Source organism: Anas acuta, chromosome 15 (assembly GCF_963932015.1).
Source record: "Anas acuta chromosome 15, bAnaAcu1.1, whole genome shotgun sequence".
NCBI lineage: Eukaryota > Metazoa > Chordata > Aves > Anseriformes > Anatidae > Anas > Anas acuta.
The window spans coordinates 4,177,028-4,381,801 of NC_088993.1; the positions used below are offsets into that span (position 1 = coordinate 4,177,028).

Below are 204,774 nucleotides of genomic sequence, written 5' to 3' on the forward strand. Positions count from 1 at the left end.
TTCAACTGGGACAAAAGAGGGACCTTCTTCTGACTGTGCACTGAACAGAGAAGGCTGCTTGTCTGGGTCTCTGGCACGTGCAGCTGAGCAAATGCCAGGGTGGCAGTTTCAAGCATAGTTGAAAAATTGCAGTTTGTCTGTGCATATGTTTGGACTCTTTCCATGTTGTCCTGTTTACAAGTTAACCTAAGTTGGGGTGTTTGTCACGGGTCTTCTTGTTTTTGTATTTAAATAAATAAAGCAGAAAACTGTCTTGCAACAGTTTTGCTGCAGATAGTTATATCCTCATGTGTAATGTGCATGCCTACCGGCAAGCACTTTAGTAAATTATCAACTCACCGCTGTGAACCTGCCAACTTGCTATAACAACTCTGCTTTAAAAAAAGTGTTTGTGATCAGGCTTTCTCTTTGTCATCGTATGTGCATGCAATATGATCAGTTGAACAATAACCATCAATAAAGTTTCACAAGATTTGAAAACAAAGTTTCTGTAGCATTTATATCTAAGAATGAAAAAATAAATTATCTTTAAAATTAAAACAGAGAGAAAGAGACTATATTAATAAATGAAAAATGGGGTAGTAACATATATTTATACTACTGAGGGATTGAACTGAAATTTATTAAGAGTTCAATCCCCACATTTCTTATCTAAGATATTTGAGACAAACCTCCAATTAAAAAAAAAAAAAAAAAAAAAAAAAAAGTATATTTAATTTAAACAGCAAGATAAAGCACCTTTAAAATGTTTACGAGGTGTTAGGTTTCCAATTCAAGTGTTGATGATGCATTGTTTCTGGAATTGCACACACAAAATGTCTAATGTGGAGAATAACAGAAATTATTTGCAATTTTAATTTTCATGAAATGGCTTTACAACTCCCACTCTTCACATGATTGTATGGCATTTTAGACTATTAAAATAATCCTGAAAGTTTGAGGGTGCAGCCCATATTAGCAACTATTTTGTTTATAAAGGTCCTACAGTACTCCTAGTAGTCATTTTAAAATGTATGTCTAAAATAGTTATGTTAGAAAAACATTTGAAAATTTTTTTGCAATATATAATGGGAATGTTTTCACTTATATAAATAACTACTGAAAATATGACTTATGAAAAAAAGATATTACTACCATATGTGGAATATAGTGACTTCTAAACAGATAAAAAAGAATACAGAAACCTACAAACCCAGAAAATGTGTATATCTGTCTTAGAAATTAGTGTTTATATCACAGCCGTGATTTGTGAATAAAAAAATAATAATAATAATAATAAAAAAAATGGTTTGTAATATCAAAATAAAAGCTTAGTCTGAAAAGGTAAAAATATGTTGGTGTTCAAAGTCATTTTGCTTTTCCCTTTTACTGTTTTGATTGAAGAGCTACCCGCAGTGGCACCATCGATACTGTTCACAGTGTACTTGTAACCAGATGCACTATTGACAAGGTTCACAGCCTTTTTTTACTGCCTGAAAGTGTTGGTGGGAGCTTGGCAGAGCAAGCAGAGGAGCCCGATGAGGTTTGTGCATGCCCTGTGTGCCTGGCCTCCTGCTCAGGGACCAACAGCTGGGCACGGCCAGACTGGGGCAGGGAGCAAAAGCGGCTGAGAGTGCCTGGGTGCACACACAGCTATATGGGTATGTATGTGGGTGTGTGTGTGTTGGGGCTGGGGGGCAATAACCTTATCAGCTGGCTTGAGCTCTGCTGCTGCTTCTTTTCAGTCAGAGACAGAGTGATGCAATTCAGCACAGGGACTGGGTTGCATGTTTGCTCCCCAAAAAGGGAAATTTTATCCAGTATTAATTTTTTTATTTTTATTTTTATTTTTTTTTCAGGCAACAGTGCATGATATGTGAAGAAGGATTGTTTTTTTGTTGTTTGCTTGTAGGGAAATAAAAGTGTCTTATAAACTGACTTCATTTAAACAGGCCATTTCATCTAAGAGGATCATAAAAATACCACTGACCTGCATCTGACCTCTAAGATGAAACGTGGCTGTAGCTGCTCAGGCAAGTGCTGATCAGGGAGCACCAACACTAGGGAGGGCTGGTGACTGGTAAGTGTGTGATTGCTGCTCTTCCCAGGGCTCTGCACCACTTCTCTCTGGTGATGGATGGTAGCTAGCCTTCTCTTTAGCTGTCTTTTTCATAGCTTCTATTTCTGTTCACTTCTGTGAATAGGAGAGGAAGGAAGGGTAATTCTGCTGATCTTAAACCGACAGTGGTATTTCTGCGGTTCTGGAAGGCTCCTTGTCGCTCCCAGGTTTATAGTTCAAGCCATAGGAATGACAGCTACATACTTGTAGGTCTAGGCTTACCTGTCGGCTCAACCGGTCATGATGAAACTGATGTATTTAATGTGCCATTAATCATGTCACATGCATGCCAATAGAAGTGTATCTCTTCTACTTGGGTTCCTGTTGCATTATAAATAAACAGGGGTAGAGAAGACATAAAGATAAGGCATTAAATATTGAATGCTTTGCAATTTACTAGCAAGTTCTTCTCTGGAAAGTGTTTTGATCCTTCTGGGAAAGTAAAGAAACCCTGCTGTGTGCCAGGTGGGGAGATGCTATCTTCTGCTTACTTTATAGCTTTATACGAAGTACGAGCACTATATGTTTGAGTATACTCTCCTACACACCATACACAAATGCTATATTGACACACCATACACAAATGCTATATTGACAGTGTTTCCTTTGGTGGTTGGACAAAATGACAAAGGCAGTAATACTGAGTAAGATTTGTACTGAAGAAGGGTGAGAAGCATGTGGATAGATAAGCATCAGTGGGACACACATACAAAGAGTACCTGAAACACCGTACAATGCATGTGATTGGATTCATCTACCTGTTGTCCAGTATCATTATTCATGATTTGATGCATGATTTTTCCTTTCTTGACCAAAGAGCCAACATGTGGTAAACTAATAAAAAATTATATTTATTGAGCAGCTGGCTAAAGGATAAGCAAAGCATCATGTATAACCAAAACAAAAACAATAAAAAAAAAAAAAAAAAAAAGGAAAAGGAAAATGCAGTCAATGCTTTAGGATATTTTTCTCAATTAGTTAAAATTCTAACACAACTTTTGCTGTAGCAGATCATACAGCAAAAATCAAATTTAATATTTTAGGAAACCTCAGAATCACCCCTCTCTACCATGTCCTGCACTGCTCTGTCCTTGATTGTCTTTAAGTGCATGCACATTGTTTATTAGCTTTATATTTGTCTTTGGTTTGTGAACTAAAATAGAGTTTTCTTTAACTCTTTGGAAATATTATTTGTCTACAGTTTGAACTGCTGTTGTGTTATGTTACGGTTTCTTACCTCAAATGATTTGTTGCCACTTTGGCATGTTCCTATTTCCACATTTTTATTTATTTATTTACAGTTTTACAGTACAGATGCAAGAGGAATAAAAGGCTGTGAAAAGCATTTATTCAAGCAGAACTGAAGTAGCATTTTGATAGGCAGAAAGGTGTGAGAAAAAAAAAAAAATTCAGTTTGAAGTTTGAAGGCAAGATTTGAATGGGAGGTGAAATCAGAAAGAAGACAATGATTTAGGGATGTCTTTGAAGAATTTATGAAAGTGTCACAGAATCACAGAATTGTCTAGGTTGGAAGAGACATCCAAGATCATCTAGTCCAACCTCTGACCTAACATTAACAAGCCCTTCACTAAACCACTAAAACATATCTAAGCTCTACATCTAAATGTTTTTTAAAAACCTCCAGGGATCACAGAATCACCAAATTTCTAGGTTGGAAGAGACCTCAAGATCATCGAGTCCAACCTCTGACCTAACACTAACAGTCCCCACTAAACCATATCCCTAAGCTCTACATCTAAACGTCTTTTAAAGACTTCCAGGGATGGTGACTCCACCACCTCCCTGGGCAGCCTGTTCCAGTGTCTAACAACCCTTTCAGTAAAGAAGTTCTTCCTAACATCCAACCTAAAACTCCCCTGGCACAACTGTAGCCCATTCCCCCTTGTCCTGTCACCAGGCACGTGGGAGAACAGGCCAACCCCCACCTTGCTACAGCCTCCTTTGAGGTAGCCTGTAGAGAGCGATAAGGTCACCCCTGAGCCTCCTTTTCTCCAGGCTGAACAAGCCCAGCTCCTTCAGCCGCTCCTTGTAGGACTTGTTCTCCAGGCCCCTCACCAGCTTCATCGGCCTTCTCTGGACTCGCTAAAGCACCTCCATGTCCTTCTTGTAGCGAGGGGCCCAAAACTGAACACAGTACTCGAGGTGCGGCCTCACCAGAGCCGAGTACAGGGGGACGATCACCTCCCTAGCCCTGCTGGCCACACTGCTTCTTATACAAGCCAGGATGCCGTTGGCCTTCTTGGCCACCTGAGCACACTGCAGGCTCATATTCAGCCGACTATCAACCATCACTCCCAGGTCCTTCTCTGTCTGGCAGCTTTCCAACCACTCATCTCCCAGCCTGTAGCTCTGCTTGGGGTTATTGCACCCCAGGTGCAGGACCCGGCACTTGGCCTTGTTGAACTTCATGCAGTTGGCCTCAGCCCATCGGTGCAGCCTATCCAGATCCTCCTGCAGAGCTTTCCTACCCTCGAGCAGATCGACACACGCACTCAACCACTTCCCTGGGCAGCCCATTCCAATGCCTAACAACCCTTTCAGTAAAGAAGTTCTTCCTAATGTTCAACCTAAACGTCCCCTGATGTAACTTTAACCCATTCCCCCTCATCCTGTCACCAGGCACATGGGAGAACAGACCAACCCCCACCTTGCTACAGCCTCCTTTAAGGTACCTGTAGAGAGCAATAAGGTCGCCCCTGAGCCTCCTCTTCTCCAGGCTGAACAAGCCCAGCTCCCTCAGCCTCCCTGTCATCAAAACCAGTCTTGTTACCAGTATTCTAAAAGCTTATTGCAACTCTTCAGTTGTTGTTAAAGGCCATAAGCTTAATCTCTCACTATAACATGAGTTTTAGCCTGAGTCTTTCCAGACTGGAATTTGAGTTCTTACAATATCTAAATCTATTCATACAGCAGTGGAGTTGTTTGGGTTTGGTATGAAGGGGAATTTGTTTTCTGGTAGCTTTTATGATTCTCCAGCATTAACCTAGTGCTCTGCATACCAAGAATTGTCTTGTAGCACTTCATAAAAAGCACAAGGAACAGACTAGGATCAGGAAAAGCCTAGGTAGTATTTGTTGGTTTATCATTAGCTTGAAATCAAGCCTGTTCTCTTAATGAGTGAGACTAAGTTTAACATGGGGAAGAAAAATGCTAAAATTCCTGCTGAATCCAAGAGCTCTTATATTTATATTTGGAAAAGCAAGTTTTTAGTTTCATGCTGGTTTGTCTTTAAGCATGTGGGTATGTTGCCTATATCCACACAAAGGATGTCAGTGTAATTGAAGCAGTGATGTGATTATCTGAACAATTCACCACTAGCTTTAGTTGTCTAGGATATAACACCCGTTATACAACAACAGTACTGTTGTTACAGTGAACAGCAATCAAAAGTGGGTTACCCATTTTCAAAGAGAAGATGTTTCACTATTCCAGGCAACATTCAGGGCCAGGAGCTCCTCTTCAGCTGTTGTTTCTCTCTCAGTAGTAGATATTGTCAAGCTTTTCGAATTCCTGCTTTATGTCCTATCAGGTTACTCAAGGTTAGTGATCTCATCTTACGTGGTTTGCAGTATTAAAAAAGAGAGTTTGGGTGGAAAGGGAGGTGAAGCTGTGTTTAAAGCACTCACAAATATATGTGGGAGGCGGTTCTAAACTCTTGTCTTGGCTCATCTTAATACAGTAATTTGAAATTTTTTATTTTTTTATTTATTTTTTTTCTATATGTAGCTGCCATATGCATATTGGATAAAGTTGTTCTCAGCTCTGTTGAAGATCTTCCATTTTGCATAAAGAGCTAGTCACTGAGAAACACTTTTTCAGTAATCTGTTGGTCTGGGCTCTGCCCTGGATTCCATTCCCCTTCCACATCAGAGTGAAAACATGCTTATACGACCCCATTGCTTTCTTAAGAGGGGTCATATGACAAGAAAGTATTCTTTCTGTTTCACATGAGACAGGTTGACTTGTGGTAGGGTTCTGATTCCAAAAGAGATTTAGAGCTGAAAACCTGAGCTCAAACTGATCTCACTGTATGTATGGTACTGTAGAACACTCCAGTCTGCTTCTCAGGACTGCTTATGGATTGGTTTAGTTTGCTCTCTGCTAGCTTTGATTTGCCCATGTATTGCACTGAGAACCTGCATGCCTAACCAATTTAATGATTCCATTGTTTAGTGAAAGACCTGCGAGTCAGGAATTCAATAAATTGGAAAACTGTTAAATAAAACATAAGTGAATGCAAAAATAATCATTTAGTGGACATTATGAAAAGACACTAAACCAAACAGTTCAGACCAAGGGATGATGTATAACATCTAAACAAATATGACAACTAATTAAGGATGAGATTCCACATTCAGGATGACAGGCATTATAAAAATGAACAGCTAGGTTATGTTCAGGAAAAAAAAAACTGCGCTTTGCAAATGTCAGGCAGACAGCTCAGTAAGCAAAAAAGCTCAGTTATCCAATTAAAGTAAATGTGCGGTGTTCTCAGTATAAAGAGCTAAAGCATCCTTATGCTGAGGAGTTAAGATCCTGAAATGTAAGTGGAGCAAAAAGTGCTCTCTATAAAGCTCGGTGTAATCTATCAAGATTAACATTTTGCATGCTGGCAAAGTCATATAGTAAAGTGTTTCATTTTTTGAAATTAGAAACATTAGACTAAGATCAGTACCAATTTAAACCCCAGGTAATCCCAAATATTAAATTGAATTCATTATTTGCAACCACAATGTGCTAATAAACTTTCCCTGATGGTTTCTATGGGAAATAGATATGTTAGGTCCCCTTCTCTTTCGTAAGATCCTTTCTGATACTTCATGTAAAATGTATTAACAAGTTGCACAACTGTAATTTAGGGAAAAAGTCTTCATCTAACAGTAATTCCTGATTTATTCAGGAGTAATTCCAGTCCTAGGAAAGACTGAGGATATTTTTAAACATTGGCATGTGCATGGATGGTTTGAGAGAGGCTGCAAAGTTTCAAAACCAACAGTGAGAGACGCAGTTTAATCTAATCTGTTGTTGTCACATTCTAACAAAAGGAGATTATTGCATATCAATGAGAAGTCAGTGGTAGAAAGAGATTGCAGTAACACATCAGCATATTGTCTCACAGATTAAAAAGACACATCAAGGATCATTCTCATTAAACCCCATTCCTGTAGTCCAGTATGTGATACTTCACTTTTTCTCAGATCTCATTGCCATTGGTAGATTTCTGCCATAAATCACAATAGAGAAGAGATAGCAGGTACCAAATATTAATATTTGAATCTAAATTTCAGAATTGCCGCTGATACAATATGACTCCCTACTGTCACAGTCTTTCTTGCAGCTATCTTTCTCTCACTTATGCTGGTCTCTACTGAGCTCATGCAAGTATACCCAGATCATGGAAGAGTGCTATAGGCCATAAGTAACAAAAACTGATCTGTAGAGCTCCTAATGCACAGAAGGAGAGAAGTATGTGAACACGGGTTCCTCTCTGAACACAGATCTAAGGGATATGATCTGGGCTTCAGTTAATAGTTTGCTTGGCAAACAATCCCTAAGACATATCCACAGATTATTTATTCATTTATGTATTTATTTATTGTAACACTACCATGAACTTACTACTAGTTTATATTAAAATGGACCCTAGTGAAAAATAACAGCTATATGATACATCCATTTTATTTTCCTTTCTTGTGCTAATTAATGGTGTCAACATTGAAATTTATGTAATTCTTTTAGGTCATCTGATCTGACCCAATGTCCTTCCATTGTAGAACTGGTATCTGTATGTGAGATATCCCTATATGAGCGAGACTGTAGATCTTACACATTTTATGTATAGTGCAAAGAGTGCAAAGTACTGTGATCTCTGTAACATGTGCACTGTGAGGCTGTTCCTCACAGTAAAAATCACTGATAGCAAATTTTCCCTAGAATCGAAGCCACTTTTTTTCTTTTTTTTAATCATCCTATTAGTCTAAGAGATCTTAAGCACGTCTCTTTCTCATTTGAGCTGCAATAGCTCTATAAGTGTCCAAAAGTCTTGGCCATTTAGTGACCTTCAATATCACTTTTTATTGTTCTTTTTGGATTTATTCCAACTTTAATATTTAAGTAGACATAATGCAGGAAGTTTCTAGCAATAGGGTATTGAACACGATTTCTTTTGCTTAGCAACATCAGACCCACTTACTCCCTCAGAGTTTCAGGTAGGAGCCTTGGAATACACTGAAGGCTATTGCAGAATTATAGCAAGGCATGGTTAGATTTAACTTACACATGCTTTGTTTGGTTTCATTTTTATCTTCTTTTTCTAATGTCTCACCAGGTCATATTTTTTTGGCATGAATCCACAGTTCAGCTTTCGGTATGATCAGTTGACAAAAAAGACAGATGATACTCAAAAGAAATTATTATTTAATGCATAGCTGTAAAGAGCTGTGCTTGTGTTGCAGCAATTCACGTAACAAGGCCATAATAGAGGATCAAATGCAAAATCTTCTGTGTCTCTGTGGGCTCAGTTTTGCATTTGGCTCAGCGTCCCCAGATTCTAAAATCTTATATAAACACACTTTTTTCTTCCACTACCACATGAAATATCATATTGAAGATAATGTTCTGAGTGTGCAGATTTTTACGTTTCGTGTATTTATACTTGCTGTAACTTAAGGCAGTCCCAAGAATTGAGCATAACAGTGATTTTTTGTTTGTTTGCAGTTACTTGAGGAGAGAAACTCAAACCCTTCTGAAGTATACAGCAGTATAGTTCTGAATATTTTTATACTAAAAGTTTTTTACATTAACTGAAAAAATTACCTAGAATCATTACTTGCAACTTCTGTAGAAGATGGTAGTGTAGTAGCTTGCAGCTTCTACTCTCTTTAGTCTGGCTATGGCATGTTAGTTGCTGATCACCACTTTTAAATGAACAAATTTGACATTTTAAAAAAGGCAGCTTTTAGGTAGATCATGTAGAGGAATAGTTGCTTGTTTCTCAGACTAGTAATTTATATTATATATATATAATATAAATATAATAATAAATTTATAATAATATAAAAATAAATATAATATATATATATATATTATTTATATATTAATAGTCTGCTGTTTGTATCTTCATAACTGGCAGCAGAGCAGATCTTCATTTTAAGCCAAAATTTAAACCTGTCCCTTGGAGTTAAGTCTCCAAAACAAGAACTTCTGAGTTCTAAGATATTCAATTCAAGCCATTTGCAGAAGAATTAACATGCAGCAAAAGACTTTTCTGGGGTTTCCCCCTTCATAAGATGGTTTACAAAGCAGAAAGCAGAAAATTATTACTCGGACAGAGGCTTTAGGCTTTACCAGGGGAATCAGAATGGAATTCAAGTTTGTGAAGCACCTGATTTATATATTAAAAAAAATAATAAATCTGTCGAATGTTCAAATGAGAGGTGAGAATGTCAGCTCTGCAGTCTTTAAGAAAAAATTGAATGGCTGCAATACCCTCACCTATGTGTGACCTTGTCACCTGCAGAATTGCCATGTTTTTTTGTGAAGTAAGCAGTTACACTTGCAACTCTGAATGTTTCTGCCATCCTTGCCTTTTTCTTATAGAACCTCTGTTTCACATCTCCTTGTACACAACTGTTCATGTTCACACAGATGGGCAACAATCCAACTTCATATTTTCTGAAAAAAAAAAAAAAGTGATGGCCTGGAGATAACAATATTAAGTCATTCTTAATTTACAAATACAGCTGATAAAATAACTGAGGTTTCATCACAGAGAGATCTGGAGCCCCATTGCTCCACAGTTAGAAAGTAAAGTTATCTCAAGTAAAAAAAGCAAGCAAATGAGGAAAAAATAGTTTTATCTGGGAAGCTGAGAAGCAGCTTTTATTGGCTGAAAGAATATCGAGAGAAATATGCATTTTGCCAAAGCCAGTAAATTCTGCTGTACAGATGAGTTCTTATGGGATGTCTCTGGATTTTGATGGATGCCTTTTTTTCCCCCCTTTTTTTTTTTTAATGTCACCTGCCATTAGGCCCTGGTATAGAAATTGTTCACTTAACCCAGCCTTCAGCTGACTTTGTCCTCTAATGGGGAGAGGATGTAATTCGTATACTGAGATTAAGAGGAGGGCATGCATCACCACAAAATGTTGTGCCAGTCATCCTTTCTCAGTCCAGTCTGAAGTCTCTTATCTCTGGAAAATGTGAAGTGGCAACATGAATAGGATAAGCAAAGAAACATGGCCTACTTTTTCTATAATCTTCTTTTATAGCTTTACTCTCAGTGACTTTGACAGGAAGTCAACAGAGAAGTATTTTTGCCCAATGCCAGATTAATGGAAATATGTGTAAATTTGTGCTCTCATTGAGTTGTTCACCTCTGTCTCATTCAGTCAGCCTGCCTCCTGGCACCATTAAGTAGAATTTTACAGCTGTGTGGAGCCTACCATAGGGTTGGAGACAGGAAAATTGTGTGTCATAAATGCAACACCCTGAGAAACAGGTCCCCCATGAAATGAATTATCTTAAGACAACTGGAGATTTGTGGAAGCAGAAATCAGGTATCTTACTGTTACGTAAGGGCAGAAGGAATTAGGTACCGGCATTTACAGCTGCAGCAGAACTAGCCGAGTCAACTGAAATGTTTATCATTGATCTGCCTAAATCCTGAGGGAGCCCTTCAGAACTTTTTCATCACACAGCAAGCTACAGTCAAGACTAGTGGAAATTTGGAAATTCCCCAAGTACTGGTTGCAGTATTTTATTCTGATTTTTCTGGTCTTTTCAGGGTGTTTTGTATATAACTGAAGTCACCTAAACAGGTGCAGTCCAACTTCAGCAGACATGTTTGCCTATGCTTGCCTTGTCTTCTTACAAAAGATGCTTTTAAGATCTGCTTTTGTATACCTTGTGATTTCTGCACTTTTTCCCAAATTTGAAAGTTCTTATTCCCTCCAATTTAATTCCTAAACTAAAATTTCATTTTGTTCATGATTCATGAGTGAATGAGGAGCATGTAATTTTTTCAAATTTAGTTCAAAGAGATATTAAGACCTTAACTTGCCAATTACCACATTGTTTTCTAAAAATTGTATTATATGAAGATTAGTTAGAATGGTAGAATATTTACAAATGTTGTTGTCACCTATTTGTGATAACTTAAAAATTCATATAACATTTTCCAGTGCAACATCTGGTGTCTGAGTTAATGAAATCAGATGTCATAAAAAACAAACAAACAACAACAACAACAACAACAAAAAAAACTTGAAAATTTCCAGGCTTCTTTTGTTTCAAGTTACTTCTGTTTATTGTTTTTGGAGAAGCAACCATTGTATATAATAGTGACTATATATTTTAATATAAGACAAAAATTGCCAGTTCTTTTTAGACTTTGTGGTTCCTTAACCTTGTTAGAATCGTAAAGGACACAGCTGTTTATTTTCTTAAATTTAGCTGTTTATTGCTTCTTTTCTCTTCCATGCGCTAATTGCTAAGCCTTACTGTAGCTTTGAATGTCTCCTGCCTGTGTATGAATGTTGTGAAAGGATGGTCAGATACCACCTTTGATATTTTTTTCTCCTAAACTAACTTTCTTTTGTTTTTCCTCTTCAATGGACAAGAAGCTGTACTGCAAAAGCAGATGATATGCTATGCTTTTGGCCAGATAATCTGTGTATTCTGTTCCCCAAGAAATCTGGATAACTTTCTTCCTACTCATTGCTAGCATTACAGTTAAGATTTAGGAAGGAGAGAGGAGAGAAGGGGGAAGGAAAAAGAGAAAATGTATTGGTAGCTATGTCAGTATGCTGAGGGAACTTAGCAACAAGGCAACAGAAGTCATTGCTGAGTGAGCAGAATGAAGGAATCTTAAATAACTTTAAGGCTGCTGAAAGGAACACTCATATAGTCTATGGTGCTTGCGATCATTCTGCAGAAAACTAGACAGCATTAAAAGAGAAAAGTTTAAATTATTTTTCATGTAAGTACGTGTGCAACAATATTAATAGTGTGTTTTAATCAGAGAAGAGACAAGTGTGTAAATTTGATATTTAGTTATATAGTTAGTCATAATTTACAGGGCACTGACCGGAGCAGTTGATCATCTAAGGTGACCTGTTTTCTGTAAATTCAAGAATGGATGTCTAAAAGCAAACATTTATTATACAAAATTATGGAGGTAAATGTTTTTGACTAGAGAGAAGGAATTCAGGATTCTAGCATGAGCCAAGTAACAAGCTGGTTTTGGTTAGGTTATGTATATTTTTCATGTGTCATAGGCTATCTGTACTTTGACATAAGGAGTGATAGAACTAATAATGTGTAGTGTTGTTGTTACAACAAACAAACAAACAAATAAAGGGTTTTGCCATCACTGAAGGTATTTAGGTTTTGGTTGAAAATTCAACCAAAGCAGGAGAATCCACAGCTGTCCTCCTCCATCCTCCCCCAGGCACACAACAGGAAGAAAGCACAAGCTTTTATGGCAAATCGGCTTTGAGAGCTACAGTAACAATTAGTAACAATGAAGCCTCCCCCAGAATTGCATCAACTGTCCCTGGGGTTAGACTGGCAACCTGTACTAAGAACCGAGCTGAGCTTTCTGTCTGATGGATCATTACTTAAGGAAAACAGCTGTGTATTGGATATTTAACATGATCAAAGAATAACTACATAATGCAAATGCAGCCATCTCAGGATTATTAAGATATCACCATGGGTTGCCTGAAAAAGGAACTCCAAGTTGTCAGTTATGTCTAGTAGCACTGATTAATGATAGTCACTTGAGTAGCAAGGCAATGTGTAGGCACAGGCTGCATACCTGTAGAGGTTTAGCTACATTCTGATAACTGTGCTGTCTACACATAAAGCCACAATGACAATTTGTCTGCTGAATCATGGAAGAGAGCCATAGCAATTCAATGCAGTCTGTCCTGGTAAATTAATATTCCATAGTTCATTCCAATAGGATTAAAGCTATTTCTCTGCAGTCACTGGTGCCAATCTTTCACCAGGTCTTCTGTGGAGTTGGGAGATGAGAGCGACTCAATCTGTACTTCCTAATTTTTGCATACGGAAATTCTCTTTCAGCCTTTAAAGATATATTTGACCTCAAAGTAAACAGAATACAGGCCTTTCTCCAACTAAGTTTCATTCCTCCGTATACAAAGCACAAATTATTATTTATTTATTTATTTTGTGTTTATACTTTCACAAACATTTTGTATAATAATCCATCCTGGATATATTATTTAAGGGTAGTTGAAAACCAAGCTTTTCTAGAATCACAACTGCAAAGTCAAAGCAACTCTCCTGTGAGTTTGTTGATAATGTGGAGAAAAAAACGACATAAACTTTTGCCAGATGAAACTGGTAGTCTTGGGGAGAGGTTTAGGGGCTTTGCCCTTCAAGCCACTTCTGATTATCTACACATAAATAGAAAAATCACCAGTAGTTTGTACAATGCCCATAGGACACTCCTTCCTTTCATAAAAATTAAAGAAGTCTGACCTAAAAAGTAATAGAAACAATAACAGAAGACTTTTTTTTTTTTTTTTTTTTGCTGTTAAGTGTTTGGTACCATGCCCTCATTTACAATTGGCCATCTGTCTTTCAGAAAGCTTAATTTAAAACTGAAAATGCCTCAAGATGGACCTTGCAAAAGTTTGCAAAATTTCCTTATGAGGGGCACTTACAAAACCTTCCCCTTATACATTGAGCTACTTGTAGCTAAGATGTATTTAATGGAAATATTACTAAAGTTTAAAAGATTACTACTAAAATTTAGCAGCTGTGATTACACTCTTTTCAGTAGCAATTGCATTCCTACCGCACAGCTTACAAAAGTTTTCTGATATCTTATTTTATATTTGATCCAGAAGAAGCAGTTTACTTAGACAGTTTACAACTCAGTGGAGGCTCTATTTTATTAATTATTTTTTTCTTTTCTTTTAAAGACTCTTTTTCCAATTCCTAACTTTAAAATAAGGGAGTTTAAGTGAAGATCAAACAGCAAGTAAAGATTTAAGCATAGCAGAATTGAGGGGTAGGAGGGAAGCAAACAGATAGAAGACTTATGCAAACCCCCAAAGATTCTTGGTGTTGTTTGTTTGTTTGTTTTCGGTAATAATGTTGACTAACTACAACAGCTATCTTTCAAGAAAGAGCTGGGGAAAGGAGATGTCTGTGCAGAAAAGCAGCCCACCAACACACTTGTAGAGCCATTCTTTCCAGACAGTGCCTTTGGCCTACGCTGAAAAGCATAATACAAAGCCATTCTATTTCAAACGAAAGTTCATTTGTGCTGTAGAAAGCACAAAGGCAGCTGCATTTCACTTTTTTTTAGCCAAGACATGTCGCAAACCTAGTCAGCCTGGTTTTAAGACCTTTGTTATTGGCCCCTGACTGATATATAGCACTGTGACAGGCATAAGTTTTCTCCTTATTCAGCATGAAATTAACTTGGCATGTTCAAAGAAGCAAAGCTATCAAGCTAGGATCATAATCAGTGTTAGCTTCTTCGGGGGAATCTTCACAGCCAAACACTAAAACATAATCTGTACATACAACTACTCCCAGGAGAACATTGTAGCAATAGTTCCACGCATGCCCGAGAGTAGACATGCTCTGGCTGCCCTTGCAAAGGGGTGAAAAAATAAAAGAATATTCTTCATGCCTTCCCTCTGCCTTTCCACAGTAGCCCTGAAGTTGTCACAATGCAGCCCAAATGCATTGTTTTAAATATGTTTGTAATGAATAAATGTATTCATAGTCATTCGGAGCTGGTATTTTAAATGTTTAAATGCCTTTTGGGAAGTTTTAGCCTGAAACACTGTTGTTAAGACACTGAAATATTAGTAAATCTTACAAACAACACAAGTTCTAATGTTCCTCGTTTCTGTGGTGCTACATGCTGTGCTAATGACCTGGTAACTGGATTTTCTGCTTTTGAAAGCAGAGCTATGTGCTGTAAAACTTTTATCTAAGTTGAGCTGCCTTTCTCTAATGAATTTTATATTTGTTTACTTGTTGTTTCACTAGAAGTAAAAGTAGCAATTAAAAACAAAAAAGAGAAAACAAACAAACAAACAAAAAACCTCACCCTGAACAAGGAACTTGCCTTCATTCAAAGTCTAATATAATGACGGAAAATACATCATTGTGTGTCCAGTAAAGTGGAAAAGAAGTCAAGAAAAATGCATAAATATGCTTAGTACTTTACATGACAAGAAATGTATAATTCATGTGATGATGGTATATATGCACATAAGCTACCACAGGCACATTTGCCACGCAGCTGTGCTTGTGCATGCTGCTGCATAAGCATAGTGCACTCTCAGTTTGTCTGAAATTCCTAATGCCTATTGAACACAAGATCAGGCCCAGCTTACTCTCAGCTTCCATTGTGGTTTGTTTAATAAAGCATCAGCTAAATTGAATTGAAATACTGAACAAGATATTGGGCCTATGACCATGCAGGCATAAAACATACTTGTGAGTTAATTTTATACTTAGTCATAGTGCTGTTTAGTGTTTTTGTTGTTGTTGTTTTTGTTTTTTTTTTTTGTTGTTGTTGTTGTTGTTGTTTTTTGTTTGTTTTTTTTTTTGTTTGTTTTTTGTTTTTAAAGAAAGAAAATGAAAAAGGAATGAGGAAAAGAAAAATAAATGAGGATAAGAAGGAGGATGCAGGTAATTGCAGTCTGGTCAACCCCACCTCAGTTCCTGGAAGGCTAATGGAATAACTGTGGAAGCTCACCTGAAGTACTGTGTTCATTTTTTGTTATTTTGTTTTGTTTGTTTGTTTGTTTTTATAAAAACTCCCCAAATAAAGTAAGCAGTACACTGCAATTCTGGTTTTACAACATGTCTCAATGGTTGTAGGGATGTGTGAGAGTGCACTACCTTGGCCTGTTCCAGGTGAGGGAGGCCTAAATGGCACATTCTGCATTTCCACTGTTGATTTGAATCAGACCCTACAGCAAACTGTCCTACCCACCATGAGTTTCTTTTTGTCAGAGAGATGGAAAGAGCCCTTGAAGGAAATGGAGAGAGAACCAAACGGATTGTGCAGATACTGCCTGGAAACATGGGGGCTACTAGGGGACCATGGGGAAGCCAAGGTCTATCCCACACAGCAACCATCAGCATGGAATGTCCTTCTCCACCTTCATTCAGGATAAAGGCTGTATGACCCTGCAGGACCAAAAGCATGGATAAACCATTTCCTTATGGTTTCTGATGCCAGGGTTGATGCTGTGATCTTTGCTCATTCCTGCAGAGCTTCTGTGTGGAAGTGGAGGCCATAATGGTGTGGGGCCTACTCCTGGAACTATCATCTGCTGGGCCAGGGCTACCCAGAATCTTGCTGCATGTATCCTTGGCCCGAGGCACCCCTGCCTGTTTGTCACAGTGTTTGCTTTACCCTGGCCTTGCCAGGAGGACAGTGGGAATGAAAAGGGCGTGGAGATGCCAACAGCTCCAGTCCAGGAGGGAGAGGAGGAAGAGGAGGAGGAAGCAGCAACACACAGCAAGGTATTGGGGGGCCAAGCATATACCATGCTGTGGAGGTCGTATTTCTAGAATTCTTTTTCTGGGGCCTTTAGACAACTCCAAGGATGACAGTTTTACATGAAATGTTTTCCCATCATATGTTTTTAATGAATGGTCTTATTCAAGGTAGTAAGGGTTTTTGTCCTTTCTTAGTGTTCCATTAATAGGTGTTCTATCAGATGCATGGGGTAGAAAGCCTTCTTACAGCTTTCTTCACCTGTGCCCCAATTCCATTGTTGAGAATAAGTCCATGGTGGTACTTTGATGAGATTTTTGGCATCTGTAACCCTTTCTGTTACATTTTCTGTAATATTTGCATGTATAATGCAAGAATGTGTAGTAATTACAGACTATGAACTGGCATCTGCGACCTTTGCAGTGAGTTCAACATAGTACAACATGGCAAAGGTTCATGAGGTTCAGCATGGCTAAGAGCTGGGTCCTGCACTTTGGCCACAACAACCCCATAACCCCATGCAGATCTACAAGCTTGGGGCACAGAGGCTTGAAAGCTGTGCAGAGGAAAAGGATCTGGGGGTGCTGATTGATGCTCACCTGATGTCAGCAGTGTGCCCAGATGGCCAAGAAGGCCAACAGCATCCTGTCTTGTATCAGGAATAGTGTAGCCAGTAGGGTCAGGGAGGTGACCATCCCCCTGTACTCTGCTCTGGTGAGGCCGCACCTTGAGTACTGTGTTCTGTTTTGGGCCCCTCAGAACAAGAAGGACATCGAGGCCCTGGAACATGTCCAGAGAAGGGTTATGAAGCTGGTGAAGGTCCTGGAGCACAAGTCCTGTGAGGAGCAGCTGAGGGAACTGGGGGTGTTTAGTCTGGAGAAGAGGAGGCTCAGGGGAGGCCTCATTGCTATCTACAGGTACCTAAAAGTACCTGGGAGCTGGGATTCAGCCTTTTCTTGCAGATAACTAATGATAGGACAAGAGGGAATGGCCTCAAGTTGTGCCAGGGGAGGTTTAGGTTGGAAAGTAGGAGACATTTCTTCTTAGAAAGAGCAGTCAGATGTTGGAACAGGTTGCCCGGGGAAGTGGAGGAGTCACTGTCCCTGGGGGGTTTTAAGGAAAGGTTGGAAGTAGTGATTAGGGACTTGGTTTACCTGGTGATATCAGTGCTAGGGGGATGGTTGGACCAGATGATCTTGAAAGTCTTTCCAACCGAAATGATTCTGTAAGTTTGGTAACTAGTCATGCTGTTAGAATATACCTGTCTGATAGCTAGGGAGATAACCTGTTTAGTCATTCTACATATGTGCTGTGGAGAGATCTCCAGAGCTCAGCACTGCTGAGTGGGGTATCAGTAGGCCCAAACTTTAATCTCTAGTTGAAAGGGTTTAGGTTGCTGAATGTGACACAGCCCACAGGAGCACAGCAAGGAGCCTCAGCTGGATAGGATACACATGACAAATGTCTGCTTGTGTGTGAAGCAAGAAGAGAGAGAGGAGATTATCACTAAAAATTGGGCAACAAGCCCACAGACAAATGCCAGAGCACTCATTCCACAGAAGGGGTGGTGTTTTCTTATCTCCATCCTTTTGGTGCCAGAGGTTTACAGTTCAGCCTCACAATGATGCTACTGGTGTTAGTGGAGAGTGGGAAGCTTCAGTACAAGGACAGAAATGAGCAATGGGAGAAGAGGGTTGGGGACAGGGCAGAAGGTTTGGCAGAGGTGTGAATGGAGGCAACATAGACCAGTACCCCAGCTTTTTCCAGTGTCATTCACTTTGACTTTAAAGTGAAAGGACAGAAAACCTCTCCCCTTCCTCAGTTCCAAAATTTCAAAGTAGAGCTCTAAGAGAGAATAGTGTGTTTCGAGAGCTGCAGGTTTTTATTATGCTAAAATCATAACATCTAAAATCCAATTCAGTCCTTGTTATAATAAGCGTAATGAAGAATTTATTGATATTTCCACTAAAATTAGTTAGGAGGCAAACTTTAAAAAATGTCACGAATAATTAACTAGGAATATTTCTCAGAAGAGACTGGTTATATTAAAAGGCACTGAAATTACTAATGTTAATCAACTATATTGTATTAAAAAAATTGTATGGATTAATTAAATACTTTAAATATGAAGAAATAAATAAAAAAGGGGGGTATAGGGGAATCACAGGCTTGAAACTTTGTCTTCTGTCATGTTGCTTTCCCTGCACTTTCTAAATACCTAATTTAGTAAGAATTCAGATTAAACAATTCTTTTTGGTCAGCCTAAGCCATTTTTAATATTCAAACTTGTAAGTAAAAAAGTTGCTGGGTATTTTTCATTCACTTGCCTTGAATGCAGATGCTGGCCTCTTCCTCCCACTCCAAGCTGCACCTAGTCAGTAAGGGCCAAAGGAAATCTGCTAAAAAGAGCTTGTAATATTTTTCTGGGATTCTTTGACTACTCATGCCTATAGTACCTTGTATTCTTATGTGCTCTCCTGCCTGAACAAATCTGGTGTTGTTTAGCCATTAACTTCAGATTAGAAGTGCATTCAGCCCAATACACCTGAAATTATTATTTGCTGATGAGGGCAATTTAACTTCTACACTACTGAGCCCCCCCCCCCCCCCCTTTTTTTTTCATAATTATATACTACAAATTTTGCAGGCTACAGTTTCTCTTTTTTTCTTGTGGAAGCAAATGGAGAAGTTCCTCTCTTGTCTGGGCTGAGGCAGTGTTTTGTGATGTTAGAAAGCAAGGTCCCCCAGGGCTCCCCCAGGGCTCGGTACTGGGGCCAGTCCTCTTTAATATCTTTATTGATGATCTGGATGAGGGCATCAAGTGTACCCTCAGTAAGTTTGCAGATGACACCAAGCTAGGTGCACGTGTTGATCTTCTCGAGGGTAGGAAGGCTCTGTAGGAATATCTGGATAAGCTGGACCGATGGGCTGAGGCCAACTGCATGAAGTTCAACAAAACCAAGTGCCGGGCCCTCCACCTCGGGCACAACAACCCCAAGCAGAGCTACAGACTGGGAGATGAGTGGTTGGAAAGCTGCCAGACGGAGAAGGACCTGGGAGTGATGGTGAATAGTCAGCTGAATATGAGCCTGCAGTGTGCTCAGGTGGCCAAGAAGGCCAACACCCTCCTGGCTTGTATAAGAAGCAGTGTGGCCAGCAGGGCTATGGAGGTGATTGTCCCCCTGTACGGGGCTCTGGTGAGGCCGCACCTCGAGTACTGTGTTCAGTTTTGGGCCCCTCGCTACAAGAAGGACATGGAGGTGCTTGAGCGGGTCCAGAGAAGGGCGACGAAGCTGGTGAGGGGCCTGGAGAACAAGTCCTACGAGGAGCGGCTGAGGGAGCTGGGCTTGTTCAGCCTGGAGAAAAGGAGGCTCAGGGGTGACCTTATCGCTCTCTACAGATACCTTAAAGGAGGCTGTAGCGAGGTGGGGGTTGGTCTGTTCTCCCATGTGCCTGGTGACAGGACGAGGGGGAATGGGCTTAAGTTGCGCCAGGGGAGGTTTAGGTTAGATGTTAGGAAGAACTTCTTTACCGAAAGGTTTGTTAGACACTGGAACAGGCTGCCCAGGGAAGTAGTGGAGTCACCATCCCTGGAAGTCTTTAAAAGACATTTAGATGTAGAGCTTAGTGACATGGTTTAGTGGAGGACTTGTTAGTGTTAGGTCAGAGGTTGGACTCGGTGATCTTGAGGTGTCTTCCAACCTAGAAATTCTGTAATTCTGTAATTATTCTGTTGATGGTAAAGCAGCGGACTTAGGTCTGTGGTATCCTCCTCAGCATAGTCATCAACTCCAGTACATATTCCTCTTCTATACCACCTTATCTCATTGGTGCATACATTTATAAAATCTTATTCAATCCTAACTCTTGTTAAAAAAAAAAAATAATAAAAATAATAAAAAAAAAAAAAGCGAGTGTTCTGTTAGCACAGGAAAAGCAAGCTTTTATTTGCCTCCTGGAATATTGCTACATTTCTCCTACCACACTCTTGCCATATCCATTTGCACCAGGAAAACTACAAGAAATATAAAAAATATCAGGGGTGCTCCATCTGTCTACTCCACTTACACCATAAAGAAGGAACTGTAAGAGTGATCAGCAAAGTTGTCTTCTACCTACCTCTAAGACAAAATGTAAAAATCTCTTTTCTTATAGAAAATGAGATTAACAAACGAAGAAAATTTAAACTAGTCTTCCCATCCTGCAATGGCATAAATCATGTCCCAGCTTCCTAAAATACAGTGAAGTCTTGCTAACAGAAATTGTAATTTGGCTTTTGCGAAAGGGCCACATGCATGTTGCTTTCAAGACCCCGTGTTAGTATTGTAAAACAAATTTGCTCTAGAGATCCTCTGGTTCAATAATTACTATTGAAGAGGCAGTCAGAAGTAGACTGTTTCATTGTTTTAAACTAAATACTCAATCTTGAAAGCTGGAAGACACAGATTTTATTATTATTATTAATTTTATTTATAATAATAATAATAAATAATTAATTAATTAATAAAATTAATAATATTATTATTAATAATAATAACAACAACAACAAAAATCTCATGGTTTTTCTATCTCAGTGATAGGTATTGTCATAAAGTCTTGTTCTGCCATCTTTTTATTTCAATTGTGTGGTGTTTTAAATGATGCTGGGTAATACAGAAAGCTATGTGTTAGAAACAAGTCACCTGCTGATTTCCAACAGGTGCTTTATAGGAAAGAATATTCCTTGAAATTCAAAATCTCTTCAGACAAGTCTCTAGTATTCAAGGAGTTGTTCTATATATGAGGTTTGTTATAGTACATCCCACATAATATGGGTGCTTTTTAGTTATGTGATGGAAATACTAACATATATTTATGTAAAATGCAAATGCACTTAAACCTTAACCTAAAATGTTTGTAGTGACAGCCTATCAGTCAGACAGAATGAACTGCCCTCATTTATTTATTTATTTATTTTTATTTTTTTTATTTTATGGAGGCAGTAAATCAGAGAATTCCTTCACCTGTCAAGTTCAGATCAAAGAATTCACTGCAAGTAATTGATTGAAACATATGGACACTCTTATACTGGAATTAGGCTTATACTACATGCAAAAGTTAACCTCTGCAACTATTTAAAAATACAAAATAGACATTTTTCAAGAAGACTTCTATTTTTTACTTTTTTTTCATGGTGTTTGTTTTGACTTTTTCTTCTGAAAGGTGTGGTCATTTTGCTATCACCCAGGTAGTAAGCTAAAAACCTGGAAACACGTACACCTGTGTTTCAAGTCTTAGGCATTTTTCAGCCTATGTCTCCAAACACAGCTAAGCTGTTTGTGATGAACTGGGCATTAACAAGAAGCTTTACTGGTGCAGTGGTGTTTCTGCTCCCTTCAACAGTGCTGCTGACTGCAAAGTCATTTTTCAGACATGAGGAAGCTGAAAGTCAGACCACATTTTTCATGAGGGGGAAGGGGTACGTTTGGTGGGGAGAGGGGAGGAGGGTAGTTTTTTGGCTGTGTTGGGATTTGTGTCTCAAGACAAAGGGCACAGGTGAGTGTTACCCAATGCAAACAAACACATGGCTCTCCTACTTTAACTGCTTTTCTTGTATAGGCAGATGAAAAATATCTTACTGTGACTGGGTGGAGTCATTCCTGAATACAAAAGCTGAACTGGATATGTGATGCTGCCCAAACCCACTGCTAAGGCGTTATTTCCACACACTTTCAGCCTCACCCTGTTGGGGAGGGAGAGTGAGGGTGCTACTGAGTTGGCATCTGGCACACAGCTAAAGTTGACCCACCACAAAGGGAGCACCGCAGTGGCTGTGTGGGAGTGCTTTGAGAAGAGTGGGTGTCATGAAAGAGTACAGCACATGTGTTTGAAGAAAGTGGAAAAAAGGCTGTGAGACAGGAAGAAGGAAGTCAAGGGACTGTTGAACATTAATATAGGCAAGAGAAAGACAAGATGCTTGGCTGAGGAAGATACAATAATTGAATGTTGTTGTACTTTAAGGACTCTAATAGTAATGGCATGAAAGACATTTATATATTAATAGATAAATGCAAACATTGTATATGAATTTCCAAGACAACTTGGAAAAAAGGTGCATGAGGCTACTAATACAATTTTTGTCCTAAAAAATAGGTGGTCTGTTTACACGTTGTTAATAGACAATAAAGGATAATGCTGCAGTGTAGCCATGAAAAGCAGAGGTGAGAAGCAAAGGGCACAAAACAAACTTTTACCCAGGATTTAAGTTGGACTTAAGGGATGTGTGAAAGCTGTTCTTTGTGCATCTTCATTGCGTAGAGTGCCTCGTCATGAGCCCTTATCAAAAGATCTCTGTTTGGTCAAATTCTGTAACAGGTATTGTTGTTCATTCAGGTCACTTCCTAGCAATACACCAGAGCTACCATGACAGCCAGTCAATGTAGCACTTATTTTCTCTTTTGCAATACGTGTCTTATTAAAATAGTGCTATCCCCAAGTAGTTTTAATGAGTTAATAACTTGTACTCTGCCTATTTGTGATGCAGACTCATTAAGCAGATGTGAACAAGTATCATTGCAAAAAGAAGTCCTCTGGCTGTGGGGACTGTCAGTTGGAAGATACATCGCTTCTATGGTACTTGATTAGAAATGTAAGTTGATAGTTTGGCACAAGTACTCACATAAACTGTAGTACAAATACTTAATTGGCTGGTTTTTGCTAGGAGGTGCCAATTAAGCAGACTTGACTAAAGTTGTTTAAGAGGGTAGCAAGTGCAAAACCAAAAAGCTGTGAACTCAGAAGGAGAAGTGGGCATTACAGAAGATGAGCTGAGTCCCTGCGTTCAGGAAAAAAAAAAAAAAAAGCTTCCAAATTTGTAACCAGCAACAGAAGTACAAGCTTGCAATGAAAACATCCCTAAAGCGGTTACTGATGTCACTTATAAGAGAAAGGGAATATGCAGGTGCAGACACACACACATGCCCTGATGGATGAAAAGGTTTGTGAATTCCTTCTAAACTGCCTATCTGGTGGCTCTGTTTGTATTTGAGTGGCTTTTAATCTCTCTTATAATTCAGTTGTAATTGTTGGGGTTTTTCCTGTAACGTTGATGCATATTACATGATATCTAGTCAACAATTTTAATGAAATTAATGTTAACTGCAGAAATAGAAGAAATATTATAATAAAGAAGCCATTTCCTCTAGAAACATTTGACTACAGGATGAATGATCTGGCCCAAAATGTGCTCCAAGAACTCTCATAATGTCCCTCACTGGTGCTCGCTAATCCAAGCCTCTCTCTCTTGCTGGAAGATGATCACTGTTTAGAGGCAACAGTCACAGGAAATGTTGTTGAGAAATTGTACAACTGCACAAATACTTATTTTCATTGTAAACCATCACAGTATAAGTGATCATCATATTCAGACAGAATTATGGGCATATGAAAATAGGCCCACAGATAGATACTGTGCTTTAAGGAACAGTCTAGGATCATCAGGTTGTAGGTCTTCAGAGTTCTTCATACTTTGTTCAGTAATAAAAACAGTAGGTAGTCTCTGAGTTGCCATGATTTTTAACTGGCTGAAGTGATGCAGCTGGTACCTGTGTGGGTTTAGTTTTCATTTGTTTCTTTTTTCATAGCCCTTATAATGAACAAAAGTTGGATATAATATGTACCTCCCAGCTCCTGCTTTCTGTCCTGTCAGACAGTAGAGAAAGGTTTTTGAATATCATTGTTGTGCATACTTTGAGAAAAAAAATGCTGTGTGGTATTAAAAAATGTTTTGCATCCCTTAATTAGGGAGAAAAGATGAAGTATGAGATCATACCTTAATAAACAAAAAATACTATATATATATGCATATATATAGAAGAAATCTTAGCTTGTAGACTTAACAGAAAACATGAACCATCTGTGAATGTTACTTGTAGATCATTTGCTTCATTGGCAAATGTTAAACCATGTTGTAATGATCCAGTGAAATAATGGAAATGGGTTTTAACATTAAAATCAAAGTGCAATTAGAACATTGTTCGGCAGACTAATCTAGTAAGAACAAGATACCCAGCTTTCTGATTTATTGGTCACATGTTGTTTTCTTAGAACTACAGAAACTGGGGTACAGTTTTATATTTATGTATTTTTAAATTATCTATACAATTATGAAAAGACAGTGCAAACATATCTAGGTATTTATTTTGTAAGACTGTTTTTTACATTTTCAACCATTTTATTTAATCCTGCAGAAGTTGAAGCTTGAACAATTTCAGGAGGTAAAGTCAGCTGTACCTTCATGTTTTACCTTTATGTATGTTCTTGTGTGGAAGGTGTAGCATGTTAGTTTTTGATTATTATTCAACCATGATTAAAAATGTTTAATCATCAGTGTGGCCCAGGGCGTTTTGCAAGTAAGCCCCATATTGCAGTAGATATAATTAAACAAAACCCACTTCAGACCATCTTCAGAATACAAAAGGTCAAAAAAAGATTTAGTCTTGAAATCCCTAAAAATATGTTTTTATATGTAAAATAGAGGTACAGAGTTATGACCAAAATTTATTTGCCAAAAGTGTGCTACAAATGGTCTCTGTTTTGCTGTCTTTTATGGAGCAATGAGAAATTATGATAGGTAAGGGCTGACCATTGATGCACGTACTCCTTGTGCTCTTATTTATGTACAGGTTGCTCACAGTAAGAATATATTTACTGTCTTGTGCATCTGAACACTAGGAACTTAGCTCTTAAAATGAAATACCAAGTAGCTGAGAATACTGCATGGTTGTCTTAGATGTAATAGCTTTTTAGAGCAAAGACTGTCTTTTTCATTTGGTTTATACAATTGGGTCCTATTCGTGACTAGGTTCCCAGATGCTACCATAATGCAAATAATTACTATTTTTAAAAAAACACACTGTGAGCTCCAGTCTAGCTTCAGGAGTAAATATTTAAATACCTTTAATATTGAACATTTGCTGAATGCCTTGGTATTCCTGTTATAATTTAGTTTATTTGTAGAATAATGTTTCAGGAAAAAAGATTATGTGACTGTGATTGGGGGAGTTTGAGTCTTCAGCATTTTTCTGGATAAGGTGAACAAGAAGTGGAGCAGATGATTTCAGCTTTAAAATGAAATTACTTAATCATGTTCCCTCTGAGACCAGAGGTGTATTTCCAAACAGCATTAAAATGAATTATTTCTCAGGGTGTTGCTGCTCTGTGGAAGAAATATGTTTGTTTGTTTGTTTGTTTCTCTCTCTATTTGAGCTGGACAGTATCTGGCATTGAAGATTACTGAAGATACTATAGAAAAACTCCTGTACTTCTTAGCTATACAGATGGGGCAGGCATGAAGTATATGCCCATAGCACACAAGGAAAATGCTAAGAACTAGACAGTTCAAAAGTCAGATGATTCCTGATGAGGAAACAACAGCAGCAGTCAGGGTGCTCCAGCTGCACAGCACAAGTGGGGCCTCCAGCTCTTGTTTTACCTTACCGAGCAAAGCTGGGCAAAAATATTTAAGTTGTTGTAAATGCTTTAAAAACAACAGACCTTGAGCTCAAAAAGCATCTTTGATTTACTTCTGCTTGTTCCTTGCATCCTGCATGTAGTGAAATTCAGTCTAGTTTGGTGTGAAGCAGCTCTCATCTCACAGTAGTACTGGCTATGTTAGGGCTGTCACCAGCACATAGTTCTCTGTTGCTGAATAATTCACAAACAGATAGAAGCTGGAGATTGGGTGGCTGTGATGGCAGCCCTAAAAAGATTTTTTTATTTTCCATATAATGTAAATGTGTCTTATTACTTTATTTGAATAAGAAAATCGGATTAATTTAGCCATTTATTCTTATACCACTGTTGAGTTTGCCTCCCTGTGACATGCTGGTGACCAGCATGCCATACTAGATTTGTTGGTCTTGTATGTTACATAATGTACTTTAAGTGTACCAAGGAAATTATAATCTTTGCACTAACTAGCTTTCAAGTTTTCTCAGTTGCCAGAAATGCTGCTTTATGTCTGCGTTTTTGTTAACCATAATACCTTTGACAGCAGTGTTTTGGGCAGAGAAGACGTGTTGTAAGGATTAAATGTTTTTACCTAGACTTTCAGCTACAATCTGTGAGCAAGTATAAAAGTTCATCTTTCACCTGCCCCCAGTATCCACTGTAGTTCTTGTGTGTATTTGGCTCTGGCAATAATGGTTCTACTTAAAAACTCTTAAGTTCTTAAACATCTCCACAGATGCCTTTTGGGAACATGTTTTACAAGAGACAAACCAGGTAGTGGTGATGAGGCAGAGGATTGAAAGCATATAATATGTTCAGGATCTGAAGGGAACTAGATGGTACCTGAAGGCCAGGAGTAAACTAGGAGCTCAAGTTTCAGCATAAAACTAAAGCTGGAGGCTATTGTTCCAATGCTAGGTTTTAATCCTTGACTAAATCCTGATTCTGGGCAGGACACCAGTTTGCCTGGTGTCTTGGATGAGTTCTCTGACCTGAGCATGTTCTGGCTTTGGATGACACTCTGTGCATCTAACAATGTAGCTGTGCTGACAAAGAGTTCTGCAGGAGCCCTACCTCTCTAGTTTAGAATTATAGAATCATAGAATCATAGAATATCCTGAGTTGGAAGGGACCCTTAAGGATCATCAAGTCCAACTCTTGACACCGCACAGGTCTACCCAAAAGTTCAGACCATGTGACTAAGTGCACAGTCCAATCTCTTCTTAAATTCAGACAGGCTCGGTGCAGTGACCACTTCCCTGGGGAGCCTGTTCCAGTGTGCAACCACCCTCTCTGTGAAGAACCCCCTCCTGATGTCAAGCCTAAACTTCCCCTGCCTCAGCTTAACCCCGTTCCCGCGGGTCCTGTCGCTGGTGTTAATGGAGAAAAGGTCTCCTGCCTCTCGACACCCCCTTATGAGGAAGTTGTAGACTGCGATGAGGTCTCCCCTCAGCCTCCTCTTCTCCAGGCTGAACAGGCCCAGTGCCCTCAGCCGTTCCTCGTACGTCTTCCCCTCCAGGCCTTTCACCATCTTCGTAGCCCTCCTCTGGACACTCTCCAACAGTTTCATGTCCTTTTTATACTGTGGTGCCCAGAACTGCACACAGTACTCGAGGTGGGGCCGCACCAGTGCAGAGTAGAGCGGGACAATCACCTCCCTCGACCTACTAGCGATGCCGTGCTTGATGCACCCCAGGACACGGTTGGCCCTCCTGGCTGCCAGGGCACACTGCTGGCTCATATTCAACTTGCTGTCTACCACGACCCCCAGATCCCTCTCTTCTAGGCTGCTCTCCAGCGTCTCATCGCCCAGTCTGTACATGCAGCCAGGGTTTCCCCGTCCCAGGTGCAGGACCCGGCACTTGCTCTTATTGAACTTCATGCGGTTGGTGATCGCCCAGCTCTCCAACCTATCCAGATCCCTCTGCAAGGCCTTTCCACCCTCAACAGAGTCCACAACTCCTCCAAGTTTGGTGTCATCAGCAAACTCGCTCAAAATACCTTCTATTCCTACATCCAGATCGTTTATAAAAATATTGAAAAGTACCGGCCCTAAAATGGAGCCTTGAGGGATCCCACTGGTGACCGCCCACCAGCCTGACGCAGCCCCATTTACCATAACCCTTTGGGCCCTGCCCGTTAGCCAATTGCTCACCCATCGTATGATGTTTTTATTTAGCTGTATGGTGGACATTTTGTCCAGTAGGATCCTATGGGAAACCGTGTCAAAAGCCTTGCTGAAGTCCAGAAAAATCACATCAGCTGGTTTCCCTTGGTCCACCATACGGGTGATCTTCTCATAAAAGGAAATCAGGTTAGTTAGGCAGGACCTACCCTTCACAAACCCATGCTGGCTTTGACCAATGACTGCTTTGTCCCCCAGGTGCGCCTCAATAAGTTCGAGAACCATCTTCTCCATGATTTTACCAGGCACTGACGTGAGACTGACAGGCCTGTAATTTCTAGGGTCTTCTTTCTGACCCTTCTTGAAAATCGGCACAACATTTGCCAGCTTCCAGTCTACCGGGACCTCTCCAGATTCCCAGGATCGTTGAAAAATAATTGAGAGAGGTTCCGCGATGATGTCCGCCAGCTCCTTCAGCACCCGGGGATGAATCCCATCCGGACCCATGGACTTGTAGGGATCCAGGTGGAGTAGCAAATCCCGCACACGTTCAGGGTCGGTTGGGAGTTTGTCATCCCCACCGTCCCAGTCCTCCAGCTCAGGGCCTCTGACAAACTAAAATGAGGAGAGACTAGGGAAAAAGGCTTGTTTTACATATTCTGGGCCATTTCACTGAATGAATCTGCTATAGGGTTTAATATGCAGGAGCTGGCAGTCTGTTTTTCTTGCCACCACTAAATATGGATCAAACAAAATATTTCTCTAAAGACACAGCTAAAAAAATCTCAGTGAGCATCATGCAAATGAATCTGCCTTCTCAATTCAATTTCCCTGCAAACACCAATGCAGTGTAGGTCTCTGTAATGTGATAAATCAGCTGAAGCAGCAGGAAAAATAAATAACAACTTTTTATCTATTTAATTATTTTGAGCACTTCTAAAGGTTAATTGATGATATGATTTCAAGCTGATAAACACAATAGTAGCATTTAGATGTTTTTCTAAGACATCTGTGCCACTGTGTAGTGTGTGCCACAAGGACTCTAAGTATGAATATAGAAAATGATCATTCCCCTTCTTCCTACTACTAATAAATATAAAAATAAATAAATAAATAAAAAGAGACCTGCTCCATTCAGTCCAAAGTATCTCCCAACCTCTGCAATGTCCCACATCAGATGACACCAAACTGAGGGAAGTGTCAATCTGCCGGAGGGTAGGAAGGCCCTGCAAAGGGACCTGGACAGGATGGGTCAATGGGCTGGGACTAATGGGATGAGATTCAACATGGCTAAGTCCTGCACTTTGGCCACAACAACCTGATGCAGATATATAGGCTTGGGGGAGGTAGGCTTGAAAGCTGTGAAGAGGAAAAGGATCTGGGGGTGCTGATTGATGCTCACCTGATGTCAGCAGTGTGCCCAGATGGCCAAGAAGGCCAACAGCATCCTGTCTTGTATCAGGAATAGTGTAGCCAGTAGGGTCAGGGAGGTGACCATCCCCCTGTACTCTGCTCTGGTGAGGCCGCACCTTGAGTACTGTGTTCTGTTTTGGGCCCCTCAGAACAAGAAGGACATCGAGGCCCTGGAACATGTCCAGAGAAGGGTTATGAAGCTGGTGAAGGTCCTGGAGCACAAGTCCTGTGAGGAGCAGCTGAGGGAACTGGGGGTGTTTAGTCTGGAGAAGAGGAGGCTCAGGGGAGGCCTCATTGCTATCTACAGGTACCTAAAAGTACCTGGGAGCTGGGGTTCAGCCTTTTCTTGCAGATAACTAATGATAGGACAAGAGGGAATGGCCTCAAGTTGTGCCAGGGGAGGTTTAGGTTGGAAAGTAGGAGACATTTCTTCTTAGAAAGAGCAGTCAGATGTTGGAACAGGTTGCCCGGGGAGGTGGAGGAGTCACTGTCCCTGGGGGTTTTTAAGGAAAGGTTGGGTGTTTTGCTTATGGACGTGGTTTAGTGAGTGACATTGGTAGTAGGGTCGTGGTTGGACCAGATGATCTTGGAATTTTCTTCCAACCTTAATTGTGATCATTTCAAGTCTCTTCAGGGACATAGTACATGGATACATGTACGTGCTAATCCACAAAGTAGATGGAGCAGGAAGATGACCTCTGAGCTGTGAATCCCCACAGATGGGAAACAAACAAAAAAAGAATGGACTAGGGCAACTTTGCAATATGAAGCTGGCATATAGTGATGATAAACAGTCACCACTGGCACAACACTGTTGTTCAGCTTTCAGCAGAGTTAGTCTTGCTGCTACCACTGGGAAAACTAATAACACAACAAATGAAACTATTGTTCAGTTTCATTAAAAAGAAATCTGATAAGATGGGGAAAATTGAATTAGCCAATCTCAGTAGGGTTACTGCTTGTTGGAGCAAAAGCAATATCAGCTCTAATAGAATATGTCCCAAATAGTTTTGGCTGGTCCAAGCAGCCATGGAGTTTGAATTTTGTGTGCAGCTGCTGGCACAGCCATGCAGCACGCTAATGTTAGCATTAGTGGGTCAGCACTCTCTATCTCCAGCAGCAGCTCCATAGCCAGTGCTGGCAGGGATACTTGCTAGATCAACGTGATGAATAGGTTTCTCTTGGCAAGGCAACACAGGGCTTCCTTCCAGTGAGGCTCACATGCCACTACTGAGCGTCTGTCAGGTAAAGGGTCCCCTGAGATCTTGCACTTTGAATCCCGTACTCTAACCAACGTTGTAGTTAGTTTGCCAATGATCGTCACTATTATGCCCATTTCTTTTAAAATATATAGAGTCATAAAGCTGAAAAAGACTTTCATGTCCAGGCTTCTTGATGGTATAGGCCAGTGTTGGTTTTATTTTGTATATTTGGGTCTCATGCCTAAGTCTATGCATTTATTATGCATTTTCTGTGGTGGTCCTAACTTGACTTTGAAAGGTTTAAACACTTATATCTCTTAATGGTGACTCAGAATTATAACACCGAAACTAATCAATATTTACTTATTTTATTGTGGAAAACTAAGTAGTTATGACCTACAGTTAATATGGTAGCTATGTTAATGGCACCTGGCAGGATTCCTGAGCTGCCTATGATACAGCCCAATTGTCTATTCTGTAATTTGTCATTGCAAGATGTCTGTAAGCACAAACACCAGAATGGGATACCATGTTCTGTGTTCTTATAACAAGATACACGGGACTGCAGAAATTTCATTTGTACCTTCAGTTAATGTGTGAGTATATCTGTCTAAACTGTATGGTATGGAGCAAAATTCCATTTGCTAGAATATATAAAGTCAGTGATTGGTAACAAAAGCTGGGGTGAAAAGGGACAAAATGTAGCGCTTTTTTTTTTTTTTTCTTTTTGTATAGTTCAGTAGGACTCTGCAATGCTAGATTACAAAAAAGGCAATAAGCACCTGTGGAAAACTGTTCATGTGAAGAAATGTGAAAAGTGCAGGTATGATAGGAGCTTCTAGGCTTTGAAATAGTATTGGATAGGATCTAGGGGTGAGGTAGGAGAAACCTAGTTGTAATCAAATGATAGTATACTTCAAAAAGGCTCAAAAATGTGTGTGTGTATATATATATATATAATATAAACACCTACATATGATGTTTGGCAACAAAAAGGGTATTTAAGGAGGTTAATCTGAATTAAGAGTTGCAGGGGATTACCTACCTAGCATTAAACCTCTTTGAAGTCTCATAATTGGAATATCCTTAATTCAGTTTACATTCCTTATTTATTGTATAAAATAAGGTTATTTAATTCTGAATTAAAGACTTACCAATGATTATTTTTACACCATATTCTACTAGAAGTAATTTTCCAGTGCTTTGTTGTTGTTGCTGTTGTTTTTTAATTGCAGGCATTTAGCTAGCTTCTACTAATCAAAACAGTGTTGCTACAGAGAGGACTTTTTTCCTAAGCATGGCTGTCTGGGGACTTCAAAGCACTGCAGTAACCATTTTGTAATGTTATATAACTTGTTGCATCTTCTAAAATATCTCTTATTTTGTATTGTTCTTGTAAAAGTGGTGCATTCTAACATTCAGGTTTAAATAATATGTTATCAGATATGTTAAAAGCCTACTGTCCCTAGACTATCAGATTGAATTACTTCATTTTCAGTATGTGAGGAAATGAAACATTCTGTAATAGAAATGTAAATCTCCTGCCTTGGAATGAAATGACCTTGCATGGTACAAGATTTACATTTAAGCCAATGGGCACTAAAACTGCTATATGCAATCTTGTATTTTCAACTAGCTGTAACTCCATTTTGTAAAATCAAAATGGAAATTGTATTCTGAACGCTTTTATTTTAGTGGCTTTAAATATAGTCATATAGATAAAACTGTTAGATGACAATGACAGAAAAAGAGAAGATCTGAAGAATAATGTTTCAGAATGAGGACATGTGGCATTTGTCACAGGGAAAAGGTTCTTGAGCCACTGTTAGGATGTTCTTGAAATGTGAAACAGTACCAGAGATGGGTGGAAGTTTGATGTGAGTCTGAAAACCTGAATTAGAAAAGAGCTGGAAACAGGTTCCAAGAGGGCTGCCCTCAATGTCATCTTCAGAGCTCCCAGCAGCTGTAGGAGTCTTCCATAGCATCATGCATGCAGACTGCAAAATAAAAAATGTCTTACTCTAAAACAGACTTTGGCAATGTCGTTAGCAGTTCTTTCATATGCTAAAGGAGAGACTGAGTCCATTTTAAATGTTTTCTGAGTTGTTCATTTGGACTGGTAGGAATGACATATAAATGTTATTTGAAACTTGATAGCTACCTACCATCGTCTAACTGATGATGATGACAAAAAGCCTCAGAATATTTTCAATAATTTACATTAATTTTATTTATATTTTCACAGGAAAATGTCATATAGACTTAACTCATGTACTCTGCTAAGTGTCTGTTTGAAATACAAAGAAAATTCAATAAAATACTGCTATATCAAAGCAAAACACTGCATGGTTTTGCTAGTGGAGAAATAAAACCTAGTTTCTCTTGGGACTTTGTCCTACAATCCATGTCTCAGCTGCTGTGCCCTGACAGCTCCCCTTGTTCTCCCTCCATCTTATCACCTGTCTGTCTGTCTCCCATGTTTGGCTGGGAGAGATGCAGAGCGTGTGGGTGCCTGGGTTTTGATGCGCTGACCTTGTGGTTGTATTTCAAGGCAGGGCTTCAATCACCATTATTGTTTTCAGAGTGGAGAAGGAGAAAGGATAACAGGGAATAGGACATTAATTTGGGTCTTTCTTCTCTGCTAGCCATGAACGTTGCTGAAATGGCACATAGTAAGAAGAGAAATGAGTGTAAAAACATGTCCCAGAAAATCTCTAAGCAATCTCATTAGTTATGAGTTTTCATTACTGTGTCTTTATGACTACTGAAATCCAACCTAGATGATTCTGTGAAATGATGATGAAGTGTTCTTCCAAATAACTTCTAAGAGTTATTGTAAGCATTTTGGAATATTAAGATCATTTTTTTAATCAAACATATTCTTATTCCATAACAACAAATTAGCTTCTCAATAGTTCCATGGAACTACAATATACAGTATTTTTCTATTATTCTTCAATAAAAAGATAAACGTAAGGATGAAATTTAATGTGGATCCAATAAAACTCTTAACACACGTTAGGGTCTACTGCCTGAATGTCTATGTCTGTATTACTGCAGAATTTACTTCTCTAATTAAAATAATGCTGTAGTTCCAGTATTTAAAGAGATACATAACATGAGTGGCCCAGTACTAGGGATGAGTGAAGGATGTGTGACTATCCAATATTAAATATTAACCAAGAAAGAGTGAAACCTATCTATAGGGGGAAAAGGGGAGAAAAATGATATTAAAAAGTGGTCTTGGTTCAAAGGTAAAACATAAGCCATTTGAAAGTGATCGCTGCAGTTGGGGGGTCTATTTTAAAGCACTGTTCAGATAACCATTTCTTAGGCCCATATAAGGTGAAAACTAAAGCAAATAAGATGGTGATTTTTATGTAAGCTTTTGTGAATATCACAATGTTTTTTCACACACTTATGATATTGAAATGTTTTAACCGAAACAATGTAATCTTTGTAGGTATTCTTTTCTCTTTAAAAAATAAATAAATCTTTTTTAAGACTGCTTTATTAATTATCTGGGCCTATGGTGTCTTTGGGGAATACTCCCTAAAGTTAGTCAGAATCCTTTTCTTTAACTTTGAATTGAGGTGGATTTTTCAGAAGCAAGAGTGAGTTATTGTTAATATGTTAGAACGCTTAAGATAAATTTTGTTCCAGCTGGGAGCAGGACAGTTTTTCTACTGTATTTGTTGCATCCTTTTTTTTTCTACAACCAGTTTTCTTTTTCAGTTATATGACCTTAGAAGCTTTTAGAAATAATGACCACATTCACATCAAATTGTGAATTCAAAGGTTGATGGAAACTGCTCTCTCAGCTTACTTCTGGATTCAGGAAAACCCAACTGCTGTTAGATAATGCTTTGTACACTGCAATATGTATCATCTTTCTGATGGGGAACAAACAATAGTTCCCAACAGTGCATGACTGCTAAAACATTACTGAGCTAGCAAAATTCATACTCTGATATCCTGGACTCGACTTCGGCATTTTCATTTGTTGAAACCTGTAGCTCTGGTAATCATTTAAACTCCTGCATGATTCATGCTGCAGCTGTATGATTGCTTTGGATTTCTTGTCTAAAACAATACATTTTTAAGAAACTGAAAAACTTTCCTATGGTTGGAAGTTACTAAAACAAAAATGTGTATTTGAGCTTACTTTATCGGTCTAGTGTTTCGTTAATTGTGTTCTATACCTGTACAAATTACCAATAAGAGAATAATGACTCCTGACACTTTTTTTTTTTGGCTGGGAAGGATAACCCCATTAGCCAAAACTTAAGCTGGGTTTGAGCAGAACCCATTTTCCTCAAAAGAGAATGATGTTCTTTCTACTGTGACGCTTTTGTGAACGTCTCTGGCCAGGTGTTGTGCTTTCTGTCCCAGAGGCAGCAGTCCACTGAGAAGGCATTTTGGGACTGTATGTGCTTGGCCGGTAACTTGGTTACCAGGTTGCCTTCTGTAGCCTCCCCCAGCTCCTTGTTCCAAGCAGAAAAATAAGCATGGAATTCCCTGTCTCCAGCTGCAACTGCAAGACCTGCTATTTCTGATTGGATCCCGTGGAGGCTCCAGCAAAAGGAAGCATTTGACAAGCTTTTCCTTAAGCTGCAGGTGACTGGCAACTTAAAAGAAGCTTGCTTTTAAACTCAGAGGTATGTAAACATAGATGTAAGAATTGGCTTATAGAGTAAAGGTTAAGTCATAGAGTCCTACCCAGACAATTACTTATATTTAAAATTAAAAAAAAAAAAAAAAAAAAAAAAAAAAAAAAAAAAAAAAAAAAAGTTCCCAACCAGCTTCCTTTCCTGGTTAGGGAAGGACTTCTGTCCTGAACTCTTCAGTTCAGGCATTAGCTGACAAGTGTTCCTTCCTCTTGTTATGTGGGCAAGTATATTAAAGGAATTAGTGGCCTTTGGCCTTACTGTTTGTGAGAGTGGTTCTCCCTTTAAATTTTTTTTCTTTTTCTTTTTTTTTTTTTTTCTGAGAGATGTGTATGCTTCTTGACTATTGGGATCTATCCATGTGTTTCTCAAATTAATGGTTCTGATAAGAATTCTTCATGGACTTTCACTATTTCAGTGACACATGCCTCCTCATATTTAACTTTGTATTTCTCATCAATTTTGAAATTTTGAGCAATTAGCGCATTTAGAGCAGTTGCCTTCTGTAAAGTGAAACTAATAACTAGACCTAATTCTTGGCCCATAAGTCTTCTTCCAGTCATCATCACAGGTAGAAGGTAAGGCCTGGACTGGGACTGATCTTCATTTTAGTCAAATGGGACCACCAAGTATGTCCAAATAACATTATTTCAATGGTATGGAGAAAGCTAATATTTACTTATTTTAAATCCAAAAAGATTACTTCTGTAAAACATTCGATACAGTTTCCCATAGGATTCACATGACACCAGGCCTGCTGGCACCAGATGCGATGCACCTCTCTCGGGGGGGGGGGAGGGGAAAGGATTTTTGCCCAGGAGGTAGTGGGGCTTATAGATAGGGCTTTAAACTAGAGTCAAAGGGGGAAAGGGATAAAACCAGGCCTGTCAATGATAAGATACCAGCTACCGGTGATGGTGTGCCGGAATGAGGACAGTGTGCTAGTCAAGTCCCTTGGTCTGCTCCATGAGGTGCTGTGTACAATGAGGCTCATCTGAAGTGCTTCTACACAGACACGCAGTATGAGCAATAAAATGGATGAAATAGAAGTCTTGGCCCAGTCCCAGAGCTACAATATCATCGGCATAAACGAAACCTGGTGGCATTATTCCTGTGACTGGTGTGTTGTAGTAGATGGTTACAGGCTCCTCAGGAGGGACAGGCCGGGCCGGTGGGGTGGGGGGTGGTGCTGTATGTGAAGGAGGTGCTGGACTGTGTGGAACTTGCAGTTGGCGATGGCAAAGTTGAGAGCCTCTGGGTAAGGCTTAAGAGACGAAGAAACAAGGGGGATGTCGTGATGGCAGTCTATTACACAGCATCCAGCCACGATGATGACACCGATGTATTATTATTTGAGGAACTAAGAAATGCCTCAAGATCAACTGCCCTTGTCCTCATGGGGGATTTCAATTTGCCAGATGTTAACTGGGATTACCACATGGCTGACACAAAAAGCACCTCAGTGATAACTTCTTGGTGCATTCTTCACGGAGAGGGTGGTCATGCACTGAAACAGGCTCCCCAGTGATGTAGTTACGGCACCAAGCCTGTCAGAGTTTAAGAAGAATTTGGACTGTGCTCTTAGCCATATGGTCTGAATTTTTGGGAAGTCCTGTGTGGTGCCAGGAACTGGACTCAATAATCCTTGTGGGTCCCTTCCAACTCGGGATATTCTATGATTATTATAATCCCAAGTAAAGCATAATGATGATAAATAGAGAATAGAAACGTAGCTCAATTTGCTTGTCCTTGATAATATAGCTTAAAAGAAAATAAACATGCAAAGTGTATCAGCTCCTATTGAATAAACTACTAAGGCCCAAACATGTGGTCTGCATCTGCAGTGATAAAATGGCAGCACTCTTGGTTGCCCTACCACTTGTGATTTGTCTGTAGTGATGACAAACTTTTTTTTAGCTGAGTGCACTGCTTATGGTGCAGGTTCCTGTCAGTGTGAATTTGATTCATTTTACCTTATTGCACCAAAGATTAAATCATGTCATTTCTATCTGTGGCTACATAAGGTTGATTTGTGGTATATGTCTAACTGGTGAATACATAACATAAGATTGATTGTGATAGCATTTCTGAGAGTGTAATGATAACTTCTTATGGCTTTCAGCTCTATCATTGTGGTGGTGTCATGCTGTTCTGAAATGAAAGGCAGTTTTAGAACTCATGTTATACATGTCATACTATCTTGCAGGAAAAGAAGGTGGGGAGAATAGCAATAATCAAAAGAACAGCGGGAGGGGGGGAGGGAGCAGGGAGAGATCACTTTTATTCATTATATTTTTCTGTAACATAAAAACTGTCAAAGTATGCAGATGTTTCACAACACCCTATAGAAAATAACATTCAAGCTAGTACAGTGAATGGATCTCTATAATAGCTGAAAATGAGTGAACTGAAATCTTTGAGTGTTACTATAACATTAAATATAAGTATCTGAGTTTTGAAAGGTCAATTTTCATGTTGAGGTTGATGAGAGTGAAGTGTATTGGATTGCTTCTGACTATCTTAACAGAACCACTGTGTATCTTTTTAAAAGCAGTTAGTGATTTGGGTGCCCATTTAAAGGCATCAGAACTAATAGGATTCTTTAAAACCTATTAGCTATATGGCCTGTGTTTTTCATTTTGACAAAATCGACCACTGATACTCTGAAAGCTGCTGAGAAATACATGGAAAGGGGAAGCCTTCGTCAGTCAGCATTCAGAATCTAAGCAGATAAAAGAAAAGCAGAATAGATGAAGTGAAAATTTAAAGATACAACAGAAATTCAGGAGCAGGTCAGAGAATGTCTCTCCTGATTCACCTTCAGCAACAATGAAATACCTGGCACCTTGACTTCTCCTTGGCTACATTTGTTTATTTATTTAATATATATTTCTTCTGAATAATCTGACCAAAACAGATAAGAAGTGCTACGTCAAATGAGGAATTTGCTTGTGGTCTGAGTCATGGAAAAAATTAGAGTGCTCACTCCTGAGGAAGTGAGCAGTGTAGTTTGATACCATTCACCTCTGAACTCAACAGAATAAAAAGATGTATGCTTTATATCAGAAGAAATCCCCAAAGCTTCTCTCTCCTCCTAGAACTGATCAGTCACAGAAAGGTCCATAAAGTAGACATCTCTATTTGCTTTTATGATAATAAGTTGAGGAGTATCACATGCAGCAAAAATAAATAAATAAATAAATAAAAATCAAGGACCAGTTTTGCAGACAACTATGGGATCTTTCATGCATCTTTGGTTTTATGTGTAGCATTTGCATGCTTGCATTTCCTACAGTTCCCTTCACTGGAATGCTATAATTGCTCCCTTGAGGGCTAGTATTTGTAGCTCTCTCCAGAATCACTTCAGTTGCTTTCTTCTAATTACTGAGACTCCGAGAAGCAGGAGGCGTTGCGGGTAAAACCTCTGAACTTCAGCTGAAGAGCTTGTCTGCTTCAAACTGAGCACCACTATATAACAAATCTGATTCGTTGTTGTTTTTTTGTTTTGTTTGTTTGTTTTATTTTGGTTTGTTGTAAGAGAGATAGGAGGGAATTTATGGTATAACTTTCCCTTAGTAAATGCAACACTTTTTTATCCTATTTTTTACTGTGAAAGTTGCTAGGAAATTGAGGTCAGAGTACTGAAGACACAGTTCAGAAGTTTTGAACCCTTACATACCTGCTTTACTGAAGAAGAATAATGAAACTGAATAGCCACAACTGCTGAAATAGTTTCACTCTATTGAATTGCATCAGCTTTAGACAACTAGATTTGAACTGTGACACGTGAAACAGAATGTTGTAAATAGTACAGCTCTGTGCACAGCACAGTCCCTTTCTTCGTCGTGTCTTCCCATGTAAATCCTTCTGGCTTAGAATTCAACACAAGCTTATCTCTCACTAATAATAAGGAATTTTAATAATTTTGAAATATCTGGACTTCTGAACTTCAACTCTAAGCTATTTATCTGACACATCTTTTTTTTTTTGAATTTCTATTATGTCCATATAATGTAAGCTATCCAGTTCTATTCAGTTCACATTGCAGTTTGTTTCCACTTATTAAAAAAAATAAATAAATAAAAATAAATAAAATTTTTAATTTAATTTTAATGCTTTTAGTAGGTATAGGAGAACTAGTTCAAGTAAAATAAGATTTGATTCAAGTGTGAGTAGTGTTTATGGGATAGCGTGGTTGTTATTTTTTATTCTCACATTGCTCTGTAATTCCTAATTTTGGACAGAACAGATGGACTGAAATTCTCTCTGTTCTTGGAGAAGGGACACATTCACAGGGACAGATTCACTGGTATAATTGAGGTGGGGAACTGGCCTGTTGCCTTTCAGACTTAACTGTATTCTGGAAATAGTACAAGAAAGTCAGCTCTTACATGACTTCCTATAAGAATGAAGTCTTTAATAAAAAGGAAACCATAAAGATATGTTGATTATTGTTAAGTAGATAAAGGAGAAGTTCCCTTTGAGGTGGCTTGGAAATACTGTGGTTAGTTAGGGTCTGGCAGCCGGAAGATGTCGCGCTGTATGGAAAGGTGGAGCCCCTCCCTTGATGGACAGTAGCATGTGGTCTGTGATGTAGGCAAGCGGAAGTGACGCTGTGGGCCTCGGGTATATAAGCCCATGTGACTCGACAATAAACGCCATTTGCCATCCAGCACATTGGTGTCTGTGAGCTGATGGACCGAGCGGCCTGGGGTTGGTCGCCGTGCCGTTCCTGAACCAGGTCGCCACTGCCCCCTGAAGGCAACAAAATACAATGCTGTCAACACATCTATGTCTCAGACCAGATGGAAATGATGAAGAAGGCCTGGGTTTGTCTGACCTCTAGCTATACGAGTCAAGGGCTGTCCTTGCTGATCCAGGGACCTTGCTGCACCTGTGCAATAAAGCAAATCCCAGTTTCAACAAGCAAATTCACTACTGTTTACAGGGACAGACAGATTTCATTGTCCAAGTGAAGTAATAACTGTACTATTTATGCTCAGCTCTGCTTAAATATGAAGCAAAACAAAATCCTTTCATGAAGATGAACAGAATCCTGCTAGCTAAATTATGGAGTTGATAATCTGGGGAGAAGTTTCAGTATAGCACAAGTTAGGAGTGCAAAATATAAGTAAACCTAAAAATGTTTTGTTTTTACTAACCTAATTTTTTTTTTTTTTTTTTTTTTTTACCAAAGATACCCAGTTTCCCCAGTTTCTGTGAGAGTCTTCTTTGTGACAACAGGCTTAAGTTTAGGTGTTTGGCTTTTCTACTGCACTTTTCATGTTCAAGCATATAGAAGTGAGATCTGCTGGGGGGCTTCTAGACAATCCAAGGAACTCTGCCTTGGGCTGAAAATAGTTAGTGATTGAGAAAGAACTCTGAGAAAGTATTAGACATGTTGCCACTGCTCCTGTTCTTGCCCAGCTGTCTGCTTGAAGCCACTGCTGGGGATGGCAGAGTGAATGATCTCCTAGAGCCCCTGTCTGAACGCATTTGACTGTTCTTTGCTCATGTGGCACATAATACTGTACAGAGGTGAAGGAGACCTGCAACCCTGAAAGGCTGACTTCTTCCAACTACTGGATCTAAATTCTAGCAAGTATCCATTTATGGCAAAGAATAGAATGATAATAATTATTGTATATTGACTCTATAGGAAGAAAATTATTAAATAATCCTTTTCCTAAACAGCTGACTTGGCAAGTGCAGGGAAAAAAGACCACAGTTTTCCTTTAAAAACTTGTTTTCAATCAAGTAAGCTAAATTTTTGCAAGATCAATATGAGAAGAGCAAAATATATTTGGTTACCTCAAGAGCTGTCAATCTCTGATTTTCCTAAACCAACATAAATAACATCTGGGGCAGCAAATATACATACGTCTGTTTTTTATTTTTATTTTTTAAACATTTTTCCTGGGCTGAAACTTAGTTTGAAATTGAAATAATAAGAGGAGCTAAAATTCTGCAAAAGCACCACTTCAATTTGCAGTATAAAACCAACCAAAGCTGCCAACTGTAATGAAGTTTACCAGCATACAGAAAGCAGAGAGCATGTGTTGCATAATGCAAAGCACAGTGAAACTTGCTTGTAAATCACACAACCTTTTAAAATTCAAGTCCTTATCTCTGGCAAAGCAGTGTGCTTCTGAAGTATTACTTGTATGCCTGAAACTACTGTACCTAAAAAAAATATTCTTGCGTATATCACTCTCTACAGATACCTTAAAGGAGGCTGTAGCGAGGTGGAGGTTGGCCTGTTCTCCCACGTGCCTGGTGACAGGACGAGGGGGAATGGGCTTAAGTTGCGCCAGGGGAGTTTTAGGTTAGATGTTAGGAAGAACTTCTTTACCGAAAGGGTTGTTAGACATTGGAATGGGCTGCCCAGGGAGGTGGTGGAGTCACCATCCCTGGAAGTCTTTAAAAGACGTTTAGATGTAGAGCTTAGGGATATGGTTTAGTGGGGACTGTTAGCGTTAGGTCAGAGGTTGGACTCGATGATCTTGAGGTCTCTTCCAACCTAGAAATTCTGTGATTCTGTGATTCTGTAATCCAAGGACTTTCCAGCTTCTCACACTGTCCTGCCAGCAGGCAGGCTGGGGGTGCAGCAGGAGCTGCAAGGTGACAGACCCATGACAGCTGACCCAAAGTGGCCAAAGGGGTATTCCATCCCATCTGGGGTCATGCTAAACAATACAGAGGGGCGGCTGGCTGGGTTTGGGGGGCCGGCTGCTCGGGGATAGGCTGGGCATCGGTCTGCGGGTGGTGAGCAATTGCATTGTGCATCACTTGTTTTGTACACATTATTAGTAGTACTATGATAATAATTGCTATTCTTATCCTTTCTTTTTTGTCCTAATAAACTATCTCTATCTCAACCCACAGGCTTCATTTTCCAGATTCTCTCCCCCATCCCAGAGAGGGAGGGACTGGGTGAGTGAATGGCTGTGTGGTGCTTAGCTGCTGGGTGGGTTAAACTGCAACAGTCACCCTGGTGAGAAGGTACAATTGGTGAATGTACACAGCATAGAGGCCACCTTCCATAGGTACTGTAGGTGACGTGGTGCCTCTGAAGTCATATTCTATCTTCCTCCTCTCTTTTCATATGACAAAGTTTTGCTGCAAGCAACTTACAGCTTGTAGTTCAAGGTACATTGCCAGTGTACAGCAATGACTGTCACAAGGAGGTACTTCAGCTTCTTCTTGTCTAGCATTATTTCAGGCATACTTTCTGATCAAATAAAGCTATGGTGAATAATGATGAGTAATGATGGCGACTATCTTGCCTCATATGAGCAACACGACCTCTTCCTTCGAATGTGGCTGGAAGAAAACCTCTTTAAAAAGAGAATAAAGAGAGGCCGAGGACACTTGGTTTATCTAATCTGGAGGAAAGGAGGCTGAGAGGAAACCTCATGGCTCTTCACGACTTCCTGAGTTCGGGGTTTGAGGGTTTGAATTAGCTATGAATACTACCTATGAATAGCTTCAATGTCTCTTTATTAATTTTTGCAGAATGTCTTTCAAAGGTGGATTCTGCAGCTGGTACAATAGCATTTGTGTAAAAGTAGATAATAATAATAATGAAAGTTTCTATTCTACCAGCCACCTCTAAATACAGAAAATTAGGATTTATTCTAAAAATTCCTGTAAATATAATTTCTAAAAATATGTTGACACATGTTAACAGATATAGCGCAGGTATGTCATAAATGTAGCTGAATTTTAAATACCCTTTTGTTTTTATTCCTGCAGTCATCCCAAAGTTCCTCCCCAAACAAACAAACAAGCAAACAAACAAATAAAAAATACAACAAACATCTAGAGGTCAAACTAACTGAAATGGTGATACAATAATCAGTTGGCTTGGCATATAAATGTTTTGTTTGCTGAAGTAATGGTTTGAAGTTGTAAAATAAGAGATCATTTTGAAAACTTTTGCTGGAATAGTAAAATAAACCCATGGAGAAAAGTGTGTGGATTTCTTTGATCCATGACAGTTTTGTGTTTAATATTATAATTAAATTTTCATAGAATCATAGAATCATAGAATATCCTGAGTTGGAAGGGACTCTTAAGGATCATCAAGTCCAACTCTTGACACCACACAGGTCTACCCAAAAGTTCAGACCATGTGACTAAGTGCACAGTCCAATCTCTTCTTAAATTCAGTCAGGCTCGGTGCAGTGACCACTTCCCTGGGGAGCCTGTTCCAGTGTGCAACCACCCTCTCTGTGAAGAACCCCCTCCTGATGTCAAGCCTAAATTTCCCCTGCCTCAACTTAACCCCGTTCCCGCGGGTCCTGTCGCTGGTGTTAATGGAGAAAAGGTCTCCTGCCTCTCGACACCCCCTTACGAGGAAGTTGTAGACTGCGATGAGGTCTCCCCTCAGCCTCCTCTTCTCCAGGCTGAACAGGCCCAGTGCCCTCAGCCGTTCCTCGTACGTCTTCCCCTCCAGGCCTTTCACCATCTTCGTAGCCCTCCTCTGGACACTCTCCAACAGTTTCATGTCCTTTTTATACTGTGGTGCCCAGAACTGCACACAGTACTCGAGGTGGGGCCGCACCAGCGCAGAGTAGAGCGGGACAATCACCTCCCTTGACCTACTAGCGATGCCGTGCTTGATGCACCCCAGGACACGGTTGGCCCTCCTGGCTGCCAGGGCACACTGCTGGCTTATATTCAATTTGCTGTCTACCACGACCCCCAGATCCCTCTCTGCGGGGCTGCTCTCCAGCGTCTCATCGCCCAGTCTGTACATGCAGCCAGGGTTTCCCCGTCCCAGGTGCAGGACCCGGCACTTGCTCTTATTGAACTTCATGCGGTTGGTGATCGCCCAGCTCTCCAACCTATCCAGATCCCTCTGCAAGGCCTTTCCACCCTCAACAGAGTCCACAACTCCTCCAAGTTTGGTGTCATCAGCAAACTTGCTCAAAATACCTTCTATTCCTACATCCAGATCGTTTATAAAAATATTGAAAAGTACCAGCCCTAAAATGGAGCCTTGAGGGACCCCTCTGGTGACCGCCCGCCAGCCTGACGCAGCCCCATTTACCATAACCCTTTGGGCCCTGCCCGTTAGCCAATTGCTCACCCATCGTATGATGTTTTTGTTTAGCTGTATGGTGGACATTTTGTCCAGTAGGATCCTATGGGAAACCGTGTCAAAAGCCTTGCTGAAGTCCAGAAAAATCACATCAGCTGGTTTCCCTTGGTCCACCATACGGGTGATCTTCTCATAAAAGGAAATCAGGTTAGTTAGGCAGGACCTACCCTTCACAAACCCATGCTGGCTTTGACCAATGACTGCTTTGTCCCCCAGGTGCGCCTCAATAAGTTCGAGAACCATCTTCTCCATGATTTTACCAGGCACTGACGTGAGACTGACAGGCCTGTAATTGCTAGGGTCTTCTTTCTGACCCTTCTTGAAAATCGGCACAACATTTGCCAGCTTCCAGTCTACCAGGACCTCTCCAGATTCCCAGGATCGTTGAAAAATAATTGAGAGAGGTTCCGCGATGATGTCCGCCAGCTCTTTCAGCACCTGGGGATGAATCCCATCCGGACCCGTGGACTTGTAGGGATCCAGGTGGAGTAGCAAATCCTGGACACGTTCAGGGTCGGTTGGGAGTTTGTCATCCCCACCGTCCTGGTCCTCCAGCTCAGGGCACCCTGGGTCCCGAAGCCCATCATCGGCATTGAAGACAGATGCAAAGAAGCCGTTAAGCGTCTCTGCTTTGCCTATGTCATTGATTTCTTTGATCCATGACAGTTCTGTGTTTTATATTATAATTAAATTTTACAGTTAACCTGGAAAATTCTCTCTCTATACATATAGAAAAACTGAGATTAAGACCATCTAAAATAGTTAACTGAGGAGGGTGAAGGTTACACCACAGGACATGGCATTCATTGGTACTAGAGTCTGGGTAAATAGAAAGCCGGATTGGAAACAGAAGCACTTTAGGTTTTATACAATGCAATGCCAGGTGCAGCTTGATTTCATAAAACAATAACCTCTGGCTGATGGAGTGTAATATGGCACATCTTCAAGAATAAATGAGACAAAATATTCCAATTACAGACTAATCTCACTTCTTTCTATCCTGAGCCAAGTATTTGCCTCAATTGTTCAGCAACAAATTACCCCAGAAGCAGAGAACTACCACAGAGGATAACAAAGCGGTGTCTGCTCAGAGAGATTAAATGTTGATCGGATTCTCATAGTGAGAGTACTTGAAGGAAGAAAAAAAAAAAAAAACTAATTCACAGCAGATGAGACACTGATGTCTTGTTCTTTGTCTTCAGAGGAGCCTTCTGTACTGTGTTCACCAGGATTTTTTTGGAAGCTGCTTTTTGAAGATTTGTGTGTGCCTTCTGCACAACACATGGTGCAATAGAAAAAAAATCAAACCTACAGGAACAGTTTTATGAGGGGTGGGAAATTTTAGAAGTGTTGAGCAGTGACAATTAATGCATGTGTTCAGCACCTCCGAAAGATTTAATTAATGATTTGGCATTAACTCTTTAATGTATGCATGTAATAAGAATTTATTCCTTTTTCTCTTCTTTTGGATTGTTTTTAAGGTTGAGGTTGATTTTCCCCTGTGTGCGGCAGAGGTGAATTTATGAAGAGGCAAAACAGAGCTGTGAAGAGACAACACATGGAGATAATAGTTTCAACCACACTGCAAATAACAATGTTTTATTGTGTTGAAGTTTTAGTCAATGATATTAACATACATACTGTAGTTGGACTTATTACTTTGAATTGCCCTCACCACCCTTCCACACCCCTGCTATAAATGTTTTAATGTAGCTACTCTAATGATAGTCTTTCTCTGTTTTGGGCAGAGCTGTGTGTCTCTTGCAGCCACCTCTAGCATCCTTTACAATGGGGTTTGGATGGATATGCCACCCTTTATTTTCTTACAGCTGATTTGTTGAATGATGTGAACCCACACAGACCCATTATGGAGTATGAAATGCTTTACAAAGTATTGACAGCAGTGATCAATGGGTTTTTAAATATTTTCTACAACTTAAAAATGTGTCATTACCATGTTGGGAAAGGTCACTTGATGTGATATATAATTTTCAGACTATAAAGATCAGACATCCTTTTAAATTAAGAAAACAGCTATTGGCATATCTATGTGAAGATGGCAAAACAAATACAGCCAGAATTTTCTGTGAGGGGTTACCAGCCATTATTTAGAGAAATGCAGGGTTTAACCTAGGTCGATATCTTAGTATAACACTTCACCTGTGTCTTCTCTATTATTAAACGCTCAAATCTAGGTTAACCATGCTGCTTAGTGAGCACAAGCTGCTAGAGTTCATGACATCAGCTATTTCCTTTCCCTTTCAGAAATATTCTCTTGAGGTAGAATAAGCAGTATTTAAAACAAAACCCAACAACCTTACATGACCCTGAGTTATTCCTGGGACAGTGTTAACAGTGATTGCTGAATCACTGTCTAATGATGTCTGCTGATGATTCTGTGTCTGCCTGTTCCTCAGTTTAAAAATGCAGGTTCTGTTGACCTTGTTTTGATTGTATTGGGCAGCATGAACTACATCCCTTCTGGGTAACAGTCACTAAAAGGCTGAGGTAGCTAGAAAGCCACAGCAACTTTATGGAACAAAGATTATGAAAAATACTTGAAGTGATTTTAAGAGTATAAAGAAAAAAAATAAGAGTTATGGGACTTTGATGAAAAATGGCAATTCACTGTGTTTAGTTGCTAAATAACATGAACATAACAAGCCAGAGAGTTTAATGAGGGTAACTTCTGTTTGATTAAGAGAAAGTTGCTGGGTTTCAGCTGCTCAGATCATGGATAACTCTTGTGGGTAGAGAGGAGAAAGCACAAAAAAGATTGAAATACAAAGGTGCTGACTAAAATCAAAACTTCTGGAGAACCATCATAACTAAAATTTGGTAAAGTGTTGGATGTCCTCAGAAGGATAGTGCAGGTGAATGAGTTGCCATCAGCTGGAAAAATTGATGAAAATACTTAATTACTTCACAACAGCTAACTAAAGAGTGACTTTGCTGTTATTTTCCCATGTATTGTGAATAATTGAGTGCAATCATGTTGCCATTTTGGCTCCAGAAGAGATATGCTGCAATGTGTAGTAGGTCCATTTCCTCATATGCAGATTGTCTGTAATACTATAAACTAGATTATCAAAGTGTTTGCCAGTGCTGTGGATTCTCAAAATGCCCATCTATCCTTCAGACATCTGCAGTCAGCCTACTGCCATAGACTGGGCTAGCCAATGCTGTTTGGCAAATAGGAAGGGGTGTCATTATAGATGTGTTGATTTAACATACCTGCTCAGAGAAATGGATGGCTGTTCTTTTGGCTAGTGAGATATTAAGGGTAATATTTCAACAGGTTGTGATATGAGTTTGGAATTACAGCATGGTAATTTCTGGTTTGGGTGTTTTTTGTTGTTGTTCTCCCCCTCCCCTCCCCTCCCCTACACTTTTTCTTTTTTTATTTTTTCCTGCAGCAATTGAAAGTGAAATTGAGTGTTTTTGTAAGTTTACTTCCAAAACTCCATGTACTTCTTTTACAAACAATTTCAACAATCCACATTCATGTGAATAAATATATTTTATATTAACAATTAATAAAAAGCTTCTGCTTGCTTTCTCCTTTAACTTAAATAAAAACTTTTTTTTTTTTTTGAAAAAACAAAACAAAACAACAACAAAACACTTTTTTTTTTTATGTTTTCTGACAGGAAATTATTTCAAATGAGAACTTTTCCCCAGTGTCCCAGTGTACATGTGCTTCTTTGCAGAGCACTAATAGTTGGTAGTTCTAATTGGGAAGGTCTTGTTATTATAGGTTCAAGTATGCCTTTCTATTGTATTGGAAAACAGTTCTGAATCCTGCAATACTGTTAAGAAGTGGCCATATCTGTATATGGGCAGATCCAACATTCAGGAATGTGGTTATTATATTATTCTGTGTCAATGTGAAGCACTCTTACCTCATGGTCTTCTCTGTACCTCAACTGCATTCATATAATGGAAATTTAGCACAGTTCTTCAAGTCTTTGGCAAGGTGCCACAAATCTGAAATCCAGGCTCTAAACCCAAGTGACTGCCCTGATCAGAGAACTGGAAGTACTCTGTGATGCTGCTCTTTTTCTTAATGGTAAGGCTTCAAAACCCATTTCTCCAGCCTGCTGCAATACCACAGGAAAATGGAACAGATCAGACATGCAAGTTATTACTTCTGCACCCTAATGGACTACACAGATTTTATGTAGAATGCATTTATTTATTTATTTACTTTTTTAAGACATATATTTCCTCATTCATAAAGGTGTATTAATACAACAGAGGTATGTTGAATTCAAGTACTTTGAATGTGGCCGTCCTCAAATACCTATGTGAGGGCTTAAAATTGCATTGCTCATATATTTATGGAAAACAAACAAACAAACAACAAGAACAAGAACAACAACAACAAAAAACACACCTTTCTGCCAATGCCCTGAAATGGGTTCCAGGTCTTCAGGGTATGCTACATAACGTGGCCCTGAAAAGATGTCCTAGTTTCCAAGATGAAGAAGACAATGAATTGCAGAATTAGATGCTGAGGAAATAATGAAGGAGACATAAGAACTAATTGCAGAGAGCAGTGTCACAAAAGTATTTCTGAACTTGCACACTAAGGCAATAGAAGTGGTGTCAAGCTAATTTGCACATGCACATTAAATGTATTAACTGTATTCTTTCTTTATGTAACATATCTAAATAATTAACGTGCTCTTTATGTAGCTAAAAGGACATAATGTCATAATCAAAGATCAAAAGGTAAGAAAATGTTTAGGTAAAAGGTTTTCTTCCTGTTTAGCTGCAGAGACAACAACCCAGGTATTGCGCCATAGTTGTTTGGGCCAAATTTTAGTGAGGCATACATTGGAAAAGTCCTAATGAAATTCACTGCTTTATTCTCATCATTAGTTTTGGGACAAACTGTGTATTAGGTATATTAGGTACATTTGTTTAACCCACCATGTACAGCAGAAATTTTCCTTTCAAAGACAGAAATCAAATGTGTGTTCTGATGTTTCTGAATGTTTAAAAATCTGTCTTATCTTTTGTAATGAATCAGGAGAGGAGATCAATTCTGCCTAGATTACATCTAAAAATGAGTGAGGTAGCCTCACTGCAGCAGACAAGCTTAATTGAGATGCAGGTGTGTGCAATCACATTGTTCAGGCAATTGAGTGCAGTCAATAAGTTACCAGGTTTCATCTCTCTGTGGGCTATTATAAACAAAATGTGCAGCATCCACAGTAAGTTTGTGGGTTTTGTTTGTTTGTTTGTTTGCTTGTTTTTTAAACTTTTTTTTTTTGGTGTGTGTGTGTGTGTGTGTTTACATATATTTATGTAGTGATTTAGAAATGTTGGAAAACATTATGAGATGTTTGGGTTCTGTCCTTAAGTCCTGGCTTCCTGTGCTAGAAACTAAAGGGTTGGAGGTAGTAAACCTACCTGTATCTCTAGTGGGCAAGCAGAGGCACTGCACAGCTCATATGCAAGGTGCCCTTCTGATGACTAGCAAAGTGTAACTGTTGGAAAGATAATGCGATTTCTTAATACTTGCTGCAATTAAGAATAATTTGGATAACCAATCAAAAGCTAAGTTTTTTCATTAGTTGCCTTAAAAGTGAAACAATGTGCTTAAGGCATTTTCCAGTTGCAGAACCCTCTTCTCTTTGCAGCTATGCAATGTAATATTTCAAAGTGCTTTTCTCCCTTCAGTGCCAAATGCATCTTAATTTTATTTGGCACACAGTAAATATTTATTTTGTTCTCCTAGAGATAAAGGATTTACATGCAAGGTTTTTGAGTTGCTTTGAAACAATATTTGTCTTGGTAATTGGATGCATTTATCCTGTATTGTTGCTGCTTTTCTTTTTAAATGGGTTGCTGTTGTTCTTCAGTGGGCTTTGTCCTTTAAAGACATGATTATAGAAACTAGATTTTTAGTCTAAAATGCACTATATTTATGTATGTGTAACCTGAGCTGCACAGAAGATACAAAATCATTTTATCTGCTCCATTAAGTTCTTGCCAAAATGGGGTGCGTGTTGGGGGTTATTTGTTCCTTTTTTTTAAAGCTATTTCAACACCTGGTATTTATTTAGGAAACCATCAAGGACCCATGTTGCTCTCAAATTGCTCTTCTTCTCAAATCACATTTCTGTTCCTCTTTGGATGAATGTGACAGACTGCTTCAAATGCCTTGAAAGCTTTATTTCTTGCTAGGTAGAATCACATGTTGACATCTCTCAGGGAGTCCCATATGCCAAGGAACTTGATCCAGTCCTGAATGTCTACCAGTTATGTGATAAGTCTGAAACAACCTTTTTCAAACTTTGGTTTTTTTTGCTAGTCACTTTGCTATTTTTAATAGTTATCTTAATTTGAAGTTATCTTAAATTTTAAGAGCTATCTTAGAGAAAAATGAAGTCTAGGAGTACAGATTATTATGTATTCGTTTCAGGTAATAAATAAATAATGCCATTCAGGCTGCACTGCCAGCAGATGTTCATTGTTCTAGCATTATGGTTCTGGAGATACTGTTAGTTCTGAAGGAGTTTTGTGGTATTCCAGTTACTGGAAAACAAAGGAAAAGACAAGGAAGACTGTTGCAGGTTTAAATTCCCAGAATGTAACTTCAAATACTTAAGTTTTGCGTGTTAGGGAGAGACGTGTGAAAGGGGAGTTAAAATTCTCAAAAGAATCACAGAACTGTAGGGGTTGGAAGGGACCTCAAAAGACCATTGGGTCTAACCCCCCTGCCAAAGCAGGTTCCTCAGAGCAGGATGCCCAGGTAGGTGTCCAGATGGGCCTTGAATATCTCCAGAGAAGGAGACTCCACAACCTCCCTAGGCAGCCTGTTCCAATGCTCCATCACCCTCACTGTGAAGTTCTTTCACATGTCAGTGCGGAACTTCCTGTGCTCTAACTTGCAGCCATTGCCCCTTGTCCTATCCCCACAAACCACTGAAAAGAGGTTGGCTACATCCTTCTGTCCCCCACCCCTCAGATATTTATATACACTGAGGAGATCCCCTCTCAGTCTTCTCTTCTCCAGGCTGAACAGACCCAGGTCTCTCAGCCTTTCTTTGTAGGGAAGATGCTCCAGGCCCCGTATCATCTTTGTGGCCCTCTGCTGGACTCTGTCCAGGAGATCCTTGTCTTTCTTGTACTGGGGAACCCAGAACTGGACACAGTACTCCAGGTGAGGCCTGACCAGGGCAGAGTAGAGGGGGAAACCCTTTTTACTATCCTTTATCTCTTTTTGCAAGCCTTATCTCTAGGTGGGCTTTAGCCTTCCTCATCGCGTCCCTGTAGGCCCTGACAACACATCTATACTCCTCCCAAGAGGACAGGCCCTTTTTCCACATGTCATAGACCATCCTCTTCCTTTTGATCTTATTGATGAGCTCCTTGCTTGTCCATGTGGGTTTCCTGCCCCCCTACACTACACTACACTATTCATAGTGTAGCTTTCATAAAACGTATGGGCTTCAGCCTCAATTGTCATTCTAGAAGACAAATTCTAGTCATTAATAAGCAGGATGTCTCTCTATTGTGGCAAAGTTAATTTGTTTAGATCCTCCCTGACGAGCTGAAGATTGTTGTTGACTTACTTTTCTTCAGTGTCAGTATACTGATTGAAATATTGTAACTTGTATTTTCCATTAACAAAGGAGGAAAGGGGCTGACTGATATGATGAACAGGATTCTAGGCATTAGATTCTGTTTTATGAAGATGTTATGTTAATTGGAAAGGGAACTTGGTAGGCTCTGAGTCAAACTCTTCTCTGAAAAAGGTAATGAACAATTATTGCACTGATTTAGTAGAGAACAGACATTTAATTTCTTACTCCACAGGTCAAAGTTCTAGTTCTTTCTTTTATTTCACTGGATTTCAAAAACGGAAAATGAGTAGGTTATTTTCTCTCTTAGTATGAAATGTTCTTAATTCTGGTTGACTTGTTTTCTAGGTTGTGAAACAGTGGCATAACCACATGTGATATATACTCTGCGTGTGTGTCTATGTATGCGCAAAAACACTTGCAGAGTTATTATGAAATATTTTGTCAGCTGATCTCAGTCTGTAGTTGTATGCTTAAAATAAAAGGATAACAAATACTTTAAGGCATTCTAATGCACCCTTATATCTACCACATCAAAGAGTGATGGTTGCAAATGGAATTATGCAGCGATATAACAAATGTTTTTTGGTTTCTACCCTCCAGCTGTTATCAAATAAGGAGAAAGTAGGAAAAACATTCTCTCATGCATACATTTTTTTCTCCTTATTCTTTTTCTATGGTTGCTGTTTCACTTATTTCTAATGCATTTTTTTCTTAAGCAAAGGATGAAAAATGTGTATACATTCTTGTATGATGGAATTCAGCATTCTCTTATGTTAGTGTTTTCTGCAGTTGTACATTGGGGAAGTAAACTAGATCTATGAGGTGACTCTTGTTTTGACAACATTTAAACTTATCCATGTGTTTAATGTTGAACTCTTTGTTGTGATATCTGAGGGAAGTATTAAAAATGTAAATTCCAATGACCAAATTTATGCTGTCTGAACTCTCTCTGGGAATCTTCTACATTTGGTACATTATTAGCTTTATCTTTAGTGTTACTGCAGAAGTTAGATGCATTAATTTTGGGTAGAAAAACACACAATATTTTTTTCTTCATTTATTATTTTTGCAGTCATGTTTCCTTACTTCCACAAATAGATGTCATATTCTGGAGAGGTCTTCCAACTGGGTATCAAGGAATGAAGGTTTCCTGTCAGCAGGTTCTGTGTTAGACTTTAGGTCTGTGCTCCACCAGTACCCGAGAACTGTTTGTAACTGAAGGAAAAAGACTGTAGTTGCCTACTCCTTTGGTGTTGAACTGGATTTCACATCATACTGATGTCAGCCTCAGGAAAATCCTAAAGCAGGTCACTGTCATCCAGAGAAGATGAGCTTACATCTCTGCCATGGCAGTTGCGGTTCAGGCTGGAGCCACAGAAGCAAAGCACTGTTTGATGTTTGCATTGTTTTGTTTGCTGCCTTTGAATGGAGAGTCTTATTTCCTAGGCTGTCAATTCAAACATTTTACGGCAATACTAAATTTTAAATGAAAGTCTCCTTTCAGCTATGTGTGGCAAAAATGCACAGCTGTACAGCTGGTGTTACTACTAACCCATCTGCAGTGTGTGCTGCAGACCAGTTGTTCGTTTAGAGGGAAACATGAAGAGTAGCCTTTAAGAGTTCATAGCTTGGCATCTGGGGAAGGAAGGAGGAGAAAACCTCCTTGCTGCCTTTTCTGAACTGTTTGTTAGTGAAGGTTGTGAGCAGTCTTAAGTGAACCTCTCTTCTTGAGGGGTGAGGAGAGAAGGAAGGGCTGGTATCTCAAGTGCTGAAAGAAAACTTCAGTTTTTGTTGAATGTTTTAAGTTTCACTATTACCTTCCATTTTTCTGCCTTTTTAAGTGAAGATGGTACAAGAATTGAATACCTGTTCCCTTCCAGTGCTTCTGATTTATCAGTTGCTGTACCAAAGCATGAAAATTCCTGTAACAATGTTACCATTTTGCTAATGGTTCATGCCCTAGTGGATACCCTCCATTGCCCTAAAATATGCAATCATTTAATTGTCATTGCAATCCTATTATATTGCCATTATAGAATGTCTGGTGGGGAAAGCTATGAACATGTTATTAGTGCTGAAAGGGACAATTTACTGAATCTCACTAAATGCCATCACTTCTCAAAAATGAATCAAAATTACTTTATTATGCATGTCTTACTTGAATATTCTGCTCAGATAATGATTGGGTGCCATTGCTCATTTTCTGAGTTGAGGTTCTTTGCACAAATTTTAGTTTATTGCAGCAGCAAGAACGTTCAAAACATCTTGACAGGGCTGCTTCTTGCATCCCCCTTTTGTCATGTTGTCCTACCGCCACCTTCCCTTCCCCCACCCCCACCTTTTTTTTTTTTTTTTTTTTAAGCTGTTGAACTGAAATTGTGAGTTTGGGTTTATGGATTTTGAGACCTGTTGCTTTAAGTGCCCTGAGTTGCTTGTTTTCTTGATCATCATTTCTATATGAGTGAATCCTGTCTCAGCTTCCTCCTGGCCCTCGCTGTAACCTGTTTCCTTTATTTCCTGTTAGCTGTTTTGCAAGCTCTTCAGAGTATTGAATACGTCTCAGTATCTGAAATAACATTTTACTATGCTCTGTATAACCTCACTTGAGGTCTCCAATTACTACCAGAGTACAAATAATTAACCTGCCATTTGTGACTCCTGTGCTCAATGAGGGCTGGCTGCATCTGAAGCATGTGCAGGAGAATGTGCTTATCAAGTGAGCTTAAAATTATAGGCTATTCCTAGAGATGGTTTTGGGGATCACTGGAGTTGAATTTCTTATTGATTCTAGAAATTGTATTTCCCTCCGTGGATAGCAAGTTGCAAGTAAGACTGAATGAATTATTCCCTCATCTTTGAAATAACCATGCAAAGAGCTATGAGAAATCCAAAAGAAAATGTCTTTGTGGAACACTATGGGGAGCAACACTGCCCTTTCCAATGTGTTATAAATGTATCTTGAAGTCCTTTCGTATCTTTATAGTTCCATGTCTTTGTAAGTGCACGTAAGGCAAATGAAAGGTTACTTATGCAAACTGTGGTTAATAATTTGAGCTTGAGGGGCATTAAAATCTTATGGTGTAATAATTGAGAAAGGTACTAGGATTAAGAATGTGGATATATGTTTATGTAGCAATGTGGTGGTTTTACCGTGCTGGGCAGCTAAACCCCACAACCGCCCTCTCACTCCCCCTCTTTTAGATGAGGAGGGGGAGAAGTAAAGCAAAGAACAACTCACGGGTTGAGATAAGGATAATTTAATTAAAGGGAAATAATAATAATAATAATTAAATAAAGATTATTATGAACTAAACAATTTAACTAAAGGGAAATAAAAAGGGGAAGGGGAAAAAGGGAGAGGGAAAGGGAAAAATAAAAAGAAGGGAGGAAAACAAACAAAATAAATGAAGGCTATATGGAAGTCCAGAGGAAAGAATTTACTCTCTACTTCCCACAAATGAGCAATGCTTGACCACATCCTTGAAGCAGGGCCTCGACACACATAGCAGGTGTTCGAGAGGAGGACTGACATTTTCCCAACGAGAGCCCACCCCTCCCCTCTTCTTCCTGTTTCCACCTTTTATTGCTGAGTGTGACATCACATGGTATGGAATATCCCTTTGGTTGGTTTAGGTCAGCTGCCCTACTGATGTTTCTCTTCTCACTTTTTGCCCACCCCCTAGGAGGGTTAGAGAGAGGCTCAATGCTGTGCCATTGCTGCTCAGCAGTAGACACAACACTGGTGTGATAACACTGCTGTTCCAGCTACAAGTGCAGAGCACAGCACTGTATGGGCTGCTGCAGGGAAAGTTAACATTCCAGCCAGACCCAGTACAAGCAAATGAGTCTCAAAGCAAAGAAAGAATAATCTGTTGTGTATTATTGCTCTTTTTAACGCATGTGGTGTGTTTATCTACTTCATAGGGATTCTGCAAATACTTTTTTTTTTTTAAAAAAAAAAAAAAGAAAACTAGTTTTGTTCATGGTAATTTTGCATTTGTAGTTGTGGGCCAGCTGACACAACACAAATAGAATTGTTGCTATACAGCTTACTTAGGAAAAGGGGTTGTGAAAAGCAGTTTTGAATTGGCTTGTGGCAATTCTCTTGTACATAAACTCATTTTAACTGCATAAAAACTACTATATTGCACCTAGAAACTGCAGTGAATGTGCATTTAGATGTTATGAATAACTGCAGTTAAGTAGAAATGAAACTGAAATAAATCTGAATTTTATTTGCACTTTCTGTTCATTTTAATGCCACTCAAGCTGCTGCTATTTTTTATTTTCTTTATTTTTTTTGTCAGAGTAGAATAGCTGTTAAAAGTGTGTATGTATTTATCTGTGAAATGCTGAAGTACTGTTTGACTACATGTAACATACTTTATATCTGCAGATGATACGCAGTGAAATCTTGACTGCTGGACATTATTTTAAAGCTGTTTGCTCCTGTCATAGAGATGCAGTATGACTAATATAAGCTATGGCATAGGAACCTGAATAACCACTTTGAAATTTAAGATTTCTGTGAATGGTAAGTGATGCTTTTGCGTTGGCAATCAAGATGCTGTTAAAAGTTAATGGTGATAGGGATAAGGATAGGGCTTTCATTACAGATACTAACTCATTCCTTATATTGTGCTTCCAGCATGCCAAAATGCTTAGCCTCATGCTGCGGCAATAAATGGTCCTACCAGTGAAACCCTGTGAATGACCATATTCCCTCTGGTCTGCATCAATATCTGAACTGGAGGACCTGAAGTGACTGTGGGTAAAAGTTTCAGAAGCACTTGAGATTTAGACAGCTTTTATCATTTCTGAATGTGATTCACTTGCTTAGAAATCTCAGTCCACAGAAACTTAATATATTTTGTCTGCCAAGTCAGTCAACAGCTTCTGAAAATTTTACCACCAAAACTGCATGTTACTGAAGGATTTCTTGATTTATCCAGCTAATAGCTTTTATTTTTTCACTGCTGTTCTTGTTTTATGTTGCCAACTCATTCATACCTAAACTCTTTGAACCATTTCACTTCTGTCAACTCTCAACTTTTGTCATGTACCAGCATGTAGAATTATCATCAAAGTATAATAGAAAATCTTTAAGAAGGAGCATCAATCTGTAAACTGCCTGCCTGGCTTCTGCTATCAACTAATGAATAACCTCTCTGTCCTGAAGAGAGCAATGTGTTGGAAAAAGGTCCAAATGCTGAACACACACACACGCACAAAAATCAGCAAAACATGCTGTGCAGCTGACCAGTTCAATTGATAGCTAGTAAAAGCCAGTTGGTTAATATGAACTAAAGAAGAACAATGCAGTCCAGGCTATTCCTCCCTTGTACAACACTGGTCATGATGACTGTGCCTCACTAATCCCCATATGTTGCCTGGATTAGTCTGCAGAGGCTGCATACTAGTCTCCCAGGTTGAAGGGGATCAGCCCAGGTGTTATGCCAACTTGTGCAAAAATGGACTCTGCTTTAATAAAAACAGGCTTTAAAAATAAAATAAAATCAGGAATTTTTAAAAATAAAATTGCTGAATGGCATGGAAGGACACAATGTTGCAGCCATGAAATAGATTTTGTCTTGCTGGCTTGACTTGAGGGGTCAGAGAGCAATTCCCAAAGGCAAGGCACCAGACCTATCCACCAGTAGTCTACACACCAGTTCCTGGGCACTGCTTCTTTGAGATCTAGAGCATCTGGGCACTTAGCCTGGAATCTAAGAAATCCTGGGAGCCCTGCAAGGAACTTGAGGGTGTCTGTTGCCAGGTGAGTCTAAGAAGATAAGTAAGGGTAGCTGTAGCAGCTTTTAAACACCTGTCATCTGTCCTTGATCAAAGGGTGCCTGCAGCCTTCATCCTGGCTGCTTACCCTGGTGAGGGATAGTCAAGCACCACTGGTAGCCATTGCTCAGAGCGGTTGGGCATCAGTCTACTTGTGGATCTTATTGAAAAAAAGTATTATTGAATAATTCCTTCATATTATTCCCCCCACCCCTCCCTTCTTTCATTTATTAAATTCTTTATCTCAACTGGTGAGTTGTTTTCCTGCTTTTGCTCTTCCTATTCTCTCCCTTTCCCCACTGGTGGAGGGGTAATCAAGTACCTGTGAGGTGCTGAGATGCTGCCCAGTGTCAACCCAACAAGCTCCCCGATACAAGAAAAAAAAAAGAATTTACAGTAGCAAGTCCAGTGCAAGGATACCAAGATGGCTAAGAGACAGGCCAGTCTTTCATATGAAGAGAGGCTGAGAGAACTGGAACTGTTTAGCCTGGGGAAGGCTCAGGTGGATCTCATCAATATATATAAATACCTTGGGGGAAGGGAATCAAGATGAGAGACCCTGGCTCTTTTCAGTGGTGCCAGTGACAGAAGAAAGGCTGTAGACGCAAACTGGCACATGGGTGATTCTGTCCTGAACAGCAGGAAATACCTCCTCCTAGTGAGGTTGACTGAGCACTGGCACAGGATGCCCACAGAGGTATGAACATAATGTGTCCTAATTAATGAGCATAATGTACACTGGTGGTTGTTAACACCTGTTTGTATTGGAGCTGTAGACGGTAAAACAGGAAGACCATCTTTTCTAATTTAATAGGATCACAATTTTTTGTTTCATTTTTCTGATTGAAATCACATCTTAACTGGAGTTGTGCATGGTGAGCAGAAATCCATTCATCCTAAATTGAAGATTTAACATTATTAATAAGGCTTTTGTGCTCAGTATGTCAACTAAAGCTTTAGATTGCAAAACAAGTTTAACATCAGTAAACATTTTATGAATTCACCTGACACTCTTAAGAGGTAAATGCATTAACATTACTTTTGCTTTATAAATAAGCTTGAAACATATAAATAAGCCTGTTCTTACCTTAATGTGAATGCTTTCAATAAAGAGAAATTGCTGTAGCTTTCAGAGCAATAATCCATTTCCTCTGTGGATAAACTGAGGCTGAAGGCAAAGTAGTTTGTCTCTATCTAATATTGTAATGACATTACCTTCTGCCTTATAAAACTGTGAACCTTCCTGTTAGACCACAAGCAATGCTGAGAGTGTTGTTGTTTTTTTTCCTGCAGTTTTTTGTTTCTTTTTCATATTCCTCTCCTTTTAGTTATTATCTTATAAAATAATTAATTTTTTTTTCCTCACCTTTATGTAGCATGAAGCTTCTTCTTCTTACTAAAAGATGATGTTGGAGTTTTATTGTATAAAATCTAGATGTGCTTACTTTGGCAAAATTCTCCATCATCTCATTGCTCTTTAAGAACCATTAAGAGAACTTGTCTTGTTCAATATTGTCTGCTCAAGCAGTTTCATGTAGGCTTGACAACAAGAATATGTTGCTGGGGAGTTAAGTACAGCTGGTTTTGGAACCCACCCATCTCTTGAGACAGGTAGAGGCGTGAGAGAAAGGTGACATTTAATTTCTTAAAGAAAAAGATAAGAGAAACATTCCCATAAAGGACATCAACCAATAGGAAGGGGGTGGGGAGAACCAAACCCCCCAGCGTATGGCTTCATTTGATTGTCATGTTCTGTGGATCAAGTTCATGTTTTCCTCTGTCAATAAGGGTGAAAAGACTGATAATGATGTTTTCCCACTCTCCATCCCGTTTTCCTCTTTCCTACGTGAATTCTAAGATTTATTTTTATACTGGAAAAGCTGCAGTTTAGTGGTGCAGCAGGTTAGCTTTTATAGTTTTAAAATTTAGGGGAGAGTGATATCCTTTCCATACAACTTCCAGAGTGCTTTCTAAAACCTTTATTGCTGTAATCTTTCAAATTCAGTAAGAATCCTTGACCTTTGCCTGCTCCATTATTTTAGAGATGTTGCATCGTTTTGATTCCCTTGTACTACTGCACCATCACAGCAAAATATCTTTCCTTACGGAAATGGTATAGCTACATGAGATAAACAAGTCTACCATCTTTTCAGTGTATAGCTACATGAGATAAACAAGTCTACCATCTTTTCAGTTGCCACAGTAAATGCTATTGAGGAAGACGGGAAATAAGACTGTACTCATACAGTAGAAGTAATTACTACTGCATTGCAGAACAGGCACAGTTTGAATGGATAGAAGAAACCTGGAATAAAAATTAAATATATTCCTAATGTATAGAGATTACCTATAAAAAAAAAACAAAAAAAAAAAAACTGCTTAGCCTATGTGGGTGGGGGGGGGGGGGGAAGGGGTCAGAAGCATTTATTTTAAAATGTAGAAATGGAACTTCTCTGATGCTTCATATTTTAGAGTTATTTCCACTCTTCTCAATTTGGAGTACCAATTAAGAATCCAGAAACTCTTGGTTTGACTGGCATAAAAAATGAATTGTTGCTAATCCTTTTATGTCAGATGTTGTCCCCCCAAAATATTTAAGCATCTTTTGGTAGATATACCTCTTTACATACTGTTTACTTTAAAACATAATTTATTTAATCAAAAAGAAAACTGGGACCAAATCAGCCTGTGGTCATTAGTCATACCAGGTTTTATACATATTGCTACTTGGTTGGGTTTTATTAGTTATTTTGTGCGTTGGTGAGGTTTTGTGTGCAAGTCTTTTCACATCTAAATACAACTACTTAGTATTTGCAGTGAATCAGATTTTGCGGTATCTTAAAAATGTTCAAGAACTGACCTATTTTTCTTTATGCTGTATTATCAAAGTAATCTTTTTTCTAACATTTTGAGGTCTGATAAAAACATGACTGTTGTGATTCATACAGGAAAATTTGGCAGAGTCTCCCTATTGGCTTGAACTGGAAGATATATATCAAATTTGTCTGTCCCAATGAATAAGTTGTTATCTGAAAGATAACATAGTACATAACGTGTTAGTGGATGAGACTTAGATAAGGTATTGGTATTCTAAATGTGCATGCAAGGCATGATTTACTGTTTAAGCTGTTTCTTCACATTTAATTTGCCTTTTTATTTTCATTTTAGTTATGTGTTTTGTGGTTGATCATTTCTGTAATGTGTTTTAACACAAAAGCTTACATGATGCCAGAAAATATTTTCCATCTGACTCAATTTTTTTTTTTTTGGCGTGTGTGTGTTTTTTTTTTCCTCTTTATAGCACAAAATGTTTCCATTCATTATATCTTGTCTTTCTTTGAATTCAACTGCTATTTGGGAAGATTTTAGAGCATTCCAATAAGCCTTCGAACTTTGCATTATCTGGATTTCTGTGTGCTTTAGATAGGAGGCAAATCTCCCAAGTCAGCCTAAACACCTTTCTTTCTTGTCCTGAACTCTGCTTCAGACGTATCTGAAGCTTATATCCTGTGAAATCAGGCCAAAATGCAGTCAGTGGGGCCCAGTGTTTCTCAACCAATTTTAAAAGTATAATTTGCCTAACTGACTATTAGGTTTGTTGTCTTCATATTAATACTCGTTCTTTTTGACCTGTAACAAGTCAAGGTGTAGTTAATATAGAAACTTATTCCAAAGGAGAAATCATAAATGCTCATATTCTCTATTCATTAAAAGAGATGTCATTAAATAATTTTAAGGAATAATTTCAGTGTTTAAGCTTTAAGCATTATTATTGTTAAACTCTTGGTCTTTTGGGCTAAACAGAATTAAGAGGTTTAGGTATAATTTTGCAGGGTGAGGGAGGGAAGGAGGGAGAGATCTAGAAACCTCTCTGGCTTTCTGATGGCTTGTAAGTTTGCAGAAGCCAATATAAGTCTTCCTGTTAAGGCAGCTTCTGGGTTGGTGCTAAGGTAAAGGAAGAGGAACAAGCTATGCTGATTCTCCCACCCCCTCAACATGCTTTTGTGTGATATCCTCTAAAATGGCTTGCGGCCATTTACATGCTGATCTTACAGAATGAAAAATTTCAGGGGGGAAAAAAAAAAGATGGAGGGGATGGAGCAAGAAATAAGAACAGAAATCATTTGGTTGTGTAGTTAGCTGAAGTATTAGATATAAAACTTTGAGATATTAATAGCCTTCAAAAAACAAAAGTTTAAAGTTAAGAGGAAGGGACTAGAAGCATCTGTACATGTCATGCAGCAGTTCTGCAGCTGTTGAAATTGTTCTGAATATACTTGATTAAATTTTTGGTTAGTCTTCATTGCAGACACCTACCGTAATGCTCCTTATTCTTTCCTGCTGTACTATCAATAAAAAGGGAAGGGAGCCTCTGAGCATTGCTGTAGTGTGCACCTTTGTATACTTTTTCAGTTCCTGATGAAAAGACAAGTTTTAACAGATGTAGTGTGAATGAGAAGCTGAGCTGTTTCCTCAAAGCACAGTCTCTGTTTAATGGCATTTTCACTACAGAACTGTTATTGAAATTTGTGTGGGTGATGTCAGTTTGATGGGCTCAGCACTTTTAGGGGACATTGACAGAAACTAAATTGGAAAAATGCAACAAATGTTAGGTTTTAGCAGAGTATCGACTTAATATAGATTGAACAGAGGAGAAAAATATTGTGTGGTGTGCAACTTGAACTTCACATTGTCTCATTAAAGACTCTGCAATGGATAACACTGTCTGTTTTGCCCTCAGCTGTAGACCTAGTAGATCATTCATGTAAGGAGTAATAATAAACCACTCCGTGGCCCTTTGTTAGAATTGCCACAAGGTATTTTGAAAATCTGTTTTCATTACTTACAAAAATCTACACTCCATTTATTTCTGTATAACTGTTTTTGTTGTTGTTGTTTGCTCCTTCCCCACTTTCTTATCCCTGGCCCCACATTTCTTCCTTACTTGTTTGTTTAACCAAAATTTATTTCTTATATACTGCAGTCAATCTTATGTCCCTTGAAAACCTGAAGTCCCCAAACCTCTGTATGTATTTAGATGTATTTGCCGATTTTCCCCTCTTAATGGTGTACCTAAGAAAAATGTGTCAGAAGTACTAGTTTATACCAATGGGAATTTTTTTCCTGCTGTTTAGATTAAATTGATTAATTGAATAATTGAAAACTTGGTCAATCAACTTAAATTTTCATAAGAAAAAGCAATTAGCCTCTCAATATAAGCACAGTATTAACTTTAGCTTTTTAATCTGTATGTGGTTTTAAGTTATTAACTGTGAGGATCCATATTAAAAATATATATGCTCTGGATTCAGTGAACATTCTCTTTATGCTTCTGTCACCGGTGTGAATCCAATTTAATCTGATAGTAGCCAAAACTCTTATTAACCAACCAAGAACAGCTGTTGGTTTGCCAGATTGGGGTGTGGCAGATTAAAATGGCCACGGTGTCTTACCAGGAACACAAATCCCTGTTACTGGTGGTAGACCTAGCTGTAAAACACTATTCTGTCAGGAAATTATGGTATCCTAATGATGATTTCCAGGAGATTAAGGTGCTTGTACTGATGACCATTTTGGAGGTTGCATCTATCAACCCCTTTCACACAGATGCATGTGGTTATGTTGTTGTTTGCTCCACATACCCTATAGCTTCCTTTCTGTCTGCTGTTAGACTGGGGGAAAGCAGGAACTGCCATCTTCTCTGGAGAACCAGAGGTGAGTTTACATCTTTCTTCAATATGCAATAGAAAAGAGGTCTTTTTACGGTTTTGAGTCATTTTCTGCAACATCAGGTAAGTTTTGCTATAATACATGACTCTATCACAGTATGTTTCTTTATGTTCATAATCATGTTTTGGATGTATGTGCAATTTCAGTGAGCTCCTCCTGACTTCCACCACAGCAATGTGTACCCCTTTTACTGCTTCTCAAGTTATAATCATCCAGTATAAGGCTGGCTTCCTACTTTACCTTACTACAGCAATTTAATTTACCTTATTTATAAGTCAGTATCCTGGGAACTGAAATTTGTTCCTTCTGGAACAGTGACTGAAATGTGGTTGTTATCAGGATGCAGTCATTTTTCTCAGGTAGGTCTCTGGGCATGCAAATATACTACCTATAGTTACTAATACACTAACTACAGTTCAGTCAGGAAGCACAGGCGTGCCCTTAGGCTCATATAAGACTTGTACTGCACAGCCATATTTAAATCAAATGCAGATCAATAAAAATGTTTTGTTTTAGCTTATTAAATCTTGCTTCAGTCTCTTGAGAGCTGTTGGTATGGAAGTAGTAGTTCTTTGCTGATCTCACAACTCAAGTACAATGCATGGCTTTACATATCACACACTGTTTTGCAACATCTAAAATATTCTGTGTTGGTAAGGTTACAATGCAGGAAAGTTTTCTTAAGTTTTGCTTAAGTGAGAACTTCCAGGACATGATCAATGTTTCTGGACAGTAATAATCCACAGTATACATCACATTGACAAACACATCGAAACTAGTGGAAAGTCTGAAATGTCAACTGTGAAAACAGTAATTGTCACGTGTTTGTGGACCACATGCCCACAGAGACCGTAGTTGTGACTATAATACAGATTTTTAGCGTTTTGCTTTTTCTTTTAAAAAAAAAAAATAAAATACAAAATTCATTGTTTGCATTTAGCTTGTGCTAAAAGCTTTGTTTTTTTTTTAAATCACCAAATGAGTTTATGCACTAGCCTCTGGGTTTTGCACACTCTGGGAAAAGCTGTTTACTTTCAAAAAGAGTGTAGGTTTGACCTTTTATGACCAAAATATAATATGAATATTACATCTCCCAAAATCTCAAGTGAAGAGTTCCTCCAGTTTGCATTCTTTTCATGACTGCAGCACAAGGCTGGATGTGATTTTTCTGTCTTGAAACAAACATAGTAATAAGTCTATTTGGTCTGCCAAGGAAAGATGCAAAATCCAGACAGTTCTTTGTACTGTCAAATGAAATGAGGCTATTTTGAATAGTGCTTAGGATATACAGCATATGGCATACTGCTGATTTCTGCTTTTGAAGGATCATATTGGATTCACGTATCTGATGATATAATTCCAAATACATCCCACAAAATACTGAAATCGCAACTTGGCATGTTGTTTAAAGAGTTTCAGAACCATAAAAAGTTATTGTTTTTCTTGGTTCTGTTCCAGCACTTCCCCTCTTTTATTAAAGTTAATCTCTTAGCTTTTGACTAATTGCAGTTGTTTCTAAGGATAACAAAATTATAAATTAGGCAGATTGTTTCCTCCCTTTTACTAATCCAAGTACTTTGTGAGGTCATTCTACATTTTGCTTTTCATCCCCTTGCAAAACACATTGACTATGGTTTCAGTCTTCTGACATTAGCCTTCAATCTAAAACCCTATCGATAACAGCAATATTCATAATCTGCTGGCACAAGTCCCTGAATTTTGGGGAAATAGCTAGTTTGTTACTTTCTATAGCGTAAGCTTTATTGTCAGTACTGAAGCCTCTGATTCCCAATCACATTGTCATTTGAGGGGTTCAAGAGAGCATCATTGCCTTGGTGCTTCATGTCTGGTGCACATAAATCATATGTGGTTCATATGATCTAATTGTTAATCTTTCAGTACACATATGAAGCCAGTGCTCATGGATTTGGGCAGTAAAGATGGGTCATTGCTGTCTTATGTCTTCCATATCTTGATGTCTTATTAAGATTCAGACTTTTCTAGACTTGGCAAGGCAAACAAAAATGACACATTCATTCTCTGTTTCGTAATTTTCAAGATAATTTCATGTTGATCAAGCTGTCTTTTGGGGGATGTGAACATGATTTAAGATGTTCAAAGCTCTGCTATGAAGCATGGTTTAATGATTACTTCAGATTCTGCTGTATCCTTTCTTCCCACCTGTACCCATGGAGTTCCGTATCTCCCTTGTGGTGGCATCACGAATCATCCAGTGTCTTTGTTCGGCAGTCTGGTATACCTAGGAACAAATTGCTTCATAGGATTCATTTCCAGAAGGGTTGAGGAGTTGAGGTGAATGCATGCTTGTCTTTAATCTCAAAAAACAAACAAAGCAAAAACAATAAATAAAAAAGTATCAGCTCAGCTGTTGTGTATATTTTGTTGTTAGAGAGGCAGTGGGCACCAGCTTAATAAACACAGTTAGGCACTTGGTTTGATCCAAGTCCTGTAGCTCTGAAATATATTTCACTGCTGTCTTAAATCACCCAGTATGTTCAAACCTCGGCTTGAATAATGCACTTACAGAACAGATTAATCGCTTCATTTAGGTAGCCTTTATTTCTCTGTGTGCTATTTTGGGACACCAGGTATTACACATGTGAACATTCCACCTGTGTTTTGATGTTATTGATTACAAAGTGTTTTTTTTTTTGCTGTTAGCTCTGTGATCCAATATATATTGTGAATCTGCCCATCTCTTTGTTTTCTTACACAAATTTAATATTGCATCTACAGTATTTTCCTGCAGTCTAATTTTCCAGTAACTCTTGTTTTTTATAGGCTAAAAAATACCTCAGGGAAAGAGTTTGATTGGCATTTTTTTTTTATAAAGGACTATTTTTGTCTTACAGTTCCTTCTTTTTTTTTTTGTGGTTGCTTTTTCAAAATGAATAGCAAACCTACTGTATCTGAGAGTTGATATACCTATTTTTCCTTTTTTTTTTTTTTCTGCTATTTCCTTCGGAATTTCCTGGTGATACATATGTTGCATATGAAGATGATGCCCTTTTCATATTTCATTTTATTCCTTTCTTCCCGAAAGCTTTATGTTCCTGAAATTTTAATGTAAAAACATTTTTTGTTGTTGTTTTAAATGTCTTATTATCAGATGATCCATAATTCTGTTTTATTCAATCATTAAATTATAAGGTGCCACTTTTTTGATTTGTCATTTCCTCACTGATCCACAATTGTATGACCTAAAAGCAAACTTCAATTTAACGTCCTCTAAAAATATTATTTCCTGGGTTCTGTTGCTATAGCTTCTGTTTGACATGAACTGCTGTTGTTATTCATTTTTTCTATTTCAAAGTAATTGCAGTAGCAGAACCCATTTTGGCCATACACTGTCTGCAGGATGCACGATGCAGCTAGAGCAGTTACCAAGTGTGCAAATATAGGACAAATTCCAACTTGCAGGTACATGAGGATTGATTTTTGACTGGATACTTAGAGGGGAAATAAATGACACTTTTGTAACCCTATTGCTATCTTTTTGGCTAATATTAAGTTTACTAAATCTTTTGGGATTTGGGCAGGTTAAAGACATTCAAAGGGAAAATAGAAATTTTTACCCAATAGCAGACATTTCTAAAGCAGGTTCTCAAAAATATATACATCATTAATGATTTTTGCAAGAAGCTTTCTTGAAAACAGTAACAAGCAATGAGAATATCAAACTTCAAAACATCATGCTGAAATTTTCTGGGGAAAGCTATGAGATTGCAATGGGATATGTGAATTTAGACAACTGATACTGCAACATAAGCCTCTGTAACTTCAGCTGGCTCACTTGAATGATTTAATTCAGGCTAACCTGGCAATGAATATGAGGCAATCTGAGCTGTTAATTTGTCTTGGCACTTCAGCCCATGGGAAGATTAAGGTGAGATAGAGATGGCATCCCAAGTTAAAACACCGGTTGTGCTGTTCTTGATGCTATTTTAACTTAGGCTGATTGACATAGTTTTAGGGAAATACTTGTATTTTTTTCTTGGTAGAGAGATTTTGTAGGGTAGTCTCCAAACACTGTCAGCTACTTCTAAACTATTGCAAAAATATTTTATAAATAGTTTAAATGAGTGAAATATATAGAAATGAATTTGAACTGAGTAAAATTCAATGAAAGAGGCAATATTACTGACAACTTTATCTCTGTTAAAGATGAGGGTTAGTGACAAGGCAGACTGACTGTAATGCATCGTTTTCGAATAATCTGTACATCTTTAATCTGTGTCTTTTTTTTGAAACTATACAGCTATTGTCTCAAAATAGTTAAAGAAACCAAAGGCTGTTTAGTGGTGACAACCATGACAACTAACAATGCAGGCAGACTGTAAAGGCAAGGTGTACTGGGACTGGCTGGGATGGAGTTGACTTTCCCAGCAGCAGCCCGTACAGTGCTGTGCTCTGCACTTATACCAGTGCTGCTCTAGGTTCCACACCCATGTTGTGTCTGCTGCTGAGCAATGCTGGCACCGCATAAGGACTCCCTCCAAGCCCCCAGAGCCAGCAGGCTGGGGATGGGCAGGAGATGGGGAGGGCACATCACCAGGGCAGCTGACCTAGACCAACCAAAGGGATGTTCCATGTCATGTGGGGTCACACTCAGCAATAAAAAGTGGAATATATAAAAATTATAAATAAAAATGGAAGGAGAGGGGAGGGGTGGGCTCTCATTTTGAAAAAATCTGTCCTCCCAAACAATGGCTGTGGATGTTGAGGCCCTGCTTCAAGGACATTGTCAAGCATCACTCATTTGTGGGAAGTAGACAGTAACTTCTTTCCTCTGCACTTCCATGTGGCCTTTGCATGATTTTTGTTGTTTCTGTTTTCCTTTTCCCCTTTTCCCTTGAGTTAAATTACTTAATATTTTTCCCTTTATAATTGTTTCCTTTAATTAAATTATCCTAATTTCAACCCTTGAATTGTTTCTGTTCTTTTCTTTTATTCACCCCCACCCCTTTCTGAGGAGGAGGAGTGAGAGAGTGGTTGTGGTGGAATTCAGCTGCCTAGCAAGGTAAAACCGCCACATGAGGTCGTTTCAAAAAGTGATGTCTTTGCATTTATGATGGAGATTGATTATGAAGTCCTTTGTGCATACCTCCTAGAAATTTGAAAATAATAGATAAAAATAGTGGTTCTCTATGACAGTGTATTTTGATGATCTTTCTGTATTTAGTGACATTTAGGCAGTGCAAAAAATATTAGAAGGCTTCCTGTTTCTACTGAAACAGGAATGTTTGCAGAATTGTTTAATGAAACTTCTCACATTTATAGTCACAGATACCTGAAAACTTTTTCTTTCTGATTTTTGTTATTGATGACTCTTCTTAGTTTTGCTGTTATCTACAGCATCATACACGTGACCCCCTGAAAGTCAAGATTCCTCATTTACTGCCAGTTAACAAAATATCACAGACTCATCTAGGGTTGGAAGAGACCTTCAAGATCATCGAGTCCAACCTCTGACCTAACACTAACAAGTCCTCCACTAAACCATATCACTAAGCTCTACATCTAAACGTCTTTTAAAGACTTCCAGGGATGGTGACTCCACCACTTCCCTGGGCAGCCCATTCCAATGCCTAACAACCCTCTCAGTAAAGAAGTTCTTCCTAACATCCAACCTAAAACTCCCCTGGTGCAACTTAAGCACATTCCCACTCGTCCTGTCACCAGGAACATGGGAGAACAGGCCAACCTCCACCTTGCTACAGCCTCCTTTGAGGTACCTGTAGAGAGCAATAATGTCACCCCTGAGCCTCCTTTTCTCCAGGCTGAACAAACCCAGCTCCCTCAGCTACTCCTTGTAAGGCTTGTTCTCCAGACCCCTCAGCAGCTTGGTGCCACACAGTACTTGAGGTGCGGCCTCACCAGAGCCCAGTACAAGGGGATGATCACTTCCCTAGACCTGCTGGCCACACTGCTTCTTATACAAGCCAGGATGGTGTTGGCCTTCTTGGCCACCTGAGCACACTGCAGGCTCATATTCAGCTGACTATCCACCAATACTCCCAGGTCCTTCTCCGTCTGGCAGCTTTCCAACCACTCATCTCCCAGCCTGTAGCTCTGCTTGGGGTTGTTGTGCCCGAGGTGCAGGACCCGGCACTTGGCCTTGTTGAACTTCATACAGTTGGCCTCAACCCATCAGTCCAGCTTATCCAGATCCTCCTGCAGAGCCTTCCTACTGTCAAGCAGATCGACACACGCACCTAACTTGGTGTCATCTGCAAACTTACTGAGGGTACACTCGATGCCCTCATCCAATCATCAATAAAGGTATTAAAGAGTAGTGGCCCCAGTACTGAGCCCTGGGAATGCCACTAGTGTCCAGCCTCCAACTGGATTTAACTCCATTCACCACGACTCTTTGGGATGGATATATATATATATATATTATCTATATGCATATATATAATACATGATTAATACATTCATTACATTAATACATTATGTCTGTATTATATAATTTAGAACATCTACATCTATATACTTGTAAAGAATTATCACCTCAATTTAGCAAGCTAAGCGAAATGTGTATAAACAGTATTTGTACTGAAAATATTGGCCTAAATTATTTTTTTCTTAGAGTTCAGATAGTTTTATTATAATACTGTTTCCTCATAGCAGCTGTGAAGAACTTAGTGTGTAATATTTATTTATTTAAAGGGTTGTTACCTGTGTCATTGTTATAGTATGCATACTGCTTATAGATAGCAAGAGAATTATAGCTGTTAAAAAGCTAGATATGAGACAAACAAACAAAAAAAAAATGGCCCAATACCATCCAAACAAAAATAACCCACAAGAGGAGATGCAGATCATGTCTATCATCTTTCTAGTACTGTCAAGGTGTTGAGAAATTTCTACTAAGAGAAAACACCTCCACAATTTATGTCAGTCTACAACATGAATCAAGCTATGCTGAAATATTTAGAAAGTAATTATATTTAGATTTTTGTTTCCTACTTAGCCTTTTCTATTCTTATTTTGAAATTAGGAAGTTACTATATATGGTTCTAACATCTCTAAGTGTTTTTCTGTAAGCCTAAAAATTTCTGTTGTACAATTTAAGATTTTTTTTGGAAACACCGAGTCTCATCTATATGTAAATCTATTCAATTCCAGTTATCTGATGAAACAATCTAACTTTGACACTTGATAGTGTATGGTATTGTAAATTAATGAAGAATTTACTCTTTATCTGCCCAATAATAACGTTAGGAAAAATGATGTAACAGGAGGGTCTAGTTGAGAGAACTGGTTTATATTGTGACATTAGAGCATAGAAATGGTGGTAGAGTATAAAGTAACTCAGGTGTTGATGGCTTTTACTAAATAAACTTAGGTTTTCTGTGAACTCTGCATACAGTCAGCCTTATTGTTTGACAGAACTTTAAACATACAACTGTGGCATGATGACATTCAGCTCAGATGGGACTGTGTAAAAAATATTGACTCTACTTTTACTAATGCTGTACTGAAATGTACTTTGCATGAGAACTGTTTGAAATTAGTTCAGTTTGCTCCCCTACTGTAACATATGACATTTTTCTAATTAGGGCAATGTTTAATTTACTGTCTCATGGCTTTTTGAATAAATATAAATTGTCATACTAAAGTGACAGGTGTAAAACCCTGGGTAGCTGTGTTAGAGAGGTTAATTTGCTCTTAATCAAATCAGTTCTGCTTCACTTTCTCATGGGGAGTGAGAGATAATAGGTCTGTTTAACTGGAGATTAGGCAGCTTTTTCCCTGGAATTCCCAAAGGGTTCACCTGAGACTTATTGTGTCATATCCTCTATAAAGATATTTGAATACATCAACATTTAAAGATACACTGCATCTACTCGCAAGGGTATTGCATCACTTGCTTTTGGCAGCTAGTACTAGAATATGCTAGAGGAATGCGATCTTGTGGAGAAACATGACATACCACCCAAGCAGGGACCCATCCCTGCCCAGTGAGAGAACATGCTCAGGTTCTGAAAAGTAAGAGGAACAAGTGTTGTTTTTTTTTAATTATTATTGTTGTTTATTTATTATTATTAAGCTGTGAAGGGGAGAAAGGTCATCACCCTATTGTTATATTTTGCAGTGAGGAAGATGTTCATATGCACTGTTCTGAGAGTTGATAAAAGAAGTAAGAAAAATAAACGAATGAGACTGCCAATTTGTAGGAAGCGCAATGTAGGGATTCATCAAGGGAATGTGTAAGCATAAATAAGAAGTTTGGTTTGTAGGATCAATGGATTGAGGTTTTGTGCCAGAAGGCCTATTGCTGCAATGCGTGGAAGAATTTGATGAGAAGGGGAAATCCCTGTTGAGACAATATGAGCAGCCTGCCATGAGGGATGCATAAGGAGAGAGTTGTATAATGTGAAAACTGCTGAACTAATTCAGGGAGAGAACAGAAATTTTTTGCGCTAAGAGTAATCTAGTGTGCGGAGGAATGTCCGAGGCTACAAATGAGAGTGATGGCAGTTCAATTTGCCCATTACATCTGGAATAAGAGTTTGGCATGGAATTTGGGGTCAAATTGTCATCTTATTTTCATGACCTTCAATGTAAATAATTATTTATAAATAACAAGTGATATAAAGTGGTGTTTGGACTGAAGTTGTGACACTCTTTATATTTCTTGTTTTTAAAGAGTTCCATCTCATCTTTTGCTAGCAGCATGGAAAATGAAATAACCATGCCTGTATGGGAATACATAAGTGTAGAAGCCAGAATTATGAACTCCGAAAAGTTCTTGTGCCTGGTATGACTGAGGCGAGGTAGCTACTGGTTGGTCATTTACAGCACAAAGGGATGTAATGTGAGCAAAGGTCTTTGCCTGTCTTTGCTCTGCTTCAACATCAGAACAAAAACCTCTAAATAGCACTGATTTCACTGGGATGTAAAGGTAAATGTGTACCAGATTTGGTCTTCAAATTGCTACACTGGGAGAGAAATGTATACCTTGACTGAATCTGTATATCATGGAAAAAGCAGGAAGAGGTGATAAACTGCATGCAGAATACTCAGTAAATTCCTCCCTAATCAATTCTACATGAAGAAAACCCATCTTCTCTTTAATAATTTAGGATATAGAAAATTATTATTACTTTTTAAGTTCTTGGCTATTGGTGAATGCTACAGTAAATAAAGTATTGTTATTATTTGTGTGTGTCTTTTATTCCTGGGCTATAACATCCACAAGCAGACTCCCACCTGTGACTTTTCTATTTATTTGAATGAGTTTTGTGTAAGCCAAATACTCAGAGAAATTTACCTTTTTATTTTTTTACATAACCTATAATGTATGTAAAGCAAGTGAATCCTGTGACATGTTTAGAGTACTATATTCTGGATATGCTGGGCAAAATAAGAAGGATAGATACTATCGCTCTTCTGTTATTTATGGACTATAAAGTCTTTACTGTGGCATTGACAAAGAGTTTATAGTCAGTACACAAGCTGGTTATACCATAAATTGTAATGTTATATGATAAACTGGAAGTTTATAGCAGTAGTAGATATCAAAGAAAAAAAAATGAATTTTGTTCTGAAATAATCCATCATGGGATGGAGTTGCTACATGTTTAAATATTCAACCATTTTTGTCTTCATTTATTTTGAAGTTACTGATAATTCATGTGCTACAGAAAAAGGATTTATAGGTTTATTTAGAGACTGCTGTGGGGGGAGGTAGGAATAGGCCCTTTAAAGTCAAGAACAACACATTCTGGTATGGTAGCTGAGAAACACTGATGCAATTAAATTGATTCAAGTCTTTGGTTTCCAGCTCTAGAGATGGCAAACAGAGCTGTTGCTAAATATTTGGTCTGTTGCTACAGGGCTCCCAACAATGCAATAAAATAGTTGGATTACTTTTTCTAGGAATGTAAATGGAAGCTACTTACAGAAAAAATGTCTTAAACATAATTGCTTTGAGTTTACATAAAAACTAACAGCAGTAGAATGTCAACAAATGTTAATTCCCCTTCCTTTAGAAATCTCACTCCTTCCTTTAGTTAATGATTCTGTAAACAAAAATATTGAGTGTTTACTTACAACACTTTTAATTTCATCTTAATATTGCTCTTTGCATTTTTTCACCAATGTATGAAACTACTACGTATTAAATTGTAATTCTTTATTTGAATTCATATTTTCTTGTGGTTCTTTTCTCCCTTCAAAGCATTTCTGGTGTATAAGTACATTAGAGATTGAATGACACTACAAACTTATATTAATTTACAGGTAAAATTAATGTATTTTAAAAGCCTTTGGAACTGATTTGAAATACAAAGTATAACATAGGAGTTGTCAAGCTTTGAAAACTGTTCTGCTGTTTTAATTTGTGATATGTTCAAGATGTAAAGGGTTTTTGGAGGCTTATGATTTGATAAAAGATATATAAAAGCTTGTTTTTACTCTGAGTATCTTCAAATTGTTATTGGTGATGTAGCTGTAATGTGTTGGTAAGACCTAGAAAAAAAAAAAAATGAAAAGGAGGTCTCTCAAGTTAGGCAGTATGGGGATTCTGTACAGGTGGATCAGATAAAAGCATGCAATCCAAACAGACAAAACAGCATGACCAGGGGAAGGGAAGAGAGCAAATGGTTAGCCTGGTGTTACGGAGCACCCTAGAAGCAGGGCTTGTTAAGGCCCTTGATGGCCTTAATGACTTTCTGCTTTGAGCCAGAGAAAGGGAACCGGCAGTGCTGGCCCCTGCTCTTCTCCTTTTGTGAAGGCTGTCCACCATGCACCAGGCTTCAGTGCTTCCACAACAGCCTCTGATCCTCTGCAGTCAATGTCTGGTTGTTTTAATGGTGCCCAGCACTGATTTCGGTTCAAAATGGTTAAGGCAATTAGAAGTGGCTGTCTACCCTTATCAAAGTTTCCACTGTGCTCTCTCTCTCATTTACTACAAATCAGCAAGTCCTTAAGTCCTTTCTTTTTTTATTTTTTTCTTTTTCCTCTCCACCTTGAGCTTTGTCTGAAGGCCCACGTTCCTATTTGTAGCTGGCATATATTCTTCAGAGATGACAGCGTATATGTTATGAAGGGAGAGAGGCTTTAAAACCTCTTCAACAGTCAGCAGAATGGCATGAGAAATTATGTTAGGGGAGAAAAATGAGCAATATTTTGATCTCTCCCTGTAGCCAGGGGCTCAGGGTCTGAGTGTATGTGCAGCACGTATTTGGCTTGTTTCCAAGCCCCACTCCAGTGCAACTAGATAATGAATATGTATGACAGGGGAAATAGGGATGTGGAGATTTTTGTTGTTTCATTTTTGCAAAAGAAATATTTTTGTTTCTGGAAAAAAAAAAAAAAAAGAATGTAACTGCTTTCCCTTGAAATATGTATCTTGCAGTGTGTACGTTGTTAAAGTACAGTGCTAAGCATGAAAAGAAGCATCTCCCCGAGCCATTTTCCCCTTATTTCTTGAGTTCTTTTTCATGCAATATAACAGTTTTGAACTGTACCATGTAACAGTCAAGCGACCTTGTTTGTTTTAGTTATTCCAGAGGAATTACTTGAAGAAACTTTAAATAAATAAATAAATAAATGATGGCAATTTGTGATTAGATTCTCCACCTTCTGTAACTTTTGACACCCCTGCTAAGGGAGTGAAAATTAGGGATTGGTAGCATTTCCCCAGTTGCAATCGTGTAAACAAATGCATATTATAAGACTTTTGACATCTCTGTCACTAATGTTTTGAATATGAAATAGTTCCTCAGGAATTTCAAATAGAGTTTTATGGGTGCTTTTGCCACTGTTCCATCCCATAAACCCTAATAAAGTTGACATTAGAGTGTACAAGATAGGTTTTTCAAGATGGGCATGTATTTTAGTCTTTATGGTCGCCACTGCAAATCAGCACTGAATATTCACACAGGGACAAATTCATCATTTAGCCAGAATACTTGTAGTGAATTATAGACAATTGTGTGTGTGTTGTGGGGGGATAATGATGGGAGAACAGCTCTGTTGCAGCACTGCCCTGCTCTGCCTCTACCTTCCTTAGGGCCGGAACAGCTCTAATGAACCCTAATTGTCCTCAGCAGCCTCAGGAAATGGAACAAGTGACAGTAGCTTTTGTTTGTGCCTGGTCAGTAACGTGACTGAATGGTCAAATTACTGTTGTGTTACTATATGAGGTCATTGCTGATTCCTGTGAAGTACTTGTAAGTAGTTCCTATCTCATAAACTCTACAGAGAATAGTCATAGATCTACACATTTCTAAAGATTTACGGGCTATTCAAGTTCTATTTAATCATGAATCTAAAACATTTTAATATGAAACAATTACTTGGGTGGTAATGGTAATTGTTCCTTTTTAAATTCCTGAGTGTGTTTTTGTGTGAACCATGCTAATACTAAAGTCTCAGTATTTACAGTCAATAACTAAAAATGTGGTTTTTGGTTGCTGGGATAAACACTAACTTGTCAATGAATCTGTGCTGTGAAACTTCAGTTTGAATTCTGTGGCTTTGAGCTCTCCCTTGTTGGTGGAAGAAGCTTATGTACATTAGTGCAAGGCACAATATTGTTATTGTAGGTCTTTTTTTGTGGGGGGGCTTTTTTTTTAAAAAAAAAAAAAAAGATGCCTAGCTTGTGTCTCTTGTGCAGCCTTGGTCGTCTTTCTGCTCTCAAGGCAGAGTTCATGCAAGGTGGTATGAGATGTTTCTGGATGCCTATGTAGAGTAGGCTATCTTTTGAGCCTAAAGATAATGAAGGATATTGTTATTTCGGCTGTGGAAAACTGCAGTTATTATGTAAAATAACCAAAATCTTTGACACCTTCCCAGTGTATGCTTGCTGTGCAATGCTTTGGTGTCTGGTAGTTTGTTCAAGAAATCACACTCATATTTTCTAGAAAGTTAGACATATCTTTGAGTCTGAACTATTAAAATCTAGCCGATGTCCTGTTGTAGTCAGAATGTTTTTCCTAATAAGTGCACAGTTATATTTATATATATATATATAATATTTATGGTACTGTAAACCTGTACTAAATTTCAATTGAGGTGGAGAGAATTTTTTGCATTCTCATCATATATTTGAAGCTTGTCTACACTACTGCATCTTTAGAAAAAAGATTGACAGTCTGCTTGTTCAAGCCTTGAGAGCACATGTGATTCACTGCTCCAGGGTGCATCATCTCCCAGTATGTTGCAGTGATGTCTTTCAGTTCTGCGTAGCATGATGGAAGAACCACTGTGGCTGCACAGAGGCATAAAGGGGACTGCTGAGATGTTCTCTGCAGGGGACCTGCAGGACCCCTTCTTTACATTAAGTGTACAAAGCTGGTTTTAAGACATTTATTTGAACACTTTCTCTTTGAAAGGTTTTTATTTTTTTTTCTTCCCTTTTTCTGTGTAAACTGTCCTTCCTTCCTGAGATTTTAAATGATAGAGCCATGAAACAACCCAATGAATTTGTTCCAAAATTGAAGGAATGCTTCTTTTTCAAAACTGCACTATACACGGAGAAATTTATTTTTTGGGACGAAATTTGTTTGACGAACCAGATTTCTCAACACACGGTTCCTAGACTCTGTATGAGTAAATAAATGATTCACATACATGAATCAGTCTTGCTCATAGTATGGCTAAAGTGGTTATGGATGCAGGTGGTCTCTGAACTTCTTACTATGTCGTGTGGTATTAAAGAGACCTAGCCGCATCCTGGCTTGTATCAGAAACAGTGTGGCCAGCAGGGCTAGGGAGGTGATTGTCCCCCTGTACTCGGCTCTAGTGAGGCCACACCTCAAGTACTGTGTTCAGTTTTGGGCCCCTCGCTACAAGAAGGACATGGAGGTGCTTGAGTGGGTCCAGAGAAGGGCAACGAAGCTGGTGAGGGGCCTGGAGAACAAGTCCTATGAGGAGCAGCTGAGGGAGCTGGGCTTGTTCAGCCTGGAGAAGAGGAGGCTCAGGGGCGACCTTATTGCTCTCTACAGATACCTTAAAGGAGGCTGTAGTGAGGTGGGGGTTGGCCTGTTCTCCCACGTGCGTGGTGACAGGACGAGGGGGAATGGGCTTAAGTTGCGCAAGGGGAGTTTTAGGTTAGATGTTAGGAAGAACTTCTTTACTGAAAGGGTTGTTAGGCACTGGAACAGGCTGCCCAGGGAGGTGGTGGAGTCACCATCCCTGGAAGTCTTCAAAAGACGTTTAGATGTAGAGCTTAGGGATATGGTTTAGTGGGGACTGTTAGTGTTAGGTCAGAGGTTGCACTCAATGATCTTGAGGTCTCTTCCAACCTAGAAATTCTGTGAATCCTCAAGAATGAATGGCAGCATAGGGTGGAGTTCAGCATCACTTCAGAGTAGCAGGGAAGGAAATTTCATACTCCACAGAGGCTGAGTGGTCTGTGGTCAGTTCATTGACTCATGTTAAATTCTGTACAGTTCTTTATTATGTAGCTCATGCTGTTAATTTGGCATCTTGGTTTTGTGGTATATTCCTTAATGTCATGAATTATTCCTCTAAAAAAAAAAATGGACTAAATCTCTTAAAAAAAAAAAAATAAATAAATGCTTGTAGTGCAGATGTGTGAGGGTTGGCCTACTGTAGTGATCACAAAATCACAGAAAGGCTGAGGTTGGAAGGAGGTCATCTTGTCCAACCCACCCCCTCCCCCTGCTCAACATGGCCTCATAGAACAGGTGTCCCAGGACACATAGATTGCTTTTGAGTATCTCCAGAGGGAGATTCCACAGCTTCTCTAGGTTCAACCACAAGTTCCAGTAGTCAGTCATCCATACAGTAAAAAAGCATTTCCTGATGTTCAAATGGATCATCCTGTGTTTCAGCTTTTGCTCGTTGCCACTTGTCATGTCACTGGGCACCACCTAAAGGAGCCTGTCTACATCATCTTTGCGCCCTTCCCTCAGGTACTTATATACATGATCTAGAATTATCAACAGTGACCTTGCAATGATGTTGGCCAACTCCCTCAGTACTTGTGGGTGCATTCTGTCAGGGTCCCTGTACATGTATGTATGTCATGTTTGCTTAAGTATTCCCTAACCTGATCCTCTTCCACAAGGCGTATCTCTTTCTTGCTCCAAACAGGACTCACCCTGTGAGTCCTATTTGATATTTGACCTACAACTATCTTTTTAACATGTTCAATAAGAAATATTTGAAAGCATGAGATTTGAGATGTGTGCTGCTTACATTATCATTATAAAGATATATTGGCTTGCTTAAAGAAATTTTCATAATAATGCTGTAGTTTTCGGCTGACAGAACATAAGTGCCTAGTGTTAGTACTTATGATATCTGATTTCTATGTAACCCTATTTCACATTAAGGGGTGTAGCTGATTAACCGTTATGGGCACGGTCAGATTCAGGGTACTGAACTATCACAATCACAGAATTCACCAATAACGCATTAACTGTTAGGGATCTGGTTGGATTTAGAACACCGAACTATCATGGTCATGGATTCACCAATAACATATAACCACCCTTTCTCTAGTCACGTTTAATGAGAGCTATCATGACCAGGAACAGTGCAATCAAGTGTGATTTATTACAGCAACAGGTACACAGGTTCTTTGGATTGCCAGTGATGGTGACTGTCTGCTAAAGCAAGCTAGCATACATGAAATACACAGGTGTTACAGGTGCGCAGCCTAGAAATTAACACATTAAAAGGATCGAACTCTAGAAAGATTTATCAAATCTCACCCAAAGGCATCCCAATGGGGGGGAAAGAGAGGTTCAGCCCGCTGACTGGTCCTAGGAGTCAGGAGGTCCTAAGGATGTTGTATTCCCTTGGGATGGTATCTCCTTTGAAGGTGGTATTTTCCCTAACATCCCCTCTCTCTGTCTTCTAGGTGGAGCTTGAGTGGCTCTAGTCAAGCATATCTTAGCTATAATTGGTGAAAAGTTCTCCCATCTCCGTTTAAAGTAATAGGCTCCGAGAAATACAGAGCGCATGCTCAGTGAGGGGTGGTTGCACCTTGGAGGTGGGTAGCTTTTGGGATGGAGGTGTGTTTTGGTATTATAATGAGCAAAAAGTACACTAGGGTACAACATTTGTCAGAACATGACAGGTCCTTGGCTCAGGGTAGCAAAAAGTGCAGTTTATCAGTCTTGGTGTGCACAAGAACAATCAAGTCCCCACCTGGTACAGAGCCAAGCCATGGTGTCTCCACTCCACTCTATGCACTGTACTGTTCCTTAGAGCTAGCACACCAGCTTCCCCCAGCACTATAGCATCTAAGGTTGGGAAACCTAGGGAACGCTCAGGTAATGCAGCTACGCCCTACCCTGAAAGCCTCTTCAATATTGTACATTTTCTTTAAAATGTGAATGTTTTATTTTCCTAGTTACTTCAGGCAATTACACTATACCCTAACAAACAATCCTATAATCTTCACGTTTTAAGATTTTTAAAAACTTAGAGAAAAATGTTCCTCATCATCTAAGCTATCTTGCTGTCTGAGGCAGAACGTAGATTTTGATTCTATCCATATTTTAATCATTAGTAGAGGAGGCATGTTCCAAGTCCCTCTTAAGTTAATAACTTAACGCCTGTTTGGCCTCAAACATTGATGAAGGCATGCTTGTTCCTGTGAAGCAAGAGGTAGTTAATCACAAGGAAGGTAACAACCAGTGTCCTGTTTGACCCTTGAATAAGGGTTGGAGCAGCATTGAGGTCTATGTGATACCATGTTTGACACTGACTGTCCCACAGCTGAAGGTGAGCATGTGGCTAGCCAAGGATAGGGTTCCCCCCGCTATATCACAACTCACTTTTAGCCTATTCCCTGGGAGGTGTAGGAGTGAAGGCTTGTAGAATTGTTACCATTTATCTGCCTGTTTGTCTTTCACTCTTAGTCTTTTAACCCTGTCAAAAATATCTTCTTTCAGGAGTTTGAGCTAGACCCCTCTCAGTTATTTACCAAAGGTCTTGGGAGCCTGAGCAAGTCCCTGCTGACTGGAAGCTAGGCAGTGTTATGCTTATCTACAAAAAGGGCATGAGAGAATACCAGGAAACTACAGACCTGTTACTTTAACCTCAGTGCCTAGAAAAGTTATGGAGGTATACTGTGAGACATTTAAAGGCAGTTAGGAACATAGCAATTATCAGGTGTAGTCTACATAGCTTCATGCAAGGGAAGTCCTGTCTTAATTATTTGATCTTCTTCTATGATAAGGTCACCCAGTTGGTAGATGAAGGGAAGGTGGTGGACATGATCTTTCTGGATTTTTGTAAAGGCTTTGATACCATCCATCACAGAATCTTTCTGGACAAATTGTCCAACTGTGAGATAAACAGGTTCATGCTACACTGGGCGATGAACTGTCTCAATGGTAGAGCTCAAAGAGTTGTAGTGAATGGGGCTGCATCTGGCTGGCAGCCAGTCATAAGTGGTCCGCAGGGCTCGCTTCTAGGGCCTGGTCCATTCAACATTTTTATCAATAATCTGGATGCAGGAGTTGAATGTATCCTTAGTAAGTTTGATGATGATTATACTAATCTGGAAGGTTCTGTTAACTCTCCAGAGGGATGAGAGGCCTTGCAGAAGAATCTAGGTAGACTGGAGCAGTGGGCAGTCATCAATGGCATGAAATTCAATGAAGGTTGCCTTCTGTTCCCAGGACAGGGTACTACTAGACAGAGGTACAGATTAGGAGACGAGTGATTAGAGAGTAGCTCAGCAGTAAGGGACCTGGATGCTTGGCAGCAGCCTCAACATGGGGCAGCAGTGTGAGCTGGCAGCCAAGAGGGTAAACCATGTTTTGGGAGGCATTAAACACAGCATAACCAGACAGTCAAAAGAGGTGACTCACTCACTATAGCACTGATGCAACCTAATGTGAAATATCATGTACAGTCCCCAGCTCCACAAGATAAAATGGATGTTAAGATACTTGTGTAAGGAATGTTCCAGCAATTCATGTCAATAGAGGGTTTGAAAGGTAAAAGTCTCTGATATCTTGAGTCTCCGATATCAGGGGATAAGAGAACAAAGGGGTTTCAGAATAACTGCTAACTATTGCATGGGACACTGTGCAAGTCTCTGATATCCAGCCAAGATGGACAAAGGACAAGGACAAAGCCTGGGAGGAAGGCTACAAGCCTTCAGCATGAGCAGCCCCCAGAGGGACCACTGGAGACTGATACGCATGCGCCAGTGGGAGGGTTCGGATTCCAGGAACTAATTATAATAACTCTGCCTTTTCTAGAAGTAGTGATAAATATGTATTAGCCTAGGAGCATAAAAAACAGCCGCCTGATGTAAAGTGTGTGCGTGTTGGAGGAGCCCAGACTCCCTGTGCACCCAGCACTGTTTACTTGCCTTTTATTAACCCCATAAATAAACCTTATAAAGCTAAATTGATTCAGAATTTATAACACTTGGAAGCCTCCAGAGGAGGGCAACAAAGTTAGAATAAAAGCCGGAGGGCATGTCCTACAAGGAGAGGTTGAGGACACTTGGTTTGTCTAGTCTGGAGAAAAGGAGGCTGAGGTGGCCTCATGGCCACAGCTCCCTGAGGAGGGCACACACAGAAGGAAGTGCTGGTCTCTGCTCCCTGGGAACCAGTGATGGAACCCAGGCGAACAATACAGAGCTGTACCTGGGAAGGGTCAGACTGGGCATCTGGAAAAATTTCTTTACCGTGGTGGTGGTCTGACACTGGAACAGGCTTCCTAGGGAGGTGGTTGATGCCCCAAGTTCGTCAGTGCTCAAGAGACATTTGGATAATGCCCTTAATAATATGCTTTTATTCTGCTTAACCCTGAAGGGCTCAGGCAGTTCGGCTTGATGATCTTTGTAGGTCCTTTCCAATTGAACTTTTCTATTGTTTCAAAGACAAATGCAGTCCTGTAATTTGGTGATAAGCATCTAGTAGAGGAGACTGAGGAAAATTAGTCCTGGGTGTTACCAGTTAATTTACATGTGAGAGAATTGCTAGAAATGGCTAAATAGCAGAATGATGTTCAATCAAAAGGGACAACGAGCTTGCAACACATGTAGCTTTTTTGTCTCAATAACTTCAATACTTCAGTGTATGTATTAGAAATCTAGACCATAACCTTTGCAATTTGTGGTTTTGGTCTCATACAATCGATATTTTTTTTTTTTTTTAACGCTTTGGGATTTTGCAGTCTGTCCTCACCACTTAGCTGTAGTAAGCTTTGCATTGTTTGGATATTCTCCAGCCATCTCTCTTTCTACCTTTTCCATCAGTTAAGAAAATGATAACATCATTTTATACTACTGCTTTGCGTTAGGCTTTACAGCCTATGTGAATGAAGAACTTGCTATGTGAAAGCTAAAATAAAGGAAAAGAGAAAAAAAACTTCTGCAATAACTAAGCAAGTTTAGCTAATTATCTACTTTGTGGTATTGACTACTCAGTATGTCTGCATATTTTTTTGTAGCCCAGGTCACCCAGAGATTAAAGTAAAGCTTACACATAAATAGATAATATTTCCCCTGTTCTGTTTTGCAACTCCCAGCAAGTCAGAGGAATACGTATGTGCATATTTTATAATACCACTGAGCCCATATTTTTCATTCTTTTTAAGTCTCAGTAGGTTTATGTGGCTGTGACTGTTGGGCCTTTGATCAGCCTCGCTGTTTGAAATCTCAGAGTGGCTAATAGCTTCCTGTTAGTGAGGGGGAGGAGATGAGCACTGAAGCTTACAATCACAGTCAGTCACTTGGTGCACTCCTGAACCGAAGTGTTTTTTGGTGATTTTTAAAGCAGAAGTTTGAATTCAGAGTTTGAATTTTACAGTAGTGAAATCTCAGCACAGAAATGACAAAATTTCTTAATGAATTAACAGTTAATGAAAGGAACTGGAGAAGTGAACAGAACATAAATGTGCATAGCTGTTCAACTCCACTGGAAAGTATTCTGCACAGACATGTTGATCTGTGTAAGGAAGGTCTGTATTTATCTTTATTTGGAATCGGGTGCTATTGAAGAATAGGTGAACTTCCTGTAACTCTCCCTCCCTAGTCTGCACTCAGTCTTAAAAAAAAAAGAATAAGTATTGTCCTCAATGCTGTTCTGCACCGTGCCATAACTGAGAGGTACAAATATGAATGCTGGAAAGGAGAAATCCAGGTAATGGTTTTAAATATCTTGAGATAACTAGGATGAAAAGTCAAGTATGAATGTAGACTTCTGGATGCACCAGCACTGTTTTATACATGCTGCTGGTTTTGAGAGCTGGTGTTGGTCTTTTTCTGGTAGAAAACAAACAAACGAACCAAAATATATAGTGGGTGGCCTGTAAATCAACAAAGAGAAGTCAAAAGTGTAACAAAAGGGAAATAGCCCACAACTAAATGTTTGTTTCACATAAAAACACAGCAATAGAAAGATTTAGTGATATACCGTGGGACTTACAGAAATGAATTTAATGCATAACTTGTGTCCTGGTATTAGAAGCCCAGTTAATAAAGGTGTAAAGAGAGTTACTGAAGTAGAAGAAATGATTCACATAATTGAAATGTTAGAAATCAATAGTTATTACTTATTTAGGAGGGATCAAGTAGGCATAGAGGTAAATAACTCCTGCAAAAATTGTCTTGTTAAGTAAGAGATACTGAAACAAAATGGTCTTGAATGGTTATAGATAAACTTCTAATCAAATGAAGTAGTAGTGGTATTTTGTTTAATGGCCACTGGATTCCAGAAGAGAACTGGATAATCAATTTCCTACACTTTCTTTGATATTTAAGGTGAAAAAGATACAGCTAGATGGGAGAACTTCAGTTTGAGAGAGAAATGCTGGAGGCTGAATGCTGTAGGGAGTAAACCATGGGAATTTTAAAACACCACACACCCCAACCATAAAACTATTTTATTTTGTACAGTGAAAATTTGTATTAATTTTCCTAATTAAGGACTGTGAAACTTGCTATAGAACTAAACGTTACCAATCTTCTAGCATTACAGTGTAATTCTGAGGTATATTTGATGCAAACAGTCATGTCTTTTCATAAGACTAAATGACAGTTATGAATTAAGAAAAAAAAGCTTGGACCATGCTCTCAGGATGTGTGCATATTGTTCAACAGTGACATTACAAATTGTTGTGGATCTGTGCAGTATGACTATGATGGGATGTGAAATGAGTTGTTGCAGTCCAGCATGTAAATGCATTAGAGAGGAATCCAAAGTAGGTGTAGACGTGCCATGTTATGTTTGATCGATATGATTCAGAAATACCTCCTTTCATTTAACTTTCCTGTTTGAGGATGGTTTGGTTGGGTTGGGGTGTTGTTTTGTTTTGTTTTTTAAACAAAATTCAAGGAAACACTGAAAAATATGCCAGATGTTGCTAAATCTTGTATCTATGCCTACTCTGCATCTGAATTTAAACTATCCTTCACAAGTTGAAGGTATGAAGTTCTCTGGCAGGCCTAGCTAGCCTTCCTGGGCAAACATGAGTTTCCAGCTTTTCAAGAAGGATGCTGAGTCAAAGAGGAAAAAGGTGATTACTTTTTGCTATTCTAAGAAGGCTTTTGCTGTGTTTCCTCCAGGGTCTGTACCACAAAAAGCTTTTTCCTCTTGGCCTGAAGCTGATTTTCCATTAAAGCATTTTATTATTATGAAATCTTAAACAAAAGCCAATAGGGTCTTCAATATCAGTGAAACAGTTTTGCCAAAGAGCTTCTTGGAGAAACTTCTATTTTAAGACCACAAATTGATGGTAAAGATACAGGCAAACAGAAAATAGATGGAAGATCTTCAGAAGACAGTGTTCAAGAAATCCACGATTCTCATTATCTCCCCTCAGCAGTATACCCAATCCATGACTGTCAGATGAATTGGATCTTGCATTGCAAAAGACATTATCTACCATAGGGAAAAAATGTTCAGAAGGCATAAAGGAGTACTCTGTGAAAAAGAGCATCATTTAAGGAATGAGTAGCTGCTGACTCAACAGAAAAAAAAGAAATCTGCAGAGGCAGCTAATTTACATATAGTGATACTTAGCATTTGTATACACTGCCATGCATCTACAGAGAGTTCTGCAAACATCTAATCATGTATCACTTACACAAACAGATTAGTTCTGTTAGCTACTTTGTACTCTTCCATTCCCAAAAAATATAATCCAATCTGTAGTCTCAATTTAACTTGCTCATCTTTCATTGCAGTTGTCTGTCAGGACCGAAAAAGGGAAGCAAAAGCCCTAGCATTTTCCAAGTTGCTTTGGAGAGTACAGTATCCAACTCCTACTGAATAGCAGGGGTAATTTAATATAAAACTGCCTTTGAAAGTCACTACTTTTAAATTCATTTTAAATCTTACCTACTAGAGATGGGAACAGAAATTACTATGTTTCTTACATGTAAAACGTTTATTTGCCACTAAGAGACAAATTGTGATATTTACAAATGTCTCACAAAATGTGTGGTAGGGAGTAGGGAGTGAAGGATACAGATAGGAGACGCCGAAACCCTTGGTCTCGATTTATGCTTGTATTGCTTTGTAAATATAATGCTTGGCTTTTCAGCCCTCTTTCTTCACGATCCTATTTTCTGGATGAAATAAGTAGAACCAGTTCTTTCTAGTCTTTTTCATGACATTTAATATAACCTCAGACAAATGAGGCTGGAAAGGTGTAAAATAAGAACAATGTACGTCTACTTTTCTGTAATTAACTCGAAGTTCCTGTCAAACCACTAGAAACAAAATAAATCCCTTTCAATGCAATCTCCTCCAGACTTTTCCAAGACATGTTCCTTAAAACTTCTTTTTATAGTTTCTTCATCTTCCTCTGCTCAAATATAAATAAATAATTCTTTTCAACAATAAGCGATTGTCAACACTACTGAGAAATCAGAATCCCTGGCCCTAGAGAGAAATGGAAAGAATGTAGGGCTACCACGGTTACCTGGGGGCCCAGCAAAGCATAGGGGGAGTGACTGAGAGAGCTGCATTTGTTGGGAGACACAGGATCTCTACCTCTGGAAATATTAAAAACTCTAGCACTTTCTTCCAATCTACATTATTGTTTAATTCTATAATGGGTTATGAGGCAGAAATATATTCAGCCAATGCAGCTGTTTCAAAGAAATATTTGTTTGTATCTTCAACCAACTACACATTTTTGCACTTATAACATATTCAAGTCCAAAACATAAATTCTTTAGTTGCTTTAGTCCCTAATTACTTTTAAAAGCTTTGACTTTATCTTTCAGAACGATACATTCAGTTGGGAAATAGGGTTTAGGGTTTAAGTTACCTAGAGATAGGAATGGTGAAACAAACAAAATTAATGATTGGCATTTATTATTATTATGAATAATTTGCTATTATTATTAATTTACAAATCAGTGACTACCTTATATGAGGATAAAATACAAGAAAAGCTGAGCAATTATTCTTTGCAGTGTGTATAATACTATATATATTGTATAGTATTTTATATTATATATTGACATATTGTATGTTGATAAAATCTTTGATTCTCGTTTCTTCATTTCTGTAAACCTCAAAACACCATTAGGGTGGACAAACTACTATGATGTTATGGCCTCGGTCGCTTCCCAGTAAGCCCTGCCCTTTGAGCTTGAGGATGTACTTCTTGAGCAACCCTGATGAATGGTGCATTTGACTAAGCCTCAGAATTTCTGGGTTGGATTTCTGCCTAAGCCATGATTTTTGTACTTTCTTTTTATTACAAAATGAAGATTTAAAAAAAAAAAATCATGAATTTCTGAAAATGAAGCCTTCAAAACAAATTAATAGCATATAAGACTATGTATGTGTATATATATGTGTACATGTTTGTGTATAAATATATGAAGTCCATAGTATGGAACACTAAAAGGGTTACAACAATGGAGAAGGCTATCAGCAGTAGGGTGCATAACGTTTTGCAATAGATATCAAAAATGTGTCTTGACCGTATTCCATTTACTTCTTCGTGGCCAGACGTTGGTAATAGACTATTTTAATACTTTTTCAAAAGCTGCCTAGGAAACCTAGCTACTAAACCATAAAGGGAAAATGTAAGTCCCTAGAAGGCTTCCTTTCTTTTCTTTTATAAATATGTAGGGGGAAAGGCAAGATAAAAAATACAGCTTCAAAGATAGATGTAAAATAATTTTCCTTTATCTATTGTCTTGCCTACTGCAATGCGCTAAAGCACTTTTCGGAATGTTATGGAATTTAATGTTAAACAAAAGCAACAAGAAACAAAAAATCTGTTCTAATTTCCTGCTAATTACTTGCTCAGAACCAATCAAGATGCTAGTCTAGGGAATTGAAGACAGCACACAGATTCACATTTAACTTTTTGCTTTCACATACAAAATTTGGTTACTTTGCTCCCAGAGGGGGAAAAAAATGTTGAATTTGGTTATAAATGTAGATAGTTGATTATTTCTTGAAATATTATTTTAATGATCTCATGGCAAGTTAATCTTGAGATGCTCTTTTCAGCACTACTGTCTGAGGAAAGATTCTTCCCAAGTTTCGGGGAGGTTCTTCTAAAGCTGCTGAAAAACAACAAAAAAATAAATAAAATAACATTGTTTTAACTGGCAATTCAACTCAGTGTTTTTCTAGAGAACAGCAAAAGAAACAGAGACTAATTTCTTTTGCATGTGAGCTTTAGTAGTCTTGCACACATCGCTAACACTCTCACCATATTTTTTTCCTCATGTAAATGAAAGGAAAGCAGAGGCTCAAGGTTTTCAAAGTGTTACCTGTACCCATAGGAAAAGTACAATACATATTTGGATTATTGCATTTCTTTGTTATTGTATTTCTTTATGCTGGGTCTCAAGTGTTATCTACCACACTTAGGAAAGTATGTGATTTGTTTTCAGAGGAAACTGTACTCCTAAATTCCCTTGAAAAATCTCTCTTACTGAATCTGTTATGGCCCTAATTTTTTTTACAGAGATAACAAACAGCATGGATCATTTATTTCTTTGTATGCTTAACAAAAAGGGTTTGATTAATTCTAAACTACAGGTATGGAAAAAATCAGTTAAAATGAATTTGTAAGTGGGGAGAATTTTGCTTGTTATTTACTTATTTCCATGCAGTGTTATTAAAGTCAACAGCAAGTAAGAATAGAACAGGTTTTTATTTAGGTATCAGTCTGGAATATACAATGGTCTTGTGTTTTTTGCCTGAGGTATTTATTTCTGAGTTTGTTACCTGTTTTTTTTTTTCTTTTTTTTTTTGTTGTTGTTTGTTTATTTATTTTTCATGTGGGAATATCTCTATAAAACACTGATAAAAACATTTCTGAAGTTATTAGAAACTAAGAAGTGGGGTGGAAAGCAGTGCCTACATAAAGCTTAATTTTTGTGTAAATATTTGTGAAATGGTGTGTTAATGACTTTGGCAACGTTTTGATGTTTGTACTTTTTGTATTGCTTATCTGTGTATTGTCTATTACATATGATATTGAACTTAGTTAAATATTTTAAATCATCCTGTTCTGGTTCATGTGTTTTTTTTTGTTGTTTTTTTTTTTTCTTCACAAAAAACTTATTTTTCATGCTTACCACATCTTTGGATGTGGTTATTTACCTCACTCAGTGGTGAGTTCTGCTTACTGACATAATAACTGGAACATCTATAGAAAAGAGGCTTTCAAATGGCAGCACAGAAATTCTCCTTGTGAACATAAACATATTTGCATAAGCATGAGAGAGATTTCTGAATGCCTAGAAGGCAAAGCCTTGTTGTGCAGGCTCATCGTTTGGACACAAACTTTATTTTTCTGCAGCATTATCTAGTTTTGTTCCACCACTGTAAACCCATATTTTCCTTGTTTTCCTTGTCCTGAGTGAGAACTATAAATGTCACAATATGCTGAGTTAATGAGGGAGCACCAGCCTGGGCTCTCTGCATGTCTTTGCTTTGTGGTTTCAAATCACAAAATCAAACCCTTAAATTTATCTGAACATAGCCTCTTTTTTGCCTGTGTGGTTTAATGTGGCTTAATTAACGAATGTCTGAAAGTGAGGATTCAAGTACCCATGTAGATTAAATGAGCCAATTTGGGATCCTGTAGGAGCTGAGTCCCTCTGAAAATACGTTACATCTTCTCTTCCACAAAGGAATACAGAAAACACTTAGAAGGCATGAAAGGAAAACAAAACAGATAAGGAGAGGAAACTCAGCTTTTTCTTCATTAGTGTTTTCAATATGTTCTCTGACAAGAGAACATTTTGATCTCATCCTCTGAATGCTTTGTCCTGGTATCCCCAAAAACAAGACCACATGGCCAAGAGCACAGAGGCCACAGTGGTCCTTATTTTTATTAACAAATTTTATTCAGAGTCGTGGAAGATGCTGCTGTAGTGGCCTTAGTTTTTCTCTTTGTCAGCAGCGGTGGTCACAGGTGTCAGCCACAACAGCTGGTGCCCACTGAATGAAAGCAAATATACATGCTATCATTCTGCGAGTATGATTTTGGCATTACTGGTGTGTAGTCAGTTCCAGTGTGACCTGAGAGCGCTGGAACCATCTGGTTCAGGCTCTGTGCAGCTCTGGGTGGACAGGGCCGAGGGGCAGGTGGCCCCGCTGTGGTAAGGCAGCACAGGCCCGGCCCAGGCAAACCCCAGCCCCACAAAGGTCCACATGAGCACTGGTGAGAGGCTCAGGCTGCTGCCAGCCATCCTGTCCCCCCTTCTATCCTGTCTCTGCTGTGTCCTGTTGTTGCCTGGGGATCCAGCAGGGCCAGAGGTGTGAACAACACAGCACAGAGCAGGGGCAGAGGCTAGTGATGCTTGTGCTAATGATTTGAAGAGTGTTAACTAATTAGATACAAGCTTCATTAATGTCTAATATTAGGTACCACGGACTGCTATGCTTTAAAACCTTTGTGGGCAGACAATAACTTTTTCATTTCTCATGTCTGAATGGCATTCCCTTTTTGCCCACACAAAGGTTTTGTGTGTGACAGTGTGTTAAACCGGGCTGATCATTTAATTTTGCACACACCACCGCAGCAGAGCTGCTGCTGCTGCCTCAACGGCCCCACATTACTTGCAGATGTTATTAGATGCTGATCAGTGTTTATCACTGAAAGTTTCCAGTTATTTTCTAATATTCACTGATTTTGATATGGTTGAATATTCATCAGAACTGCAAAGCAATGTTCTAAGCTAGGAATCTAACTTTTCAGTAAATGAAGACACTGTAGAGTAAAATCTAGAAAAGCTCTAGAGATCTGCCTGTAAGTCAAAGCAAGTATGTTATATTTGATTTCCACAGGGACATACTACATGAACATGAAGGAGAAAGAATGATGTACTTGTTAACACTTACCATAAAGGTTTAGAATACCACTAGGTTTAGAATATTTAAATCTTTAGAATTAAAATACACAAAAGCTTTTTCAGAATTTTTTGTCTGAGATAATTCTAGTGTCGAAATAAACAGTGTTAAGTGTGTTCAGTGCACTAAACAGTAACAAGTTATTCAAAGTGCATCCTTTCTGTGAAAGGGCATTTATAAAAATGCATCAGCTCATCACACTTTGTGTAGATTCTTAGACAATTCATGGTGAAGACTTCTGGAAACAGGAATTAGATTTTTAAGTAATTGCTAACATAAACATTACAGAAATGCTGAGGTCCAGGTTTTAGAAGTTAGCCAGGCTTCTAAATCTATCAGATACTCTTGATAGTGCTGCCATTTATTATCTCTCTGCAGCATTTCAGTGTTTAACTGCACATTTTGAGATATTTTGGGCCTGATTAAAAAATAATAGTATCTGAGCAGTTGGGATAGCCACAGAATTCAGTCAAACTGATTCAAGTTGAATTGTGATCAGACTCAAGATTCAGTGATAAGTTTGACAAGTTATATTTTAATATATAAATAATGACTAGAATACATTTTTTGTGATTATTAAGGGTTTGTTGTCTGAGTGCTGGTCATCTTGATTCATTAGAAATGAACCATGCAAATTCAATGACTTGCACAGAAGGCTGATGGAGAACAGATGGGTAAAAGGGGGTTCAGCACCAATTCCTCTGAGAATGTCTGGACTACCAGGCTGCTTGTTTTTGATGTTAGGTGGCACAAGATAGTGTTGCTCTGTTGTTGTTCCATGTCTCAGATCCTGAATTTATTTCACTTGAGTTGACAGAGAGATTGATGGCTTGTTTCTCAAATGCAGTTGCTGACATTGGGATATAAATGGTTTACATTAGAGCTGGTTAGGAGCTTTTTTTGATTAGACAATTTAGCTATCAGGAATCGGCTATTGCAAAAGTGAATTTCTGGTCATGTGAGGAAGAAGCCTGGATTGTTGGCTGTTAGTCCCCTGGCTGGGGGCTCCTCTTCAAATGGGGAGAGGCTCCTGGACCTGGCCTGGCTCCTGGCCTGGCCTAGGTTTGAATGTTTAGATGGGCTGCTCATTATTCCATGGCTCATATGAAACCTTTCTCTTCCCTTATTAAAAGTTCTGCTTTCTTCCTGATGAGAAGTAGGAAAGCATTTAACATTTTAGAAATATTTATGATATAAGATGCTGTTTTGTGCTCAGTTCCACTTACAGCTACAGGACAATAAAATGTTTTCACAGAAAAGAACTGGTATCCTGTAAGTATTATTAGAAAAATATTTCTCCAAACCTTTAATACAAATACTCAGCATACTTGGACATTTATTGTGAATGTTGCTGCATGCAGCTGTTTTTATGAAGCTATTTGGATGCTCCTGAATACCAAGCACAAAAGAAAGGATCCTCATTTTGTTAGTTTCAACTTATGAAAATGACTTTATACTTATTATTTATAACTTTGATGTAGAGCCATGGTTTTGTCTTGATTGTTATGCCCTATTGGAGTAAAAATAGCATTATATACAGTTATATTAAAGCAACAACAGAGGAAAAAAAATCCCTTGTTTTTTGTAGGTAGCTATTGCAGTCTCTGTTTTACTGGGTTGGCTTACAACAAAAAAATGTTCATTCTTTATGTGTGTGAACAGCCAACTGTAGCAGCACCAATGTCTGTAACTGGATTTCATTATGGAAATTCAGCTAGAAAGGGCCACAGGCACAAAAATCCATTAAAATGTTTCTATTGCTTTATATATTCTTCTGTGATAAAAATAGCCCTATATTTGAATTTAAGAAGCTTTAGCCTAAAGGGTAGCAGATGGATATTAAGGAGATTATAATAAAGAAGGGTATTATCAAAAAAAATAAAAAGGGGGGGGGGGGGAAGCAGATGGGGGAGTACCATTCTTTCATATTTACGGAAAACATTTGTAAGAGCAAAAGGTATTCCAAAAAATCTGATCTCTTAGATAATCAATAATAACTTGTTGATTCTTTCTGTTACTACACAAAGGCCTGATATATAAATGGGCTTGTTCTGTAAAAAATTGATACAACCAGAAGCTAAAAGTAATTTGGTAGATCTAGGACTCACATTGTTGTCACTGTAAGAATGTAAAATGTGATGAGTAGCTGCTGTCTGAACGTATTTTGAAATAAACAGCAAATGCTCTTTGGCTTATTTAGAGTTTCAAAAAACAGTCTTCACAAGTTTTTGAGAATGTGCAGCCATTGCCAATTCTAGACCATTTCCCCTGCTTATAAGGATATTTTATATCTGTTTTTTTTGTTTGTTTTTTGGTTTTTTTTTTTTTTTTTTTTGTTCTGTCTTTGCAAATTTGCCCTGATGCATCTAAAGGCTTTCTCAATCTTCTTGTAAAATTCTGGTTCCCTAGGATTGCAGGCAGACCTTTCCAGCAGCCAGATCAGAGTTTTTGTTTAAAACACAAAAATAAGTTCTTACTGCACAGATTGTTTGCATTGAATAGCTTAATATGTGTCTTATAAGTTTGGTACAAATCAGGCTGATGTATACTTACACGAGGGTGTGTGTTGTTGGGTGAAGCATACAGCAGACCTGTTACACATCTGGCATTCCCCAGAGTTGGTGGATTGAACCATGTTGGTGCACAGGGGCAGGGCTGCAACCAAAGCTGCACAGACACATTGAATAGTAAAAAAAATACTTCATTGCTTTTCAGAGCTGGAAAACCATTCTGTGATTTGGCATGCCATGTCCTGCATCCCCCAGACTCTGGGAAAGGGTGATTCTCACCTTTCAAGAAGTCATCACATCCAGTGGAGGTCTGTGATGAAGGACAGAGCAGCTGACAGAAGGAAACAAATAGCACACGTGGCTCATCTGAAACTCTCTGGTATGCTGGCTGTTGGTTGCCCATTTAAGTCTGATGGGATTAGCTGGCTTCAGTTGGCTTGACATCTGTTTGAGTAAGGTTAGACGTTTCCTTCACTTTAGTATCATACCTATCTGGTCTGAATAAGATTTCAAAGATTCCATTCTCCTTCTTATACTTACCATTACTTGGTTTAATATTGTGAACTGAGTTAATATTGTGAATTTTGAATAAGGAGGGATTTGATAGTTGTTGTTTGTGAGTGAGCCATGAGAATTTTACAGTGCAAAATAAAGGAAGAAAGGGATGGAAGAGAAAAGGAGGAAGAAAAAATAAAACAAATAATTGCACTAAAAAAGAAGGGTTAAACAAAGAGATGACTGCTGCAATGCCTAAATGTTTTTGGCATCCCTTTAATGTGAAACCTTTTCATCTAGGTTATACCTTCAGAAGTCAGATCTCACTAGACTCCCTTTGAGTTTTGTGCTTCCATTTCTGTCCTAATTACTTTTACTTTTCTCAGAGTGAGATTGTTCTTCTGTTTTAGCAGAGGGAGAGTTTTTTAAATGCAATTGTGTGTGTGTGTGTGTGCATGCGTGTGTGTGTATCTAGAGAGGGAGTCAGATTCAAGTCTTTTGTTCTTGGCACTAACCATATGCTACTGTTTAATATTTAATCAGCCCCACCTCATCAGAAACACTGCTGGCCTCATTAGATAATTAATGGCTGCCTGAGTCTCATTTGCTTCAGTTGATACATCTGCAGCCAGTAATTAGAGCAGGAGTTTATTAGTTGCACTGGCTTAGTTTATTTGTGAAACAATCTCTCCTTTGATTGAAGCTGCTGGGATTGGCATATGTGGACAGCCTGCCTCCCTGTTCAGTAGGGCTCTTTTGTTTACATTTTTGCTACAGTTTTGCAACACTGCACATCCTGGCAGTCCTAGGAACAGTTGGTGGTGAAGATTTGCCTTTTATAATTTAGAAGATAATTGGGTAATTCAATGCAGTAATGCTACTGCAAAGCAATTCTGTAACTTTAGGAAAGGGGGAGGAGAAAAATCTGGTAGTCAATTTGTTCATTTATAGTTTTGTTTCTTTGCATGTGGGTTTTTTGTTTAAATTTTCAAACATCTTAATAAAAATCCTGTGGATTTGTGAAGGATATATGTGGAACCTGCAAAGCACAGTGCATCAGCCAAGCTTTGAATTTGCAATTTTTATCTTGATATATTAGCTAAAATCAAGCCAGTATTCTCAAATGTTGGTGACTGATCACATGCCAGTAACCTGTCCTCCTTAATGAATTCCAGTGTTAAGCCTCTCTCCTTAGTCTGTCTCCTCATTTGCAAACATATAAAATGTACTGTGATATTTTCTTCTGGCCCTGTGAATTTATGACACGTGTCTCACTGAATAGTCTAAAGGAAAACCTTTATGCAATTGACTATATTAAAATAATGAGATGAATTGCTCCTGCCTCTGAGAAAATGCAGAGCCTCATATGGTCAGAATTCAGTCTCTGAAAGATCGTTTACTGTCTTTGTACATCCTCAGGTATGACAGCAATCCTGATTAAGTGGGTTTGTTTTTTCTGAGAAGGGAAGTCTCATGTCTGTTTCTCCACCTCTTATATACAGATTTCTATACTGATGCTTACCAGCCTCAGTGTTACCTTCAATGAGGATTCACCAAATATCTCTGGTTAGGTCTTGTTCCAAGATTAGCCTGTCAGATCTAACCATCCTTGCCTGTGTGCAAGCATTCCTGTAATTAAACTTTATTCTGTTATAGTACCTCTGTCTCTACCAGCACGTGTGCTCCTGAAAGCATATTCTATAGTTACTGTGCTCTGGGATTCTGTTTCTTCTTGCTTGGTTGTCCATCAAATAGGTGGGGAAAGGCAGGGCATTCAGTGTGCCTGTGATCTTTGCCTTCAGCCTTGCTGTAAAAGAGTCAGGTTCTAGCCAAAATATAAGCTAGGCCTTATTTTAACTTGTGTCCAAGCTAGGTAAATTATGCCAGGTTGATAGCAGCCTCAGCCTCTGGAGTGTTGGGTTAAAAGTCATCCTGGGCAGATTATTCAGTTAAAGACAAACTGTCTTTTGTTAAAGACTTGGGGTTGCTAACTCCTCACTCTTGTTCTTTTCAAACAGTAATGAAGTGCTACTGCAATATCCTCAATTGTCTTTCTTGTGCAGCCTTCTTTCCACTATTCCGTGTCTGTTGTGGTTTGTTTGTTTGTTTGTTTTGTTTTTTTTTTTGGTCTTTCTTCCCCTATTTTGTGAGCCACATTTTGTAGTGAGCCTACCTACCTCTCTCTCATGGCCAATTTTTTCCTCATGTTTATGGAGATTTAACCCTGGAGACAAGCTAGAATTCATGCAAACCATACCTTTGAAGAAATGTCACTAAGCAATCTGGTTACACAATTGAACAGCAAGTGATAGTTTTAGTACAGCTCCAAGCAGTGGCTTCCTTATCAGCCTTCAAAACATTAAAATAAATAAATAAATAAATTCTCCTGATGGATAATCCTTTATCATGTCTCTGTAGCTCCACTTAGCCTGCACTGGAAGATTCAGTGTGTTTTGACAGTTCTGACGTGACGAAAAAGCTTGTGCTATGTTTGTAATTGATTGTACCCATAAATGACTCACGGACTCTATTTTGTTTTTGTTGTTCAGTGTGTCACTTGAGCTTTTAGTTTGTGTTTTCTGGTTCTATTTCTCCACAGTGAGAAGGGCTTTGCAGACACAAGTTTAGATTTTCATTCATAAGGTATTGTTGGGCTGCCTCTGGAAATGAGAGGAAGGAGAGACAGCCGTCAGCATTTTCTGAGCAGAGCATGAGTCTAATGATTGTTGCCTGTGCTCCATGGGGTATGAACAGCCTGCATGGATGTTGCTACCTGGAAATCTGGATCACACTGGTTGGTTAACAACCTCTCTTTTCTTCAGACTTCCCCGTAATTGTTTCTGGCCAGTGATGATGTACTGAGCCCTAGTAATTGTTAATATTTGCTTTACCCTGCTACTGGTACATGGTTGTCTGCCAAAGCATATTTTGGTTAAATTTCTAACTGGTAATATAAGATCTGTTTACAGAACTTATTTTAGTATTTAGCTAGACTTGTCGGTGTCTATAAGTTCTGCCTGCACTGCTTCATGCATTCTATATATTTGAATGGATCATATATTTGCTAAAAATTCTAAAAGCCAACTCTTATGTGAACTTTCCTAGTGTCATGAATGATATTTTAAATGCCAGGTTTTTGAAGCCTAATTGTTTTATTGTGTTACATTCCCAGACCTCCTATGGACTTAGAGCATTTGGGTATTTAACATCCTAAGTTGCCTTTGTAACCCTGGTTCTAATTTTAGAGTCTTAAACACTAAGCTTTGTTGATAGTTTGTGTGCATGATTACTCTTATTCATTTACACATCTCCCATAATTGTGTCCATAATCAGTTACACTGCAACATTTTCACCTTTGCATGGTAGAGTGGTGAAGTCAAAGCCAAGGACATATGCCAGCCAATTCCTCAAAGAGCGAATTGGCTCTTTTTTTTTTTTTTTTTTTTCCACTACCTGCCATTTTGTTCGGCGATTTACCCTTGTACACTATCTTTTTCAGATCTGGAATTTTTACTTGCCCATTTTATAAAACCCTAACAACAGAATGTACAAGGCTAGAAAACTATTCTTAACATTTCATTAGGAAATGAAAATTTTCCAGACTACTGAAGTCTGTTAGAAACATTGTTTAAAGTAATACATAGATGAAGCATATTCCCACAAGCTGAAATTTAAGAAAAATGTAGCTGACATATAACAGTGAGAGAGACTAGAATGTGCGTTACTTCGATTACAAAATGATGAAAGGTTACAATAAATAACCTTTTTTTGCTTTTTTTTTTTTTTCTTTTTCCCTTAAAGCACTACACTCTCACTGTAGTCTAGTTTATATATTCAGAGTCTATCTCCTTTCAGTAATCTCAGGCTCACCATTCTCTCCAAGGAACGCAATTATGTTAGTTCCAAATAAGGGCTCTTTGATCTCTTTTTATTCCTCCTTTGTTTCTGTACAATGAAAGTGAGAAGAACTCAATTAAAGTGACTTAGTCTAGTCTCTTGACAGAAGTTGTTACAAGTGAAGGGTTTGATTCTCTCCTCAGTTAAAGCAGTGTTTTGCCAGTGTAACTACATTGACACTATCAGAGCTGCATTGATGGAAAACTGGTATAATGGAAGAAAGGATCAATCCTCAAGTTTCTTCAGATAGGCCGTTTGAATGAACTACCACTTTCTTGTTCTTAGCTGAATTGAAAGCAATTTAATTGGCTTTCGAGGTAGGCTGTTCAGTGAAAGTATCCCAAACTGAAGGCAACCAACATAAACAAGATATATTTGTGAGAAAGTTTTTGTTGGCATTAATGTATTTTTAATATTATAAAAGTAAATTTTAAAAGTAATGTGCCTCTGTTTGTCACTGCTGCCAGACTCTTAAAGCAGAAGTGTTATTCTTTTATTTTTTCCACAGTAAACTAACGTCTTTTTTATCAAGCACCAAGGTTAACAGCTGCTTTTTTTTTTTTTTGAGCAAAGGCGTGGTTTTCAGCTAGTAATGCTAGTAATGCTCTCACTCAGCTTTTATTTTCAATCCAGATAATGTTCACCATTCTGAATATATGTATACTATGTGTTAAGTCAGTCTGTCTCTGTAAAATCCAGAGATCGTACTTGTTGTCGTCTGCTGTGGGACTGTGAACACCTGGTAACTACTCCAAAATAAAATAATTCTGTTGATAAAAATGAAAATTGGAGACTTTACTGCATGTGTTGCTCTCTAGAAAGTAAGATCAGGACACAAGGCCATCATTAGAAATTTAGAATGTTCCAGTGAAAATTAAATGCATAGGTTATTTACCCTTTGTGAAATACAATAATGGGCCATTAATGCTTTATATAACTGCTGATTTTCACATAACTTTTGGCTTTCACCTTTTCAAATGCTAATTTGGATATTTGTCAGAATATGGGTTATTGGGCTATATATTTGCATTTATATAGATAACTTTGAAGGACTGAGAATTAACCTGACTGGTGAACTTATTTTTTTCCAACTTATTTTTGTTTGGGTTTGATTTTTTTAGGGGCCTCCCTCCCCACCCCCCTTTCTATGTTAATGTGGTTTTATTTTTTTCTAAATTTCTTTGGAAACTTTAATTTGTACATGCATAGAAAGGGAAACCTAATTATGCAGTACTATCATATTTAAAAGAACTCTGTTAATATTGTAACAGGCATCAAATACTTCTTTAGTCATTTGATTTTGAGCTATCTTTTTCTGATTATAAATTGAAGAGTTTGTGTCAGTCATTGGAGTCATCCCGTGCTCAGTTGCCTACAGAGGGGTGCACCAATTTTATGCATCCTGCAATGCTGTTGTGAAGTTTGTGGTCATTGTTTTCCAGTTTATTTAAAGTTTCTTGTCAGGCTTTATCTGGGATATCGTTTGCTTTGGCTTTCTTTCTCTTCCCGTCTCTAAGGATGTACTTATTCCCAGTGTGCAAACTGTTCAAAGCTGCTTTTTGCTGTTAGCCCTCAGAGGTACAAGAAATATCATTCACATAATTAGGTTAGATAATGTCTCCCAAGAGATTTCTCCTTTCAGGCTTCCCACTTCTCTCACCTGGATCTACTTCCCACACCTGGGTTAACCCTCTTCCTTGCCAAACTTTAGCTAACTGGTAAATCTCATTATAAGAGTGTCTTGTCAAGAGTAAGGATAAATTTAATGATACGCAATATTGTAGCAGTGGTGGACATTGCTATCAGAAGCTCTAAAAACTTTCTATTTTATTTTTTCTGAAATCATTCTTCCATTCTCATGCTTCTAAGCAGCAAAAATAAAGACAAGGTGCTTGCTACCCAGAAGATCAAAATTACATGTAAGCAACAGATGAAGAAAAATAAAGATCATAAGTATGGGAGGCATTTTACTTTCTTCCCTAGCCTCATAGTCAATTTGGACTTGTCTAGAATGCATCTAATTATCTCTGGGATGTGTGATCAATTCTGGGTTAAGCAAATTTTCTCCTTGGATTCAGAGGTAATTAAGTTGTTAGAGAATGCTTTAGACATTTTTTTCATTTTATTTTTTGTTACCATATGCAATTTTTAATATCAAATAAGTCTGATAGTCTGAAACATCATGGTGAGAGACATTATTTAGATGATACAACAGGGAGATGGAAAAATCTGAGGCTCTCCAAAAGATATTTCACAGCAATGATCTGCAGCTGGATCTGGCTGCTCTGTCCTGCTGTACCTCATAGGCTCAGAAAAAAACATCTAAAGAAAACCTAGTATGCAAAAGTTCATGGAAAAAAATCATATATATGCATATAGGAAACTTTGACTGCCACATAACAAGATTTTTAATACTTGGCATAATGGAAACAGATCAGTCAATGCTATTTACCCTGTCTGTAATTGAAGAACAATAGGCCAGTGATTGAAATTAAAGGGCAGGAAATTTTACAAGGAAAAGAAATTCAAGGAGTATTGCTGTCTTATATGGCTTGTGACATTCATGATCCAGGATATCAGATATTAAAACACAGCTGTGACTGAAAATAAGGGTGCAGATAGCAGAGCTATTTGGGAACTTTTTGAATAAATATTAATTTTACAATGTGTTCAGTCACTGTATGAGTGTTGGGTGGGGGGGAACTTTCCTGTCATCTGGCCAGTGCTCTTGATGGATTCACCTGTCCAAGCTTCTGCATCCTTGACTCTAGGGCCAGATCACAAGTCCCACCTTCAGAAAAAGCTCTTGGGAGCTAGATTTCCATTGTCTTGGCTAAGAATTTGAAACTCCAGCTTGGGCTGTGCTCTGCCTGCTCAGAACTCTGAGCTATTCAAAATGTTCCATTTGTATTTCTCACAACTGAACATATCCATCTGTTGGATGATATTCCATGTAATCCTTTTGGGGAAAAAAAAAATCTATTGCAAATATTTTTCCACTGGGTGACAATCTTAATTGTGAGTCTTCTAAGTGACTTGCTTATTGAGCTTTGACTGTTTAATTCATTAGTAAAATCCAGGAGGAGAGAATGATATTTCAGAATCTTTCATTTTAGGGAGGGCAGGAAAGTTACTTGCTTGTAAAGATCTGAATCTGATCATCTGTAAGACTGGAATGAAACATTAAGTCATTTTGTCTAGCAGATGCACTGTGCTATGCTTTCTAATTCTGATCCACTGATTTAAATGGAGAATACCATCCTAGAAAAGATGATGAGGAAAAAGATGAGTTATTACAAAATTCTACATATGTTCTGCTGTGTGCTAACAAGATGGGTTGAGGGGAAGCCAAGGCTACCTTTTATACCCATCTAATTTTGCTTCTGTCCATTCACCCGAGCAAGGTGTGTATTTGCTCTGTCCTTTCTTTTTACCTGCTATGTAAACAACATAAATGCTGCTACAGGAGTAGTACAAATCCTTTTAGTATTGTGCAGCCCCTTGCATATGTTTGGGCCCTACAATAATACGCTAGTTTCATCTCCACACTCTCCCCTCCCCCCCCCCTCCCCCAAGCCCTTTGGCTTTACTAAGCTCTCAAGAGGAGCTTTATACTGTGCTCAATGTGAAGGGGAATTGGGGGGGGGGGAGAAGGGGGGAGGAGTATTTAAATTCTGAGACAGCTCTAACTCAGTTTGCTTTCTGTAGAAAGTGTGCCATCCACACTTACAGAGGAGATAATTCTCTTTTCAGTATTAATTAAATGTTTTATCCTTATTTATATTATTTTAATTCAATTGTTCCAGAGTACTCTGAAAAGTAATCAGGTATGACAATGTTAGCATTAATTAACTTTTCGTATGCTGCCAGCAGCTTCCCAATGATGTATTGATTATGATACTGATCTTATCTGTTAGGCTTTTCTAGGCAAAAGTCCTCTAGAAAGAAGAAAAGACATTATGATATGAATGTGTAAGGACAGTAGGTGTCCTTCCTGCTGTTTTATGAATGTGTCTGAAGGATTTCCTTTGTGAGAAAGAACAGAAACTTGACCTAACCCTTATCTGTATTATACCACAAAAATCTATCTTCAAATGACATCAAACTCTTGTCTTAAAACCACAAAGCAAAGAAGTATAGAGTCTGAAAAGTCATGTTACTGATTGCACTGAAGTTGCATCATTCGTGTGATTTTTGAAAGTTTCTTGTTAAGTGAAAACAGGCAAGACCATAGGCTGTGGATTGTCATATTTCAAGTTTCCAGTTGTCAGCTACTCACATATCTACATTAATGAGATAAATACTGAGGTCTTTGTTTTATGAATCTGGAAATTTTGAAATGTTTTTTTCCAATTGCAGTAGTCTGAGAGGCAAAAGGATATTCACACTTTACCACTTTCTACTTTTACTGCTCAAAGGTTTTATTATGTTTTTTTCTTGCCACAAACAAAAGAAAAAAATATGCTAAGAAAGAATGGGAGAAATTAAAAAACAAACCACAAAGAAATCTAACAAATACCTCACCATGGTAAGTGCTTGTGAAGCCTTTAGAATAGAAAGGAAAAAACAATATCCCACATGTGATGATGGAAGAAACTAGGTACCCTGTTTTAAAAATAAATAAATAAATAAATAAATCTTAAGAACCAGTAGTGATTAGATTTGCCAAAAATAATACATAGGCTGCCATTCCTTTCACAGTGCTCAGACTTGCTCTCCAACATTCACCAGTTCTGTTTCACGCAAGCTTTCTGAAAATCCATATACCATATAGCTACTAATGGTTTTTCATGTAGCCATCAATCAAATTAATGTACTGGGCTTATATGTATTTTCAAAAAAGAAAAATACCAAACAAAACAAAAATACCAACCCTACCATCCACTCCATCTCTAGATAAAAATTGAAACATCATTCTCGCTATATGATTATGCCAACTGATGGAATTAATTACACTCATGCATATAATACTTCTCAGTAAATATCCAGATTTGACACTATCACTACTAAAAACTGGAGGGCACAATGAAAATAAGCCTTACTTTTTAAGGTTTTTATTTTTTTAACATGTTAGTTTATAAGAACAGCAATTATAGCCTAGAGCATAAGTTCCTGGCCTAGCTATTTTGATTTTAGAAACTGACTTCCTTGAAACAGCTGTATAATATTTGAATTCTTAGTGAGATGTTATACACATAACTTTTGATTGAACTTCATTGTGATAAGTTAATCAAAGAAAAAAAGTTCTTTTTGACCCATTTCTTAAACTTCATTAATAAATCAAGTGTTTCTGTTTTTAACTGCAAAAAACCTCTGGTGTGAGGTCAGTAAGGAGGGAATTTGACAGTTTTTTGTAGTTTTTTTTTGTTGTTGTTTTGGTGGGGGCATATTTTAAAGACTAAACAGAGTTTTACTTTAACCATTAGTCAAGGGCAAGTGATAAACTGGCCAAATAGAAAAGAATATTTCTGTCTTAACTTATATATTAAAAAAAAAAAAAAAGTTTTCTGTATGATTTCTTGGACCCTAAATTTCTTTGAAGACCTCTTGGCAGCCATTACACCAGAGGTTGTTATTTCAATGTTTCAGTCATTCAAAACTCAGAATGCTGTAGGGTAATTCAACATATTGGTGACCTTGGCACTAATGTTAACAGGGTGAGCAAAAGGAGGAGAGATGAGTATGCAGTACAGAAATGAATTAGATTTGAGTCAGGTTTTTACTATCTTATTTGAGCTGTTCTGTTTTGTGATATCAGCTTAGACCACCTGCATTTAGTTAGAATGAGCTACATAAAACAAACAAAAAATCTTGATGGCAAAATATGTTGTAAATCCTTTTACAAAATTAGTATAAGCTAAATGTACTTTAGCTCTAAAATAACCTTTTCTTTTAAAATGCCCCTTCCTCTAATTTTCTTAAGTGTAAGAAAATGAGCTTACTTTTTGCTCAAACATATGGTACTTTATCAAACTTGTATATAAATTACTTGATTCTTCATACTGCTGATATTCTTCCAATTGTTTTAATAGACCATTAAAATGGTAATACTGTGGTAAACCATTAAATGCTTAGCCATTTAGCCCAGCAGTATTCCTTGTTTAATAGTTTTACTCATTTAACACTTACGATTTGTAACAGAGTAAATCTAATTTTAAAGTAGGTTGAGGAAGTTAAACCACCTCTTGGGAATAAATCTACACTCCCTTACCTGGAGGGCAATACTAATTGCTATCCAGGCTCAGAACAGGTTCAAATGAAGTCAAGCTCCAAGGATTACTAATGAGTGAGGCTTACATTGTATGAGCTAAAAGTCTTTGAATGCTATTTTTTACTTGAGAAACTGGCTGAATAAAAGTCTAAGAAAATCCATGCAGTCAGTACGCTGCTGGTGCTTTTAAGCATTAGTAATTATCAGCCTTCCTCCTTGGGATGTTAATGATAGCGGTTTGACCTTACCCCAGCATTCCTATCTAAATGTGTAACTTAGCCATCAGTTTGCTTTAAATCATGTGTTAAATCTGTCTGAGTGCCATTTCATATGGATATTAAAAAAACATCATGGTCTACTTGGCTGCTTTTGTCAGCTGAATCTTGTGCAATTTTGTGAATAAATCAATGGATTAAACTGACCTTTTCTAAATTTTATTTTGTAAGTTTTGCATTGTCTTAAGAGGGGGTCACCTCTGCATTTCAGTGCAGTGCTATTCCCAGGTTATTATTCTTATACTTATTACTATTGTTTTATTTTTGATTTATCTAGTCATATCAGTGGCAAGGCAGGGAGCTGCTTTATATGGAAATCATCCTTTCCATTGGTTTTCCACTTTTTTATATAAACTTTGAGTTATTTCTGTTCTGAGGTGGTTTGGTGTTTTTTTTCCTACACCTTCACTTTAGGTCTGATTGTTCTTCTGCTGTAAAGGAATGGAAGACTCAAAACTGCAGCTTGCTAACTTTTAAAACATTTAGACCTTTTCAAAATAAAATGTCCAAGTGTTTGCAATGAGTAGCTAGAAAAATATTAACAATGAATAAATTTTAATGTAAAACATTTTGCTGGCCATAAGAAAATAGGAGAAGAAAAGATTAGGTGTCTGTTCCTCATTTAAATCCTGTTCAAGCCCAGAAGGTTTAATAGGTGCCCCAGAGAGTGCAATTCGAACTTACATGGTGCAAACACCTTCATCTGCCTTTCTGCAGTGTCTGGATTTTGCCCCCAGTGGCCAACCTCAGTAAAACCTAGCTATTTTCTTTGAATAATGAAGCTGTGGAAAATCCAGCAAGTACATGGAAATCAGGACTAGGAACAGGCCCTAGAGGATTTTTAACCTAAATAGAAGAGGCTGTATCTTAAGCTATGAAAGCTGTTACTGTTTCACTATTCTTTCGTTTTGCCTCTGGGATACTCCTGAAACGTGTGCATCTTCTGTTTTATGAGAGGTACTTGGCTTCCTCAGATGTAGAGAGAAACAGGAGGAGGTGGACGATGGCATGGCCTCCAGCACTTTGTTTATGAGAACATCCTTCCAGCAATTTTATGTCTGCATGAGGTAGAATTGTTTCCAGTCTGCCCTTGAGCTGTGGATCAAGCATTTTACTTCCTCTTACTCTTTTCTCCTTTAAAACTTTATATTCCTTTTCCACAGTCTTAAGACAGATTAGATTTTTGTCATTTGTAGCAGTGTTTGAAGTATTTTCAGCTCTTTCTTTTTTCTAGCCATGTTTCACAGTTGATCAAGATAGTTTTGTGCATTTCTCTCTCTGCAAAATAGCTAACCTGACACCAGGCCTAGCATGCTCTCTCTTTTTCATAATACTTGTAGGACAGTGATATGGCACAATCATTGCCTCAAACTCCTTTTATTATAGCTTAGCTGAGTGAAAGAGGGCTGATGTTATCCAGAATCATGTTCTTGGGCTACATACCAGGAGGTTTGTGTACAGAAGGCCTGGAGAACTGAGCCATTCACTAATTCCTTCCTGGCAGAAAAAGTCATATTTACCCGCTTGTTCTCTAGTCCTTCTGCTACTAATAATTGAAGATTCCTCAGGTGGCCTAAAAACCAACAACATCCGCCTGTCTGTCTCTCTCTCTCTCTCTCTGTCTGCTGTCAACAACCTGGCTAGCGATCATGGCACTGGTATCATTTGGTCTTGAGAGACTGTGCAAGGCACCTTGGACTCAGAAGCCTAGCCTGAGGGTGGTCCTCTCCAGGACAGCAGCACTTCTTGCGTGCAGAGCTCCATGTTTCTGCATTGATGTACAAGTACCACAAAGAAGTGTTGTAATGGCCATTGGAAATAAAATATTTGCCTTTGGAATGCTCACAGATTCATTTGTGAATAAAAATGATCATGTTTTTGTCTTAGAAAACTCTTGCCTGCTATACCTGGTTTCCTAAGAGTGGGGATTATCTGACACATTAACTCAATCCTCTGAGTAACTACGGGTGTTGCTCTGCTGTGTGTGTTGAGTGGTCAGTTGATGCAGGGTTTAATTCATATAATAAGGGCAAGAATATTTACTCAAGTAACAGTGTGTCATCTCCTGGCAATGCTAATTATTTAAAGGTGATGAATAAATAGAATGCTGCTCTGTTTATCACTTTGCTCATTTACAGAAATAAATTTCCTTACCCATTGAACATCGAGAAACATATGTGCAATTTAGTAGCTGTAAGTTGTGTTATTAGCTCTTATTCCTCCACAACAATTTGCCAAAATAATTGCCTCAGCCACAATGACCTTGTTATGTGATGATTCTGAGTAAGATGTGCAATAATTTATTTACTGTAGCTTTCATGTTTAAATTAACATAAATTATCTAAAAACAAACAAAAAAAATGGACTCCTACATTCAGTAGTAACTTAGAAATTGTTTATTATTTTTACTTTCTTAATATTTTAGTTTTTCTTTTTTTCTTTTTGAAGATAACTTTGCGGTGTCAAGAGTTGGACTTGATGATCCTTAAGGGTCCCTTCCAACTCAGGATATTCTATGATTTCTATGATAACTAATGATCGATTAGGAGGTAAATGGCAGCTTTTACCTTTTTTTTTTAAATGGCAGCAAGTCTATATGTGAACAGGGATGTGTAGGATTCATTTGTATTTCCTTCCTTGACTTCATACGTATCCATTAGCTTTGCATGCTCTCATAGGTATATTTGATAATTTTCATTTTTATGTCTCTAGCAAGTTACTTCTTGAAATATTTGTGGGTTTGTTTTCCTGATTGTTGTTTTATATTAATCTTAACAGATTTCGTTTATTTTTTTTTTCTGTTTTCTCAGATACATGCAAGTTCTGCTTTTTGAAGGATGTCCTTGTATGTCTAATAGCCTCTCTTACCCTGCTGTTTGAGCACACTAACTTTTTTTGGAAGCCCATTTAAAATCATTTTTGACAGGTAATATAGTTGTGCTCTGAGCTTTTACTGTGGTGTTGTTAAAGAATCTCTATGCTAGTCTATATATAAAAAGAAAGCTTTAAAATATACAAATATTTTTAAAAATAGCTGATTCTTTTTAATTTATTTGTAAATGGCTTCTTCATTTTTACACCATTTTTCTATTTCAACTTAAGCAAGCTAATATTTCTAGTTAAATCTCTCATGGGTTTCTTTTTGGGCTTCTCTTCAGCTTTCTTCACCTTTCTTACAAGGAATTTTCTACAGAACAATACCTATTTCAGAGCATTTCTTGTATATGTTCATCTTAAATCTTGAGCCAATTCAGGAATTGTTTCCTCTAGTGAGTTTTATCATTAGCTCCTCCTAAAAGCAACGTTGTTTTTTTTTTTTTTGCATCACTTAACATTCTCTACCAAGCATGATATATAGCTAAATTATATTATATTCAGGCTTAAATAAAATATTTCATTATTACTGTGTTTTGTGTAGTCACATCTCTTCAGACTCGCTGGCATTGCCATAACCTGTTAGCATATTTTAGGTATATTTTAGATTTCTATTTTAGTATTTCTTGCTCATTTCTCCAAGCCTTTGAAGAAATATAGAAGGCATTTTCCTAATACTTGCAGAAATAATCAGATACTAACCCTTAGGACATTCTTTCTGAAGCTTGAAGGGTAGGTTTCATGAGAAAACATGCCTCTGGTTCTTTCATTCCATTCTTTCATTCCATGTTTTTCCTTCCCCTGCCACCTTGAATGGCAATATCTGTTAAGTAAATTGAGTAAGGTGCATTTGTATTTTGTTGTAGTGGTACCTTTTTATACCATGTTATATCAATTATACAGTTGCTGGTTTATTCTGTATGCCAGTGCCACCTTTTAGATCATTCTGTGATTCTGTAACAAATCATGAATCAACAGTTCTCTTTTTCCCCATGAAACAAGGTCAGTATTGATTTTTGGGACTGTTTCTCAAGGTGGAATACCATACAGTCTTCATGCATAATTATAATAAATTACAGGAATATTATTTTGAGCCCTTCAATTTTCTTTTCTTCATTCTAGATATTTCCTATCCTTACTCTTAATCAGTCAGTCCCTCCATCATGGATTTTCATGCCATACCAAGCTCTTGTAATCTGTGGTGATTTCTTCTGTCAGCTCTCTTTTACTTTCTAGACTACTTTAAATATCTTGTTTCCCCAGTAATTGTTTGTTTTCTCTCCTTAATCTGTTGAGTCATTTTCTCATCCCTACCAGGAGTTCACTCTTCATTTTTGATCCTTATGTTTGACTCAAAAAAAAAAAAAAAAAAATCTTCCTAACTGCACTTGTTCTTGCTGAATTTCTCCTCAATTTCAGCTTTATATAGCAATTACTCTAACTCAAATACACTATGGACTCTATCACCTATTGTGTACATGACTCTTGACTAATTTGAGTTAATTGCAAGTTAATTACTATTTAACAGATTTGATTTTCATCATTATTTGCTGAGCTACGTTTTAAATTATGCTGCCTTTATGAAGAAATATTTTACTACAATTACTTACTACAATATATGCCTTGTTCAAACTACTTGGCACTATTGGATCTGGCCAGAACATCTTTCCTTATGTCATTACTTTTGTTTATTTGAAAACATATCTGTAGAATGTAAAAATGAATAAATAAATTAAAAAAATATATATTTTATTTAAATTTGTTTTCCCTACTATGCCTCCTAACAAAACAAAACAAAAAAAGCATCATAAATCTGACTTCTAACACACTATTTTGTAGCTTCTTTGTGATCCAAATCTCAAAGTCCTTTTTCAGGCTTCTCTCATGCTTTTTTACCTTTAACTAACCATTCTAAATTACTGGGAGCTTATCAGACTTTCAGTAGCAGGATTTGGCCCTGAATGGTCACCTGCTCTTATACTGTGGGGTGCTTTTAATAAGGTGGGCAGCTGAGTTCCACCACAGCCGCTCTCTCACTCCCCCCTCTCAAAGAGGAAGGGGGAGAAAATATGACACAAAGAGCTTGAGGTCTGAGATCAGAATGATTGAATTAAAGGGAAATGAGGGGGGGGGGAAGGGAAGATTGTTCTCTACTTCCCATACTTGCCATGAATGAGTGATGTTCATCCATGTCCTCAGAAGCTGGGCCTCAAAATGGATAATGGTTATTTGGGAGGACAGCGCCCTCCCCCATGAGAGCCCCCCTTTTTATTGCTGAATGTGACATCATGTGGTATGGAATATCCCTTTGGTTGGTTTAGGTCAGCTGCCCTGGCGATGTCCCCTCCCCATCACTTGCCCACCCCCAGCCTGCTGGCTCTGGGGGGCTTGGAAGGAGTCCTGATGCGGTGCCAGCATTGCTCAGCAGAAGAGACACAATGCGGGTGTGATACCAGTGCTGCTCTAGGTAAAAGTGCAGAGCACAGCACTGTGTGGGCTTCTGGAGAGGAAGTTAACTCCATCCCAGATAGACCCAGCACATACTGTCATCAGAAAAAAAGTCCTGAAATGTTGTAATCTCAAGTTTAAAATTACTATATGATTTCCTGGAATGATTTCATGTAGTTACTGTCTTACATCTGGTAGTTGCTGAGAGCTATGGTCCCATACAAATATGGTTTACACAGTGTTATTTTGTGTAATGTAAGAAGGTTACACTGCTGTAAGGTTTCTTGGTGTGGTATAATTGCCTGAAGTAACTAGGAAACTAAAACTAACATTCACATTTTTTAAGGAAAATGTACAGCATTGAAGAGGCTTTCAGGGTAGGGCATAACTGCATTACCTGAGCATTCCCTAGGCTCCTAACCTTAGATGCTATCGCGCTGGGGAAACTTGGTGTGCTAGCCCTAAGGAACAGTATGGAGCGTACGGTGGAGTGGAGACACCACGGCTTGGCTCTGTAACCAGGTGGGGACTTGATTGTTCTTGTGCACACTAAGACCGATAAGCTGCACTTTTTGCCACCCTGAGCCAAGGACCTGTCATGTTCTGACAAATGCTGTACCCTAGTGTACTTTTTGCTCATTATAATATCATTATAATACCAAAACACACCTCCATCCCAAAAGCTACCCACCTCCAAGGTGCAACCACCCCTCACTGAGCATGCGCTCTGTATTTCTCGGAGCCTATTACTTTAAACGGAGATGGAGAACTTTTCACCAATCATAGCTAAGATATGCTTGACTAGAACCACTCAAGCTCCACCTAAAAGATAGAAAATAATATAAATTGGCCTAAGAGAGAGGGGATGTCAGGAAAGATACCACCATCAGGGAAGATACCATCCCGAGGAAATACAATATCCTTAGGACCTGGGCTGAGCCTCTCTTCCCCCCACATTGGGATGCCTTTAGGTGAGATCTGAATACTTGCTTATAAATCTCTATAGAGTCTTTGATCTTTTTAACGTGTTAATTTCTAGGCTGTGCACCTGTAACACCTGTGTATTTCATGCGTGCTAGCTTGCCTTTGCAGACAGTCACTATCACCGGCAATCCAAAAGAACCTGATTATCTGTTGCTGTAATAAACCATACTTGATTGCATTGTGATAGCTCTCATTAAATACAACTAGGGTAAGGGTGGTTATCTGTGATTGTTCAGTGTTCTGAATCCAACCAGACCCCCAGACGGTTAATACGTTGTTGGTGAATGTCTGACTGGTTCAGTACCCTGAATCCAACCAGGCCCGTAACGGTTAATCAGCTACACCCCTTAACGCGACACTTGGCAACTTCTAATAAACCAGAAATAATAAAGCAATATCCAAAGATTATATTTTTAGCAGTTGTTGCACAGGATTTTTAGTAGGACTTCTATTGAAGGCAACAGCATGTGGTCAAGGTGGTGTGCAGCTGCTTAGAAGTATACGTGTGAGATGAATTATTGAAACTGTCATTACAGATTAGCAGGACTTTTTTCTGAATGGTATGTGTGAACATCAGGTATTATTTCAATATTGATAGGTAATCTGTATGAAATACTTGTGATAAAAGCATAGACAGGGAGGAGGGGTAAAGTCATAAATCTGTATTATAAAATACTCCAATGTCAAAAAAAAGTTTTTGTGCGTGTGTGTTTGTTTCTAGAAGCTAAACAAGCCTATTAACCCAGCCTACTTTCTGGTTTTCATTTAACTTGGGTAGGTGCTGTAATGTTAACTATTCAACTGGATTTTTTTTTTTTTTTTTTTGGAATTGCAATATTTTTGTTATGTTTATGACCCTGGAAACACAAAGAAGTTAAGTTACTCTTGTTTTTTTTTTTTTTTTTTTTTTTTTTTTTTTTCCTATTAATTTCTGGAAAGAGGAGAAATTCAAATACCTTGCATCTTCACCACCACCCTACCTCTTGTTGTATGAGATTTTTTTTTTACTTTTTTTTTTTTTTTAATTTTATTAGTGGGCTTACCCATTTTGCTTTTAACACATGTTAATATGCTCTCATTTAGCAAGTCACATCTGCAGCTTATAAGCAGTCCTGAATTCTGTTATGCTTTTAATTACAAGATTTATTTTATTATGTGATTTTTAATTTTGGTCTGAAGAAGAACTCATATATTTGTGTTTTTGATAGAACACAGATTTTGAAGACATTTGCTTTTTCACTAAGCCCTGTCCAGCTCTACTTAAAGCCTGAATGAAAACTAGATATTCAAAATTTCTTAATCGTGGCGTGGTCTTCTGTTACTGAAAGTAAAAATATGTAATTTTGGAAAAAAAAAATCAAATTCGCCTGAGGTGATGTGTAATTTTTACTTCCTTTTATTTTATTTTTTATTTTTTTTATTGTCACTTGTCTCCTGAAAAAGAGAAAGCATATGCTGTGATCTCTAATTGTAGACTTGATCCCCGAGTAAGAGAGGTAAATGTTTGTGGTAAAAGTCTTAATTAAGACCAACTGTTCTGTATGAAATACTGTCATAAATAATAATAAATAGCACCAAGTTTCTGTGGTTGCAAGAGGAATAAAAAATGGCTAGTGAATCTCTCCTCCATAACTGTGTCTTATAAGGAACAGCAGGTCCTCATTACTGTCCACAGTAGCTGAAAACTGATTTATCTTGTCGTGGTCAGAACGCTGCCAAAGCTTATTGTCTTTGTGGATTTATTTATTTATTTATTTTTGAAAGGCTAAAATAAATATTTTCCTCATTCTCAAAATGATTTTATTGGAGCTCCCTGAAGTTGATTATGCTACTTTCAGTCCATTAGATTGCTAATGGACTTTCTGGACACAGAGTCTGTGAGCTATAAGAATTGCAGATGCATGCAATTCAAACAAAGCTCCTGAACTGACATGTAATCATCTGATTAAGAAGTAGGAAATCAGATTGTGATTTCTTTCAAAGAGGATTTGCCTTGTTATTCCTGCTTTAGTAGTAAATGCATAAGTGCCTATTCTCTATGTGGAGCATATGAGAGGTTCTCTAGTGCTTGTATGTATGTTATCACATCCCTCAGTTTCTCCATTTTGCTGTATGCTGTTTCCCTCTGGAATGATCTTCAGTTCATGTGGGCTGCAGGAAGAAAGCAGAGGAAAAACAGGAGAAGAGTATTTGGCTTGAAAGCAAAGCCTGAATCAAGGTCTAAAGAGGGTAATCACTTCAGGAAGATTATCTTGGTAAGGGGAATAGACACTAGTTATTGAATGTTTGCTTCAAGGAAGTCTAAACGAACAGAGAAACTAGTTTGGAGGAGACTGGTTTTAATGCGTCTTGCAGACTAGCATAGGAGCTCACAGGGATTCCCAGTTATTGACGCTCTTATGATATCTTCGTCTTCATCTTCCCATTCCCAATGGCCCAGCCACTTTGGAGTAGCTTATTCTGTCACCTTCTTCCTCCCCAGTCTGAGTAAAAGTTCTTCTGTGTTCTAAATGACCTGACTTTCTCATCTGTTGTTTCATCTTGGTTACAGGGGCAACTTGCACTGCTACAGTCTGTTTCCCTGATCTAGCCTTGGGGCCTGCCACAGGGCCCATCAGAGGGCCTGGAGTGGCCGCAGGGCTGCAAGAGCTGCAAGAGACAACTTGAAGCTAAACAGTAGGGCCTATACTTGTTGGCATAAGGGGACTCCATGCTGACATGACAGGTCTGTGTGGAAAAGGCAATTCTGTACAACTTAGCTACAGATAGTTACTACATGTTGCTTAAAGACCAGGTCCAGACAAACCTAGTTAGAGTTAAAAAATTAGAGGTAACACCTTTAAAGGTCAAAATTTCGTAAATCTTAAAAGTTGTAAATATCCTGGTTCTTGGAGTTTGAATTTCAGGAACCTTACAGGAAACAACTTTGAGTCCTGTAGTCCCATTTTCCTGCAGGTAAATTGAATTAGATGAGGGGAGAAATACATGAGAAACTGCTGTTTGGACTAATTGAGGGCTACAAAATGGTGAAGGGACTAGAGGGAAAGACATATGAGGAGAGACTGAAGCCACTTAGCCTGTTCAGCCTGGAAAAGAGGAGGCTGAGGGGAAACCTCATTGCGGCCTACAGCTTCCTCACAAGGGGGAGTGGAAGGGAAGGTGCTGATCTATTCTGCTTAGTCATTAGTGATAGGACCCATGGGAATGGTGTCGAGCTGAAGCAGGGGAGGTTTAAGCTAGACATCTGGAAGAGGCTCTTCACTGAGAGGGTGGTCACACACTGGAACAGGCTCCCCAAGGAAGTAGTTACTGCACCAAGCCTGTTGGAGTTTAAGAAGCATTTGGATGGGCGCTTAGTCACATGGTCTGAATTTTTGGGTAGACCCGTGTGGCACCAGGAGTTGGACTCGATGATCCTTATGTGTCCCTTCAAACTCGGGATATTCTATGATGCTAATTAGAAATGTTTCTGGATATGCTGAGTTAAGTGAGCAATCCACTAAAGCTATGCAATGCCACAGCTGTCCAGCTAACAGAAAGCTGAATGAGAAAGGAAGTGAGACAAACCCCTGTTTTTGGAAGAGAAGGGAAATTTCATGACTGATGGAGTCTCCTTAGTGCAATTCCTTCCCTGAAAGGGGTTTTTATCAGTCTATGGTTCAAAAAGACTGCTTCTCTGTAGTGAATCACTGAAGCAGCTTGACAGTAAAGGGGGAATGAAGATCTGATTCTGTGCTGGTTTGCCATAAGATTTGAGTTTAGTCTTATCTATGAACAAAACCAAACTGTGGCTGTGCCATATGCTAAAATGGACACAGACTTGGGAGTGGGAATGATAATTATTTTATTTTTTATTTTTTAATTGACTTTCAGGGGGAGCAAAGAGCTTTTTGTGAAGATACCTCCATCTTTCTCCTGCCTTATTATCTCAATTTACGCAGAAGGAAAACTTAATAGAGATACTGCTTAGGATACAAGCAACTGCAGGATTTCAAGGAACCTGTTTAAATGAGCACAGGCAATACACACATCTGTATGCTTTTCTTCTGGGGTCAGTGTTCTGATCCAACTCTTGCGGCTGTACCTGATTATGCAAGTAAGGTAGTTAATATAATAAGCGTATCTTGCAAATGTTTCCTTTTAAGGTCCAAATCCGTATTGTCCTACAAGGACAGGCTGAGGACACTTGGTTTGTCTAATATGGAGAAAAGGAGTCTGAGAGGCAGCCTCATGGCTCCACAATTCAATTCCCTGAGGAAGAGAAGTGCAGAGGGAGATGCTCGTCTCTTCTCCCTGGGAATCAGTGATGGAATGCAGGGCAGGTCTGTGCCTGGGGAGGGTCAGAATGGGTATCAGGAAAAATTTCTTTGCTGTGATGATGGTCAGACACTTCCTAGGGAGGCAGTTGATGCCCCACACCTGTCAGTGCTCAAGAGGCATCTGGATAATGTCCTCGGTAATATTATTTAACTCTTGGTTAGGCCTAAAATGGTCAGGCACTTGGACTTGATCTTTGTAGCTCCCTTCCAACAGAACTATTCCATTCTGTTGGGCTTACAGCTTATGTTGTTTGAGAAACCCATACAAAATGCACTACCAAGATTGAAACATAGTCTAGATTCTTTTGCATTGCTGTTGTTAGAGCAGGTTAATATAAGCATATATTTATACACTGTTTTTCTACCTAAAACTTCAGCTTTGTCACAATATTATTAAAACATAAGAGGTTTTTATTTCAGCTTTATCATGTAGTCATTCAGTGTTCACTTCCTACTGATATACAGATTTCATTAATGAACAATGTTTGATATGGATAAAACATCTTTAATGAGAGTATTAACCTATTTTACAAATTGAAGTAAAAGGTTTCTCTTTAAGACAAATTGAAATGATCGCCAGGTTTAGGAGGTTTTTCTGTCTTGATGATATTAAGGACTATCTGCTAAAATGTCAGAAACTTCATACAGACACCCATTTTTTTTCCAGTTAACAGGCAAAATGATGTATGTTCCGATTTTCAAAAATGGTAGCAGTCAGTAGAGTATTTGGGGTATTATATTTTATCCTGAGAGAAAGGCAGAATCTGGGAAACATGAGAACTAATCTTTTTCATGAACAGGTGGGACAGTGCAAAAGGAAGAAGCTGTTTTTTCTCGCTGCAGCATATTTTTCTGTGGGTGGTTGGGGTCTGGCGGACGGAAGATGTCACGCTGTGCGGAAGGGTGGAGCCCCTCCCTTGATGGGCAGTAGGGCGTGATCTGTGATGTAGGCAAGCGGAAGTGAACGGCGGCCGGAGCAGCGGGACCAGCCCGGCGGGGAGGACGCTCCCGGACCAACAAGGAAGATGGAAATCCTTGTGAAGGTCGTATCAAAATTACGGAAGCTATGGGGTGGGTTAGCTGAGGAAGCCAGGGGCGCTGGTGGGGAACCAGGGTCTGAGGAAATCTGGGAGAGACCACCGCCATCTGTGCCCCAACATGGCGCCGAACTAGAAGATGAAGGGTGGGGCGAAGACGCCTCTGGCGGGAACGGGGAAGAAGTGCTGTATTTAACTAACACGTGCAAATGGGAGGAGAAGAATGAGAAAGAGAATGGCTGTGGGGGCGACCAGGGAGGAGGTAGAAGCGCGAGAGAGGGGCAGAGAGCTGATTGGAACGTCCATCCGAAAAAATGCTCTTGTGGGGCAAACACCTAGCCGAGAAGGTGGCAGGGCGAGCCACAAGGGAGAGAACGGCCCGCCCGCAGGGGTGGTGGGCGGGGCCAAAACTCGACAGGAGGTGACCGGAACTCAGAGGTGACGAGTCAGTCGAGCTCCGACTCCAGCAGATACCAGTTCAAATTTGGAGGAGGAGGAGGAAATGGGGACAGATGGAGTCAGAAGCAAAAATATCCCTACTCGAAATAAAGCTGCACCACGAGGGGGAGAAATTCCTCTCACGGATTGGAGGAAAATTAAGATTGCGTGTGCCGACTGGGCTCCATCGGCCACGCTAGCATTCCCGGTCCGGGTGACGGATGGGGGACAGAGGGTCTACTCACCAATAAACCCTAAGGATGTACAAGCGATTGTTAAAGCCATTGCGGATAAAGGGCTTAATTCTGCAATGGTCTCCACCCTCATAGATGGTGTTTTTGGGGGAGATGACATGCTCCCGTTTGATATAAAACAAACTTGTAGACTGATCTTTGATGGGGCAGGGATGATCGTTTTTAAGCAAGAATGGGAGGACAACTGTACAAGACAACTGGCCCAAGTAACTGGGGCGGATCACCCACTATATGGCTCTAGCCTGCAGCAGCTAATGGGTACGGACCCAACAATGATCACCCCCCAGGTGCAAGCCCAGGGCCTGTGGGCCCATGAAGTTATGGCAACTACTCGTGCGGCCAGAGAAGCTCCAAACAGCCAATGCCCCGACTTCCAGTGGAAGCTGCCTCAAGGAATGATCAACTCGCCTACTATCTGCCAGATCACGGTGGATTGGGCGCTGGTGCCAGTTCGGCACAGTGACCTGACCGCGACTATCATCCAATACATGGACGATATCCTGATCGCTGCACCGTCAGGAAGTAAAGTGGACCAGCTAGTGTCAACAGTTTCAGAAACTCTAAAAAGAAACGAGTTTGGAATCGCGAGCATAAAAATTCTTGAGCGCTAGAAGAAGGCCTGTCAGTTATAGTTAGAAACGAGCTGGAAGAATGGGAACAAGGGTGGAAATTAGTTCTGACAGGACGAGGGTATGCTGCAGTCAAAAAAGATGGCAGGGTCAAATGGTGTCCGCTTAAGTCCACCAAACCGGACCTTCAGAACAAAACTAATGAAAACTGAGTTTCTGTTCACAGGAACGAATCATCGGACACCCCCGTAATCCGTATAACCCGGTGACAAGAGAAGCCAATAAGTCGGCAAGCGTCCTGTCTAAGCCTGAGAGTTCCACACTGGCAGAATCCAGACAACAGCGAAGCGGCCTCCGTGGGTGGGGGGCTGCGATGCCTTTGTGTGATCTTATCTTTGGACCTTGTATACTAAATAAGCTTGTGCCATTTGTTAAAAGTCAGTTAGAGAAAGTTAACATTATGTTGGTAGAACACCAACAACTACTTTAAGAGTGTATTTACTCAGGGTTATCCCTAGTTATCCCAAGTTATACCCCATTATTACCGGTTACCTCCTAGTTTTCGCCTGGTTATTGTGCCTTATGCTTTTTATTTAAGTTATGATGTCTCAGAATTATTTTTTAGATTGTTGTATTTTAGCTAATTTGGTTGTGCATAGGATGGGGGGGAAATGTGGGTTGTTGGGGTCTGGCGGCCAGAACATGTCGCGCTGTGCAGAAGGGTGGAGCCCCTCCCTTGATGGGCAGTAGCGTGTGGCCTGTGATGTAGGCAAGCGGAAGTGATGTTGTGCGCCTAGCCTATATAACCCCATGTGACTCGACAATAAATGCCATTTGCCATCCACCACATTGGTGTCTGTGAGCCGATGGACCGAGCGGCCTGGGGTTGGTTGCCGTGCCGTTCCTGAACCAGGTCGCCACTGCCCCCTGAAGGCAACATTTTTCTTGAATAAAAGTGCTTGTTTTCTATCCTGATGTTTTATTTTGGTGTTTGGGGAAGCGGAGGACGGAACAGTTTTTCTAAATGTATTTTTATTCTGACGAGAATTCTTTGAGAGTGGTATTCAGTACAGGAATTTTTATGCAATATACTAAAAGTTAATAAGGTTCTACCTTCATCTGTTCATATCTAATGGTATCTTGATTTCTTAAAAGCATCTCAGCTGAAAATTGAAACTCTCTTTATTTTTGGCGGGATGTGTGACAAGAGAATTACCTGATAGTAACTCAAACTTGCTGTGATTCCTATTGGCTATATTAATAGAGGCTTTAATATGATTATCTTAATCTTTTGAAAAATTCCTGTAAGCATGAAGTATTCAGATGAACTGAAATTCAGAAGAGCTTTTTGTAATTCTGTTACTGAATTTTTCGAAGTACTGGACTCCTATTGCTTAGCATTTCTACTTCAAACAAATGTACAAGTCTTGGTTCTTCAGAACTATCACTTCAGTGGAACATCTAGTTTTTAGTATTCATGTCCAAGACGTACAAATTTGACTAGAGGTTTTACCATCTCTTAAATCCAAATTTTCACAACGAGACTACCTAAACTTTTCTGAAGCTTATCTTTTGCTGAAGTTAGGTGCCCCAAAATAGTAATGTTTAAGATCCATTTTCCGATAACAGATTTTGTGAACTTCCATGCTAAAGCTATTGCACAAACCTTCCTAGTTTCATGGGCATCACATTTTACAGTCTGTGTTTCTCAAAGTATTGAAAATCTTAGTTTTCATAGCAGTTCTATTATGTTTATGGCACCATTTACATATGGATGTTTTAGAGTGATTTTGCATCATTTTCTTTTCAAAAATTTGCATCTAGATCTTTGGAAAATTATTTCAGTCATGGGCAATTTGTTAGGTGTTTAGGTTTTAAGTTCTAGGAGCTGGAGGAGCTACTCAAGATGACCAGTGATTCTGCTATGGTTATCAGTAACTTACAAAGTGTATATAGACACAGTCGTGCTTATTTCACTTATACAAACAACTGAGAAGTGTCAATTTTATCAAAAAAGAAAAAAAAAAAAAAAAAAAACACAGCCTGGAAAATCCTGCCCTTTTGAATGCCACTTAGGTTTTCCAAATATCAATGGAGTAAGGATTTTATATTTTTATGAAATATTCCAATTACTGTTGAAGATCGAGTTGAATGGACGGTTTTCATGTGAAGACTCATAGGGACTGTCATAAAATAGTGACTGTAGTTTGAATGTTTGTAGCAAAGGTTTCCAGAAGTTGGAGACTTCCTTTCATAAGGTACCACAGAGAGCTTGAATGGTAAAGTCTCCTTTCCAGTACTGCACAGCTTTGAGCATTGGCTTAATTTCTCTGTAATGTGGTACTTCATTACATTTTTTGGAGTTTTCAAGTGTAACTGGGGATAGTTTAGAGGAAAAAAAGTTATCTTAATCACCTAAAATCAGACGGTCCATATGGCTTGCAGTGTCAACTATAAAAAAAATAAATAAAAACGTAGCATACATAAATAAATGTAATGCATAAAGTAAATGAAAAATCAACAATCAGTTGCTCTCTCAAATCCTCTGTTATAATAATGTTTTAAATACCTCAGAAAAATAAATTGGTTCTTTATCTTGAAGAGTCAAGATTTTTATCTTGACTCTGAACTTTTCTTCCATTAAAACACTTGTATTAACAAATTATTTAATATATTTATTAAAATGATAGTACATTCCACACATTGTTATAATAAAAGATATGTTGGCTGGACTGTTCTTGTACAGCATCCAATAAGCTTTTTTGCATTTCTGCATTGGTGGTATATGCAATTTACAGTAATGGATGTCATAACCCTCCGCTGAAGCTTTGGAAAGACTTGGCCATTAATCACAACGTTTTTTTCAATTGCAGTCCCTAGTAAATGTGTTTTCTTTATTTATTAAGAAACTGTTATGTTATCATTTAGTAGCGCAAGAGAAAGGGGAAAAAAAAACCTTTTAATGAGACTTTGTACACTTTTTTTTTTAATAACAATGGATTGTTTCATGCTAAATTTAAAGCATAAGGTATGCAAGTTCCTTAGCAAGTCATTTTTTAGTTGGCTTATATATTCCAGTTGAACTGCTTTTGATTATAAGCATTTGTTCTGATCCTGGTTTTAAAACACAGCAGAAACAACAAAAAATACATACTTTACATATATACTTTTATATGTACTTTTTCCTACTTAGAAAAGCCAAAACTTTTTTCTTCATGTAATTGCCCTTGCAGATCTCATCAGTGATGGTTCACATGCTGTGTTCCATTGATCAGAGTTTGCAAAGCTTGCTTTCTGATGAGTAAGAGGTTGTCTAGCCATCATCTCAAAGCTAGCCTTGTTTCCTGGTTTGCTGTAACTGTTGTTTTATTGCTTTGTCTTCTTTACTGATGCTTAGCTCACCAGTTTAGGTTTTTGTACTGCCACATAGCACAGTAGGACATAGGTATAGAACTTGTTGCACAGCAGAAACAATATTGTTTGATATTTTTAAACCTCAGTCTAAAACTGCAGAGCTGAAATTATAAATCACAAAGTATGTTCATATCAGTGCTAAAAAAGTTCCTTCGCTCCTTATTTAGTCTTAAACTTGAAGAATTTGGTGCTCTGTGAAAATCATTAACTGCTAAGGCAAGTCAAAGGTATTTGTCATTTTACCTATTGTCCCCCCACCCCCCCCCCCCAAAAGAAAAAAAAAAATCATGTAGCAAGAAATAGGAAAAATTATGCTTAGTCTGTCACATAATTGCCTTTTTTTTTTTTTTTTAATATACGTTTGTTCTGAAAATAATGGGGAAAAAGATGCTAATAATGGCTAGTTTTTTAAGGGGTAGTTTTTTATCGTGAGTGCAGGTTTTCCTTGCCTTGTGATATAAAGGTAGCCATGGTAACTAAACACTTTAATCACTCCTTTACGGTGCATTTCTTAAGTAATGAGTGGGTAGAACCTTCATTTCATTGTTGACCTAGTTAATTCTGTTTTTTTTGTTTGTTTTTTTTGTTTGTTTGTTTGTTTGTTTTTTGTTTTTTACTAACATTAGATAACTGGGCTTATTTTAAAGTGATTAATTAAAACAAAAACACTATATTTGTGAAGGAGATCAAAATTTTGCATTTGAAACTGTTGCTGGATCTGGATGAATGAATGACAGAGAATTTCTGTTCTTACAAAATCCCCATCTTTCATGGACAAAAAGGAAATCCCATGACTCTAAGGAAGTACTCATATTTAATTATAAGTCAGCTGCAGTTCTGCAGGCACTGGCCCATCAATATATTAAAAGAACACTTGAGATAGTGGCAACTGCTGTACCTCTGCGCCAAGAAATGGTAGACTTTGATCTCAGTGCCAAATGTTGAACTCTTTCCCTAATTTGTGAAACATTTTGGATTTCTATATTTATAGAATCATAGAATCAAAAAATATCCTGAGTTGGAAGGGACCCATAAGGATCATAGAGTCCCAGCTCCTGGCAGTGCACAGGTCTACCCAAAAGTTCAGACCATGTGACTAAGTGCACAGTCCAAATGCTTCTTAAACTCCAACAGGTTTGGTGCAGTGACTACCTCCCTGGGGAGCCTGGTTCTTCGGTGAAGAACCTCTTCCTGATGTCTAGCCTAAACCTCCCCTGCCTCAGCTCGACACCATTCCCATGGGTCCTATTACTGGTGATTAAGGGGAAGAGATTGACGCCTGCCCCTCCACTCCCCCTTGCGAGGAAGTTGTAGGCTGAGATGAGCTTCCCCTCACCCCCCTTTTATGTAGGAAACAAGTATGCATCCATAGCTGCAGTGTTGGTAGGGGGATAGTCAAAGTTCTGTTGTAAGAGAAGCTTGTCAGGACTGGAAATTAATATTTTTCCTTTTGGGTTTTGGATGTTTGAATGGTCCAAATGACTAAAGAGTGAAAAGAGGGTTGATAACAGGCTTTTTTATTAATTTGTATTTTGCTATTATACTTTCCATATGTGCTACTTGCCAGGTGATATCATTTAAATATGCATTAGAATACTACTATTGAAATTCACAACTATGAATATTTCACACGATCTGTGGTCCTCTAATCACCTAAGTCAACCTTTCAGCAAACTTTTTGCCCAGAGGTATGTCCCATGTGCTCCACACTCTGTATTATAGAATACCCCGAGTTGAAAGGAACCCATAAGGATCATCAAGTTCAACTTCTGTAACTGCATTGCACCAGCATCATTGCTTTCCTTTTAAAGAACATGATTATTTTTAGACTAAGGTTTAATTTGCACACCTTCTTTTTCTATGGTGGTCTTAAATTGAAATCCAAGAGCTACTGTTTTCAACAGCTAGGTAACAATTTTGAGTTCTGCTCATCTTTGTGAACACTGAAGTTTACACATACTCAACTGACTGACAGAAGAGAATGAAGCAGTTTCTTTGTGTCAGATTGAGTATTACATGTTTTCAGGACAGTTGTAAATCTCTTGTAATAAATATCCTCGAGACTGTCAGGAACCTTCTTAAGTAGGAATTCTTCACCCTTGTGTTTTGAATTCCAGAAGAATTAATAAAATGACATTAGCATGGTAGGCTTTTACTTATGAAACAGTTGTAAAAGCAGTTATTTCACAGCCACTATTGAGACTTGACATTCTCAAAAAATTTTAAACTCTGACTCATATCAATTGACTGAGAAAAAAATAAACCATATTGCTAGTTTTATGGATGGAGCTTACTATATATGAGTTGCTTACTGACTAGCTAACTGAAGGTTTTTCTTTGTGGCCGATTTGTGCTTAGTTCATCTTTGACTGGTGTTGGTAGATATAGCTTGCCATATCTACAATACAGGTGGAATTACCAATTCACCTTCATGGGTGTTGCCAGCCATCTCTGCTGCAGACTGTGCTTAAGCAAGAAAAAGTGGGAATAAAGCATTGTGCCACTTCCTTCTTACACAGTGCTTTCTACTGCAGCTTTGAAGGAAGGTGTAGGAGGTAGAGGGAGGGTTAAGAGAATTTTATGAATTTTTATTCAAAGACTTCCGGTGGTTAATAATTTTGGCAGGGGGGTGCAGTGGCCTGTTGCAACTAGTACATACTTCACTAGAACATGTCCAGGGTTAAGCTAGGCTTTCATATTTTGTTTTCAATATTTTGTGATTTTGTATTTTGAAATAGCTTTCCTGCACAGCACCCTATCTTCCTATATTTGTGCTTTGAAATAGTTACTCAGTCATTCCCTAATTCATACGAGGGAAGTGGAACACAGATGTTGTTTCAATGTAAGCATTTTGGAAACTGGGAAAGATCACTCTGCTGGCACTAAATGCATGGAGTTAGGGGAGCAAAATGCTGGGTGAGTATTTGAGTGTGAAGAATTGGGGGAAGAAAAGGCTTTGTGCACCTGGTATGTCTCTTTTAGAAACCAGAAGATATGCCTGGTCTCAAATGTGGGATGTCTGCATTTGTAGAGGTTTTCTGTACGTTAATTGTCAGGGAGAAGCACAGTGCACTGTCTGCAATTGCAGTTGTGCAAGGAAACATGAATTTAAGTTGAAGATCAAACGCAATTAGCATTGGTCTTTGATTTTCTCAAATTAGAAAAATATATATGGTCCAAGCATTCTATAAAGATTATGGAAAAAAAATGATCAGAAATTATTATGAGTACTGCGTTGAGGGTCAGGCACCATGCTTTCTAAACTCACATAGCAGCTGATCAATTTGACTGTGCTTTTTGCAGGCTGGGATGTAGCCAAATTAGACAGTCAGTTTCTCAGTCTCGGTATGTAAATATAGGAGGATTGTGTCCCTAAGTGTCTGCCCCTTTGACTAGAGGGAAAACAACTAAGAGGGGTTAATAAGAGTGAATTCCCTAGGCCACAGTCCACTAGAAAGGGAAAAAAATATACATATATATATTTTTGAGTGGAGGGGGGCACTCATTACACTTAATGAAGTGGAGAAAAATCTGAGAGTCAAAGGCCTCTAATTAAGTTTTCACATGGTACAAGTTTTGCTTGTCTGACAGATCACTTTGGCAGTGATGCAAAGCAGCTCTGATATATTTAGAGCAGTTTGTATTCAATATATGAACTATTACCCACATCTCTAGGCAGAGTTCACACATTGAAATGAAAATTCACCTGCACTTCTGCAAGGTGAAGGGGTTAATCCCCAAATGGCTGCAAACTGTATGTGTGTGTGAGAACTTTGGATTGCAGAGCAAAGTGGTAAATGCTGAATGTGCAGAATGGCTTAATTTCCTGTGTGCAAGTCTGAGCAAGGTTATTAAGAAGCCCTTTCAAGTTGAAGATTTTCCCCAGGGGAACTCCAGAAACACAGCAGCCTTAAAAAGAGGGGTGGAGAAGAGGAGGAATAAAAAGGGACCAAAATGTGAAGAGGCTGACTGTGTGCTGCATAGAAGATGGAGGCGATATTTTGTATAAACCTGAGGTGAGGCAAGGTAGCAGCAGCATGAAAAGGAGGAGGGACTGGGCTTTCATCAGTGCTTGCTCTTGCTCCTGATATCTCACTCAGATGTGTTGCAGGTGTAGAGAGCATGCTGATACCTGAGAGAATAAAACCTGTGAGTGTTGAGTGAGTGTTGAATCAACAACTATAACTGAGAAAAAGAATAAAGAAAAAAAAAAAAAAGAAAAGAAAAGAAAGGAAGAAAAAATTGATTTTTTTTTCTTAGTAGTCAGATTTGGTAAATCTTTATATGTGAATTTTTGGTTTGCTGATGCTGCTGCATCTTTGGAAACATCAGTCTGAGTGGAATCCACTAGCTGCTATCCAGGCACAAAGCACCCAGTGCCTGTCTAGGCAACTAAAGGCATATTTTGTCTGGAGGGAGAGGGGCATTTCTGGGTAAAGGAGCAGACAAAGTCAAAGAAATGTGAGCTATAATTCGGGATAGTTATGTCCCTTAAAGGGATAAACTTTGAGAGGCTTTCTAGAATTCTTCCAAAGCATTGATCAAATTAATTAGAGAAACCTGAATGGCATGCAGAAATTGAGGAGAAAGCAGCATATAGGTTATGTTTACTTTTTGAGCTATCTGAAGTGAAGCAAATGGGTTCAGGAATGCTTTGCAGAGTTGAACATCAGCTTTTTAGTAATTTTGTGTCCATAAATAAATTCCAGAGAGTCAAAAATATAGAACAAATGGAATAATTTCTGGTTTTAGAGACAAATACTCATACAGTGACTTTTTTGAAGAGGTAACAGAAACAGTCTGCTCCTGAGCAAGTGCTACCAGAAGGAAGTACAAACCTCCTCAGATTTTTAAAGGCTGTGGCCATGTGATTCGGAGCATGGTTTGGGTTTGAGTATCCCTCAGGACTGGGTATAATCACTGTAGCTCAGACTACCTTCAATCTCGACCTCCCTGATAAGTTCCTCTGTATTGGGAGGGAACAGATCCAGAAATACCTCTTCTCTGGTTGCGCCCTCTGACCCCCATACTTTGGAAGTTGTTCTCAATGCACTCCAGTAATTTCCTGGACTGCTTGCAGTTCAGTTTGCTGTGCCACTTTTCCAGCAGATGTCAGTTTGGTTGAAGTCACCTAGCAGGATCATGGCCTGTGAGCATGATCATTCCTGGAGTTGAAGGAAAACAAACAAACAAAAACCCTCTTCATGTCTGTCCCTGATTGGGTGACCTGTAGTACGCACTATCAAGAAATTGCCTCTGTTTGCTTGTTCTCTAATATTCACCCATAAACTCTCAAACCTGATATGGGTCTGGCATGCTGAAACCTGAACATAGCTGTTAAAACATGCAAAGAAGATTGCCAGAAGCTATGTTACTTCTTCTACAGCATTCATCTCTTTCGGATTATGCTCTGTGTACATATGCATGTGCTTTCCCCTCTTACACTGTGTATGTAGAGCTATGAAACTGGGAAAGAAGACCAGAAATTACTTTGCTGCTTAGAACTCTGAGACGATTAAATATCTTTCTGAATGTGTTTTCACTCATGACTGGGGAAAATGGCATAATGTGAAACTGAAAAATAAAATTGTACTAGTATCTTCCTCTGCTCTACTTTCCACAGAAAATAGATTGCCCTTGTGTGCTGGCCATCCCTGTGCCCAAGTGCAGCAATCACTCTGTGATTTGTCCCCTGTTTAGCTCTGGCAAGTCCCTCTCTTATTCCAGCATTTGGTGTATTGTCTCTATATGCACTAAAAAGGCAAGTATAAATAAAACAATGGTGAATTCATGCAAAAGCTGGAAAGATTGTGAAACACAGTTTAAAGCTATTTCCATCCTTGATGTGCTCTCCTAATGCAGATGGTGTGCATGTACCAACAACTGCTAAGATGCAAGCAAGAATGATTCTTGTGGTTTTGTATCAAGACCTAAGCATTAGCACACTCAAATCCCCCTGACATTTTTGACTAATGTGTGATGTTTTCCTGCTGTAGCAGGATGCTGCTGGAGGAAAGCTGTAGTATGAAGAATAGTTTAATCCAACTGCATTATGTCAGCATTATGTTTTAGTCAACCTAGTTCCTTGACTAAATTAATTATATTTATGAAGAACACTGTGTAGTGTCACAGGCAACAGGATGTTCTAGAGACGGAATTGAAAATAGAGATTAAAATAGTTATAGCTACAGCATTATCTCAGAAAATGACCCAATATAGGTAAATACCTGAGAAGGCAAAGAATAGTAAAATAACTATAAAGGAATATACATGTATAATGCACCCTGAGAGTTTCAGGTTCTACAAGTAAATGATTCTATTTGGACAGGTCAGGATCATGTTAGGTAAGACTTCCTTGCATTCTAGACATGGAAAGCTTCAGGACACACACTTTTTTTTTTTTTTTTTTTTGGAAACGTTTTTCAAAAGGTATCATATCCTACTTTTTTTGTTTGTTTTCCACTTCTTATTTGTTTTCATGTAAAGAGTACAGGGCAAAAGGTATCATAAAATAAAATCCCTTTTAAAGTGGCCTAATGACTATCTACAGAAAAAGTCCTGTTAAGCAGCTCAAACCAACTGTTTATCAACACTGCACAAGTCTGCATAACACATTTTTTTGGAAAGTTGCTAGATGGGGGAAAAAAATGGACTCTTGGAAGAAAATACATTTATACAAATGCCCTGGGAAAAACCTGTGGAATTTGGTTGTAGGTTTGTTTGTTTGCTTAGAATAGGTCTACTTTTAAAGTGTTTTATGAAAAAATGAAAATATAGAGGAGAGAAACTGACAATATCACACTGCCTTTATGCATAGCAGAATTAGATAATTGTGTTAAGCAGAGTTTCTGCTGATTCCATATTTTAATGCTGACAGTGGAAGTTGACGTATTTAGTATAAAACCTTTTTCTTGATCACCTGTATGCATTATGAATCATATTGTAGGTGTCTGATGTACTTTGACATGTTTTACTCAGCTTAGGTTTTATATATGTGAATTTTTTTTATTTCACCATCAGTATTCAGAATAAATTTATTTTTATTTAAACCTTCTATTTGTTGAATTCCTTAACCTCTTTAATTAGACTGATGGTCTAGAGTGGAGTTTTTCAGATTTCAGATTATACTTAAGCTAACATTTTAAAAAAACACACAATAGCTTTTGTAACTCATTTTTCAGTTACATACAAAAAAAATAAATATATATATAATGCATATATATATTATGTGTATATAAATATACATAAAAATACAAATAAATACATATTTAATTAACAGTGTTGTGTACCTACTCTGAGCACAGCCCATATAACCATGAGAAATTGTTCATTCCTCTATTCAAAACTTGTGCCTCATATTTCTGCACATCAAGGAAAGAATTTTCTGACATCTAGCAAGAGTCTGATGAAGGAAAACTTGCTCATCAAAACATTATAACAGCATAGGGGAGTAGAAATTGCTTATGTTGGTAGTTGAAAATACAGAATTCTTCTGCGCGAAGGGCAAGTTCTGTCATAGTGGTCTGCTCCACTGCATGTTGCCATACCTCAAGACAGACATGGAAAGCTATACTGAAAAATTTCCAATAGTTGCAAAAGCAGTCTTAATGGCAGAGATACATATAAACAGGAAATGTGGTAACATAAGTAGTTACCTGCCATGAGTGACCTTGAGCTTAATAAAGGGTTGTCTGTATTGATTTTCTTACAGCATGTTTTTGATCAAAAAAGCAAGAAGAGCCAAATGCTCCTTATTGTTCTTGAACGCTGCAAGTCTCCTTATGTGTATAAAGCGACCAGGAGGTGACTCTATAAAAAGAATATTTAGCTGGGTTTTTAGATCATCTGCCAGATTCTAATCTTTGTAGGCATAGAAACAATTTTTTTTTTCTTTGACAGCCATGCATCTGAAATTAGAGTTTAACTCCTACAGTTGTCAAAATAGATTTTCTGTGGTGTCAGAGCTTTTTCTAGCATCAAAAGAATATTCAGTTTAAGTTTCATCCCTGTCTTACGAAGACGTAGGTTAGATTTTTATATAGGCTTATTTCTCATCTTCAGCTGGAAGTCTAGGTGCAGCTTTGTATGCCCCCAATCATTATAATTTCTTCTAAAGGGAAACAGTTTAAAAACAGTTAGTTTAGATGATGTATACCATTGGATATTATGCCTATATACTTACCCAGCTTGTAATTTGTTTGTCAATCAATAGCTAGTACTATAGGCATATTTTTACCAAATTTCAGCCTAAGGACCACCAAGATAGTTGAAATTTCCTGGGCTAATGAAGAGCAAAGATTTTTATAAAAAGAGGACACCCTACTAAGCCATGAGGAGTTTCTAGAATTGGTCCAGTGAGTTTATAATGTGTAAGGAAGGCTTTAAAACTTCTTTGGTAGTTTTTGAGTGAATCTGTCTTTTTTTTTTTTTTAACTTCCCTTTTCCCAATTTTCTAACTAAATATAATTTTTAAATGAAGCTGATAAAAATTATTTTAATCAGCACAGCTAAGGTGATGCTAAATACTTAGCATAGGTTTTATCCCATGAAAAGAAAAAGCTGCAGTATCAAAAATTGTCATTTAGGACTGTAGTATGAGTATGATTTGTTTGGTATCTAGATAGATGATATAGAGAGGAAAGGTCATATAGAGATATTAAAAGAAATAAGCTTTCTTTCTGAAATTCAACTTTCTGACAACAATAGGCTTCTTAAAATATGAACATGGAAACTACTACAAACAGTATACAACTGTGAGCATGAAAATTGTTTAGAAAAAGTAACTAAAGGGATAGAGTATGTAGAAAGACCATACCTTTAATGCCCTTCACTGACCACTAGAAAATTATCTTTCCATTTGTTTAAACTTTTCTAGACAGCTAATCTTTCCTGGTATGAAAGTTGGAGGCTTAGGATTTCCTAAATCCTTCACTGTAGGTAATGACACTTCTGCATCAAATTAAACTTGCCTCTCATAGTAGGAGTCTGTCCATTTGAGATCCTTCTCTACTAAATGAGGTTTCTGCATTGGAGGAAGAAGAGCGAGTAGAGATCTTAGTCACCTTGTCTATCGTCCTGCTTCAAGACAGGATCAACTGTACTTTTTCAACTTTGACAGATGAATACATAACTGTTCTTAAAGATCTCCAGTTATGAAATCTTTTCAGCTTTCTCAGGGAAATCTATCCTGAGCTTAAGCATTCTTACAATTAAAAAGATTTTCCTAATATCTAACTTAAATCTCCTTAGTTGTGATTTATGCTCGTTATTTCTTATGGTATCATAAATAAAAACAGTGAACTGATTCTTTCCTTCCTTTTTGTATATGAAGACTGTTATAAAATCTCCATTCAGTCTGCTTTTTTTCTTCTGTTTAAGCTTTTCTTGTAGACCAATTTAAGACCTTTGATCTTTCTTATATTTTGTCTTTTTTTTTATTTCTTTCTTTTTCAAGTTTTTCATTTTTTTCTTGAACAGCCGTGACCAAAATATATGCAATATTTCAGAAGATATCTAGATGAATTATTATTTCTAGAACATAGCAGAATATTCTTTTGTATGCCTTCCAGTATGTTGCTTCCTTTATTTGTGAGTACATGACATTTACTGACTCATAAACAACTTATGATCAACTATAACCTTCTGATCAAGTCTTTAGGGTTTTTTTGTTAGCTGACTATTCACTACTCTTTGTGTCTCTAAATTTCTTTGTTCCTTTTGAACTGCATTCAGTTTTCCAGATTGCTTCTCCAATTAGTTATAGTTTTCTGGGAAAGTTTTGGTGGAATATGTTTTGTTCCAACTATTTTTGGATTCATGTACAACTCTCTGCACTCCTGTATCTTTTTAAAAGAAAGTGTATACTCTATTATCACGTTACTGAAAACAGAACGGTATTGGAAGGACTCTGAATTGATGTCCCTTCTCTGATCATGAATGCCTAACAACTGTGGCAAATTTTTACTTTCAGTTCTGCATCAGCATTAGATTAATCTAGTTCACGTTTTTGTTTGTTTTAAGCTTGCCTGTAAGACTGTGTCAACAAACACAAACATCAAACATATTTCTCCTTTCTGTTTTTTGTTTGTTTGTTTGTTTGTTTGTTTTTCTTTTTCTAGGTTTGTTGCATTGCCATAGAAATTCAATGTATTTCTTGTGACTACTACTTGCTAAATCTGTGCGGACTGTTTCTTATCTTTTAGAAGCTTACAGCTAGTTTGATTACTTGTCCCTGTATTTTTCCTGGAAATTAAGCTGCTTCCTCTATAACTGTCTGACCCTTCTTCCCCACCCCTTTTAAAAACAAACAAGCAAACAACAACAACAAAAAACACAGGCACATTTGTTCTTTTTTGTTTGTCCAATACTTTACCATTCTCATGAATTAGAAATGATTATTCATTTTGACATTGCCTTTGTCAGTCTCTAAAAACCTGAACCCCAGCTGTTTTGAAAAATATTTACCTAAATATTCCTAAATTGTAATTTCTATATTTTGGAGATATTTTTTTTCCCTGAGTCATTGGTGTTACTTGTACTGGCTACCTGTTTGCAGTTGATCTAACTAGTGCAGGTGGAAGCAAAAATGAGATTAATCTTTTGGCCTTCAACATTTTACTCTTTCTAGTTTTTCTTCACCATACAGTAGCAGACCAGTAACTTTTATTTTTACTTTTTTTTTCTTACCTTTTTTTTTTTCTTTTAGATCTCCCTCATTGCTTATATACTTTCAGAATGCTTTCAGCTAACTACCTGAAATCCTTTGCTAGTTGTTGCTGTGTGCTCTTGGCTCTTCAACTTGGTATGTGAGCCTACGTAATCATTGTAATTGTCCTTGGTATTTAAAAACATTTTCTAATTTCCGGCCTTTTGGAGTTGTTTTTTTTTTGTTTTTTTTTTGTTTTTTTTTTTTTTTAAGTGATTTGGGGAAATAACTTCTTGACTGTTGTACACTTCCTGCCCACACAGATCTGTGTTTGTGGGTTTACCATTCTCTTCAGTAAAGCAACTCCTCATTCTCTTTTATCTTTGTATTAAAGGAATTCCTCTTTCTCCTTTCTCTTTACATTTTTCGCTCATTAACTATAAACTGCTTGCTGGTCTATTGGAGATCTGGCAATTCTTTAGGTTTATTCAAAGCAGATTAAATCTTGCTTTTGTGAGGTCTTTAGTTTTATTTAGTCATATTCCTTCTTTCCATATGACTGTCAACTCTTATCTCATGGTGTAACTTATAAGTAAACAACAGAACGGTTTCTATCACTGTGGTATCACACTGTGGTTACTACCACTGATACTGAGGAAGAGATTTCCTCTATCACAGGAAGCAGAAGGCCAATCTGGATTTCAGAGAAATATATAAGCTAAGTGTCTCTAGGAGAAACGTGAAAGGGTTTGAGAGAGAGATGAATCTTGCAGGTGAATTTGCACAACATATGTGATGTGACAGAGGTGAAACACTGTGATCTGTTTATATCATAAATCTACAAATATATAGAAGTTTTATATTGTGATTCTTTTAGGAGAGTCTTTTTTCATTCTTAGTAGCCTTTAGTGTTTTATCTTGGCCTGGTTTTCCTCTTGGGCTGTGGAACATGACTCTGCTCAAGTGTTGGCTTTATATTAGAAAGGAAACTTTGAAAAGTAGAATGATGGGAAAATACTGAAATAATATACTGGTCTGTGAGGAAAAAAATAGTGTGTGAGTGTGCCCAAGAATTATATTACTAATTTTCACAGGCAGTGTTTTTTTTTTTTTTTTTTTTTTTTTTTAAGGTATTTTTGTATTGATTACTGGTACTTATGATCAAACATCAGATTATCTACTAGAAAATAATATCATACGTAACAGAGAAACTTTTCTGAAAAGTCTGGATGCAAAATGCAGGACTGATATTCTCGTTTTAACTTCATGAAGCCTTTCACTTCAGGACCTGTTAGAAAGGTTATACAAATGGATTTTCCATTTACACTTGTGTATAATTTAAGTTTTCTTGCTTCAACCTTTCTATTCCCTTTCACACTGAAGTTTTTCTAAGACAATGTTGAATTAGATGGGTAAATGAGTTGGGAAATCAATACTGAAAGGCTACTGAGAACATTCCAATTTTGACCATTACTTAAAGTTTTTCAGTTTTAGAGAACACTGTAGATGCTGTCCATATGATCTCAAGATTTATGTCACAGGACTGTTTTTTGTTTTTTGTTTTTTTTTCTCCAGTGCTTTTTGTGTATTACTCATTAAATGTATTTATCTCATGAAATGCAAACCCAAAAGGTATCTGCTGGAGATTGTCTATTTGTTCCTTCTTTTTTTTCTTACCTGCATCTACACATAAGTGTGTCATTATTTCAGTGCATGGAGAATTCCAGAAAGGACCAAGTCATACATTATTTTCTGAATCATTTCCATATGGTAAATACAATAAGCAGACTTGGTGAGTTTGCAAGATATGGCAAGTACTGCATAGATTTTATTGCTTTACATAGGGATGAGGGAAATGACATGCAAATTTTTTCTCCTTATCTTCTCTGCATTGAAAAATTGAAAGAAATATTTTAATTCCACAGTGTTATCTAGCATGTAACGTTCTTCTGTGCACAATATATTGTATAATCTTAAGATCGATGAATTTTCTGTTCTGCACTAAAATGTTGTATGCCACAAAAATGGATTTTATGCATATTTTAGATGCCTGCTATACCTTTCATAGCGAAACGAGATTGTCAGCGTCTGAAAATGATTGCTGAGCACAACTGGGAAGATCAGATCTAATGGAAATGTATCATCTAGAGTAGCTTTATAGGCATAAAACATTAAGAAACCGTCTGTGTCAAATAATAACACCTTTTGGTAAATGTTCAGATGTTTTTTGTCTGCTGATGCAATATCACTTGTGCTTTATATAATGTAGTTTCAGTACAGATTTTAGTGCTTTGAACCTTGCATACAATATTCACAGTAAGAACTTTATACTTGTTTGTGGCAAGGGTTAGGTTCATCCAAAGGGAAGCTGATATGCATTAAGATAAGCTTGCAGTGTACTCACCACATTATACTGAATCCTTCTATCAATAGTACCTTTTCCTGTTTTTGAAGAATAAGCAACTTTACACATACTGCATACTAAAAAAAAATTAGTGCCAAAAGTACTTGGGAGCTTAGAAACTCCCAATAATGTGATGGAATTGTCCCCAGCTAATCATATTAAAAGTAATCTAGATATAAAGTAACCATAATCAAAAATCATTACTTAAAAAGGAACAGAAACTAACTTGTAACATTTAAGGATACCGAAGTCACGCGTATTGATTGTTCTTAAGAAGCAACATAAACTGCACCTCTAAAGCCTTAGAAATTGTTAACCAATATGATAGTTCTGGCATGTTATTCTAGCGAGGCACGGCAAAGAAAGGAGTTCAGGTAGTGAGCAGAGCAAATCTCCAGGACAGAGGAATTGGTATTGAGGACCTAAAATTTAATCTCTATTTCTTTCTGGGATTTTATTTCAGACTAGTTATACTCTGGTATCATGGACTTCATGCCCGTGAGCCAATGACCTACACTGAGTGCTGTCATAGAGCATGTCTGGTTGGAACCTAGTCCCTGAAGTCCAAAACTGCTCTAATGTGTGAGTAGAGGATGTACAGGCAATTGGAACACTTGCTTTAAAAATGAACTCCTGATGCAAGCTGCATGTGGTAAGGAGTCTGACCAACTATTACTTTGCTAGAATGGTTATATTTTACTTAGAAATTTAATTCAATTAGATTGTTATAATGATTTCCAGTTGGACTATCCTTTGTTAGGTGTCTGCTTTTCTGAAAGAGCTCTTTCATCTCTCTTCTCTCTAAGGATAAGCTTGCTCTCAGAGAATTTGAGGAGAGTCTTCCTGTTTTATGATGGTAAATTATAAAGAGGCAGCATATTAAAAAGCAAGAATTTACCTATCTTGATATACTTAAAAAAAATGAAAGCACAATATACTTTTATAAGAATTTGTGGTTTCATACAGGGAAACTTATAAAGAAAGTAGAATGGAAAATATGGTTTGATTCTCTTTGGGAAAAATAGAGGCCGAGTTACATATGTGGAACATAGTCTCAGAAAAACCTTCCTTTAAATTCTGAAAAAAATCCTACAATTTAGTGTTCAGTTTGCTAGTGATTCATCTGAGTCAGTCATGAATTTGAAAAAACTTAAACTTGATATAAACCTACCTGAGGTTCAAACTTAGAAATCTTCAGGCACTTTGAGTAGTACTGGTGCTCTGCTACAAGAGAGATACTGACAAATTAGTGAGTTCAGTGGAGGGCTGCCAAAGTGGCTGCAGCACATGACATATGAGGGGAGGATGAGGACCACTGTGTTTGTTGAGCCTGGAGAAGAGGGGTCAGGGAGGATCTTATTGTTTACAGCTGCACAGCTGGGCAAGGAGGCCTGCAGAGTCATGATTGAGCTGGACTCATCTCAAAGGTGTATGGCAATAGATCAAGAAGTCAGTAGGTTGGAACATGGGAAATTCCAACTTGATGTAAGAGAACTTTTTCACTGTAGGAGTGGTAAATTGTTGGAATGAGGCCAAGAGAAGATCTCCATTTTTGGAGATTTCAAGACTCGACTGGGCATAGCCCCTGGCAACCTGCTTTAACTGAACTTGCTTTGCCTCAGGATTTGGACTAGAGACCCCTGGAGATCCTTTCTAACTTTCTGTGACTCTGGAAATCATGATCCAAATAGAGTTCCCTCAGCTTTGTCACAGCTTTGCCTCCACAAATTAAAATGGAATTGAAAGGACTGTCTCAAAAGACTGATGAAACATTCAGGAAGGTTTCTCAGTCAAAAAGCTGGAGAATTTCAGGTTGATATGCAGACTTTTAGGTATTTCTAAAACTGTGATAAACATCAACGCCTAGACTTCTACAGTCTGTCCATGTGATTCTTAATTTATCTTTTAAATTTGTGAGCAATGTATTCAATAAATTTTGAAGGGAATAACTGAATTCTAAGCCAAGAAATACAAAATGAGCTAGACTGTTCTCATAATTGTATTAGTAAATGTATATTTGACATGCTGATGAGTCCCAGGAGGAGTTTTATATTGAAAACTGGATTTTCGAATCTTTGTCATCCTTTTATGTTTGATTAATATCTGCACAGCCACTCTCTCTATATATGTATTTTTATTTTATTTTATTTATTTATTTATTGTAAAATGTTAAGTGTGTCAGTAATAATATAATTTCTACAAGGTTATATAACTTTCTATATATTTTTTCTATTCCATCATATACACGAAATATTTATTTTTTCTTCCCAAATTAAATAAACATTTAATTAAATAAAGATTCTCTCTTCAAAATGGAGTCTACAAATACCTAATCCCAAAGCTACAATTTTTCAATCTTCCTCCTCTTCTGTGAGATGTTGCTATGGTTATTACCCTGCTGGGTAGTGAAATGCAGTAATTTGTTTAGCAATTCCTTTCTTCCCCTATACTGTACACATATATTGGAGGCTTGCATTTGCTAAGTGCATCAGTGTGACAAGTATGCCGTTTTTCACAAATCCTCCTAATCTGAATCATGGTTTATAAAGCACAGATTTTGGGTTAGTAACTGAATTTGTTATCTAGTAAAATAAATGTCTCTTGTAGCAAAAGTAAGTTTAAAGAAAGCTGTTCCAAGTACTTCCTCTCTCTCCAGAAAGTTTAACGACCCATTTATTTGAAAGACGGAGCAGCAGATATTATGTATGGTACCTTTTGTATTTTTAGGACATTATTAGTCAGATGGCAAAATAATCAGAAGCTTGAAAGATGGTTCTTCATGGGTCATAATAGACGCTTGATTAGGAGCAAGAGAATGGAACTTAGATCTGTTTAAGAAAAATGGTGAAGATGATATTTCTGTGGCATCTGTCATGCTTCAGTATGATCTGACTTGCTTCAAATCTTAAAGCATGACTGCAATATAAATAGTAGGCAATAATAAGATTCACAAGGGTTTCTTTGAATACGTCTTGCGTCTTCAAAATTGGACAATATTCATTAGCCAGTTAGTTTATAGGCTTACAATTCTTGAAACAACTGGGCTGCATTGAACATAAGAAAACAGTTGACAATTTAGAAGAAGGTTTTGTCATGTCAAATGGGATAAAAAGTTTGAATTTTACTTTATAGATTGCGGTGTTTTATGGAATAAAACTGCAGAAGACCTGAATATGATCATTGTATTAAGTAAAGATGGGGCTGCATTGCAGAGGTAGATTTCAAGGTTTAAAAGGGCAAAGAGAAATGAATGCAAAATGATGCGAAGAAATAGGCTGTGGATTAAAAAACAGTGGATTTTATTTAGGTGAAAAACCCAACAGATCAGTATTTGGGAAGTATAACAGAAAAAAAATGGTTGTTACTGTTTTTGCTTTATTCAGAATTCAGGGAAAAAAGTCAAGCTCAATACCATTTCATCAGCACCATGTATACAAGCATATGTACATGTATAAATTTTGTAACCATTTTTAATACAGGGAACATATTTGCACCTGAAAAAAAGACATATAAGGTAATTAGGCTTTTACTGGAGGGAAGTGGGAGAAGATTCCTGCCTCTGCCTGGTAGCAAGTTGGAAGGTGTTAAGAGCTTTTTTTTTTTTCTTTTCTTTTTTTTTTTTTCTTCAATGCATTTGGAGATTTAGCAAGATACCATGCTCTTGTGCAGTGATGCATCTTCTTCTCCATCATCTTGTTACTGCCACCATTCCTTTTTGTATTACAGAAGTCATGTATTCTCTTGCCCAACCTACAGCTGTAGGAACTGGCAGCCCTTTTCTTTAAATATGAAAATTTCATTTTTTGACAACTTTAATTTGAAAAAATGTCTCCTATACCACTTTACCAAGTCACAAGCTGGTTATTCTTCTGCTGTGGGTTGTCCTTAGTTTATGTGTCTTGTTATAACATTATAATGATTCAAGTGATAGAAATTCCTCCTCTTCTTTTGGGAAGGTATTTGTTCTGTGGCCTAATTAATCCCACAATCAGGTTGGTTGTTCATATTATTCAAACCAAATGTTCTTAATTAAATCACAATCCTTCTTGCATTGCATGCTCAGCAAAGCATATTAGAATTGATGGTCTATGGTCATTCTTACTGCTTTTTGTATATTATAGCAACTATCTCCTCGAATGATGCCAAGTGATGCACTAAAATAGATGTCTGAAAATTAACAACATTTCTAGGCTTAATGTAGACATGATTAGGCTTAATGTAGACTCAGTCTACACTGAGTTTCTGACAGCCTATGGGCCAAGTCAAACAGGAAATTATCCATCATATAGCTGAATGTAGAGCCTTAGTTAAACTAGTTAAACTAGTTCCATACGCTCCATGAATAAACCCAGGAATAAGCAAATCTGAATGAGGCAATGCCCATGTCAGCCCATGCTCCCCTCACCCTGGAGTGTATAGTAGTAACAATAGAGAATCACTCCACAGTGAATGAAGTTTTTCAACGATCCTGGGAATCTGGAGAGGTCCCGGTAGACTGGAAGCTGGCAAATGTTGTGCCGATTTTCAAGAAGGGTCAGAAAGAAGACCCTAGCAATTACAGGCCTGTCAGTCTCACGTCAGTGCCTGGTAAAATCATGGAGAAGATGGTTCTCGAACTTATTGAGGCGCACCTGGGGGACAAAGCAGTCATTGGTCAAAGCCAGCATGGGTTTGTGAAGGGTAGGTCCTGCCTAACTAACCTGATTTCCTTTTATGAGAAGATCACCCGTATGGTGGACCAAGGGAAACCAGCTGATGGGATTTTTTTGGACTTCAGCAAGGCTTTTGACACGGTTTCCCATAGGATCCTACTGGACAAAATGTCCACCATACAGCTAAATAAAAACATCATACGATGGGTGAGCAATTGGCTAACGGGCAGGGCCCAAAGGGTTATGGTGAATGGGGCTGCGTCAGGCTGGCGGGCGGTCACCAGTGGGGTCCCTCAAGGCTCCATTTTAGGGCTGGTACTTTTCAATATTTTTATAAACGATCTGGATGTAGGAATAGAAGGTATTTTGAGCAAGTTTGCTGATGACACCAAACTTGGAGGAGTTGTGGACTCTGTTGAGGGTGGAAAGGCCTTGCAGAGGGATCTGGATAGGTTGGAGAGCTGGGCGATCACCAACCGCATGAAGTTCAATAAGAGCAAGTGCCGGGTCCTGCACCTGGTACGGGGAAACCCCGACTGCACGTACAGACTGGGCAATGAGACGCTGGAGAGCGGCCTAGAAGAGAGGGATCTGGGGGTCGTGGTAGACAGCAAGTTGAATATGAGCCAGCAGTGTGCCCTGGCAGCCAGGAGGGCCAACCGTGTCCTGGGGTGCATCAAGCACGGCATCGCTAGTAGGTCAAGGGAGGTGATTGTCCCGCTCTACTCTGCACTGGTGCGGCCCCACCTCGAGTACTGTGTGCAGTTCTGGGCACCACAGTATAAAAAGGACATGAAACTGTTGGAGAGTGTCCAGAGGAGGGCTACGAAGATGGTGAAAGGCCTGGAGGGGAAGACGTACGAGGAACGGCTGAGGGCACTGGGCCTGTTCAGCCTGGAGAAGAGGAGGCTGAGGGGAGACCTCATCGCAGTCTACAACTTCCTCGTAAGGGGGTGTCGAGAGGCAGGAGACCTTTTCTCCATTAACACCAGCGACAGGACCCACGGGAATGGGGTTAAGCTGAGGCAGGGGAAATTTAGGCTTGACATAAGGAGGGGGTTCTTCACAGAGAGAGTGGTTGCACACTGGAACAGGCTCCCCAGGGAAGTGGTCACTGCACCGAGCCTAACTGAATTTAAGAAGAGATTGGACTGTGCGCTTAGTCACATGGTCTGAACTTTTGGGTAGACCTGTGCGGTGTCAAGAGTTGGACTTGATGATCCTTTAGGGTCCCTTCCAACTCAGGATATTCTATGATTCTATGATTCTATAAGTAAAGGGACAAGAAATATAGATTGATCATATCTTACTTCAGTGGAATGTCAGATAAAAATCACAAATACTTTTTCATCCTTTTCCCCCTTTCAGATGTTTTCATGTTTTAGTGCAATCTTTCAGATATCTGTGTTGCTAAGGTTTCAATGAACTTGTCAGTTCATTTTCATAGGATGAAATACATTTTTTATTGCAATTGTCTGGAATTTTCTTCATTCAGTCTTGCAGAAAACGTGCATCTGTCAAATGCACCTGTCTTTCTGTACTGAATTGTCAAAAATGGATGCATTGCTCCCAAAAGTATAGAGACACATTGTTCTCAGCACCTTACTTTTCCTTTCTAAACTGACTAAGATTCTCCTAACCTTTTATTAACCTCACAATCATGTAGTAAATTCACAGTAGACTAACTTCTCACTTCTCACTCAGCCTTCCAGACTGTTTCCTCTATGAAGGTGTTTCTGTATTTCCACTTCATTTGCACTGGCTTAAACCTGCAAGATTGTTCCACGGGTCTGAGGAAACTTGGTCTAATGTGCAGTATATTGCAGAATGTGAAGTTTTGTGGAAGTCTGGCTTTCATTAATTTATATTATTTGAGTTTTCTTTAAGTTCTTTCATTGACATATTCCCTGCCTTCCGAGTCTCCTCCCTCATATTTCTGTAACCAGATAGCTCTATTGTTAGGGCTCATTGTAGCTCTAACATGGAAATGGATATTTTCAGAAAGATCTTGTGAAAGAATGTGTGTCCTTAAGGTTAAGGTGTTCAGGGAATAAGCTTAAGTGGATGGCAGAATTAGAATATACAACTTTTAAATTTTATGCAAAGTAGGAAGATGTTTTCCTCCAAAATATGAGTAGCAATACTCATACTGCAGAAAAACTTGACTGCAGTCAACAAATTATAATTATGTTGATATTATGTATGTTGATGTTGAGATTACAATCATGTTGATGAAAAAATCAACAAATTATAATTGTTGTTTATAAGTTGCATCAGGTTACTCATGTCCTTGCATACTTGAGTTGAAATACCTCTAAGGGTGGAGATTCTGCAAATTCTCTGGGACTCACTTTCAGTGTTTGAATGCCTCCTCAATGTGGGGGAAAAAACCTCATACCATCTGAATTGCTATAACACATGTCCCTTGACTATTGTCCTTTCAATGCTCAGTTCAGTTTGGCTGTGTCTTCTCTACATCCCTTGGTAGGCAGTTCTAGAAGGCAGTAATACCTTTTTCTGCTTCCTTCCCCTCATCTTTGTCTTCTCCAGGCCAAAAAGAAAAAGACACACAAGGAGAGGCTGAGATCTATTGTGTGCTGACCACCTTGGTAAATCCCTATTGGAGTCGCTACAGTTTGTCAATGTCTTTCTGGTACTCAGGGCCCACAGAAAACCACACAATGCTTTAGATGCCCCAAACAGAGGGGAAAGATTGTTTCTCTGGGCTTGTTGGCTACACTCCTACTAATAGAGCCTAGGAAGCTTTTGGTTTTCTCTGATGCAAGGGCACCCTGCTGCCTCTTGTTCAATCTAAGCTATGCAAGGACTTTGCAAAGCTGCTTTCTAGCTTGTCAACCACCACCTCCCCAGTTGCGCTGGGTTAATCCAACCCATGGCTAGGGCTCGGTATTTGCCTTAGATCTCTATGAATTTCCTGTCTGCCCATTTCTCTAACCAGGCAAGGTCTCTTTGAATGTCTTTCCCTCCAGGGCATCACACTGCCAAACACGGTTCTGTATGCTCTGCATGGGCTGAGTGGATATGGCCTCAGAATAATGTAAATGGGAATAATAGCACAATATGATTTGCTTTCTGTGTGTAGGTAGACAAGCTTCCTAGAGACTGCGTCAGTCAACAAAGCCATGAACGGTTCCTGCACCTACTAGTGCAGAGTAACTAGTGTATGCATTGATGAATGAGATCATGTCATATAATACAGTAATGTAAGACTCGTGAACAAAATACAGAAAGATCTCTATTATTTTCTCTAAAATGAATTTCATTTTAGCAGACTGAAAAAAAATAATAAATAATGAGATACAATACAGGTATACAGCTGTAAACCCTGGATACTGAGGTAGAATAACTCCTCTTATTCAGCAATAAAACAGTAAAAGCTTGTTTCATCTGTTCTTTTGACAACTGTATCTTAATGACCTGGAAAAGAGGTATCCAAGCAAAATATAGTAGGGCTTTAAAACCCTGAGGGAATACAGACACTAAATTGTCTACAATTACTTGACACCCACACATGCTGGCTTAATGTATTACACTGAGCATGTTGACGAGTTCACTGGCAGTTTCACATTAAAATCATTGAGCAAAGCATTGAGATTTTTTTCTTCACTCTTTTAAGTGGGGAAGCAAATTGAATAAATACTTTGTGAATATATTTTTTGTGTTAACTATATTTACATTGTTGTATCATTTTAAAAGAAACTATTAAACTCAGCAGTAAGAAATGATAATGTGTATATAGTTATGCTACTTAAGTAGGGCTGTGAACTGACTTCTTCATCAAAGAGATACATAAATGGAGAGGAGATTCCAGTGCAATGTTTTACTTTTCCAGTATTCTAATTTTTCTTAAGAAGCACATCTGATTTAATTTTTCTTTTTTCTCAGTGAAAAATAATGGTAAATTTATTTTTCCTGTTTGGAGTTAAGGGTTAGATAGTTTAGCTTTAATTAAAATAATAATAGCTAATGGAAGAATGGTATTTTGTAAATTTGTAAGTTACAGCAGATTTTAAACTGAGTTCCTTTTCCCTAAATAAAATCATTAAAAATAAAATAAAATAAAATAAAATAAGCTTAAAGATTAAGCAACCTTTAGTTTATGAAAAGTTATGTCCTTATTATATTCTTATAAATAAGAAAAGCATTTAGACCAGAATAGAGGTAAAAGTTGGAGAGAGGCTCCACATAGTATTCCATATATACTTCTCAGCATTTCTAAAAATAAATAAAGGAAACCTCTTTTAGGTTTTCACAGATTTTCAGCACAGTAGTTCAGGAAACTCAAGTAAAAATGGGTAGGCCTTAAAAAACACAAACATTATCAACACTGTGAAGAAATATCAATTGCTTCAGGGGAAATCTTACTGAATATCACAAAGCATACTAATATTGATTTAAATTTGTTACTTTTTTTTTTTTTTAACTTCGACTACCTTTATATATTAGAGGAATAGAATTCCAGTGGTTTGCAAAAAGTCTAAGATGTATTGTATTTCTGCTGGTTGATGTTGGGCGATTTAATATTATGCCTCAGTTTCCTTGTCTATAAATGGAGATAATGATACTTACCTCTTGTAAATTGCTTCAGGAACTTTTGATTATAAAAGTTGAATATGATTATTCATTATGTTTGCTTCCTATGAATATTCTAGTGAATGTGTTTCACAAGGGGATGATTAATTTTCAACAAATATTGGAGACTTGAGAAAATGAGTTTATATACTCATAAATATTCTGTTTCAGCAATTGAGGAAATGTGACATTTATATTCCATACAACTGTAGACAGTATTCTCAGATGATGAACACTGAGCCCACACGTGTTAATCACATGTTCTTCCATGCTGAGAGCTATCAAGGTTCCCTCTTTCCAAGATGGAATATTCTGTGTCATATTTAGATGAAAGTGAGGAAGAGATTCAGATACATAACTTGTTATGGTTATTTCCACATGCTAAGGAGATAAAATACACTGGATGCTTATTCTGATGAGGTTTAAGTATACAAAGATCTATTGTATACATCAGTTTGTGTCATGACTATCCTGTGGATGTTACAAATGACATTCTAATATAACTGTACAGAGAATATAATTTAAAAAGTATAATTATTTAATATTTTGTATTTAAGTATTTATACTTTGTATAGTATTTCTATTTATATTTTTTATTATTTTAAAAGCATTTAATATTTTGGAAAGGCCTTGAGTGTCAAGAAATAAGGAATTGGTGAATCTGTACATTTTCAGTGGCTAGCCACTCTCACTGTGAAAAACATTTGTCTCACAGTTGCCTTGCTTTTATTTCTGTTTCATCTCCTTGAAACAGTTTAGATGGTACAAACACATAACAGTAGACACTTCTTTTAGATAGGTTAAAGATATTAAATCGTTTCCCACCAATATGTTTTATAATTTGAATTCATATTTGTGATATACATGCAATCTTTATCTAATTTCTCAGCTTTCTGAGATATACTCATATGGACTATAGCAACATCTTGTTCCCACTCTTTATTCCTTTTTTATTTGTCAGATAGTGAATTGGGGTTTATTTTTGTTTATTTTAACTGGCATAATGATAGAATATATGAATTACATTTTCCACAATATTTTCTACTTTCTTGTCAGAACTGCAGCTTTTTTTTTTGTTTGTTTGTTTGTTTCTATCTGTAATTTGCGAGGTAGGACCTGTACTTCGTGCTCCTAAATCTATAATTCTGCTTTATATTTGTTTCAATGCAACTTTCTCAAGAAGTAAAGTTATTCTATATGGCTTTCGTTAAGACATCATCTGCAGATTTTATTAGGAGTATTTGTATCAGCCTTCAACTTTGTGATGAAAGTGATTGTCGTTTTGGTGATTCTTTTCATGTTTCTCCCCCTTTCCCCACAACTACACTGTGATCTACCATAAAGAATAATTTATGTGCATGGGGAGATCTTCCACCTTTAAAAAAGCATCTTGATGTAGGAGTGTTCTTAATAATAAGAAAAGGCAGAAAAACAGTTCCTATTTGAAATATTCAGTGAATAAAACCAGAAACCAAAGCATATGAGAACAGATATCAAAACTGTTACCTTCATCTTGCTATTGAAAAGCAATGTGTAGGCAATATCTATTTAATTGCTTGAGAAAACATAGTGATGTATGTTTAACACTATTGTATTTCACTTTGAGCATGAGTTAAGAAGCAAGTTAGAGCAAGAGGGACTCATCTCTGTGCATCATTAAAGTTTTTATTACAACTTAATTTCTATGTTGGAGAGGAGCAGGAATGAAATAGCAGGGCCAGCCAGAAGTAAGTTGCATTGGCAGAGACATTTTTGTGGTAACCATGAATTTAGTTGCTGATATTAGTAAATAGCTCTTTTCATCAGCAATGAAAATTCAACCCTCCCTAGAAAAACAAATGTAAAGCAGCGTGTAACCTATGTAAGGATCAATCTCAATTTCTGGTGATGAAATGCCAGAGGCAGCACTGATGTATGAGGAACAGGAGCCAAGATAGATTTCTCTAGTGTGTGTGTGTGTGTGTGTGTGTGTGTATATATATATTTATTTATTTATTTTTAACTTAATGAATATTTATTGCCCTGCAGGCAAGCTACAGGTCAGCAAACATTTGCTCCAACACTATCAAGCTGAAGATTAATTGTAGGTATTTAAAAACAAAACAACAACAACAAACAGCAAGAGCAAGCAAACAAGCCAACAAGCTTTATAATTTTGTCAAATTTTATTTTATTTTTTTCAGAGTTATGAACAGATACTGAATTGTGCCTGAAATGTGTGATTCTTTTGTCATTCCTTCTGCACCACGGGTTTTTTTGTTTGGTTGTGTGGTGTGGTTTTTTTTTCAGTTATCATTAAATAAAAACTGTCAGTGAAGAGTTGAGCTAGAGGAACATATTTGAAAGATTCCTGCACCAGTCAAACTTACTTAGCCCCTTAATCTCTTACATTGGCAGTTGAATCTAAGAGACTTGTAGTAGTGCACAGAGGAGCTATAAACAAACAAAGCTTGAAGCTCTTGGCACCTTGAAAAAAATTGCTTGTTTCTTGTAAATACATTGCAATAAAACAATAACTATTGAACATTAGCGGAGAAAGAAATAAGCCATGAGAAATTTGAACCAGGTGGCCTTCCAACTACTGGGAAAAACCACCAGGAAAGAAGTATTAGGTATTTGAGTGCCTATTAATAAAACACACTGGTAGAACACATGCAGAAAAATAAACCATTTGATCATTTGAACAATAAGCTATGTGTTTTATACACACAATCACCTCTTATTTAAATTGTTTTCTTTGATTATGCATTATACCACCACTGTCTTACCACCTTTTGGTAGCCCATAATTGCTCATATTCTGCTACCTTTTCCCAGAATATGGGAAATAATTAAACAAAATTAGATATCATATCTTTAAAGTGCAGTGATGACAGCAAGAATTCATTCTCATAATTAAGAATGTTTCACTGCGAATAGTTCGAGTATCCTGTTAAAAATGCAATGTGAAGAATTTTTGTGCTGACATAATGATGCATATGCCTTAAGCTGGAAAAGCAGCATTTGAAATTAAGTTTTAGTGGATTGAATCTCTGCTACATTAAAAATGTTACACTCCTGTAAAATGAAGCCTGAAATAAAAATACCATTTAAAATGGATGGCAAACAGACAAATGATAGTTCTTCAGTTGGTCCTTTGTATATGTGAAAGGCGTTTGCTGGTGGAAACAAGTATATCTTTCTATAAACTTTTTTTTTTTTTTTTAAGAAGGTGGGTAGACAGGTGAGGAATTAGAAGAAGATTGTAGAACTAGATTAAAATAAGCTCTTAACAATGAATTATCTTGCTATAGTTTGTACTATAATTTGCCTTGGTTTTGATTTAGTATCCCATACATTTCTCTTTCTGCCATATATGATTAAGGTCTAACCTCACAAGGCTTTGAAATAATTTACTAAATCTTACATTGTTAAAGTACTTAATACCAGTTGATGAATGCATTGGAAAAGGAGTTTTTGAATCCGATCTGGCTGTGAAATCTAATTATGGATGCCTAAAATTGCCTCTCTGTCAGCCTAAAGCCTTTTTTATAATGGGAACACTGGTTTGCCTTCTCTTTGCTCCCACTTTAAGACTGGCATGAGTATAGAGACAGGTGAAAACAAAGAGGGTAACATAGATGAAGAGCTGTGGTTTATCTTTGCCTCTTTAGAGGGGAGGAACTTGCCTGAAGATGTAGACCAGACGTCATGTCAGAGAGGACTCTTTCTCATCTTTTTAAGAAGCAGTGGAAGGAAAGTCTCTCAAGGATAAGGTGGATATACCAAGACAGGACTGTCTTGAACCTCATTTTAGTTTCCTGTGCTTAGTAAACACTGTGAGGGGAAAAAAAGGAAGAAAAAACAAAACAAACAAACAAACAAAAAGTCATTTGTATAAAGCTACTTCTCAGAGTTGTTTATGTAACTTATGCTCATATGACTGGGAGGAGTGCATTCTAAAATCATATCCTGTGCAAATGTGTACTGCACACAATCTTGTTAGTGATGGAATTAATTTAGCGCCAAACCTCCAAGTTGCACAGGTGACCTTGCATCCCAAGTAGGACCATTTCCAGAGCCTACTTCTTCCTCCAGCACAGGCTCTGCAGGACAGGGAACAGGCTTCCTTGGTGCCTTCTTTCCTCCTCCTCCCTGCCTCTGGAGTACTGAGAGGATGGTAGGGTGAGAACAAGGCAACTGCTGGACATTTGTCTCTGTTTACAAAGTGGCTCTGCTGAAGGAGGAATAAGAATGTGGCATGCCTGAAGGTTTTGCTGATTTACTTAGGCCTGGTAAGAGTATAGCTGGCAGCATTATTGCTGAAGCTGTGTAACTCCAAACTATGTGAACATGGCAGTGAGGTCTCTAACAGTCTTTGATCCTTTGCACCATGAAGTGTTCTGAAGGTGCCCAGTACCTGATAATGTCGTTTGATGTCACCTCTCATATGATACAGGATTTAATTTTGTTGGTTTTGTTCTGAGAACGATCCCCGTGGAAGTCAGTACTGCAGGAGAGGTGTTAAGTAGCTACCACAAGAAACTGAAATCTCCTCCAGCAGTTCATGTGCAACACCGCCAACAGAATACAGATACAGCATAATGTGTGATTAATACACCATAATGTATTAATCATGTGCCTCACTGCAATCATCTCTGGAGAGCAGAGAAATTATGATTTGTTGTCTAAGTGTGAACTAAATAGATATTCCCTGTTTATTTTGCAATACTCAGAAAGCCCTCAAGTTGAAATGATAATTTAATTGTATGTTTTCCATCTACATCCCAAGTTTTTTCTCACTGTTTCACATTCACTACGTCATAATTTTGTCCTAGAATTCATACGGGACTTATTTTCACTTACATGAAGATCTCTTCATGCTGTTCTGTCAATGAAAAGGAGACTTGAAGTGGGAGTAAATTATACTAATATCCAGTGCTGTTATATTGTCAGAAAGATGTAAAGCAGTATTATTATAGCTGAATATTATGTCCATATGCTCACTTTGGTTCTCAACAAAGAGGAATTATCTCCTCAGCTAAAAAGGATACAGCAAGAAGTGATGAGCAAACTAACTTAGATTAATGGAAGTGATGGTAGCCTTTTCGTTACATGACTGATTAAACCCAGTAGAAAAGAACTGTGTAAGCTGTGTACTACTACCAGTTTTCTAAGCAGACATGTTCCCTGGGATGGTTGTATTACTACCTCTGTTTAGGTAAAGTCTTAATGGGTATAGGGTGTAGATGCTCTCCTCTGGAGTATTTTAGAAGAGTGAATGTGTGTGTGTGTGTGTGTGTGAGTGCATCCATGTGCTGCTCCTGGCACTATGGCAAGAAATGATTTAGTACTGGTGAGCAATGATGGTTTCCTAAAAAGAAGTGCTTATTCTATTACAAAGGTTATATCACAGTGGATTTCTGGTGGGTTTTCTTTAAAATGGGAGGGATTTGTAATGTCTTTAGAAAAAATGTAGTTTGGTATTCAATCACTGTATGATAAGAGGAGAGCCTTTGAAATCCATTTTGGATCTTCCTACCTGCCGAGTTTCATTTCAGAATTTGGTGCCATCAATAAAGGACAAGGACACTATTCTTTCAGTCTTTCTGCTGTATTATTCTATGTTATGTTATGTATGGATACTATGTTATCCTTCGTGAAGGATTACTCTCTAAGGCTCTCTTAAAATTTCCAAAATTGATTTGGGGTAGTGCTGACTGATAACCAATATTTATTTTATGAATAATGTCTTTTAGTATGAATATTTGAATGAAATTTAATATGACTTATTGTGGGTAATACATTTTTAGTATCAAAAACAATCACCAATGCCGTAATGTTTGTTTTTCTTTACCATATTTAAGCCTTCTCTCTGCTTGTAGATTAACATTATGTGTTTAAAATGCAATTGTGTTCATTATAGTTCCAATATATATCCATATAGATCCAATATGTATCCATTTATAGTTCCTTTTGTGTCCTTTGTCCTACATTTAATTTCACAGGTTTATTGCAAAGAGACCATGTTATGGTTTTGAAAACTTCAAATAAAAGTCTTAGAGAAAGTGTGAGACTTAGTTGCCTTAGTGTTAAAAGTTTCAAAAGGTAAGTTCACCAATGAGTTTTACAAAAATTGTGTGAACACAGAAATCAGTGGTTTATGGTGACCAAGCCCTGGCACAGGTTGTCCACTGAGGCTGTGGAGTCTCCTCCTCAAAGAATATCCAAAGCCACTTGGACATGGGCCTGGGCTCCCTGCTTTGGATGCCCCTGGTGGGGCAGGAGGGTCAATGACCTTCACAGGTCTAGCCCCAACCATTTTGTGATTCTGTAAAGTTATGGTTGTTTAATGTGGAGTCCTAAATATTATCATAATATTGATAGTATACAGTCACTTAGTTTGAACACGTATGTAACCTTTCTTAATAAATTAATTTTGTACAAAACATGGGCCCCAAACAAAAATACAGGTCTATACCATTCTGTTTCTCTTCTGCGTCTAACAGGAGATTAAACAACAACAAAACATTATCTCTGACTCAAGAGAAAAATGTAACAGTTTTGAGGGGAGGCTCATTACTGCAATCCAAACAGTCTGTCTCTTTAAAGTGTAGCCTTAAATGCATCTAGGGCAGATGCTGTAGAAAAGATTCTTCTAGTACAAAGGAAGTGACAATTTGGGGGACGGAAGTGACTATAACAGTTTCTTCAATACAACTGTTACTTGAGCCTGAAACACAAAGTGAGAATATATTGGTGACAGTTACCTTTGGATCAAGCATAGTTTTTGGAGACAGTTAATCTTATTTCAGAAAGAACAGTCATTGAATTCATGTACACAGACAAAGGCATTAGTATGAATCTATAGACTTTCATGGAATTTCATTTTCAGAGTCAGATTGGCTACAGTTGTAAACCAGTTGGGAAGGTTAAAATATGGAGAGGCTTTCTTTCAAGTTGATAGTTAAGCAGACATCTGGTTAGAAGATGGAACTGCTCTGGTAATTTTGGTGCATGTGAAAAAGTATTAATGCCAATTACATGCCACTGTAACTTTACAGAATCAATAGAAACAGAAAACGTTAGTAATGAAAATGTTTCAGATTGTAGTGCTTTCCTGTAATCCAGTAGCGATCATTAATGGATTTAAACCTGGCAAATATAGACAAAGTTAGCTTAATATGTCACCTGTATCTGCTTTTTTTGGCTGGAAGACTCACAAAAGCTGAAGATTCAACACTGGATAGCAAAGTCAGGCTGCAGATGAGTGGCAAAACCAAAACAGTACAAAAGAAAGAAGTAAGGTGAAGGGGGATAGGAGTGAGTAGGCTGGCCACATGAGCTCAGCTGGGTGTACTGTTTAGTGCATGTGCTGAAGCATGTACTGTCTATATCATTAAAGTCTCTGGTCTTCAGCTTTTTGTAACTGTGGCCAAATAGTAATAATTGTGAATTCATGGGTCCTACATGTGCAGCACCGCAGCTGTGACACTGCACTTTCTCCTTTCAGTCCACGTTTTCTGTTAGTGTCAGTGTGAAATTAAGATCTCTGAACCAGCATACTGAAAAAATAAAGTGAGAGGGAGATAGCAATTCTTTTTATTATTGTATTCACTAATTGGGCTTAATTTCTAGCACTGCTGTTTTGGTTCATTAATTTCTGGCTTCATGCTCCCCTTGTTTACCAGAAATTATCTCAACACAGCTGTTTGGTTTTATGAGTAGGCATTTTTGTTTTGGACTAATTCAGTGTTTCTGTCTTCAGCTTTTGTTGACTTCAGTCAAATAGTTTTATGTATCATCCTGAACTTTTGTTCCCTTGGATAACCAAAGTAGATTTCTCAGTGGAATAGAATCTATAGAAAAGGGTACCAGTGCTGTCTTTATTTCTCCATCATATACTTATTGTTTTAATTAGTTCTTTTTGCCTCTCATTTCTTAATAAGCTCTAGGAAATATAAAAAGTCAGTTCAAGAACTTACAAACCTTATTTTTTATTCGAACACAAATTTTAGCACTCTGCCTTAGCTTAAGAGAAAATGTGAGGAAAGATTAAACTTACAGTGTATACTTAAACACACTACCCTTTTAAATTGAAGCATTTGTGCTGAGAGCTTGGTTGTTTGCTAAGCAAGCATTTATACTCCTATGAAGTGTGTGTGTGTGGGGGGGGGGGGGGAAACACCTAACATCTTAATCTGATATGCAGAAATGAAGACGTGTAGTGAGAAGAGTGATAACTTTGTGCAGTTTAAAAGTAGAGAGGAGCTTAAACTCTAAATCAATACATATCTCTTCTTGTATAGAGATTTAGATTGTTTTTAATAGAAAGGATTGTGATATATTTCCATGAGTATCCATGCCATTACAACATAAAATTCAGTGGTCATTAAATTATGACATAACATTCAATGGTGTTATGAAACAGCATAATACCATTGTCCACAGATTCCAGATTTGAAGTTGTATGGAAAATACAGATCTCTACAAATCTGTGTTTTATCTTGTATAATGTTCACTAAAGCTTATAGCAGGCTTAATCAGTTGAACATGAATTAATGATGGTTATCAAACAAAAAATAATGAATTCCAAATAAATACTTACTCCATAATTGAAGTTGCAAAAATATTCTATGAATAAAATATATTTATATTTACATTACATAAATTCAGTAGTGACAGTGTTGGCCATAAACAGCTTTCTGATGGAAGCATTGATGATCTGTATTAAATTAGTAATAGCTTGAATACATTTCTTAATTATGTTACCAATCTCATGCACAGGAATATTGTTTAAAAGAAATTGGGGACCATTTGTTTTGTCTACAATAGAAGAAGAAAATGTTGTTTAGTTTATATTTTTAAATACAAAATTTAAATTAAAGAGCCTCAGTTAATGACAGAATGATTTGGATTAGTTGTGTGTATATGGAGGGGATATTAGGTAGTTTACTTCTGCTTTGCTGAAGACAATTCAGATAATTTTTTCATCAATGCAATAATTAGCGTAGATTTGCATGTGTTGCCAAAACCATAAATATGCTACTCTGGATATTCTTGAGGAGCAAGACTGATTATACAAGAGTTGTATGCATGTTGTAGTTTTCACAACAAATGTCTTTATGTTAAAAACAAATTTAAAAAAAAATAAAAAAAGCTAAAAGTATATTTGGGGGATGCTCAGGGATCTTTCTGGAGTCAACAGAGCCAGCTTATACAACTGAGACTGTCAGTTCTCCAGAAATTCTCAGCAGTAAGAGCAGGGGAGTCTGGGCACTGGCAGCTTTGCTACGTACAGGTTTCTGTGAAGTTGTGCTATGACACTTAGCGAGCACAGAGAGAAATTATTTCCAGACCTAGCTGTGCTTTGTGACTGACTTAGCATGTGATCTTTTTACATGTAAACCCCATCTTTTTGTAAATCAATTTCTTACTTACAAAATGGGAAAAATGCTTACCTACACAGCTGGGGCAGTGTGAAGTTCATATAATGCTTTTATTTTGAGCAGTCCACAGTCACTGTAGTGTAGTTTTTGAAAAACAATTTGAATGCTTCCAGTTGAAGCAGCATCACACATTTCAATAAAGAACATGGGCAGGAAACAAGCTTTGTAATGTATGATGAGCATAACCCACATTCTGCTTTGAAAACAGTGTTATTGCTACTACTGACCTAATCTGAGAGTCCTTGTAATGGACCTTGATTAAAGCTGTGCTACAAAGAATCTGGAAAAGAAACAGTAGATGCATGCAAGAAAGGAATGAAGTGCAAAAGAATGATGAGCAGAAGCCTTAACACATCAGCAGTCTTATTTTATTCATATTTTCCCCTCAGCAAATGGGAACTTAAAGGCAGTAATTGTAGAAGAACAAATGATGAGCTTTGTTAGAAGGAGCTACACCCAAGTGTGGAGTACAAAATGGTAAGCAAAGATGGATGTTTGAAAATTTTACTGAGGAAGATAAGAGAAGGCTGGAGGAGTAAGACAAAATGGGGGATGGGAAATAGGCTGGGATCACTTGAGCAAGTGGCAGAGTTAGAGGAGAACTGCAAAGAAACAGTTGTATTTGAGACTGAAGAAAGTAGTGGGGTAACCAGTCTGAAGAATACAATTTAGATCTTAAGCTAAACTTCAACGGTATCAATTTGTGTGACAGTAGAGATATGCTTATGACTGTGTAAGCCCTGTGGAACTGGTTGTGTCCTGTCCATTCTAGCATAAGCAGATAAATAAGGCAAAACTTGATATAAGGATTCATTTTCCTTATTGCTCTCTTTGCACTCAGAAAGAACTTGTGAAGTATGAAAACAAGTTAGAAAAATATTTGGATGAATGAGTGAGGGGCAGAACGTAAAGAAGTGATCCTTGTACATAATCACTGTTTTCTAATCAATGGTACGCTCACTTGTCGACTCGTATCTGATGCTCCATTGGGCTGCATGCTCCTCTGAACAAGCTCAAGTCAATTCACTGCACTTGCTCTAAAATCCATTAGCTGCAAGCAGAAATGGGCTTGCACTGGAAGAACTACTTGTGATTTCTGAGAATTGTGACCATCCCTGTTGAAAACTTTTAAGCAGTAGAACACCCTCTGGAGAAGTGTTGAAATGCTTCAAGGCACAGTTCTGACTTTGGATTATTAAGAAATTTCTAGATATGGAATAAATCCTCTTGAGAAGTAACAAAAATCTTCATCTTACAACTTTGAAGTTTACTAGGAAAAGATGTCTGAAACCTGCAATGAAAGGGTATTGTGCAATCATAGCTGGTATCTCTACAGTTTTCCTGCCTTTTTTGGGCAGAATGTTTTTCAAAGGCACAAATATAAATAATACACTTTACCTGTTTCATCATTGCTTTATGTTCCTATAGCTAAGAGTTCACAAAAGATAAAATTGAGAGTCATTTTGGATTTTTGTTTGTTTGTTTTCCTGCTTGGAATAATGACAAACCAGAGCAAGGTTTCCAGTGCTGCTTAAACTTATGATCTATCCAGTGTTGGATTCTGTTTCTGACAGAGTCCAGCACTAGATGCTTGAGAGGAAGAGCAGAGACCTTCCCACTCAGCAGTTCTAGTAAAATACAATTTCCAAATAAAAACTTGCAACAATTCTTATTGCCACTCTAGAGCCAACTAGCATTCAGAAACAGCTTCATTTTCATCATATGAATTGCAACATTTAGGTCATATTTAGACAGAGGACCATGAAACAGTAAGATTTTTTACTTTATTGGCCCCTTTTCACCAATAGCAGGAATAAGTGAGAACAATCACAGGATGTCTCATAAAATCATCTGCTTTCTTACCCTGCAATTTGATTACTCCATATAACTTTCTAACTGAAACTGTAAAATCTACATTATTTATACTAAGACACAAAGCTACACGAACCTCTCCATTCACTTATGCTATGTATGTCCACAAAAGAATTGATCTTTTGAGTTGTTACAGTCTTTAAGAAAATGATAACACAGACTTTTCAAAATGTATTTTAATGTAGAATGTTATTTTAAAGTTACATAACATTTTGGTTTAATAGTCATATAAAAGAAACATTAAAATGAATCCCAGATACTTCTGTTGGTTAGATTTTAAGGAGAAAAACGACATCACACAAATTATTCCTTTGAAGAACTTAGCGAGAACACCACTATTTTAGGATTTGGAAAGAGCAAACTTTTACATCCTTGTGGCAGTGCCAGTTGTGTTCTGTTTTTCAAATGTTGTCAAAAATTATGAAGCATAAAAGCTTTCCAGCACTGAAGATTAATCCTCCCTCCCAGAAAGATATAGATTGTAGTCAAATTCTATAAACCTCATTTTGCTTCTAGCTACATATTTTTAAGTATAATTCCGAAGCAATATCAAAGCAGATGGTGCAACAGCAGTATTGAGAAAGCATTTGGTGTATTGTAAGTGTCAGGTTAGAATTCGCAACCTGATGAATTGCCTACAAGTTCAGTGCTAAAAAGATGCCATTTCTGTTTTAAAATAACTAAGTTAGGAGCTATTTTCAGAAGAAGAATTAAAGTTAAAATAAACAAATAAATAACCCATGTGTCCATTTTTGTTTTTAAGTATTTTAAGTGTCAACAGGAATTGTAAAAGCAGTGGTTATGCTTTTTGTATTGCCATAAAGTTTTCCATTTGTTCAGAATTTTCATGCTGTGTGAACAGTGTTTCCAAAGACCTTTAGAGCTGGTATTGTCAGCATATACAATAGATTTGATTTTTACATAATTCTTCAGGAGCAAACTCACTTGGCTTTGTTTTTTAAATCTTTGTTTTAAAAGTAGCAAATTCTCAACAACATCACTGGATGGAATTGGAGAAATCTTCATCAAGGGATGGATAAAAATTAACCTTTCTAATGATGAGTGCTGAATCCACTGAAGTTCTCTTTCCTCTCAACTGTAAGGTTAGGTAATGCTATTTTAAATTTATGTTGTGGTATAGGTGTTAAAGAAAAACAAACAAAGACTAGGATTTTTTTCATACTACAGATAAGAGGTGTCAGCTCTTGTTTAACTGGCAATTCCCACAAAGATATTTGAGGTTTTCTACCTATACTTCAGTACAGGGAAGACTATGAGAAACTCTGCAATATGAGATATTCAGAGAAAAAGAAACTGCTTATTCCAAAGTTTCTCTGCTCTCCTTGTTATATGAGAATCCCTCCAGGCACATCCATGGCAGGACACCTGTGCAAATTTGCCATCTAACAGCATTGGTTGCCCTGTCAATGATAATGCAACTAGGAAGAGTCTTTGGGAAGAGAGACAAACATTGCTTTGTTTCTGGAGCTATGTTGCTTCCTTGGTGGCTACGTGGGCTTTGGGACACTTGGAAATGCAAAGCATATCTTGCTTCTAAATGTGTTGCCATACTGGAAAAGATGTTTTTTTTAATGTTGGCTGCTATGTTGTGACATTTATGTGTTCAACAGTAGTGTCTCCACGGGGTGGTGGTAAAGAAAGCACATTGATCCTTAGGCTAGTTTTACTGAAATACCTTGGTACTTCAGTTGTGCCTTTGTTTCTTCCCTGTATTAATATCTTTTGGGGGCTTAGCTGTAAGTTTTACCTTTGACTATTCAAGTTCTGACTTGCAGGTACACTTTTAGAAAGGAATGTGTCTATCTCTGTTCCTTTGGATCCAGGCTCAGGCTGTGACATTGCTTACACAAAGTCACTAGTTTTATTCACTAGTTTTATTAAAACTTCCAAATCAATACTGTGAGTTTGGCGTACACCTTCAGTGTAAAGTGGGTGGCATTGCATGTCATCAGGCATATCACAGAAACAGGTGATGAGACTAGTTCATTCTGCTGAGAATATAAGAATCTGTAAGGTTTTCTGTGATTTTTAAATGCTGACCCATGGAAAAGTCAGCTGCTTCTCAAGAGACTTTAAAAATGAAATGCCTATCCAAAAGAGTTCCACCAAATGACAGGTTTATGGCTATAAACATAATACATGGTGCATGTGGCTTGTGGCTTGAAAGAGATCTGAAACTGCTCTGAAAAAAATATCAAGGTCTGAAGCAAGGAAAAGGCAAAGAGGGGAGCCTTTGTACATGAGTGAGTTTGTTTCATCTACTGTGAAGCACAGCTTCATAGTTTTAATCAAAACTTCGGTGAATTTAATATACACTGTAGCTATTTTAGTACCTATAACCTTATTTCTTGCATGGTGTCTTGAAGGGAAAATAACCTCTTCTAGGATTTGCTTTTAATGAAATGTAGGTAATGTGTTTTCTGAGCTTATGAGTGCAATGCTGTGAGGCTGCTCTGGGAGGAAGAGTGGTGAGTTCTTTCACATCCATCCTATAAGGGCGCTGGCCCTGGGTATTCATTCTGCTATTATCTGTGCTAAGCTAGTCAGCCCTGACCACTCTGCTGTGCTCCAAGGAAGGAGAGAGAGAGATGCTTTTGTGTTGGGACAGTGGTATGCAGTAGTCTGTGTGTTGCCCTGCTTTTTGTTCTCCTCCCTCTGGGATAAGACAGCTTTATTAATTAACAACTATAGCATTCGTAGGAAACTTGAAAACTATCTGTCTCTTTATTTACCTTCCTCAAAGCTTTGTATTTAAATTGCAATTAGTGCTAAATAGTTAATGAATCACATTTGTAGATGTTATACATATTTGCACCTAAAACACGGTAGATTTCTCAAATTCAAACTGGCGCATCGATGTAGAGGGTCTGACTCATTTTAGCTCTAAATGGATTGAGCAAGATACACAGAACCCGTACCATAGGATTTGCAATCCAAATCCTTTGTTTGGTTTGGCTTCAGTACTTAAAGTACAATTGTGTATTGCTAACTAATGTGCAACTGTGAGCTGATGAGAGATTCACATAGAATTGCTAAGGCTGGAAAAAAACTCCAAGATCATCTGGTCCAACCATCCCTCTAGCACTGATATCACCCACTAAACCATGTCCCTAAGCACCATGTCCAACCTTTCCTTAAACACTCCCTTAAACACTCCACCACCTCCCTGGGCAACCAGTCCCGATGCCTGACTGCTCTTTCTAAGAAGAAATGTCTCCTCATTTCCTACCTAAATCTTCCCAGGCTTAACTTGAGACCATTCCCTCTAGTCCTGTGAGAAGAGGCTGACCCCCAGCTTCCCACAGCTTCATTTCAGGTACCTGTAGAGAGCAATGAGGTCTCCCCTGAGCCTCCTCCAGACCAAACACCCCCAGTTCCCTCAGTCGCTCCTCACAGAACTTGGGTTTCAGGCTCTTCACCAGATTCCAAGCCCTTCTCTGGACATGTTCCAGTGCCTCGATGTCCTTCTTGTTCTGAGGGGCCCAGAACTGAACACAGTACTTGAGATGCAGCCTTACCAGAGCAGAGTACAAGGGGATGGTCACCTCCCTGACCCTACTGGCTACACTATTCCTGATACAAGACAGGATGCTGTTGGCCTTCTTGGCCATCTGGGCACACTGCTGGCTCACGTTCAGGCGAGCATCAATCAGCACCTCCAGATCCTTTTCCTCTGCACAGCTTTCCCAAATACTACAAACTCTGCCTCAAGTTCGTAGTATTGCATGGGAAATGCAATTCCCTCATGCATGGGAACCTCTGTGTTGAACCTCATCCCATTGGCCTCTGCCCATCAATCCATCCTGTCCAAGACCCTCTGTAGGACCTTCCTACCCTCATTTTTTTTATTTTTATTTTTTTTCCAGTAAGACTAGAACTGGGACAACCAAAGAAGGTTATTCTTCAGGTCGGTCCTAGGGACCTTTCTGAGACCGTTTAAGGATGGATGATCAAATAGTATGTAGGATATGTTTACTTTTAGCTTATATAGCAGTGACTTTTATAGAATTCTCTTGTTCTAACCTTTCCTGGCCTTCTGAGATTAATGTTGAAAAAAAATCAACACTTACAAAAAGCATTAAAATTTCAAATTGGATGAAGTGATTCTTCAAGTGATGTGGAAAGAAGTAATGGTTTAAGGTATTTGGGGTCTACAGCTATTTTTCCCCCATACCTTCAGGTATGTTTTTGGTGATGGAAAAGTTGTTGGCTGATGCAGAACAAATGAGCAGAACTGACAGCACATTCTAGAAAATGTGGCTGGTGTTAAATTGTCAGCAGCAGTGTGACCGGAATCAAACTGGAAAGGGAACAAACCAATTATCTTTGATACTACTCTGCTACATTATAGTCCTCAAATGGGATACAGCTGCTGGTTTTTCTGATTCATGTCTTGCAGCTGCCTTCTGATGAAAGAGGTGACTTTTTTTCAGTTGTTAAAAAAAATAAATTAAGATTGTACCCTACTATTCTCATTTGTGACACGCCATATTATTTCTTTTGATGACTTTTACATAATAGGGGTTATCTAAATACAGGTTAATACAGTGGTCCAAAATCAAGGAAAGACAGTGTTTCCTAATATGCAAGACCTAGCACAGAATGAAAATAATTGAGAAGGCTTCATTTAACTTCTATACAGCAGCTGTTTCATACTGCTCATGTACTCCGTTAGTTGCCTTGGAAACAAGTGGCTGTGCATATGCTGCACAAAAAGGGTCCACAGTTTATGGACTCAGCCCTTGGGGGCCCCATTACAGAATTTCTTATGTTTAGAAATACTTTGTAACAAGGCCCCTGGTGTCATTTATTAGCGGTAAAGTGTACAGCAGCCTTCATCAGCATCAACTACCAATTTGTTTTTTATGGAAATAAATACATGTTGATGGTGCATACGATTTTTTTGGAGATTTTATCAACAGAATTCTCACTTGCTCTTTTTATGTTGCCACTTGACACATGCTTCTCCAATTTGTGTGTTTCTCTACTCATGATATTGATTTCAGCCTTCTCAGTGAAATGAAGTAACATGTGAGGGGGAGGTGGACAGAGACTGAAGAAATAAACTTGTATAGAAGCATTTTGTCTGGTCTATGATCTGCCTTAAATTCCAGCATGGGAGTGAAGGAATTTTAACCTTCACTCTCTGTCTATTCTGCTTTCTTTCTTGGAAAAGTTTTGTGCCTTCATCATTTCTAAGATATTGGTTTAGTTTCCTTTTGTTGTTTAACTGTAATAGGCAGTTAAGCACCACCAGGCTGCTTGTTCTTTTCCTGCAAATGGAATGGGGAAGAAAATCATAAGGGTAAAAGTGAGAAAAAGTTGTGGATTGAGATAAAGACAGTTTACTAAGTAAAGCAAAAGCTGCACACACAAGCAAAAAAAATAAAAAATAATAAAATAAAAAATAAAAAAAGAAGGAGATCATTCATTACTTCCCATTAGCAGGCATGTATTCAGCCATTTCCAGGACAGCAGGGATTCATTGCATGTAACAGTTGCTGGGGAAGGCAAATGTCTTAGCACTGAATGTTCCCCCCTCCTTCTTTTTACTCAGACAATTCTTGCTGAGCATGACACCATATGGTACGAGATATCAAAGGAATAAGTTGGGGTCAGCTGTCCTGGTCTTGTTCCCTTCAAAATTCTTGCACACCCCCAGCCTACTCACTGGTGAGGCGGTGGGAAACAGAAAAATCCTTGACTCTATGTAAGCACTGCTTAGCAGCAGCTAAACATCAATGTGTTTTTAACATTTTTTTTCATCACAAATCCAATACAGCACCATATAAGGTACTATGAAGAGAATTAACTCTGTCAGCTAAAACTAGGAGACCTTTCAAATGTAAGCTAAATTGATACATTTTTAAGAGAATGCCTTAGAAATAAATGTATGCCTATGACTGCCTTTTTTTTTTTTTTTTTTTTTCCTATTATCACCTAAGTATTACAGATATGAGTAAGATATTTAAAAGGATATAAGTTAGCTAAATACCCAGGTTCAGTTGCAAGCAAGTTCTGGGCAAAAAGCTGGTTTAAGGGTAGGGGCAAACCTTCGTTTTGGTTTGTGGAGTTTTGTCTGAAGGTGGTAATTGGCTTATTCTGCTTTAATTATTGCTTCATTATTCTGCAAATTTGTGATGATACTTTTAAGCTGTGCTGAAAAACTTGCTGAGACTAAATTGACAAATAAAAGGAAATAAATGAAAGGGAAATAAACACAAGTACTAGGATCATTCTCACTCGTATTGGAAAAGAAAAAGCAGCAATTGAGAACCACTTCTTGGAATAACTTGAAACCGGTGAAGAGAATGATCTCTGTAGACAGGGGGATATCAGGTAAATCTTCTCTGATAGACAGTAGGCCTGTCAGGAGCTGGAGTGTGTTGTGAACTGGAGATTCAGACTCATTGCAGTTCACTTGTCAGGCTCCAGACAGAAGCACAGGAACTATCATTATTCAGGAATGTTTATGTCTTCCCAGAACCCAAACTGAGAGAACAGGAGCACCGTTGGTGAAGGCAGTCCTCTCCCCATGGCTACCACAGTAGTACCTTCCACTGTGGCTGTATCTCTCTAAGGAGAGGGGAACATCTCAAGCAGCAGAATGGTACCAATGTGCCAGCTAAAACCTCTTTGTTGTGTCATAAACTGAAGACCACAATGAACAAAGACTGTGGGTTCTCCATGGTATTTCAGTCCCAATCCCTCCCATTTTAGAAATGCATGAATTCCTCTCCAGTTTTGACATCTTGGAATGCCTGAGGAAGAAAGAGAATAGAGAGAAGGGCATTTGACTATTTATATTGAGCTGGGTGGTTTCTTTTGCTGGCAGTTTTGAGATATTTGAAAGGAACGGCTAACGACTACTGGAAACACCAGAACAAATATGATAATTTAATTTTAAACCCAAAGATCTTTTGCTATTATCTTTTAATTAAAAATCATAGAGAATACAAGCCTGAAAAACTGAAAGAAACGAGAAGCATATGAAAAGTAGATGGCCTTTTCAAGCAATCACTGTTCTGGGGTCTTTAAGGGTCTCTTTGCTTCAGGGTTGAATTCCTATAATCTAAGCTGTGCATACACTGCTATATTCGAAGATCTGTATCTTTTGAGTAAACTGCTTTCTTGTCATTAAGACTTGACATTTCTGTTCATTGTGGCTGCCTCACTGCAATAAACTTTCCCTGGAGGATATACAAACTCCATTTTCAGACATGAATATCATGAAGGGGCTGCATAGGAAATAGGAGAAGAAATTGTTCTTGTTCTCAGAAGATGACTGGAGAGGAATACCAGTTACTGACAGATGCTACACATTGTCAGACAAGAGGGGATATAGAAATCAGAGACAAGATGAACTTTTAGGTCTTCAGTCTAGTATAATCCTTCACTGATGAAGGATCATTTTCCTGTGGAAAATTCATAGGTTTTGTACAGTTAAGTTTTAAATGTCTCAAGTAATAGGACATTTGACACTTTGTTGTGAAATTGTACTATAGCCACTACATTTCACCAGTAGGTATTCTCCTAATACTCTGTTAAAAAAATAAATAAATAAAAAATAAATACACCTTTCCCTATAGAGAAATACTAATGAAATACTGTCACTGCAGAAACTCTGTCTATAAAGAACGTGCAAGAGAAAAGAATGGCAAAACTCTAGAGACAGAAGAAAGATTAAATTCAAAATGGCAAACAATGGTAGAAGAGAGTCCTGCAATGAGAACAAATCTAAATTGTCTGGATTATGTAACCATTTATGAAACCTGTTTTGCTTCCACAATCTCTTAATTATAGTCAAAACATCCCTTGAATACTTGACATCGTTTCTTACAATTTCATCTATTGTTTCTCAGGTTACCCTCACCATTAAAATTTCCATTAAACATATGTGTTGCTTATATTTTAAAAACCTATGAACTAAGAGCTTTAAGTTGTAAATTAATTCCTTTTTACTTTCTTTTGAATGAGAATATGTGTAATTATCCCTCAAACTCCCACCTCTCTTCCCCTCCAAAGAAAGAAAAATCTACCAACAAGAGCAGTAGCCACCAGCAACAAAAATCCTTTTAACTGACTTTCTGGAAATGAAGAGTTAGGTGGGTTATCAGTGCGATTTCACACTGCCCTCTAACCTTTCCACATTTATTTTAATTCTCTCTAAGTTGTAGTTACGCTTTTATCTATACCCTATGGTTGTCAGGGTTGTTGAAGATATCTTTGCTTTCCCATGGCCATATCCTTTATCCTCGCTACTGGGGACAGAAAATGCTTATTTGCTTCTCTGCCCAACAGAGATTACTTTCTCATGAGAAGAGGTAATATAATCAACTTTCATCCTTTTTAAGTTTTGACGTTCCACATGGTATCTTAGGACATTCTCTTTACAAGTTATTTAGAAAGAAGCAAGCTGTTGATAGTTCAGGAAAAACACTATAAACATTTTCCTTCTTATTTTTTAAAAAACTCTCAAAAGATCAGATCTCTGATTATTTGTCTTCATATCATAGTTTCAAAACAATAATAATTTCATTTAAGTTTGTGTGGATGTTTGATAAACTAAGGAATAGCTGGAGAGATCAATCTCCAAATTATTCAAAATACCTTCTCAGCAGCTCTTCATTACCTCCAAGTAACTCTTTGCAAAGGCAAAGTAGAGAAAAAGGCTTTGAAGAAGGCAAAGCTCAGAACTGGTAATAACTGCTCATGCTGTGGGTAATGTTCTTTCGATTAACAATTCTTCTTCAAAGTTTTCATCTAATATAACATGTCATATTAATTGGGAGGACTGTCTCCTGAACCACTTAGATATAGTAAAACTTAGATATTCTTCTGCATTAAATGTTTCTCTTGGTATTGTCTGAAACAGGTTTGTTTAAAAATGTCAAAAAGAAAAAAAAAAATAAGGAAAAAACACTGTGGACTTATGTCAAAGTGGAAATCCTGAAATTTACCATTGACTGCTGTCTGTCCAAATGTTTGTTTTTGTACACACACAAAGGCCTTCACAGGGCTGAGCATCTTAGAGACTAAGCAGCCTGATCTGAGTGGAGCAGATATTTCTCCAGTCCTCCCAAAGGACTACTCTTGGGTGGTATCATCAGCGTCCCCACCCTCTATCACGCACTTCTTAAAAAAAAAAAAAAGGTGCTATTTTCTTTAAAAAATTAATAGGAAACGTGTTCTATAGCTCCTTTTTATGTGACAGCGTTAGAACAAACTTGCCCTAACTGGAGGATCTGAAAATTTGCATTTATGAAAACTTAGGCTTTTATAATAAGCATATTCTTCCAACCTAAAGCTGTCATTGGGCATCAAGAATCAAAGTGTATGTCATGTCCTTATCAAGTGGATGATGGTGTCTAGCAAAATTAGAGCAATCATTCACCTCACTGCCAAACCTCTCTGGCTTCTAAAAGTGCAGTGAGATGAAAAGGACTTCGATGCATTTGATAACAAACTCTTCCTGCAAATATATTTATATTAGTAGAGATGAAAAACAAGCAAACAACAGCAGCAACAATAAAAGCTTGAACATATTTCTACATACTTTAGACACCTGTGATGGAATGCAGAACTCTCAGAATGGACGCCTGAAACCAGGCAACTTGTGTGGTACAACTTAGTGTGGCCTACCAGCTGGTAACTGAAGACTGTTCCATTTGTCCTGGTTTCAGCTGGGATAGTCTGTTTTCATCCTAGTAGCTGGTATGGTGCTGGGTTTTGGACGTAGGTTGGAAATAATGTTGATAACACACCAATGTTTTAGTTGTTGCTGAGCAATGCTTTCACTAAGTCAAGGACTTTCCAACTCCTGACGCTGCCTGGCCAGTGAGGAGGCTAGGGGTGCCCAAGAAGCAGGGGGGACACAGCCAGGCCAGCTGAGCTCTGCTGGTCCCAGGGACATGCCAGACCTTGGGGTGCCATGCTCAGCCATGGCACTGGGGCAGCTGACGAGGGGCTGCTGCTGCTTGAGGACTGGCTGGGCATCATCATCAGTTGGTGAACAGTGAGCAATTTCACTGTGCATCACCTGTTTTTTTCTCTTCCATTTCCCCGCCCTTTTCTTATTAAACTGTAATTTCAACCCACATCAGTTCTCACACTTTTTTTTTTTTCTTTTTTTTTTTTTTTTTCAGTTCTCTCATCCCACTGGGAGCTGGTTAATGAAGGGCTGTGTGGTGCCAAGCTGCCTGCCAGGTTAAACCACAATGACTAAACCATTCTGTGGTTCTCATTCTCCCTCTCCTTCCATTCAGATTCTGCTCTGAGCCTGGCATGCCTGTTGCTTGTACTGAGGTGCAGTGATCTCTTTCTGCTGTAAATAATTCCTTCTTCCTTTCAAAGATGATAAGTTAACAAGCCAGCACTCAGGCATATGAAGGAGTCCAGTTATAAAAGCAGGGACAGATGCTTCAGCTGTAATACATCTGCTTGGTTAACAGCCTCCTTGGACGAGCAGGCTGTCATTCAAAATAAGCACAACCATCATTGCAGTTCTTCTAGACAATCTGTTGTCACCAGAGTCTTGACCCAGGTTTGTTACCTGGTGGGGGACAACGTGCTCTCAACACTGACTTTGGTTGTCTGATGCTTCTGCTCATTGTCTCCTGAGGAGTCTCACCTGTCTCTGCAAAAAAAAAAAAAAGTTGTGCAGCATTTCTAGTGCCATTAAATTTGGAGATCTTTGCATAAATGATTCACTAGCTTCATTCCATGTAGCTCAAAATAGGTCTAAATCAAAGAGATGTTTGAATTGCCAGTGAGAGCCTGACTTTGCCCTGCTTTCAATGCTTCTAACATCAGTGAAGCTGAATCAGCATTGACAGTGGTGGGAAATGATGAAAAAAGTTCCCTGGTGACTTAAGTCTCTTGGGATAGCTCTTGCCCCAGGCAGAGCAGCTGCGTGTGCAGTGTGCTCCCCTCCTGCACCTTGTTCCCTCCTGATTGTTAATGGCTAGAAGAATCAGGGCCAGACCTTTTGCAAGTGCAACATGTGGGGGCTGATTTAACCTTCTTTCAGTGAGAGACTATTAACTTCTTTCTGTCCCTTAAATTTGTGCTTTCTGATGCTGTACAGCCTAGTTTGTTGCATTAGGGAAAATACTTTTCAATTGGCAAAGTGACATGTTTGGGTGATAACTGTCAGCTCAAATCAGGTACCATTCTTTTAATTATGAATACTAAAAAAAAAAATAAATTTAAAAAATCATTAAATAACTTGTTTTTCTTGTATATATTAGAACACAAACTAAGTAGTGATAGGTGCTGGTTAAACAAGACTTTACTAAAGGTGAAGACTGGTGAAAAAGTACAAATCATGGTTACAAAATAAATATGGTAACATATATTTCTAAAACAGAAAGAACAGATCATAAAAGATTACTGTGGTAATGTTATTTATCTGGATTCTTTGACCTTTGAAAGTGGTGCGGTGAAATGCCCTAAGGTAGCTTTTTTTTTTTTTTTTTTTTTTTTCTTCTTTTTCCTTTTTAAATAGTTACTTTTCAGAGCCTTACAAAAATAGCAGTCTCCTCTTCAGAAAGGATTTGGTACAGTCACAGGGTGTTTGCAGTTACGATTAAGGCACATGTTGTACTTGCTGCCAATTAGTTTAATTGATTTGAAAGTCTGAGTATGTCTTAAGCAGACAGGATTTACCTTAGTGAGTTGAGTGTACTTTAAAGACCAGCAGGGACAGTGTGTGTGTGGGGGGCAAGAGGGCAGCTGAGTTTGACATCACTAATGGCACCTGAACCAGGACAGAAACAGCTCAGAGCTGGGTCTTGGCAAAAAGCTGACAACAAACAGCTTCATCTTCTTGAACTCCTTGTGCACTTTTTATTTTATTAATCTAATCTGTTAATTTACCTCCTTTGTACCCCTATTGGAAACAAGCTTTGCATCAGAATTCTGGGTCAAATGTTTAAACTTGGAGTGATTTCAACTGAATGCAATCTGGGCTCTGATTCAGGGACTCTGTTTATTTTATGTCACTGTGATGTTATAGAAAGGAGAGCAAAGTGACAGTTCTAGCCTGTTATGCAAGAGCTGCTGTTGTTGTGATTGTACAATTGCACAACTTTTTTTTTTTTTTTTTTTTTTTACAATTATAAAGTAGCTGTGATATTCAATCCTATATGGTTGTTAACACAGCTTGCTTGGCTTCTAGATAGTTGAAGCTGCCAGTTTTGCTTTTCTTGATATAAAGGAAGGGGTTGATGTGGGGAAAAAAAATAATATATATATATATATTTTTTTTTTTGTATATATAGAGAGTATATATATAGTATATATATATACATATAGTGTATATATATGCATATATATAGTATGTATATATACATATAGTGTGTATATATATACATATGTATGTATATATATATATACACATATATATATATACATATATATACGTATATATATATATATACATACATATATATATATACATATATGTATATTTATTTTTTTTTTCCTCTCCAGCTTTTCTCAATAGTAAGCTGCGTTCAGAGCTGCATGTACACACAGCTACCTTAGGCCCTGCTGTGTCAGGCCCTCAAGTACTTGTCCAAGCTGAGGAGAGGACTCATGCTGCCAAGACTGACAGGCTGCAGCAAGGTGCCAGCTCCACAGCTTGTACCCTCTCTGAGCAGGGCTCTATGGAGCTGCTCTGGCAGCAGTGCTGAAAAGAACCTCTTAGCTTAAACTTTTGGCTAGGGCAAAGAATTTTTGCAGCAGCTGCCAAGCAAAGCAGAGCAAGACAAGAAGTTAGAAAATCATGATCAACAGATTGGGGAGGAGAATGGGGAATTTCATGCTGTGATGGCTCATTTGGCTCTCTTCATTTTGGGCTACTCTTTTGCACAGTGCTTGTATTTTCCTGCTGCTGGCTTGAAGTGAAAATGCCATGTGAAATGCTTGCAATGCACTCCCCTTAAAAAAAATAATAATTAAAAAAAAAAAAAAAAAAAGAGGGAGAGAGAAAAGCAGACAAAATTAATTTCTTTTAAGATATTCAAAGATTTGAAATTGTGAAAAGCTGAACAGAGACTGAATGTTGACCCTTTGCATTATCAGATGATTTCTTTTCACAGTGACACTTCAGATTCCCTGTTTTTATTTTTATTTGGTTCACCTCCACTTAAAACTGTAACCCTTTAGGAATTCTGTCTAGGAAACTCCCATTCAAACCACTGGGGATTGCAACAATCTGCCAGCACAGTCTTTTACTGTGTTTCCGTGTTATTTATAGATTAGATCTTGCATCACTGAAATATTTCTGCCATATTGTTCAAGATAAAGCCAGTAAATTCAATATGCCATTGTGTTGCTCCTGACTTGCCTCCAAGGCCTTGTTTTTCACAGAGTGAAAAAATACTTTATAGAAGAGTGGGAGCTGTCTGACTGTGAAATGGGCTTGAATAATAACACCAGGATCTCAGCTGAAATTTTATATTCTAGATGAATCATCAAGTACTCATTAAACATCTATGTACTGTAAGAATAGATAACAAATCTTCCCCTAGATCTTACCCTCAGGATCTGGACAAAAATAATCTCATACTGGAATGTGAAAATAGCAAACGTGACCAAATCATCAACAGTGCTTTGGTTTCCACCTGATTCTAACCTTAGAAACACTTCCTTCTTGATGTTATAATAACACTAAGATAAGAGTACTCAACATCCTTAGAAGACCTGGTAGTGAAACAGGCCACATCCCAGCCTCCTTGGGCAAACTGTATTCTGGTGTAGATATCAAATGAGCATCTCTTCACATCAAAAATGTAAAGGTTATTAGGGCACATCATGAGACCAAAAAAAAATCTCATCGTGTTTCAATCACAATTTATTTTAATGCAAGTTTTACTTGTTGTCTGAAGGCTGTATGCTGATTAATATAATGGCAACACCTTGATTAATTCCAGCATGGGCATGAGTTTTGATACACATGAGCAAATGAACAGTAGTGTTGCATATATTAATACATGTTAAACAGAGTAAATTTCAAGCCATACATAACATTCGTAAACTGTGAATTTTGTTTGCACAAATATTTTTTATTTAATGTTTTCATAGCCTAGTTTAACTGCAGCCTCAGAAAAAAAAAAAAGAAAGAAAGAAAAAAAAAAGAAAAAAATCAGATCTACAAAATCATGTACCATAACCTCCTGTGTAGTTCCCAAATAATTTGTTTCTCACTACCTATTTAAACAAGAAGCCACCAGGAGCAGTTTTCAGCCTTCTCATTATGTAATCTTAATTGCAATATCTATGAACTTGGATGATGTTAGTGCTTTAGTGATACGAGAGTCTGTAAATGGCTATTGTTCATTAGCGATAAAAAAAGCTGCGTGATTGGCTTTATATTTATTTTTTTTACTTAATGTCAGTTTCACTAGATGTAGAATAATGTAAGAATGAATGGGGTAGAGATATTTTCATTCAGAACAAACTAAATATATACAAAATTATCTTAGTAGAATAATTTATTAATAGAGTTGCTCTGATAAATGTCCCTCAATTAAATCTGCTTTTACATTTCTTCAGCATGCTGTGATTAATATTTGGAGATGATCTTAGTGTAAGTTTCTTCGGAATTTAATGTTTTGTTTATTGGACAAAACCTCATGCAAAGACTGTGTTTGTGTTCCTAAGGCTTACTTTTTGGAGAAAAAGTCAGATGCTGGATGGAAGAGGTGACCAGATGACATGTTAAGAAGTGACCCACCCCATGTTGTGTATGACACTTTGCAGTGCAGCATCTTTTCTGTGAAGGTGAAGTTCAGCTGGAGCAAAACAGGTATTAAAAGAATACGACTAGCAGAGGTGAAGAGAGGCAGGAGATATTGGGGGGGGGAGTATTTCTTACATTTCTTACATTAATTTGGGAGAGATGTGTTTTACACAGGACACATTCGGGGGAGAAGGGTCAATGAAGGAATGGTTGGTATTACAAGGCTGCAAATACAAGTGTGTGACAAAACCCTTAACTTATAACCAGTTTGTAGGCTTCTCCATAAAAGTCTATTTGAGTCTGATCCCCAGCTAACATGACGTTATTTTCACCCTGAAAAAAAAATTAATACATGAAATCAGTAAGTATCGGTAATCCTGAAACTTAACATTGTAAAATATTTAAGACATGTGAGATCAAAATTGGGCAATAGACAAATTTTGTTTAACTGTGTGGATTTCAAATACTTGATGAAAAGTTGTGCAACTTTGGATAGTGGATTGTATTGAATTACTCCCTGTATTTTATGAAAAAATACATTGCATAAAATTAATTCATCTATACAAGTGGCAAGGAAAATTTACCTGAGTTTTGGTAGTTTAACTGTCAAATTTGAATGTGTTCATTTGTCCAAAAATGTATTTGAGGCCTCTGCAATAAAGGCCAGTGGTAATGCCTAGTCTAAGTGGACTGATAAATATGACAAGGCACAAGAAACTCTTCAACAAATCTTAAAATGATTCTTTATACAAATTGGTGGCAATTCTACAGGATGCTCGTTGAATAGCTTTCAAAAGATTTGTCAAGAAAATTTGTGCAAATCATTAGGTTTTGTTCATGAGGAAGGTTATACAAAGTGAGCCTGACATTTCACATTGTCCTTTATTTGGGCTGTCCCTGAAAAACTGAGTACTTTTATATTCAGGCCTAGCTTCTTAATTGATGCAACTTTCCTAATGCCTTTAATATATAATAGACGGTAGGAAAGGGAACCCTATCAGTGTAGAGCTCTTAATCGCATGCATATATTATATATACTCTGCAGGATTTTTCCAGCTCATTTAATAGATTCCTGATGCCCTAGTAATTCTCTTTCAAATAGTGCTTATTTTAATCAGCTCGTAAGTAAAACTCCAAGCATTTCTCAATCATTTCATATCAAATGTAAGTAAAGAAGTTAGAAAAACATGTGATTGGCAGCTGGTTAAAATATGAATGTTTTAAAACAACAAATTACCATGTTAATACGTAAAAGAGACAATAAATAATTCCATCGCCTTGCTACTGAAATAGTTTACAACAAATGCATAGTACAGTTTTATGTCACAAATGAACCTGCTGTAATTAAACTTCTCTGAAAGAGGATTAATAGTTTTCTTACTATTATATATATATATATACATGTATAATGTACAGGGGGTAAGATTTGTTACTGGTTCAATTAAATAAAAATAAATATTTTTCTCTACTATATACCTTAGATACGTGTTTCGATCTCTTGAGTAAGAAGGACTATCAAGTCTTTGGCAGCATGGATTTTTCATGGTCAACATTTGTTTTTAAAATATTTTGAAATGTGGTTTTCCAGTTGCAGAAATATTGTTCAATTGTGCATCTTTATTCAAAGTCCACAGAGCCAGGAATACACTGGTGCTACCATCCAGGGATCTCTTCAGTTTGGTGATGGCATTTCAAGAGGTATGAAATGCTGTATCTCTCCACAGGGAGAGAGATTAAACAAGTTAAATCCAAACTCTGTGATAGTGTGCAAAGAAACAAACATGTAACAGTCGCTGGGTGACAATGCAATTGCAACCACATCTATTAGCTGCTGCTTTTTGCTTTCAGCAGGAGAGAGGGTAATGTGAACTTTACTTTCATCCACCAGTGGGGCAAAAAAAAAAACACCCTATATTGTTGCTAAGACAAGTGATGTTAAGTGTTAGGGAATATTTTCATTTGTACTGTTGCCTTTCCCATGATTCCTTAAACAGTTATGAAAAAATAAAATAAAAATAAAAGAAAAGGTTCTGAGTTCTCATTTTAGTAAACTGGAATATCCAGCATAGCAATGACTGTACACAAAACAGAACTGTTTGAATTTTTAAATCTGATTTCTTGTGCTGATGAGAACTGTTGGAGTGGTGCTCTGCAGAATATCTGACTGTATGTAAATAGGTAGTAGTACAGGTGCCCAAGAGGTTGAAGTATCATCATCAGGTACTTTGGGCTAATTAAGTTGTCATGGAGTTGTTAAGGTCTCCCCATTTGTATCTGTTTATAATTGCTTTTATGTAAAACTTGTCTTTAACTTCTGCCAGCTTAATTTTACACTAACGCTGTTGTGCTCCTTCACCCCCCTCATCAAGCCTTAGATCGTGAGGGATTCATCATTCCCTGATGTTCTCCTTAGGCAGTCAGAGAAACTGACTTTTTGCATGGATCTTTAAAGTCCTGGTGGGACTTCTAGCACATGTTTGTGTCAGTTGGCAATGAGAGTTCCTCCTTTCCCTCACTTTCAGAGTTCTTGTTCTGGAGACTTGCTTTGCTCACAGCTCTTTCCTTTCCTATTAAATTACATATAGAGAAACAGAGACAATGAAACAGACTTGTGAATACAAATAATGGACCACCCATGCAGGCTGACAGCTGTCTTGTAAGGACAGCACAACTTCAGAAAAACAATTGAGTAAATTACATGGATAGCAAAAACAAAGCAGTTAATCACCTTCAGTGTGCCCTTCACTGCTGGAAGAAAGCTACCCTAATGTGGTTTAACATGCAAACCAACAAAACAAAAATCTAATTGTCTGAACTGAGTATTTCCAGTGCTACAGTCACAGGAATGTTCTGTTGAAGCAGTCTTTCCCCTGTCAGGTTCATTTGTCAAAACCACAATGTGTTGGAAAAGATCTTGATAAACTTCTGGTAAAACATGAATAGGTCTCTCAAACATACATTCACCAGGTAACTGCTAAGATGTTCTGGAGACATTGTACGTTAATATTGCTGGGCTATATAAGCCCAGGAAGTCAGAGGTGAGCATCTGGGAGTTCTCATTCCCAGGTCACAGTGGGCTGGGGAGGAGTTAAAGCACAAGTTGCAGATTGCCTGCAAGAGCAGATAAGATGCCTGGAAATAAATAGCTGAAAGCTTTTGGTTGACTTTGTTCCAAGCATTATGATAATTTTTAAGAAGTGTCAAACACATTTCACAGGAAATTCTAAAATGTAATTCTTTGTCTTACAAAGCTGTGTTAAACAAACAAATAAATAAATAAATAATCAGCTTCTGAGAGTTGGAAAATATGTTTTCATGAACAGAGTTTTTTGTTGCAATATGTTGCTGAATTTGAGATGTATGAAATTATGTATTTTGGAGGTAATTCCATGATCCAAAACACCTGTTTGTACCAGAATGTTTTGGTTTTCTTTTTCTGAACCATTCTGGCTTTTCAAAGATGAAAAGAGTGTCTGTGTGTATAATGCTTTGATTTATCAGAGGTAAGCCATGTTGTTAGCAGAGATAAAGGTCTTTGTTTACAAGGTATCTATATCATTAGAAAAAATGGAATTTCCAGTAATTGAGTAAGATGTCCTGAATGTATAGATTAAACTAGAAGGCCAACAGCAAACATGATGAACTTCAAAAGAACAGCTTCTCGTCTCTCTGGGGACCTTCATTAATGAGTCACCGGATAAGCAATTACCTTACAGTTCTTGTAATGACCAGGATCAGATACAAGCAATCAGCACAGTAGGCAACAAGAAAGCAAGCAGGAGGAAAAAAAAAAAAAAAAAAAAAAAAAAAAAGCCATTAAATCTTAATTATTCTTCAAAAGAAAACAAGCACAACTAGGGGGCAAATAACTGTAAGGAATATACAGAACTGAATCAAAACCTGCTGGCTCAGGGCAATGATACTTAGCTATTAGAAGCATCGACGTTTATTTAAAGTTAAGCACTATGTTCACAGACCCTTCAGAGGAGTATTTTCCACCTGTTAAAAGCCTAAGTAAGAGCTAGTCTTTGCTTCCACAGGATTGTTCCTCAAATTAAGAGCTCAATATTATTATTGTCTCTATTATAAGAGCCTCTAGAAGCCACACCATAGACTGGGACCCTAACTGCATGCATAGACAATGAAAGACAGCTTTTCCCAGAATTACTTAAATTGGAAAAGCAGGCAAGGTCATTATGGGAAGATATGAGAGGTCATCAGGACTGTTTGGTGATGTCCCAGTTCAGTGTCCTTGCCACTTAAACATCCTACCAGTATTTGTATCCAGCATATTTAGTATCATAGGTACATAGGGTTTATTTACCAGTGAAGGCTTCCCAAAGCCTGAATCACAGAGGCATTTTTTTTTTTTTTTTTGCAGCTAAGCAATTCTGTTGATCTCAGTGGAATTCCCTGAGAAAATTCTTTGGTGATTATAGGAATATAAACTTTTTTGGTTAGGCTCAACCTTCTTTATAATTACAAACATATAAGTAAGGTAGTGCCCATACACATATTGTCATTGGGGGAGTAGGATTGTTCAGAAAAAGTTAGTGTACAGTACCTCCTGAACTGGAAAGTTTAATGTCTTCCATCTGCACTGAACTGCCTTTTACAAAGAAGTCTTGTGCAGTTGGCAACAAAGATCGCTCTTCTATCTGCCTTGCAGCAAGCAATTTCTTTTCTTTTCACTGTCTTCAAAATCGTCCTCATACAAGTAAACTCACTTTGGTCTGTCTTAAAAGGCATGAATGATCCAATATCACATGAATTTATTACGTAATTATCTTTACACAATATGTGAGCCGTATGTGGGTTTTGTTGGTGGTTGTGTTGGTTTATTTTGTTTGTTTGTTTTGTAAGTTATTTCCATCTTACAAAAACCTAAAGCTGTTCAGGATCAAGAGGACAAAGAAGCAATACTAAATTTTTTCCCACTGTTAGCTTATATTTCACCATTTTGAAGTCCAGTGTTCTCTGGGTTTTGAAAGGTTGAGTTTTGGGAAACTGATTTGAACTTACTTCTACTTCCTATAAAGCAAATAAACAAGACTGCTGTCAGAGGCAAAAAAAAAATAACAAATGAATAACAGCATTTCCAATGCCTCTACAAAGTTAATCTGTTTATGTGGTAAGTGCTTGCAAATTCTATGAAATGTACTCTCTGCCTCCACAACCAAGGAGATTTGACTTTAAAATTGATAGCTCACTTAGGATAACCTTCCTCCACAGAAGTATGCTGAGGAAGTCACTTATTTGCACAGTATTGTGGATTTGGCTCCAGAGTATTGTATGAGTAATTGTGTAACGACTTTCTCCTGAGTATGTTTTTCATAGTGCACTGTATTTCTCCTGCAGAAAGAATAATTATGTAAAGAACTATAATCAGTATATATTCTGCAGCTAAAAAGTGCAAGATAAATTGTACAAACATATATTTGTATAACAGGTCTGGCTCTGTAAAAGATAAAATTGAATATTGAAATTATGATATTTTATATCTATTTCTGTTAATGTATAACTTAAGGTATTTTAACAACTTAAAGATTTGTTATATCTGATACAGGCTATTTAAAGTGGGAAATCACCAAATGAAATACTTGTGTTTAGCATTCAAAGCTCCAAAATATGAGGGCTGAAATTGGTGGTTCTTTTGATTTCAGTGTTGGCTGTCATCATGACACTCCCTTAGAAAGTATTTCTTCAGTTCTCTTGGGAAATCAAACAAGCTAACAAAAATAATTAATCTGTTGTTCTTAGCATTACTGATCTCTAAAACACTTAAAAAAATATATCCTAATCTTTCATTTTTTTGTATTCCAAATTGTTCTTTCACTTGGGACTTGTCAGTCTGGAGAAAAGGAGGCTCAGGGGTGACCTTATTGCTCTCTACAGATACCTTAAAGGAGGCTGTAGTGAGGTGGGGGTTGGTCTGTTCTCCCACGTGCCTGGTGACAGGACGAGGGGGAATGGGCTAAAGTTGCTCCAGGGGAGTTTTAGGTTGGATGTTAGGAAGTCTGTTGGATGTCTTTACCGAAAGGGTTGTTAGACATTGGAACGGGCTGCCCACGGAAGTGGTGGAGTCACCATCCCTGGAAGTCTTTAAAAGATGTTTAGATGTAGAGCTTAGGGATGTGGTTTAGTGGAGGACTGTTAGTGTTAGGTCAGACTGTTAGTGTTAAGTCAGAAGTTGGACTCGATGATCTTGAGGTCTCTTCCAACCTAGAAATTCTGTGATTCTGTGATTCTGTGACTTTAAAACAATATTGTTAAAGAGTATGTGGTGTGTCATAATGTTGGTTTGGAGGAAGAAAGATGCATTTGCCAACATGCTGCTTTCAGCACCAACTAATAACAATAACAAGAGATAATTTAGATAGTGTGATATTAGACGAATTCACAAAACTGAAGTTTGTCCTAATATAATAAACTGAAGTTTGTCCTAATATAATTCAAAATACTTTATTAGACATAAATCAAAGCTGTTCCTAAATCACTTAGATCAGCATGCTCTGTTGGAGGAGGTTTAGGATTTCTGGGTTCGTTTTCAGTAAAACTAGATTGCAAAATCAGGAATTCAGATTAATAACAATTCTTGTTACTTTTATCAGTTATTTTTAGCAATATTATTGAGCCAAGGATATATTGCGGAGTACATTTTGACTCTCAAAAGTAAATTTTCTAAATAGGAACTCATAGTAGTTTCCTGGATCACGAACTTTTATGATTTGACAGTATAATTATGTAGTATGCACAGATTTTCTTCTACTCTTTTTTTTTTTTTTTTTTTCCCCCAGCATGTCTTTAAAATATCTCTCGCTATTCCTGTTTTCTCTACAGCAGCCAAAAGTAGCAGCTGAAACTTACCTGCATAATTCCCTGCTGATTGAAAATGAACCAGGTGATTGCGGTGTCCTATAAGCTACTTAATGAGCAGTCTGTCATGCAGCCACGCCATGATCATGAGTCAGACTCTTGTGAGTTCTCATCTGGTTTTGGCATGGATTGCCGATTCTTCTTGAATCATTCTATCCATCTGAAAATAATAAAATACTTGATTGTTGTGTAATGCCTTTGAAATGGTTTGTAAACTGCACTTCTACTGTAGTGGAAATAGGATAAATTACATGCAACTTTTGAACGTCATTCAGAGTAAGCCTTATCAATTGTAAGCCTGAAACGCAACTTCCCTACAAAATTCTTCTCTACTAAACAAAACTTAGCAGATTTTCATTATATTCTTCCCTTCCTTTGGCACATGCAATATTTTAATGAGTTATCCATTAATCTAACCTGAATTCATCAATATGAATAAACAGGTATTCATAGGACTGTAATACTGCTGATGGTAAAAAATAGAGCAAACTCGGTCAGTGCTCTCCTGTGACTACCAACCCTGCCACTTCACATAGCTCTTCATGTTACTCTGTTTGGCTGTAGGAAAGATCCGAATCATGAAATACCTGAGCCTATTTACCAAAATTATACCTGGAAAGCACATTGGGTATTTTTTATTTATTTATTTATTTTTGCATCAGTGTGCTCTGTTTCAACAGTTAATATTGACCTTCCTTACTACGTTCATTTCTCTATGGGGTTAACAGATATTTACTAACACCTATCATGAGAATGTGACATGAGCTCATGACCATAGAGGTTCTTTATGGCAAGACATTTTCTTTCCAGGTCTTCCCTTTTGTTACTTTATATTTGTCCTTTGCTTTCCTGTTCACCCTTTCTTATTTTTCTTGACAACTTTGATGTCAATTGGGCTGACAGGTCAAAGTGAGCAATAGCATTTCCTTGTGTTCAGATGAAGCAAGTTACACATGTAATATTCTTAGATGGTGGTGTGACCTGGAGCAAATCTCAGTTCATTCCCAAATGCAGATCTATGGAATGGCTTTATTTATTTCATTGTTAAAATCTTTCATTCTTAAGGCATTGTGTTTTTTTTTCCACACATTTTTGTGTCAAACTCCCTTTTGAAGTTTTGCTCTCTGCTTATCCATCAGTCCCCAAGTTCTGACAAGTTTCATATCATGGTATAGGGCTGGTTTTGTTGTTGTTGTTGAGTGAGGTTTTTTGACTGAACATTTTGTCCTGGGCACTATTCATGATAAGGATATATTTTGCTGCAGCTGTCTGGCCATGCATGTATACTTATCAAAGCAATTGATCTATCATTTCAAAATGTAAGCAAAATCTAATGGGGGGAAAGGATGAAATATGCCATGTAACTGCATAACAGTGCTGTTTTGTTTATGAAATTAATGCAAATATAAAATTGCTTTACGTCTTCAAACAGTTCTTCTCCAGATTGGTACCTTCTAGAAGCCCAGAGCCTCTAAAAATAGCTAGAAAGTTTTTAATTATTCAACTTGAGATGTAGGCGTTTGATTTCCACGGGGATATATTCTCAGCAATTCAAACCCTGAAAGACTTCTGACAACAAGGTTTGTAAGATTGAAAGTGCTGTTTAAAACAGGCTAAACCCATTTGATTCTTACAGAGACTAGTGCCTCTTGCGATAGCAATTCCCTATTAGGTGCCTCCTTCACTTCTTTTTAAACTTACTGGAAAGAAGCTCTTTACATGAGAGAGTTGAATATGTGTGCATTATATAACAATAAAACATGCTATTTTCAATAAACTTATTGTATTATACATGTGAACTATTATTAAATTATAAATTATAAATTATACCTTTGCAGACTGGAAATGATACCAATTCTATTCTAAAATGAAAAATTCTGTCAAGATACAAAGGATTTTGTGTATAATTCCCTTTAGTATTAACAGCAGTTAATGTATGTGAATGGACACAGGGAAATATTTTGCTTTATTTTTTTGTGGTACTCTATTCAGATACAAAAGAACAGTACAAAGTAATTTTTAAAATTCAGTTTTTCAACATAATTATTCTATTTCACCTATTTCTTATTGTCATACTGAAGTTTCATGACTCTTTCAATGACTTCCTCAGTTTTGTGCTCAGGCTTCCTAGGCTGAACAGCTGTCTTGCCCCTGAACAGCATCTTGGTCTCATTACCTGGGTTTGCCAAGTTTACATGGTAGTGTATGAGTGTGCTGGATGTCTCCAAGTCTCTCTCTAGGAGCTGTCACCAGACAACTCTCCTAATAGAAGGAACAGCAAAAATAAGAAATGCAAATAGAATGAAGAATAAGCTGCATGTTATAATGATATCATGTTTGCCTCTCCTCTCCTCTCCTCTCCTCTCCTCTCCTCTCCTCTCCTCTCCTCTCCTCTCCTCTCCTCTCCTCTCCTCTCCTCTCCTCTCCTCTCCTCTCCTCTCCTCTCCTCTCCTCTCCTCTCCTCTCCTCTCCTCTCCTCTCCTCTCCTCTCCTCTCCTCTCCTCTCCTCTCCTCTCCTCTCCTCTCCTCTCCTCTCCTCTCCTCTCCTCTCCTCTCCTCTCCTCTCCTCTCCTCTCCTCTCCTCTCCTCTCCTCTCCTCTCCTCTCCTCTCCTCTCCTCTCCTCTCCTCTCCTCTCCTCTCCTCTCCTCTCCTCTCCTCTCCTCTCCTCTCCTCTCCTCTCCTCTCCTCTCCTCTCCTCTCCTCTCCTCTCCTCTCCTCTCCTCTCCTCTCCTCTCCTCTCCTCTCCTCTCCTCTCCTCTCCTCTCCTCTCCTCTCCTCTCCTCTCCTCTCCTCTCCTCTCCTCTCCTCTCCTCTCCTCTCCTCTCCTCTCCTCTCCTCTCCTCTCCTCTCCTCTCCTCTCCTCTCCTCTCCTCTCCTCTCCTCTCCTCTCCTCTCCTCTCCTCTCCTCTCCTCTCCTCTCCTCCCTTCCCTTCCCTTCCCTTCCCTTCCCTTCCCTTCCCTTCCCTTCCCTTCCCTTCCCTTCCCTTCCCTTCCCTTCCCTTCCCTTCCCTTCCCTTCCCCCTAGAAGTTCAAAAAGACTTAATGGCTGTCTATTTCATCTTGTGCATGTGTGATTTCTTTTAGACTGAAGTCTGGGTTGGCTAACTCCTCAAAAGATTTTATAGATTATTTCCATCCACTGGACAGGAAGAGGGTTTTTACCTGTTTCTATTCTGCTCATTATCATCCTCACAAAATACCACAACTTTACCATAACTAATGGTGTAGATATTTTTAGCAACTTGTTTACCAGGAGCTGTTTCATTTAGATTCGTATAATGTTCTCTTTTAACTGCCTTTGCCCAAACAAACCTGTAAAGCAAATGAAGTTTTTTTATTGTAAATATTCCCATGACCTGCTCTAGTCAGAAAGTATTATTGGATTAATGAGGGTCACTGCCATGTCCTTCATTTCTGTTTACATATTAGAAGTACTTAAGTAGCAGATGATAAAGAAAAAAAAATAGATTCTGTCTTAAAATATTTAAGTTGAATTTAGAAGATTACCTGTTGTAACATACCTGTTTCAACAGCAGAAAGCATTTTTTAGTTCCTGATCGTTAGCAAAAACTAAACAAAGACCAAAGGAAACATTTTCACTTGATTCACCATGAATAATTTTGCCTTACTGCTAGTTTTCATCTTGAAATGTAAGCCAGATATATTTCATCATTAACCTTTTGAACAAGGCCAAGTATAATTGGCAATTCTCCTGAAAAATCCATTTGTCTGTATTATGCCATTCCTTTTATAGAAGAAATAATTGTCATTTTTTTGTGTACTTTTTTTTTTTCAGCCAACCTTTGTAAAAGATCAGAAATATTATAAAGCCCCTAAATGATATCCTATTTCAGCTAGGTTTGCCAAGCAACAATTTTTGATTTCATTTAGAAGTATTTCAATATGATCAATGTCAAAGAGGAGTACAATTTAGAAATTTTGTAAAAATAATGAGTTTTAGTACATTGAATTCGCACCCTTGTCTCTATTTAAGCCTGACAACAAGGTTCTTAGAGGTGCTCAAGCTATCTCTTAACATACCATAACACACAACTGAGACTTGGAAGTTGTGCCATGGCATACACCTATCTTGTCTGAAATCACCTACTGTCAGTAATAATGCCCTTTGTTTACTGAAGAGCTAATCAAAAATTTGGCCAGCTGTAACTGGAATTGCCTTTTAATATCTTAGCTGTCAACTTGCAAGTATGTCTTTTTGACAGTATATTTGCAGGAATATATATGACATAGTAACAGATAACAGAACAGCCTTAACATCTGGAGAAGAGACTAACTTCAATCAAAATGAAGGATGATATGTTTCAGTACTTTTATGACAAGTGGGAGAAGATTTCAGAGAAGGGCTGCACTAAGATTGTTAATGGTCCTTACTTACTGAATCACCATCTTTTGCATCTCCCCACCCCATTCCCCCATTGGTTGCTTGCTGATTGCTGAATATTTGCCCTTTTCCTCTTATCATTATTTAATACATTAAAAAAAAAATCACCATCAGGGACATAATTTTTATTTCACCTATTAGTTATTCTTCTGCTGAGTACACTGTTCACTAGTGGGTACTAGCATGCTGTTTTACAGTAGAAATGACACAAAAGGGGCACACATTTTCATTATAAATGCAATTATCAAGTCAGTGGTTGATGGTTTACTGCTCCTTTGGCCCCCCAAATAATATATTAGGCAGAAGCTGCAGTAATATGTTTTGATACTTCTGTCTTATTCCGGCAAACCTTTAAAGTCCATGGGAGTTTTGCCCTCGACCTCCTCTCGAGCTGAATATAGAGAACTTAGTTGGTGGAATATCGCTAGCACTTAGAGATCTACAGATAAAAGCCACAAGAGTGGAATTAGATATTATCACTTTTGGCATTGCTTTCAGTTCACCTTAAAATACTCTTTTGGTACTGTGTTTGCTCATTTTTGGCTTCTTACATTTCTGAATGAAATCCAGGCTGAAGTGTAAGTCATGGAAAGCAGTTGCTATAAAGGTGCTGTGTCAGTGGCCTCTGAATTTTACCACTCTTTCTTAAAAACCTAGAATGAAGTGACTTAGTGGTCCATCAGTCTATCAGTTTGGGAACCCTAAATCTCTTTTAAGATTTCAGTTTATTTCCCCCAAAGAGTATACATGCACACAAAAGATAAATTGATGTATCATCATAGCTGACCTGAATATCTTAATTGATTGCATCAACAGGCAGGGATTTAATTGGATGGATCTGACACCTACTAGTTCTGGCTTTTACCTATTAGAAGGTAAATTGAGGAGAAGTAAATCTCTGAAGTGCTGCTTCTGTCTCCTGGAGAAGAGGGAAGGTAGGGTTAAAAGGAAACCTTGTTTTCCTCAATTTTCATATGTCATTTGCTTAATGTGGAAACAAAGTGTTCACAGATTGAATTAGCTCATCATTTATAATACATATGTTTAATCCAAAAGTATAGTTGGATGGTGGTATAACAATGAAGTAAGTTTGCTATTTAGTTATTTTTTTATATGGAAAAGAGAGAGTTTTCTGAAGAAGCTATTAACTATCTGAACAAATCCAGACTTGATGGGTGCATCCAGGTTGTTGGCTTTAGTATGTATCTGTCTTAAAAGGCTCATGGGATGAGAAAACAAATACTTTCATATCAATCCAATTATGCTTTTTTTTTTTCCTTTCTTTCTTTCTTTAAAGCTGTACCTAGAAGCCATTAGGTATTAATTTCTGACACTAATAAGAATACGCTTGTAACATTTTTACTACCCCCTTTTGGAGGGTTTTCTGTCTTAGAAATAAATAAATAAACACTACTGTCTAGTGTTATTAGGGAAAACAGAACATTAAGATTTCATATAATTTTATAACCAATTAGATTAAGCATTTTAGATTCTTAACTTTCAATGTAAGAATTACATGAATCTTTTTGATTGCAGGATACATCTGTTCTTCTGCCACAGAGAATTCCCTTTAAAGGGTCTGAAATTAATCCTCTAGAGACTAATGCATTGGTGTGTCCAATATTGCAATAGCAGGTCAATGGCAAAATTGAGAAGAAAAATTATCATCTCACTTGTCTTCTTCAGACATCTTCATCATTGTTTGAATGTATTTAGTGCTGCAAAAATATATTGTCAAACTTCTAATATAGGGAAAATGAGAAAACAAGGCATTATCTTAATGCCCACAAGTAAGGATAGGAACACAGTCTATATTTTGCTGAAATATGCCATTTTTATTATTTTTGAGTTTAGTTGTATTTGTACAAAAATGTTACGGATACATTAAGAACACTAATCCAATGTACATCATACTGTACTACATCTGCAATCAATTCACGTTTTATGCATGTGAGAGTATGCAAGCACAAGAAGCAGAGATACACTCAGCTCAGTACTTAAGATAGCACTACATTCTTCATCTGATACTTACTACCTAAAATGATATAACTTATGCTTGTGTTATTTCTTAAAGGCAGAATTCCTTTATAAAAGGCTGTAGAAAGCCATTTCCAATATGCTTGGTTCTAAGACAGCATTAACTTCACTGAACAGTGAAAGTAAGAGGAATCACTCATCTTGCCTTAAGGCCATGATAAAACTATAATCTGTTTATTGATAATTTTGCAGCCTTGTGAAGTGTTCTTTTGTGCCATAAATTTTACTGAGGTGTGTCTGGTGTGTATATATATTTATATATAGTATGTTAATTTCTCTGCTGTTTAAGCAGGATATAAGAAGATAAAATAGCCTAAATAGAACAGCTTCTTACAGTATTGTACACCAGTTAAAGTCAACTGGAACCCAACAGATCAATAGTTAAATACCATTAAAAACTATTTTGAGAAAAAAAAAATATCATAATTGACTTTACCATATGTTTCGTTCTCTTACTACACTATCTTCAGAGTGAAACACAATCACTGTTCATAGGGAGTCTAATTGACTGTCAGTTAAGGCCTCAGTAATTGATTTCTTGACAGCTGGTAATATGTCCATTGCCGACTGCATTAAAATATATGCTTATCCACTGGAGAAAGATGGGAAGCAGAGCTCACATGTTCACCAAACAGTACAAGTAGCAACAACTGCCTTCAAGATAGCTTTCTTGCACATGTTGCTTCATTTTCAAATCTTCCTCTTTGCCTACTTAATTCTTGAACATTTCAAAGCTCAAACAGTGAAAAGAGAGCTTTGGTTTTTGCATTCTCTTTTTATTCTGTAGCTTTGGCTTTTGTACTCTCTCTGCAATTAATATCTGAAACTATGTTCAGACAATCTTGTGATTTTTGCCTGAAAGTTTGTTGCAAACTTTGTGTGTAGCTCTGCTGAGAAATCATGTATGTATTGACTAAATTTTGAGTTTGTTAAAGTAAGGACCAAGGAGTATATGGAGTGAGAGAAGATCTGACTTGAAAGCCCAACACTGCACTTGTAACAGTTCTTCCAGATTATAAAACTGGTCTAATTTTTAAGGTTTAGACCAAAAAGAAGCAATCAGTTTCCCAGATGAGCTCTATTTCACCTCCTCAACTTGTTTCTCTCATGCTTTGGTTTTCTGTGAGAGCCAGCATGTGCTGTTTTTAAACGTTAATGCCTTTTGCAATGTAACTGCTGTAAGAACTACTTTGTATATGAAGATTAGAAAGTCAAAACTCATTTAGCTAGTGAGTGACAGAGGGAGAACAGAAATATAATGAAAGAAGTTTTGTGGGTGCTCTTGAATATTAAATAAATATACAACAAGAATGCTTGATTTCAGAGAACAGGAAGGACAAAACCATCTTGCTTTAATTTTAACAAATAATTTTATATAATTAAAGAAATTAAACTTCATTGAGACAGAGAACAGATAAAGGATGTTGATTCTGTAGGTCTTAGCTAACACAATTGTATGTTAACGACCCCAGAAATAAGGGAGTAGAAGTCTGTATGCATAGATAGTGGAACCAGCAAGAACTGGCTTGACTATTGAAGTCTGTCAAAGAAGGGAAAGGTCATAAGTTTAGCAGTGAGGAAGACTTCTGGTCTTCATCAAAAGATGACCGGAGTAGGCCAGACAACCACCCAAGGACTCCAGTACGCATGCAAATATGGGATGGAATGATTCTTCAGAGACCTGATGAATATGCAAGAGATTTATGGGAAATTAAATGAATATGTATATATCTCATTAATATAAGTACACTTCCAGAACCATTGGTGTGTGTGTTAGGTGGAGCAATCCCCCACACACCCAGTTCTGTAATAAAGAATAACTGCTCAATGACTTTAGTTATTGAGTTTTCACTGAATCACCATGAAGGGTTCTAAATGGTTCTAATGGACAATACCAGTCTTGAGCTACTTTCTGGTGACTGGTTGTGTTGATTCCCACAGTAATTAATTTTATCAATAAATACACGCTGCTGAAAGGTTTCTTAATTGTAACCATTTCAATCTTGCTTCCAACAGTTCATCACTGTGTGAGCTGAAGACCAATCTACTGCCCAGTTCTGCAAAAGCTTAGTAGAAAATTTACCATCCTACTTCAAGCTCTGAAGAGTGTGAATTTCTTTAAGCTCTAATTTGTCGCTTTATAAAATTTGTTCTAATTTTATAAATTGTATATGTTCTAATTTGTTCACAGACATAATGTGAATTGAATTACTTAAAAGGTCGAAAGTGTGTTTGTTTTTCTGCATTAAAAGAACATATCTGTCTGTCTATCTTGTTCTCCATCACAGAAGTATTTATGGCCTTTGGCATTATTATACACAAAGGAGGAAATTAAAATGTTTCTAGTGATTGTTCATTCTTGTTAGGCAACTACAACAACATTTTTCAGTACTTCTTGGTCAGTAATAAAGACTGCTGCATAGCTGTGAATCAATAGATGATTGGTGTAGCCTTTTCTTTTAATTGTCACCATCTCTACTACAGATAGATCAAATCTTTTTTCTTTGGCTCTTAAGAAAGAAATCGCCACAACAATAGAGCAGTCTTTAGTTCTTTTTTATTTTTTTTTTCCTCATCACACCAGCATGTGCATCCATCTATCACTATTGTAATGTGCTTTTGAGGTGTGAAAAGCTATTTGGTACATGTTCTCAGTAACTACCTCTGCATAATAGGAACACCAGAATTGAGAGTACTTTTCATTCACTGAACAACTGGAATACTTAGTAGATGAATAAATGAGCTTTTTAAGCAAGAACATCAGAGAAGAGACATATAAGATATTAAGAACCATAAAAATAATTTTCTAAATAATCTCTTCATGTTTATTTAATTAAACTATATGTTTTGATGACTCTAAATATTCAATATATTGTTAGATACTTACTTTCATTTTTTTTCCACATACAGAAAACTTACATGCTTTACTTTTCTTTGTACCAACTGCAGTGCTGAATACAGCAGATTGTGATAGTAGCTATGTAACACCAACCATCTTAAAAGGTAATAGCAAAAAGAACTCTGTCAGTTAAGTACTGTCTTAGCAATTTTGTCCTTAAGGCCCAAAGAGTTTCTAATTTCTTTGGAGCAGCATATACTTCTGTGTAAAATCAAATGGGTTATCTAATCTTCTCCTTGCCTTGTCTGATCCAAGACAAATTTTGCATTGTATCTAGATATTTTTGTGGAGTTCTCTGTGTGTTCAAAGAACCGATCTGTGATCTTTCTGTAAAAATTACAACCTATGAAATCAAATGTATCTGGTAAAGATTTTAATCTTGTGCTCGGGGACAGAAGTAACATCTGTCACTCTGTCAGAATAAATGCCTACATCTTAATGATTGTGCTGACCCGTTACATAGATATTTCTATACCCTGAATGGCAGGCAGCTGTGCTCTTTGAATATAGTGCCAGAAGCAGTAGGAAAGGGAAAGATGGGGCAGAAGATATCCCTTCTATCACACTGTGTACAGGATCAGAATATTTAGTATGTAATGTTTTGCTAAGTGAGCTGTTCCACCCTCTTCTTCCCTTAGGATCAATTTAAGATGAATACTGTGTCTAGAAGGAAACACCTTTTATTCCAGAGAAAAGAAATGCGGCCTTACAGTAATATGTATTTTTCATTTTGCAAGTAAGTGCTATTTTTCAATATTTGGGATATAGCAGAGAGAAGTGCTGGGCAAAGAAAGCCAATATTCTTTAAAGTATACATTGCTGTGATCCCATTCTTTCATGACTGCACGTTTTCCCTTTCTAGCCAAATTAATGTATTTTAATGTTTTGTGTAATTCTATGATTCTACTGCTGTTTTATCAAAGCAACAATCACTTTCTGAGAGATGATACTTGCTCAGCTAAGAGGAGAGTCTGTGTGCATGTCTGTATGCCCTACCCAGCTGGGTGGCTATGAGTTGCACTCTCATGTGCAAAAGAAGAAGAAAGAAGACCTACTTTACAGAAACTGGAGTTATCCAGATACATTGAAGACTTTAGTGCAGGATGAAATGACTGCTGCCTCTAAATCTAGTCATCTTGAAGTTCATTGGATCCTGCCACTTTACAGCTCTCACCTGGGTTTGTTGGTCTAGTCATAAAGGAAGTCTACTCTGCTTTGTTGTTTTACCCTTGCTAGTTCCTACACACATAAGTGTACAGATGTTGAACCCATTTCAGTGAAAAACATACTGAGCTCAAACTACACACTTGTGACTAGTGTTTCAGTTGTAATATCTTACATTTTTTTAAAATTTTTTCATCTGGGAGGCTTTGAAAGCTGCTTACATCATGAAGGCTGCAAATTATTTCTAAACAAGGTCTTACTACTTGCAAACTTAGATGTTATTTTGTAAAGTAAGATAGATTGAATTATTACAGTCAAATCTTTAATGTTACTCTTGTTTACAGCACACTTCCCTTAACAATAAATCTCCAAGCCCGTGGGCACTTTCAATTACTGCATCTTCCTTGCTTAGCAAAGGAACTCATAAACTTCTCTTTCTGTCAGACCATCTTGAAAGATCTTTGTATGTAATGCAGACTGTGTTTCTGATGATGTTTATATAAAGAAAGACTTATTAAATGGATATCTTGTGGGGTTCACCCCTCCTTGTCTGTGACAACAGTAAAAAAGTGTTAGACAAGCTCTGGCAACAGTGCTGAGTTTCCTTTGGTAGTCTTAATTAATAGGTACTAAAAAAAAAAAAAAAAAAAAAAGTGTAAAAAATGTGTAAAAGGGGCAGGAAATGCAATGGAACTCTTTAAAAATGGATCCTTAATGTTTAAGACTTTCATGATGTATAAAAATGGCAATTATCCCCAATATAAAGACTTTCAAATGTACAGCAACAAACTTCTCAGTATTTCAAGTTTTATGAATTTTAGAGAAACCCAAAGATGCAGCTGTAAAGGCATAGATATCTCTCCTGCAGCGGAACTTATGACATTATTTGAAAAGGTGTCATGTTTATGTAAATAGTTTCTTGACCTACACAGATGGCAGAGAAAGATTCATGCTCATTTAACAGATGTAAAAACAAGGTATGCACAGGAAATGAAATTCAAATTTCACAAGTGTCTTTCTTTTCTATAACATTAAAAAAAAAAAAAAAACACGGAAGAGGTAGAAATAACAGCTCACAACTCCTAATAGTTTGTCCTTCTAAACCCTGCATATTTTCACAGAATAACAGTTGGCTGAGGTTGGAAGGGCCATTTGAAGATCATCTAGTCCAGCCCCCCTGCCGAGCAGGATCACCTACAGCACGTTGCGCAGGATCACATCCAGGAGGATTTTGAATATCTCCAGAGAAGGAGACTGCACACCCTCTTTGGGCAACCTGTCCCAGTGACAACCCTCTCAGTAAAGAAGTGCCCCCTCATATTGAGCCAGAACCTCCTGTGCTTCAGTTTGTACCTGTTGCCGCTCCTTCAATTGCTGGGCACAACTGAAAATAGACCGGCTCCATCCTCTCGATACCCCTCAGATATTTATACACATTGATGAGGTTTCCCCTCAGTCTTCTCTTTTCCAGGCTAGCCAGGCCTAGTTCTTTCAGCCTGTCCTGGTATGACAGGTGCTTCAGTCTTCTGATCATCTTCATAGCCCTCCTCAGAACTTGCTCCAGTAGTTCTATGTCCGTTTGGTACTGGGAAGCCCAGAATTGGACACAATACTCCAGGTGTGGCCTTACCAGGACTGAGCAGAGGGAAAAGATCACCTCCCCTGACCAGCAGGCAACACTCTTCTGAATGCACCTCAGGATACCATTGGCCTTCTTGGCCACAAGGGCATGTTGCTGACTCATGCTTGGCCTGCTGTCCACCAGGACTCCCAGGTTCCTCTCTGCACAGCTGCACTCCAGCAGGTCAGCCCCCAGTCTGTACTGCTGCTTGGGGTTATTCCTCCCTAGGTGCAGGACCCTGTACTTGCCCTTACTGAACTTCATGAGGTTCCTCTCAGCCCAGCCTTCCATCTTGTTGAGGTCCCTCTGACTGGTAGCACAGCCCTCTGGGGCATCATCCATGCCTCTCAGCTTTGTTTTGCTAGCAAAATTAATTGTAAGATTGCAAGAAGCATGGTGTGTTTTGAATAGAAACCATTACCAACTCACACCCAGTGAGTCAACAGAAAAAAGAAAACAAAGCCCATAAAATGAGAAATGCCATGACTCATGTTTTCTGTTAGTTTCATAGCTAACTTCAGAAATCTGAGCTTAGAAGCAACCATTGATACAGTAAGTAGAGTGACAAAGGAAACTGGAGACATTCATCATTTCTTAAAATCAGTCCAACATTACTTACTTAAACGTCTCTTAGAAAACTATTTGTAGGAATGCTCATTGGAAATGTTGATGAATATTTCCAGTGTCATGCTTAGCTGTTAAAGTAATAGCATATAATCTTTTATGCCTCTGTTTAAAAATATTCCTTAAAATAAATAACAATTGAAATATATGAAGCATACAACTCTATCACAAAACAACTCCAATCCCATTTTGTAACAGTAATGGGTAGATTGCAGCAGGCTTCACAGATTAAAAAAAAAATTTTCTGAATTGGTTTCCTATTTGTCAAACAGGATACAAAGTACAGGCTACCTTTCCATATGTGGTATATTAAGGTATAAACTCTACTTCTGGTAAGCAGTCCACATCCCTTTGTCATTTTGAGTGTCAAGTTTAACTGTCTCCATATACATTTGATATACTGACCCCTATAAATCTGCAGGTATTTAGTATCATAATGTGATATTTGACACCTAAATTTCAAATGTAGAAAGAAATTATATGTTAGAATAAAAAATTATAGCACTCTGCCATCCCTGCGAAAGGTATACTAGCACCCACGAGCAAAGAATATTCTTGATTTGATAAAGTTTAAATACAGATAAGTTCATATTAAAATAAAAATATGGAATCTATGAAAATGATAATGGTTACATCAAGAGTAATACATATGTGCTTCTGACATGTGGAAATATTAGACCTTTTTGTGCACAAGTAATGTCTATAGTTTGCTTTTAAAGATTTGATTTGATAAGAGTGCTTCCTTTTTCAGTTCTTTTTTACATTCTTAGCAATTAAATTATATGGGCAGGCAAGCCTGTCCTACAATATATAGATTTGATACCTCAGGCCTGGCAATCTGAGTCAGATACTGCAAATAAACTCTTGAAATTGAAAAACTGCCATTGGTTCATATCCTCAGACCTATTTATGAAGTGTTGTGAGGATGTGGAGGGGACAATTCAACAAGAACTGTGACTCCAAGGGCAGAGAATTTAAAAAAAGAAAAGGATGGGTCCTGCAATTAATTGTGTTTGAAAGTGTTAATGCTGGAAACAAAAGCTTTTGTAAATATGAGAACTAAAGGAAGGTGAAGGCCTGAAAAGAGCTTTGCAGTGTTTTTTGTATAATTGGGTTGACTTTGGTTAGTTCATCACAGGTGCTGTGGTGTATATGGCCAATTAATATTATTTCCCTACCTTGCTCTGCTCTTCTGCTGCACTCTTCAGGCTTCCTAACAATGATAACCTAACACCAAGATGACCTCTGAAAGTATTGAGCCCCAGTCCTTTTGTCAGTTTTTTTTTATACTAAAGTTCCAATGATTTGAACTTAGGAAAATTGACCTTCTAAGCCTATATGAATGAAACGTCTTAGGCATTTGGTGAGCTCCTAGTTATGGCACTAACTTGATCCTGATAGAACTTAACATGCCAGAGTTCCTCTTCCTGCTTGAAGACCTTTCATTCCAAGTGACTGAATGGGTCACAAAAGTCCCAGACACAGTGGTCAATATAATTTATCCAGTGCTTTAAATCAGCATTTTGACTGTAGGCAAGGGAAATTTGAGCACTGTTCCTTGTGATAAGAAAAGGAAAGAACAAAACTGGTAAAAACAGTTTATTTCTATTAAATTTCAATGTCTTTAATTTCCATTAAGTTTCAATGAAGTAGCATATTTTGGCAAAAGTTAATGTTGCTGAAATTTAACCAATTTATGCAGATTGACAGTTCCAGTTACTAAAAGGGGACCACAAGTGAGAGTAAGGGGTACAAGGTTTGAATAATGAGTCCTTGCAATGAACATTCCTTCTCTGCAGAGACATTGCTTGGAAGGATGTCTGACCTCTAAAATACATTAATCGTCTGCCTCTGATGTAAATCCATTTCAGAGGGAAAACGTTCACACGTTCACTGTTGCCTTTCATGCAATACATACAGAAGGGCAATGATAAATTTTGTTCTTTTCTGCTTATTTAAGAAGAAAATTAATTTTGTATGTAAGTAAAGGTGTTTTATAGAATTATTCTTTGTCAACAGAATGTATGGTATATCACTTGAGGTACATATATCTGTGTTTTGAGGGTGACACCTGCTAAAAATGACCTCCATCTAAAAAATTAGATTTTGGATACAAAACTAATATTTTCTAAAGCCAGATGTTTGAGTGACAATACAAAATTAATCTTAACAAGCAGATCACTTCATAACTGTTGAGAGCATTTGGCAACATTTTAAACTGAGTGTTAGAAGAATTAAAATTCCTTTCGCATAATTTTGATAATATGGATTAGTAGTCAGATCTATCACCCATTCTAGGAAAAACTACAGCACTTTCCAAATAAATTAAATAAGGGAGGGTGTCACTCAGTACTACAAAAATAACATTGTATTGCACTTGATTTAAGATAAATCTTAAATTCATAAACTGGAAAATAGAAAGAAAAAAAAGCTGAATGTGCTTTAATCGGATAAATTAATATGCTGATAATCTTGACAAAAAGCATGATCCAGATATCCTTAAAGTTTAATGTTCATATTTAATGACAGCTAGCAGCTACAACAACTGAGTGACTGTAGTGGGTTTACGTGGCAAAGTTTTGGTAGCAGGGGGCCATAGATGTGGTTTCTGTGAGAAGGATCTAGAAGCTGCCCTATGTTTGGTAAGGGCCCCACTGTTTTCCAGAGCTGAGCCAATAAGCAATGTTGTTTTGCACCTCTGTGACACCATATTTAAGACAGGGAAAATAAATGCTACACCACACAGCAGCTGGGAGAGTGAGAGGAGTGAGGAACAGCCTTGCAGGCGCCAAGGTCAGTGAAGAAGGAGGGGGAGAGGTGCTCCAGGCACCGGAATAGAAGTCCCCTGCGGCCTGTGGTGAGGACCATGGTGAAGCAGGATGTCCCCCTGCAGCCCATGGAGGAGACCACGGTGGAGCAGGTGGCCCTGCACCAACGGAGGCTGCCGCCTGTGGAAGACCCCTGCCGGAGCAGATTCCGGGCCGGACCTGTAGCCCATGGAGAGGAGACCATGCAGGAGCAGGTGACCTGGCAGGAGCTGCTGCCCATGGGGGAGCCAGGTTGGAGCAGTTTGCTCCTGAGGGATGGACCCCGTGGTACGGACCCATATCTGGAGCAGTTCTGGAAGAGCTGCTATCTGTGGGAAGCCCACGCCGGATCAGTTCGTCAAGGACTGCATCCCGTGGGTGGAACCCCACAGCACAGGGGACGAGAGTGACCGAGAAGGAGCGGCAGAGAAGAAGTGCTGTAGACTGACCATAACCCCCATTCCCCCGTTCCCCTGCGCCGCTTGGGGGGAGGAGGTGGAAGAAGGTAGATGGGGGGGGGGGGGGGGGGGAAGGTGCTTTTGGTTTCTTTCCTTTGTTTCTCACTTCTCTAGCTTGTTAGTAATAAGCAATAAATCTTACTATCTCCTTATGCTGAGTCTGTTTTGCCCATTAAAATAATTACTGAGTGATCTTCTCGTCCTTATCTCAACCTTTGAGCCCTTTTCATCATATTTTCTCCCCATTCCTCTTTGAGGAGGGGGAGTGAGAGAGCGGCTGTGGTGGAGCTCGGCTGCCCACTTGAGCGGAACCACAACAGTGACATAGGATGACACTTCCAGCTGTAAAAAGACAAAGTTAGCCCATCATGAAATCGAATGGTGATTGCTGAAATGAAATCAATTGGTGATTGGTGGCCACCTTGGTCATAGCGACCATGAAGTGGTTGAGTTCAAAATTTACGGTGACAGAAGGAAAAGTGCCACCAAAACCTCATCCCTGGATATGGGGAAGGCGGACTTCAGGCTGCTCGGGGAACTAGTCAGCAAGGTCCCCTGGGAAGCTGCTCTTGAAGGCCTTGATGTCCACCAGTGCTGGTCATTCTTTAAGCGATGCCTCCTAGAAGCACAAGATCAGGCAATTCCTAAATATCGCAAGTCAGGCAGGTGCGGCAGGAGGCCGGCGTGGCTGACCAGGAACATTCTTATGGAGATTAGGCGGAAACAGAGAGTGTTTCGCTACTGGAAGGAGGGCCAGGTGACATGGAAAGAATACAGGGATGCTGTTCGTGTTTGTAGGAAGAAAATTCGTGTGGCTAAAGCACACCTAGAGTTGAAGCTGGCTGTGTCTGTGAGAGAAAATAAAAAGGGTTTTTTTAGATATGTGAATGGAAAAAGGAGAACTAAAGAATACATAGGGCCGCTCCTTGACAGGGAAGGTCTTCTCACAGACGATGACATAGGCAAAGCAGAGACGCTTAACGCCTTCTTTGCCTCTGTCTTCAACGCCGATGATGGGCTTCGGGACCCAGGGTGCCCTGAGCTGGATGACCGGGACGGTGGGGATGACAAACTCCCAACCAACCCTGAACGTGTGCGGGATTTGCTACTCCACCTGGATCCCTACAAGTCCATGGGTCCGGATGGGATTCATCCCCGGGTGCTGAAAGAGCTGGCGGACGTCATCGCGGAACCTCTCTCAATTATTTTTCAACGATCCTGGGAGTCTGGAGAGGTCCCGGTAGACTGGAAGCTGGCAAATGTTGTGCCGATTTTCAAGAAGGGTCAGAAAGAAGACCCTAGCAATTACAGGCCTGTCAGTCTCACGTCAGTGCCTGGTAAAATCATGGAGAAGATGGTTCTCGAACTTATTGAGGCGCACCTGGGGGACAAAGCAGTCATTGGTCAAAGCCAGCATGGGTTTGTGAAGGGTAGGTCCTGCCTAACTAACCTGATTTCCTTTTATGATAAGATCACCCGTATGGTGGACCAAGGGAAACCAGCTGATGGGATTTTTTTGGACTTCAGCAAGGCTTTTGACACGGTTTCCCATAGGATCCTACTGGACAAAATGTCCACCATACAGCTAAATAAAAACATCATACGATGGGTGAGCAATTGGCTAACGGGCAGGGCCCAAAGGGTTATGGTGAATGGCGCTGCGTCAGGCTGGCGGGCGGTCACCAGTGGGGTCCCTCAAGGCTCCATTTTAGGGCCGGTACTTTTCAATATTTTTATAAACGATCTGGATGTAGGAATAGAAGGTATTTTGAGCAAGTTTGCTGATGACACCAAACTTGGAGGAGTTGTGGACTCTGTTGAGGGTGGAAAGGCCTTGCAGAGGGATCTGGATAGGTTGGAGAGCTGGGCGATCACCAACCGCATGAAGTTCAATAAGAGCAAGTGCCGGGTCCTGCACCTGGGATGGGGAAACCCTGGCTGCACGTACAGACTGGGCGATGAGACGCTGGAGAGCAGCCTAGAAGAGAGGGATCTGGGGGTCGTGGTAGACAGCAAGTTGAATATGAGCCGGCAGTGTGCCCTGGCAGCCAGGAGGGCCAACCGTGTCCTGGGGTGCATCAAGCACGACATCGCTAGTAGGTCGAGGGAGGTGATTGTCCCGCTCTACTCTGCGCTGGTGCGACCTCACCTCGAGTACTGTGTGCAGTTCTGGGCACCACAGTATAAAAAGGACATGAAACTGTTGGAGAGTGTCCAGAGGAGGGCTACGAAGATGGTGAAAGGCCTGGAGGGGAAGACGTACGAGGAACGGCTGAGGGCACTGGGCCTGTTCAGCCTGGAGAAGAGGAGGCTGAGGGGGAACCTCATCGCAGTCTACAACTTCCTCGTAAGGGGGTGTCGAGAGGCAGGAGACCTTTTCTCCATTAACACCAGCGACAGGACCCGCGGGAATGGGGTTAAGCTGAGGCAGGGGAAGTTTAGACTTGACATCAGGAGGGGGTTCTTCACAGAGAGAGTGGTTGCACACTGGAACAGGCTCCCCAGGGAAGTGGTCACTGCACCGAGCCTGACTGAATTTAAGAAGAGATTGGACTGTGCACTTAGTCACATGGTCTGAACTTTTGGGTAGACCTGTGCAGTGTCAAGAGTTGGACTTGATGATCCTTAAGGGTCCCTTCCAACTCAGGATATTCTATGATTCTATGATTCTATGAATCTTAGCAGTTTCTTCTTCTTCATATCCTTGTTAGGAACAGCAAGATACTTGCCTTTTTAAATAACTCTCAGATCCAATTATTTAATATTTATTATTTAATATTTAAAATTATTTAATAGTAAGAGATGACAAATGACATTAAACAATTATAGTAACTGCCAAAATAATGCAATTTCCTACTTTTATTTTTGGTAGCTCAAGACAAGCTAAACAGTTAAATAGCTGCATAACCTAAGGAGAATGAAAAACAGTATACAAAAACACCCTGTAGAGAAAATGTCTCCTACCAATATCAGATGTAAAATTAGGAATCAAAAATGAGGGAATGAATTTAAAATACAGTCCAATTAATTCATGTTAGGAAGTTAAATGTTCTTGGATTTCAGGGCTTAAGAATACCTGATTGTATGACTGGTCAAAAGCAATTTGCTATTGACATTACAGGATAAAGGCAATTTTGAGGTCACATTGCATTTTTTTTTCCTTTCTGTTTTAGATATTCCTCTAATGATCAACTATAAAGAACACTGGAATTATTTCAATTTCTGATTAGGCATAAAGAAGTCAACCTCTGATACACTGTGTTGAACCTGGAAGGCTTAAATAGCCATAATTTGATTTAAGCAGCGAAATGTGCAAGCCTGTCATGGTAAAAGAAAGAAACGAAAGAAATTATGCACTAGTCTGACAGCTTTTTTTTTTTTTTCCTCTTTTTTTTTTTTTTTTTTTTTCTTCTAGAGAATCTTTGCAAAATAATATCATAGTTTGGTCACTTTGAGATTCACTCTCTTATTGACCACCTTCCTCAATCTCTGTAGCTGTAGGTTGCAATTTTTTTCCAATTTTTTTCCCCACATAATCTGTTATTCTCTGAAAATGTAATAGCTTGGTATAATTTCTGAAATGAAAACAAAATCTTTCTAATTTCTTAGAGTCAGTATCATATTTGTCATGACTCATCAGCAATTGCTGAGTAAAAGAGGTAGCTACATAGAACTTAATCATTATTGCAGTGTTACAGATAATGTTTTCCTTGATTCCCTGAAGTTTATTGGTATTTAAAATATGTTACAAAATGCAGGATATGGGGTGTTTTGTTCTAAATTTCTAATAAGCTGCGGAAAAAAAATTAATAAAACAACATTAAATACCTGCTTCTGTCTCCAAATAATGGATGCAGCATGGACAAATCAGCAAAATCTGAAATTCAACCTCTCTTTCTGTAGAACATTCTAAGTTATGTTATAACCTGTAAAACATGAGTAGTACACAAAAATACCATTTACAGTACATGCAACGAATAGAGTAAAATCAGTTTTGTTTTGTTTTCCTGAGCTGGGCTAACTCTGTTATACAGAAGATTTTTTTGTTTTTTTTTTTTTGTTTGTTTGTTTGTTTGTTTTGGTATGAATTCAGTCCATTTGTTTTCTTGTGATAGTGTACAAATACAAAAGGATATTAATATTATTATGCCAGGTAAAAGTTTCATTGGATTAAGTGTATTTTGAGACTTATCAGTAAACAGTGCAGTAAATATAATAATAATCGTAAAGCATTCCGCAGACTCACAAGCATATAATGAACTTAATTAGCATTAAATCAAAGCTAAAGCTCACCAGACTACTCATCCAGCAAAAAAACCATTTCCATGGGCAGTAAAATACAGATGATTAACTTTTTGATATTCATTAGATAAAGGATCTGTTTTCATTCTGGACCTTAAGCATCCAGTTAGCTTTCTCACAGAGGCATACCTGAGGTAGTAAGGATTTTCTGGGCTAACAGACTTGTCCTACATAATCTCCATGGCAGGATGTTATCTCAAATAGTTCTTGGTAGTGTAGAATCTGCATGTAGTATTTTGCTGCTCCTAGTACCATGTTCCAAAAAATATACCATCTCCCAGTATCAGCAATGCCTTAGGATGCCTTATCTGAAGACCTGAGTACTAGAGCAAGTTCCAAGTACAAAAGGCTTTTGAATGTAAGCACACAAGCTGCTGTCTAGGGATACGTCACGTACTCTCTTAAAATCTCTTCCTTAGATCAGCCCTGTGCTGGACAGACGAAATACTGCTTACAATAGATGTTCCACTTGTTCAAGTTGCATGAGTGTTTCTGAGAAGTTTGGCCTTAGAATTCTAGTTTCCAAGGTGTTTAAGTTTCTTGACATTGTGTCTCTATATAGAGATATTTATCACCATGTTCAGGACTGCAGTATGCATGAACAAGAGTTCAGGACTGCAGTATGCTATGCTGGCATGGGTGCAAAGGCAGGTATCAATATGGCGATCCCAAGGGGCTCAGGGTTACCAGGTTGCCTAAGGAAGTAGGAATTAGTCCAGGCTGGAATCGAATCAAACGAAGACAAAAGCTAAAACCCTTTTCCCTTCTCCCAGTTTTCCCATGCTCAACTTAATTTCCAGCTCTTCCATGTCCCCTCAACCCTGAGCAACAGAGATCAGATGGGGAATGGGGTCTTTAGTCAGTCCATAACAGAACCTCTGTGTTGCATCTTCCCCTCATGCTTTTCCCTGCTCCAGCATGGGTCTTTTCTGCACCTAGAGCATCAGCATCCTTGGCTGTTCACTGGGCTGTTCTCACCCTTTCCCCTCCCTGCCAGGCCCCGCTCTGCCTGGGCTGAAATCTGTGTCCCCACAGTGGCACCAGCAGTACTGAGGGTCTTAGGTGTGCCTGGCTGTGTCCCGCACAGGCCAGCCACGGCCTCTCCTCACACAGGCCCTGCAGCCCTGCTGCCACCAAATCCTCATGCCTACACCCAATAAAAAAGATAATCTCCATCTGTGTACTAAAAGCAAGAAACTAAATTAGGTACTATTTATCCCTTACTCTTTCTCTCTGCTGTTAACTATAAAAGCAAGACAAGGGAAACTGGGCAGCAGAACTAGGCACATTGAGTACCTCTGATTTATAAATTCACATTGAGCCCAAACTTGGCTAATAACAAATAGATTGGTGTTCTCCTCTTGGTTGTCAATTTGCATATTCAAATAAAAAAAATGAGGCTACTCATAGAAAGGAAACAGAAAATCAAATAATTTATAGACTGACTCAGTGGGTTGCACTAAATGGGTTGCCTATCACCTGTTTATAACCAAATAAAAAAAGCTGTAAGACCATTTGACGTCTGGGTTCCTTTGGGTACACCTGAACTCCCATTGGGAGCCTTTATGCAACTCCACAAATAACAGGACTCTGCGCCTTCTCTCTTTACAAACAACTCTAAATGTAACACTAACAGTGACACTAAGCCTAACCCTAATTAGGACCCCCAAAAACACGTACAGTACCAGTTTCTCCCATCAAAAAGTGCTCCCAATGGAAGCCTTTGGGTACACCTGAACTGCCTTTGGGAGCCTTTATGCAACCCCACACACAACAGGACTCTGCACCTTCTCTCTTTCCAAACAACCCCAAATGTAACCCTAAATTGGGACCCTAAAAAACACTTATGGCTACAGTTTCTCCCATCAAAGTTGTGTGTTATCTCTAGGCAAAGTATCACGCGTACATTCAATTAGCTTTTGCAGCACACTAATTTGAGTTTATGAAGCATATTGTCCCCACACCAAAAAAAAAAAAAAGTGCTCTAGGGCTGTTGTGAGTAGCATGCAACTCAGCCTTACGTGATTAACGAGATTTTATTATTACTGCTAGCCTATACAAGCAGATTTACAAGTTATCCCAATTCAAGTTCTTGGTGGCAAGTTCCTTCGGTGCTTTATGTCAACACTTGAACTTTTCTTTATCTGAAATGTAAAGTTTTTTTCAATAGAAACATTTAGCATTTTGGGACAAAGACATAAAAGAGCATGTTGTAAAATTTGGGAATGGATGATATGTTTTGCAGAAAGGCATTATAAAAAGTGTAACTTTTGAATTAGGAGGGAAAAAGTAATATCTGTATGATCATATGATGATAAATATAATAAGATTCTGTATGATCACATTAATCATGGGGAGAAAACTGAAGGTTTCCTATGTTTATTTTAAAGTTAAGAATCTTACTGTTAAATCAGTGATGGATTTCATACTCACTAAAGCTATATTAGCAAACTTTTTTTGCTAGAAAAAGCAAGAAATGCTCCTTGCTTAAACACGAGTGACACAAAATTTAGATTTTGCTCTGGGCCATATTATGCAACTTTCCATAAAAGATAATATTAAGTAATAAAGTATAATTAAAATAGAAGTGTTAGTTAACTTTGACAATTAAAGAAATATGCAAAGTATTTTAAGAAAATTTATTTTTCTGCAGATAGCCAAGTGTGGCAGAAACCCAAAAATTAACTCCAGAAGGAGGCTATCAAACTGTGCAGTCACATTGTCATTACTCAAAATCTAGCCTTGGTTTTTGTTTTTCTCTCATTGCCTTCTCTTAAATATTGTTGCTAAACTGAATAAAGACAGGGAGTGGAGTTAAATATTGTTAAATATGTAAATAAAGATTAAAAGTAATTAAAGTATAATATATAACTGTTATGCTAAATATATTTAACATGTAAGGAAGGTCGAGGTGTACAAGGGGATAAAGCCCTATATTGTTCCAAGCAAATCACTAACAAAGTGGTTTTGGTCCCTACCCAGGCTGGGCCAATAGGAGGCGCCTGCCTGGGAATATAACTATATCCCCCACCCCCCCACCACCAGGTGTTAGTAAATCACTCAAAAAATAATTTAGAGCATTTCAGAGATTTGTTTCCTTCAATTAAAACTTCTAAAACACATAAAAGCCTGATCATTTGTCTTCTAAAATTTTGTCATTGATTTCAGACAGAGCAGTATAAGGTCTTCAGCAGAAATTTAACTGACATAACTGCTCTCTCTTTTATTTCTTCTGGCTACACTTTAAAGCTAAGTAAAAGCCATTCTTAAACACAAAAGGAAAAGCAGGAAGGGAATGATAAAGTCTCTGTGATTCAGAGAAGATGTGCTTCTGCCTTTGAGGCTGAGCCACTTTGACAAGAGAATAAAAGCAAAGGACTTGCTCATGTTTACAGGACATGTATCCCAGAATGCACTTTGCATCCTGGCTACACAAAGAAAACAGCTCATCAGCAAAAAGCTTTCTAATAAATCTATAAAGACCTCTCAGCCCCTTCCATTTTGTTTCAGTGATTTTTTCAAGCCATAGGAATTGTCTTAAACCTTTACACCCTCCACACCTCCCTTGTAAAGCAATGGTCAACGTGTAGCATGGGAGAATGAAGTTTGTTTTGCAGTGTATTCACTGATTAGCCTATAAAGAATTCCTTCTTTATTTGTCCCAAATGAACATCAGTTGCTAGTAGAGTCTGCTAATTCACACTTTGAATTAGGTAATTTAGTTTCAGAACTTTTTGTCTTCTTTTACAGCCTTATTCTTCCTCGTTTGGAGACTACTGTCCCCTCCTCTTTCCCCCATTCCTCAAATCTTTCACATTTAACTGGTTACACAGCTAGGAATATAACACTTCAAAGATATAAATAATAATGAGCTCCTTTAATAAAATCAGGCATAAGTTATGCAGCAGATGTCAATTATAATGGATTTTAAAGGTTTTGATCTAGAACCTGGGTGGCATTACATTTACACTAATAACTGTAACTATGATTTATGTGTTTGCAACTGAAATGGTTTCACTGCTTCGATATACATCCAAAGTAAAATTTATAGTCTGCTACAGAATGTATAAATAATGAACAGCCATATGTCATATTGCATTTAAAAATTTGACTTCTTCCACAGCCAGCATAAGGTAAAATGAATTAAAATTTTAAGTTCATTGGGGATCAAGTTACATTTTAATACCTTAAAGGAGCTCCACAAATACAAAATTGATTTAATTACTTTTTCCCCAGTAAAAGATGTTTTTAAGTTTGCAGTTGTATTTAAATTAAACCACAGCAAAAAGCAAAGCATATGCTGATATATATATATTTACTTTTCTCTTAAAAATAATTGTCAAGTTTTCCACAAATAGCAAAACTAAAGTAACTATTGACAAAGAAATGGTGAGAAAAAAAAAAAATGGAAAGAAGAACACGCAGTATATTTTTCAAATGACCTCAAGTGCCCACTTAATCTTGGAAAAAAAATGTAATCTATATTTGGTATCATGACCTGCCTGTGACTACATGAATATACACAGCAATATTCCAGTTGGTCATCTGAAAATTAAAAATGCACCAGACTGATGTTTGTGGTCCATTTGCAGTACAAGCACTGTTAGCGTAGACATTGTTCTTCCGAAACCTTTTCTAAATCTTGGTTTATGCTTTTTAAATCTCATAGACCAAATTATTCCTGTTTTATTCTCTTTCAGTTATTTTTAAATTTTATTGCTATTCTGTTCAGAGATGTGGATGCATTCTAAGAGGTTGATGCATTTTGTATAAACAAAATAGTAAAACAGAAATGCTATAAACTAACATCAGAGTAGGTTATGTTTACAGTGTGTGTATAAGACCTAAAAAGTTGCTATCACTTTAGTAATGGTGAGCAGTTAAAGATAAGGGCAGACCACAGACATTTAAAGCAAGCAGAAGGTTCAGAACCTCCAGGTGCCCGTTGTTACGAGAGACCTGTGCAGTGACTGCAGCATCAGGACTGATGGTGTGGCCAGCACTAGTAAGTGATGGTGGGGTCTCCTCCGAGACAGGTGTGCTGGGCCATTTGAGGGGTAAGGCACCGTTTGGCTGATATAAGATGAATCTGGCAGCCTACATTAGATTAATTAATATAGCAGTCCTTTATTTTAAAAGGAGATTTTCAGTCAGTAAAGAGCAGACAGTGAATTCAGAGTGTGGAGTGAACACTGTTGCAGATGATCACAGAATCACGGAATCACAGAATTTCTAGGTTGGAAGAGACCTCAAGATCATCGAGTCCAACCTCTGACCTAACGCTAACAGTCCCCACTAAACCATATCCCTAAGCTCTACAATGATATAGAGATGGACTTGAGCTCATTCCAATCTGTGAAAGCTGGTGGTGGGTGTACTTCTTTTTAGTAAGAGTCTGTTGGTGTGAGTATTCCTGAAAGCTCTGACACATTGTTCTTAGCACGACTGGCTAGTAAATGCTATTATGCCACTGTCAGTGAATGACCTCTGTCAGAGCAACCCAGGACCCCCCTGGGCCAGCAGTGACTGGTTTTAACACATACAGGGTGAGGCCTGCTCCCCTGAGCTGTCTGAAACTCTGGGAGGGCCCTGAGAGGAACAGGATTGGCAGGATGCAGCAGGAACTGGGCAGCACCAGAAATAAGCACTTGGCCAGTGCCTGGGCCGGTGCCCGCCTCTGTGCAGCTGCAGGCGGGCAGGGCTGAGGGCAGGTGGCCCTGCTGTGATAAAGCTGAACAGGCCTGGCCTAGGCAGGTCCCAGCCCCTCAAAGGGCCATGTGAGCACCCCAATCCTTCTGGTGCGGGACTGGGGCTGCTGGCAGCCGTCCTGTCCCCCATCTGTCCCATCCCTCCATCCTGTTGGGGAGCCAGCAGGGCCAGAGGTGTGAGGAGCAGAGAGCATGGGCAGAGTCTAGTTATGTTTGTGCATAATGATTTGAAGAGTGTTATTATCAGTGATTCTCCTCTGTAGTAATTTGGACAGTACACATCAAGAGAGTTATAATTTGATTAATGACAACTGCTTTATTATTAGCAGCTTATAAGGTGTTTTCCATTTTACCCATAACAACAGATGAGGCATAACAAGATTTTGATCCTATGGGAAACAGGTTGTGCTAACATTTGATTCTGGAAGCCCATTCTTCTTTCTTCTTCAAATCAATTTTTCACCAGCAAATGTTTCTCAAAAAAATTAGGTAGCACTTCTGGTATTTACTGAAAGCAAAGCACTGAGTATTCAGCATTGCTCATGGCTTGAAGCTTCCCATTTCCTTTTATATTGGAATTTTATTTCCTTGAGCATGTTGTCACGGCCAAGCTTAGTGAGCTGCTCGAGAAACAGAAATAAATAAATGAAATATTTGTAGTGAAACCATCTGCAGAGATAACATATATTCCTCAGCAGACCCTTCTTTTGTATTATTGGGAAGTTACCTAACTTCTCATAGAAAATGCTATTGATTTTTAGCTTGTTTTGTCAACTAGTCAATAGCCACACACAGAGACTACTTGTGATACCTTTTTTTTTTTTTTTTTTTTTCTTCCTGTTAGAATAAGTGCAACTGTATGTTGTGCCTCTAACATGGCAAGCTTGGTGTTTTTTTCTCTTGAACTTTAGGTATTAATACATATCCTTGGTTTATACATTTTGAAATCTATTTTATCATCTGTCTAAAAAGGTGTCTTAGCTAGGATAGATGCTTTTGCTAAGAAATGGTACTAGTATCTTAGAGCTAACATGCCTTTGAGTTTTGACAGATATTTGGCAGCAGATTGAAACTGGGTGCCTGAAATTGTTACTGCTCTCACCTTGTCTATCACAGATTTAGTTTGTCTTGCTACACTCGGCTGAAAACTGTAGCAGTCAAGGAGTTGGTTTATGAGTACCTCAGACACCCCTCTTTCTCGGTAATGGCAACATCTGTCAAAGAAGAAGAGCACAAAAGTAGGATGGGAAATGAGGAATGACAGTGGTTTGAACATTCTAGATGAATTTTTAATATATTTTTGAATAATGCAGTTGGGCAAGCTAAAACGTTAACAGAAAGATAAGTGGTTCAAATTAGCATAATTTATTTATTTTTTTTTTTTCATAGGATTTAAGTTTTGTCATTTTTATTTTTTGAAAAGGGGGGAAGAAAAGAGAAATATTTTATGTCCATCCAACATGTTTTACCTGAAATAATGCATTTTAGAGAACCAAGGTGCTTTGAGCTGAAACAAAATAATGTGCATCCTCCTTTACAGCCTAGGTGTCTTTTTTATTTTTGTATTTTTAAAGTTTGATGTCTAGGCAAAAACATCCTTTATAAAAAAGGATGTTTGATTACTTTTTTCAATTATTTTCACCTTTTAATGGCCAAATTATTTGTTGCATTTGCAAGTAGGTACTTCAAACTGCATTTTTGGTACACATTGTATTTTAAACAAATATTTCCCCCAGATCTAATTTTAATTTATTTCCTGACTGAGGCAATTTCCATTTGGTGAATCATTTTGTTGTGTATAGATGTAGATGCAGCTAGTCCTTGGGAGAGAGGCCTATAGAAGATAGGCCCAAAGCACAGTTCCACCAGAGCAGCTAACAGGGGTGGCCAACCAATGCAGTAGTTTGCACAGAAGGGCATAAAGGGTTCAGCCTAAACCATCTCATGCATGGTCAGTGCAAATTATGAGGTGTGGAGTCTGGTGGCTGACACGAAGATGATGGCTCCCACCACACCCCAAGGTTTGCAACTACAGAATAAATTCACTGACCTTAAAGGTGAGGGCACACCAAAAGTGTTTTCAAGTGAAACACCTGGGCAACTGGTCCCTAATCACACAAGACCACCAGGAGAAAGCAATAGCTGATGTCTATGGGTAACTCGCCACTGCAAGGTGCACAGGCACCCACCTGCCAGCCTGATCTGTTGTCTCGAGAAATTTGCTGTTTGCTGGTGTCCTGAATCTGGGATGTTGTGGAGAGACTGCCAAAGCTTGGCTGATCCTCTGATTATTGTCCGTTGTCTGTTCTTGCCTGTGGGCACCAGTGATACTACCAGGGGCAACCTGAAGAGGCTACAGAAGTGGCTACAGAGCTCTGGAGGTGATGGTCAGGGATATGGGGATCCAGATGGCATTCACCTCAATCCTGCTAGTGAGAAGGGGTGTAAGGTGAAGGACTCTGATAGAAGAATTTGTTGCAGGTGTGGTGTTGGTGACAGAATTTTTATTTCTCTGATCATGGGATCCTATCTGAGGAGCAACAGTCTGCTTGGGAGGGATGGGATCCACTTCTTTCAGCAGAGCAAGGGTATTTTTGTCAGTGGAATGGCTGAACAGGTAAGGAGGGCTTTAAAACAGGAATGACTGGGGGAGGCAAGAGTTTTCAGCACCCCTGCAAGGCACAGATGGACAGGGCTGACAAGTAAAGGACCTGCAGTGATGTGAATCTTC

The 204,774-nt window shown here is 38.1% G+C and overlaps 1 protein-coding gene and 1 long non-coding RNA gene across 53 annotated transcripts in view; both read left to right on the forward strand.

Annotated features, from left to right (window-relative positions):
* Positions 1–484, forward strand: part of RBFOX1 (RNA binding fox-1 homolog 1) — an 881,332-nt gene extending 880,848 nt beyond the window's left edge. For all 50 annotated transcript variants that reach the window (XM_068698951.1, XM_068698955.1, XM_068698956.1 and 47 more), the window contains one exon: positions 1–484. This exon is cut by the window's left edge. The gene's annotated coding sequence lies outside the window, so the exon portion shown is untranslated.
* A 62,957-nt stretch (positions 485–63,441) lies between these two features.
* On the forward strand, positions 63,442–187,572 carry LOC137864939 (uncharacterized). Of its 3 annotated transcripts, none has more exons than XR_011101695.1 (5): positions 63,442–63,564; positions 63,662–63,727; positions 169,066–169,210; positions 184,477–185,463; positions 185,998–187,572. It is a non-coding gene; the product is annotated as an uncharacterized lncRNA (long non-coding RNA). The 3 variants fall into 3 exon arrangements; XR_011101694.1 differs by lacking the exons at positions 184,477–185,463; positions 185,998–187,572 and adding exons at positions 170,772–170,842; positions 175,985–177,747; XR_011101696.1 differs by lacking the exons at positions 184,477–185,463; positions 185,998–187,572 and adding an exon at positions 175,985–177,747.
* The last annotated feature ends 17,202 nt before the right edge of the window (positions 187,573–204,774 follow it).